Source organism: Zootoca vivipara, chromosome 15 (genome assembly GCF_965207765.1).
Source record: "Zootoca vivipara chromosome 15, rZooViv2.hap1.1, whole genome shotgun sequence".
NCBI lineage: Eukaryota > Metazoa > Chordata > Lepidosauria > Squamata > Lacertidae > Zootoca > Zootoca vivipara.
This window is the reverse complement of record NC_142598.1, coordinates 40,884,932-41,173,289: the sequence shown is the minus strand read 5'-3', so window position 1 is coordinate 41,173,289 and position 288,358 is coordinate 40,884,932. Positions and strand designations below refer to the sequence as shown.

At 45.3% G+C, this 288,358-nt stretch overlaps 2 protein-coding genes across 9 annotated transcripts in view; both read right to left on the bottom strand.

Annotated features, from left to right (window-relative positions):
* Nucleotides 1-48,211, bottom strand: part of DMRT1 (doublesex and mab-3 related transcription factor 1) — a 53,433-nt gene extending 5,222 nt beyond the window's left edge. The window contains exons 1-4 of the mRNA XM_088658460.1: nt 47,891-48,211; nt 44,154-44,346; nt 28,272-28,555; nt 19,797-19,959 (exon numbers count right to left, since the gene is read on the bottom strand). Coding sequence (XP_088514586.1) covers nt 19,797-19,959; nt 28,272-28,555; nt 44,154-44,346; nt 47,891-48,211 — 961 coding nt within the window. The remainder of the gene's footprint in view (nt 1-19,796; nt 19,960-28,271; nt 28,556-44,153; nt 44,347-47,890) is intronic.
* Nucleotides 48,212-62,426: 14,215 nt separating this feature from the next.
* Nucleotides 62,427-186,025, bottom strand: KANK1 (KN motif and ankyrin repeat domains 1). Of its 8 annotated transcripts, XM_088658972.1 has the most exons (13): nt 184,463-186,025; nt 116,791-116,966; nt 114,756-114,870; nt 83,033-85,687; nt 79,503-79,718; nt 78,128-78,230; nt 76,339-76,563; nt 74,077-74,164; nt 72,185-72,404; nt 69,870-70,012; nt 67,781-67,981; nt 66,944-67,042; nt 62,427-63,960 (listed from the first exon to the last, which is right to left on the bottom strand). In XM_088658972.1, the coding sequence occupies exons 3-13, from the start codon at nt 114,790-114,792 to the stop codon at nt 63,895-63,897; spliced, it is 4,053 nt and encodes a 1,350-aa protein (XP_088515098.1). In that variant the 5' UTR covers nt 114,793-114,870; nt 116,791-116,966; nt 184,463-186,025; the 3' UTR covers nt 62,427-63,894. The 8 variants fall into 8 exon arrangements, with proteins under 8 accessions (XP_088515098.1, XP_088515097.1, XP_034953371.3 ...); XM_088658971.1 differs by lacking the exon at nt 116,791-116,966; XM_035097480.3 differs by lacking the exon at nt 116,791-116,966 and having other exon boundaries at nt 79,503-79,715.
* Nucleotides 186,026-288,358: the final 102,333 nt, after the last annotated feature.

The following is a 288,358-nucleotide window of genomic DNA, read 5'->3' as shown; positions in this document are numbered from 1 at the left end:
TTACAGAAAAGTAGCATTGACATAAGCTATCCAACAGAAGAAGGCAGAAACACTTGAACAACTTCTCGTAAGCGGCAGAAGGATAATAAAACCAACATCACCTTAGAGCAGTAAACTTCAGGGACAATAATAAAATCGGTATCCAAACACAATTAAAAGTTTTCCGGCAGGTGCTAACTGAGGTCAACAGCCCTGGGGAGAAAGAAGGTGGTGAGGGAAGCAGGGAGGCTGAGACAGAGGTAGGGCCTGAGCCAGCCACTATCCTCTCTGCCAACTGACACCAACTGCCCTACGGAAAACATTAACAGGCGTCAAAACTCCTGGAATAATGGAAATGCTTCTTCCAATTTCTTTTTAAATTGGGTTTTTCTTTTGGGGGGGGGGTTGTTGTTGTTTAGTCGTTTAGTTGTGTCCGACTCTTCGTGACCCCATGGACCATAGCACGCCAGGCACTCCTGTCTTGCACTGCCTCCCGCAGTTTGGTCAAACTCATGTTCGTAGCTCCGAGAACACTGTCCAACCATCTCATCCTCTGTCGTCCTCTTCTCCTAGTGCCCTCAAACTTTCCCAACATCAGGGTCTTTTCCAAGGATTCTTCTCTTCTCATGAGGTGGCCAAAGTATTGGAGCCTCAGCTTCATGATCTGTCCTTCCAGTGAGCACTCAGGGCTGATTTCCTTCAGAATGGATAGGTTTGATCTTCTTGCAGTCCATGGGACTCTCAAGAGTCTCCTCCAGCACCATAATTCAAAAGCATCAATTCTTTGGCGATCAGCCTTCTTTATGGTCCAGCTCTCACTTCCATACATCACTACTGGGAAAACCATAGCTTTAACTAGACGGACCTTTGTTGGCAAGGTGATGTCTCTGCTTTTTAAGATGCTGTCTAGGTTTGTCATTGCTTTTCTCCCAAGAAGCAGGCGTCTTTTAATTTCGTGACTGCTGTCACCATCTGCAGTGATCAAGGAGCCCAAGAAAGTAAAATCTCTCACTGGGGGGGGGGGTAGACAAGGCCAAAAGTCAGGAGTCGATAGCAAACGCAGTCCAAAACATCTGCAGTACAAACACACCGACTACTCCTGCACTTGTCGAAAAGCAGGAAATAAAGTTACTTAAGCAGTTGAGGGTCTGGGGCAAACATCTCAAGGTATTCCAGAATTGGGGTGCCACCACAGATAAGCCCCTGCCCCATCCTGTGGCTGCTAACCAGTGATACTCTGAAGGTGGGGGACGGACCGTAACTGGGCTGGTTCAGACAGGAGATTTCTAGAGGCAGCCTATCGTGGGGCACATGCAGGGGTCGGCAAAGTTTTTGCGGCTTGGGCTGGTTCACAGTCCCGCAGACGCCATGGTGGGCCAGAGTGCACGCACACATACAAAAACACTATTTCCGGCGCTCCTTCCGGCGCGGAGGAGGCGTGCGCAGGAGCTTCCTGCAGCCAATGGGAAGCTGGCCAGCATCACGGAAGGCGGTCCCCGCTCTGCTCCGCACCGGTTTAGCGCGGTGCGCAGGAGCCGACCGAACAGCATGACACTCAACATGATGTGTTGAGCACCACTAATAATAGTTTCTCTACCACCATCCATTGGCAGATTTCTGCCACCCTGTCATGGTTGGAATGACCAAGGAAAGGTGTGGAGACATTGATGTGTGTCAGTGGCTGCCCAGCCTCACATGGAAAGGGTTCAGGGCAAAGAAATAGAAGAGTCCGGGGCCGGGCCGGCCATGTGGCGGAATCTGCTTCAAGCGGCACCATGAGGAGGGGCGTGCAGTGGTCAGGGAAAGGAAGGAATGCAAAAATTAAGTGTATGAATGCTGCAGCAGGACTTTTTCCCACCAGATGTCAAGATGTCAAGAACTACACAACTTTCAGAAGACATCTGAAGGCAGCCCTGTGTCAGGAAGGTTTGAAGGTTTGATGTTTTATTATGGTTTTTATATGTGCTGGAAGCATAGCTGCCAAGTTCCGGCCTGAGAAATAAGGGACTGGACCGGAAGTAGCAGGCCGGAAGTAGCGCTGCCGCCATTTTGGAACTGGGCGGAGCATGCTCAGAAGCTACTTTTGATGCTGCTCTGCCCTGTTCCAAAATGGCCACCGCACCAGAAGTCTCGCTGCAGCCATTTTGGAACTGGGCAAAGCAGCATCAAAAGTCGCTTCTGAGCATGCTCCGCCCAGTTCCAAAATGGCCGCCGCGCCAGAATAAACCGGAAAAAACAAAAAAATCCGTTTTTTCGGCTGGGAACAGCTGGAAAAATGGGGGTTTCCCGGGGAATACGGGAGACTTGGCAGCTATGGCTGGAAGCCACCGTGAGTGGGTGGGGAAACCCAGCCAGGTGGGCGGGGTATCAATAATAAAATGATTCCTATTATCAAACAGGAGTCTTGCTGCTGTGATGACGTATGATGAAGCACACCCAAATGGCTGAAGATCTGCTCCATAAACTCCATAATCCAGCCTATGGCTGACAATCCAGTTGACCTTCAGCTAGCCTGGGTTCTTCAAGATGTGGACCCTTATATTACTCTACAGGTTGCTAAATTCCTAACAGCCGTCCTCTCGTACAAGAGACGGAATGGAATGTTAGCTGATTATTGATAGTTATAAGAATTGTTTTTAAAATGACATCAGTTATTGATTTTAGTTAGGCGCCTAAATTTTTAATCTTAAACCTTCAAGATATGTTTTTTGAATTGTTAATATTTGTCCTTGTGAGCTGTGAATTGTGTTATATTATCTGTGGTTTGTACGAGTCTGCGGTTTTTATTTGATTTGTTTTGTTGTGTTGTGTTTTATGATGGGCGTACAGCCGAATAAACATCTTTGCTATTTGCTTGCTGTCGAGCAGAGGGCAAGGGAAAAGAAAAGCAAGCAGTAACAAAACCACAAGCGTCCAGTCTCTGGAAAAATAAAAACAGATGGGTATGAAATGTTGAAAGAATTTGAAAACTAATACACAGTGGGAGAAATGTTGGCAACATTTCCATCTCCACTAGATACAAAAATCAAAGCAAAGGGGTCCCTGACCTTGCTCACCTTTGATGAGTCAGGATCCACGCAAGCGGCCCTCCCTTCCTGCCTGGCGTGGATGTAATTAAGGGGAAGCTGCCGTGGTAATTTCTCTCCTCATTAACTTCCTGATTGGTTTGAGGCTCCGATTTCCACCAGGCTGCCGTTTGTCACCAAATCCAAATGGCCAATCGTTAAGACTAATGTTTGTGTAGCTAACTGCCGGCATCTGCCGCACGGCTCCTTGTACAACAATAATAGGGAAAGCGAAACATTAAAGCTCCTGTGTTAATTCAGCACTTATTCATCAATGGGGAAATCTATGGTGTAATTAGCAAAATGCATTGGAAGACAAGTGCATCGTGAGTCCTTTGGAAAAAGCTAAATCACAGGAGAGGCTGTCTGAGCCCTTAATGCATTAACCATCAGGACTTTTTCCGCTCTGAATGCTTATCGTTTAGTGGGGGGGGGGCAATGCCAAGCTAAGATCCTTTAAAAAGGTAACGCGGAACAATTCACCTCCCGTTGACTCCATTGATTTACAGCGGCCAGGTTGCACCAAGCTGCTTAAAAAGTTGGTCAACCTGACAGAATCGGGGATGGACTTGTAAGGAAAGGCGGAAATGACCCTAATTCCATTTCCAGGCACTGGAACCCATTGAAACTCCACCCGGCAACGATCAAGAAAAACAGGCAAAATTCCCATTGTAGATATAATATTTTTAAGTGTTGGAAGCTGTTTTCATTCTCGGAGCAAGCCCCTGCGATGTCTGCCGGTTTCAGTGGCAACGGTCAAGTGGAAATAAGGCGAAGAAACTGTTCCGAATGAGATTCCTCATATTCTGTCCCAGAGGGAGAGAATGTCCTTGCCTCGGTTGGCAACTCCCATCCACACACAGTTTGCTTCCAATTTGAAATCAATGATTCTGTTCTGCCTCCGATGAGAAAACAAGCCCCCCCCATGCTTTTGAGCCCTGGAGGGGCCTCAACTGGGAGATGCCTCCTTTTCTTCAATTTGGATAACCATGGAGAGAAATCTCAAATTTATTTGCTGAACCCAAAGGCAGCTGGTAGAAGAGACATTTGCCATCTTTTAAAGGTGCTCACCTGAACTCCTGTTGCCCATGCCTCTGCTGGGAGGGGCAAGACTGAGATGGTACAAATGCGCCAGCATGCTCAATCCATTACTCCTGCCAGTGGCAAGACCCGTGGTTTCCAGACCACCAACCTCTGGCCTCATCAGTCGCCACTGAACAGATTTCACACTATGCACAAACCCTAAAGGAGGGGTGCAGACAGGGCCCCAAGACCTCGCTAGACTCCAGCTTTCATCGTTCCCAGCCAGCATGGCCGATGGCAAGGGATTATGGGAGCTCTTTTACACACACACCCTCGAGGATGAGCTCGAATACGGGGGGGAAGTTGTCCCGGTTAAGTCCAAACAGGACAAGGGACACACACACACACACACACACACACACAAACACAATCTCATCTTTCTAGGGGTGGACGGCAACCCTAATTCCAGCAGATGGACCTTTACTCTTCTCTGTATGACAAGCTTGTTGTTTAGTCGTTTAGTCGTGTCCGACTCTTCGTGACCCCATGGACCATAGCACGCCAGGCACTCCTGTCTTGCACTGCCTCCCGCAGTTTGGTCAAACTCATGTTCGTAGCTTCGAGAACACTGTCCAACCATCTCATCTTCTGCCGTCCCCTTCTCCTAGTGCCCTCAATCTTTCCCAACATCAGGGTCTTTTCCAGGGAGTCTTCTCTTCTCATGAGGTGGCCAAAGTATTGGAGCCTCAGCTTCACGATCTGTCCTTCCAGGGAGCACTCAGGGCTGATTTCCTTCAGAATGGATAGGTTTGATCTTCTTGCAGTCCATGGGACTCTCAAGAGTCTCCTCCAGCACCATAATTCAAAAGCATCAATTCTTCGGCGATCAGCCTTGAAGATGACAAGCTGCATCTCCCCAAATTGCCCCTTCCACACAGCTACGAAGGCACAGTAGCCCTGCCCTCCTTTGCTTCTGCTTGCCTTAGGACAGGCCACAGCTCATTCAGAGGTGTCCTTTGTTCCTCACCTTTGTGACATCTGGAAAACTGATGGAAGCAGTAAGGGATTTAGGAACTGGAAGCATGAGCGGCTGAGGCGTGGAGCAGGGCTCTGCCTCAAAACCGCCCCAAAAGGCAGCCCTGCCACAACACATAGTTTGGTTCCATTTCATTCTCATTTCTCCCAACTCAAAGCGGTCATTGCTGTTTTCTCGTTTCATGGAAAATAAAGGAAATCAGGCATTGCCCCGCCAATCCACCTGGTTTATTCCACAGCTGGTGGACTGAGTTATGAATACCGATCTCCCAGGGATGTGCCAAGCCTTGTACTGTTGTCTCAGGCTTACTACAAAATAAATATTTGCATGTTTCCCTGGGCACATGCAACTTAGCGGCTAATAATTAGTATTTAGTTTGGAACTTACGTATTTTTCCCTTCCTTCCTTCCTTGTATGGTATTGGTTACATTTTGGCCAAAATGCAAAAACAAAACAAACACATACCCTCCAAAATAAAAGTCATCAATGAACTGAGATGCCATACAAAGAACTGCCTCGACTTGAGTGATCTTCTGCAAGTCAATGGCCTGGAAAGCGTAATATGCTTCTAGTGATGTGAGAAACCACTAGGATAGTCATGCTTGGGAGGCAAATGTTCTTTGTGTTTACATTTAAAAACCATTAGACTCTTAATAAGAAGCAATTTTTTAAAGATTTAAGCTCTCAAGTGTTACAGACCATTTATTAAAGCTCTTTCACCTTCTTATTCAGGGAAAGGAATAGAAGGCACATCCATTCTGCAGACTCGCTTGGAATTGGGATCTGAAGGCTCGTTTCTACATTAAGGCTGCAATCCTATTGCCACTTATCTAGGACCAAGTGCTGCCGCTGCCATCAATGGGGCTTGCTTCCAAGTAGACAAGAATCAAAACAGAGCACCAACATGCCCAAAAGATGGCCTATAAAATGTGGCGAAGGCTTTCCCAAATGAAAAGCTTAGCGGTGAGGACATAGGTTAAGGTTGGTTTTCTGAATGCAGATACGCAAGGAGCAGATGGAAGCCAGAGCAGGTCCAGTTTGGAAGTGCAAATATGTAAAAGCCAAAGGGAGTCCATCGCATTCTCCCCGGAGCATTACCTATTTGAGGAAGGGCTTGTTGATTAATAGCAGATCCAGTTGATTTCTCAAAGGAGTGTGTAAATCTATTCTGTCTGTTTTGATGGGGAAAGGTCAGGCCGGGGTAGGAAATGGAAGGTACAGTGGATCCTCCAGATACGAACTTAATTCGTCCCAGGGGTCCGTATTTACCCCGAAAAGTCCGTATCCGGAGGCGCCACTTCTGCGCACGGCGCAATAAAGTGCTTCTGTTCATGTGGCGAAACCCAGAAGTATACACTTCCGGGTTTGCTGCGTTCGTAACTCAAAATTACGTTACCATTTAGGTAAGATAGACTAAAGGATTCCACCCAAGGCCTCAAACCGCCACCCGAGACCGCAATGGTGCTGTGCACGGTCCCACAAATGAAGGTGTGAGTGCTCATTACATGCACTCTAATGCCAACTCAAGGAATATTATTGTATATTCAAGGACAATAGTGCACTAATAATAACCAATATTTGAACATTTAATGGGAAACCATGCCAATACTTTGGTTTTGTTTAGTCATTTAGTTGTGTCCGATTCTTCGTGACCCCATGGACCAGAGCACACCAGGCACTCCTGTCTTCCACTGCCTCCCTCATGTTGGTAGCCTCAAGAACACCATCCCGCTGTCTCGTCCTCTGTCGTCCCCTTCTCCTAGTGCCCTCCATCTTTCCCAACATCAGGGTCTTTTCCAGGGAGTCTTCTCTTCTCATGAGGTGGCCAAAGTCTTGGAGCCTCAGCTTCAGGATCTGTCCTTCCAGGGAGCACTCAGGGCTGATTTCCTTCAGAATGGATAGGTTTGATCTTCTTGCAGTCCATGGGACTCTCAAGAGTCTCCTCCAGCACCATAATTCAAAAGCATCAATTCTTCGGCGATCAGCCTTCTTTATGGTCCAGCTCTCACTTCCATACATCACTACTGGGAAAACCATAGCTTTAACTAGACGGACCTTTGTCGGCAAGGTGATGTCTCTGCTTTTTAAGATGCTGTCTAGGTGGCGAAGGGGCTTGAATAACTCAGAGAAGCTATGAGCTATGCCGTGCAGGGCCACCTAAGATGGACAGGTCATAGTGGAGAGTTTTGACTAAACGTGATCCACCTGGAGCAGGAACTGGCAAGCCACTCCAGTATCCCTGCCAAGAAAACTCCATGGACAAAGACAACAGGCATACTTTGGTTTAGCACAAATAAATATTGTTTTCTTTTTAAAGTTAGGTTTTCTTTTATTATTTTTGCTTATCTTTGTAGGATACAGATTTTGTAATTAGGGGCAGAGGCAAGGGAGAAGGGACTGCCATAATAGGGCACCAGTGGGCTTCAGGAATGTAGGGCAGAAGTTCAGAGAACCACAAACTAGTAAGCCGTTTGAGATAAATTATATCAAAATCCAGGATTTTCCAAATATATTCCTCTGCTGACAATACCCTCCATTATGGTCATCCTAGTGAAATAATTATTTAGCACATTGATGGATCACAGACCCCAAATGTTCCGAATGACTATCTGATTACAGCATTCTGAATATTTTGATAAATTATATATATTTTTTCTTCTTACCTGTCATATGGTAGAAAATGCGTAGGTATTTTCTTTTTTTATTATTATTATTTCAAAAGGTCTTTTGGAACACTGCAAATACGTATTTGCAGGGACATATCTTCTCGATATAGTATGAAAAGCAGAAGGGAGAACAAAATTTTCACACCCCACACCCTGCACAGAAACCTCTGCCATTATGGGTGGGACAGTTTAAAGACAATGGTGCCGTCCAAAATGGCAGCCAATATTAAGTTTTCTCCCCCATCTATATTTTGTGCGGAAACATATCCATACCCTGGTGACAACGGGCAAACCAACAATGAGACAAGGCTCATTGTTTCCCCACACTTTACAAAAATCACTGCATACTGAGCTGCCATTTTCGGCTGTAGTGCCATGCTTATCTGAACACTTAGTTCTGCCTTGAATATGCCTATTATTTCACAACAGAATCTCTGGCGCTGCTGATCTCCCCTTCTCACCAACAATGTTAAAAAACCATCAGGATTATCTCAAATGCCTGCCACTCAACTGATTCACTGTGTACTTTCAAACTGGATTTCATTCTTGGCACTTAGCGTACAAGAGACGGATGAAGGGATGGCTCCGTTCCACCTGCCCTATCAGAGCTCATATCATCCTTCCTCAGTACATGCCAGTATTTGTAGTTAGCTGGAAAGCTTGCTGTTAAATGATGGAACAAACAAAAATTAGCTAAGAAAGAAAGGAAGGACACTGGCTCTCTTTCCCCCCCCAAGTGCGTAACAATGGAGTCATATAGAGGGAATGTTATCAATAGAGAATTGCCATGTTAGGACAGAAAACACAATGATCGCGTTGGACCTACAGAAATGTCTTTTGGGATGGAGGACCATCTGACAAGTCTTTCTTTCTTCTTTCTTTGGCGATCCCTCATAGCCAAGTAAGATTGTCTTCCATAAGCACTGTTTTAACAGTGAGTCCTTAAGTGACTGTGGAGGCCAATTCTGGATCCACACGCCCTTCTACAGTGGGGACATTGGTTTCCGGGCGGGAGTTCATCACGGTGTGGATTTGCCAACCATGCCTTCCTCTTAGCACATTTCTCCCTTGCGTCCTGAGATCAAGTTTCTTCAAAGCCCGTGACACCTTTGGTCAAGGCTGTTCTCCAACTGGAGCACTCGCAGGCCAGTGTTTCCCAGTTGTCAGTGTTTATACTACATTTTTTTAAGATTTGCCTTGAGACAGTCTTTAAACCTCTTTTGTTGACCACCAGCATTACGCTTTCCATTTTTAAGTTCGGAAATAGAGTAGTTGCTTTGGAAGACGGTCATCAGGCATCTGCACAACATGACCAGTCCAACGAAGTTGATGTTGTAGAATCATGGCTTCAACACACTGATGAGAAACTATAGCTGCCCTCCATCCTGAACAGCACATGCGCCAATGACCTGCATTGGCCGGTGCAAAAACACAGGGGCGTCGCAAGGGCGCAGGGGATTCAAGATCAAAAGTAGGAGCAGTGCCGAAAAACAAGGTCCGTCTTGCCCTGGTTCAAAACCAACCCTTCGAAACTAGGATTTTCTGCTCCTGTTCTAAGGCACTCTAGACCTTAGCAGTGGTGGCCTAGTTCCATGAAGGGATTCGACTCTGTTAGCTGTGTAAACTTCTACCATTGCCTGGTTTCCTTGCCAACGATTGTATGTATTCCTATTGGCCCAGGAAAGAATCCACTGGAACAGGTCCTGTTATTGCCAGTAGTGTGTGTGAAGCAAAATGCTGCTGGGAGAGAATGAATCTTAGCCTCCAGTGTTAGAAACTGAGATATGAAAGCTAGGAGCTAAATGGCATCTTAAACTTACAGTTTATGGGTGCAACAATGGAATGTCTAGGCGCGCTTTTTTATAACAAGAATGCAAAGCTGAAAATGAATGAACTGCAGCTAAAATATTATGTTAATTTTTCACATGGTCTAGTCCTTTCCCTGCCCACCCCCCTAATATTCTTAAGAGGGTCTCTTCTCCAGTCTTCAGAGAGTAGCTGGAAGTGGGGAGGCAGAAAAAGCTCCTCCTTTCCTACCACTCTGCAGTTTCAATCTCAAATCTTCGGTGCAAGACTGCGCCCAGAGCTCAGAAATGGCTCATGCTAATGCAGAGTTTAAGGCACCAGAAAGTGTGTAAAGAATGGATATTTAAAGAAAAACTAAAGCAATATTGTGAAAATGCAAATCTCCTGACAGGTCTAGATTGAATCTTGAATATTAAGGGAAACTGTAAATGTAGAAAATTTTCTGGATATGTAACAGATATAACAGGAAATGCGTCAAGGTGAAGAATATGTAGAAAGCCAAGGAGGTGAATCGGAAGTCAAAAGTGTGTGTGATGTTAGACGATGTGTTGTTAGTTAATGTTCAGTTGTCACTGAGGTATTGTCTTTGTTTGTCTGTGTTGTTATATGTAAATCGTTTTGCAATAAAGTTAAAAGAAGAAGAAATCCCGTTGCAAAATGCAGCTGGAAAAATGGGAGTTTCGAACACTGTTAGCCTCCTAGTGGCCTATCTAGCTGGCAGTGTGATCCTCACACCGGGTACTTTCTCATTTGGGTCTGAAGGAAGAAAGTTTGGCTTCCACTCTTTGAGAGCGATTGGCCTGAGTGAAAACAAAACAAGGCACTTGATGTAGGCTGTATCTGAGAGGGTATACCATATTTGCTGCAAACACTGGTTTTCAACACTGTAATATATCTACCAACTAAACATTGTGATATATTAAAAAGTAAAGGTAAAGGGACCCCTGACCATTAGGTCCAGTCGTGACCGACTCTGGGGTTGCACGCTCATCTCGCTTTATTGGCCGAGGGAGCCGGTGTATAGCTTCCAGGTCATGTGGCCAGCATGACAAAGCCGCTTCTGGCAAACCAGAGCAGCACATGGAAACGCCATTTACCTTCCCGCTGTAGCGGTTCCTATTTATCTACTTGGATTTTGACGTGCTTTCGAACTGCTAGGTTGGCAGGAGCTGGGACCAAGCAACGGGAGCTCACCCTGTCACAGGGATTCGAACCGCTGACCTTCTGATCAGCAAGCCCTAGACTCTGTGGTTTAACCACAGCACCACCTGGGTCCCTGTGATATATTATGATGTCTGAAATAAGGGTGGAGCTATGCATATACAATCCTGCATTGTGATTTTTGCCGGCACCTGCTCTCGCAATTCGCGGCTCCTTGCGTGAGGCAGGGCAGATCTGAGCTGGCAGACTTAAGAGGGGCTCCAGGAATCTAGAGAGCGCATTGCCTGGCTTCATGGTTTTTCCCACATTGTGATTTCTGCATCGCACACACACAGACGCACCTCACGATTCACAATATATGGCTAGGTAAAAACTTATGAAACCAGTATCCAGCATGGACTTCAAACCAGCTTCAGATGATATATCACCCAGTCCTATGCGTGAGTTGAGGCCTAAGCCCCACCTCAAAATGCAAAATCGCATTTAGTAAAATCAGAGCACGGCTAACACGAGCAGTTATTTCAACAGAAATAAACTGAGCCAGTTCAGCTCCAAGAGACCATTACAAACTGTAAAAGAAATTCTAGCATTTAACTTTCCAGCCTAAGCCGAGATGACTGTGTCATTATAAATATATGAGTCTATTCACGTACATGGCACGGATATACCTTTTCCTAAAAATGTCACTGGCTTGCTAAAAAAAAAAAAAGCAAGAAAATGAATAGAATTCATTCTTATAGCATGAAGAATTAAGCATTTGGCTTTATACCAGCTCGGCAAGTTAGTCTGAGGGCCCGCTGCAATGTGCAGGTCTTTAAAATGAAAACCTTTGTCTCAGTAATACGAGCATATTGCTGGTACGTGAAGCCGACATGCACACAAAAATTACTTACAAGCTTTAGAAAATAGCAGCTTTGGCATTTGCATGCCTGATCTCCTTCAACAGGTCTACGGGGAGAAGAAATATAATTTATTAGAGCTCATTTGGCTCAGCAACAATGGCTTCTTCCGGGGGGGGGGGGAAACAAGGGGGAAAGAGTAGATTGTAATTGAACATAAGTAGCCTCTTGAGTGAATAAGCCTCCAGCAGCCTGAGGCGGAGAGGGAGCTACAACTGATGTACTACAAGGCATTACAAGAGTGCTGGGTGCTATAGCCAGCAATTATCCTGGTATTTAACCAAATCTATCGCTCATCAGCAAAGCGTTTAGTGGGGCAGTCGGAGCGAGACAGGCCGACATGGAGCACAGTTACTTAACAGTCCCCTGCAGCGATTACGCTTTCCCACAGCTCAAGAGTCATGTCAAATTAAACAACAACGCATTGACTTTTCGCTTCTAGAAACATTACGGCGTGACTGACAACTCCGGGATGCTGGAAGCTGGTGGTCGGAAGCTGGTGGTCGGTGGCTAGAACCTGCCGCCGGAGGTTCTACTTATTTGTGAGGCCGGCGTCCTCATCTCACCTCTTTTCTGGGGGAATTTCCTCCTGCGCTATTTTACAATCCCTTCCCGTCTGCTCTGTCCCTTGAAGGTTCTTTATTATCAAGTGATATTCTTCTTGAAGCAGAAGCCACAACCTGCTTTCCAAACCAGACGCTCTTCCCTTTCCCAACTAAATCCAGTTTGCCTCTGTTTGAGAAACCTATTTTTTTGTGTGCGTGGCATCCGTGGTCACCCAAAACGGCTCAGTGCCATTTTGCACCCAACTTGGTTCCCTAAATAGGCTCACCTGCATGCCGACAGCTCTCTTTTATCTGCCAGCAGCAGTTAGGCAGGCTAGAGAAAGAGAACGGTAGCTCCACGGGGTCATTGCCTAGGCAAGAGTCCCACATTTGAGGCCCAGCAGCAGAGATCAGCATTGCTAAGCCTCTGCTGAGAGCTCTGGTTTGACTGAGGGTTCATCAGATCCCACCCCAAATTCCTACTGTTCCTCTACAACTTCACCAGCCCTCTCTGCTCCCTCACCTGCCTGGTAGGTGGTTGGTGGGAGCAGCAAGCCTCCTCCTTGCTTCCACCTGCCACAGTCCCACCAGCCACAGAAAGAGCCAGCGAGGAGGCGGGTCAACAGGGCCAACCGATGGTCCTTCTCGCCACCCTGGAGGGAGCTCAGCGATGGCAGCGGCAAGAATGAGGGAGAAGAGCGAGCCCACAAGCTCCCAAGTGTGTATGAGAGAGGGGGGCAATGGTGGGTCTCTCCCCTAGGGATTGCCCTGCTCCATCTGCCCCCCTCCAAATTCTTTCCCACCTCCCATCTTCTTTGGCTATCTCCCTGGAACCTGAATTGGGAAGGCAAGAGAGAGCCCAGCAGCAACTCCCCCCCCCCCTAGCAGCCTGGGGACGGAAGCGAACCCTCTAGGAATTCACAATGCAAAGCTATCCCCACATTTGGAAATTGTGAACCAAGTCTACATAAACTCACCTCCTTGCTGATGGTGGCAGGACGTACTTAGTTAAATAATGAGGGTGAGTTTGGAGAGTCCAAAATCTAGCTTTCCTGACTTCTATACTTTATGTGGGAGAGAGAGAGAGAGAGAGAGCGCAAATCATGGAATGTGACTTGCCAATTTGATTTTAACCACCTGTTCAATAGGAAACTGAGACTATTAAAAAAGGCAAGTCGTTCAAACACCACTGAAAGCTTTTGTTTGGGGGGGGGGGCTATGAAGCTCCTAAAAAAACCAAAAACCCTCACCTTGTGTTTGAAGCAAAATGACTGAATCCCAAGATTTGCTGCACTGGAAAAACCATTTCTTTATAGGTGAGATTGTACCAGCAGAGACTCGCCAGGCATGAAGTTATGTTAGGTGATGCACTGGGGTGTGTGTGTGTGTGTGTGTGTGTGTGTGTGTGTGTGTGCAGCTGCAGATTTGATCTTAGGAAGCTGATTCTCCAGGTAGCTTTTCAGATGATATATAATTGCACGCATAATGAAAAGCCAATAAGCACATCATACACAACATCTAGCATAGCACCAAAGAAAATGCATGCACACCCACAGATACACAGAAGAGGTACACATGCGCACCACGCCATGGGCACATGCCTGCTTTACAGATACATAGGAGCAAGGACAACGGTGTAGGGGCCCTCCGGCATCTATGTACATATGGAAACTAAAGCACATTATATATTACCTAAATATATATAAAGCTAACTTTTTAGTCTTGAGAAAACAAAAGCTATCCTCATATAACAGCCAAATTCCTACATAACTCAATTCCGACATCTCATCTGGTGTGAACTGCACTCATTCCTAGTGTAAACCCCGCCGTGCTGTGCAATGATATACTGTAATGTCACCTCGCAATCTGGATTTACTATAAAGGGCTTCTGACGAGTTTCAGAGCAGTAAACATTGCAGCGAGGTGTATTTCACACTGAGCTGGTTTTTATGAAGAACACTTCACCGCCCAGCCACGGCACCCAGATGATGAATGGTGAAAGATGCATGACAAGCTTCATCATTGTTTGTAAATCTTAACTGTTCCTGCTCACTAACTCTGCAGGCAATTTTCAAAGACAGCGGCCGACAGAAGGACAGAACAGCTTTCCTGAAGGTTATTCAACTTGTTCTTGGCCTAAGCACGGGAAAATAAACTTGCTGGTTACCAGAACCCCGGCCTTAAGTAGGGTGCGAAGGAGAGCAAACTTCAGAAATGCCATCTTCATGATACCTTTCCAGCAGGCACTTCCATTGTCTTTTCGCTGCTTTTTTACTCAGCTAGCCTACAGGTAAAGGTAAAGGGAGCCCTGACCATTAGGTCCAGTCGTGACCGACTCTGGGGTTGCGCGCTCATCTCGCGTTATTGGCCGAGGGAGCCGGCGTATAGCTTCCAGGTCATGTGGCCAGCATGACAAAGCCGCTTCTGGCAAACCAGAGCAGCACATGGAAATGCCGTTTACCTTCCCCGCTGTAGCGGTTCCTATTTATCTACTTGCATTTTGACGTGCTTTCGAACTGCTAGGTTGGCAGGAGCTGGGACCAAGCAACGGGAGCTCACCCCGTCGCAGGGATTCGAACCGCTGACCTTCTGATCAGCAAGCCCTAGGCTCAGTGGTTTAACCACAGCGCCATCTGGGTCACCACTATTGCATGCTGAGAAAAGCAGGAGCACGACTGAGATCCCAGGTATGAAGCAGAAGTTACTGCACACCTAGAGACCCAGATCATCCCATTCGCAGGCCATGAAGGGTTGCTGATTCTAAGTAACAAAAGAATGCCATCAAACCCACATGGAAATTGTGTGATTTGCAGCTCTACCTTACATTTCCATATCAAACCTGGGAGGCCAGGGAGGCCCTGAACCAAAGCTGAACATTGGCAGTGGACTGGATGTGATTTAACAAACTGAAACTAAGTTGTGGCAAGTCTAAAGCTGCTCTTGGTCCATAAGCCTTTTGATCCCATCATCAGATTTCAGCTTGATTTGGATGGGATTTCCCACCTCTTGAAAAATCACTTTTTCCCAGGATGACGAGGAACCACGAATGAGAACTCTTTGGGTTTGGTCAGACAGCCAGCTAAAAATCCACCTAACAGTTACCTTGTTCAACCCATATTTGATCATGGGGGATTTTGTCAAAAGCCTCATTGACATCAAGATACACTATGTCCACAGCATTCCCCTGATCCACCAAGTTTGCAATTCCATCATAAAAAGAAATGAGATTGGTCTGGCAGGACTTATTTTGAGAACCCTATGCTGGGTTTTAGTACTCTCAGCATCCTTTTCTAAGTGCTCACAGACCAACCGTTGAATTATCTGTTCTAGGACCTTCCCTGGTATTGATGTCAAGCTCACCGGTCAGTAGTTGCCTGGGTTTCCTTTTCCCCTGTTTCTGAAGACGGGGACAACACTTGCTTGCCCCCAGGCTGCAAGGACCTCAACTTAAGTCATAAATTTAATCTAAGATTCATGCACTGGTGGTCATTGTGTTTGCAATATGAACTGACTGTGGTCTCTTGTTACCGTTAGTATTATTTTGATCGCCTCTTTTTTAATTGTGATGCATCTCCCCCCCCCTTTTCCTTCTTAAATTAGCAAATTTTATTTTTTAAAACTCCTCTTTTAATTTATTCATTATCAAGGCTTCTATCCTTTCCGTCATCCTAATGTCACAGGGCAGGTAACGTACCAACTTCACGGGCCGCTGGTCTGATTCTGGGTGCACTTCAAACTGATAATCTCGTCTCCTTTGCCCCTCCTGCCCCTTTCCATACAAACCTACAGCAGCATTAGTGACAGGAGAGTCTTGTAAGAAGCACGTTTGCTCGTAACAAAGGGGTCTGAAATCATGGGAAACGCAATGGCTGTTGATGCCCTAGGTAGGAACCAGGTCTCCCTAAGTTAAGTTCCCTAAGTTTTCTTTTCTTTTCTTCCCTTTATTGGGTTTTATAAGACTAATGTTATGCAAACAAGTATACCAAGCTTTCTCATGTCATTTGTATATCACAAAAATAGCATAATAAATGTGGAAAAATATCTACAACATATGTTTCATTATTAGTGGTCAATGTACAGGTTCTGGGTTCATGAATTGGTTTAAACAGGAAGGAAGGAAGGAAGGAAGGAAGGAAGGAAGGAAGGAAGGAAGGAGGGAGGGAGGGAGGGAGGGAGGGAGGGAAGGTAGGAAGGAAGGAAGGAAGGAAGGAAGGAAGGAAGGAAGGAAGGAAGGAAGGAAGGAAGGAAGGAAGGAAGGAAGGAAGGAAGGAAGGAAGGAAGAAGTTTGGTTAGGTTCCCTAAATTAAGGGTCATCCCCAGAACCAGATTTTAGCATGTAATGGCAGTCACTGCAAGACTTTCCATTGGCACTGATGGCACTTGTATTTGGGAGAGAGGAAAGAAGTGGCGGAGCCAACTGGAAATTGACCGGGGGGCGGGGCGGGTACTGCCTTACACAAAGAGGTGTTTTCAGGAATTAAGCCTTTAAGATTGTTTTCCAAACAATTTGTTTCTGAAGTCTTTATTTGCCTCCCCTGTCTCTAAAAAGATGCTGTGGGTGGAAAGACCGCTGGCATAGAATCATAGAGTTGGAAGAGACCACAAGGGTCATCCAGTCCAACCCCCTGCCAAGCAGGAAACAGCATCAAAGCATTCCTGACAGATGGCTGTCAAGCCTCTGCTTAAAGACCTCCAAAGAAGGAGACTCCACCGCACTTCTTGGCAGCAAATTCCACTGCCGAACAGCTCTTACTGTCAGGAAGTTCTTCCTAATGTTTAGGTGGAATCTTCTCTCTTGAAGTTTGAATCCATTGCTCCATGTCCGCTTCTCTGGAGCAGCAGAAAACAACCTTTCACCCTCCTCTATATGACATCCTTTCATATATTTGAACATGGCTATCATATCACCCCTTAACCTTCTCTTCTCCAGGCTAAACATACCCAGCTCCCTAAGCCGTTCCTCATAAGGCATCGTTTCCAGGCCTTTGACCATTTTGGTTGCCCTCCTCTGGACCTGTTCCAGCTTGTCAGTATCCTTCTTGAACTGTGGTGCCCAGAACTGGACACAGTACTCCAGGTGAGGTCTGACCAGAGCAGAATACAGTGGTACTATTACTTCCCTAGATCTAGATGCTATACTCCTATTGATGCAGCCCAGAATTGCATTGGCTTTTTTAGCTGCTGCATCACACTGTTGACTCATGTCAAGTTTGTGGTCTACCAGGACTCCTAGATCCTTTTCACATGGCTATGGGACAACCAGATCCCCCACTCTGGACTGAGCCACCATCGTTCTGTAATTAGAAAGCATCGTTTCCTTGGAAGCTGCAAGATATAATAATAGCACAGTATATAACCTTGCGTGGAAAAAAGAAAGTCGGAAGCTTCTCACAAACTTCCCGCTATTCACAAAAGAAAAATATAAATCAGGCTTATATCTCCTCCCTATCATATCTCCTCCCTATCAGCGCAAACACACACAGAGAGAGCATAAACAGGCAGTTAACTCCGCAGAACAACATTAATGAAATGGTAGGTCTAACGGTGCTAATATATGAACTGGCGAAGCCACCATAAAACGAAAGTTACACCTCAGGATTCGGAGGCAAGTAACAGACTTTGTGAATTATGAAGAAAACGCCGCACACTTTGGTTATTAGCTGTGGTTTAAAGGACATGCCTCCCTCTCGTCTCCCTCTGTCAGATAAGAAATCTTGCTGCCTAATAACCACCGTGGCCGCAACACTTGAGGAATAGCTGGGGCTCAGAAGTAGTTTTGCTGCAACACCGACTGCTTTTCCAGTTTGTGGGTCAGCATTTCTGCCCCATGTTGTTCTGACAAACACATCTAAGGGGTCAGGGCAAATGTTTTACTAGAGAGAGAGATCAAGAGAAGCAAAAGAATAAAACAAAGGGTGCAATTGGAACCACCGAGAGGTATTTCCTATTGCCCCTCCCAAGTCAGGCACAAGGCTTGGGAAATGGGACAGATTTGGCCATCAGCAAAAGAAAACCGAAAGTGACGGATAAAGTCCTCTTCAGGAATTTCCCCAAACATAGATGAGGAACAGCAGAGGTACTCCTCGCTGCCCTGAGCTGCCTCCGGGTGCAACTTAACTCTTATTTCCGCAGCAAAATAATTAATCATGGTGGTGTTCATATCAATGCACCCAAAGATCAGATCGAATTCTTCACCCGCTGGAGTCAAGTTAGCTAGGCAAGCTCACTTTTTTGGAGAGTCTCCACCCCCATAGTCCATCCCGGACATGAAGGTTCTGCTTTGAGAGCCTTCTGGGTGTTCCCTCCCTCCAAGAAGTGAGGATACAGGGAACCAGGCAGAGGGCCTTCTCGGTGGTGGCGCCCACCCTGTGGAGCACTTTCCCACCAATGTCAAGAGATAACAAACTATCCGACTTTTAGAAAACATCTGAAGGCAGCCCCGTTTAGGAAAGTTTTTGATGTTTGATATTTTATCGTGTTTTTAATATTCTATTGGGAGTCGCCCCGAGTGGCTGGAGAAACCTGGCCAGATGGGCGGGGTATAAATAACAAATGATTATCATATTATTATTATTATTATTCTGAGATCTGGTGCAGAGCAATTTGCTTCGTATGCGCAAAGTGGTGGTGCCAGGAATGTCCCTGGAAGGCAGCTGCCAGTCAGAGCAGACGACACTGCGCTGCATGGACCAATGGTCCGACTCGGAATAAAGCGACTCCCTATGTCCCATAGCCCTGTCTCAAGAGTGGGGAGCATTTTTTACTTCGAGGGTTGCCCACATTCCTATGGTTGGCCGAGACAGAGGCTAGTTTCTGCACATGCTAAATTACTTCTCATCCTCCTTGCAGACAAGCAAGAGGCGTTGTGACAGTTTGAGGGCTCGGGGGAGAGAGGTGGTGCGGCGTATTTCAAACTCTTTCCTTTTAGTTAAAGTTTTGTACGGGGTTCCACGGTCCACACTCTTCCACCTGAAAGGGAACTTCGCATTGCGTTGCGTTGTTTTAGGGCGCAGACTGCGCACCTGCGGCACCAAAGAGATTTGTCTGGCTCCGGACTGAAAATGCGCAGCGTTTGTTTGAAATGATCCATGGGTTGGCAAAGAGGAAGGGCTATTAGGAGGACCATCAAAAAAGTGTGCCACGTCTTTTTATTCACACCCTTCATAATTGTACCTGAGCTTCTCATGTCGGCAGGTCCCCCAGCTATGGAATAGCACTCCGTCAGAGCTTGGGAAAACTGCTGGAGCTCAGTAAATTACACCTCCCGGCTTGTCCGCAGCTGATTGATGAGTGAACTTAGGGAACAATATCAGTATGTGGAATATCGTTTGAACCAGTGGTCAATAATGATTGAAAACAGGGCATTTTCTGCAGTTTACGAACATGCACAACACACTTCTCCTCCGCTTAGAATCAAGGCCACATTTGGGGAGGCATAAATGTACTTTTAAAAGCCACCACCCCTTCTTGTTTTTTAAAAATACCCGATTAGAAGAGGAATTTAACAGGTTAGTACAGTAGGAAGGGGAAATACCACGGCAGCCTAGGGGATGCCCTGATTGTTGGACCACAAACCCCCCCCCCATTAGATCTGGTGGATTATTAAATCTGCTTACCATTTGCTTTCGTTTCAGAGAAAGAGGGGCTCTCCTCAAAGGTGAAAATCTGGGGGACACAGGCAGGAGCCCCAACGCTCTGGCCCAAGTAGGAGCCGGAAGGATAGTAAGAATGCATTCTGTACTGGGAACTCACACCATGGCGGTTTTCTGGGCTTTTCACCTGGTTAGAGAAAAACAAGAAGAAAATATGCCTGTTAAGCCGATCAGAAGCAGGAGAACAAAAATGGAGTTACTTTTAATGCCCCCCCAACATAATTTTTTTGACCACCAGGCAGAACACTGTATTTTTCTTGCACTGAATTTGTAATTGAAACTGTCAGTCTGAGAATCCCTTGTGCCTGGAAAACTCCATTTGCTCCCTGCAAAAAGGCATCGCCAGGGTTGGTGTTCTAATTTTCTGAAAGGGTTTTCAAGCTAGAAGGAGATGCTGCTTTCCCCAGAGCTTGGAAAGGAACTCATTCTAGTTCAAGATGTCCCAAAAGGGAACTAATTCCAGTTCATGGTCGTCCCTCTATGGAATGAACCAGTTTGATTCACCTTCAGTTCACGGTTCAATTGAAGTTCATCCATATCAGGTATAGGCAAACTTGGCCCTCCAGATGTTTTGGAATACAAATCCCATCATCCCTGACCACTGGTCCTGTTAGCTAGGAATCCTGGGAGTTGTAGTCCCAAAACACCTGGAGGGCCGAGTTTCCCTATGCCTGATCCAAATGATCCTTGATAATTTATTTCCAGCATTCAGAATTGTTACAAGCTGCTTTATGAAACATACTTAAGAAGACTAAGAAAAAAAAATCAAAACATACACACAGAAGAATGTGAATTGTTTCACTTTGTTTCCCCCAACCATTATGATCTTTAGGCTTAGAGGCCCAAAGATTCGGAAGCTTAAGAAACACATGGAGAGATGAACCAGAAATTGTTTTAACTTCTACCCCAAAATGAACTAAATTCATGTTCCATTCACTTAGCATTTACGGGAACTACTTTGAAGTGGAGAGATTTTTTTAACTAACGCAGAAAACTTGGTTAAAAATGAAGCAGTTGATTCTAAGCACTGATTACGTTTCCCTGTTTACTGTGGTCAAATGACAGCATTATTACTACTCAAAGGTTTTGCAAGCTTTGGTAGCAGCGATTCTGAAATGTGCAATGCTTGCTTGACCAGAACTACTTGTGGGGCAAAAAGAAAGGGGGATGTGTACATCAAGGTATTCTGTTCAGGCCAAGGGGCAAGAAGGCAGGTTGGTTGTCACAGCACCACAAAGAGCTTCTGGTTGTGGGAATGTTCAGGGTGGCAGGAGAGGAGATATTGTTTATTAATATCCTTCCTAACTTGTGGTAGCAAGTTCCTTTAGTTCACAGTTACATTCTCCTTTTTAATTGCACGGCAGACAGCTGGTTGCAGGCTCGTGTGAGCCTCTGACTATTATACAATTCAGTCTGTCTCAGATTGAATTCTACGTTCCTGCTAAGTTCCCTTGAATCCCTTGTAAAAGAATAAAGACGCCACAATCTTTTTCAAAGTCAATGAAAGAAGTTGACTCACATCAGTTCAGAGTTGGATTCCTGAAGGCAGACTTAGTTACAAATATGTACACGTGGATCTACCCCATATGGGGGAATGATCCCAGTGCTTCTGCTAGCTGAGAACTTAACAGAGCAGTCCTAGCTGGTCAAACGAAGAAGAAAGTCAAAAGAGGGAGGTGTGCTGCATGATTCGTCCTTTTGTTACCTGGACAGGTGAGGCCACGCCCACCTTCTATCACATGCAAAAGGAAAGATGCTCCAGCCAGGAGGAACAGGCTGGGCCAAACATTCCCTCGCGCGTCTTCTCTAGCATTACAAGGAATGTTGTACTTGACTGCCTCTCATGGGTGTGCAAAAAAGGATGGAAGCAAACGGAGGCCTTTGGGTTGAGCTGCTGGGCCTGCCATGCCAGAGTCTCTTTGATGTCTGCAGCTGGATGTGCAGAGTCCACACAAATGGAAAAGCAAAGACTAAGGACAGCAGCTGAAGAACAACCAGAACCCCCTGAGCTCTGTGAAGGCAAGAAATGAGAGTGCCAAGCCTTTTAAGCTCATCCCTCCCTCCTCCAAGTATGTACACAGCCTGTCCTCTGTTGTGATGCTTCCACATTACACAACCACTCTCTGCACAGGTTGGCTTTTCAAGCCTGCTCTCCATGCCATGATCTCTCTTTACTTTCCCCCCACCATGCATCCCCTAAAAATAATCACTGGACAAGGACAATATAATTTTAGCATCTATTAAATGGCCCCCACTAGCCACTGGGGCTGAAAGGAGGTCTGGTTTGTTTTCTTTCTCCAGAGGATGTGGGCAATGACCTGTTTCCATTCAAGCCTTCTTGTTTTCCTCTCATCTCACCCATTCCTTAAAAAAACACCCACCTAAAATCCCAGGACCCAATGAATTATTACAACTATTATTATTAGTATGTGGTCGCTGGCTAGCAAGAGACATGTTTTATAATCTTATTACCCGCACCAGGTCTGTGAACCACGGTACGACCGACAGACAGAGGCTAGGCTCTGCAAACAATATGCGCTGGATTAACCACTGGAGAAAATCTAGAAAGCTTTAGGCTTTGTTTTATTAAACTGTTTAGAATATATACCACAGTAAATCTGAGCCACAAGGTTTCCTTTTTATAGAGCTTAGCTACCCTGTTTTATAGAAACAGTAAAGAACCGGCGAGACATAAAAAATGCTTGACCTTAGCACTGCATTACAAAGGGGACCTGGAAGATCATTTGCCCAATGAAGATGACGGGAGTCGCGTCTTTTAGCTCCAAAACACACTGGGCATCCTTGCCCCCGTGTGCCACCAAGGGTGTGTGTGTGTGTGTGTCAAAATTACACCATTGATTCTGGTGGCAAGGGAAGAGGGCAAAAAGATCTGAGCAGGGAATTACTAACTGTGGCTCTTATCAGAATGAGAAACTGGGCGCTGATGCAAATCTTCCCAATGTCCCTTTTTATGCGCCTCTTCTAGCTTCATGTTCCACAGCCAGGATGGACCTGAGACCAATGGAAAGCTGGACTGGTTGCACACCCTCAGGGGCATTATAACACATGTGCCTTAGTCTTGCCGCATGTTCTTTGCCTCTCAAAGGAAGTGCACCTGTTGTTCACGACTCCCTGGTCCTGAATGGGGTAACTGTGCCCCTGAAGGACCAGGTGCGCAGCCTGGGAGTCATTTTGGACTCACAGCTGTCCATGGAGGCGCAGGTCAATTCTGTGTCCAGGGCAGCTGTCTACCAGCTCCATCTGGTACGCAGGATGAGACCCTACCTGCCCGCAGACTGTCTCGCCAGAGTGGTGCATGCTCTGGTTATCTCCCGCTTAGACTACTGCAATGCGCTCTACGTGGGGCTACTTTTGAAGGTGACCCGGAAACTACAACTAATCCAGAATGTGGCAGCTAGACTGGGACTGGGAGCGGCCGCCGAGACCACATAACACAGGTCCTGAAAGACCTACATTGGCTCCCAGTACGTTTCCAAGCACAATTCAAAGTGTTGGTGCTGACCTTTAAAGCCCTAAACGGCCTCGGTCCAGTATACCCGAAGGAGCGTCTCCACCCCCATCATTCTGCCCGGACACAGGTCCAGCTCCGAGGGCCTTCTGGCGGTTCCCTCCCTGCGAGAAGTGAGGTTACAGGAAACCAAGCAGAGGGCCTTCTTGGTGGTGGCACCCACCCTGTGGAACGCCCTTCCATCAGATGTCAAGGAAATAAGCAACTACCTGACTTTTAGAAGACATCTGAAGGCAGCCCTGTTTAGGGAAGCTTTTAATGTTTGATATCTTATCTCTTTTTTATTTATATTTTTAATGTTTTGTTGAAAGCATAGTTGGGCAGGTTGAAAGGCTGGCATCTCCTTTGCTGTGTCTGGAAACTCATTAACTGAGTCCGCAGGATTATCACGGCCAGGCGCAATGGATGCGCGGCAGCTTTCCCACATCCCAAATCAGTGGCTTTTCTCATAGGTTAACTTGGGGTAGCTAACCCCCAGACTGCAGGGCCGATAGACCCCTCTCCAGAAATCCCGCTCCCTCCCGCAAGACTTCACTGATTTGGTCAAAACTAGAAAATTATGGAGACACAATGTGGAGGTGGACAGAGAAGTTTCAACCTGTCCACCTAGTAGTCCAGGACCCCAATGAGATATGCAAAGAGTCCCCTCTCCCAGTCACTGGATTGACAAGGTTGCAGGTTCCATCCCTGCCTATTCCTGCGTTGAAGGAGGGTTGGACTAGATGATCGCTAGGGGTCCCTTCCAACTCTACAATTCTAAAATTCTATGATGTGTGTGCTTGGACAAGGATATGGAGCAGCCACCCCCAGCAAGGCCGCCAAGGAAAAGAAATAAAAGAAATAAAATAAAATACAAGAAAGAAGATTCCACCTAAACATTAGGAAGAACTTCCTGACAGTAAGAGCTGTTCGACAATGGAATTTGCTGCCAAGGAGTGTGGTGGAGTCTCCTTCTTTGGAGGTCTTTAAGCAGAGGCTTGACAGGCATATGTCAAGAATGCTTTGATGGTGTTTCCTGCTTGGCATGGGGTTGGACTGGATGGCCCTTGTGGTCTCTTCCAACTCTATGATTCTATGATTCTTAATAAAATAAAATAATAAATAATAAAATAAAATAAAATAGGGACCCCAGAGTCCATGAAACCATGGGTCACTCAGAGCTTCAAAAGTCGGAATTTCCTGTGTTACCATGTTAAATTATTACTGCTAAGAACTGCGTGGAGCCACCAAATTTTAATTCTGAGACCTACCAGCGGACCTTTCCGTTGTGAGGGGAGAAATAAATAAATGGTGACCCCCACCGTCTGTCTCCCTTGAGTTCCAGGGTGGGAAACGCAAGCGCCATCTATATCTGTCCCCCCGTGATAGACAAACTTAATTAACCTTTGCTATTCTGTTCCAACCTACTGTTTAAGACAAAAGCATTGACCCACAAACAATATGTTACCATCAGAATCTCAACTGCCGTGACATCAAGAGATATGGCCCTATCAGCACTATTGGAAAATAAACAGCCTAGATTAGCTTTCCCAAGAAATATGGATTATATTCATGTCACACTTGAGCTGTCAGAAACATTAGGTTACTTTTAGCATAAATCTGTATTGTGAAGGCTATAGCTTATAAATACATTGTAGGATACGCTGTTGGCATGGCAAACCTGGAGCATTTTTAGATTCGTGACAGAATCCTGCAATAGCTTCGTTTCTTAAATTTGGACAGCCTTTTTTTTCCTAGACTGGTCAAGGGTGGTTAAAAAGCAAAATCTGTTTCGCATTCAAACGACGAATTAGCCTTCAAGCACTCTCTGTTGTCCACTTTATTCACACCAACGCACACTTCATGAAAATAAAAATTAGGTGCAAGCCCTTTCAGGACAACATGGGCCAGGTTCGTATTTTGCAGGGAACCACGGTTAGCGGCTGACCCTGGGTGAGCAGATCCTTCCCGCTTTGCTCCTCCCCTCGGAAAGAGCAGCAGCAGCAAGCCACGATCCTTGGCTTTGCATGGTGTCCAAACCAGGGTTCGCGGATGGTTCTACTCAAACGACCAGGGACAGTGAAACTGCGTCTCGGCTTCAGACTGTGGTTTGGTTGGGGCGAAACGGCAATTCCCAGCTCACACAAAATGGGAAGCCAAGGATCCGGACTTCTTGCTGGTGCCAGAGGGAGCCACCTGCATATTCATAATAAGACGCGGAGCTCACCTGTTTCTCTTACTTACAGGTGAAACTCGGAAGATTAGAATATCGTCAAAAAGTGCATTTATTTCAGTAATGCAACTTATTATTTTTTTCTTTTTCTTTTCTTTTTTACAAATGCTTTCTTTTGGAAATTCCACAGTAATAAAACAAATACAAAAATAAACATCGCTATTACATTTCATTAATTACAATCCATTTATGATTGACCCGCCTAACTACAAAGAATGACAGTGACAACCAATAAAGGCTTGACATATCTTGCCTTGCATGTCATGCATCTATCTCATAGATTGGTTTCACCTTTTAAGTTGCATTACTGAAATAAATGCACTTTTCGATGATATTCTAATTTTCCGAGTTTCACCTGCAATTTGCTTTACGTCAGAGCTTCCCAAACTTTCCTGCCTACTGCCCACCCCCTTTTAAAAAAATTACTCATTGCTCCCCTGGAAATCTACCCTCTGAAGACCTGTGGGTAGACTTTAAGATGGATCGGTTATAACTTGCATTCCCTCAGCCAGTAAAGCGAGATGAGCGCCACAACCTCAGAGTCGTCTGCGACTGGACCTAATGGTCAGGGGTCCCTTTACCTTTACCCTCTGGAAATAAGTCACCGTCTAAAGGTAAAGGGACCCCTGACCATTAGGTCCAGTTGTGAACGTCTCTGGGGTTGTGACGCACATCTCGCTCTATAGGTCAGTGGAATCTATAGGCAGTGGAATTTGCTGCCAAGGAGTGTGGTGGAGTCTCCTTCTTTGGAGGTCTTTAAGCAGAGGCTTGACAGGCATCTGTCAAGAATGCTTTGATGGTGTTTCCTGCTTGGCAGGGGGCTGGACTGGATGGCCCTTGCGGTCTCTTCCAACTCTATGATTCTAGGTCGAGGGAGCCGACGTTTGTCCGCAGACAGTTTTTCCAGGTCATGTGGCCAGCATGACTAAGCCACTTCTGGCGAAACCAGAGCAGGGCATGGAAACGCCGTTTACCTTCCCGCCGGAGCGGTACCTATTTTTCTACTTGCATTTTGACGTGCTTTCAAACTAACAGGTTGGCAGGAGCTGGGAATGAGCAACGGAACTGCCAATCTTCTGATCGGCAAGACCTAGGCTCTGTGGTTTAGACCACAGTGCCACCCACGTCCCATAAGTCACCATCTAGATTTCCACAAATCTGGTAAAGAGGTCTCCACAGTAGCTCCGAGAAATGGAGATGGCCCCTTTGGTCAGGCAAATGTCCCTTTCCATCAATTACAGCCCTCCTGGTGGACAGAGGGTGGAGACATTTTTGGAGACTCCCCTCGGAGGACTCTAATGAGGGCAGAGGTGAGGAGGGCAACATTTCCTTCGCTGGGGAGGCAACTACTTTCAGAGACCACACTCCAAAGCGCTTAAAAGGATGCCGGTCGTGTTTTGTTTCTTTTAAATCCTTCACACACAAGTTGTTTAGGTCAACAAGCTCAACACCTCTTGTAATTAACAATGTAATATATCTCTCGGTACAGCCAATTAATTTTCCATTTTCGCTTTCCGTGGCAGTTCTTTTGCATTTTCTCCCTAATCACTGCTGCAGGAAGGAAATTGAAATAGAGCTACCCAAAAGGGAACATGATGTTTTAGATATATATATTTATCATGTTACATTTTAAATATAAAGCTTCGGAGTCTTAATTCATAGCCAGCTAGTAATTCAAGGTTTAATGTCAGAACCTTTTGGACTCCCTTTTTATTGCCCGCTGTCCTTGGCTAGAAGAGAAACTTATTAAAGCTTCTACAATAACAAAGGTCATCTGCAGGGGAGACCTGACAGTTGAACCTCAAGGATGAATTTTCAGCAGAAGGATCCAGAATTCTTATTTGGGTGAGCTTTTTAAAAGGTTACTTAAAGGATTCCTGACTGCAGAACTGGGTGAACTTCCACACAAGTCTCTCTTTGCTCCCAAGGCAGGTGGGCACAGGATGGCAGCCTAGGCTTTGCTTTAGGATCGGCCGCTGGAGAAAACAGGGTTATTGTGCATTTAACACTTGCATCTCTAAAATAAGCGTTTCCGTGCGCTCTGGCATGCTGCGCCACGGTGTCCTGTTGTGCCAGAAGCAGTTTAGTCCTGCTGGCCACATGACTCGGAAAACTGTCTGTGGACAAATGCTGGCTCCCTCAGCCAGAAAGAGAGATGAGTGCCGCAACCCCAGAGTCGCCTTTGAGTGGACTTAACCGTCCAGGGGTCCCTTACTATATTTATTATTATTATTTCATTTCTACACTGCTTTGTATTTTAAAGAAAAAGCATCAAAGTGGTTTGCAGCACATCAAAACCTCAACTAAAACAATCCAGAATAAAAAAAACCCAAGCTTCAAGGGTAATAGTTCAGATCTTTCTCCAGGTGTCATTTTGCTTTTCCCATATTTATTTGCTCTACTTTATAGAGCTGGCTCACAGCAGAAGTCCTCTAAGAAGCTAGGGTGGTGCAGTGCTTAAGACCAGGACCTGGGAGATCCTGAATCCCCACTCCATCCTGAATCTCACTGGAGGAATCTCACTGGTCCTCATGGTGGAATAACTTCCCGGCTATCTCAGGAAGCGAGGTGCTTTGTGTAAGGGGTCCACTCTGCTTCCCATATCATGCACCGCAACTCCACCCCCCTTGGTTACTGACTCCCAAAAGAACTTAAGAAAGCAACCTTGGCGCTCTCCAAACCAGGCCGTTGGGTTTACCTGCCACTGGTTTCCTGACTGGCTTGACATATAGGTAGCTGGGAGGCTCCGCAGGCTGTTTTTGACAGGGGACCCCACCAGTGGGCCCCCCATATCTCCAGGGGTGCTTTCGCTGGCCACAGCCATCTGGTACTGGGAGTAGTTGTAGAGGTTGTTGTAGTAAGGATACAGGGAGGGCTGGTAGAAGCTGCTGTAGTAGGTGGAATCCACCACTAAGTCGGAGGCGCTCTCCAGGTGACCTCTGCTGGCTAGGGAAGGAAGGTCCTGGATCAGCATCCGTCCCTCTGCAAAGAACGGGGGGAGGGAAAGAGGGAAAGAGAGCGGTTAGGAAGCAGCAGGCAAAAAACCACTTCTGAACTCTTAAGCACATTTCAGATTTGCAGAGCGAAAGGCTTAGCAGGGAAGGTCGGCACAAAAGACAGGCCAGAACCAGAGGGATGCGACCCAACGAGCCTGCTCTGTGCCACTTCAGAGGAAGGAAGGAAGGAAGGAAGGAAGGAAGGAAGGAAGGAAGGAAGGAAGGAAGGAAGGAAGGAAGGAAGGAAGGAAGGAAGGAAGGAAGGAAGGAAGGAAAGAGAAGGAAGGAAGGAAGGAAAGAGAAGGGAGGAAAGAGAAGGAAGGAAGGAAGGAAGGAAGGAAGGAAGGAAGGAAGGAAGGAAGGAAAGAGAAGGAAGGAAGGAAGGAAGGAAGGAAGGAAGGAAGGAAGGAAGGAAGGAAGGAGGGAAGGGAGGAAGGAAAGAGAAGGAAGGAAGGAAGGAAGGAAGGAAGGAAGGAAGGAAGGAAGGAAGGAAGGAAGGAGAAGGAAGGAAGGTCGGTCTTCCCACACAATAGAAACATGGTCACTGGCAATCATTCTGCACTCCTCAGTATTATTTATTATTGTTGCGGTCTTATCCTGCCTCCACCACAAAGAGCTCAAAAAGGCACAATTATGTGATATCCGATGCCCTTTTTAAATGTGTTGTGGGGGTAGTTATTTGGTTTTTTCGTTTTTCGTTTGATTCTGTATTTTCTGTTTTTATATTGTGATTTTGTCTTGTGAACCACCCTGAGACCTGCAGGTATAAGGCATTATATAATAATTATAATAATGATGATGATATCCTCACAACACCCCTGGGAGGGAGGGCCAGGCTGAGGCACGGTGGCTGGCTCCTTGTCACTCAATGAGCATCATTGGTGAAATACCTTGCTTCCATGTAATGGAAAATACTGCTGCCCCCTCTTTCTAAAATTGTGTATCTTTCTTCTGACGACAGAGGACGAGATGGTTGGACAGTGTTCTCGAAGCTACGAACCTGAGTTTGACCAAACTGCGGGAGGCAGTGCAAGACAGGAGTGCCTGGCGTGCTCTGGTCCATGGGGTCACGAAGAGTCGGACACGACTAAACAACAACAAATCATTCTTCTACCCTAATGGTTCTCAGTAAGAAAGTTAGCTTTTATATATATATAGATGGGTTACAGCCACCTGTTGATTCCAGCTCGATTTCCAAAGACTGGAACCATCTGATCCAAGCAAGGAAATGCACTATGGGAAAACAAGAAGTCTCTCTCACACATCAGTCCTAGAAATTAGCACTTTGGATGGACAGGTTCACTTCTTCTGGGTTTATATGTTCAGGCAAAGAAAATTAACCCCAATACCTTAAAGAATCATGTAACACATAAAAACAGCAAGCAGCCTTAATATGAGTTCTGATTCAAGTTTACAAATACCAGTTCACACATAAAACCTACCCAGCGCAAATGCAGCTGAGGGGCGTCACGCAGGTGGGGAAATCTTTTTATAATAATTTTTTATTGCATTTTAACTAAGAAAGACACAAACAGAGAAATACATTACAATAAAGACACTAAAACAAAAACAAAAAACAAAAAACCCAAAAAAAATCCAACACATAAAAACCAAAAATACTTATTCCTAATTTTCCTCTCACATTTTATAAAGGGACCCCCTCGGGCTCCCATCCACTGTGGTTCATTGGCATACATCATTTTAGCAATTTCTATACCAATATAATCACCTCATATAGTCTTATTTTGCATCATACGCATAACATATTCCTTAATTCCACAGTTTAATTTCAACCTAATTCTGATCTTAATATATAACTTTTGCATATTTTTTTAAAATACATCTTAAAATCTTTCCATTCTTCTTCTGTCGCTTCTTCCCCCCAGTTACGGATTCTTCCGGTCATCTCAGCCAGTTCCATAAACTCCATCATCTTCATCTGCCAGTCGTCAATTGTTGGTATTACATGGGATTTCCAGTTCTTTGCTAATAACATTCTTGCCGCTGCTGTGGCATACATAAAAAAGTTAACATTTCTCTTTGGGATCTCTTTGCCTACTATGCCCACTAGGAATGCTTCTGGTTTTTTGACAAATGTGTTTTTCAACACCTTTTTCATTTCATTATAAATCTTTTCCCAGAAGTCTCTTACTAGTGGGCACGTCCACCACATGTGGTAAAAGGAACCTTCCTCCTTCTTACATTTCCAACATTTGTTATCATACGTATGGTAAATCTTACAGGTGGGGAAATCTTGCAGCGAAAGAGACAAAGCTCTCTCCAAAACAATCCGTTCAGACCTCTGGCGAGAGGGACTTGCCCGTCCCCTAGTAGCCCAGTGGGAAGAGAGAGAGAGGCGGGGAAAGGGAGTGGCCACACCAAGTGCCAGAATACGACCCCTGACAGATTACCTCCAGGGGATCATGGCCTTCAACCAGCCTTTGAAATCTGCCAGCCACCTTTTGCACCGGCCCATCAGCCACGGGCGACGAAGGGAAGATGCCTGGCTGCCAAGATGGGGCCTGATGTCTCCACTGTCTGGCAGAGCATGCCTGGGGAATCCTTGGGTCCTGCCTGTTTTCACACACGAGCAACACACCCTGTAGAATTCTATTCGTGGTATTTTATCTGCACAACCAGAACGAATTTCAGGAACCAAAAAAGTCCTATGGAAAAATACGACTTTTGAGCCGTCTGCTCCCAAAAATGGCAACTAGGCATTCCGTTTTAGCGACTGTAACCCGGGTTTAAGGGGCTAGTTTATATACCCCGAGTTTCTAACACGGCCTTCAAGAGAAGAAAGGTTTCCCGATCCAGTTATAAATGTATTCTATGAACATGTTCAGTAAGCTGTTGGGATTATATGCCATTTTCTATTTAGAATAGAATAGAATAGAATAGAATCATAGAGTTGGAAGAGACCACAAGGGCCATCCAGTCCAACCCCCTGCCAAGCAGGAAACACCATCAAAGCATTCTTGACATATGCCTGTCAAGCCTCTGCTTAAAGTCCTCCAAAGAAGGAGACTCCACCACACTCCTTGGCAGCAAGTTCCACTGTCGAACAGCTCTTACTGCCAGGAAGTTCTTCCTAATGTTTAGGTGGAATCTTCTTTCTTGAAGTTTGAATCCATTGCTCCGTGTCCGCTTCTCTGGAGCAGCAGAAAACAACCTTTCTCCCTCCTCTATATGACATCCTTTGATATATTTGAACATGGCTATCATATCACCCCTTAACCTTCTCTTCTCCAGGCTAAACATATTACCCAGCTCCCTAAGCCGTTCCTCATAAGGCATCATTATTTCTTTAATATTACACATCCCAGGTTGCTGGTTGTTGCTTTGTAATTCTGTCTTGGGTTTGATCTCTTTTTGCATATGTTCAGGGATCGCATCACCAAACTCTGAATATAATTTGATGAAAGCCCGTTGAGAAAACGTGGAGGAGGGAGCAACTTCTTTTTGCCTCCTCTCTGAAGCAAACTGCAGCACTGTATTAGTAATGCATTAACTCCTAAAATGTCAATACTGCAATGTATTAAATATTTCAACAAAAATGCCACAGTTGAAATTAAAGGCCTTCTGCAATCAATAAACAAATCACTCCAGGCAACTTGTGGCTTATTCGCTTGCCATAAATCAAGATACTATAGGCAGCATGAGGACGGCGTAGTATTTCAAGGATAGCGCAGGGCTTGAAAAGTGCACAGCAAGGCAACATAAATTATGAGCAATCTAAATCTTCGTACTTTCCAGAAAAAAAGCTGGAGAACTCTCTGGGAAAGAAATAGACAATAGAGGGATAAATACAGAAATGCATAAATTGCAACACAACAAACAGGAATTAAAAGCTGTCGCTTCACAAAGGACTTGGGTTAAATACATATGCTTGCGATCCCAGGCCCTCAAGAGAAGCCGTTTTGGAGGGCCTGCCAGTGAGCTCAGACAGGGCCTTTTCTGTGGTGGTGCCTTGCCAGTGGAACTCCCTCCAACTAGGCTGCCGATACATGAAGACTCATCTCTTCACCCAGGGTGTTGGGGTCATTGATTGGTGTTGCTGATTCAAAATGGGGTCTGTTTCTTGCTGTTGGCTTGGTATTGTTTTTAGCCCTGGTTTCAACGTGTTATTGAGCTTTATACATTTTTTTAGTTTAATAATGACCCTGGGCATTATAGAAATATACTGAATGGCTAATGCATCTGAAAACAAACCAGTTCCTAGATGTCACAGGTATGGAGAAAACCTTAAAAGAGATAAAAGCTTCTGAGATCAGAGAGAAACTTTAAGTTTCATTTGTTCGTTTAATGTATTTATATATAGCTTTAAAATTCAGGGGTTCTGAGCGATGAAATTTGTACAGAAAGAGAAGGGAGATCTTTGGTCAGGCACAGGCAAACTTGGCCCTCCAGATGTTTCGAGACTACAACTCCCATCATCCCTGACCACTGGTCCTGTTAGCTAGGGATGATGGAAGCTGTAGTCCCAAAACATCTGGAGGGCAGAGTTTGGGGCTGCCTGTCTTTGGTGCTGTTGATTTTATCAATAAAGTAAAATAATAATAATCAAGATTTCAGCTGTCGGGCGAAGAATCTGTTTTTAACACTGTGACTCAGTTCTCCCTGTTTTAACGTCCTTAGGCAGAACATCTGCTGCATTCCTACATGTGAAAATCAGCTCTCTCTTTCATTCCAGATCAATGCCTCATTATTGATCCTCCATGTTCTACACAAGCCTTTGGCCATTTGGCATATTAACAGCAGTTAGCAATAATTTGTTTCAGGGAAGAGTGTATATTTCTAGAGAAAGTCAAGCTCTGGGGTCAGCTATAAAATAAGGCAAGCAGTGCAGCAGCTTCCAGGAACTGGCATTCAGAACCATCCCGCTTCTCACTCAGCTGCCGGACTAGAAAACAACCCCAAAACAGGAATTTGAGGGAATGAAGGGGAGGTGTTTGCAATTAGTGCCAAAGATCCAAAACGAACTAAAAAAATGTAGCTCAATGATTTGAGGATATACTCTCGTAAGCATCGCCCGGAGTCAAAATATTTGTGGCATGGGCAACAAATGAGATGCTGGGGACCTTAGTAATCCCTAAATAGGTTATCAAGTAAGAGAACTTCCTGACAGTAAGAGCTGTTCGGCAGTGGAATTTGCTCCCAAGGAGTGTGGTGGAGTTTCCTTCTTTGGAGGTCTTTAAGCAGAGGCTTGACAGGCATATGTCAAGAATGCTTTGATGATGTTTCCTGCTTGGCAGGGGGTTGGACTGGATGACCCTTGTGGTCTCTTCCAACTCTATGATTCTATGATTCTAAGTTCTGGATAGAATGGTGTTTTTTCTTGATGTCCCACATGGATCGCGGCTGTGTATGCTACGGAGCATGGAGTTCACGCGAGTTCGTGGAGCCTGTTTGTGTGAAACCCCTAAACCAGATTAATCAACCAAATGATGTGGCGTCTCTGAATCACCTAGCCGACTAGCCACCATTGCAAACACGAGGAGGCTGGGAGGAGATAGGACAGCCATCTTCAAACACCTCAAGGGCGTTCCCATGGAAGATGGAGCAAGCTTGTTCTCTCCTGCTCCGGAAGGTAGGACTCGAACCCATGGCTTCAAGTTACGAGGAAGGAGATTCCGGATAAACATCAGGAAAAACGTTCTGAGGGTGATAACTGTTCCGACAGTAGAACAGATTCCCCCCCCCCCCCGGGACCCTCCTCCCTTGGAGGTTTTCAAGCGGAGGCTGGATGGCTGTCTATCGTGGATGCTTCAGCTGAGATTCCTGCATTGCAGGGGGTTGGACTAGATGACCCCAGGGGGTCCCTTTCCAACTCTATGATTCTACAATTCTATGCTAAGCTGGACAGGGGCACTGAGTGTCTGATCCTGCTGGTCTCCTGTTCCGGACATTTGGATGTTAAGGCACTGTTTGCATGGGAATTCACAGAATCCCCGATCAGAGATGGAAGCCTTTGAATTCAGAATTGCCAACACTAAGACTGTTTGGTGAAGTTGCAAAAAAAGAAAAGAGAAGAGTACCAAGACAACTGATCTTGTCTCAACCATTTCCCAGCATGCTCCCCCCCGCCCCCCCCTGAAGCATCCTCCCTCCCTCCCTCCCTAACAGACCTGCCTGTACTTCAGGCTCCAGCAACCGGCTGCCGTTGACAAGAGCCTTGAATTGAGGCTGGTGTGAAACAACTCCCTAAAGTCATAATCAGAAACCGGTGGAACAATCTGTGTTTCTCCCACCAGACCTATCATGACAGAGCAATTCTTGTTGCTGAGCCCCTCGCTGCCAGCATTTTTCAGAGGCAAAATCAAGGCTGCGTTTCCGAACGGCGTGGGGAGAAAGGAGGGGGTGCCGCAGAAGCCCGGCGTTCGACTTCTGTCTCCCCACCACCTCTAAGCCCTGCCTTTAAATAAAACAAAGTAATACCACTTCTCCTTGCAACTTGTGCTGTTTCAGTGCCGAACTTGTAGCTTACCATAAAGTTAATGTACTACGCAATATTCATTCCAGACAAGGCTCTGTGTGTGTGTGTGTGTGTGTGTGTGTGTGTGTGTGTGTTTTCCACCCCCAAAAAGAGCCATTATCTCTAATTACCCATTACCAGGCATAATTATTTCTCCTGGGCTGCTCGACAACCCCCAGGATTTGATGCAGTTACAGCTCACTGCATTATGTTATCAAGGAAGCTTTTTTGACCTTTAAGAGCTCTACTCTCCGCACATGCAAAAGTGGGCAGTAAATTGTTTAAGCCTGTGATTTATCCTGGGGGCCCCCACTCGGGTGGGCTCCATTGCTCAGGAGTCAGAAATGTTACTTGTACCCGCTGCCAAATGTTCGGGGCGGGACAATCCACCTTCCAGAATAGTTCGTGTCGAACGTCCGCATTTGTGCCACTGGTCCAATGTGTGTTTTTTGTCACATCTCAGGCTAAAGATCAGGGACTTTTCAAATGTTTAAATTGCACACAGAATGACACATGGGCAAGGCGCACGGGGGGGGGGGCAAAGGGTCCAAATCTCTCTCCCCCCCCGCAAAACACCTTGCAGTCCAGCTAGCAAGTCAGCTGCAAGGCGATCAAAATATATCTTCCCTGACAAGCCCAACTCGGCCTGGGCTGCGCCTTGAGATTATCCACTCCAGACACGTCCCACATTAAAAATCTGCAATTCTGCAAGCGCATGCAGAAGAAGATATTCCTTGTTCAATCTTAGTAGCCTAATACGAATACATGAAGACATGGTGTTGCCGTAAGACAAAAATTCCATTAGTGGAGAAATAAAATAAATGTTCACTATCCTGTAGGCAGCAAAGTACGGTAAGAGGCTGCTGGTTTTATATAGTTTTGGCTTACGGTATATATACATGGAATATATACTGGGACACGAGTGGTGCGGGGGTCTAAACTAAGGTTACCAGATGTCCCCGTTTCCCAGGGAGAGTCCCCGGATTTACAAATCAGTCCCCATACAAAATCCTATCATTCCTACTGAAGTTGAAAAGTGTCCCCAGATTCATTGGAAAAAAATCTGGTAACAGTCTAAACCACTGAGCCTCTTGGGCTTGCCGATCGGAAGGTCGGCGGTTCGAATCCCCGCGACGGGGTGAGCTCCCGTTGCTCTGTCCCAGCTCCTGCCAACCTAGCAGTTTGAAAGCACACCAGTGCAAGTAGATAAATAGGTACCGCTGCAGCGGGACGGTAAACGGCGTTTCCGTGTGCTGCTCTGGTTCGCCAGAAGCGGCTTTCTCATGCTGGCCACATGACCCGGAAAACTGTCTGTGGACAAACACTGGCTCCCTCAGCCTGAAGCAGAGATGGGGGGGCACACCCCATAGTCAAATTGGACAGGACTTAACCATCCAGGAGTCCTTGACCTTTTCCTTAGATGGAATAAAACGGCGTGACCCCCCCTTCCTGGGCCAGGTCCCTATTTAAAAAGGCACTTTTGCACTTGCTAGTTCTTGCTCCATCGTGGCCTCTTCTCTCCTGCTCACCGTCAAACAGAACAAAGCAAGCACTGACTACCTCCTTTGAAACTCTAGAGAAAATATGCGATATTCAGGCCATAGCAGTTCTGTTTCTGTGACTATTATCAGGCAAGGCCTATTGGCAAGAGGGAAGAGAGCCGTCTGTGGGCAGGGACTGGCTTTATCTAGAAAGACGTCAATGGCTTCAGCTCAAGCGTTTCTCAAGGTTTAGCCCTTTTGCCGGGAACAACGCTCAGTTGTGTTTTAAACAGAGTGGAAAAACGAAGAGGCTCCCCCCCCCCCATCAGTGATAAGTTGGCACCTCCGCCGACTGTAGTCACCGTCTCCAGAAATGAGCTGCTTCCCATTATATCATCGCTTGTACTAATTATATCAAGGTGTCAGAGTTCTCCCATTAGCGATCACGGTACAACGTTAATTACCGAGCAATTAGGCACCGCAGATTAGCCCCCCCTAGCACATCAGGGAATTTAAAAACCGTTTCCACATAGCTCTCGTACACCCAATCTGGCGCCCTTGGGTAATTTGGACTTCTGCTTCCCTCCTCCCCAGCCAGCACCGATGGGAATGGTATCGCCAAACAAGGGGAGCATGCTTTCCTCTAAAACACCACAAATATACAGGTGTGTGTCCCCCGCTTACATTCCGGGTTACATTGCACAAAGCGGGCAGCGCCCTCTAAAAAGCCTTTAAATGCCCCTTTCTTCCTGATCTCCAGCTCTCTCTCCAATCCAGAGCAAAGGATCTGGAGTTGAAGCTCTGGATTGGAGAAAGGCTGGAAGATTTGTGGAAAAGTGGCTGCTTCTTCGCTACCCTGCGAGTCAGCTGATAGGCGGGTAAGAGGAGCAGCCGCAACAAAGCCCTTCTGCACCTCCGCTCTCTTCACCTGCTCTCTTCAGCTTCCAGGGAGGGTTTCCTCGGGAGCCACAAGGTCTCTCCACCTCTCCCCTGTCATTTCCTGGTACGCTTCAATTGATCGATTTCCCTTTTTATATATACCGTATTTTCCCACCGTATTGGACGAGGTTGCTCCTTTATATACGCAACAAAGTCCTTCCAATCTTCCTTGAATTTGTTGTCGTCTCTTCCTCTTAATTTCATTGCCAACTTAGCCATTTCAGCATAATCCATTCATTTGACTTGCCAAGACTGGCAAGAAGATGGGATGATTTTCCAGTGCCATGGGTATGCACGGTCATGTGCAGGATTTGAATGCACATTTGGGGGGGGGGGGGAGAGGGAGTGCCTGTACATGAAAAAGAAGACTTTGGGGATGCTATGGAGAAAAGCACACAACGTGTTGGGAGCCACTGCACAAAGAACCATAGCCCATTGGGGGGGGGTGACATCAAGGCTTCCCATGGCTATTGGAATGCCCCCCCCCCACAATGAAAATCAAGGGGGTGACAAATCTAAAAGGTTACAATAAGATGAACTCCAGAAGGTTTTAGGTTACAGGAGCACCATTAGACTAACATAGGGAGGACATCCAGTCTCTGACTCATCCAAGAAAAATCTCTGCATGGTGGTTGAAAGAAATAAGCATTCCAGACTTCTCCCATCATATATGAAAGGATGTCATATGGAGGAGGGAGAAAGATTGTTTTCTGCTGCTCCAGAGAAGCGGACACGGAGCAATGGATTCAAACTTCAAGAAAGAAGATTCCACCTAAACATTAGGAAGAACTTCCTGACAGTAAGAGCTGTTCGGCAGTGGAATTTGCTGCCAAGGAGTGTGGTGGAGTCTCCTTCTTTGGAGGTCTTTAAGCAGAGGCTTGACAGGCATATGTCAAGAATGCTTTGATGGTGTTTCCGGCTTGGCAGGGGGTTGGACTGGATGGCCCTTGGGGTCTCTTCCAAATCTATGATTCTATGATTCAAGGGCAGCCCCGCGTAGAGCGAGTTACAATAATCAAGCCTGGAGGTGACCGTCGCATGGATCACTGTGGCCAGATCAGGGCGAGAGAGGTAAGGGACCAACTGCTTAAGACGGCGGAGATGGAAAAATGCCACCTTTGCTGTGGCTGCAACCTGCGCCTCCATGGAAAGGGTGGCGTTGAAGGTTACACCCAAACTCTTGACAGAAGGCGCTGGCACTAACTGAGCCCCTGCAAGAGATGGGAGTTGGCCCCCCAACCCCATGTTGTCCCGACCCAGCCAGAGGACCTCTGTCTTCGAAGGATTTAGCTTCAACCGGCTCCCACGTAGCCATCCAGCCACAGCTTCCAAGCACCTGGTCAGTGTGTCCGGGGCCGAGGCAGGGCGGCCGTCCATCAACAGATAGATCTGGGTGTCATCAGCATATTGATGACAACCCAGCCCAAAGCTCTGGACAATCTGGGCAAGGGGGCGCATAAAGATATTAAAAAGCATCAGGGAAAGGATTGCACCCTGTAGGACTCCACACACCAAGGAGTGCCGCAGCGTCAACTCCTTCCCAAGCGCCACCCTCTGTCCCCGACCTGAGATAAAGGAGCGCAGCCATTGTCGGACTGTGCCCTGAATCCCCACGTTGGCAAGGCGGTGGTCTAAAAGTTTGTGATCGGTCATGTCGAAGGCTGCTGACAGATCTAAAAGAATCAGCAGTCCCGACCCGCCTCGATCCAGCTGTCTATGTAGATCATCTGTTAGGGCGACCAGAGCTGCCTCGGTCCCATAACCAGGGCGAAAGCTGGATTGAAATGGATCCAGAGCCGATGTTTCATCCAGAAACCTACCAAGCTGTTCGGCAACCGCTCTCTCAATTACCTTACCCAGGTACGGAAGATTCGAAACAGGCATGTGTTTTGGCATATGGCATGTGTTACCTGATGTGCTACATGGTAGGGATGATAAATGATAGAGCTACACGTAAACTGAACCCTAAGGGTGTTGTTGTCGTCCAGGAGACAACGAGTGTAAGACCATTTGGATATTTTGGGAATTAAGATTTGTAGGTAAGGCAGCAGAAAAGCCCAGCAATAATGCGTCTTACAATCCCAAAGCAAAAAAACAACAACCAAAAAACCTTCAGGGGGAGAAACAAAACCAGCCTGGTTACAATCAGAATGGAACAAATTTCATTAAAGGAATATCAAAGGCAATATTGAGAGGGGAGGATGAGCTGTTCAAGTATCTGCAAGCGAAGGCCTTGGAGAAAATACGACTAGGATAAAATCATTATAGCTCACACTAAAAATAAACTAAGGGAGGAGGCAACTGATAGGAACTCACAAGAGGCCACTTCATTAGGAGCAACATGATGAAAGAGGCCCAGGTGGTTTCTAAAAAGCAGAAAATGGCAAGGCAGGGAAACATCCCGCTCAAAGCTGAAATAAAGCGGGTGAGCTGTCTGCTGTGCGTGCAAAAAGGAGAATGTAACTCTGCAAGTTAGGAAGGATATTAATAAACAAATTATCCTCTCCTGCCACCCTGAACATTCCCACATTGCTTACAAATACAGAGCGTGTGGAACAAACAGCTGAATGCTAGTTTTGGAAGGGTGGCTGCAAGCCAAGCCTCTGCTCCATACAGGATGCAACCACGGCATCTCATCTTCTCATGCAGGCAGTTCCACTGGATGAATGCTCATACCATTAGGCTGGTCCCCCCCCCTTATGTTTAAATGAAATTTGCTTCCCCGCTCATTCTGCCCCCAGCAACAACCAAGAACATGCCTGCTCCATCTTCTCCGACAACCCTTAATGCAGGGGTTAGGGTTAGGGTTTCAGCAGACCTTGGGGGGCGGGAGCGGACTATATTTTGAAGGGAAAAAATGAACAAATTCCTATGCCCCACAAATAACCCAGAGATACAGTCTACTCATGTAAAAACACGCTGATTCCTGGACCATCCGCGGGCTGGACTGCGAAGGCGATTGGGCCACATCCGGCCCCCGGGCCTTAGTTTGCCTCCCCATGCCTTAATGTATATAAGATTGCTATTGTCTTCATCTTCTCTTCTCCCGAGCAAGCACCCACAGCTCTTGCTTTCCTCCCAGACCCTGCAATCATCCGTTCGCCCTCATCTGGACCCAGCCCAGTTTGGTCTACTGCCCAGCAAAGTTGAATATAGCTGATCAGCTACCTTTAGCCGTGGGGGTAAGCAGAAATAGATAACCTCTGCAAGTCTAAAGAGTTGTCTTCAGCACCACCCCAAGCAATTATCTTAAATCCCTCCAGCGATGATGCTTGAAGAATTCCTCCCCCCCCCCCCCCCCGGTGCAGGCCACTCAACTGCCTAATTGCATTTCTAGTTAGGAAAGGAAGTGTCTTTTAATTAAATTATTTTCCTTGTACTTTTAGGGTTTTTTTTAGTTTCAAGCCACTGCTCTTTGTTATTGCCTCAAACACTGTAAATAACACCTCCCCCTCTTCCCCATTATTACCTCTCAAATATTTATAGACTGTTATATCAACCCGCAGTCTCTTTTTCTACAAGCCGTACATCATTTTTGTCACCCGTCTCTTGATCTGCTCAGATTTATCTACGCCCACCTTTCATAATAAGATATTCAAAAAAAACCTCACGGCTGGATTCCAAAGTAGGATTTCCAGAAAACTGAAGAGAGACTGGGCGAGACTCTGTTTTTGTTATTTATTTTCTACAAACTATACTGTGGGCGAACCGTACTGTGGCTTTAAGTCTATTTGTTCTCCTTCGCCACGACTCTGGAACGAGTCTTTTCAAGGAGCTGGGACGGGATGAAAAAGGCTGAGCGACAAGTTTTCTCAATGACATCTTAATATTCACGTTATAAGTTTGATTTTCAACCCACTAATTCCCCATGTGCATATCTGGGGCAACCAAGTTCCATGAGGACTAGAACCATGTGCCCTTGAAATGTCCAGTGTTAATACTGTATAGAACCTCTTTGCTCCGGAAGCTGTCTGTGGACATCGGAGCACCCATGGGACAGGGACTTGAGTGCGATTCTTACAACGCCCAGGTTTGTACCAAGGATGGGGAAGGAAGAATTCTCCTCTGCTGCATTTTCCCTATGGAAAAGTCTTCGTTTCTAGAAATGTACGATTGTACAACTAATTGATAAAAATAGAGCCAATTAATGCAATTATATATTCAAACGAATTAAAAAAGTGTACTTGGAAATGAAAGCTTCAGATGTGTTTGAATGCACAGTTTAAACCTTTCACATGTGATTTATTAATTCCCCATCACCCACCCACCTCATCTCAATCAAGTATCTCAGTTCAACTGCTTTTGCTCTTAAAAAGGGACCCACATGCCTCCTTCTCCCAGGTGACAGATTAATGCCACACGTCTAATATGACCCTCAGGTCCAGCGGCCTCCCCCACTGCAAAAACGCCTGGTTCAAATTTTCCTCCAGCATTAGCTAGGAAAGTGGGTGAGAGGCTTCCATGGGCATTCCACCCCCATCATTCAACACGGATATTACCGGGAATCCATACCTGTTTGAACAGATTTACCCTGAATTCCTGCAGGTGGTGGCCTTCTTTTGCCGCTTGACCATCATAAACTGCCTACACGTTAAGGCTGCAATTCTAAGCACAATTGCTTGGGAGCAAGTTTTCGGAGAACAGGGATGCACAATTCCAGAGTGTTCCCCCTGACCTAAAGTTGCAGCTTTTTCCTCTTCTTTTCCTGAACTCAGACTAACTCCTTTTAAAAGAACCAGCGTTACCATGACTACGATGAGGTATCTGCATGCTGGCAAGGCACTGCGGCTCCCCGGCCGGCTTTTTATTTTTATTTTTTGAAGAACAGCATGTCACCAGAGGCTTGAAAAATTGTCTCTGGCCTCTCAATGCGCTGTAATATTTCTGACCTGCCAATAAAATGGATACAGCGAGAAAAAGACTTTTCCGCCCGTACCTTGTATGATTTGTGTGGCTCCTTCACATCCTATTCCTCTCCCCGTAAACCATGTTTGGTGTGATGAAGTTTGCAAGAAAAACTGCTAGACTTCAGGGTGGCAAGGAAGGAAGGAAGGGGGGGGGTGGATCCCGACAAGGTGAAATTGAACCTCCTGCTACTCTGGAAATGTCAGAAAGGAATTCTGACCCCCGTGGACATCAAGGTGTTCGTCTTTGTTAGGCGGCAGTGAATAATTAGATGCTGACTGTCGCCTTCCCATCAAATCCCACAATATCAGGCTGCCTAAGCTATTTTCTCCGGAAGCAAGGCTCCCTTGAACCCAGCGGAGCCCATTCCCGAGGAAAAATGCATCTATTTGAGCTGCACACCTGTAAAAAGATACCTGCTTGAAGCATCATGTGCAGCTGCCCCCCAATATCTGTGTAGCAACAGTAGAAAGCATGACATGGATATTCAAGCACGGTCCTGTAAGCCTCCTGAACCTTTTTTTGGAGCAGTTTGCATATTCCGTATTTTGCAAACATCGCTGTGGGCTCCAGGCACAAAAAATGTCTGCCTGGGAACTTGCCACAACACGGACGGCACAACACAAAATCAGAATGAGTAGTGCGGCCTTCTGTGTGTGTGTGTGTGTGCCCCCACTTCATACTTGCTGTGGGAAATCAGCTACGTCCTAGTGGTCCGGATTTATCCCCTTCCCCGCAAACAACGTTGTTGCTGTCTAATAACAACCGGGAGCATTCTCCTGCGGGAGAAATATACAAGGTGGGCATGCCACACGCTCTCACAAACTGCACAAACACACTGCAAAGGACTTCGTTGGATACAGGATGCAGCGCATAAGCAGAGCACATGCTGCGCATGCAGAAAGAACCCAGATCCCTGGCATCTCTTGTTAAAAAATGGTCAGGTAGCAGGAAAAGATCTCTCTCTGCTGGGAAGACGGAGAGCTGCTGCCGGCCAGAGTCTGGAATACTGGGGTAGATGCAGTGTGGGATTTACGTGTAAGCTAAACAAGCTCTAGCTTAAGGCCCCACTCTCTTGGGAAGCCCCCCAAAAATTAAAGGAAAAAACCCCCTGGATGTACATTTCCAAAATATAAGATAAAAAGCAAATACAATAAAACCTACAGACAGCAACAGTGTTTTGTGTTGTATAGGCTCCTGTGATGTAAGTCATGGGCCCCGCCTGCTCCCTAAAATATCCCTGGTTTGCTCCTTTCTATATATAGGGTGCCTCCATTCTGCATGGACTGGTTGCAGGGCAACATGCGCAAATGGCTTGAGATACCTATGAGGTCCATAAATGACCATCTAGCATCTATTCAACCCAAAAAACAGCGACAATTTGTTGTTGACAAAGGACAGCTGGACATAGAAAGGGCCCCATTACCTTCAGGAGCTGAGGGCCTCATCAAATCTAAATCCGGCCCTGGGTAGATGGACAAATGATCTCACCTGGTGTGAGGCAGCCCAATGCCTGTGCTCCTGAATGAAAAGCTAAACCAGGCACCCCCAAACTGCGGCCCTCCAGATGTTTTGGCCTACAACTCCCACGATCCCTAGCTAACAGGACCAGGGGTCAGGGATGATGGGAATTGTAGTCCAAAACATCTGGCGGGCCGAAGTTTGGGGATGCCTGAGCTAAACGGATGAAAATGGCGATGGCTTCCTATTTGGCTTGGGAGAGCCTCTAAATACTGCCCCCTTACGGGGTGAGGGCCGGGTCCTTTGGCATGCATAGGGTTTACCTGTGGACGAGGTTGGCGCGGCGGAAGCTGACGTGGTGGGCAGTGGTGGGCTGGCGCTCTCCAGCAAGAGGCAGGAGGGCCCCCCGCTGGCGTTGTTCTCTTTCTTCACGTACATTTCCGTGGCGCTGGGCAACGGGATGGGGTGGCTGATGCCCAGCTCCTCCTCTTGAGCTTGCTGCCTTCGCAGAGCAACCTGGGGAAGAAGAGAAGGGGCAAAACGGTGTTTCCTCTCCAGATCGAAAGAACGGCGGCAGCGGCAGCAAAACGGGTTCTCCATCATGGGAGGGGTTAACAAGACAACCCCTCTTGCTGAGTGGGTTAATTCGGCTGGCCACTGCTGGGATTGGGCCCTTCCTGTTGCACGGCAAATACTGATGTTGCGAGGTGTTGATTGACAGCCATAGCCTTTAAAACTCCAGGCACGCAGAGTGGGTCTTTTACGTTTGCTGCGTGCAACAGATCTCCCGCCTGCCCTCCCTTTTCAGGGTTTTTTTTTGCATCTGACCTTGCTATGCCTGTCATGGGGTCGCCTGCCTTGGGGCAGGGGCCTGGTAGGAATTTTCCCCACTTGGCTGATTGGCTGGTGCCATTGGGCTTTTGCCTACTGCGTAGCAAATCGTCACAACTTGTAAGGTTGCGGTTAGGCGTTGGTTAAAATTTGGTTGGTGGAGGGGTAAGGAATCGGCTGTGCCTACCCCTCAAAATGCTGCTGCTGCCGCAAGGATATTCCATTAAAGGAATCCAGGGGCTCACCCTGCTTTTGTCCGTACCCCTGACAAGGGGCTAGGGCCACGCAAGAGTCCCTGGGAGCATTGGGGGGGGGGGAGCTGAGGGCCTGACACCCGGCTCCTGACCTCTCCCCTAGAGGTTTTTGCCTTGCTGACTTCGCTGGCTAGCAGACGCCAGTTCTGTCCCAGGTGGGGGACAGATAGCCGCAACCAATGCCTAAGCAACCACTCACATGGGTTGCATCTACACAAAGTTGTGGCCCAAATTATGCCAAAAACCTTAAACTTTAATTCTGTGTGATGTGTGAATTTATTTGGGGGGATGTCTTGGGACCTCGTCATGCAACTTCGATGGGAAATGCCAGAGCAGAACCGGAAGGGCATTTTAAACTGTTTGCGTGTGCCAGCACAAAAGGAGGCTGAAGGGGGGGGGCGGATACGACTGCAACACACACAAACACCCCTTTCCTCATTTCTGATATTTGTCCGCCTGTGTGCAGAAAGTTGCATATAAACTGGAGGTTCACATAGGGAAGGTTTTTTAAAAAATAAAATAAAATGTTTTTATATATGCTGGAAGCTGCCCAGAGGGACTGGGACAACCCGGTCAGACGAGCAGGGTACAAATAAAATCACCATCATCAGCTTTGGTAAATTCTGGACTCCTGACCAAACACAACAAGGAAAAGATTTCCTTTGATTCAGTGAATTCTGGATTGCACCTGGAATTATAGCAAATTCAGGCCCTGGGGTGGGTGAGTGGAGAGACTCAAATTCACTCTAATAAAAGGTAAAAACTACTATTGGAATCCAGATTCTGTTCAGATATCTGTGTGATTCTTCTAGAAGGGCCCACTGCAGAAAAAAGTACCAGTAGAGGTTTCTTGAATAAAGGACGTAATCCAGTGCGGGGCTTGCTTTAGAACTGAGGTTAAAACGTTATATTACTAAATAACGTGATTTGGTGATTTCGAATCTCTCTCAATATCGTTTAAAATTTAATTTTGTTGTTGTTTTTCTCTTTGAAAACTGCTTTGAGTTTTTTTGGTGTGTGTGTTTTACAATCAAGCGGTGTTTCCTCTGGAATGCTTGAAAGAAATGGCGTGGGTGATTTTGGAGCAGAGCAGAATTAAATGTTGGGAAGAGTGTCTTTTTGAAAGGCAGAATACGTTACCCCATGCAAGGAAATATGGAACAGTCTCCGTTTTTCTCCTTAACAAGTGAGGAAAGAGAAATCAGAGTACGGTAATATAATCCATACTAAGGTCCTAGCACAAACCAGTTTATAAAAATAAAGTACAGTATAGCCAAATGTATTACCGAAAAAGATGGCTATCCCTACATCTCTGTTCTGAGATCTGGTTTAATATTGTGTGTGTGTATAATCACTGGTATTTTTAAAATATATTAATAACTATTAAGAGAAAGATGATGCCTGTTATTTAGGTTAATGGGAAACCTACAGAAATTCAAATATCTTAGTTTAACCGAGTGGTAACCGAGTAATTTCGACGACAATAAAGATTATCTTATCTTATGGTTAACTGCAATTTGAATGTCGGCTACTTGTTATCTAAGGACTGGTGGCTGAAACTTTCAAATTGCTCTAAAACTGGGAACTTTGAAAACATTTGTAGCAGATCTTTTCCAAACAATTTTGCATCAGGTCTAGTTATTACATAGCATTTTAAATGGAGGGAGAACAGCTTTATAATGGGAAAAGAAAGAACAAGTCAACAATGTATTGATTTGAGTGGTATTTACACAATGACTCGCAACTCAACACCTTGGATTGTTTTGCTTTTTTTTCTTTTTTCTTTTCATTCATGAAGTATTTGAAATGAGTTAATGATACAAGACCAGAAAGAAATTAAAATATTTTTGCTCAAATATAACCATTAAAGCCAACCTACTTGCAAGAATCCCAAATCTTAAAATGTCCGCTGAACAGAAACAGCTTGAAATTGAGAGTTTTCCTGTCTTTCAATGAATCTCAGCGTATTCCTACAGGTGCCTACATAGAATAAAGTCCCACTGGCCTCAGCGGGAGCTTCTCCCAGGTAAATGGATATAGAATTGCAGGACATGAACTACCATTTGTACAACAGAACCCTTTTAACATCTTCTATGTGCCCTTTTTAGTGTAGCCATATACCTTTCTAGAATGCAAATGACAAATCTTCCCAAGATCCAATGGGATTTTTAAGTTTAGAGATTTCCCTTTAACAACATTCGACCCTTTCCTCTCCTCTACACTTTTACACCAAATTCTAATATATATTTTCCTATCATTAGATACAGCAAAATAAGATGGAGCCGTTATTCATAAGTTCTTTGTGGATAATGGTCTACAAAATACAAGCTCAAAATCCTGATATACAAGGGCAGGGAAGAAAGATTCGGAGAGCACAGAGAGAAATTGCATGTGGGATATTATTTTAACAAATAGGCAAACTCCCAAACACATTTGTTGTTTTAACAACTGTAACATGTTACAGTTGTTAAAACAACAAATGTGTTGTTGTTTTTCTTTTAATATAATGTGATGTGATGCATTTTCAGATACAGTATTATCAAGAGAGCTTCAAATTTGGCAATGAATGGTGGGCTTTTTAGCACCATCTTACTCAGAAGTAAGCTTGGCTGTGTTCAGTATGGCTTACTCCCAGGAAAACCAGCATACCATTGCAGCCTTTTTTCCAATAGATGATCTATCACTGGATCCTTAATTTTAGAAATCATGACACACACCCACACCCTAAAGTATTTGGAGTTGCAAATCCTGAGCAGGCAGAAAGGCCCAGTGCTCTCCGTGGGCCTTACTCCTGAGAAGGAGGAGCACGGCTGGACCTGAATCTTTCCGAATGCAAAGGGCCGAGCTGGCTAGCGCGCTCCCTTCCCTGGGACTCCACCTGCTGCATTGCAAGCCAGAGCTGCGCGCAAGCGGCCCGGGCGCGCATCGGTCCTTCTGGGGCGGGAAGGGGGTCTCCCCGGGGGGTTTCTGCTCACCTGGGCGGCCATCACCCGCTGCCTCTCGGCGATCAGGCTGCACTTCTTGCACTGACAGTCTCTCCACATGCAGAAGCGCTTGTGCCCTTTCAGGGGCGAAGAATAGCCGTGGTTCCTGCACCGCGCGCACTTGGGCAGCCGGGGGGACTTCTTCCCCGACGGGGCGGCCGCACCAGCCGGACTCTGAGCCGCCCCGCCGGCACTGCTGGAGGCTCCTGCGGCCGTCAGGCCAGAGGATTTCCCGAAGGTGCCTCCCTTACCCCCCTGGCCGGCATGCTCCGACGAGGCCGACGGCTTGTTGAAGGAGGACTCGTTGGGCATCTCCTCTCTCTCTGCTTTGACCGGGTGGGGTTCAACTGCTACTGTTTTTCTGCAGCAGCGGGGATTATGTCTCAAGGACCAGTTAATCTGTGTGGCCAGTTTTAAAGAGAGGCGTCGAGGCGCCCCTGGTGCCCGGCGGCTGCTCTGGTGCGCGCAACCTTCCTTGCAGAGCCGAGCGCAGCAGCTTTGCGCAAGGAGCAGAACTTTCGCCAAGGACGCCCGTTGCTAGGAGGGAAGCGGGCGCCCGACGGCGCCAGCTCCGCCCCCCACCTGCTCCCGGGGCTGCCCTGTGCAAGGCCCAGCCCGCGCCTCCCGGAGGCTCAGAGTGCACGCCCTGCTCGGCCAGGGGCACATTGGGCAGGCCGGGACTCTAGCCTGGGAGGGTAGGGGGCTTTCGATCTTTTAGCATCCCACGCCTGCAAAATTTGCAGGGGAGCGGGCGGCGGACAACAACAGCTTCCCGTTGCTTCCAGGAGCGTGCACTTATGCTCCGAGGGAGCTGCGCGTGCAGGATTGCAACTGGTGCGTGCGTGCATGCCTCCTGTGCACACTTCTGGTGCACGGCCTGGACCCGTTGCACTTTGCTGCAAAAGCAAGCAAGCGCCTCTGCTCTTTTGCTGCAAAACCCTTTGCAGCATGCAAGCTCAGTCTCGTGGAAGGGAGAGCATTATTGCATTGCTACTTTTTCTACTGGGGTGGGGAGAGGTCAACAACTTATTTCCCGCCCCTTAAAAGCCCCTAATTTTGCAGACACCAACCGACGGTATACACTATTTGCACGCCTGTTATAGGCTATATTCACTCCCGGGGAACTTCCAGAGCCCAGTTTAGCTACTTTAGACATGTTTATATCTGGAAGTGACTCGATGGAACTTAAAGGAAGCATGCCTTTTCAACCACAGGAGGCTGCAGTGTGGTGCGAGGGTGGCCGGATCGGGACCGCACCACGCCCGCTTTTGCAGAGCCGAGTCCCCCCTCCGCACCCGGGAAGGAATGGTGGATGAAAACATTTTCTATGTCACGTGTTCCTTTGTTGGAAGTGATAACGGTAAAACAGACTGGAAAGCGGTTTAATAGTTTTATTTAATGGCTTAAATGGCACTGTGCAACCATGGTTTGATCTAAAGACCATTGCCTTCCAAACCACGGTGACAATCATTTTAAGGAGTTCTTCCAAGAGAGAAAATTTTAGTCCAGGGGTGATGCAGCAGCGGGCCTCCTGGCCATGCACACTGGCCATGTTCAGGGCACCAGGCATGAAGGGATCCTGGCTCCTAGGGACACAAACCCGCATGATCTGCACTGCATTTTTCTCCTGCCAGTGTTGCTATGGCTGCAGCTGCATTCACCACACCCCTTGCTTGTCCCCACACCTTTGGAATGGCAGGCAAGTCCCGCCTGCAGTGGCAAGCCACCATCTTAATTGGTCTAAAATGCAAAGCCCCTGGGGGCCTATAGGTTTACAAAATCTGTAGGCTGGGGGCTGTTCGCTGGGGTAAATTAAGATGGTGGGCAGCCACTGTGGCCGGAAGCCAAACTTGCCTGCCCACCGGGCTCCAACCCCACTCATCGAAGGGCCAGGCGAGTCGGGCAGTTAGTGGCAGCCCAGCTGGTCACATGACATCCCCAGAAGGCAGCAAATCCATCAACATCTGGAGAGTCATAATCTCACCACCCTTGCTATGATCTCTCTCTTGTTGCTTTTGGTCAAGGCACAGGTTTTTGATAAAATACCAAAGCCCAGTTACCAGAGATAGAATTGGAATGACGGAGCTGCGACTCTTTTTCCAATTGCCTTTTAATTCTCTGGGGGAAAACAACTATTACCTGTCTTCGGTTTATGAATCAGCTACATTCTCTGCACAGTGAAATAAATGTTCAGAAAGGAATAATGTCTCTTGGACTCTTAGCTTCCCCCTCCCCCCCCAAAGAAAAACATCTTGTGAATATGGTTAATGTAGCGTGGAATGCAAGAAACAACCATTTTTAATTTGAATAATAATTCCTAGGTATGTGGGTCTTTAATTCAAATTATCTGAGGGACACACACCTTCCTGTTCCAGAGAAGAGATGGCGGTTATTAAAGATGTACATTATCAATTTGTCCTTGTCACTTCTTGTTATAGAAACTACCTTCCGAGGAAGTTGTATCCCCCCACGCTAGAAAATGGTGTGTATGGTAAAGGAATGCCTTGTATAATGTGTGCCACTGTGGCATTGTTACATACATAACAGCAAATGCAAAATGCAATTAAATGTTCTGTGTAAAAAAAACAAAAACAGATCCTTACTCAAAATGAGAATCAGAAGTTGGGGAGACACCTGAAAATCAAAGTAAGGACACTTCCAGGCATTCCAAGTCTGTGAGGATATTATAGGAGATTGGCTGTTAATTTAGCATTTAGTCTGATCTGTTTGTAGGGAACTCCAGCATTGCATCAAACAACTGTTACCCCACATTTCCCATTCTGTTTTCCCGACAGTTTCCTTGTCACACAAACACTGGATTGTGGTGCTGTTGTTGTTTTGCAAGCAGGCTTGCTGTGTAAGAGCACAAAAACCTCTTGATTGTTGGTCTTAATTTTCTGGCATGTGATTGAATCTAACCCACAGCATTGTGGCAGCCTGAAGAGGCCTAGGTATAGATATAAAGGGTTGTTGTTTGCATGCTGTTCCACGCTGGACTTTGGAAAAATAGATTCTGCAAGTTTTTGGATTGCTTCAAAAGTGCTAATGGGGTAAAAAACAAACAAACAAACATGTGCCTGCCTGTCTCTGTGTCTATTTGCATAAAATCAGCAGTTGGTTGTGGTGGCAGAAAAGACTAATGCAATTTTAGGGTGCCTTTATATAGCCATTGTTTCTGCTGCACTTTAAAAAGAATATAGTCACAACGAAATATGTTTGAGAGAGGGCAGCAACGATCATCAACAGTATGGAAAACAAGTCGGGGGGGGGGAATCTAATGGGCTAGAATCCAGATCTAATGGGCTTCTGTGAAAAGAGGGTAGGCATTGCTTGAATATAAGGAAACTTATTCAGTGTAGCAAGCAGATTTTTACCAAGCAGGACATCGGTCACTAAACACGGTAGTAATGGGGATGGGAGGAAAAGGGCACTCGCCAAAGTTTTCCCTTCCACTCCGCTATAAATGTTCCAGGAACCTGTTTGATTCAAGACCTTAGGGTAGGGTCTATGGCCCTCCAACTGTTGTGGGAACCACAGCTTCCACCATTGATCCCTGGCCATTGTCATGGACTGGTTGGACACAGAGGAACGGTGGGAGGCATAGGCTGGGGAACCCCCAAGGGAAGAAGGCTCAGAGCCCAGGGGTGGGACCATGATGAGAGGTCAGAGGGAGAATGGGAGACGCCAGAAGCTGAACATGGGACAGGGCTTATAAGCTGGGAAAGTCTGTGGCAGAGAGGAAGCCATAATCAGAGGCAGAAGCTGAAGCAGGAGAGGGGGAAGAGGGAGGCCAAGCGGGAGAGATTAGTCAGGCTGGTGAAGCATCACAGGTGTCTCTCCCCCTCCTGCTGCAACAAGCTCCTCTCCAGCCCCGTCTCCTAGAACCAGAAGAGGGCTGAAATGGGTGGAGCAGCAACAGGTTGCAGGAAGGCATAGTCTCTGCCTGCTTGGGGAAAGCCCTGGAGAGGAGAGGGCTTAGAGGGCTTAGTAAGACCCACTGGGAATATGCTGCTGTGCTCATTGGGTCTGATGCTCAGCCAAGTCTGCAGATCATGTTATTGCTAACAAAGAGTTAACTCCAACTTTGAGCTGTGTGTGATTTACTGACCGACATGCTCTGCGACAGCCATGCTGGAAGGGGCTGATAGCATTTGTAGTTCAGCAACATTTGGAGGGGCACCAGCTCAGCATTCCTGCCTTAAGAGAATTTTGAAGCACAATAAATGGTTGCAACTGCAGCCTTTCAGGCTTGGCATAAAATAGTTCAAAATAATATGCTTAGCACAAACTGATCATATAAATAGGACCTTGCAATCTCTTGTCAGCCAAATGAACTGATCTTTATCTTTTTGCTTTGTAATATTTGCATGTGCTTAACAGTGGCATATTTCACACAGAGGAGTAGTGTGGTGATTGCATGGGGTGCAATCCACTTCTGGCGAACCAGAGCAGCACACGGAAACGCCGTTTACCTTCCCACCGGAGCGGTACCTATTTATCTACTTGCACTTGACGTGCTTTCGAACTGCTAGGTTGGCAGGAGCTGGGACCAAACAATGGGAGCTCACCCTGTAGCGGGGATTCGAACCGCTGACCATTAGATTGGCAAGCCCTCCTAGGCTCTGTGGTTTAGACCACAGCGCTACCCGCGTCCCTATGGACCTTAGGTAGTCATGCTTTAATTGGTCAATTTCATGGTCAATATCAATGGGGCTACTCTGAATAAAACTTATTTGAATTACACCCCATGAGCCAATGACCAGCCTTTTCTCTCTCTCTTGTCACACATCTTGCTATATTTCAAACGATAAAAGATGGATTGCCTGCAATAATCAGGTGCTTTGAATAAATTTTTGATAGGCCTATCAAGCAACGAAGTGGGTTTTAGTTAATTATGTCCTTTAACTCATTATTTTAATAACAAGCCCATCAAGCCACTTAATCATAAAGAAAAGGGATGTTTCGAGGGTCCATTCTTTCATTGCCACTTGGAATTCAAAGTAGACACATTTTGAATCCTCTGTCAAATAATTACTTAGTTAATCAAGTTGGCTAATTGTAACATGTTTCCAAAGCTTGGCTGAGCCTCATTTATAAAAGAGATGTTGAGGGCAGGCAGAAGAAACCGCTGTATTTGCTCCACGGTGATCTTCCACTTCATTTTAGATGCAGTAAAAAAATTAATTGGACCAGTGACTTAGAACATTGAGGGCTGCTGCATGACTCATTAAACTGACATTCTGAACATTTGTAATTCACAATACAAGACTGATAGAATCCTATATGCGCTCTATATGTTTGTCCTCTTTTATCATGGGCCAGCCCCGGTACAGAGAAGGCCTTCTGATTAGACTGCCACCATCAATTGAGAGAGAAGACAACCGTAATGGAGCTCGATTTGATAAACCGGCAGAGTGTGACAAAGGAAGCCAGAGTCTCTTTATGTAAAAAAAAGGCTACGCAATTAATTGCTACCTTTTTTATTTATGATATTTAATTCCTTATTAGATACAGCCGGTTTTCCACCGTGGCGAGACAAGGTCAGGGATAAGAAGATGGTTTCAAGTGATTAAGCAAATGCCTTGCTCTCTGCATTTTTAAAATATGTGATCCATCTAATTAGGGTATCTTCTTGGCTATAGCAGCTCAGTCTGTGCCTGCAAGTAGCCCGTCTCCTTTCTGAACCCAGTGGGTGGGCACATTTTTATTTCCCCTGCTTGTCCTGCTGAATTCCTTTGCTTGCGGTCATGCATGGGCACATGGTTCTGCAGAGCAGCACCGGATTTATCCAAAAGCAACTGCCCCGCTGGGGCCCCTGGCAATGAATATTGCCACCGGGAGGGGTTTAGCTTGCAATTGCACTGAAGGGGGCACCGTCCTTTCTTGCATGTGGCCCAGGGCTGGGCTGGAGGCTGCAGCCTTTCCCGTTGCTACGTTGAGAAAGTACGTTCTATGGGATGTGATCCATGGGAGGCAGCCAAGTACAACATTCCATGTAATGCTAGAGAAGACATGCAAGGGGGTATTTGGTCCAACCAGTCGAAACTTCCTGTTCCTCCTGGCTGGAGCATCCTTCCTTTTGCATGTGATAGAAGGTGGGCGTGAACCTCACCTGTCCAGGTAACAAAAGGATGAGTCACGCAGCACCCCTCCCTCTTTTGACTTCCTTCTTTGTTGGACCATTTTCTAGCTAGGACTGCTCTGCTAGCTCTCAGTTAGCAGAGACAGTGGAATTATTCCCCCATATGGGGTAGATCCACGTGTACATATTTGTAACTAAGTCTGCCTTCAGGAATCCAACTCTGAACTGATGTGAGTCACCTTCTTTCATTGACTTTGAATAAGATTGTGGCATCTTTATTCTTTTACGAGGGATTCAAGGGAACTTACCAGGAAGGTACAATTCAATCTGAGACAGACTGAATTGTGTAACAGTGGGAGGCTTACACAAGCCTGCAACCAGCTGTCTGCTGTGCATGTAAAAAGGGGAATGTAACTCTGTGAACTAAAGGAACTTGCTAGCGCACGTTAGGAAGGATATTAATAAAAATAGCCCCTCTCCTGCCACCCCGAACATTCCCACACCTTCCTCATGAAAGAGAATGCTATAAATCTCCGTGAGTGGATCAGCCAGTGAGGGGGACAGCGGCAACCTGAAGCAGCATCTCCTTCTTGAGAGCAGATGTCATAGAGTCATAGAGTTGGAAGGTACCCCCAAGGGTCATCCAGTCCAACCCCCTGCAATGCAGGAATCTCAGCTGAAGCATCCGTGACAGACGGCCGTCCAACCTTCAAATTGGTTCATTCCAAACTACAGAGTTTGTGAATTTGTTTTATCATCCTTTAAAAAAAAGCTATGCACAGTGTCTATTCTTGGATTATGGATGTAAACCTCTAAAATGCATTTTGTATGGTTAAGTTTTTGCCTCTATCTTCAGCATATTTTATTTTATTTTATTGCCATGGCTAGCGGCTGATGCAGATAAAGATTCTTCTGATCTCAACTGATCAAGCCATCCAGGCTGCTGGCCATTCCTGCCTCCTGCAGAAGTGAGTTCCATGGTTTTGACTAATTGAATAAGTGCTTCCTTTCCTCTGTTGTGGAATCGTAGAAATGCAGAGTTGGACGGGACCCCAAGGGTCATCCAGTCCAACCCTCCTGCAATGCAGCCATCCCATATGGGGATTGAACCTGCAGCCTTGGCGCCATCAGCACCCCACTCTGGCCAATGGAGCCACCCGGACTTTGCGGGTGAACATCTTGAACGCAAGAAGACGCCTGGCTGCCGCCTAAGCCAATGAGTCTCCATCGGCTCCTGAGGAATGTGTATTCCAGAATGGCTTCACAGTAAATCCCTCTTCTTATAGAAAATCATGTATAGATGGTATAGCACACCTGCAAAAGTGGCAAAAATGTCTAGAACAGGCTCCAACAAGTCTTGGAAGTGTAAAGAAAAAGAAGGCACAGTTTTTCATATGTGGTGGAATTGCAAAATAATTTAGAAATTACTGGGAAATTATTTATAATGAAATAAAAGAAGATAACTTTTGTTAAAAGACCAGAAGCTTTCTTAGTAGGCATTGTAGGTCAAGACTTGCCAAAAGAGAAGAAGAAACTCTTCATGTATGCTACAACTGCGGCTAGGATTTTGCTGGCCCAAAGATGGAAAAGCGACGAAATACCAACGAAAGAAGAATGGCAAGGAAAACTGATGGAAAACGCTGAAATGGCGAAGCTAACTGATCATTAAAATAGTAAAAGGTGGATGCGTTCTTTAAGTGGCCTCACAGTCAGGCCCGTCCTAGCCATAGAGGCTAGTGGCGCGGAGAACCACGGCGCAGGGCGCTGGAGGGCGCTGGAAGGGCGCCAAGTGAGCGCAGGGTTCCGGCGATCTGGCCAGGACTGCACTCCTTCTCGTTTCCCCAGCGCTGGGTTCCGCTCAGTCGAGCTTCGCCACCAGCGTGCGCACAGCACCCAAGCAGCTCTTGCTGGTCCCGCGGTGCGCGCGCTGGTGGCGAAGCTTGACTGAGCGAAACCCAGTGCTGGGGAAACGAGAAGGAGGCGCAGCGCGGAGTCCTCAGAGGTGGCCTCCCGCTGCTGCCACGGTCCGCTTGGCACTCCCGGGCCCTTGGAGAGGCTCTGGAGGGGGGCGCTGGGTGGGCTTAAGACGGCCCTGCTCACAGTTTGCCTGGCAGGTTTCTCCAGATGTGGAAGCACCACTTGGCCGTCAGAGCAACCAGAGTCCTTTCTGTTGGGGATAATTCAGAATGAAATTCCCAGGTGTCAAAAAAAGGTTATTTACGTATGCCACTACTGTAACCCATATTTTGTTAGCCCCAAAATGGAAAACGAGCAAGGTCCCAACCAAAGAAGAATGGTAACTTAGGTTGACAGAATATGCACAACTCACAGATGTAACATATAGAATAAGAGAACAAGAAGAACATACGTTTAGAGAAGATTGGAAAACATGTATTGAATAGATGGGGGGGGGGACTTGAAAATGTTGGCAGCATTAAGATAAGTTAATGAGAGAAGAGAAGGTTAAGGGGTGATATGATAGCCATGTTCAAATATATAAAAGGATGTCATATAGAGGAGGGTGAAAGGTTGTTTTCTGCTGCTCCAGAGAAGCGGACACGGAGCAATGGATTCAAACTACAAGAAAGAAGATTCCACCTAAACATTAGGAAGAACTTCCTGACAGTAAGAGCTGTTCGACAGTGGAATTTGCTACCAAGGAGTGTGGTGGAGTCTCCTTCTCTGGAGGTCTTTAAGCAGAGGCTTGACAGACATATGTCAAGAATGCTTTGATGGTGTTTCCTGCTTGGCAGGGGGTTGGACTGGATGGCCCTTGTGGTCTCTTCCAACTCTATGATTCTATGAAATTCAACAGTGTAAATAAGTTTTGATGGATGCAATAATGGAATACTGAATGGTATAGTTTTTGTAAAATATGCAGGGATTTATGATATGTAAAATGAACCACGGAAAGAGAAGAAGGGGAGTCATTGATATATTAAGGATGTAAAATGAGTATTTTAAATTGTAAAACAGAAAATAAAATGTGTGTGCATGCACGTGTGTGTGTGTATGTGTGTATCAGCGCACCATCTGTGTCAGAGATCTCATGCCCTCTTACAACTAATTGCATGAAGATGACTCTAAAAGACTTTCAGAGGATAACCAAGAAGAAAGACTTTGGTTTGTTGTTCGTTTGTTTATCATTCGTTCAATGTCTATACCGTCCTTCATCCTTAGATCACAGGGTGGTTTGCAATATTAAAACACAAACATATATAGCCTAATAACAAAAAACAAGACCCCACAGAGGTTGTTTAAGGAGCCAAAGGCCTGGGAGAAGAGGAAGGCTGGGTCCTTTCACATCTTGCTGATCACACAGGGAGGGGAGCAGCCAGCCGAGAGTGGTACTATTGCCAGATACAGTATCTCACCTTGAAGTTGGTTTCTGAAACCAATGCTGAGAGAGGCCCAAAGTGCAACTAGGCACAAATATTTATAATTATTATGGGAGCATTTCTGTATTGCCGTATCATAAAAGAGCGGGGCAGCTTGCAACGTTAACATATAAAATTATTTTTTTTAAAAAAATACAGACAATAATTAATAAAAATTAAACAGCTGTAAAGGCCTGTCAGCACAAAAAGGGATTTCTAAAAGTCAAATGTGAGGATGGAAGGACCTAGTTTGGTGCTTTTCATACCATTGTCCTTCAATAAGAGAGATGGACATCAGTTACCTCCTGTATATACATACATACATACATACATACATACATACATACATACACACTTGGTGTAGCAATTCACAGGTAATGCACTCTAGCCAATAATGTGGCTGTAAGTGAAACATGCTCATATTAATTAAGGATGCTTTGCTTTCAATATGCATCATTAATACCCTGTTTTTGATGGGTCCTACCAGCAGGAGTCTCCCTTCTCCTTGGGGAAATGGCTGCTGCTGGTGCTGCACGACATGAATAGGTAAAAATAGACAGAACAATCCCTGCTTGTGAGTTTCCCACAGACACCTGCCGTGAGAAAAGGCTGCTGGATAGGATGGGTTTGATGGCAGAATTCCCCCTCTTTTCTTATTTTATTAAATTGTAGCTAAGAGATGCCAAACAGCACGTGATGCCAGAACATTCCTGTTTTCCAGTACAGTGGTACCTCGGTTTATGAACACAACTGGTTCCGGAAGTCTGTTCATAAACTGAAGCGTTCATAAACTGAAGTGAACTTTCCCATTGAAAGTAATGGAAAGTGCATTAATCCGTTCCAGATGGGTCCGCGGAGTACTCAACCTGAAGCGTACTTAACCCAAAGCATGAGTGTAATTGGTTCCGGAAGTCTGTTCATAAACTGAAGCGTTCATAAACTGAAGCGAACTTTCCCATTGAAAGTAATGGAAAGTGAATTAATCCGTTCCAGATGGGTCCGCGGCGTTCGTAAACCGAGGTGTTCATAAACCGAGGTTCCACTGTAAGACAAGTTCACTGATAACCTTTTGGGAAATCTTTTAGCAATACACTATGCATAACCTGGGACTATTTTCTCAAATTCACCACTGTGCCATTCAGGAGAGACATGGGGCATAAAACCCTCTGTGGCTGAATATATACTTTCCACAACACTTTTCAGGATATATAGAACGCCACAATCTCTTCTCTACATATCTCCTCACAACAACCCTGCGAAGTAGGCTAGGCAGATGCGCTGTCCTGCACAAGATGAACCCCTGGGGAGCCTTATAATTGTGCAATGACTTGAAGACGGGAATCTAGCCAGCTCCTCTGTCCACTGAGTGCCACTGCTTGCCCATTGAATGATAAATCCAGTATCTTTCACAGGGCTGTAGAGTTGGAAGAGGTCCCGAGGGTCATCTAGTCCAACCCCCTGCAACAAAGCAGTCTCAAAAACACAGCCCATTTGGCGCCGCTGTGTTTGAATGAAAGTTATTTACAAATAACTCCACACAGAAATGTTACTGAGCATTGGCAAGTAAATACATGCAAGATTTTGCATTAAAACAGGATTTGCTGAATAAATTGGATAGCTAAACATTCTCACTTCCTATTTAACTTGTTGTTATAATATAATATTAATATTTGGAATGACAGACGCAGAGCTAACAGCGGAAGGATTTACTGTTCATCCTGATTCCACGGTTGTGCCAGGCCCAGGACTGTGCAGGAATTTGCCTGTTCCTCCACCACTGGCCACAGCCAGGATGTGCAGCAAAGCTGCAGATGTGGTCATGGTCCCTCCATTTGGGAAAGTCCCACCAGACAGCAGATAGGATTTGGATTGCAGCCTAAATTGCTACCTACCCAGAGATCTATCTGCCAAGAAAAAGTGTTAGACCAGCCTTTCCCAGCCTGGATAACTCCAGATGTTTTGAATGACAACCTTTCCACCCTTTTTCACAAAAGGAATTTCAGGGCTGCTAAAAGCATAAAAACAGTTACGTAAATGATCATAACCTATCATAAAGGTAAAGGTAAAGGGACCCCTGACCATTAGGTCCAGTCGTGAACGACTCTGGGGTTGCGCGCTCATCTCGCATTATTGGCCGAGGGAGCTGGCGTACAGCTTCCAGGTCATGTGGCCAGCATGACAAAGCCGCTTCTGGCAAACCAGAGCAGCACATGGAAACGCCGTTTACCTTCCCGCTGTAGCGGTTCCTATTTATCTACTTGCATTTTGACGTGCTTTCGAACTGCTAGGTTGACAGGAGCTGGGACCAAGCAACGGGAGCTCACCCCGTCGCGGGGATTTGAACCGCTGACCTTCTGATCAGCAAGCCCTAGGCTCAGTGGTTTAACCACAGCGCCACCTGGGTCCCTATCATAAACTTGCTCAAATCATCAACAGATCCTGTCAATAAAAATAGCAACTGATAAATATCTTCCTAAGTTTGTCAGTGTCCGAAATCTCACAGCCCCGTGCATTGCAATGCATACAGGCACCTTAAAATAATGTGAGAGTGACCTCCCCCCCCCCCGGGTTTTAGATGTAAAATTCTACACACACAACCTGTCATTTAAATATTGTAAGGAAATGGAAAAATTACTGAATCCCCTCATGGTCTTCCACTCCGATATTTGGATACCATGAGATTTTTTGTGACTGCTCCTGTGGGCATGCTGCTGTGATAACCAAGAGAATTATATCCCACCACTGGCTCTCTGGAATTTTATATTTTTCTAAAATGTAGTTCTTTTTAAGAACACAGACTGCTCCTGCAAGTCCTCTTTTGGAAGGCAGCCTTAAGAACTGCAGTTCATCCAGATCTACTTTTGACTCTCAAGGGGGCTGTTGTGACCACAGCCCAAAGTAAAAATAGAATTTTTTTGGGGGGGGGGCGAGAAGCTGGAGATCTGCGGCCCACCGGCTGGGCTTCAGGCCCTCTTAAGGATGCCACTGCTGCAGGAGCTTCCAGAGAAACCACCAAAATTGCAACAAGACCTGAGAATTGTTCTGAATTTCAAAATCAGAGGGGATGTTTGTGGCCGGGGAGAAAGTTTTGGTATATGTGTACATGCATGTGAGCTGTTCCAGATCAGATTGTCGGGTAGCTTATATTCTAATTGAGTGCTACTGCTTTTCTGACCGCAACACTGGGGTGTGCTCCTAGATTTTAGAAGAGTTTTCTGGCAAACCTTGTTAGTCGAGCAAGCGGGCTGTATCTCTTACATCTGATGACTAGGCAGGCCTGTGGTCAAGTAAGGTCTCTGCCTTATAGTCTGCAATAACTATGCTTTTTATATTGCCAGTGGGCTTGAAAATTGCTGCCATGCTAAATAAGCAAACAGGCCACCATATGATTAGCAATTTCCTTATGGCAGGAAGCTCAGCTAAGTGGGTTCTGGCCACAAACCTATTCTAAATAGAACTACTCTTCCCAGTAAAACAGAAAATAGAAAGTTGGTTCTGGTCCAGATACTTTTGAGTGCACATGCACCTGTTTAGCTCGAGGGTAATCGGGAAAGCTACACCTTCAAGTAATCTGAACTGGCTTCGAGGGGCTTGCTTGACGTTCCTCCTCCTTTAACACACAAGTGTGGGATGGATACAGCGAGTCTTTTACCATAGAATAGCTACCATAGTGTGCGTGCAACAGCTCTCGATTGCCTTGCCAAAATGACTGGGAGAATCTTACCACTTCCTCACATTCCCAATCACGGGGGTCACACTCATGACTTGGCAGGGCATGTTCGCAACCAGCTAAGCCCACTAACTGGGTTTAATGCCCTCCAGCTGTCGCTGAACTGTGGCTCCCACAATGTCCGGAGGGCCGTAGGTTCCCAGGGGTAAAATGATCCTCACCGCATCCCGAGAAAACTCGCTTGCTGCTTTCCTGGACAAAGGAATCTCTCCGGGATTCTTGTTTGCCGATATTGGCCTTCTTTCCCGCTACTTAGTAAGATTACAGAAGTGCTTCGATAGCTTAATGCCTGTAAGATTTCTGGGATCAGGTCTCTCCTCTTTCTTTGCTACTTAGTTGAGAATTCGCTCATTTCTATTTTGTGCAAAATGTTACACGGAAGTTTTTCTACCGCAGAAGGTAACTCTATGTGCTTGTCTTAAGGGCAGAGCTCGTAATTTTTGTTTTTGACACTGTTGTGGCATTTCCCAAGTAGCAGCATCTCCTACCGTCAATGTTCCGGAATGTTTTAACAAACCAGAAATAAGGGAAGGTATAAGCAGCCCCCGGAGTGTCACACACACAGCAGCCAGCTTACAAATATGCTTGGCAGTATTTTGGGCTGTTGTGTGCTCTCCCCAAGGCTCTCTTGTTCTGCTGACATAACTGTAGGCTTGGTGTCCTGTGTCTTGTATTTTTAAAAACTGCTGCTGAGTGTTTTATTTCAGGGTCAGGCCTTTTGCCATTATCTTTTTAAACAACCAAATCATGGCACTTAATATAGTTGCCTAGAAAAGTTTTGGATAAAAGTGTAGCAGTCAGTTCTATTACAAGCAAAATGGCTAAGCTGGATACCATCATTTTATGACTATTTCTTTTCATTACCCCTTAGCTGACAGATATTTATTTACAGTATTTGCTTCAGTATTTCTATCTTCAGTGGCACTGCTAAATAATACAAAAGCAGCCATCACTTTTGAGAGTACCATTCCTGGTGTGTTCCCTGCCCCGCCTGCCGCCCGCCGTGGTTCTCCTCCTCTTTGCTTTGTGTTGAATTTTCAGAGAGCTGTGAAAATATGTTCAGGCTGCTAAAAGCACCTTAACATTAATTCAAGATAGTGCAAACTTTTATTTTTAATCAGGTGTTAAATAAGCCCAGCTATTTCCAGTAGATCAACGCTATGTCTTCAGGAAACTTCTTAGAAGATAAGTTTTATTGCATTCAAGTTCCCTTGCAATTCAAGTTTCCAGTTCTCAAGAGGTTAGTGCGCTACTAAAACACATGAAAAGCAAAGGGCGAGTAAAAAGCAGTCCCAAATCATTGCTTTTCCAATTCCATAAAACAACAAAAGTCAGGAATAAAATAGCATAAGGAAATTTTATTTTGAAAATATGGCAAGAGTCTAAGGCACTTCAAACATTAAAATGCACATGACTGAAGTGGACATGACAGAGAAATAGCATTCCATATATACGTGCCCAGAACTACCTTTGATCTCATTAGAGATGAACATATCTTCCAATATATCTCAGGGATCATGTATATAACATTTAATAAAATCTAGTTAACAATTGTGTAATGTATTATTTTAATTACAATGGAATAAAAAGCGTCAAAAATACTGACTCAGTATTTGATATAAAAGCTATACAAATCGGCGGCAGCAGTTTATTTAGCAAGTTTCAGACCCATCAACCCACCAGCTGAGATTCCAAAGAACTGACAACATAATCAATTGCCACTTAAAAAAAAAAGCATTAACACACTCAAAACTGTTTTGGAATGACATTTATAATAAAAGAGTTTCTTGCCAACAATTCCAACATTAGCAAATATAAATATCTGTAAAGAACATACCTTTAAAAAAGCTAACAAGAGGTGCATTAAGGAGGAGTACAGTCATAACTGAACGGATAGCTTAAAAACGGCACGCAAGGTAACAGAAGATCGTTGTTCCCGCAAGGGGACAATGACAATAAAGATATCTTATATTCTGCAGCGAAGACCTCATACCATTTCCTAGAGGCTGAAAATGTGAGCGCTAGGAAGACTCCAAGAGCTACAGATGCCACACAAAGGCTGCATGAAAACGCCGTATTTTTCTGGGTATAACACGCCCCCATGGATAAGACACCTCCTATTTTTGTTGTTGTTTAGTCATTTAGTCGTGTCCGACTCTTCGTGACCCTGTGGACCAGAGCATGCCAGGCATATTTTGGGGGACTCCTAATTAAGAAAATGGTTGTTGACCTTTTTTTGGAGAGGATTGCCCATAGTTGTTAAGCTTTTTTTGGGGGGTGGTGGCCCCAAGTTGTTGAGCTTTTGTTGAGCAACCTATCACACGTCGCCCTGATGCACTATCCATGTATAAGACACACACACCCCAAATTTTTCACATACTTTTTGAATAATAAAAAAAGCTCGTCTTATACACAGAAAAGTATGGTAGCTACGGCAATTGTCCTGCTAACAGCGACCTTTGTGTCCACCAACTTGCCCCGTCATCAGATACTTCCGTATACCTCACTGTAAACCTTTAAGATCCTGCACTGGCATGGGGAAGTCTGCCCAGTCCATGTGGCAAGCAGGCACACATGCATGACCCTGGTCACATTATGTACACAGATCCTAAGTAACGTTGTTAGGAAAGGTGCCATCCTGACTTCTCTTCCTCTGCACACTTCTCTATCTTTAGCTCCAGGCGTTTGCTTTCAGTTTGCTGGTGAGCTCAGGCACAAGACTGTTACATTCAATATCTGTCACTGTAAAACAGCAACTGCTAGCAGCTTGGGAGAGGTGACATGAGAGTTTACACATACATGTGCATTAGCAATCAAATGCGCCTCTATGTGCAGGACCAGGAGATGGCTTCCTTCCAAGCCTTGGGGTGCCCTAGAAAAGAAAAAGGAGACGGCTGTGAAAGATGGGAAATAATTATGGTGGCCCTAGAAAGCCACTGACCGTTTAAAGCTTAGTGGATACTTTTATTGGCTCAAAGGTAAGGGCAGCTCCACCAACTTCAGTAATGTGATACATAAGTAGCAGTCAAGTACAACATTCCTTGTTTTCCTAGAGTGGACGTGTGGGGGGATGTTTGGTCCAGCCAGTCAAAAACTTCCTGTTTCCTCCTGGCTGGGACACACTTCCTTTGCATGTGACTTAATAATAATAATAATAATAATAATAATAATAATAATAATAATAATAATAATTTATTATTTATACCTCCGCCCATCTGGCTGGGCCTCCCCAGCTACTCTGGGCGGCTTCCAACAGAAATATTAAAATACACTAATTTCTTAAAGATTAAAAGCTTCCCTAAACAGGGTTGCCTTCAGATGTCCTCTAAAAGTCTGGTAGTTGTTTTTCTTTTTGACATCTGGTGGGAGGGCGTTCCACAGGGCGGGTGCCACTACCGAGAAGGCCCTCTGCCTGGTTCCCTGTAACCTCACTTCTCACAGGGAGGGAACCGCCAGAAGGACCTCGGAGCTGGACCTCAAGTGTCCGGGCTGAACGATGGGGGTGGAGACGCTCCTTCAGGGATACTGGACCAAGGCCATTAAGGGCTTTAAAGGTAAGCACCAACACTTTGAATTGTGCTTGGAAACGTACTGGGAGCCAATGCAGGTCTTTCAAGACCGGTGTTATGTGGTCTCGGCGGCCGTTCCCAGTCACCAGTCTAGCTGCCGCATTCTGGATTAGTTGTAGTTTCTGGGTCACCTTCAAATGTAGCCCCACATAGAGCACATTGCAGTAGTCCAAGCGAGAGATAAGTAGAGCATGCACCACTCTGGCTAGAGGTGGGTGTGACCTTACCTGTCCAGGTAACAAAAAGGACAAGGCACACAGCTCTCTCTCTCTCTCTCTCTGACTTCCTCTGTCGATGGAGCAGCTTTTTAGCTAGAGATGCCCTGTTGGCTTTCAGTCAACAGAGGACACTGGGATTACCCCCATATGGGATAGATCCACATGTATATACTTTGCAACTAAGTCTGCCTTCAGGGATCCGACTGTGAACTGAATTGAGTAAACTTCTTCTATATACTTTACACCAGATTGTGGCATGTTTATTCTTTTAAGAGGGATATAAGGGAACTTACCAGGAATCAAATAGGGAGAGGCTTAAACAAGCCTGCAACCAGCTATCCACTGTGCGTTTAAAAGGGGAATGTGAAACACTGCTAAGTAAAGAACTTGCTAGCGCAAGTTAGGAAGGATATTAATAAACAATATATGCTCTCCTGCCTCCCTGAACATTCCCACATGAAGCAGTGAATGAACATGGCTTTCATGAGACAGTGGCCACAGGACATCGTTTTTCGATTGCAGCCATCATAGCAGATAGAAAGAAAAACAGCAAGATACAGGAAGAGTGGTGGATTTTTATAGCAAAAAAGGGAGTACAGTAGAACCTCGGTTTATGAACACCTTGGTTTACGAACTTTCGGTTTACGAACGCCACGGACCCATCTGGAATGGATTAATTCACTTTCCATTACTTTCAATGGGAAAGTTCGCTTCAGTTTATGAACAGACTTCCGGAACCAATTACACCCATGCTTCGGGTTAAGTACGCTTCAGGTTGAGTACTCCGCGGACCCGCCTGGAACGGATTAATCCACTTTCCATTACTTTCAATGGGAAAGTTCGCTTCAGTTTATGAACGCTTCAGTTTATGAACAGACGTCCGGAACCAATTATGTTCATAAACCGAGGTACCACTGTATGAGTACCCTGGATCGGGAAAGTGACACAACCTTCACCCTGGAGAGAAGACTATCCAACACTGGAGGTGGGTGTGGGCATGTTAAGCATAATTGGTTTAATTCACTCAGAAATGGGAAAAATGTCTGAGTATCAATGAAGGTTTAAAATGGAAAATGGCTACATGTGTATTGGCGACATTGGTTTTCTGAGTGGTTTCTGGGCTTCTTAATGGGTCGATAATTAGCTAACTGTTGTTTTCTGGTTACAGGTAGGTAGCCGTGTTGGTCTGAGTCGAAGCAAAATAAAAAAATTCCTTCAGTAGCACCTTAAATACCAACTAAGTTTATATTTTGGTATGAGCTTTCGCACATGAAAGCTCATACCAAAATATAAACTTAGTTGGTCTTTAAGGTGCTACTGAAGGAATTTTTTTATGTTGTTTTCTGCTTGCTCTAAACTGAATGTAACATTTGATCAGGTGACAAAGGTGTTGAGTTGCAAATTCGCCATCTTGTAAGAGTGGTGGCCTTTTTCTTTCTCTCAAACTCTGTGGAGTGAGGATGTAAATGAAGCTCTGCATATAAATAGCCTAAGGCAGGCTGCGGGGAGAGACAGACCTCTGCTTCTAGGTCTGTTTGGGTTATTTCACATTTTCTAAGATGCTGAGCCTGTGCTGGACAGAACAAGACACTGTATGGATATTTTGGGTGTATCCTTTGAAGTTTTTGTTATGTTTTGAAGAAAGTTCTGCAGGTAAAAATTGGAATAATATCTAATGGGCCTGGACAATTATTTCTTCCAAAAGGAGTCATCTCTTATGCTTCCAGTTGTGTCAAACTGCACAATATATTAATACCTGCAACGGGGCACAGCTTTCTCATCAGTGTATCTTTTAATAAATATGCAAGTCATTGGATCTTGTTCCAGCAACCATGGCAGATAAATTCCAACCCTCACAAGAAGAAAACAAAATACTGAAATGAAGAGGAGCAGCTACAGTGACATGAAGCAGAAGGCAAAAGTAGGAAAGACACACCAAGATCACTACTGGTTAAGTTTCTAAACTCTGAGAGTCGGCACTGACTTGGACGAAGACCCAAAAATCCTCTTACCAACCCTGACCACATAAACCAAAGAATTATGTGTGGAATGTAACTATGTAACTCACCGGGGACTGTGTTTTGGAAAAGTTCACGTGAGCATAGAGAAGAACAGCTATATCCTTGTGCCCTGCTTCCAGGGCTATCGAAAGTGCTGTACTGCCATCCTTAAAAAGAGAGAGAGAGAGATAATGCACACATGTCCACCTAGAACCTTCTTAAAAGTGCAACAGCCTTTGAATGTTGAAAGATAGGAAAATGCAAGTCCTGTCATTCAGCCAGCCAAAACCACATAGAATAAGTTTCAAAAACATTTATTGTAATTGGAAAGATTTGTGTTTCTGTTTTGTGAGGCAATGCAATTGTCAGGGGGTCTTTTCAACGAGGGAGTAGGGTTATTACAACAACACCGGGACCACAAGAACACCAAGTAATTTGGTGACCATTTTAGGAAGCTGAGCATTATATTGCTCAGAGGAAGAGAAATGGGGTGATCAAATGCTCATCAAATCTTAGAACTGGCTGTGATAGTTCCAGTTAAATTAACCACATTCTTAAGTTTCAGACACTCCCAGAGGGCAGGTTTTCTCTTTACGACTTTCCTACATGTGCAATCTTGACACACACAAAAACCCAAAAACCCACAGTTGCCAGAATTACAGGGTGCTATAGTGCCTTATAAAGACTTCAGGAGATAATGGTTGCAATTTCAGGCGCAGCCAGAGGTGCCAGCTTGCGAAGGCGATGGAGGGGAGTCGACTTCAGGGAGGAGTTGGGGTGGAGCTGAACGTGGCGGCAGGGCGGCTTCAATGGCCGGTGGCTCGTCCCCCTCCCCCTTTTGCCACTAGCTGGGGGCTGCTTTGACCCTCCTTCCCCTTTGTGGCAGGCCTTTGGGGGCAACTCACATTATCCTCCAGCGTGCCATTGCATCCTGGCTGAGCCAGTAGAAGTTTGACTATTTCCACGTGTCCATGTTCGCTAGCGCACATCAAAGCCGTGGAGCCCTCGTCATCCTGGATGTTGACATCTGCGCCACAAGCCAGCAGAGCTTTCACCATATCTATTCGCCCATGGCTCACAGCAAGCATGAGAGCAGTTTGGCCAGCCTGCATGCAGGAGAACAAAAATGATACGCATTCCCTGGAGCACAGATTGCCATAGTAGAGTCATACCCAGATCAAACTCTGATCAACTCCTCGAAAGATTCCATCAACAATGTCTCCCAAAAATTTTACACATCACTTGGGAAGACAGGCGAACTAATATCAGTGTACTGGAAGAAGCAAAGATCACCAGTGTTGAAGCAATGATTCTTCAACATCAATTTCGTTGGACTGGTCATGTTGTGTGGATGCCTGTTGATCGTCTTCCAAAGCAACTACTCTATTCCCAACTTAAAAATGGAAAGCGTAATGCTGGTGGTCAACAAAAGAGGTTTAAAGACTCTCTCAAGGCAAATCTAAAAAAATGTAGTATGAACACCAACAATTGGGAAACTCTGGCCTGCAAGCGCTCCAATTGGAGAACAGCCTTTACCAAAGGTGTCATTGGCTTTGAAGACACTCGAACTCAGGACGCAAGGGAGAAACGTGCCAAGAGGAAGGCACGCTTGGCAAATCCGCACCGTGATCAACTCCCACCCAGAAACCCATGTCCCCACTGTGGAAGGACGTGTGGATCCAGAATTGGCCTCCACAGGCACTTACGGACTCATTGTTAAAACCGTGTTTATGGAAGACAATCTTACTTGGCTACAAGTGCTCGCCAAAGAAGAAGAAACTCTGTCCGTCATTATACAATCCTACAAAACAGAATACTGACGTCTATGCATCTATACCCAGCTAATCCTCCTGCAGCTGCCGTCTCACCAGGAGGTCTGTTCTGCACAGTGTTAGCACCAGGCCTTTAGTGGGCAGCATGTCCTCTCTAGAACTCTCTCTTATTACTATGCAACCATCTAATAATAATAATAATAATAATAATAATAATTTTATTTGTACCCCACCCTCCTGATTGGGTTGCCCCAGTCACTCTGGCCAACGTTTCAGAGCCTGTTGAAGACGTTCCTTTTTCAACAAGGGAAGATTTTTTATCCCACTTGGTATCTGTATTAGATGTGTAATTGTTTTAACAGTTTTTACATGTGCAAACCGATTAAAAGCTGGCTTTGCCCCACTGCAGATGATATTACGCCTCTCTTCGTTCTAAGTTACTGTAATAGATTCAGGTCTGAGGGAAGATGTTGTGTGTGTGTGTGTGTGTGTGTGTGTGTGTGTGTGTGTTATTTATTTATTCAGGACCTGTGTCTTGTGAGGCAACTCAAAGTGACTTCACAATACAATTAAAACTCATATAAAACTATTGCACATATAAAAACAGCTAATGCAATTGCAGATATAAAAACATCCATGTAGGCTCAACCTGATAGTAAAAACACAAAAATGCAAAGCACAACACACAAGCATGCAGTAATTTACTTATAGTTGCGGGTGGGGGGGTAGTAATTTGCATTTAATGCTTGCACCTTTTACCAAAATCCTATTAAAAATGCAAATACTGTACACAGATCAAAAGAGGGTCTGGCATTTTGCATTACTCACAGAATTACTAGTAATGGGTTATAACGGGCAACAACCAACATTGTGCCAGTGGACTCCCACTCCCACAATGGGATTTCCTCTCCCCCCCCTTGCAGCCCCCCCCCCGCACCCACCAAAACCTGCTCTTGGGCTACAAGAGGGAGGAGAGGGAGGTCCCACTGTGGGAGCGGAAATCTGTTGCCCAGGCAGGCAGGCAGGCAGAATGACTCTAGAAGAGTGCCTGGCCAGCAAATTGCTCCTGCCATTCGGTTTACATGGGGTAGCAAAGCAAAAATAAGAAGCGATGGCTTGTTTTAAGTGATCTAGTGAAGTGCTATGGAAAGAAATCCTAAGAGGCGGCTTAAGGCTGAACGTCTATCGCTGCGCAATGAAGGCCGGACCCTGCGGCACCCACCTGGCTTGCTTTTGCGTTCACATCTCCGCAGGCAAAGAGTTCTTCCACTATTCTCATTTCTTTCTCTGCGTCTACAGCTGCAAGAGCAGCCAGCATAATGGGGGTATAGCCAGCCTTGTTCTGGTGATTTACATTGCAGACATCTGCAGAGGGGGAGAAGAGAGACCGTCTCTTGAGAAAGTTGGATGCAACTGGGCAAAAGAACTGAATCGTCTGTTACCAGAGCAGCCCTTTGGGAAGCTCAGCCATTGCTTACATAATGAAGATGATTCAGAAGGACTTCCAAAGGAGGCAAGGGGGGTTCTTGAGCCAAGCAAAGCAAACAACTCTCGTTATTGTATGCATTATAGGAGAGAGAGCACAAAGCCACATTTCACGCAATTGCTAAGGCAGTTAGCTTGAAGGCAATTGTTCAAAAATTCTATGAACAGAACTGCAGGCAGGCAGGACCAGCTTCTGCCAGAGGTGTGCAGTGATAGAGCTTCGGATTTATGACAGGAAACATCCCACAAAACATTGAAACAGTGGCCGAAATATATAAAAGTGGCTGCACTGCTCCCCCCGCAACTTTACGCTGCTGTATAGCCATTAAGTAACACTTTTTACATTTCCAAAGCTTTCGGACATGACTTGCCAGTTAAATGGCTTTCTTCACGGAGCAGCATTTGTGTGGGATCAAATGCATTCAGGTCCCCTGAGGAACTGCCAAGAACGAGGAAGCAAATTCCTAGCGCCAAGGAAGCTACTGCTTTTGTTCAGGCCCAGCACACCAGTTTATTATCTTTGCCCAGGCCAAGAGTCTCTAAAAGGAGCTCTGCGGGGCCTTCAAACTTGCTATCCAGGAAGTCTTGGATGTGCTCATTGCACGTATTTCTATAACATGACTAGTTACACAAACTTCAAATTGATGGGCTGCTGTTTCCAGGATAAATATTCACACGTGACATTGGGACAAGAATGGACATTGAAGCAAAAAGCAAGCATTCTCTGAAGTCATAGCAGCTGATTAAGCCAATAATTATTCACAGAGAACTGTAAACTACAGTATCAAACCAGTTTCCACTGCAGAGAATATTCTTAAAAAGGTGCAATTTTCAATAAACATTTAAATGGAAACATTCAAATGCAAACAGTTAAAAATAAAAACCTAATTAACCTCGAGGTTACGAAAATAAGCATACGCTATATATTAAAGCAATCCCAATTTTAATTCAATAGGCCTCTTGCCTCTGAAGTGCCCAGGACTCCACAGATTCAAATATGGGAAATTATCCCTCAAAGAGTGTTGTAAAAACTTTGGATCCCAGAACTTCCCAACTAAGACCCAGGTGTTCAGCATCCACTTCTGGCAAGTTGTCCTATAAGGCAACCTGGTAACAGAAGGGCCTGAGCTCTCCATATCATTAAAAGCTCATTTAATTGTATGCAGAATGATGAAAGGCGGTTTTCAATTGCAGCCCTTATTGAAGCAACATTCATCCACTAATGAGAGCTCTAGTAACCTAGGTCTGAATTGGAAGGAAGTGTTTTTCTGCAGCTGCTTGCTTGGAATTAAGATGCTAAGCCGGTGCTTAAGGAGTGGTTGCACAAATTGTAGAAATATTAAATAATAATAATAATAATAATAATAATAATAATAATAATATTTTTTTATTTATACCCCGCCCATCTGGGTGGGTTTCCCCAGCCACTCTGGGCGGCTTCCAACAGAAAAATAAAATACAGTAATCTATTAAACATTAAAAGCCTCCCTGAACAGGGCTGCCTTCAGATGTCTTCTAAAAGTCTGGTAGTTGTTTTCCTTTTTGACATCTGTTGGGAGGGCGTTCCACAGGGCAGGCGCCACCACCGAGAAGGCCCTCTGCCTAGTTCCCTGCAACTTGGCTTCTCGCAACGAGGGAACCGCCAGAAGGCCCTCGGTGCTGGACCTCAGTGTCTGGGCAGAATGATGGAGGTGGAGACGCTCCTTCAGATATACTGGACCGAGGCCATTTAGGGCTTTAAAGGTCAGCACCAACACTTTGAATTGTGCTCGGAAACGTACTGGGAGCCAATGTAGGTCTTTCAGGACCGGTGTTATGTGGTCTCGGCGGCTGCTCCCAGTCACCAGTCTAGCTGCCGCATTCTGGATTAGTTGTAGTTTCCGAGTCACCTTCAAAGGTAGCCCCACGTAGAGCGCATGGCAGTAGTCCAAGTCCAAATGCTGGTGTTGTGTTGCACTGTCATGTCCCAGGGCTTTTATTTAACATTCTGCTGGAGAGGGACCCAGGGCTCTGCCCGGAGATCACACAGACATTTCAGAACGGCCAACTTACGTGCATCTAAAAGCAGCTTCACGATTTCAAAGTTTGAGTGCGAGACGCTGTAATGGAGCGCTGTGTTGCCATTGCCATCTGCCATGTTGATGATATACCTGAGGACTGCAGGAGAAACCTCCAGAAAAGCCGCTATGTAGTCCCCAACCATTGCAGGGACAGCCGACTTTTGGCTGGACACACGAAACCACTCATGCTGGATGGTGTTTAGACAAAATCTCTGCCAAAGAAAAGCACACACAAAAGTTTTTCAAAGGGATGCCTTTATTTGCAAGCGGTTTCTGCTGAAATTACAGGAAAAGTAGTCTTCTCCTTTAAATAAAAAGTTGGCAAAAATCCCCCCCCCCAGTGCTGCTTCTCCGGCCTGCCACAAGACCTGAGGGACAGTGGACTGGCCCGCAGCTCAATTTTGTTGCCAACTCCTGCCATAAACAGTGTGAAGGAAAGCCTTCTGGAAAGCTCAGAGACAATGCAGGTTATTTGGGGATACCTGAGGCTGAAGGGCAAGTATTGACCCATCAGCTTTGATCTGCTCGTCTGCGTGACATACTTCAGCCCAACTTCAAAAATGGAGAGAGGCAAAGAATTTTTTCCTGCGTTTGGCCAGAGTTGGAGTACATTCCACATCGGAACACAAACTCTATACTTTCATAACCAAGAGGAATGCCAACTTCCTTCTGAAGAAGTAAGTGTGTGTGCACATGAAAGCTCATACCAATGACAAATTTAGTTGGTCTCTAAGGTGCTGCTGGAAGGAATTTTTTTATTGTTTCTTATCCTGTGTTCTTTCCCAAACATGTTAGGGCTGCCAAGATCAGAAGCATGACTAAGTGAATGGTAATTCTGCTTTCAGCAGCTCGAGGATGCCGTGTGGGGCTTTCAAACAAGCCTTTTTAAAATGCTTTCCTTCTATTAATAGCTGCGTTAACGAGCGGCACAAGGATGTTTGGGGAGGTAAGTGGGCTGAAGTCTTTTCAGATGGGACTGAAATTAGAGACAAGCCTACATCACACTTATTGAAGGGAAGGAATGCTTGGGGTTCAGCATGTCTGATCATCTTAGCACACAAAGGTTGCTACCTTCAGGGCCGGCCCTAAGGCTAGGCTGAGTGGCGCAGGGCACCACGGCGCCGGCCCGCCAGGAGGGCACCGCGAGCTGCGCCCGCCCGCTGGCCGGCCGGTCCACCGTGCAGCTGCGCCTGTGGCAGCCGCGCTGCGCCCACCCGCCCACCGCACTGGGAAACGGGACGGGAGGGCGCCGGAGAGATCCGGCGCACCACGGTGCCAGGGGCGCTTAAGACAGCCCTGGCAACCTTCATTCTACCATGGTCCCCCGAGGGCCTGTTAGCAAAAATCCTCTACATGGCACAGATGCTGCATGTGACTGAATTGTTTACTTTATAAGACTGCTGTACTTTCCCACACACAGGAGACTGTGTAACTTGATCTCCTGTCATGTGATGTTTCTTTGTTCTGTTTCTACTTTCACTTCTAAACGGAGAGTGATGGCGAACACACTTAAACCACACTCTCTGAATAAACGTAGATTAGCACCTACGATTGTTTACTGTCTTCTTTACCGAAGCCAGTGGCAGTAGTAAGAATATTGGTGATTTACACCCCAATATTCTAACAGGGCCCACAGTCGCTTAAGCAGGTCTACACAGATAGCTTTGCTGCAGGAAGCAGGGAATGCAACGTGCTATTTCCAGGGAAAGTTCCCTTTTATGGGCCTTGCCATTTTTTGCTTCATCTGAGCAGGATCTGGCAAGCATGTCTTGGTGCATAGACAGCTCTATGAAACAAGTAGCTAGCCACCTCTCTTAGGCAACTCAGTTTTTAATGTGGCAACTAATGAGAGCATATATGATTTTCAAATGACAATGGACTTACTATCTCTTTGCTGAGCATAGCTTTTGGATCATCAATGCTGCCTTTAAGAAGATGGCAGGCAGACAGCATCTTTTCACTCAATTCATATCTGAAGGAGGAGGGAAAAAGAAGAAGAGGTTATGTTTAGACAACACTTTCTGGCATTCGTGTTTGGGGCAGGGGGGATGAAAAAGTAGGGTGCTCTTCATCAACCGCTGCAATTTGGAATTTTTTTAGGGCAGCAAAAGACAGTGGGGCTACCCTGAGAAAGAAGCACAGCGGCATGAACTGGCTTTATATCAAGGAAGGTGGTAAGATGCCTTACGCATTTTATTCTAAACTTCCCAAAAAATATCCTCAAAGATCAATGTCTAAAATATCTCCCCACCCTCTTAAAGCCCCTCCAATTAGTGTAAAGGCCAGTGCTTTTTTCTTTAAAAAAAATGTTCAGGGATACTCTCATTTTCCTACTCATTTCGAAATACTGCCCCTCGATGAGGCCAAACTTAGATTCACAAAATGTTTAGGGGTATGCGTCCCCCTGGTAAAGGCTGTATAGAATCAGCAGTTGGGTACAAAGCCTTTGTTCTTGAAAGCCCTTATGCAGCATCACTGTTTAGAGGACTGAAGTCAAGCAGGTAGATACAGGAGCTGTGGACCTATGGATGCCTTGCTCCAATGCACGTTACTTAAGAACATGGGAAGCTGCCTTGTACAGTGAAACCTTGGTTCCCGAATGGCTTAGTTGCCGAACAAATCGGCTCCTGAACGCTGCAAACCCGGAAGCGAGTGTTCCGGTTTGAGAACGCTTTTTGGAAGTCGAATGTCCAACACAGCTTCCACCTGAGTGCAGGAAGCTCCTACAGCCAATCGGAAGCTGCGCCTTGGTTTTCGAACAGTTTCGGGAGTCGAACGGACCAAGGTACCACTTAACTGAGGCAGACCTTTAGTTCATGTAGCTTAATATTGTCTTCGCTGACTGGCAGCAGCTCTCCAGGAACTGAGACCTTCTGAACAGCTGCTCTACCCTAGAGCCACAGTTACTCCATGACATATATGTTACATTGCAAGCATCTCTGGCAAGCTACACTTGAAGTCATTCAGGCCGTCATTGTACAATCGTGCCAGAGACTAATTTGCAAAGGGTGTTTGTGTCACAAAGGGCAGGATTGTCAATTATACTGGAGCAATCAGCTATTATTTCCAGCCTTATGATTCTAAACTGTGCAATACATTTGAATTATGCCATCTAATCAAGCGGTGGATGTTTAATTAATAGTAATGATGGAAACATTATTGAGTGGCATCTGATTAAACGGCACTCATCACTAAATTGCATTCTTTGATGGCTACTGAAATATCAACGAGGAGCTTCTACATTTGATTTCTGCCACTATTGTGCTACTGTTTCTGTCATTTATTTAAGTCTCTTGACACACTGCCAACTCTACATGTTAGCAATTCCCCCCCCCCCAAAAAACTCATTTTGGCTCTCATTTGCAAACCATATTTCTTGCTTTAGTATATTCCTTATGTAAGAAATAATAAAAACACATACATTTGCCTACAATGCAAAGCACAGTGTGTGTTTGAATCCTATTTATTAGAGGTGCAAACAAATTGTGGGACAGCAACTTAACATTCATACAGTTTGGGTTTAATAGACCACACTCAGCATATTTCTCAGTCTAGAAAGATTAGTAGACACATCCAGACTTCAGAAGGAGGAATTACGCAGGAAACCAAGGAGGCAGCGTTAGAAGAGGAAGAATCTTGCGGCTATGAACGCTGTTTGGGACGGAGGCAGCTGTGTAGTTTTCCTGCCTGCCCTTTGTCCAATGACCCCGTAGATTAAATATCCTTAAAAATTACATGCTTTTAACAGGTCTATAAAAGAAATTGGAAGGACTTACAAGGGGGCTCGAGGTGTCCCTGTTTCATTCTTTCTTTTTATTGTACTGGGGAGCAGGTCTTATGGGGAGGGGGAAATAAGAGAGGTACACCTGGTAGAAATTCCAGATACAGCAACTTGAAAGTACAGAGAAGTGAAAAGAATGCTTTGAAAATTTGGGGTCCTCAGAAATATGCGAAGAGATTGCAGCGACTGCTGCTCTGAATATTAAGCAATGCACAAAGCAGGAATTAGTTTCTGGGTTGCAAAAATATGTCTTACGTCCAACTTGGCCGCCAAAGCTTAGGCTGTAGACAACTACCAATGGTCAGAATTGGGGTCTAGTTTCCCTAAACACATAACATTTTAGAATGCGTCGATGGCAACGGTACCTCTCACGGATTTCCACTTTCTCCATCTCAGTCTCTTGAGCCTCCACCATTTCTTCCACCCTGGCAGACTTAACATCTCCAGTGTTGATCTCCGTCTGTCCTTCCACCGCAAGCAAACTCCCATTCTCTTCAATTTGAGCATATGCGTTCCCGACACACTCATCATCGGACTCGGATGACGAACTCTCTTCTGAACTAGAATCATCACTCGATGTTGTTTCATACCTACAAATGACAAAATTTCAGTTGTCTATCAATGCTGTGTATGAATTCATTTCATTTAATAAGCAGCTTATTAAAGATGTCGCTTATTTCATTTCACTTAAGTAGCTGCGAGATTCTAGTCGTTCACAGATTACATTTATGGAGGAGGAATAAGCTATGTCCAGAAAAGTCTGATGGCTTCTCTCCAAAGGGTTCAAAAGTGAAGATTTGTTGTAAAGGACTGTCTAGTAGAGGAGAAATCAAGCAGCAGAACAGTGAGGGGCAAACAGACGTTACTCAATGCTAACAAAACTACAGTACGGCAACAAATCTCACTTTCTAAAAACCTGACTGGTTCATGCGCATACCGTATGACCCCATGAAGATTGCAACATTTCAGCATCAGTAGCTGTTTCGTATACAATGCCATTTCCAACTGTTCTTGCGGACTGGTCTTGTCAGAAGGCAGAAACGTTGCAGAAAATCCAATTTGTTTTTTATAAAAAGGAAGGCACGCTGAAAGGGGGCGAGTCTACTAGATACATGGCAAATTGACAGCTGCGTTCAGTTAATCTGAAAGACCATAAAACTGGATAATTCATGGGCATTTAGTGTAAAAGGCGCTGGCCAATGAGAACCCTGCAGACCAGGAAGTGACCAGGCTAAATACGAGGTCCCTGAATGGGTACTCACTGGGTGGCAGACTTTAGTGTAAGGCTATGAAAGGAATTGTCTCTCCTGTCACATCCTTAAGTTTGCCCCAGCTGTGATCTACTATCAGTGGCACACTATTATGTTGTCCGCTTAATACATTAGAGAAGAAGTTTTGCTGCAAGAGAATATAATATTTTTTTTCTGTCTTCAAATACACAATGGAAGAACCAGGCTCCAATTCTCTCCCCTGAAGAGGAGAAGCACAAGGCCTTGAAAGAGCAGCATTATTTTATTTTATTTTATTTTAAAAAGGAAAAAGAGATAAGCTTCATGAAAGGGTGTGGAATTGCTAAAAAGGAACAGGATATTCTTCTTCCTGACCATAGGGTGGGGGGCACAAATGCCACACGGGGAAAAGGTAGCAAAGCGCAGCCACATTCTAGGCAGCTCTCATTCCCGACATCATAAAAAGCTAGTTGTGGAAAGAAGGACGTTGCTATTTGAGGGCTAGAAAAATGGGGACTTGCATGCAGCGGAAACTGCACACAGCAGGGAAACACATGGAACCCACAAAACAAAGCAGAAGGATTGCATGGAAAGCTAGTCCTTGTGAAGTCTCCTTTTGTTTTTATAACCAAAAGAATGGGCATTACAGTCGTACCTCAGAAGCCGAACGGAATTCATTCCGGAAGCCCATTCGATTTCCGAAATGTTCGGAAACCAAGGCGTGGCTTCCGATTGGCTGCAGGAAGCTGCGGAAGCCGCGCTGGATGTCTGGGTTCCAAATAATGTTCGCAAACCAGAACACTCACTTCCGGGTTTGCGACATTTGGGAGCCAAATCGTTCGAGTCGCAAGGTGTTCCGACTTCAGAGGTAGGACTGTAGTCAGTTTTGCTTATATGACTTTGAAAAGGACCTGGAACGCCTTACCCTCCATTAATACCGACAAACTGCAGGTTCTTCTTCCCATTCTCTTCCTTTTTCCCATCCTTTTTCTTCATGATGGACTTCAACATGCCCTCATTTGCACATACTGAGAGAGAGAGAGAGAGAGAGAGAGAGAGAGAGAGAGAGAGAGAGAGAGAGAGAGAGAGCCATAAGAACACACATCAGTAAAGGTTTCACATCCCTATGTGTGCTGCTGTTTCAGATCTTAAAGCCCAGCTGCTCTGGTTCACCTATAGATTTAAGATGTACTGGTGTGGTTATAAGCACATAAAGTTGTGTCCCAATGAATAATGCACTGGAAATTAGCCCTCCCCTGACCCCTCTTCCGCATGCCCAGCTGCCTCCTCTCCCAGCCTTTGGATTATTCATTTTAAAAAAATATCTGTGTACTGCAATTTCACCAAAAATTAAAAATAAAATAAAAAGCAAAGCGGTTTGAAGCAATTATAATACAACAAAAACCAGACACAAATTGAAACAGATCACCAGCTAGTTTACCTAAAACAGGCATCCCCAAACTTCGGCCCTCCAGATGTTTTGGACTACAATTCCCATCCTCCCCGACCACTGGTCCTGTTAGCTAGGGATCATGGGAGTTGTAGGCCAAAACATCTGGAGGGCCGCAGTTTGGGGATGCCTGACCTAAAACATTTTTCTGAACTGTTTGCATAAGCCTGGCGCCAAACATGTAAAAGGGGATTCAAAAGGGATTTAGAAGTATGAGACACAAGTGTTTTTTACAGCTTACTTTGAAATACAGTCATACCTTGGAAGTCCGTTCCGGAAGTCCGTTCGACTTCCAAACCAAAGCATGGCTTCTGATTGGCTGCAGGAAGCTCCTGCGGCCAATCAGAAGAGCTGTCAGATGTTCAGCTTTCCAAAAAACGTTCGGAAACCGGAACACTCACTTCCAGTTTTCCATCATTCGGGAGCCAAAACATTCGGCAACTAAGCTATTTGAGATCCAAGGTATAACTGCATACATTTCCTTTGTGTTGTAAGAGACAGGGTGCCAGTATATTTGGGTCGCTGAGATATATATATCGTCTGCAACAATCATAGAATCGTAGAGTTGTAAGGGACTTTGGGGAATATGCAGCTGGCCCACACTTGGATCAAACCTGCAACCTTGGCATTATCAGCGTCATGCGCTAACCAAATGAGCATGGAGCCAGGGTATAATTCTATTATGAAATACATTTCTCCTGCTTGAATTAATGACATTTTCCCTAAAAGAGTTCCACTTGAGAGTGGTGCACGAAGAAGCCATAATGGCCAGATAAGTTTATGTACAAACTAACAACAGCACAAATAACAACAAAGCAAAAAAGAAATAAAGCAATAATAAATAAATTACCATAAAGCCCAGAGGCCAGCTGGTCATCTGTAAGATTAATTGGAGACATGGTGCTGTCTTGGGACGGTGAGGCTGTTCGGTCTGGTTCTGCTCCCAATAGGGTGGTCTTCTCCTTGCTTATTGTCCCCATCTCCTGACCCAGTTTCAACGCTTGGGAACTTGAAACTAAATGAGAACTACCAGGGTGGCCACGAGGAATGTGCAACAAATTGTCTGCTGTTAGAAAAGGAAGGAGTGGATTACTGAACCATGAAAGCTTCTGGCTTAACATTTCTGGTATACAGTGGTCCCTTGGGTCTCAAATGCCTTGGTACTCAAACAACGTGGAACCCAAAGACTGCAAACCCGGAAGTAAATGCTCCAGTTTGCAAACTCTTTTCGGAAGCCAAACATGCTCCATTTTGAGTGTTACGCTTCCATTTTGAGTGTTACCTGAGGTCTGTCTGCTTTTGCTATTTATTTTGTGGCTCCTTTTTTGTTTTGTTTTTGCGACTGTGTGGGAACCCAGTTCAGCTACTGATGGATTTTGTGACTGCAGTATATTGATTATTGGTTTCATTTTATGGATCCATGGTCTCGTTAGAGAGTAAAATCCATGTCAAATTGCTGCTTTAGGGGTTGTTTTTAAAAGTCTGGAATGGATTAATCCATTTTGCATGACTTTCTATGGGAAAGCACGCCTTGGTTTCGGAACGCTTTGGTTTTGGAATGGACTTCCAGAACGGATTAAGTTTGAGAACCAAGGGAGCACTGTACTCCATTTCTAGTATTTTGTTATATGTGGAAATGCCTCAAATATCCACAATGCACAACAAACTGTTTCCTCCTGTTTGCGCTCGCTTGGCCTCTTCTACATTGAAAGCAACTTCTTAAACATGCTCACATTTCACCAGGTGCCAGGAATAGACACCCTCCCTCCCTTCCATCCTGCTCACAGAAGCTGTGGCAGCAGCAGCAATAATAATAATAATAATAATAATAATAATAATAATAATAATAATAATAATAATTTTATTATTTCTACCCTGCCCATCTGGCTGGGTTTCCCCAGCCACTCTAGGCAGTTTACAGCATACCGGTATATTGAAACATAATAAAATACCAAACATTAAAAACTTCCCAATACAGGGCTGCCTTCTAAAAGCTGTGCATTTCTGTATCTCCTTGACATCTGATGGGAGGGTGTCCCACAGGGTGGGCGCCACTACCGAGAAGGCCCTCTGCCTGGTTCCCTGTAAATAAGTCCAGTGAAACATCTTCAAATGTTATCTGCAAAACAATTTGAACAGATAACATTTGAAGATATTTCACTGAACTTATTTAATTTTCTAAAATTACCATCTTGCTTTTCTTTTCAGACTTCAAGGACATCAATTTTTACTTGTCTAAATAGGCGCTGCTGTTCAAGGACCACAAGCAAAAAGTTAATGATAGACAGTCCCTCCCATGGAGTAAATCTAACATCTGGAAATGAAGCTGCTTACTTTTCTATCTCACACCTCTGTCTTCCAGAAAAAAAGATGCTCTTGGATGTTTTGCAGCAAGGTAGTTGCCAAAATAGGGGGTGGAGTATTCATTTATTTAATTTAAAGCATTTATCAGCCATGACTCAGAGTGCTTACAAAGCGAGACATAAAATACAGCATTATTATTATTATTTTTAAAAAAGAGACAATGGCCTTTAAGCATACTGAGAATAAATTATTTCTAGTTTCTTCCAATAAATGCGGAGTCTTTGTGGTACACCATTAAAAGCTAAGCTTTGAAAGCCAACTGATTCATGACAGCAAAACCCATCCAATGAAATGTGGAAGGATACAAATTCCAAGTTTTAAGAGCTCTTCCTGGAAGATGCTGTAGGCAGCTGGGAGAAGCTGGAAACCTTTTCTTCTCCATCACCCCCCAAGAAATGGCCCAGGAAAATCCAGCATCTTTCAAAACGTGCTTTTCCTTCTGGGAAACTGTGATGATTTTGTTTTTCTTATTATTATCCTGGTACAACACATTAAAAAACTGCAAATATTTAACAAGATATTTCCATTGTGGCAGTTTCCAAGAAGGAAAGAGGGGGGAAACGTTTTGAAAGATACAGGGCTCTTGTTGCAAAACAAGGCCGATTCTCAAAGGCTGCATGAGAGTTTCTCTGACACATGGAACTACGTTTACTTTATGCATTAAGAGACTGGGCCGCCATTCATTTTAAGGCCTCTAAATATTTTAAGCTTGAGGTCTGTGCGGAAAATATTTTCTTTAAAAAAAACAACAAGTAGCAATGTAGCTCTCAATAGCCATTAAGCCACTATATATATGGCACGCTTGACTAAAACAAATAGTGGAAACTTGTGTGACTTCCCACACCAATTTTAAAACTTACTTTATGTAAGTAAAATGATCGTATTCCCTTTTGCAAATCAATAAAGGGCTTCTAAAATCAAAAGCAGTGGGGAAAGTCAGCAAACTGTATCCAATTAAATTATACTCAAGAGTAGATCCAGCGAGAGCAATGAGCCTCGTGTGTCACTCATGTTCATTAATTTCAACGGATCTACCTGGAGTATAACTTTGTTGGCTAAAACCCAGCAGGTTTAGCTTCTGCTAAAATAAAGGCTTAATTTCATGCAAGTGTCTAGGACCTAGTTTTCTCTAAAGTGGGAAACCTACATCTATTATGAACAGTTACTTCAAACTTTTATTTTTTTTTTAAAAAAAGAGTCCTGCAAATTGGACAAAGAGAAGATTGTATCTGCGACGGGGATTTTCTGAATGGAAGAGCAAGTGAGCCCCTACCTGCAGCCTGACAGAGAACATACGACTAGGAGATTAGGTGCAATGGTTCAAATTCATTGTTAAATAATGGAGGGGTGGGATAATGGTCAGCGTATGATGGCTGTTCAGAGAAATCACTTTAAAAAGACCAGACCACCACAGGGAGGTACAAAATCTGGACACGTCCCATTACAACACTCATAATTAACAGGTCACACAGATTGTGTATGTAATGCCCAACATTCCTAGGAAATATATCCATATGTCATATGTATGGACAGGGGAAGCAGTCTAATGACAGATCTGCCTTTACCTGTACACTGAGAAACAGAATTAGTTATGACGTATCAAAAGTATAAAGGCAGTGGAAGCAAATGTCCCTAGTCTGTAAAATGTTCACAGAAATGGGACAACTCTGGTAATAGCTGTTCTACTCTATAAAATGCCTCTGTCCGTAATTTTTGAATCACTTCCTGCCATTGAGAAGGGTCTGAGCTCTTAAGATCTTAAACTATATTAAATTCCCAGGAAACAGCACAGACGATTATCCAGCCACTGGGTATTTTTAGGCATTTTAGGTATTCAAGCACTGACACCACTTTTATCTGTGCACTGCAGTCTAAGACTGGCATCTCCTTCCCAATCATTTCAGTCCTGGAAAGGCAAGTCATGACATAAGCATAAGTTGTGAAAGAGAGACTCAGGCTGCTCCTTTTAAGACACCAGCAACCTTTAAGCAAATGAGAAAGCCCGTTCCAGCATACCTGTTGCCGAAGTTCTCTCCGCGCACTGCTTCGATATATCCAAGTTGCGCAGCTCCTCGGTGCTTGCATACTTCATGACGCTGTTGATGGAGGACAGAGTGCTGATGAGCTGAGAATTGATAGAGCCGATCTGTGCGTGGGGCTCTCCAAAAGCATCGGCTAACTCCGCGTAGTTTTCGGCCAGAAGCATCTGCTGCTCTTGAACGAGCTTCTGGACCCGTTCGATGTAGTGATCCAAGCCGGTCTTCATCTCAGGCTGAGAGAATGGGCTATCCAGCCCGAGGTTCTCCCATTCAGAAACAGAGTCATCCCCAACACCAATGCTTCTCGTGCTGGGCGGTGCTGCAAACACCGGAGAAGGACCACAGGCAATGTTTCTCATTTTCAAGCCCACTAGATAGTTCTCGTTAATACTGATCTGCCCCACGCCACAGTCTTTGGTCTTTGTTAGGGAGGGTTTGTCCAAGCTAGCCGTGCTAGAGAGCAGCGTCCCCACGCCAATGGAACGAGTTTTAGCTGCCGTATTGACATCCTTGACCCTTCCATCTCCTATGGCGACTGTCCTCATCTCGACAACCACAGTGTTTGTCTGTTTATCGCAAGCGCTCAGGAAAGTGTTGGTGCCGGAATCTGTCACGGGAGCTACGTCCGTGTTGGTGAACTGGTCAGCTTGTTCTAACACTGTGTTGGTTCCCCGGGTTGCCGTCCGAGGCACCGCCATGACTCCGGTATCTGCCTTGCAACCGGGCTCCGTGTTGGTGCTGCGGGAAACGGCCTTGCTTGCTGGGCAGACTGCTTGGACGGGACAGTCTCCGCAGCCTATGGACCGAACTTCCTTGATTTTCAGCTCCGTCTTGCGCAGGCTCAATCTGTCCACCGATTCCTCCGTATTGACCCCCGTTTCGCAGACGGACCTTTCTGTGCCCACACATTTGTCGCACATCTCAAGAGAGCTCCCTGTGCACCGATCAGACATTTCTTTTCTCTCCTTCACAATCCACCAATTCATGGGCACATCTGGCCCCACGGCTGAACTGTGCAATTGAGGCCTGCACAATACCCCCACGCTGCTCATCTGCAGATGGCTCCCCACGCATGAATCCACCACATCCACATGACCTCCCACCATTTGGTCTTTTGTTTGTACGACGGCTTCCACCGCTCTGCTGAAGACAAGGGGCTGCGCCATCACTGCCTTGTCCATTTTCTTCCTGGATCCAGCTGCCTGGAGCTCATGCTTCAATTTGGTCATCTCTCTGTCGTGAGCCGTTTCCCTCAGCTGAACCTCCAGCCGGTAGATTTTATCTTTGAGGGCTTCAATGGTCTGATGCTGGAGTTCTAGTTCCCTCTCAGCCTCCGTAGACAAGCCAAGCATCCCCTCCGTCACCCCGACGCTAGAATCTTTCGTCTTCTGCTCTGTTCCTACTGCTACATCCCTGCACTTTATCAAAGCTCTGTTGTACACAACAACGTCGTTCATGTTCTCCTCTGTGCCCACGGCCACCGATCTGCTCTCTTTCGTTGCACTCGCTCGGTTCCCTCGCAGGTTAGATGGAACGTCGTAGCTGCCGTCCTGGATCTTCTTCTCCAAGGCTTGCATTTCAGCAGTCAACTGCCTGAACTCTTCCGCCCTCTCTGAGCTATGTTCCACACTCCCCAGGTCTTCCTCACAGTCTATATAGAGTTCGCCACCCCCTCTGGCAGGAGAGAGGGGCTTCCACTGCTCCGCGTTTCCTGTGCTGTAAGATCTCTTTCTGAAATGGCCTGCGTCATTCTGGTTGACTACCCTTTGGCTTTTGAGCTTCTCTACCATCTGCCTTTTCTCCTCCTGCAACACTGAAATCTTAACCTGCAGCACGGGGATAGTCTTAACTTGCTCCTCGAGCTCCTTGAGGCGCTTGAGGGCAATGGCCATTTGTTCCCTGATGTGTTGCAAGTGCACGGGGCTGACATTCGTCACGGGTGTCGATATCCCTGAGCTCAAGGGGCTGTGGCGGATGGAGCTCCCTAGAGAGGACGCAAGGTAAAGATTATATTCCCCATTGCCCTGGTATCCGTTCTGAAACTGCTGAGACATCTGGTTGTGGCCGCTAGACCCCACAAAGGAAGGGAGAGAACTTGTGGAGCCCATGGCTCCAAAACTGGAAAGCCTCGGCCTCCGGGGTTCTCCTGGGGTCACCTGCATCGCCATCTTCTCCTGCTCCAATCTCCTCCGTGTTTCCATGAGAGTTTTTGTAACGCGGAGGTTGTGGCGAGGCAGCTGCGGCGAAGGAGGCTGGAGTTGTTTGCTCTCAGGGATAGTTAGGAAGCTTGGAGAGGCTTCAAAGGACAAGGACGGTCTCGGGGCAGTGGCTGCTGGGCTTCGAGCTGCAAAGAGCGAAGATGAATGTTTGTTTTCATCGCTGTTGGATGAAGACAGAGATTCATTGGATGTCCATGCGCTGTATTGGCCAGAGGCGTTTTTGCCAGCTGCAAAAGGTGGCGTCACTTTCTGCTTCTTCTGAATGTTCAGTTTCTTAATAGTATTTCCCTTCTGTATATCTTCCACATACTTGAGGAAATCCAAATCGAGCTGGTAACCATAAGGTGTTTCCACAAAATAGGGGTCCTTCTGATTTCTGTCATCCTCCCCATTCAGAGCATTTTCATCTTTTTCTAAAAGAAGAAAACACACACATTAAGCATAAAATCCTACATTAAACGGTTGCTTATTTTCTTTTGTCGTTGTTGGTAAATTATAAGCACTCTATTCAGACAGCAGAATCAGTGTTCTACACTGGAAAAATCTATTGCATGTCTCTTGATTAAATTTTTAGCATGCACACATTTTCCTTTTCAGACTGCGTCAGCAGAATTTTAAACCACAAAGCAGGTGGATACATGGCTTTACATAAAGCTTTACATAAAGCTGTATTTTTTAAAAAGAAACAACAAGACCCTGTTAATACCATGAAGCAATGCTTTAAAAGGAATTCTGTATTTCTACGACATCCCCAGGATAGTTTTCACGTGAAGTTCAACTATTTGATATGCTGCGGTGTTGTGCAAAGGAATTCAATACATCTCAGAGATCTTCCGAAGGGCTACTTCCCCCCCAAAACCCACCCTCTCTTGGTTTACAAAGGCTAAAAACAGACAGTTATTTGGATTTCAAAACAAGATAGTCCAAAGGAGGAGCAGCTTCCTAGCACATTCATCTCCGATTGTTCATGCAACCTTTTTTATATTCCTATACGGTGCAGAGTCGACACACTGAGAGCTATGCAGGCGACCCATTACCAGTGCAGTCTAAAATATCTCAGATGAAAGAGAAACTGTCAGCTCAGATGTCAGGACAGGCCAGCTTCCTGGAGACACAGGAGAGGCATGTCACACCAAAGCATTCTAAATAAAACTGCAGCAGATCTGCCGAGCTTCTGCAGGAAGAATATTTATGCCTAGGGCGGCTCTGCAACCTACTTCTCACTCTCAAACACAGAAACACAACAGGAACTTCAGAGCAAAGCCTTCATTTACATCAACTTGGAAGTTTCTCTTTCCGTCCATCCACGCTTCTGTTCAAAGTCTACCCGGCCTCGCTCTGTTTCCTGCAATCGCGGCTTCGTACGTCACGCAAGCTATTTGCCTGCGAAATCCCTGCCTCCCAACTTTCTCATTCTTCAACCCTTAAAGGGAAAAAGGACTCGGCATTTATATAAATACTGCAAAACAGAGCACAACATTTCATAGGCTGAGCTTCTTCCAATGAGTTCATCAGCTCACGACTGGAGGGGGGGGGGGGAACCATTTCATTTTTCTTCTCCTTTCCAGCACAGATCTCTCTCTATATATATTGCAGCAGCTACCTCTTAAAAAGGCTCACAAGTCCCACTCTTTCTATTGACATTTCTTCAGATTTGAGGTTTTGCTGTTGTTTCGCCTTTTCAGTTTCTGCTTAAGAAATAAGTTTGCCTTCATAATGTTTAGGAAGCGAAGGGCGCAAGTGTATACTAAGCCACCTGAAATCATTAAATACATGAGCCATTCTTAGATATCTTAATGCGAACCGTATATATATATATAAAAGTTACTCTGTACACCAATGATCCTTTTAAAAAAGACACAAACATGGCTGAATCATATTCCATTTCTCCTGTGCGTGTTTGTGTGCAGGGAAAGCTAGTTTATGCACAACTTTTAGAAGACATCTGAAGGCAGCCCTGTTAAAGGGAGGTTTTTAATGCTTGATGTTTTCATTATGTTTTTAGATATGCTGTAAGCCGCCCAGAGTGTGGTGGTGGTGGTGGTGGTTGTTGTTGTTGTTGTTGTTATTATTATTATTATTATTATTATTATTATTATTATTATTTTACACATCACTTGGGAAGACAGGAGAACTAATGCCAGTGTACTGGAAGAAGCAAAGATCACCAGTGTCGAAGCAATGATTCTTCAACATTAACATCGTTGGACTGGTCACATTGTGCGGATGCCTGATTATATTCTTCCAAAGCAACTACAGTGCTACCTCAACATCTGAACGATTCAACAAAGTCGACAACCTCGGAAGTCTTTTCCTTGCGCGCGCCCTGCACCTGCGCAAAGTGGCGCACGCGGTTGGTGCATGCGCAGAAATCGTGCTTCGTGCATGGGCAGAAGCAGCGCTTCGACAACCGAAGACTTCGACTTACGAAGACGGCCGCAGAACAGATCGTCTTTGTAAGTCAAGGTACCACTGTACTTTATTCCGAACTTAAAAATGGAAAGCGTATTGCTGGTGGCCAACAAAAGAAGTTTAAAGACTGTCTCAAGGCAAGTCTAAAAAAATGTAGTATAAACACCAGCAATTGGGAAACACTTGCCTGCGTGTGCTCCAATTGGAGAACAGCCTTTACCAAAGGTGTCATGGGCTTTGAAGACACTCGAACTCAGGACACAAGGCAGAAACGTGGAAGGCATGCTTGGCAAACCCTCACCGGGATCAACTCCCACCCGGAAACCTGTGTCCCCTACTGTGGAAGGACGTGTGGATCCAGAATTGGCCTCCACTAATGGACTCATTGTTAAAACTGTGTTTATGGAAGACAATCTTACTTGGCTACGAGGGACCGCCAAAAAAGAAGAGAATATTAATTAATTAATTAATTGTTCCTATTCAATATATGCAGAGAGCTGCATAAAAATAATGCTGGGTTTCCATATATGTGTACAGGTGGCACAACAGTGTACATTGCCCATCCCTGCCACACACACCCTGTGTCTACTCATGTAGAAAGAGTATTTGCAGATACTGTAGCAGCTCATGGAATACATACATATCCTTAAGGCTGTGTTTGTTTGTTTGTTTGTTTGTTTGTTTGTAAGACAGGTTTTTAAGCAGAAGTTTCTGTGGGAATTTTGAGAGCAAGGTGTCTAAACAAGTAAGGAATAATAACACAGCCTGATTTCTTACAAGTTTGACTCCCCCCCCCCCGGCCCACCAGCAAAAAACCGTGAACAATTTAAAACATTAAGAAAGGCGGGTGGGGTGGGGGAATACTCACTAATAAATACATAACCAGATATCACTCTAATAATCACTGGAGGGGTGTGTGTGTGTTTTAAATAATAAATCTGGACATGCTCACCTGTGACCTCCGAGATAAAGCGCAATAATGTTTCCATAAAAGCGGAAATGTTTCGTGAATATCACAGTAAAGCAAAGCCGGCCGGCCAACGTACGCGCAGAGATTTATTTGCATTCTGCAGAGGGTCACAGCCGTTTCTTTGTCGGTTTAACCAGCAAAACTGCATTCTGGGCAGTAATCAGGACTTTTATTGCACACCCAAAACATCTTCCTAAGGCTTCTAGTTTCCTGCAGCAGTTTCATCTGCTTCCAGGTTTTTGTCGGTCTCTGGCTACAAGGCCAGCAGTTCCTCCCTACCATCCTAGCAGGGCCGGCCCTACGGCCAGGCTGGGTGGCGCAGGGTGCCAGGGCGCCCTCCCGCTGGGGGGGGGGCGCCGCACAGCCATGCCCGCCCGAAACGCTGCAGCGTCCGGCAGCCATGCTCCCGCCCGCCCACCATGCAGCAGCGCCTGGCAGCCAAGCTGCGCGCTGAGCACGCCCGCCCGCCGCACTGGGAAACGGGGTGGGGGTGGGGGTGCCGGAGGGATCCGCCGCACCACGGCACCAGGGATGCTTAAGACGGCCCTGCATCCTAGTACCTGCTGGAGGAGCTGTGGCCTCACAAGGGGTGGGTGAAGGATGGCAATAAGGATAATGATAATAATTTATTTATACCCCACCTATCTGGCTGGGTTTCCCCAGTCACTCTGGACAGCTCACAACAGAATATTAAAAACACGATAAAACACCAAACATTAAAAACTTCCCTAAACAGGGTTGTCTTCAGATGTTTCCTAAAAGTCAGATAGTTGTTTATTTCCTGGGAGGGCGTTCCACAGGGAGGGAGCCACCACCGAGAAGGCCCTGTGATGAGAGCATATTGAAAGAAAACCACCACCACCTCATCCTTCCAAATCCACCCCTTAAAGATGTTAGCGGAGGAGCTAAGAATTTGAACTCAAGTCACTTGCTCAGTATTAAAAAGATATGCTCCCTGGACTGGGTTGCCACTTAATCCAATCGCCTCCACCACCAGCCCGAGGATTGCCCACAAGAAGACAGCAGGCAGACCAAGCTAGAGAGGTTTGGACTCTGGCCTTGGCTAGGTGGCTTGGCTAGAGGGCATTGTCCCCGATGCACCTGGCAAAATTGTGCCTCGTGGGACTGCCGAGGTTCAACGTCCACAAACGCAGCCCTAGGGGTTCTTAAGCACATGCTTTTCCATTCAAAGGGGATGAAGAGATCAAAGTACTTTGGGCCCCCATCATGTAATCTTGACAGGAGGGCCCCCCAAATGCTTTGGTCTCTTAAGGGACACGCGCTCTCAGATCGCAAGTAATGTAATGTCAATTTCTAGAGGAGGATAATCACGGTTACATTTCAAAAGATCTAATCTTAAGGAAAGAACCATACTGTATAATTAAGATTGGCAAATTAAAAATTTAATTTTATGTTTATACAATTTATAACTCCGTCACTTATGCTATACAAAAAGCAGATACTCCTGCGATATTATTCCAGTTCTGGGATTCCCGGGCACTTTTCTTCCCAGGTCCAGAAGAGAATTTCTTCGGCAAAGTATTTTAGGTTATCGAACAACCTTCCTTTATGCTTGAACTGCTGGCAACGTCTCCTGAACTGGAGCAATTTTGGTGCAATGATTGTCAAGTTCTATTTCACTGTTTGCTTTGCTTAAGCACTTAAAAGACCATAAAACGGCCTCTTTCTCTCCTACTTAAGGGGTTATTTTTAGCTTCTACCATATTAGGATTAGCCGTACTTGTTATTTTCTTGGAAGGATGCAAACATGGGCTCAGAGATTTCAAGTGCTGAAGCTGTGACCATAGGTACTGAGAGCAAAGAGTTGTGCTGAATGCAGGCATAATAAGCAGGATACCGACATTATGGGATGGAGGGAGGGAGAGAGGAATAGACTCTGCAGCTCAGATGGGGCTCCTCTCAGTTCTTAATGTGTAAAATTGTTCTCGGAGATATTTGCACTGAGTCATTTCACCCGTTTGAGTCAGTCAAAAAAGTACTCGTTATAAAGATTACGTGAGATGTCATTAAAGGTCAGGCCCCCCTGCAGTGTATGGAGATTTATTATATATTTATTCTGTAGAACTTTGGGGTAGGATGTAATTTGGGTTTTTGATTTTTAGTTTGAAGTAGATGAGAGATCTTGCTGTTTCTAAAATTACCTTAAATTGTATTTTTGTGCTGCCTGTTTTTTTATTTATTTAAAGAATTGTTTTATCCTTTGAGTGCCATCTTGGGGGGGGGGGTTCTTTCCGGCCAAAAGGCAGCACAAAATAAATTTATGACATTAATACTCGCTTTCCCCCTTCCCCAAACAAGAAAAATCTATTGCTTACATGTAGGCACGGGAATGTGTGAAAAAGCCGGTACAGAACTTCCTCCGCTTGGCAAAACCAAAGAGTCACAGGCAGATATTGGAGTCATCGTTCTGTGATACTATGGCAGCGAAAGAAAGCTGAGCTTTGAACACCAGCAAAACCAGCAGGCTCCATAATGCCCCTGGGCACTAGGTTGGCAATCCCTGGTCTAGAGGTTTTGAACACCAGCAAAACCAGCAGGCTCCACAATGCCCCTGGGCACTAGGTTGGCAATCCCTGGTCTAGAGGTTTTGAACACCAGCAAAACCAGCAGGCTCCATAATGCCCCTGGGCACTAGGTTGGCAATCCCTGGTCTAGAGGCACTATTTCGGAGAGGATTAATGAAAAGAAACACACATTGTTATCATAGTTCTGCATTACTGAAGCCTTGAGACCTGCCCAGCCATTCTTACTCAGACAGCTTTGCCTTCTCTGCTTGCAGAAGACGGAAATCTGTGCAGTACGAATTCCTCAAAGTTCCCCAAAACTCTCGCTTTGGCTGGGCCATCAAGAATTGAGAACGGCTTGCTCTGAATGAGTGAACCAAGATTCATTGTATACCTAGAGGGGAACCTTGACAGCGAGTAAATTCAACCATCACCTCCCTCCCTCATGGAAACAAACCACAGGGATGGAGCAGGCATGGCAAGGGAATATAAATATAACCCTTCCAGAAAACCAAACATTCCCGAGACGACAGCAACTTCTTCCTGGGAAATGTGGATGTGTCGAAGACTTCACTCAAACACATTCTGTTGTGAGTCCTGTGCTGGATTTTTTTTTTTAAAAAAATAGAAGTATTCCAAAGAGAGGGGAAATAATTTTGTATGATCGGGCAGTAAGTTTGTGCTCACAAGGGGCACCAAGGTATTGCAGACGTACAATCACATTTGGTTAATTGCATTCCTGATGAGTGTTCAAGCAACCTGCAGGATTCCTGGGCCACTGCAATTTGAGCATGTCAATAACAAGGTCAGTAATTTTATAATTTCATACAATACTCCTCTCCCATCCCTTTCCCCCCTTAAGGTGAACAAACACGCCTCGCTCAGGTTTAGCTATGTCGAAATGCTTGGTAATTTGCAACGCAAGCTATTCATTATCTAAGCAAATGCCTGAAAACAACTTACTTTTTAAAAATATATCCAGCTTGTTCTCTAGGTTAAGTTAGCTCAACCTGCTCAGTTGAACTTGATTTAAAGAACAGACTCCTTACACACTATAATGCCACAGGCAAAGAAAATATAAACTCTTCGAGAATGCCTCCGAACGGAAGTATTAAGAGATGTTTCGCTTAGAGATATGCACCGTGTCTCACATACCTTGCTATGTCCAAGCAGAAATGGCACATTAAAGTTGAGAATTGACACTTAAAAAAAGGTACACGAACACACAAACATTCATTTAGAGGATGAAAGTTGTGTTAAGCAAGGGGGAAACAAGCTAAAAACAGAGACACGTTTGGCCGTTGCAGAGGTAAATTAGAAATAGGCACTCTCCTCCCTTGGCCATTAGTCTAACAGAGTTACTTTGTCCGAGAGAACAGTGCTATCTTTATGTTAAAAGTCGCAGTGAGAAAAGCAACCAGCCAGCATAGGTAGAAGCAGACCATTCTTTGGGGGAGGGCAATAAAACAACAGAAGTTACAAACTTACATTCCCTAAAATTTAAGTCGTTCATCCCCCATCCCCGAAATCTGCCAGCGTTACTTACTTATTCTGTGAAGAGCAGAAAGTTGCCGTGTGTTTTGCTTGCAGGAAGTTTGGCTAGAGGCAGACTTTCCTTAGCTTTGCAGGGAATATGTGCTTCTGACACATAAGCAGGCAAGAAGCCCAAGGCTCGCTGCAGAGAATTTATTTATACTCATTTGGAATTTCCTGACAAAATTCTCCCCTGCCTGCCAGGCTCGGCTAATGGAGCTCCCCGGCGCAACCTCTCCCCGCTTGCGCAACAACATTGCTGCACCATCAAACGCAGACGGCTGCTGCTCAAGGAGCAGCTGGATTTCAGAAAAACAGCTCTATGGCGGGAGGTCGCATCATGTGAACCACGAAAAGTTGCACTTCTCTGATCACGTCCAACAAGCCAAATCAGACAAGAGGGGAAGAAAAGGCAGGGCGCCTCTCGCCCTCCTCATTCCTTCCCCTTTTGACCCCACCTCCCGTTGCAGGCAAAGGAAGGTTCACGGAAATAATGCGGTCAGGATAATTGTCTCTCTTGTAACCATACCACAGGCTGCATTCAAATAATTCTGGTTTCCTTTGCCACATGCAGTCTGTTTTTGCTCGCTTTTGTCCAGCCCAGCTTGCAATTTGGAAGCTAAAAATAAAGGCTTTATTCTGCCTGGGAGGCAGGCAAAAAAAACATTTTGCTGAAGGATGTGGCCAAAAATGTGACAAGTGCGCTTTCTAAAGGGGGAGGGAAATTTGTCCGAAATAAAAAAGACAGGCTTCCCAGAGCTACTCCATCAAAAAGGCTCGCCTGCACATGCACTTCTTAGTTTTCAAACATTAAGTTATCACTCTAACTGTGTGCCCAGGCCCAGATACCCGACATTCACAGCACCACAACAAATCAATTACAGGAAAATGTCAACTAAATCTCTTCCATCTTTTCGCCGATATTGCAGATTAGGGAAATATTAACCGATTTGTTTTGTTTTCAGTAGATAATTTCCAGCATAGGTCAGCTGTTGAGAGAGTCCAAAGGGCAGGGGCTTCGAGAGATACCCTTATCTCGAGTAACGTATCAGAATTTGGAATAGTGACTTTGGTTTGAACTGTTTGCAAAGGAACATTGGGCTCCACACCAATCTCCCACAGTCAGAAAGAGGGTTCAGGTGTGCAAGACAGTTTCACAAGATCAAGCCCCAACCATTTCCAAAGGATCTGCCAAGAGCTCTGCAGCAGTGCATTTCTGCGCAAACTCCAAGGGTTTAAAGTGGAAATGACCAATGGCATGTTCAACAGCATTCACGTCTCTCCGTCTGAATCAACGGTGTAGCTGGCAAACCAGCTGGCCCTGGTCATAAGCCCCTCAGGCCACAATCTGTGACAAGAGGAGCAAGATGGGTCCCTCAGGACACAAGCCTGGTTCTTTCGGGAGTGAACAATCGCACCCGGATCCGCCATTTTCCTGGCCAACCCCTCTGCTGTGTTTCCTGCCCCAGCCACCTGTTTCTTATCTGGTTTAAGCTTATTTCCCCTTATGCTGCCTGTCCATAATTCCTTTCAAATAGTTCTTCAAAAATGTTGCTGCTCCACTTGGATCTGATGACAAGGAGAAAAAGTGCTGGCGTCACCAGTAAATTCCAGGCTCTTACGACTGCAGCTCCCCGTCCTCTTTAAGGCAAGTGTTTGCTCATTTCAAATATTTATGAATCATACACAAGGCAGTAAAATATTACAAGAGGCCAGATGAAATTATTTTTCCAGAAATATTTACTGAAATAAAAGATACTTCAAATTCCATACAATATCTGGATTTAAAAGCTTGGGAGACCAGACTCAACTTGAGGAGCTCCTTAGAATGATTCTGTTGAAAACTGCTTCCCAGAAAAGGCCACAATGGTACAATTGTTGTTGTTTAGTCGTGTCCGACTCTTCCTGACCCCATGGACCAGAGCACGCCAGGCACTCGTGTCTTTCACTGCCTCCCGCAGTTTGGTCAAACTCATGTTCATAGCTTTTCCAGGGAGTCTTCTCTTCTCATGAGGTGGCCAAAGTCTTGGAGCCTCAGCTTCAGGATCTGTCCTTCCAGTGAGCACTCAGGGCTGATTTCCTTCGGAATGGATAGGTTTGATCTTCTTGCGGTCCATGGGACTCTCAAGAGTCTCCTCCAGCACCATAATTCAAAAGCATCAATTCTTCGGCGATCAGCCTTCTTTATGGTCCAGCTCTCACTTCCATACATCCCTACTGGGAAAACCATAGCTTTAACTATATGGACCTTTGTTGGCAAGGTGATGTCTCTGCTTTTTAAGATGCTGTCTAGGTTTGTCATTGCTTTTCTCCCAAGAAGCAGGCATCTTTTAATTTCGTGACTGCTGTCACCATCTGCAGTGATCATGGAGCCCGATGGTACAATACTCTAGCCTGAAAATGGTACTAAATGGTTGATGGTACTGAAAGTACCAATAATCTTTTTCTCTGTATTGGCCATCTGGTTGGGCAACAAAAGCAGTTCCTGTACTAAAACAAAAACATTCAAAAAATATCCACTGCATTGCTCTCCAACATCTTTTTAGCCTTCTGTATTTTATCTGTGTTGTTTTAATTTGTGTAAACCACCTTGAGTCCTAATCCAGGGCGGAAAGAGGAATGTTGCAGTTTTTGTTGACAGAATGAGAGTAACAGCTATATTTTATATAAAGTTAGGGAGGAAATCATTTCTTAGCCAGATGATTATTAAAGTCAATTCAGACTTTTTATTTTCAGTCTTCTGGGGTCCTGGTTTTGCTCTCCGCCTTTAGGAGTGAGCCCTATGCAGGCAGGTCACCACATCCTGCTACCGTTCAAAACAAAAGCAAGGGCACCAAATAGTTCTTTAGGACAGAAAATCTAATATGCTTGCAATAAACAGATGGTTCAGTGTATAGAGCGGACCCTGTCAATTCTGCCAAAGGGAGGAGAAGAGGTTTTCCAAAGCAGAAGACAAACACAGCAGTGAAAACACTCTCTTTGCCATTTTCCATAAAGTCTAATAAGGGACACATTTCTGAGAAACTGTTGAGAGAGAGAGAGAGAGAGAGAGAGAGAGAGAGAGAGAGAGAGAGAGAGAGAGAGAGATTCAAGGCACACTTTGAGTGAGATTCCTTCTTTTCACCACTCATGGCCCTTAGAACGGAACCCTAAAGCTGCACATATGGCAAAGGGCTTTCAAGTGAAATACAGTGGTACCTTGGTTCTCAAACGCCTTGGTTCCCAAATGCTGAAAACCCAAAAGTAAGTGTTCTGGTTTCTGAACATTTTTCAGAAGCCAAACGTCTGATGTGCCTGTCAGCTATTGTTTCTGGGGCGCCTGCACCAATCAGAAGCTGCGCCTTACTTTCTGAACATTTCAGAAGTCAAACGAACTTCTGGAACGGATTAAGTTTGGCCCTTTTGTTTTTGCTATTTATTTTGTGTTTGTGTTTTTGAGGCTTTCTTGGTTCATTTGTTTTTGTGACTGCCTGGAACCCAGTTCAGCAACTGATTGATTGGTTAACTGATTGTGCAACTGCGGAAATGGATAAAAGACCCCCATCCAAACAATGACTATCATCGGTGCAGGTAAGGTTTTTTTTTAAAAAAAATTATCGTCTACAATACTGTCTTATTTATTTTATAGTAAAGTACATTGATTATTGCTTTCATTTTATGGATCAATGTTCTCATTAGAGAGTAAAATGCATGTCAAATTGCTGCTGTAGGGGTTGTTTTTAAAAGTCTGGAACGGATTAATCCATTTTGCATGACTTTCTATGGGAAAGCGCGCCTTGGTTTTGGAACGCTTTGGTTTTGGAACGGATTAAGTCTGAGAACCAAGGGACCACTGTACTTTCATTTCACGGGCGCCTTCAAAATCCCTACCTACACGGGACTCTCTCATTCTTCTCCACAAAGGTAAGCTCTGCAGTCACAAAATCTTCCACCTTGACGCCCACAGGTGGAATATCCACTCCAAACAAAGCCACCGGAAGCCTCCAGGCCAGCCTCAGAGCCGCCAGGTAACAGCCGCTAAGTTGGGCAGAAGTAGTTACGTAATAAGGCTGTGCTGGCTTGTTACCTATTTACACCACCTTTCCTCTAAGGAGCTCAGGGCAGCATTTATGTCCTGCCCTTCCCATTAATCCTCACGACAACCCTGTGAAATTGTGGAGGCTGGAATATAGGGAATAGGCTGTGTACACATGTTACCTCCTAAGCATGTTCTCCCAAATCTTGGCCACCGTAGTTGCTCAAAGGGTTGCTGGGAACTGTAACTCTCTGAGGGGTAAACTACGGTTCCCAGAATTCTCTGAGGGGGAGGGGGGCATTGGCTTTTAAGGTAGAGGGTGCCTGCAGCCTACATATAATACTCTAGGCGCTGCACTTTGTTGTGCTTTTTAAATAATTATTGGGTTTTTTAGACCAATTATCTCACTGGAAAATGTTCAGTGTTTTCTTTTCCCACAGAAAATTTTCCATACTGTAAGTGCATTATTAAAAGGTAAAGGTAAAGGGGCCCCTGACCATCAGGTCCAGTCGTGTCCGACTCTGGGGTTGCAGCGCTCATCTCGCTCTATAGGCCGAGGGAGCCAGCGTTTGTCTGCAGACAGCTTCCGGGTCATGTGGCCAGCATGACAAAGCTGCTTCTGGCGAACGGAAACGCCGTTTACCTTCCCGCCAGAGCGGTCCCTATTTATCTACTTGCACTTTGATGTGCTTTCGAACTGCTAGGTGGGCAGGAGCTGGGACCGAGCAACAGGAGCTCACCCCGTTGCAGGGATTCGAACCGCCGACCTTCTGATCAGCAAGCCCTAGACTCTGTGATTTAACTCACAGCGCCACCTGGGTCCCACAAGTGCATTATTAACAATCTCCAATGGCAAGTACAGTACAGTCGTACCTCAGTTTAAGTACGCTTCGGTTTGAGTACTTACTCCGCGGACCCGTCTGGAACGGATTAATTCACTTTCCATTACTTTCAATGGGAAAGTTTGCTTCAGGTTAAGTATGCTTCAGGTTAAGTACGGACTTCCAGAACCAATTACACTCATACTTCAGGTTAAGTACGCTTCAGGTTGAGTACTCCGCAGACCCATCTGGAACGGATTAATCCACTTTCCATTACTTTCAATGGGAAAGTTCACTTCAGGTTAAGTATGCTTCAGTCTAATTACTCCGCGGACCTGCCTGGAACGGATTAATCCACTTTCCATTACTTTCAATAGGAAAGTTCACTTCAGGTTAAGTACGTTTCAGGTTAAGTACAGACTTCCGGAACCAATTGTGTACTTAAACCGAGGTACCACTGTATTAGGCAAGGCTGGAGGTTTCAAAGCTTTAATTCACGGGTGTCAAACACAAGGCCCGGGGGCCAAATCTGGCCCACCAGACCTCGTCATGTGGCCCGCCGAGCGCCCCAGCCAGCGGGACCCAGCAGCGGGACCTTGCTGCTGAAGCGCCGCACCGTCAAAGCGCCGACAAACAGCTGGGGCCGGGGGGGGGGGGGGGTAGAAAGGCGGCTGGAGCAGCGCTGCGTGGAGCACCCCGAGCCACAGCAGGAGAAGGAGGAGGCAGCTTGCCGGGTCAGCGCCCGGCAGCGCCGCACGGAGAGTCCCGAGCCTCTGCAACGCAGCAGTGCTCTGTAGCACTTTGAATCCTCCTCCTCCTGCCACGGCTCGGCGCCTGGAAACGGCTGCTGCTGCTGCTGCTGAAGCACAGACAAAGCACCCAGCAGCGCCGTGTGGTGGAGGAGGAGGATTCAAAGTGCTACAGAGCACTGCTGCATCCCAGAGGCTCGGCACTCTCCGCACGGTGCTGCCGGACACCGACCCGGGAAGCCGCCTCCTCCTCCTCTTGCCTCACCTCCTCCTCCTCCTGCCACGGCTCAGCCTCATGAACGTGAGCTCAGCAGCGGCTCAGCCTCACGAACGTGCAACTCTGAGGCTTTACGCACTTCTCCTAAAACGGACACCCACTGCCTCACGCTGCACGGGAAATGCTTTTTGCCCCTGGGTCCCTTCGCGCTCTTTTCTGGCGCTGAATCAAGGCGGCAACCCCCCTCCCTTTCTTTCTTTCTTTCTTTCTTTCTTCCTTTCTTCCTTTCTTCCTCTCTCTCGTTCTTATTCTTTCTTTCCCTCTCCTTCCTTCCTTCCTTCCTTCCTTCCTTCCTTCCTTCCTTCCTTCCTTCCTTCCTTCCTTCCTTCCTTCCTTATCTCTGTCTTCTCTCCCTCTTTCTTTTTCTTTCCTTCTTTATTCCTTCTTTCCTACTCTTCTTTCTTTCACCTCTATCCTTCCTCTCTCCCTCCTGCTCCCTCTTTTCTTTCTTTCTTTCTTCCTTCCTTTCTTCCTTCCGTCCTTCCCATCTTTCTTCCTCTCCCTCATTCTTATTCTTTCTTTCCCTCTACTTCCTTCCTTCTTTCTCCCTTTCTGTCTTCTCTCCCTCTTTCCCCCCCTTCTTTATTCCCTTCCTTATTTCCTACTCTTCTTTCTCTCCCCTCTTTCCTTCCTTCCTTCCTTCCTCTCTCCCTCCCACTCCCTCCTTCCTTCCTTCCTTCCTTCCTTCCTTCCTTCCTTCCTTCAGGGGATTACCTCTAGCAGATACACGAGAGAAGCATATTTCAGGTCAAACATCTATGGTGTACCGAGACAAAAACATTAACGGTGGGCAGTTTTTCTAGCCTGGTTTACTAGATACAAGAAAAATAAATGTGTTAAATGATATCGCTCTCTAGTGCATCAGAAAATGTCCTGATGCAAATCACGTTATGCAAAGGAACCCAATTCAGAGTTTCACAGCAAAGTGCCATCTCACAATTCATTCACAGCCTCAACAACTGATGCACACCTTAACACCAAAAGAAGGCACGCTGAAACCTCAGTTGTCGAATGCTTCGGAAGTTGAACATTTCGGCTTTCAAACACTGAAAACCCGGAAGTGAATGCTTGTGTTTTTGAACGCACCTCAGAAGTCAAACGGCTTCTGAGGTGTGGTGTTTCCCCATTTTTTCCAATGGATTTTGCCGACTGGCAATTGCACCTCAGCTGTCGAACGTTTTGGAAGTTGGTCTTCCGGAACAAATTATGTTCGACAACCGAGGTTCCACTGTACAGATAACTAGGCTGTGACAAAAAACATGAGAATAGAGGTGTGCTAGAATGATCCAGTTGTGCAGTTCCCACATCACAGAACCATGATCTCACACAAAAGCTGTATGTTTAAAAGCACAGGTGAGCAGGTTATTCCTGAATCCACTCCCTGTAAGAATAGGTGCCAACAAGCAATAGGTGCCAACGAGCAAATGCACTTAATATGCAAAATGTACATGAGAAGATTTCATAAATGGGCAATTGATTTCCACACCTAATCTTCCTCTCCCACACAACATCTACTGATCATCAATTTCTCCTGATGATCTAGAGCCGTGTTTCCCAACCTTGGGTCTCCAGCTGTTTTTGGACTACAGTTCCCATCATCCCTGACCACTGGTCTTTGCTAGTTAGGGATGATGGGAGTTGTAGTCCAAAAAAAGGCTGGATACCCAAGGTTGGGAAACACTGATCTAGAGACCTAGAAAAGGAGAGACCAAGAACTCTAGTCTACCCATTGAAGGGAGCAGAGAAACAAGGCAGGTTGCTTAGAGAAGAGTACGAGGCAAGGAGAACGTCCATGGAACTTTGTACGATGCAGAGGTCAAGGCAGCTGGAACAGAAATGCAAAATTGCCTGAAATTTTGATGTCATGGGGGAAACAGGCTTTTTTCAGGGAGTGGGGTTTCAGAAAAAAAATCCCATAAATTGGGGGGAGGGGGAAAGAAAAGCATGCAAAGCTTGTTTAGCTCCCTCTATGGATCAAAAGTCAATGTTACTAGAGTAACATAGAACGGGTGTATAATTTGGTTTGCCATTAAATCACCGTGTTTGGTATTTTAAAAAAACACAATTTATTCAGTAAATAATTACAATTTCAGTTTCCTTTTATTTGTTTTATTTTTTAATGTTACAAAGGGAGGTATAAGACGTTGAACTGTTTTGCCAGTTTATGAGGAGTAGGCAAACAATGATAAAAACAGAAGAAACCATGACCTTTGTAACAAAAAATGAAAATTACTATGCATTCTGAAATTATGGATTGTGGAAAACTAAGTCCTACTTAGACCAGACCCATTGAAATTAATGAACCCAAGTTAGTATGTCTATTAACTTCAGTGGGTCTGAGTAGGACTTGAGTTGAATCCCACCCAGGGTCTCCCTCAGTGCTCCATAGTGTCAAGGAGACGTCAAACATTCATTTCCATAAAAAGAGCTGTGAAAGGAAGAGGGCAGCGAGCCAAAACTCAGTTCATATTTCAGAAAGTAAGACTGATTAAATGCCATGTACTAATATCTGTTTCCGCTTTTTCTATATCTTCATATTTATCATCAAATTTATCACAGCCTTCTAAAAACCGAAGGTTTGCCCGAATTGAAACAAGCTTCTCCAGCTTTTCAGATTTCATAGTCCAACATTTTTTAGTTTTTTGGAAGGGGGCAATTTGGATTCCATCCCCCCCCCGGGCCATCACATCTCTGAGACCTGGGGGGATAGGGCGGTATCCAAATGTAATAAATAATCATGATGATGATGATAATCTCTAAGTAGGAGTAGCTTGCTTTGAATATAATGCATATTCACAGAGCTGAGCTCAACAGCAAGAGATGGCTCATGAGGAACCACCAGACAATTTGTGGGGCAATGAGTTCATGCTTCTTGCAACAAAAGGCACAGAGACCAGGCTCTGTTCTGCTCCTCCAATGGACACCCTCAGACACCGCAATTAATTTTGCAACGTATGTCATATGCAAGAGAGAATGTGCCCAATTACAGCATTCTCTGAAATGTACCTAGTCACCGTTTCCATCCTGCTTTATCGGCAAAACGCCGATCTTCAAATATTGGGTCAATGTCATCCTCAGGTAAATTTTTAAATGACTTCCTAAGATGGGAACAAACGATGCAATGCAAAGAAACATAAAGGAAAGGACACAGGTGCCATGTCCTTCCCTACACCAAAGGCTCTTTCATTCTGCAGATTTCTATATGTAGAAAGGATGGAGGCAATTTTTGCAAATCCCGCCCTCTGTCTTCTGCAGTCTTGCATGCTGCATCCCATAGTGCTCTGGAGAGCCCCCCGTACCCTCTGGAGCAGATCACAGGGACAATGAGGATTGCTGGGGGTGGGAATCAGCAAAAGAAAAAGAAAAAGGCCTCCCTCCCCCTTCTATTCTTGGAAGCTTCTGCAGGATCCAAGAGCCATCTCTGAATGAAAGGACAGCATTGGATATAGCCAGAAGTTCAGTGGTACATTCCTCCTCCAAGATTCCCGATAAATGTATTTCAATCACCCTCGTACACAGGAATACGGATATTAAGAGTTATCACAACCAGAATAGCCTAATACGGGGTGTTAATAAAAGACCACCAGACTCCTGAGAGGAATGGGCAAGCAGGTGAAACAGAGGAGGGAAAGGGCCAGGTTGAAACCAAGGAAGGAAGTGTGCTAAAATGGAAGGTTCCCCCCCGTCCTCTGCTTCTGTTAATTCACATCTGATTCAGGAATCCTCTGCTAAAATCAGCTTTTCAGGAGTGAGTTGGGGCTCCCAATAAAATTTCCATTCCCTGTAGCCATAGCTACAGCCATGAAAAAGAGGGAAGGGGCTGGATGGGCACCACTCTATAGAAGGAGAAGGGGTACCTGGAGATTTCCAGGTGTGCTGCACCTCCGCTGCCTTTCATACAATGGCTAGGACCTAAAGGGCCTCCCTTTTTTTCTCCTAGTGTAATTTGGGATGCCCATGACAGAGCCCGCTTTATCCAGCCAGGGAATAGTAAGAGTAAGCGGGGGAGGCGAGAGCAAAGCATTGCCTGCAGAGGAGGAATGCGTAGATGTGTTTGTAGGAGGGTGGGAAGCCTTGTTGTTTGCCCCCCTCCCCAACCTGCCAACCATCTCTTCTGGACCAATCCCTCACGTCCCCATTCACAGCTGCTCTGTGCTTCGTGGGCCAGCCTGAATTCCCATTTCTACTCCTGTCTCTCTGCCTCTTCCCATCATCCCTGTGTATCCATCCTTCCCTTTGCAGCACCTTACAAATAATAATAATAATAATAATAATAATAATAATAATAATAATAATTTATTATTTATACCCCGCCCATCCGGCCGGGTCTACCAGCCACTCTGGGCGGCTTCCAACAGAAAAATAAAACACAATAATCTATTAAACATTAAAAGCCTCCCTGAACAGGGCTGCCTTCAGATGTCTCCTAAAAGTCTGGTAGTTGTTTTCCTCTTTGACATCTGTTGGGAGGGCGTTCCACAGGGCAGGCGCCACCACCGAGAAGGCCCTCTGCCTAGTTCCCTGCAACTTGGCTTCTCGCAACGAGGGTACAAACCACGCAGGAGTCCTCACTCCAGGACTTCAAGGCACCCTACCCCACCCCCTTGTGTCATTGTGACACCCACCTGCCAAATTTGCACAAGCAAGAGAGAGGGGTCACACTTCTGCTATTCATGCCCAGTGTTGTTCTAACTATGGCTGAGAGCACGGACCTTCCTTGCAGGATGAGAACAATCCCATTTTACAACCAGTCTAACCTGAGAGATGGATTGGGTTTTGTGACAACATACATTTCCCATAGCAAATGCAACTTCAAGTTAAAATAATTATAAGGAAAAGGAAAAATAGATAAGCTGAAAAAAGTGAAGGAATCAGAAGAGGCTTGCAAATATCCACTCACCTAAACCTTTGCTGCAGATGAGACACCCAGATGACTACTAAGATGGGGCATTTTTAAAAAATAAAAAATAAAAAAATCCTTTTAGGAATTTCATCAGTCATAATGACTCATGTGGTATAAGAAAGCCTACATTGCGAGCCTAAGTGTCAAATAAACAGGAGAACGGCATTTGAAGGCACAGAGATTTCTGAAACATCAGCATGAGAACAACTTTGCTTATGGGAGGAACTTTTTAAATATAATCTAAATGCACATGAAGTTCTCAAATAACAAGTGGTGAAAGAAAGCAAATAATTGCATTAGCTCAGCTAGGATCTTTTGCCTGTTAATTTTAGTTTCGTGAGATGATACTGGATTAAAACTCAACTCCTGCTGGATTCAAAACATAACATCCTAAAGTTTATATGTTACTGAGCTTCTGGAGACATTCCAGGGGGAGAGGAGGCAGCTTTAAAATAGCATCCCCATCTAAGACAATATTCCACATCTTGTTTCAGTATTTACTGTCCAGTTGAGCCGAGCCCCCAGTTGCTATCGACCTATGTTACTTCTAAGAAGTATCTTCAAGGCAGACACAATTCCCTACGTCTACACCCCACAAAGTCACTTGTGTAGATCCAAAGGTGACCTGTTGGTAGTCAAGATAACCCCACAATTAATTGCTAGTTGCTATAGCAATGAGCTCATACATTTGCTTTGATGCAACCTAATCGGTTTGGTTTGAAGGTACCCTTATCTGTGGGTCTGAGATACTGGGCCCTGAGCCCAGAGAGGGGAAAACAGCTGCGATGTGTTGGGAATCGGCCACCTGTGCTCCCATCTAGTTAGGCAATGTGACGTATTCTGCTCCACTGTACAAAGAATTAATAAATTCTGGGCTGGGTGCAGACAAACCACCTCCTTGCTGCGGTACCTGCTAGCTGCAGTCCTGCGCTTGTAAGAGCAAGGGGAACCAACAAGCTGCTTTGGCTGTAAGTCTATACTCTTCTTTAATAAAGCATTAGGACTGACTATTCCAGTGATGGGCAACCTTTTGAGCTTAGTGTGTCAAAATTCTCCAAAAAACCAAGCATAACTAGGGTGGTGTGTCACTTCGAGAAAAAAACCATAATTTCATGATATTTATAGTTTAAATAACAAAAATGTATAATTGTAATATATAACTGTATTTAATAAACCAAAAACTAATTATTTAACCAAACCAAACCACAACCCCCTTATTTATCACAAAGTGCCCAGAGTTGTTGAGCTTTTTGGGGGGAGCTGCTGACCAAAGTTTTGGAGGTTTTTTGGGGGGTGCAAAAGTTGCTTTGCTTTGCTTTTTTGGGGGGGGGGGGAAGAGAACAGAAATAAATGACGAATAATACCTTCGCTGGAACTAACATGCAGCACCAACATAGTCTGCCAAAGCACCAAAAACCCCCAGCACAGAACGGGTTAAAAAATGAACGCTGTTACACCCAATCATCGCCTGCCATAGTGCCAGAAAAAACAGCATAGAAAGGGTTAAAAAACCAACCTCTGGCTACCAGGAACAACAACAACAACAAAAAGGATCCGGGTTCTGATGGGGCGCGTGCCAGCAGTGAGGGCTCTTGCGTGTCACGTCTGACACGCGTGTCATAGGTTCGCCATCACTGGACTATTCTCACATCTTTCGTCTCCTTGCCTGGCACTGCGCGGATCTCAAACTCCTAGGACCTCTTCTCTGGGGCCGGGGTGAGCTCACAATATCACTGTACAATGAAGAAGTTCCGTCAACAGCCAGGTGCCCCCCCCTTAGTTCCATTGCCATCCTGTAAGCATTTACTTGGGAGTAAGCCTCAATGGGAGGACCCAGGTGGCGCTGTGGTTAAACCACTGAGCCTAGGGCTTGCTGATCAGAAGGACGGCGGTTCGAATCCCTGTGACGGGGTGAGCTCCCATTGCTTGGTCCCAGCTCCTGCCAACCTAGCAGTTCGAAAGCAAGTCAAAATGCAAGTAGATAAATAGGAACCGCTACAGCGGGAAGGTAAACGGCGTTTCCATGTGCTGCTCTGGTTTGCCAGAAGCGGCTTTGTCATGCTGGCCACATGACCTGGAAGCTATACGCCGGCTCCCTCGGCCAATAATGCGAGATGAGCGTGCAACCCCAGAGTCGGTCACGACTGGACCTAATGGTCAGGGGTCCCTTTACCTTTAAGCCTCAATGGACTCGGTCGGGGTATGACTCTTCTGCATGTCCCAAAGAATTTCCACGGGATTTGAATAATTCACGGGCTGCATTCAGATGTTCCATTATGAGCTATTGTTTTAGTGAGACGTCAACAAGCCTAGCCTCTTCTCTCCCACACGGCTGCAATAAGGCACCGGGCGCCTCCACTGATGCTTAACCTCTAAACAAGTAGAGCAACATTGAACGCTCAGTGCTTGGAAACACCAGTGGAAGCTCCCTGGGAAAGTTTGCAGCCATCAATCCAGCCCACAGAAAACTCACTCAGAGCATGAGTCAGTTCTTTTTACTAGAGAGCTGAGAGTACAAAGAAAGTAGGAAGATTCTACGGCGTTAAAATTTGGGGGACGGGTGCATTTTCCCAGGTGTTTCAAACAAGGGTATTTTGAAGTTTCACGGGCCAACATTCTTTTGCAGGACTATGCTGCAGAACAACATTCACTTGGTCCTCATTTTCTTCATGTAATCCCTCACTGCGAGAAGTGAAGCTACAGGGAACCAGGCAGAGGGAGAGCCTTCTCGGTAGTAGCACCCAACCTGTGGAACGCCCTCCTGTCAGATGTCAAGAAGATGAGTAACTATATAACTTTTAGAAGGCAGCCCTGTACAGTGGTGCTGCGCTAGATGAATTAAATTCGTTCCGTGAGTCGCTTCATATAGCGAAAAATTCATTTTGCAAAGCGGCTCCCATAGGAACGCATTGAAGTGCGGTTTCCCATATGGTGCCTCGCAAGACAGGGGGGGGGGATTCGTCTTGTGAGGCACCCTATGGGACAAAAAAAATTCGTCTTGCAAAGCACGCCATAGGAAACTTTGTCTTGCGAGTCTCCATTGAAATCGCAAAACACTTTCGTTTTGCGAGTTTTTCGACTTGTGAGGCATTCGTCTAGCGAGGTACCACTGTGTATAGGGAAGCTTTTTAATGTGTGAAGTCTTATTGTGCTGCTATATGCAGTCATACCTTGGTTTTTGAACAGCTTAGTTCTCCAACGTTTTGGCTCCCCAACGCCGCAAACCCAGAAGTGACTATTCCGGTTTGCAAACTATTTTTTGGAAGCCGAACGTCTGACAAGGCGTCCAATTGGCTGCAGGAGCTTCCTGCAGCCAATCCAAAGCCGCGCTTTGGTTTCTGAACGTTTTGGAAGTCGAACGGACTTCCGGAATGTATTCTGTTCGACTTCCAAGGTACGACTGTATGTTGGAAGCCGCCCAGAGTAGATGGGCCAACCCAGTCAGTTGGGTGGGGTACAAATAATAAAATCATCATCATCACAATTCACCTCCCCAAATTTAAGATTAATACTACACCTTAATTAGGTAATCAGAATCTTGATAGGAATTGATCGTGCTCTTTCAAAGACTGATAGCTTTCTAAACAAGCTGGACATTTCCAGCCTCTGTGGCTTAAAAAGATAAGATCAGCTGTATATTGATCAGGTTTAAAATGAGCTACAAAGCAAGATGCTTGCAACCTTTGGGCAAAGCAGAGTTAAAATGCAATCAAGGCTGCAAAGTTACATCTGAAGGCTGAAAACTAGTTGTATAACGTTGTGTCCACACACAAATGGGGCTCTCCCACAGGAGTACGAATATTGCCTTTGCTAGAATACTCTCATTCCTTAGCTTAGGGGTCCCCAAACTTACCCAGCTTCGGGCCGGTTCCTCCGGCGCCGATTGTGCAGTGGGCCGGAGGGCAGGGGAACGCACTCCCATACGTGCGTGCATTCGCCTTTTCTGGCGCGGCGCCGGAAATGGCTCCTGCGCATGCACAGATGTCATTTCCGGTGCACTTCCGGGTCAGCGTGGCACCAGAAATAGCTTCGGCCCTCCGGCCCATGCATTCGCACAAGCTATTTCTGGCGCCACGCCGACCCGGAGATGGGCAACCACTGCCAGTAAGAGCAGGCGGCGGGGGGCACCAGGGGCCGCATAATTGGCCCGTGCGGGCCGTAGTTTGGGGACTCCTGCCTTAGCTGGTAAAAAGAAGCCACAGTGTAGTTTTCTGATGATGGTGAACAGCACTAGATATTATAGCATACAGTATCTTCAAATGATTGGACAGTCACTGAAGACCATCTTTCGAACAAGTTCTCTATAGAGACAACAAACGACAAACGTGGATCACTTTCTTCTTTGTTGCTGAGTTTTCACGAAAGAGGCCCCAAACTATTTTCAAAAGGTGCCTTCTCAGCTCCATTTGGCGAATGATGCTATCAAGTTAATTAATACACCTACATGCTTTTGAAATGCTTGCAAGCAGGAGGGTGTGTCCTCTAGAGCTGCTTTTCAGCATCTTTCCCAGGTTCCCAGAGAATGAAGAGCAACAAGAAAGAGGAAAATGCATGAGGAGGGAATACAACCAGGGGGTGGGGAGGGGGGGAGAGTTATTGTTAATTCAATCCCTTAAAAAACTAAAAGTGTGAAACTGTAAACATAACTATGGAAGAATGAAGTGGGAAGGCAATGGCTTTTACATTCTTTAGCATTTTCTTCAGCTTGAAATGTGACCTATGCAGAATTTTATACAATGCTTCTAGGTTTAAGAACCCAAGTTGCCTTTGTTAAAAACAAAAACAAAACCCAATTTGTATTTAGAAAGGTAATTTCTAAATGCCCAGTTCCAAGGCCTCTCCCCAATACTAACAGCACCTTGCCCCAACTTGCCCGCATGTCTCCTCCTCCTCAGGGAACGACTAGCTTTTCAAACAGGGAACAAACTGTTCAGTTTTCTTGGAAGGAGAAAAGCCTAACTTGACCAGGATACACAGTTAGAAGTAGCAGAAAATAATGCCTAGGCCAAGCATTTCTGTAGTCCCAGTGTGCATGCCACTGGGAGCTTCTCTATAAACCTGCACCTTGTAAAACCTGCACCTCATAATTTCTGCAAGCCACATATTGCTGCAAGGCAGTGTAAAAGCTCCACTCCTGAATTGCTCCTTCCCAGCCTGTCACAACCAACCATGGATGGTTTCTGCTAGGTCCCCCTTGACTAGAGACACCTTCCACCCGCAGTATCATGACCTAGGGCGCTGTTTCTTCTACCATGAACTCATGGAAGAGGTGCTCGCTCCTGCTTCCCATGTTCATGAAAAAACCCTTTAGCCTAGTCCCTCAGAAAGATACTCTAGGATGCAGAATGTGGTGGCATAAATCAAGACTGTACCACTTGAGTCCAAAATTTGGTGCACCACAATTCAGCCTGGACACTGAGGTCGGGCTCCAAGGGTCTTCTGGTGGTCCCCTCAAAGTGTTGGTATCTAAAGCCCTAAACGGCCTTGGCCCAGTATACCTGAAGGAGCGTCTCCACCCCCACCATTCAGCCCAGACACTGAGGTCCAGTACCGAGGGCCTTCTGGCAGTTCCCTCGTTGCGAGAAGCCAAGTTGCAGGGAACCAAGCAGAGGGCCTTCTCGGTGGTGGCACCCGCCCTGTGGAACACCCTCCCATCAGATGTCAAGGAGAGGAGATAAACAACTATCTGATGTTTAGAAGACATCTGAAGGCAGCCCCTGTACAGGGAAGTTTTTAATGTTTGACATTTTATTAATTTTTAATATTTTGCTGGAAGCCGCACAGAGTGGCTGGGAAAATATAATATAACAACAACAACAATTTCGATGCCTTCCATCAGCTTTGGTTGGTGGCCCAGTTGTGGCGCTATTTGGGCAGGGACAGCCTAACTTCTGTCATCTATGCTCTGGTAAGCTCTAGGTTATATTACTGCAACACGTTATACATGGAGCTGCCTCCGGAGACAGTTTGGAAACTCCAGCTGGTGCAGAATTCAACAGCCCGGTTTGTCACTGGGGCAAGATGGTTTGAGTCTATTGCACCAGTTCGGTGTACTGGCTGCTGGCTAGTTTCCGGGACCAATTCAAAGTGCTGGTTTTCACCTATAAAGCCTTTAACAGCCAAATGCCTAGTTATGGAGAAACATTTTCACTTTCTTTAATGTGGTATACCACAAGATGGAGCCAGTCCAAGTGGTACCGTAAGTAAAGGCATTTTCAGCATCAAAATTGATTTGAGGAGAGAGGGACACGAGTTTTCAGGAGCAATCCAAGCTAAAAGAAAGTTTAACCGGGTACAAGATACTAAAACATTTAGATTTAGATTCAACTCCACTTTAGAACACATCCAAAACTCAATCAGGATCATATCACACACAGCAAGAAGTGATATCAGGTACTCCAAGCACATGCCTTAAGTAGTCAAAGTAAACAGATGCCCTCCTCCCCACCCCAAATAAGCCCACTTTGGAGATTCCTGCCCCTTTATTTAAGGCATCCATGGAGGTTTCAGCTGAATTCTGAATAGACGGTCCATTGTAGACCACATTACATGAGACACTGTCAGGATTAATTGAAATAAATCAAAATAATTCAAAATTGCACCACACATTAAGATCTTTAAACAGATTACTACTGTTTAAAGTAGTACTTGAACTTCCTGACAGTAAGAGCTGTTCGGCAGTGGAATTTGCTACCAAGGAGTGTGGTGGAGTCTCCTTCTTTGGAGGTCTTTAAGCAGAGGCTTGACAGGCATATGTCAAGAATGCTTTGATGGTGTTTCCTGCTTGGCAGGGGGTTGGACTGGATGGCCCTTGTGGTCTCTTCCAACTCTATGATTCTATGATTCTATGATTACTACTGCACCGTCTATTCTAATTCAACTTACAAAATTTAATGACACTTTAAAGTGTATTCCTGAGACATGTCTGAAATCATTGCAAATCTTATAAAACTGACTTATTAACAGCGTGTTCTTGTTTAGCTTGCCTGCCTAATAAAGCGACTGCCGTTAATCCTGCCTCAAAGCAACGGAGACACAAACACACACCGTGTTCCTATGTTCTGACAACACAAAGTGCAAAGCAACACAAAGTGCAAAGACAAGTGCCAGAGTAAAAATTATAAACCCGCCTGCAAATTCCAGTCAGTCAGTATAGTCTTGCTGGCTAAAAGACTTTGAGAAGATCACACAACAACAACAACAACAACAACAACAACAACAACAACAACAACATAGGTCTACTCCCACAAATGTGTAATCGACGACTCATTGCTCACCACCATATCAAATTAGCTGCCAAACATCCCCTCTGGGACTTAACCTCCCGTTCGAAGGGCTACAACCGTCTCCACTAGCAAAGACTCCGACAACGGAATCAGTAAGCCAACGCTCTGGTCTCCGTCCCGATAGATTCAGAGCATGGAGAGGAAAATTCTCCGCCCGTCTAGCTTGACTTTCTACTCTTTGAGCACAGGGCAATTAAGGAACCTGTTCCGAGGTCTCTCAACGCCCAGTTGTTGATTGCGAGACCAGACTCCCTCACCCGGCACAGCGGAGAACCAATACCAGTCGTGCCGGGGAGTCCGACGCTGTTATGAAATGCTCATGATCTGAACAAACAGACACACACAAAACCAAGAACGACACGTTGGAACGGAGAGCTCAAGGGTGTATAATGCAAAGCAAGTCCCGACAGTGTCAGGACAGCAGAAGCCTAGTGAGCCTTTGCTTTGGGTGCTAAGAAGTCACTCTTAATGAGATGCAGGGGGCCTATTATTATTATTATTATTATTATTATTATTATTATTATTATTTTACGCATTTGCTGTAAGAAATATCAGTGTATGTAACGTGGCTGCGCCTTCAGCGATGATGTTTACCACTTGAAACAATGGAGCAGCCATACGAGTGTGTGAATTATTCAAAGCAGAGCTATCCGGTTTCCTATGTCCCTGACCAATAAAGAAACACATCGCAGGCAACACACACTCCGGCTGCACTGCAAATCCATCCCCACAAATTCCGTGCATAATCATTATCTCCCAAAGGAAAAAATTCCTTCTGTATTACGTAAAAAAATAGTTTCTCGGCCTTCTGAACAGAATGCCAAAATTGAAAGCAACTTCTGCCAAGCTAATAGTCCTAAAGGGTTTCCAGTTCCTTTCCAAACACCTCCTCTGGCACAACCTGCGCTGAAGTTCTACGGCTGACATTATTGGTTAACTGAAGGGAGACAGTAGCGTTAAAATCAATTTGGCCTTCTCCATTTGGTCTTCTATGTTTTAACCTTATACCTCCCAAACACTGGCATAGCTAGATTAACTTGTTATATATATTCGGTGTGTGTGTGTGTGTGTGTGTGTGTGTGTGTGTGTGTGTGTGTGTGTGTAAATCTATACTTACAGAGTTCAAATATCAGTTGAAGCCTACCTTTCATGTTCAAAATAGCCAGGAAAGTCGCCATAAGTGGAATTCAATATCACATTATTACAAATGCTCCGTCTGGGCAAGCATACTAAGCTTGCCAGAAGATTGATCCCTCCTGCTGTGTGTTCTGAGGATTCTCCCAACCCCCCAACGCCCCCAACCCAATTATTTTGGGAGGGAGGCTGTAGAGGGAGGAAAGGAGAGGAAGCCCCATTGCAGAAGCCCTTCCACTGGACTTCTACTTGTCATGATTTGTTAGGTGATTCTCACCAAAATGCATTGCAGTTCGGTATATTTCCTGAGTGGCTGAGATGCCACAACTAAAATTGGTATGTTTGTTTACTAAGTATAAATTTAAAGTTACATCCTACACCAGGGGTCCCCAAACTAAGGTCCGGGGGCCGGATGCAGCCCAATCACCTTCTAAATCTGGCCCGCGGACGGTCCAAGAATCAGCATGTTTTTACATGAGTAGAATGTATCCTTTTATTTAAAATGCATCTCTGGGTTATTTGTGGGGCCTGCCTGGTGTTTTTACATGAGAAGAATGTGTGCTTTTATTTAAAATGCATCTCTGTGTTATTTGTGGGGCATAGGAATTCATTCATATTTTTTTTTCAAAATATAGTGCGGCCCTCCACAAGGTCTGAGGGACAGTGGACCGGCCCCCTGCTGAAAAAGTTTGCTGACCCCTGTCCTACACATTCATTTTTAGAGAAAGGAGGGGGGGGTACAAGCTACATTACAGTAAGGTATTTGTTGAAGGGCTTCTTGAACATTGTGATTGCCTAATCCAACCCTAGTAAGCTTTCCTGCAGCAATTGAAGGAAGGAGGGTCTAGAACAGGGGTAGGCAACCTAAGGCCCGTGGGCCGAATGCGGCCCAATCACCTTCTCAATCTGGCCTGCGGAAGGTCCGGGAATCAGCGTGTTTTTACATGAGTAGAATGTGTCCTTTTATTTAAAATGCATCTCTGGGTTATTTATAGGGCATAGGAATTCGTTCATTCCCCCCGCAAAAAATATAGTCCGGCCCACCACATGGTCTGACGGATGGTGGGCCAGCTCACGGCTGAAAACGGTTGCTGACTCCTGGTCTAGAATCATATTTTCTGGTTGGACATATAATATAATAAAATCAGGTAGCAGTACTTAATTTTCTCCCAGATTTGGTGCACCCAAACAGAAGAAAAAAGCACAGATGTACGGCTTCAGACTTTTATAGTGTCGCCAGTGAAGCTGCTGTATAAACCAGTTCTGCAACAGGAGAGGCACACAAACTATTGGCGTGTACACACTGCATGACAGGTTGTGTTCTGTGCTGGGTGCAGGCGCCTTGATGTAGAGACATCATCCCCATGTCACACACCATTTGTCAATCTAAAGCTCATTCTGCTGGAACGGTTATAATCCATTTTGTGCCAATAATGCACTTCTCAAGCACAAGGGCGTTTCCAAGGGCCACCTTCTGCTGGGATAGTACTGCGCCACGACCCATTACCATGTCCAACTTGTATTTGAACGAAGCAAAATAGGAAGCAGTACGGTGGTATCTTAGCTGCCTCTATATACAGTGGTACCTTGGTTTACGGACTTAATCCTTTCTGGTAGTCCGTACTTAAACCAAAGTTTTCTTAAACCAAGGCATGCTTTCCCATAGCAGTGGGGGGACTCTATTTACAAATGGAACACACTCAACAGGAGGTGGAACATGTTCTGCTTCCAAGGCAAAGTTCACAAACCAAAGCACCTACTTCTGGGGTTGCAGCGTTCTTTATCCAACTTGTTCATAAACTAAGCTGTTCTTAAACCAAGGTATCACTCTACTGAGATATATATTCACTGCATAGAAGCGGCTCTCTTCCAAAAGACTGTGAATATGAGAATGTGTGTCTGTGGAAACCCTAATGGAGGGACGGGGAACAGAGGACACAGTTGCACACTAGTTTGAAAACACGTTGACCTGTGTGTATAGACAATGCAGTTTTCATGCAAAAGTGTTGTGCAACTGCAAACTGCTATGCAAAAATGGAAAAATGAGCCCCGGGCATTTCAGATGCAATGATTGTTTGGACCCTGGGTGAGAACCCGAAGGGTGAGGGCGAGGGTATATCAGAAGGAAAATGAATTGGTAATTCACTTCTAACTTTGTATTAAAGTAACATTTTTATGTGCAACTGTGTGCTTTTCTAGTATTTTTGTTGTTTACATTGTCCGTTGATGCTTCAGTTTTCTGTACACTGCTTAAGAGATATTTTTAAGATAGTAAGCAGGATGGAAATGTTGTAAACAACAACAACAACAAATTTCTATATAGCCTGTACAGACTTCTTCTTCTGGCCCAGTAAATGCATTCAGACCCTAGAGGCATCACCCTCTGCAAAAGGATAATGTCACAAGTGGGAGGGAATTGTGACAATGAAAAGATTCCAAACCAGATAGAGCTTTACCTCCATTTGACAGAAATCTTCTGTTCCTGGCAAGGAAAAAACAAAACCAGGAATGCTCTGTTTAACTCTGGTTATGCAAGTCTTCATAATGGTGCCATTAAGTCTCCCTACTGGTTGTTCTCTAATGATTCCAGGCCATTTGTTGCTTCTTGTTAAAAACAGAAGCCAGTTTGCTGCTATCAGTTATGCAACTTATACACCGGATTACTTGGATGCAGACATCATGCATGAGCCATTCAGACATGACAAACTTGACACGGAAATAACCTCATGGCAGGGAGATATTTCATGACGCTATTTCAATACTTGAGGGAATAAACATGTACACAACATTTTAAGGAACATTTTAGTATAGTCTTGCTATACAGGGGAGGTTACTTCTCATAAGGCAAAAAGTTACCTGTGGAGCTGCCGTTCATATTTGCTGGCTGGGCCATGCTTGCTCAGTGACAAATCCAGAAACTGACTGTTAGGAGTCATGCAAAGCAAGCATCAAATCCAATCAAGCATGCAACCTGAAACAAGAAAAAAAGGGTCATCAAAATACTGCAATTCCAAAACTAGTTGACTTTCATTATAATGATCACCAGGTATAGGCCCATGTCCTCAAGTTTAAGCATAGAAAATGGGATAGGCTGATGCATTAATAAATAAAATAATAATAATAATAATAATAATAATACAGAACAGTGTGAGTTTCAAAAGTCAAGTGACTTTAAGCATGACTGTCTTACAATGCACCATTAAGGCTGGGCTCACCAATAACAGAAGGATGAAAATATCTGAGCTGAACACAGAATGTTGGTAAAAATCCTCTACTGTAAATATGAAGTAATGCAAGCATGGCTTTGGCTTTGATTAGAGGGGGAATCAATAAGGCAGTGATTGTAACAACGAAGCCCTGAAATAAAGAGAGTCTGCGTGAGCATAAAGGAGCAAAGAACTTCAATTTGGACTAACAAATATCACTTTTACTTGCCTCTAGGTTGCTTGAAAGGCATTAGAGTCTAGACCAGAATCTGACTGAAATGTTAAGTAAGTAAGTAATTTTTAATTTATACCCCGCCCTCCCCGGCCAAGACCGGGCTCAGGGCAGCTAACATCAAATATCAAATACATTAAAACACAATCAAACAATTGATTAAAATACAGCTTAAAAATTAGAATCAGGAAAAAATTAAATGCCCACGAATTACAACCATAGGGGTCAGGAACCTCAGGGCCAGCTATCCATGTTGGCCCCACATGAGCCGATCAAAGGGCCAAAGAGGTAACTTACAGGGTCCCATAGAGGGAGGTCAAACTGGGCTCGGACTGAAGGCCAGGCGGAACAGCTCCGTCTTGCAGGCCCTGTGGAAGGATGTCAACTGTGGTGGAGTCTCCTTCTTTGGAGGTCTTTAAGCAGAGGCTTGACAGGCATATGTCAGGAATGCTTTGATGGTGTTTCCTGCTTGGCAGGGGGTTGGACTGGATGGCCCTTGTGGTGTCTTCCAACTCAATGATTCTATGATTCTAAGTCCTGCAGGGCCCTGGGTCTCCTGCGATGGAGCGTTCCACCAGGCTTGGGCCAAAGCCGAAAAGGCCTTGGCCCTGGATGAGGCCAGTTTAACCTCCTTGAGGCCTGGGACCTCCAAGATATTATTATTTGCGGACTGTAAGGTCCTCCGCGGGGCATACCAGGAGATGCAGTCCCGTAAATACGAGGGTCCTAAGCAAAGGGGAGCTAAATTATAGACTGGAAAATTACAGACAGGCCCCAAGGACCTAGACAGTAGCATGAAAAATGTACTTTGCCAATACTGTTTGTGAGAGAGCATGATGTTATGCCACAATAGTTCCAAAGTGCAAAAAAATAAAATAAAAATGGATTGGATCATCCAGATCTGCTTCTGGGCACAACTGTATTCATGTCACAGAACCAAGACAACTGAACTGCACGCTAGCACTATGTGCGCAGTGCGGGTTCAGAAGCATCAAACTGCATGGCGCTATCATTCTCACATCCATGATTAAACCATGTGGGGCTTGTTTTATCATTCAGCATCATTTATCTAGCCAGCAATAGGTGGCTGTGTAATTTAAACCAATCATGGGGAATTTAAAACAAGAAGGAAAACTAATCTGCAAAAAAAATTAACCCTGCAATTTGCAGGCAATGTTCAGCCTTGTGCATGTATATACTGTATATCACACACAATGTGTGTGTGTGTGTGTGTGTGTGTGTGTGTGTATTGAACTTTAAAAGTTGTCATACAGAGCACGTATATTAGAAGAAAGTCTATTTCTCAGAACATTGGGCTTTCTGCCCTTACCAATCCTGTGTTCCTACATGCTTGTCTCATACCTGCCTGAGATGACTGTGTTCTGAATACTTCAGGGCAAATGCAAAAACAAGTAATGACTGGTTAGAAGTACTATTTGCCGAAAGAAGTTACCTAGATGCTGCTCTCAAGGCGGGAGAAGGCATTATTCCATATTCAAACACTGAATAGTCCAAGTGTCAAGAGTCTCAGTATTGACATGGCTTGACAGGACTGTCAAGAGTTGGAAGAAATTTCTTTTCCGCATACAGGCAAAAGCTTATTCATCAACACACGTAGCTGATGAAAGTCTGATGAAAAAGGAAAAGGAAAAATAAAAAAAATCAGGGGACTTGCTAGGTCCTTTGTCCACCTATTGCCATTTAAGCCTGTGCTTAAACCTCACATTCAGAAGCTGCCATTGACTAGACTTAGGGACCCTCACCTTGACGAAGGCCGCTCACCTGCACAGCATCCTGTGCAATTAGTATAAATGCACATGTCTGATTCTAAGCGTAGGAAAGCCCACCTTATAATGCGCAAACCAATATAATGCATATATCCACCATGCATGCTGCAAGGTGTGCTATATGGACATGTTCAATTTAACCACTACTCTGTGAGTGTGAGCTGTCCGATGGAAAATTCAGTTTCACTAGATAGCCTTTAGCAAGCCAACAGACTTCCTTTACCTCAATATTTCATCTGCAATATGATTTAAAAAATGATGTGATGATAACTAGGGTAATATGTTCGGGTAGGTAGCCGTGTTGGTATTAAGAAGTTGAAATAAATAAATAAAAAATAAGAATATTCTCCAGTAGCACCTTAAAGACCAACTAAGTTTGTTCTGGGTCTAAGCTTCCGTGTGCATGCGCACTTCTTCAGATACACTGAAACAGAAGTCACCAGACCCTTATATTTAGTGGGAGGGTGGGGAGGGGTTTTTCTCAGAAGGGTAGTAGGAGATGGGTGATTGAAGAAGTGTGCATGCACACAAAAGCTTATGCCTAGAACAAACTTAGTTGCCCTCTAAGGTGCTACTGGACAATTTTTAAATTTATTTTGACAGAAAAGCTCAGCAAAAGCCAGAGGTAGCATTTCTGCTGGAGAGGCAGACACCACATGCAGTAGCTCTTTGTGACGAGTAATAATTAAGGTAAGTGAAATGTTTCAGATTATATTAGGTTGCCAAAGCCTGAGAACTGAAATGGCTCCATTTGCTAGACAGAAGCTCTAACGTGGGCTACTCAGTCATCAGTGGGAGCTTTTAGTTAATCTGCAATTTCAGCCTCCCCAAGTTGCCAGTCGCTGCATGAAGATGTTTTTCTGGGCACTTGGCCAGAGTACAGTGTTTAAAATGTAACCCTGAGTGACGGAAAAAAACAAGACACACCACTCCCTGGAACCTCCCACAGCAGGCCATGAAAGGGACTCCTTCAGACATGGCTTGCAGGAAAGTGGGCAGTCAGGTCAGGAATGGCTTACCCAAACCACATCAAGATACCACTATGGCTTAATTCAAGACTTCATCATGTTGAGAGTAGATCCACTGAGTTCAGTGGGTTTTCTCAATGTAGGGCTATGTCTAGTTCAAATCCCTTGACCAGGCATCCCCAAACTCGGCCCTCCAGATGTTTTAGGACTACAATTCCCATCTTCCCTGACCACTGTTCCTGTTAGCTAGGGATGATGGGAGAGTTGTAGTCCCAAAACATCTGGAGGGCCGAGTTTGGGGGTGCCTGGCCTTGACTTTACTGCATAAGAATATAGTTAGCATTACATGCAACTGATGACAACATCCCTGTGGCCAGGTGTTTCCTTCTGGGTTCGGGAGCCTAGGAGTGAGGCATTTTAAACAGAGCTGGGATTCGTTCGTAGAGTTTAGATGGTAGGCTCACATTTGCAGAGCTTCAACAATATGCAATGTTACAAGACTTGTGATGATATGAACTAGTGGTTACACTGTAATTATGGATTGCAATTTTTAAGCAACAATTGCTATGGTCTCCATAGACCCTGCTCCGTATACTCAAAACGTTTTATTTACAGTGGCACCTCTACTTACGAATAACTCTACTTACGAATAACTCTACTTACGAATGGAGCTCCGTCCGCCATCTTGGATGCGGTTTAGATAGGATTTTTTCTACTTACGAATTTTTAGATAGGGTTGCTTCGACTTACGAATTTTTTCTCCCAATGCATTCCTATGGGATTCGACTTACAACTTTGTTCAACTTACGAATGTGCGTTTGGAACGCATTAAATTCGTAAGTAGAGGTACCACTGTATTTGCATTTCTTGTTTATTGTGTCAATAAATGAAGTATCTCGGCAAACTTTCATTAGCTATGAGAACAGACTTATAGCACAGGAAAATGCTTGCAGAATAGCAGCAACGGCATTACAGAAACAAACAGTAAAAAGCATTCTTTACATTCTTTTAGAAATGAAAGGTGTTTTCTTAACCCAAAAACCAACTCTTAAAAGCATCGTCCCCATTTTAGCTCATGAGATGCAACTGAAGAGCCAGAAGACCACTGCGATTTTGGTATCTGTTCACTGTGAGAATAAAATAAAATAACAACTCCCGTTGCTCACCCTCCTCTCTGCCGCAAATATCAATTGGCAGCTCAGTAACAAGTGACATGCATTAAAGTGTGCTATTCAAGTTATGATACGGATAACAATTATGTATGATTCCACCGCCACCGCCCTCTTATCAAGTGCCAAGCTGGAATTTTCTACATTTCAAGGTTAGAGTACTAGAAAACGTACAGTTCTGCTAAATGTGGCTTGGCATCTGTCACGTCCATAAGACATAGTTATATTGTGCAGGCTTAATGCAACCTCCGACCGAGGTCATAACACTTCTGACACTTGGTACTCGGCAAATTGCTTATTACTCTTTACACCACTGTCAGTGTGCATCATTTTTAAAAAGTTACTCTTAGACAGAGGCAAGGCCAGGGGTCAGCAACCTTTTTCAGCCCTGTCCCTCAGACCATGTGGTGGGCCAGACTACCGGTATATTGTTTTTTTGGGGGGGGGGGAATGAATGAATTCCTATGCCCCACAGATAACCCAGAGATGCATCCTATATAATAATGTGCAAGTGTCTCTGCGTCCAGTCCCTGTGTCCGCGCTACTGCGCATGTGCCCCACGGACACAGGGACTGGACGAAGAGACTGCACGTGCGCACACTCCCCCCTCTGCCTCCTCCAACCGCCGCTCCCGGCTGGACACCGCCTCACTGCAGGGCACGTCGGGGAAACGAGGGTGGAGGCCGGCGGAGGTGAATGGGGGGAGGAAGGGCGCCTGAAGAGCCCGGTCCGGCTCCCGCAGCCGCTGCGGCCCCGGAGCCCGATGCCGCCATCTTGGTCCTCCTCTGCCTCCTCCTCACAACCCTCCCTGGCCCGTGAGAGGAGCGGCGGGGCCGCGGCGGCAGGCCGCGAAGCAGCGGCAGCGAGGTAGGCGTTTGTGTCCTGCGGAGAAACGGGGCTTCCCACCTTGCCAATGCAGGGCTCGCGGCCGGCCCCGGTGCCGCCTCCAGCCAAGCCAGGGCAGGCCAGGGCGGGGAAAGAGTCTCTCCTCCCCGGCGTAGGTCCCGGGGTTCGGCTGGGGGAGAGGAAGGAAGGAGGAGAAAGGGCTGCTTTCTCCTCCTTCGTACCTGTCCCCCTGCCACCGACAGGAAGAACAGGTCCCGGGGATGTTCTAGCGCCCGTTTACTCAACGGGCTGAATTACACTAGTTTTAAATAAAAGCACACTTTCTACTCATGTAAAAACACCAGGCAGGCCCCACAAATAACCCAGAGATGCATTTTAAAGAAAAGGACACATTCTACTCATGTAAAAACATGCTGATTCCCGGACCATCCACGGGCCGGATTGAGAAGGCGGTTGGGCCGCATCCGGCCCCCGGGCCTTAGGTTGCCTACCCCTGGGCAAGACTATGGCTCTGAAGACAGCAATGATAAATCTCTGAGTCGTCCTGCCTTTTCAGCCACCCGGGAAGCTCCAGCAAATTACATTCGGCAAAACTATTTAAGAGCTAAGGCTACAGCTCTGTGCTGATATTAGCTAACACACTATTCAGAGAGCGCCCTGTATATTTGTGTACATTCCAAGCTATAATCAGACACCTATTCCTAACAAAAGTTCAGCTCTAAAGGGCAGATTTAATTACAATGCAATGCTCGCCAAGCTCAATCCAGAAGACTAGCAAACTTTCTTAGTCTGAATACTCTGCTACTTCCAATATTTGATATCTAGAAAAACCTTTTAACAAAAGCTCGTTGTTCTTAGTGCAGTTCAGGGAATAAAGATGGAATTTTTTTGTTGCGAAGCTAATTATTCAGCAGAAAAGGGGTTCAAAGTGTGTGGTTTTACACCAAAACAAATTCATGCTTTCTAGGTAAAAACACTGAAACTAAACATTGAAACTAAAATTTCATGGATTTGTATTGGGGTTTTGTTTTTGTTTGCATGGTTCACATTACAATATCTTTACTTTGCAGGCGCAACTACTCGCGGAGACAGCAATAGCTTTCATGAAGTTGTTCCCAAAGATTTGAAATATCGATTTACTCTTGTGTAGTCCAACAGCTCTTAGTTGGTAAAAGGCCAGTTGTTAAATTTCAGCCCATCAACTCAGCTTCCTCACTTCTACCCAGCGATGTTGGGCAGAAAATTTTCTACCCCCCCCCAAGTTTCCTAAGTTCGTACGTAATAACGAGGGTCATGTAGGAATCCTGCCCACAGCCATCCCTGGCTGGGCTCAAATCACCAACCTTATAGTTAACACCCAGACACACTGACCCATTGAGCCACACAAATGTTTTTTTGTATTTGAAACTAACTCTACATAACTACTACTACCCTAATCAGCTGTGGGGACTACAAACAGTCTCCAGGCATTCCAGGTAGAGAAAGCTTTGTAAAAATGGCACCTTTCCTCTTTTAGGTGACAAATGCACACCTTGGCAAGGGCACATGGGCTAGTTTTTGCAAACTCATTTTGCAAAATTGTATTAAAACCCCAAATGTTAATTCCAGTCACAAAAGGCATGGGTCTGACAGACATCTGGGGACCCTATAAATTGCCATACAATGAAGACATTCTATAGAAGTCTAACCAAGTCAGAGGACTACCATTTTCAGTATAGCAGATATTTTTTTTTTGAAAAAAAAAACAAGGTATAAATGAGGAACAAATTCTTATTTGCTGAGAACTATTTCATTCATATAGAGTGCTTTTTAGTATATAAAAATCCACAGGGTGGCTATTACAGTGGTACCTCGACTTACGAAGGCGACCTGTTCCGCGGCGCTCTTTGGAAGTTGAAAACTTTGGATGTTGAAGCGTCTATTTTGCGCATGCACAAAGCGCAATTTTGCAGACCGCGGCGAAAATACATCTGGGTTAGCGGACTTCGGAAGTCGAAACCTTCAGAAGTCGAGGTACCACTGTAATATACATCCTATGCAAGTCAGGCATGCTAGTACCTCAAACTAACATAGGCAGCCCTTTTTAATTCTGTACCTCTTAATTCTATTCCTTTATAAAGGGAAAGAAAATGGGGAAAAGGTTTTTAGATTTGCAAGGTTTATTGAAAAATGGCAAATCTCTCCCTACAATACCTCCAGGTAATCTATGTGCAGTTTATAGCAGTCTCTTCCTTGGCACTAAACAGTAGTTTGTAATTTTAACTCTTTACTTACAGAAGTCTATATAGAAAGAGTGCATTTTTATATATAAAAAAACATCATATAGTTAATGCAGATTTTAAGAGTATTCAGCCATGATCAGAAGTTCTTACCTGCAGCCATCACACTGAAACTTGTTTTTTAAAATATTTTTTAAAAAAAATGCTAGGAAAGGAAGGACAGCAGGTTAACACACCCAAATGACACTCTCAAATGTTGAGATTGGGAGCCCTAACTCTCTTCTAAGTATAGCTAACAGTTATCCTAGGAGAGCTAAAGCAAGCTGACCTATTCAGAGGCACCACTGAGAGCTATTTTCACGAGGTGCTGAGAATTCATTTACCTCATGAGAAACCAAGTCTCAAGCAGCAGGTGGCATTGGGAAAAGATCACCGCTATTTAAACACATCTCATTCTCCTTGTCAGTAGAAGAAGTTAAGTGGGCTCTTACTTTAGCTTGGAACATGTAGGGCTTAAATTGTAATTTAGACATGGATGCGACATGTAGATGCGAGCATAAATGCACGTGGGGTAAGTTCCTGCTGTCGGCTTTGGAGCAACTGCTTTGCACGCAGAATGTCTCAGGTTCTGCCCAAGTAAGGCTGGCAAAAGATTTCTGGCTGAAACATTGCCACTTAGTGTTTGCAATGATTCTTCAACATCAACTTCGTTGGACTGGTCATGTTGGGCGGATGACTGATTATCATCTTCCAAAGCAACTACTCTATTCCAAACTTAAAAATGGAAAGTGTCATGCTGGTGGTCAACAAAAGATGTTTAAAGACTGTCCCAAGGCAAATTTTAAAAAGTAGTATAAACACCAAAAATTGGGAACACTTGCTTGCGAGCGCTTCAGTTGGAGAACAGCCTTTACCAAAGGTGCCATGGACTTTGAAGACACAGCTTGAAACTAAATAGCTAAGGAAAAGACAAGACAAGCGGAAGGGGAGGCGTGATAGGCTTGTTCTGCCCCAAATCATAATGGGAGATAACAAGGGATGGGGAAATAAAATTCCTTCCAGTAGAGACCAACTAAGTTTGTCATTGGTATGAGCTTTCGTGTGCATGCACACTTCTTCAGATACCCAAGACAGTCACCCATCCAGGCACTGACCAGACCAGTTCAAGAAGGTTACCCCACAGAACATGGTACAAGGCCAAAGGAATCGACAGGTGGACACAAGGGAGACTTCATACCAGGACAGAACAAAATGATAAGAGTTAGAGTTCCTCACTTGAAGTTCTGGAAGTTAAATAATATGACAATATGGACAGAAGAAGAGCGTATCTGAAGAAGTGTGCATGCACACGAAAGCTCATACCTATGACAAACTTAGTTGGTCTCTAAGGTGCTACTGGAAGGAATTTTTTTTTGTTTCCAATATGGACAGAAATCATTAAGAATGCAGCTGTTGTACAAGGTATAGATAGATAGATTAGATAGATAGATCTTTATTACGGTCACCGACCAGCACACAAGGTATAAATATTTTAATTGGAATGCAACTGGGAATTAATAAGAGCATGGAATCCAGTAATGTAAGCTTATGAATGCCTCAACTCCAGCACGCAGGGAGCCACTTCAACTAAAGTGTATTGATAGGGAGTTAATCAGTATTTTTATACTTGGGCTATTATTGGGGCAATATTGGAAAACTAATAAAAAATTATTTGACGAAGAAAAAGCTTGCACTGATGGAAAGATCAACTTAGCGCAAGGCTGAATTCCTCCCACTGACTGGTTAAACAAAAGTTAGCATGCACATACACACAACTCTGGCCCAAGCTGGGGATTTCAGCTCTGCAAAGACCAGAGCCTGTTAAAAGTTTATACACTGTTTTTTCATCCAACATGCTCCAGTTTTATCTTAAAACAATCACTGAGGCATCTCGCCTAACAAAGTGCAGTTCCACAGTCAAAATAGGAAACACATGTGTCTGAATACGCACAGCTGGCAGAACGCAACTGTAGGAATAGCACAGTATTAAAGCAACAAGGCTGCAGGAGATTTTGTGATGCTATTGTGCAAGTTGCAGGACCGAGTACTGTAGTTGCCTTCCAAACTGCAGAAGAGAAATTGTAGAAGGGAACATACAAGGGCTTGGTTCAGGCTTTGAGCCTATTTATTTCTAGATAAGCTCACCCACCACATGAAGAGGTCATGCAAAATCCAAGATGTTCTCTCTCCAGTGTGGCAAGCATTCCTGAGGTACGCCAACCGTCTGCCCCAGATCTAAGCCCCACCACTCCCAGGATCTTTCTAAGACCTTCCTGACCCATCAAGAGATGATAAATAGAGGCTGCAGGCTTTGCGATTCTGTATGCCAGGCACTGACTGCAACCAAAGTGCTGCGTTTGAGTAGTAAATGGGTTTTGTACGACTGGGTTTCTTCTCTTTTCTTTTTTAATTGGGCTATGCATAGACCGTTCACTCTGTAATGGAAAATTCTATATGAAGTTTTAAGAATTCTTTTTGGAACAACATGAAGGGAAAAGCAAATCACATCTCCTATAAACAGTAATGGGGCCCCTGACCATCAGGTCCAGTCGTGTCCGACTCTGGGGTTGCGGCACTCATCTCGCTCTATAGGCCGAGGGAGCCGGCGTTTGTCTGCAGACAGCTTCCGGGTCATGTGGCCAGCAGGACAAAGCTGCTTCTGGCAAACCAGAGCAGCGCACGGAAACGCCGTTTACCTTCCCGCCGGAGCGGTCCCTATTTGTCTACTTGCACTTTGATGTGCTTTCGAACTGCTAGGTTGGCAGGAGCTGGGACCGAGCAACGGGAGCTCACCCCGTTGCAGGGATTCGAACCGCCGACCTTCTGATCAGCAAGCCCTAGGCTCTGTGGTTTAACCCACAGCGCCACCTGGGTCCCTCCAATAGCAGCCTCCAATAACCTGGTGCCTTTCAGATGTTTTGGACTACAAACCACAGCAGTTCAAGACAGCAGGCGAGTTGCAGTCCAAAGTGTTGGCAGGGCATCAGGTTGGTAACGCGGGTCTTCCAGAAACACAAACTTCAAAGGCACAATTCTAATTACACCCCAAATACATCTAAGGTGTAGTTGTCAGATCTTCCTAGCATTATCCCAGAAGAACAAGTTCATCGCAATGAGCCCAAATCCCCGCCTTTCCGTTCTGTGTTATCCTTGATCCGTGGGGGTCTCCAAGCAGCGGAATATGAAAGAGAAGCAACAGAAGTGCTCTAGTGGGTGTTGTGTTTCCTATAAGACAGGGGTGGCCAACTCCCAAGAGACTGCGATCTACTTACAGAATTAAAAACTGGCAGTGATCTACTCCATTTTTTGGGGGGTCAGGTCTAAGTTGTTGAGCTTTTCTTAGGAAGGAGGAAAGCCCCGGTTTTTTGGGTTCTTGGGGAGAAAAAGGAACAGCCACTCACCAACAAATTTCTGGGGAAACAAACAGCCTTACTGACCAAACTCAGTCTTATGTTCTGCAGATCATGTGAGAATGGTAGGTGGGGCGAGGGCGAGGGGCCGGATTCAGTTTAACCAATGCTGAGGAAAGGGGACCCAGTGATTGACCACGATGTACCAAAACCTCCCAGGGATCTACCAGTAGATCGTGATTGGATTGACCTGTGGGACACCCCTGCTATAAGAAACAAGTTAAGAATAGTCACTACTTCCTCTGGCCTGAGAAGAAACATGCCAGGGGCTAGGGTATTTAAATAGGATGGAGGCAGTTTATAAAACACAGAATTCTACAAATCTCTGTCAGCCCATCCTCCCATTTTCTGGTTATCAATAAAGGTCTGGAGATCAATAATCCATTGTAAATAATACAAATATTGGAATATAATATGCAAGTGGAACCATCTCCCTCGAGAGGCTGTGGACTCTCCTTCCTTGGAGGTTTTTAAACAGAGGTTGGATGGCCATCTGTCATGGATGCTTTAGCTGAGATTCCTGCATTGCAGGGGGTTGGACTAGATGACCCTTGGGGGTACCTTCCAACTCTACGAATCTATGATTAAAAGGACACATCTCTCTCGGTCTATGGTTACGAGACGTCCCCGTTTCTTGGGAATAGTCCCCGGATTTACAAATCTGTCCCCGGACAAAATCCATCCCCAGAATGTCCCCGGATTTCATTTAATGTCCCCGGATTTATATTTTAAGTGTTGTAGATTTATTAGTAGGGAATGAATGTTGCGTGATTGGTTCAATGGCACAAGACACATCATATGGGGACTTCCGGTGAGGCAGGCAAAATGGCGAGCGCCACAGCAGCGAGCAGCTCCTGAAGCCAGCCAGAGCCAACTGCTGTACCAGGCTGTGAGACTGCCGCTGCCGCCACTGCCAAGGGGGAACCGGGGACACATGGCGCGTCAACAGGGGGAACCGCTCACACACACACACACACACACACAAACACACCGCAACCCAAATTGAGCCGGGAGCGAGAGCACCCGGCTAACTGCCCAGCGGTGCTCTCCTGGAGCCGATGCAGGGAGAAGGAGAAGGAAGAGAGAGAAAGAGGAAGGAGAAAAAAGAGGGGAGCCCCAAGCTTGCTGCACCACTTCTGCCGCTGAGGAAGAGAAGTAGGAGAGTACCCGGAGGGCAAGCACATGTGGCCGAACCCAGGCCTGACCCGAGCCTACTCCACGGTGGCTAACGCTCCACGAGAGCAGGCCAGGGTCCAGAGGAAGGCCACGCGACAGAGGAGACCACAGAAGAGAAGATATTACTTCTTCCAGGGCCAGCTCTACGGCCAGGCTGGGTGGTGCAGGGCGCCATGGCGCTGGCCCACCAGGGGGGCGCCACGCAGCTGCGCCCGCCCGCTCCGCCACGCAGCAGTGCCACGTGCTAAGCCCGCCATGCAGTAGCGCCCTCGGTGGCCGCGCTGCGTGCTGAGCCCGGCCGCCCGCCCACCCATTGCGCTGGAAAACGGGGCGGCGAGGGGGGATCCCTCGCACTACGGCGCCAGGGCGCCAAAGGTGCTTAAGACGGCCCTGACTTCTTCTTTTTTCTTTTTTCAAAAAACTTTTTCTTCTCTTTTCAAAAGAAAAAAGTGTCCCCAGATTCTTTGAAAACAATCTGGTAATCTTAGCTTAGTCCCAGTTCTAGTCATGCTGTTCAGACATTTTCATATGCCAGTATGTGCCATGTATGTTAAGTTCAAGCTTAAATTTCTTTAAAAGTCACTTTGCTTACAACCTCTCACAATTATTGATGAGAATTATTTATGTTCACTTCATGTGAAAGGTTTTCCCCATCTTAAAAATAGGCCTTCTTATTTTCATATTAGTTTTTTCTTATTTTATTTGCATTTTAGCTGTATTATGGAAGTAGCTGTACCTGTTACACAAGAAGTTTAAAAATTAAAATTAAAAGTTGTTGATACATACAACTCACAAAGTGTTTTTTCATATGCAAAGCACTCCAGAAAATGTGGTCAAGAAGGAAAGAGATACAGGACCAAGTATTTCTGCCATTTTGCTGGCTTTAAAGGGAATTATAGTCTGGCTCTTCTACAGGAATAACTACATTGCTAAAACGGAGACCAAAAGTGAAGCAACAGGTCAGATAGCTTGCGGAAAGATGAGCTTCAATCCACTTCTAGAAGACAGAAAACATCTCCCACCCAAAGGAGGATATAGTTTCAGGTGTCACCACACCTAATTATTATCATTATTTATTAGATTTCTATACTGCCCTACACCTTTAAATCTCAGGGCAGTTCACAACATAAAATTACAATATAAAAAAACACAAAACACACAATAAAAACAAAAACAAAGGCAATCCAATAAGCCCCCCCCCACTTCCACAACACATTTTAAAAGGGATTTAGATCTAAATCTGCCAAAGGCCTGGTTAAAGGGGATAGTATGTATTCTGCCACCTAAGAATACATAATGAAGGTGCCAGGAGAACCTCACCGGGGAGGGGGGATTTCACAAATGGGGAGCCACTGCAGAAAAGGCCCCGTTCTCGTGTTGCTACCCTCCGGACCTCACACGGAGGAAGCACGTGAAAAAGGACAGCGTTTGAAATTCACTAGGTGCATTTTGTAGGAGTATTTTAAATTATAGAATTGCTTTGTTTTAGTAGTTAATCAACCACTTTTTAAAAATTTAGGTCCTTATTGCCAGCAATCTGTTTTTTTCCTACTGCATTCAAGAACTATGATGTCAGATAACTGAAACAATGTCATTTTATAATTTCTGAGTTTCCTGTCCCATCTTCCTGCTCAAGACAGCTCCAAGATGCTCTGAAGAGTCAGGAGATAACATAAACTTTGCAGGATGGCAGGACTACTGAAGCAGTTGGGAAATTGTTCAAAATCTGTTTGGGCTTTTGGTGGTCTCCTCTCCCGCAGCAGACCCTCCACTCCTCATACCACGTTGCTCAGGAGATGCTCCTAAACTTTCAGAGGGAGTTTTCAGGGGTAACATTGACTTAACAACAGCTTGAATCTTAAGGCAATTCTAACCTCTGCGACTTGGCAAAACTTCATAATCTTCTCAAGAAGGATACTGACAAGCTGGAACGTGTCCAGAAGAGGGCAACCAAAATGGTCAAAGGCCTGGAAACGATGCCTTATGAGGAACGGCTTAGGGAGCTGGGCATGTTTAGCCTGGAGAAGAGAAGGTTAAGGGGTGATATGATAGCCATGTTCAAATATATAAAAGGATGTCATATGGAGGAGGGAGAAAGGTTGTTTTCTGCTGCTCCAGAGAAGCGGACACGGAGCAATGGATTCAAACTACAAGAAAGAAGATCCCACCTAAACATTAGGAAGAACTTCCTGACAGTAAGAGCTGTTCGGCAGTGGAATTTGCTGCCAAGAAGTGTGGTGGAGTCTCCTTCTTTGGAGGTCTTTAAGCAGAGGCTTGACAGGGATATGTCAAGAATGCTTTGATGGTGTTTCCTGCTTGGCAGGGGGTTGGACTGGATGGCCCTTGTGGTCTCTTCCAACTCTATGATTCTATGATTCTCAGATGTGTGACTAGAAGCCTTTTGGGAAGACTGGGAGTGGGCACTCAATCGTTTTCTACTAAAGCCACCATCCAAATAAAGTCCATGGCAGAATTACAATACTGTACAATGCAGGGTTGGGCTCTGCAAGCCAGAAGTACCGGTAGTCCCAAATCTGTTGATTAATTGCTTTCTGTCAACGCATCTTAATTGAAGGCCTGACAAAACCATTGCCTATTCAGTTGTCCTTCCACAGTAGGATTAATATTGTTTAAATCTTCCCATGTCAATTGCTTCCTCCATTAGTTCCTCACACTGTTCTCTCAGAGAAACAGCGCAGGACAAGTGCAATAGACTTTGACGGCATTGCTATAGCATAGCAAGCAATTTGTACAGCCTTAGATTTTAATAAGCTGCATCGAGGAAACTGAAATATCATGAACAGGACAATCAGCCCAGATGCATGGGATTGTTTTATGGGCGCCTTTGCTGTTTTTACTCTCATATGTTATATAGCTCCTTGAATTTATTTAGTTGTGTGTGTGTGTTTTAAACAAAAGTATGGATTATAAACACATTCATACATAAATAAACTTTATGAAGTAAACATGTCCATTACTGTTTTGTTAGAAGTGAAAAGTTTTGTTCTTGTATTTTTAAAGAAAAATCAGCATCAAGTCACTAAAACAACTATATTTGGGTTATTGCCTCTCACAAGTAAGCAAACATCTCCATGTAACCACCTTATAAAGCACATATTGTTCAATAGAAAGTCATTCCTCTGGTAGGACAACTGATCGAAAGTGTCAGGGGGAACAATGGGTCTGTGCATCTGGCCATTAACCAGAAGGTTGGTGGTTCGAGCCCATGCAGGGACGGATGTGAGCAGGATTCCTGCATGGCAGGGGGTCGGACTAGATGACCCCCGGGGTCCCTTTCAACTGTATGAGTCTATGAATCATGGTTGAAATGTGTCCCTTTATCTTCTGTTGCATCCTGCATTTCCCCTCCACTACGCTTCACACGTCTTGCATATGACAAAAACTTATATTGCATTTTTATATTCAAAAAAATCTGTGTTTAAGGCTGTCCCCCCCCCCACACACACATTAAAAAATACTTTGGCCACCTCATGAGAAGAGAAGAATCCTTGGAAAAGACCCTGATGTTGGGAAAGATTGAGGGCACTAGGAGAAGGGGACGACAGAGGACGAGATGGTTGGACAGTGTTCTCGAAGTTTGACCAAACTACGGGAGGCAGTGCAAGACAGGAGTGCCTGGCGTGCTCTGGCCCATGGGGTCACGAGGAGTCGGACACGACTAAACAACTAAACAACAAGTCTGCTGGAATGAAATTATAATTCCTAGTCTTAAAGCCAGAGGTATCAGAGGTATAACAGACTTCCTTCAAACAAACAAACATGTATCAGCTTAGCAAGTCCACTCTGTTTCCCAAAGCTTAGCAGGAAAATGCCAGCTCAAAATGCCCAGATACTAACACCAAAGAAATATCTTTCAGAGACTATATTTAATGCCAGGCAAGTTCCGGATGTAGGAACACCCTGGTTTCCTGCGGCTTAACAGTGAAAATCCAAACACCAACACCTGCCAGCTGATAAGCAATGCTCAGGAAATTGCTTTTTCACACATGTACACATTGAGCACAATGTTCAGCTGTTCAGAACTGGGGCATGGCCGACATCTTTCCATTCTCTAAATAAATAACTCCCAAACACGGTTTCTGTTCTTTTACCTTTTGCAGATAAAAGGTTACACGTTGTTAGTGTCTCCTTAACATACTCTTTGGGAAACGGTAATCAATTTGCAGTGGAAGGAAGTGGAAATATTTTTCCATATGGAGCCTATGCACGGTCTCTTGACGATAATAACCCTGCCTTTCAATTTCGTGATTTTCATTTCAATTATGGAATCAAGGAAATAGCAGAGTGGAGGTGAATTAGCACACATTAATTTTCCCTTGGCCGCACAAGCATAAGAGAAGGGATTGCACTACGCCACTTTGTTCCTGGCGCCCTGAGAATCATCTATGGGACTTCACATAGAAGAAGTAGAAGAGTTTGGATTTGATATCCCGCTTTATCACTACCCGAAGGAGTCTCAAAGCGGCTAACATTCTCCTTTCCCTTCCTCCCCCACAACAAACACTCTGTGAGGTGAGTGGGGCTGAGAGATTTCAAAGAAGTGTGACTAGCCCAAGGTCACCCAGCAGCTGCATGTGGAGGAGCGGAGACACGAACCCGGTTCCCCAGATTACAAGTCTACCGCTCTTAACCATTACACCACACTGGCTCTCTCACACATAGGAAGAATTATAGAATCGTAGAGTTGGAAGGGATCCAGAAGATCCTCTATTATTATTATTATTTTAAATAATTCGTATTAGTCTTACAGTAGACCCTTGGGGGTTACGTTACTCTCGAGTAACATAAACTTCGGGTTGTGAAAGCAGCAAACCTGGAAGCATTTTGCTGGGTTTCGCCGCTCGCACATGCGCAGAAGTGCTCTGGAAACGGATTTTTCAGGGTACGCACGGACCCCCGGAACGAATTAAATTCGTATCTAGAGGGTCCACTGTAATCACATTACATAGCATCATATCATCTTATTATACCTCTTTGTCTCAACTGAGCCTATCAACTTCCCTCCCACCCACCTAAGCTTCCACATGCAGCGCAAAAAGCTCGAGGTCCCTTTGTGTGCACCAAAGTGTCTGGTTGAGACTAAGAGGCGCTTTTGCTTCCCATTTATGAAAAGGAGGCATAACGGCACACTGCTTTCTGGATTAAGAGAAAAGATGTGGATGTGATTCTGGGTGGTGGGCAAGAAATTTACATTTACACACATACTCCGATGCACAAATATCGACACTTCCAGAACGAAATGGTGCCAGTTTGCATGATGATTGACATTGAAAGCTGCCCTTTTCCTATGTACTTGACTAAACTTTGCTGATGTGAAGAAAGGCAGGATGCTCTCCCGTGGATACAGAACTTTCATCAATAATTTCTTTTGCCACGACAGCAATCGATTCTAGTTTCAAGTATCGGAAAGGTAACCGTTCTTACCCGTAGGTATCCTTTCTGATTCCAATTAAAAGCAAAACAAAACAAAATCCCTATGGGAAAAGATAACAGAATTTTAAGAGCCTACATTAAATGAGCACCTGTAGGTTTATTTGCAACACACAATATTTGAAGCTCTGTGTCAAAGTGCAGGATCAAAAGATACACACCAGGGAGAGCTAGCAGTCATGCAGCCTTGGTGCTTTTAATGTGGCATAGGAACAGAACAGATAAGGAAGGGGACTGCTACCTTTAAAACTAACCAAGGAGCTGGTTCTCATGTTATTGTCTAAGACAGTGATGGCAAACCTATGACACACGTGTCAGATGTGACACACAGAGCCCTCACTGCTGGCACGCGCCCCATCGGCCCATTCGTGCTGCTGTTGTCCCCCCCCCATTTGTTCTCCCGCTCCTCCTACAGCTTGTCCCCGCTAGAGCTTGTCTCCGCTGTTAAAACCCGGATCCTTTTTTGTTGTTGTTGTTGCTGGTAGCCAGAGATTGGTTTTTTTAACCCTTTCTCTGCTGTTTTTTTCTGGTGCTTTGGCAGACTATGATTGGGTGTAACAGCGTTTGTTTTTTAACCTGTTCTGTGCTGGGTTTTTTGGCGCTTTGGCAGACTATGTTGGTGATGCGTGTTAGTTCCAGCGAAGGTATTATTCGTCATTTATTTCTGTTCTCTCCCCCCCCCAAAAAAAGCACAGCAACTTTTGCACCCCCCCCCAAAAAACCTCCAAAACTTTGGTCAGCAGCTCCCCCCCAAAAGCTCAACAACTCTGGGCACTTTGTGATAAATAAGGGTTTTTTGTTTTGTTTTGTTTAAATAATTAGTTTTTGGTTTATTAAATACAGTTATATATTACAATTATACATTTTTGGTACCGTATTTAAACTATAAATATCGCAAAATTATGGTTTTTGTCTCGAGGTGACACACCACCCGAGTTATGCTCGGTTTTTTGGCGAATTTTGACACACCAAGCTCAAAAGGTTGCCCATCACTGGTCTAAGAAGCAGTCTTGTGGTTTAAATTCTCTGCTCTACTGAAATGAGCAGCAATGGTGAGTCAGAGCCCTGAAAGCTGTTTCCTCCTCAAGATTTGCCCATACATGTGTGTCATTTTCTAAAGGAAAGATGTACGCTCTCTAAAAGTTCATTAAAGCTGCCGTCCTGTAGTCCCAGGTAGTACATATCTCAGTGAGTCCCACTGAAGCCCTTAGAGTTTACTTCTGAGCAGAGATGTATAGGATTGTGCTGCAAATTAATTGCATCCGAGTCCCAGGGGCTTTATTATGGAAGGAAAGTGAAAGCAGTAAATCCAGTGCACAACCGCAGCCTCTTGTGTCCTCAGCCAGGAAGATAAGGCAACTGTTCTGCGTTGGAGAGGAAAGCTGAAGTGAAAGCCTGACTCAAGTCATGGCCAGACGTCATTCTTATTTATTAAATTTATTGGTCACATTTTCTTGGCAAAGGCATCTCAAAGCAACTTACAAAGGAAAACAAAAGAAAAACCCCACACGGAAACATTATAACAAAACCAAAAACCATCATTAGAATGATTAAAAATACAGTGGTACCTCTACTTACGAATTTAATGCGTTCCGAATGCACATTCGTAAGTCGAAAAAAATTGTAAGTTGAATCCCATAGGAATGCATAGGGAGAAAAAATTCGCAAGTCGAAGCAACCCTATCTAAAAATTTGTAAGTAGAAAAAATCCTATCTAAACCGCATCCAAGATGGCGGACGGAGCTCCGTTCGTAAGAAGAAACATTCGTAAGTAGAGGTACCACTGTACCTTAATATGATACTCCAGTGCCTATAAAACATGCCACAAACTCCTGGGCCATGCTATGTTCAAGTGCAGTAATGTGGCGCAGGCTAATTAGTGTCGCGGGTGCAAACAGGACAAAACAAAACTTATCTGCAAGCAACCGAGTTCAAATTATTTAGTAATTATTGCTGGTTTATACACTCTAAGTCAGGCGTAGGCAAACTCGGCCCTCCAGATGTTTGGGACTACAACTCCCATCATCCCTGACCACTGGTCCGGTTAGCTAGGGGTGATGGGAGTTGTAGTCCCAGAACAGCTGGAGGGCCGAGTTTGCCTATGCCTGCTGCAAGTCCTCAGTGTTAAGCAAGTGTTAGTCTCTAGTAAGATTCCCTCCTCCCCAAAGCTCTGTAACAACTAATTAAGTACAAATTTCTATACATCTTATCTAAGTTTGTAACTTTTCCAATTTGGAAAGGAATACCCAGGGTTTTGTTGCTGTTGAATGACAAGCTGTTTTGAAATAGCAGCTTTCTGGTCTGCAAGCGGCGACATGCACAAGGCATTCAGGTTGCACCTGTAGGGCGGAGTGTCAAGACTCAGAGTATCCGTGAGCGCAGGCATTCGTTTGTTGGCCATTGTGCTTCTTGGAAGCAAGTTGGAAAACATTTTTAGAAAGGTGAACAGGGCTTCCTTTCTGGCTCTGCTGAAGAGGTGAGAAGGGAGCCCGTGTCCCAGATCTCACCTGCCACCTTTGCAGGGCTCCCTCTTGGAACTGGCATTCCTAAAGTCACAAGCAGAGGGCCTTCTATATTATTAATGGTAAATGGACCCCTGACCATTAGGTCCATTCGCGAACGACTCTGGGGTTGTGGCGCTCATCTCGCTTTACTGGCCGAGGGAGCCGACGTTTGTCCGCAGACATTTTTTCCAGGTCATGTGGCCAGCGTGACTAAGCCACTTCTGGCGAAACCAGAGCAGCGCACAGAAAGGCCGTTTACCTTCCCGCCGGAGCAGTACCTATTTATCTACTTACACTCTGATGTGCTTTCGAACTGCTACCGTAGGTGGGCAGGAGCAGGGACCAAGCAATGGGCGCTCACCCCGTCGCGGGGATTTGAACCGCCGACCTTCTGATCGGCAAGCCCTAGGCTCTGTGGTTTAGGACAAACTACTAGTTTTCCAAAGATTAGGACCTGAGAGACCAGCTTTGCATGGACCAGCTGGTCAGATTTTGCATTTCACAGTACATTCTCCCTAGACAGGGATAGAATAAAACATTCTAGGACAGAAACTGACAAAGGGAAGAATTTCGCTCCCTCTGCAATGATCCCTGCACAATAAACCATGGTTTTTTGACCTAAGAACAAGCTACGTAATCTACATATTTCCTCCTGCCAGGACACCAAGCTTCAGCAAAGCTGCAAACCAGGAAGTAAGACCAGAATCCAATCCTCTTTTCCTATCCTCCCGGTTTTGAAGGACTCCCTTATACCATTGGGACCTGGGTGAAGACGTCACAGGTAAGCGTGGCTTAAGGAAGCAAGAAATCTTTGCCAAAGACAAGTACAGTGGGACCTTGGTTCTCAAATGCCTTGGTACTCAAACAACTTGGAAACAAAACACTGCAAACCCGGAAGTAAGTGCCTGGCGTGCTATGGTCTATGGGGTCACGAAGAGTCGGACACGACTAAACGACTAAACAACAACAACTAGTTTTCCAAAGGGAGAAAGTGGTTGCAAGTTGCATTCTTATTGTTGCATACTTATTGCTGGGGGGGTGTCTCCCCTCTATAACAGCAATTGTCCACTTCATTTTATCCTCACAACAAGGTAGATTAGGTTGCAAAACACAGACTGGCCCAAGGTCACCCACTAAGCTTCATGGTGTGGATTTGAAAGCTGGTCTCTCCGGTCCTAATCTGACAGAATAACCACTTCCACATACCTCATTTGCTCTTTGCCACAGGAGATGCACATGCAAATGCACACTTTTTTTGGAGGGTGTGTGTGCAACTCCAAGGCAAATATTCACACACACACACACACCAGGCCTAGTTCCCAGTTTTAAATCAGGAGATTGGCTCAAATAAGAAAAAGGAACTGAAGTGAGATGACGGGTTTGTAGCTGGGAAAGGTGCAGTGCTCTCTGATTTAAATGATCATAAAGTAAATTAAACCATCACCACTCAGGGAAGCTTCCATATAGGAATTAACATGAAGTATGTGGATAAATCATATTCAGCGTTTTACGCATGGAGCTAAGCCTAGCACCGAAACCTGGTCAGATTTTGCATTTCACAGTACTGTATAGGAAGGATAAGACATTCTCCCTAGGCAGGGATAGAATAAAACATTCCAGGACAGAAACTGACAAAGGGAAGAATTTCGCTCCCTCTGCAATGATCCCTGCACAATAAACCATGGTTTTTTGACCTAAGAACAAGCTACGTCATCTACATATTTCCTCCTCTCCTCCCGCCAGGACACCAAGCTTCAGCAAAGCGTTTTTTCTTAAAACCACAGTCTTCCATGATGTGCAAGCCAGGCAACTGTGTTTCAAGGGATCCCTGCAAACCAGGAAATAAGACCAGAATCCAATCCTCGTTTCCTATCCTCCCGGTTTTGAAGGACTCCCTTATACCATTGGGACCTGGGTGAAGACGTCACAGGTAAGCGTGGCTTAAGGAAACAAGAAATCTTTGCCAAAGCCAAGTACAGTGGGGCCTTGGTTCTCAAATGCCTTGGTACTCAAACAACTTGGAAACAAAACACTGCAAACCCGGAAGTAAGTGTTCCAGGTTGCAAACTTTTTTCAGAAACCAAACATGCTCCGTTTTGAGTGCCACACTTCCGTTTTGAGTATTATGCTGAGGTCTGTCTGTTTCTACTATTTTGCGTTTTTGTTTTTGTGGATCTTTTGTTTTTGTGACTGTGTGGAACCCAGCTCAGCTACCAATTGATTGATTGATTGATTGTATGACTGCAGTACTTTGTTTGCTGCTTTCATTTGATGGCTCCATGGTCTCGTTAGATAATAAAATTCATGTTAAATTGCTGTTTTAGGGCTTGTTTTTAAAGGTTTGGAACGGATTAATCCGTTTTGCATGACTTTCTATGGGAAAGCGCGCCTTGGTTTTGGAACGCTTTGGTTTTGGAACGGACTCCCGGAACGGAGTAAGTCTGAGAACCAAGGGACCACTGTATATGCAAGGGAGAAGTGAGAGAGCCTATTTCGGACCTCTGCCATGCCTATCAAGACTGGGATTTTCCCATTTGAACTGGGCCTTCTGCTCCTAGGACTTGCGGTTCCCAGGTCCATGGACATTGCCAGTGTGTGTTCACTACAATTCTCATTTGCAACATGTGAAGTGGTCTTAAGCATGCCCTGCATGTGGCTTTTTTAAATGTTTAAATATAGAGGGCAAGAGACCCAGTTCTAATTCCGAAGAGAATTTAGGAACCACATTTGCTTAGTATTCTTTGGAACAGCAGTCAGCTTTCATTCTTATTTTAAGTTACAGGTCGAAGAAGTGTGCATGCACACGAAAGCTCATACCAATGACAAACTTAGTTGGTCTCTAAGGTGCTGCTGGAAGGAATTTTCTCATTTTAAGATTATCTTTAAATATCCATACTGCCATCTAGTGAATAAAATTGTTCTTTTAAAAAGAACATTTAAAAGGAAAAGAAAAGATGGAAGTTCCCATTTACAAGCTCTTGCCATGGAATTCCGTCCCTTCCTCATTCTGTACAAAATTTGCATTAGTATTTATATAAATATTTGGGGAAACTGGTGGTGGTGGGGACGCCCGAGAGCAACCTTTTTCATCTTAAAAACTACAAAAGCCCTTTTTTTAATAATCTCTAATTAGAATGGAGAAAAAGGTGTGTCTGGGAACGAAACGCAACTCTTCAAAACATACAGGAAAAACAAGGAGCCTCACCCTTGACGGGCTGCAAATGCAAAGTTCAAACTATTATTATGTATTACATCAGTAATTGTGATTATTCTGAAGGCAGAGTACCCCTGGCAGGGATTGCTGCAGAGAAATAGCATACACAAGCATGTGCAGACAGTTATACAAGTTCGGTGCATGAGGAAAGGGTAGAGAGCTTTGCAGCAGAACAAATATTGGTAGTTTTGTGGCTCCCTTCACGCATTCACAACAAAGAAGGATTTGTGCTAGCCAGAGTTTAGAACCCAAACCATGGCTTCAGCTTCCAGGTGTGCAAGCAAACCACGTGCCCGCTTTCACGTTCTGCCTGCTCAGCAATTCTCTCTCTTGATACAATGTCCTACCTAGGGAGATGGAGCAATGATAGATACAATCGTTTGTCAATGCAAGCCGCAATGACCGCAAACCATGGTTTGCAAACCTGTTTCAAACCATTATTTCTACTGGCTTGTCAAATTTAGATATCATACAATACCAGGCTAAGCTTTGCTAACAATGGATTGGTGTATTATCTCACTTGTACTTGGGTGTCCTATTAATATTCCAATCTTCAAGGTCCCTTGCAAGGTTTGCAAAGGTTTTTAGCGGGGGCAATTAGAATAAGATCTATTATTTGATTATGGACGTAAACCTCCAAAATGTATTTTGCATAGTTAAGTTTTTTTACCTCTATCTTCAGTACATTTTATTTTGTTTTCTTGTTATGGCTAGTGGCTGGTGCAAATAAAGATTCTTCTGATCTGATCTGATCTGATCTTCAAAGTCCCAGCTATATTTCAAAGAGGAGTGCACGCTTAAATTCCTGTTTAATTTTTAAAAGTTTTCAAGTAGGACAGGTTAAAATGCTGTACTACTTGCATTTTTATAGTACGGAGGGAGCAGCAGCGCATTAAGGGAGAAAGCACATCAAACGTGCCCTCCTAGAGTTGCACTGGGTTCACCAGGATGGAGAGGCATGGTCAGGGGAACTTTATACAATGGACCCTCCAGGTACGAATTAAACTTGTTCCGGGGGTCCATCCGCAACCTGAAAAGTCCGTAGGCAGAGGTGCTGCTTCTGCACATGCACGCAGCGCAATTGAGCGCTTCTGTGCATGCGGCGAAACCTGGAAGTATACGTCTCCAGAGCGGTACATAACTAGAGGGTCCACTGTACAACTAAGAAAGCGGGGAACACATCTAGCCTGTCCCTATGAAGACAATTCAAGGAACCCTATAAGCAGTCAGCTCTACCAAGTATGAGGGAATAATGTCATGTGCCTCAATTTAATCAAAGAGCATGACAACTGTGATAGTATTAAGATTAAAATAAGCGAACATTAGGAGGAAGTAAAGGCCTTTACGCCATTTAAATTATTTTCAAAAAAAAGGTTTCGCTCAATTCATGCTTTGTTTAGTCGTTTAGTCGTGTCCGACTCTTCGTGACCCCATGGACCATAGCACGCCAGGCACTCCTGTCTTGCACTACCAGGAGTGCCTGGCGTGCTATGGTCCATGGGGTCACGAAGAGCAATTCATGCTATGAGCTTTAAATGCCATTCCCCCAAACATAATCAATTTGGTGCATGAATTCTGACTTTTGCTAAATTAATTTACTGTATATTCCTGCGTATAAGACTACTTTTTAACCCAGGAAAATCTTCTCAAAAGTTGGGGGGTCGTCTTATACGCCGGGTCATATTTCTTATGCGGTGAGTATATCCCAAACCCTATATTTTAGCTGGAAAGGTTGGGGGTCGTCTTATACGCCTAGTCGTCTTATACGCCAGACTATACGGGTACTATTGCCTATATTATGTTCTCTTTTAAGTTGAATTACTTAAAAGCTCCTGCCAACCTAGCAGTTCGAAAGCACGTCAAAATGCAAGTAGATAAATAGGAACCGCTACAGCGGGAAGGTAAACGGCATTTCCGTGTGCTGCTCTGGTTCGCCAGAAGCGGCTTTGTCATGCTGGCCACATGACCTGGAAGCTATACGCCGGTTCCCTCGGCCAATAACGCGAGATGAGCGCGCAACCCCAGAGTCGGTCATGACTGCACCTAATGGTCTGGGGTCCCTTTACCTTTACCTTAACTGGTTTGAGGTTATGTTAACTTATATGGGAACAAGCCCCACATTATAGGGCTTACTTCTGAATAGAAATGTACAAGAGTGCACTGTGAATTGCTCACAGCCCAAATGTCCCGTTCCACAGGTATGCAAATCAAATATGCTGCCAGCTTGAATGATGTGCCTCAGTTGTGCCCTCTTGTGGGTGCACTTACTGTTTGAATTTGTTTGAAATGAGCCATACAATTTCTGGTAGCAATTCTACAGGCAGGCAGTGATGTGCACTCAAAACCCTATAGATCTGGATTTGACTTACACACTAACACAGGCATGTCCAAAGTCCGTTTCGGGAGCGTAATCCAGCCCGCCGGTTGAATTAATCTGGCCCTCATGACAGTGTATGTTCTGGGGTTAAAAAATAAAACCTCAACAACTTTGGGGTTAAATCCTTTAAAAAGCTCAACTTCAATCCTTAAAAAAGCTCAACCACCTTGGGGTAAAAAAAAGCTCAACAACTCCCACATGTTCAATTCATCAAAATTGGCCCAATTTGGAAAATGTTTAGGCACCCCTGCAGTAACAGCTTTGGAAATAGCAGTGACTATCTTATAGCCCTTGCTGCACACAAGCAAATCCTTGAGCACCGACTAAATATAATGAGCTGGAGACACAGACCTCCCACCCATTTGGGGTGTGGCCCCAAGACGATGCTCAAGTTTCGGGAGAAACGTGCTTTTACACCTGAGTAATTTCGTGGATGGCAAAATGCCCAAAATGAGACAAACGTGTCTGGAGCAATCCTCAACAAAACCTGGAGATTAATGCATTATGAAGCAAATATCCTGTTTACATATTAAAAGGGGGGGGAGTGACAGGACTCATTAACCTTTTATTTGTATGACTTATAAAAACATTGCATGCCAAGAAAAGAATACGCACTCACCTAAATGGAATGTAGCTGATTGGCAGAACAGATAAACACATATTTGGGGGAACCATGAAAAGGGCTGGTGTCTTTCTAAATAGTGGGAACCAATAGCATGGCTTTGAGGATTAACACTATGCTAACTGCTTTTTTTAAAAAAAATTAAGTTTCCCAACAATACATTTATTCACGCATTGATAATAAAACCATGGAGAGAGACCTGGTCTGAATAAAGACATTGGATTCTTATCTCATTATACATGATAAACCTATCTTTAGCCATCTCACCCCTTGCTTTTTCCTGCAAGACCAATTGCAGTCGTTAACAGTCGTCAACAGGTTTACCACACCTATCAGCCAATCACCCATTCCCACCACCCTTCCGAGTAATACCCCCACCCCCACCCTCTGACTATACATAAGGGTCTGTTGACTTCTGTTTCAGTGTATCTGAAGAAGTGTGCATGCACACGAAAGCTCATACCAATGACAAACTTAGTTGGTCTCTAAGGTGCTACTGGAAGGAATTTTTTTATTTTGTTTCTACTATGCCAAACTAACACGGCTACCTACCTGTAACTAGAACAATACATTAAACATTTGTTAGGGCAAAATTCTGGGTGCGAGAATGCTCAGCCACCCAGCTCATCAGGCAAGGGCCTGTGGTCATTGCGGAGTATAAAAGGAAGGAGTCCAGCCACGATCCGGAGCAAACAGCAAGGTTTATTACTGCGCAGCAGGTTCAATGCCAGACTGAACACCGTGAACAGGGCTGCAAGAACTTTTAAAAGTTCCCACCACCATCCCATAATGCACATTGAAAGCATCGTACATACATCACTTGTGACAGGGTAAAACGTCAGAAAAGGGGAAGGTGCAAGGGGCATTAGCATACAGGTAAACAGGAGGTAAACAGGATTAACATAAGGTAACAATGCACATGTCCCAGGACATTGATAAGCAAGTACCAGTAAATATCTGGGAGGGGATCCTTGAGTACCTGGCCGGGGGGGGGGGGGGGACAATGGGTCCAGGTGTGTGTATTGCCTCTGGCTTCAGAGGGTCAGGAATGGCAGGAGATGGTACCTGAATGGATTATGGATATGCAGAGGAGTACCACCCTGGCTACCTGACCTCTCGCTTAAAGGGTTATGGCTGTTCCCTGCATCCCTGAGAGCCCTTGGCCAGAGTAGCAAAAGGGGGTTTCATTTAGAAATAAAGATACACGGTATTCATTCATAAAGAAATATGGTTACATAGAGTCTCCGGCAACAGAGAAAGGGTAGGAAAGGGAGCCTTTATTACACAGGGCTTGATCTTGAGGGGTTTGTGTTGGTGCAATACTAGAGTGGTGTTGTAGGATCAGACGGGGTCCCCTTGAGGGCATTTGTGCCAATCTTGATTCCCAAATGAAGCCTCATTTGGGTGCCCCCCCTATAAAATTCCCTAACACATTGAACACTGACTTCCCTTCCATCTTCCTATAGTTTCCTTCAAATACCATTTGCTGCCGCATACTATAATTCAGTGGTGTCCAAACTTTTTCCAAAGAGGGCCAGATTTGATGAAGTGAAGGGCAGTGAGGGCCAACCACAGCTGTAAACCTTTTTTTAGGATTGAAGTTGTTGAGCTCATTTTATGATTTTACCCCAAAGTTGTTGAGCTTTTTATAGGATTGAAGTTGTTTAGGATTTTACCCCAGGAAATAAACTGCCACGGGGGCCGGATTAAACCGACCAGCGGGCCACCTTAGCCCCCCGAAACACACTTTGGACATGCCTGCTATAATTGAACCATACATTTTTTTTGCTCATTTCGCTCTCAGTGTAACTTTTAATGCGGGTGGTGCTGGGGTCCAAGCCACTGAGCAACTTGGGCTTGCCAATCAGAAGGTCGGAGGTTCGAATCCCCACGACAGAGTGAGCTCCTGTTGCTCTGTCCCAGCTCCTGCCAACCAAGCAGTTCAGAAGCACACCAGTGCAAGTAAATAGGTACCGCTGCAGCGGGAAGGTAAACAGCATTTCCATGCACTCTGGTTTCCGTCACGGTGTTCTGTTGCGCCAGAAGCAGTTTAGTCCTGCTGGCCACATGACCCCAAAAGCGGACTGTGGACGAATGCTGGCTCCCTCAGCCTGAACGTGAGATGAGCGCCACAACCCCATAGTCACCTTTGACTGGACTTAAGCATCCAGGGGTCCTTTACCTTCACCTTACTGCTGGATTTACTCTTAACCTACTCGTGATTTAACCTGTTTACAATAATTCTTCATATTATCTACACTATGGTAACTGTTGGGGATCAAGTCAAGATCTCTGAGACAACACCCAGGAGCCTAGAGGCTGCAATACTAACCCTCTTTCTAGGCCATGGGATGACGTAAAAATATTCCTGCACATACTTCAAAGTACTAAACAGAATGAGAGAGGCTTAAAGGTTCCCTTTTAGTGCCTGTTGTGAGAAATCCTATAAAACGGATCACCAAAACCAAATCCACTATTCAGTTTGCATCCAAACGCCTCCCGACCTGGCCTTGGTGCTATCTCACAGACAGACAGATTAGCTTGGGAGCTCTCTGTGTTTTCAAGGAACTTATCTTAAAATTTGGGATAGTCGCCTTAGTCCAAGAAGAGCTGTCAGAATTCCAGAAGACTCCACCCAGCTTTAAAAGACTTGACTTATGTAGTAAACATCTCAATTTCATACGTGCTTGGAATTTTATGGACAGGTGACACTCCACCCAACAAGTGGAGGAGGATGTTAGATAAATTATGACAAGAAAATTGAGGTGTGCATGGAACAGCTTAAGGGAAAATTCACTAATTAGCTGGATAGGGTGTAGCAGCGTATATATAATGAGCCAAATACCTGTGGAACAAATGTGTGTGGAACAAACGGGGGGGGGGGACACACATGTTTTACTTGCCTGCCCACTGGCACAGAGGGTATGCCTCATAACTTCCAATACTTTAAAAGTTGAGGCTAACTTAATAATACTCTCACAAAAACACTGTGTCATACAATGTATTTGGATTAGGACAGGGCAGAGGCCAAGAACTTGGACCCAATAATCACAGCTGCATCACTAGGGGGGCTAGGATACCTGCACCTGAATAGTTGTATAGAATAGGAATTTATATAGATGCTGCTTCTGAATTGGCTGAAATTCCCTCTTCCACACAGCTATTCCAGGTGCAGGAGGGCTGGCCTCTTTCGCAAAGCCATCGTGCTGATGTTGGTACATAAGGGGAAAACAAAAAGCCAAGACAAGTTATGTAAGAAGTTTGAAGGTCAGCTAGAAACTACTGTAGCTTTTGGACACAAAATTCTAGGGTAGCTCAATTGTGCTACCACAAATGGCAAACAGGATCTACCACCAGACTTAACATGGACACTGGTACCAGAGCCTGCAATAAACCCAGATGCCAACTTTGCTGCCACATACACCCGGACAACATCATTACTGGCCCCAACAACATCCAACATACCATCTCAGGACTATTTAATTGCTCATCTTCTAACATTGTGTATGCCATCAAATGCCAACAGTGCCCTTCAGCTCTCTATATTGGACAAACAGGCCAAACCCTACGCCAAAGGATAAATGGACATAAATCTGACATCAGGAACCAGAAGACAGAAAAACCAGTAGGAGAACACTTCAATCTCCCAGGACATTCTATACAAGATCTCAAAGTAGCTGTCTTACTACAAAAGAATTTCAGAAATAGACTGGAAAGAGAAGTTGCTGAATTACAACTTATCACCAAGCTCAAAACCATGGAGGGACCTGGTTTGAACAGAGATATCGGATTCTTATCTCATTATACATGATAAGCGATCTTCAGCCATCTCAACCCTTGCTTTTTCATGCAAAACCATTTGCAGTCGTTTTCGGTCATCAACAGCTATCAGTCAGTCAATCACCCACTTCCACCACCCTTCTGAGTGATCCCCCCTCCCCTCCCCATCCCCACCCCTCCCCACCCCTTCTCTACATAAGTGCCTGGGGACTTCTATTTCACTGTATCTGAAGAAGTGTGCATGCACACGAAAGCTCATACCAAAATAAAAACTTAGTTGGTCTTTAAGGTGCTACTGAAGGAATTTTTTTATTTTACTTCAACCCAGACCAACACGGCTACCTACCTGTAACCAGGATCTACCAAAACATTGTGGAAAGAATTCTTTTAGCCCAAAAATGGAAACAGCAAGAAGGACCAACGAGAGAAGAGTGGCAGATGAAGATGATGGACTTTGCAGACCTAGCGGGGAAAATCCGAAACCAGCAAGATCAAGTATTCCAAAAAGACTGGAGTAAATTCATACGATATCGGAAAGATCATTGTAAGCGATTAACACCACTAGCAGGGCTGTCCGAAGACGTGTAATGAGAAATTTTCTCTCTTTCTATATTTATTTAAATTTTGAGCCATTCTGTAATGAATGTAATTAGAATTGGAAAATGTATAAATTGCAATGATCTAAAGGTCAATTTTGAAAGCTGTGAGACAGGAGGGAAGGAAGTTGATAGGTTTTAAAGAGCCAGGGCGTTAAAGTGAATAATGAGGATGTGAAGGTATAATATTAAATGTAAAATAAATAAAAATTATATATGTAAAAAAGAGAATCTACCAAAACATTGCATTAATTTAACTAATTCCTCATATCTTTCATTCACGTGATAAAGTGTTCCCTAGATTACATTATTTCAGACCGCAGGTGACTCGTGTCAGTATGTTTCCTCCTAAGGAAACATCCCGTTTGTTAAGCTAGGAGGTCAAGAGCGAGGAAAGAGGTCTTGCCAAGTCTTTTCACGGAAATAGCATTCTCTTCTTCCCCACCCCCCCAGCAGTTAAAAAGCTGTTAAAACTTGCAAAATTCAAGTACACCTAAACCCAAGCCCCCTACCCATGTATAAATTATGTGCTTATCAAGGGTTTTGCAAATGGGCATTACTTTCAAGTACTTTGCCAAAGGCACTGAATGGTGCTAGAAAATGATACTGGGCGGTAATTTTAAGAAGTTGTCCCATCCAAAATAAAAACATGAGCTTAAAATGTAAAAAGCATTACAATAAGAAGCCTGATTCTTTGCCTCACTGAGAGCAGCAAGGGGAACTGTTCCCACTTTCCGCCTCTGAGATTTTGGATATCATAGCAAAATATCGTAGCATTCCGCTTCCAGCATTTTTCCACCTTTTCAGCTGCCAGTTTAAGTTTTGTCATAGTTCTTCTGAATAAATTATATTTACGTGTTAAGAAGGCTGATTAAGTTTACGCAAATTCCCTCCCCCCCCACTTCCATCTCCCTTTGATATACAATACCCTGATGATGTTCTTGCATCTTTCTCCAAAACACACACACACACACACACACACACACACACACACACACACACTAGCACGCAATGTGCCTCCAGGCAAAACAAACATGTCTGAATTAGACCCCAATCATACCTGCCTCGTAGTGTGGAATTCCATCCCTGAAGAATCACCGCACGTTATTAAAAACAATGCTTCTCTTTTCTATTTAAGGCACAACGTGAATGAACAAACAAGGCTTCACTTTGGCATTTTTCAAATCCATCTCTGCCTTGATTGACAGAAGGTAGTTGCAGTTAGATCGCTTGTAGGCATTCTGAGTAAAGTCAGCGCATGCCAGACGCTCGGCAGAACTTTGAAGGAAGCCACAAGCCAAGATCCAGGCAGACTCTTTGCCCTGACTCTTCCATTTACCGCACCTCCTATTCCTTTTTTTCCCTTTTGCTAACATTTCATTTATTTTCCAAGAACAGTAACAAAAATAAAAATAACAACAATACAGAATCAAAAGCAAACCAAACGACTTCCCCCTAGTTCCTTCCTTGGTTCAGTTATTTGTCAACATGTCGCATGTCCATTATTAAATTTGAAAATCATTTAAATTATCTAAGTATTGCATCTCCTATTCTGAATGCTGAAAGCCACTTGCAGACCATTCCCTCTCTCATTTCTAAACTACTCATCCTCTCTTAAAACTACTAAATGCACTAAACTTCCAAGACTTAAACCGGGGGTCAGCAACCTTTTTCAGCCGTGGGCCAGTCCACCATCCCTCAGACCATGTGGGGGGCTGGACTATATTTGGGGGGGGGGGAATGAACGAATTCCTATGCCCCACAAATAACCGAGAGGTGCATTTTAAATAAAACTGCACATTCTACTCATGTAAAAACTCCAGGCAGGCCCCACAAATAACCCAGAGATGCATTTAAATAAAAGGACACATTCTACTTATGTAAAAGCACACTGACTCCCAGACCGTCTGCGGGCCGGACTGACAAGGCGATTGGGCTGCATCCGGCCCACGGGCCTTAGGTTGCCTACCCCTGCCTTAAACTCTCCTTTCCTGTGTTACTTATGGGAAACATCCAGCTCGACCACTAATGCACACTTTGTGATTTGTTCCACTAGTTGGAAAGAAACCTTAGGTTCTAGACCCAACTCAACTCAAGTCAACTCAATGCATCTTAAACTACTGCTTGTGGTCAGGGCAGATAAATCAGGGGTCAGCAAACTTTTTCAGCAGGGGGCCTGTCCACTGTCCCTCAGACCTTGTGGGGGGCCGGACTCTATTTTTTTGGGGGGAGGGAGGATGAACAAATTCCTGTGCCCCACAAATAACCCAGAGATGCATTTTGAATAAAAGGAGACATTCTAAAAACACACTGATTCCCAGAACGTCTGCGGGCTGGATTTAGAAGGTGATTGGGCCGGATCCAGCCCCTGGGCCTTAGTTTGCCTACCCATGAGATAAATGGATCGTTTGGAATGGAGGTGGGGTGGATTTAAACTTTTTGAGAGGGGTGTCTTAAAAGTGGGAAGAAGGAAACAGGGGTGAAGCCAAGCACACAATCCATTTTTAAACGGCTCAGGACCGCAAGACCTCAAGGACTGCCTCTTTCCATCTGAACCTACCCAGACCCTGACATCAACTTCTGAGGCCCTCCTTTGTGTGCCTCCTCCTTGAGAGGTCTAGAGGGTGGCAACACGAGAACGGGGCCTTCTCTGCAGTGACTCCCTGTCTGTAGAATGCTCTTCCCAGGGAAGTTCGCCTGACGCCTTCATTATACACCTTTAGGCGCCAGGCAAAAATGTTCCTTTTTAACCAGGCCTTTGGCTGATTTGATTGACATCCTATGCCCTTTTAAAATGTGGCTCTTTTGCGGGGTTGTTATTGGGTTACTGTTTTTATTTTGATTTTATATATTGTGACCTTTTTTGTGAACCACTCTGAAACCTCCGGGTATAGGGCAGGGCGGTATATAAATTCAATAAATAAAATGATTTTGATAACAGGATTTCAATAATACAGAAAGGGAAGAATCTTTCTGAAACAGCATCATACATTGAAACTAAGACACAGTCTCTGATGAACAGTCTTGTACCCTTAACTAATAAAGGTGAGCTGAGCCATTCTTTGATCCCTTTTCATAGTTGAGGGTGTGTGTGAAATACTTCATTAACTACCACTAGATTCTTCAAAATTAGAGGATCCTACAGAAGGATCCTAAATAGGCTACAGCTATCTAGAAAACAAGCTGTGGGTTAAACCACAGAGCCCGAGGGCTTGCTGATCAGAAGGTCGGCGGTTCGAATCCCTGCGATGGGGTGAGCTCCCGTTTCTCGGTCCCAGCTCCTGCCAACCTAACAGTTCGAAAGCATGTCAAAGTGCAAGTAGATAAATAGGTACCACTCCAGCGGGAAGATGAACAGCATTTCCGTGTGCTGCTCTGGTTCACCAGAAGCGGCTTAGTCATGCTGGCCATATGACCTGGAAGCTGTACGCCGGCTCCCTTGGCCAATAACGCGAGATGAGCGCTGCAACCCCAGAGTCGGTCATGACTGGACCTAATGGTCAGGGGTCCCTTTACCCTTTACTATCTAGAAGACAAACTTCAATTTGCTTCATAGAGTACTGCAGATTATATCCAAAAACATTTACCAAAGATAGGAAAGAATTGTTGAAGAAAGTTTAACCAGTCTGGCCAGTTGCACTTTTTCTGGCTTCCTTGATCGTTAGCACTAAGCACTGTTTTGCACTGTGTGATGTATACGGCGTATACAGCTGCTCTTTAGAATACGCCAAACTTTTGCAATGCCAACTGGATCTATTGTTCTGTTGTTATTTTGAACAACATAGTTTGCAGTAAGGGACACTTGACACATTCTGTATCAGAAAAGGCTTGGGGGGGAAAGTCATGATAAATCATGGTTCCTGCGCAGCATGGCCCCATAACAAACATAGAATATTTATTTAAAAACAATGTGTAAGGTAGTCCTGGGCATCTTAGAATTGAGTGACCATAAACCTAGTGATTCAAGAGGGAGAGAGGAAAGGGAGGAAACAGTGAATCTTTCAAGCAAACACATTCTACAATTTCTTCAAGCATCTCCTCCCCATGTAGATTTGATATCCTGTTTCTCCGAAAAAATTTTACACATCACTTGGGAAGACATTTGAACTATTGCCAGTGTACTGGAAGAAGCAAAGATCACCCATGTCAAAGCAATTGTGCGGGTGCCTGGTGATCGTCTTCCAAAGCAACTACAGTCATATCTCTGGTTACGTTCGCTATGGGTTGTGTACATCACGGGTTACAAACGCGCCGAACCCGGAAGTGCTGGAACGGGTGACTTCCAGGTTTGGCAATTTGCACATGCGCAGACACGCCGAATGATGTCATGCGCATGTGCAGAAGCACCGAATCGTGCGGCGAGCATGTGCAGATTTGGCGCTTCAGGTTGCGTACTGCTCTGGTTGCATACGGGGTTCCGGAACGGATCCCGTTTGCATCCAGAGGTACCACTGTACTCTATTCAGAACTTAAAAATGGAAAGCGTAATGCTGGTGGTCAACAAAAGAGGTTTAAAGACTGTCTCAAAGCAAATCTTAAAAAATGTAGTATAAACACTGACAACTGGGAAACACTGGCCTGCGAGTGCTCCAGTTGGATAACAGCCTTGACCAAAGGTGTCCTGGGCTTTGAAGACACTCGATCTCAGGACGCAAGGGAGAAACATGCTAAGAGGAAGGCACGCTTGGCAAATCCACATAGTGATCAACTCCCGCTCGGAAACCTATGTCCCCACTGTGGAAGGATGTGTGGATCCAGAATTGGCCTCCACAGTCTCCACACTTTTAAAACCGTGTTTATGGAAGACAATATTACTTGGCTACAAGTGATCACCAAAGAAGAAGAAACTCTGTCCATCATTATACAATCCTACAAAACAGAATACTGACGTCTATGCATCTATACCCAGCTAATCCTCCTGCAACTTCCGTCTCACCAGGAGGTCTGTTCTGCACAGTGTTAGCACCAGGCCTTGAGTGGGGCAGCATGTGTGGATCCAGAATTGGCCTCCACAGTCATTTATGGACACACTGCTAAGACCGTGTTCATGGAAGACAATCTTACTCGGCTACAAGGGATCGCCAAAGAAGAAGAAACAAATATAGATTTGAAAGTGAAAACCCCAGGTTCAAACCTACACTCAAGTATGTAGTCTACTCTACATCACTCTTAAGCTCATTATTTATTTTATTTATCAGATAGATAATCATAAGATCTCAGGGCAGTTCACAGCACTCCAGCCAAGCTGCACTCAGGCATCAAGGGAGTCCATGTTGGAAAACAAAACTATATGATATGATATGATGATGATGATGATGATTCATAACCCCCCCCCCAAATCTGGCTGGTTTTCCCCAGCCACTCTGGGCGGCTCCCAACAGAATATTACAGTAATAATAGTAAAGCGATAATGTTTATGACACCTGACACCCTGAACATGGGAGCAGCAGAACTTTGAGAGCTTAACAATATTTGCAATATTATCAGACCTGCAAGTTAATCAATTTACCTCCCGATATTCAAGAATCTGAGATGTTTAGGAATGATTATAACAAGAACCCCGAGCAAACTCTCTTCACAAAACTACCCCACTGTAGAGCGGATGGTTCTACATAATTTGGGCGGAAATGGAGCAAAACCCATTTTACCCTCCCCGACAGATTAGCAAAGATCAAAATGATTATCCGTCCAACATTGTTGTGTCCATTCCAATCCCTCTCAAAATGGATCCCCCTCAACAAAATACAAAAGTAGTGTGGGGAGGGAACCATTCATTCATTCATATATTTTTTGCTGCAAAAGACCCAGAATAAATGCTAGTCAGGTTGTTTATCCACATCAGAAGAATAGCTGTTGGGAGTACAGAGAATAGAAACACCCCTTTGTCTCCCCCACCTGCAATAAAACTTGTATCTCCCATCTTGGTCTCTCTCCATATCAAGGGTTGTAATTTGGAAAGACTTTGTTCCTGTACTTAAGACCAGCAGAAGAAAGAAGCTTCCACCAAAGATGAGAAAGAAAATTGCCAAAATAAACTATTGAACAATGCCTTTTCTTTTTTGTTACAAACAAAAACAGAGTGTTGTATTAATGTATAATTTTAAAAATAAGAAAGATTGCATATGCAGGACAAATCAGTTAACTTGAAACCCAAGAAAGAAAGAGGACACTGATTTTTTTTTAAAGGGGGCAATGTTTAATGCATATCTTTTAAGCTTTGTGTATAGATTTTTACATTAGTATAACTTTTCAAAGTCACTTGTAATAAGATGAAGGTTTAAAATTGGATTATTAAGAATATAAGGCTTTAAGGACGTATGTGAACGAGTATTAAACAATGGAACCAAGAGGGGGAGTGGAGGGAAGTCAAGCAAAAATTGTGGTTTAAAAAATGGTTGATTTTTGTTGTTATTTTTGGAAAATTAAGAAAATGTTACCCCTCCCCCCCATATCTTGTAACTCTAGCATGGTTTGACTTTAAGGCACATTCTTCCATCTTCTCCCGAGACAGAGAGATGTCAACAATGGATAATGTAAGAGAGAGAGAGATAAAGGACTATTACTCCTACTTATAGAATCACAGAATTGTAGAGTTGGAAGAGATCACAATCCTGTGATTCTGCAATGTTAATCTATTTTAATCTGAGAATAATCACAAGGCTCCTGATTAGATATTCAGCTAAGTGGTGTTGAATGTTATCTGTTCTATCCGGTTTCCCCTTTGTTTAGTTTAAGCCCCTGTGGCAGTTTATTTATTGGGGTCAAATCCTTAAAAAACAACAACTCAACAACAACTTCAACCCTAAAAAACCCTCAACAACTTCAATTTTGGGGTGAAATTGTAAAAAAAAGAAAAGGTTGGCCCTCACGCATGTTCACTTCATCAAATCTGGCCCTCTTTGGAAAAAAGTTTGGGCACCCCTGGAAGCCAACTCAGAAACCCATCGCTTACACACCAGGTCACTGATAATGCACCGTAGGTTGTAGATATCACCACAAATCCATTGTGCTAGTTCTGTGATTTACAAACATACGGGAAGACTCAGGTCTGTTTATTTGTATCGTTTGCTGTTCCTATGATCCTCGTTTATAAAACCCAATAAAAAGTTACAGTATATATTATGAGAACCTGAAACAGAACTTTCATTTGAATTTGTAACATGGGATTCCTCACTTCATAAATTAATTTGAATTTCCGATGAGTTGAACTAGTCCAACATTAGTCCTAATCAGTTAGCCCAATCAATTTCACTGGGTGAGGAAGGGAGGCTATTTCCGATATCTAGACACTTTGTAAACTTTCACCATAACCACACTTTTCTCAACTAAAAAATATACAGCACAGGCGAGGCGGGGAAAGAGAATAACAATATAAGGAAGATACTTAGAATGTGTCAACCGTATTCTTCGTTGCTGCAACAATTTTGATGCCTATCGCTACTTGCAGTGCTATGAAAATTGCCATGTCTTTCAGGAGGTTCATTAAAAACAATTCCATTGAAGATAAAACCAGTGAAGTTTTTGCCAAGGACAACAGAGAGGATAGGATCCTGTGACACATCCAAGATAACCCAAGTTTTCCCAGACTTTGTTCTTCTAAACTGCTTCCCCCTTTCCTCACTTTCCTCCCCCAAAAACTCTTTTGCCATGTGTTAAAAAAACAACAACCCCTAAAACGAATAAATAATTACTTCATTCATGAAAAATATAGATAAGCTGGAAGTGAGCTATTTGTTTTCTGACATTAGGGAGGTGTGCCATAACTCTGAAACTAACGCTGCAGAAATCCATTCACCTTGAACATTTTAATCATCTCAGACCTACAGCCAGTTGACGAAAGGCCAAGAACGAAGTCAAACATTTATATTACAGTGTCCAGTACAGTATATATAATACAGTATATATAATAAAAGCTGATGAAAAAAGCATTATCTTGTTTAAAAGTCCACACACAAAGTGCCTTTAGTTATTTTATGTTAAAGGTAGAGAACCCAAATGCATGGCAAAAATCAACCAGCATTATCGTTTTTGAAAGAATCTTATCTATTAGAAAACAAACTTGAATCTGTGCTTTCCTGATTCACCTGAACAAGGACAGACAGCCTAGAGACTGAACCTTAAATTCCAGAGCTTCTTATTTCACATCCCAACATAGACTCTCCCTGTTCAAATATCTCAATTCCTTACGCAGCCTTGAGGGATGCCTCTAATTATCTTCTGCCATCACAGACACACAGTCAAATGCTACCAAGATTGGCAAAGTACCCAATTGTTAGTTGATTTATTAAATAGTTATTCTTAGTTATTCTCTTAGGAGAAGAGGGCGACAGAGGACGAGATGGTTGGACAGTGTTCTCGAAGCTACGAACATGAGTTTGACCAAACTGCGGGAGGCAGTGGAAGACAGGAGTGCCTGGCGTGCTATGGTCCATGGGATCACGAAGAGTCGGACACGACTAAACGACTAAACAACAACATTCTTAGTTCAGCGTTGTGGAGCGAAGAAGTCAAGGTGTATAACCCATGAATACCACCGGATTTGGGGGAAAGCTACAACAGCAAGATGATGAATGAAGCAATCCCATTTCTTTCCCCACAAATTGTAAGCCTGCAAACAGTGAGTATCAGTGCTAGGGCTGGGCTATATATCAATTGATATCAATATTGATACATCAATATATCAATATTGTTTGAAACCGGTTTGAAGTCCATATTGTGATATCAGTTTCGTAATTTTTGACCTGGCAAGATATCGTGAGTCATGATGTGTGTGTGTGTGTGTGTGTGTGTGTGTGTGTGTGTACATGCGCTATGCAAAAATCACAATGTGCAGAAAACCATGAAGTCAGTCAAAGCGGCTTCTTCTTTTTTTAAATTTCAACCTTTACTATACAAAAAACTTAAAATACATAGAATATAAAACATTACATTTCAGACATTGCAAATTATAATTATACAAAAGAATATAGAAGAAGAAGAAGAAAATAAAGAAATAGAGAGAGATGGTTTTATTTACAATAAAAAAGAACCTTCCGACTATTTAGCTGGTGATATATCGTGATGTTGCTCGCCCAGCCCTGATTAGCACTAGGAACACACTGTAGATCAGGAGGCAGGAGAAGCAGCCAGCTTTATACGGGAAGAGATGGGCATTAAGGCACTTTAAAAGTGCATTTTTGTCATGAGTAAGAACAGCAAATGTTGACTTTACACCATTCACAGAATGCCAATTAGCCACTCACCCATTTTTCACAAAGTTTCAAAAACCACATTTTTGTTGTTGTAACTTTGTCTTTAAAGTACCCAAACACTGTAGTGCAGGCACCCCCAAACTGCGGCCCTCCAGATGTTTTGGCCTACAACTCCCATGATCCCTAGCTAAGAGGACCAGTGGTCAGGGATGATGGGAATTGTAGTCCAAAACATCTGGAGGGCCGAAGTTTGGGGATGCCTGCTGTAGTGGGAGAGAGGAGCACATCGTTCTACTTGATCCCTGGCGTCAAGCCCCGGATTCCAAATCTTGCCTTTACAAGCGCCACAGAATCAAGCGGTGCTATGACTTTAAAAGGATGCAAATGTCTAAAGATGTTTAAAGTGACTTTTGTTGAAAGCCCAGAAGCTTTCTTTCTAGGATTATAGGTCAAGACCTGCCAAAAGAGAAGAAGAACATTTTCATGTACCTATGTGACAACGGTGGCTAGAATATTGCTAGCCCCAAAGTGGAAAAGGGACGAGATACCAACCAAAGAAGAATGGCAAGACAAACTTATGGACTATGCAGAAATGGCCAAATTGACTGAGAGACTAAGAGACAAGGAAAAGAGAAACTTTAAAAAAGAATGGGAACCGTTTATGATGTATTTACAGAAATATTGTAAAGAAATGAGCGCACTAGCAGGTTTTGACTGAACAATTACAATTACAAAACAGAAAATATAAAGGATTCAGCTTAGAATATACAGTATTACGGTATAACCAAAAAAGCAGGAAAACTATCATGCAACAAACCAGAAGAGGAAGTTGAGGGAAGTCATAGGGCGGAGGGAGGGAATTGGGTTTGTGTTCAGATTGGGGAAACCCAGCCAGATGGGCGGGGTATAAAGAATAAATTATTACGGTATTATTATTATTATTATTATTATTATTATTATTATTATTATTATTAGATGATGCAATTGTGATGAAGATAAAAATGTAAAAACCAATAAAAACTATTATTTTTAAAAAAGGATGCAATTGTCTAATGGGTCAGCCATGGTCCATCATCCACTATATTCTCCATCAAGAAGTAGAAGGAAAGCTATCAAGGTCAACACCCCAATATATTTTTCGGAGCAAAGTTTTAGTTCGCAATGCCTTTTTCACATATCCCATTTCCACCACCACACAAACAAAACTGTTACCTAGTGCAAAAACAAGCTCTTTTAAGTAGGGGTGTAATGTTTGTTGCAGGAAACATCTAACCTTAATTACAGGCTATCTAAGAGCTGGCCAAGTTGGGGCCAGACAAGAACTGGATAAAATAATATGCGATTTATTTTTCAGACATTAGAAGAAGAAGAAGAGTTTGGATTTGATATCCGGCTTTATCACTACCCGAAGGAGTCTCAAAGCGGCTAACATTCTCCTTTCCCTTCCTCCCCCACAACAAACACTCTGTGAGGTGAGTGGGGCTGAGAGATTTCAAAGAAGTGTGACTATCCCAAGGTCACCCAGCAGCTGCATGTGGAGGAGCGGAGACACGAACCTGGTTCCCCAGATTACGAGTCTACCGCTCTTAACCACTACACCACACTGGCTCCCAAAGGTCTCATGAAGTTTCATAACTCCTAGTGGCAAAGGCAGGTCTCTCGGTAATTTTGGCCTGTGCAGTTGCAGGGAGAGATTTATTCTGCATTTTGCCCTCTAAATAAAGTTACCTGCACCAAAATAAAGGCATAGAGTTTGCGGAAGGAGGTAGAGAAAGGAGCAGAGAACACCCACAAGCTTCATTTGTCCCAATTTTTCCTCAACTTTCTCCTTAAATGTTTCTACTAAATTCAGAGTCTTTGTTTAAAGAAGTGAACTTCAAATAATTTAATACTTTATCTAACCCCCTGTACCTTAAGCATTATATATCATAAGGCAAAGGGAAACCTGGTAAGAGATTTACAAAGTCAATAAGAAATCATAACTTCTGCATTTTAATCATACATAGCCAGTATATTTGATTTACCCTCACAACTCCCAGTTGAAAATGGAAGAAAAAAGTCTGAAGAATGAGTTATTCTTAATGTAAATCTCCAGCAAGCCTCTGTCAATCATATTAGCTAACTGAGGAAAGAGCTATTCGTGACAGAAACTACACAGCCAGTTTAATTGCTTTGTGACTTATATTAAAAGTCAGCAAGATCTGAAATGCTAAGAATTGCTTCCTCCTTGTAGGTCCTTCAGCCAGGGCAGAAGAAAGAAACCCTCGATGGAGACCCCCCTCGCATTTATGCATCTCAGGTTTGTGCTAGCTTATCGTCAAAGTATAAAAAATGCTAAGAAGAAACTGTTTTCCGTACAAACATATTAAACATTAATGGAAAGAACTGGATTTTTGAGGTCCCCCCTTTTTTTGAGAGAGAGACCACCAAAATAACGGATAAATTGGCTGCTAACCAGGGCTATTGACTGTTTGGCTCCGAAGCGCCCTCTCCGATTGCATGGAGCCCGGACAGCCCAGTGGTTTTCCACAGATCCGAGGGCAATGAAACAATCGCTGAGATGGCTAGAGCACCGGCGGCGGATAACTCATTCTGAAGCTGACCGGACACGGGTTAGAGCTCAACGTCGAGCCTAGCAAGTGGCAGTAGCGACGGCGAAGAAGACTTTCTTCACCGCCTCTATTGCATCTGCAGAAAACAGCAGCAGGAGACTATTTCAGGTGGTTCGCAATTTAGTGGAACCACCTGCTCCTTCAGGGCCCAGTACGGGCCACATGATCTCCTGCAGTGAATTTGCAACTTTTTTTTGCAGATAAAGTCGCTCAGATGAAGGTCCTGTGTGAGTGTCTGGAGGTGGTTGGAAGATGGATGGCTGCTAACAGATTGTCCCAAAACAGGGCTGCCTTCAGATGTCTTCTAAAAGTCAGATAATTGTTTATTTCCTTGACATCTGATGGGAGGACGTTCCACAGGGCAGGCACCACTACCAAGAAGGCCCTCGGCACTGGACCTCAGTGTCCGGGCAGAACGATGGGGGTGAAGACGCTCCTTCAGGTTTACTGGACCGAGGCCATTTAGGGCTTTAAAGGTCAGCACCAAAACTTTGAACTGTGCTCGGAAACGTACTGGGAGCCAGGGTGGATTTGATTTAAATCAAACTGATTTAAATCACGATTTAAATCATGATTTAAATCACTAGTCAGTAAGGCTTGATTTAAATCATAGTTTTCTACATAAAGACTAATTCTTGCTGGTATAACTTTAATATGCAAGTAGATGAAGATTTTTAGAATAACAACTTTTCATATTAGTTTTTTATCCCCAGTTTAATAGGTTAATCATTCATATTTGGACAACTTTACTGTTGTACTTAGGAAGGAGAAAAATAATCATTACCTTAATAATAACAATTTAAATAGATTTATTCAACTGAAACAATAACATTACAGCATATGTTATTTGTTTAAACAAACATCCATGTTTGTTAACTAATTTGGCTAAACAAAAACTATATATATATATATAGATAGATAGATAGATAGATAGATAGAAACTTAGACTGTCAGCCCAGCCTACACATGAAAAACTTAAATACTGTCCACTCCAAACAATCAGAAAAATATTGTTTCTATTCTATTCACTGAACTTCTTGAAACTTAGCACTGAAGGGGTTGTTTCTGTATTCATAGGTTTGTAGAACAATAGGATTAAGGTCTTTTTCTCAACTCTGTTCATGTTATAACATTTTTGCTGTGAAGAAGAGGCATGTGATCTCTGTTGAGTCAAATTCAGTTTTGAGAACTGCAAAAGTAAACCAAGCACCTGCGATAATATCTTGTAGGCAGAGAAACTGCCCAATAATCTTACAAAAACCTCTGGAAGAGCATGACATTGTGAATGGATTAATGGAATTTATTTAGCCCCCAAATTAAACATATACAACCTTATTCTACATAGTTAAAAAACTAATCTTTATTTCATGATGGAATAACCTTTGGGTGGTAATATATTTTCCTCAAAAAGCATTTTATTTAAAAAAATCCAATTTAAATCAAAAAAATCGATTTAAATCAAAAAAATCCGATTTTTTTGATTTTTTTTTTAAAAAAACCATTGATTTTTATCCACCCTGCTGGGAGCCAATGCAGGTCTTTCAAGACCGGTGTTATGTGGTCTCGGCGACCACTCCCAATCACCAGTCTAGCTGCCACATTCTGGTTTAGTTGTAGTTTCCGGGTCACCTTCAAAGGTAGCCCCACGTAGAGAGCATTGCAGTAGTCCAAGCGGAAGATAACTAGAGCATGCTTGCTTTTTTTTTTTTAAGTGTACTATTTCTATTTTTGAAACGAACCAGGAACAAAATGTGCAACCAGGATCCTTTATGCTTACCAACTTCGGGAGGAGGGCGAGAGAAGTGACGAGCAAGAAGGGGGGGGGGAAATAGTCAGCCAGCTGTTGTGCTGACAACATGAAATAAAGAAATTGTGGAGTTTTATTCTCCCCTTTATCAATAATGCATGGTTGCACACAGACAATTTATAGCTGTTTTCCATCACTGGGTTCTGTGCGGCGCTAAATTAAGTCCACAAAATTCAAGGACAGTCCACCCACACAGCTACTGTTAACTGGGGGAAAGCACTTTGAATTAACATTTTAAAGGCCCTTTTGGTTTTATTGGCGTCTTGAGACACACAGCTAATTGGGTATGTATTTTTTTTATCTTTAAAAAGAGCATTCATCCACTACCACTGAACAGAGAAAAAGAAAACAATCCGATATTCTGCCTGCCCTCCTTCCCCCACCAATTGTGTTTAGCAACTGAAATTACATGCAGGCGACAAAGTAGAGGCTTACTCCAGCAGAAGGAACTTGGAAGCCCTGCACCTTCCTAGGCTGTGGCTGCAAAAATAGGTCCAATGCAGTCAAATGACTGAGGCATAAAAAGACTGCCTTGACAAAACTTTATTTTTTAAAGTTTCCTAATGACTAAATAAATAATGATTTTTTAAAAACAACAATAACAAAAAGCATCCCTATTTTAACTGGAGGAGGGAGAAAGATTGTTTTCTGCTGCTCCAGAGAAGTGGACACGGAGCAATGGATTCAAACTACAAGAAAGAAGATTCCACCTAAACATTAGGAAGAACTTCCTGACAGTAAGAGCTGTTCGGCAGTGGAATTTGCTGCCAAGGAGTGTGCTGCCAAGGAGTCTCCTTCTTTGGAGGTCTTTAAGCAGAGGCTTGACAGGCATATGTCAAGAATGCTTTGATGGTGTTTCCTGCTTGGCAGGGGGTTGGATTGGATGGCCCTCGTGGTCTCTTCCAACTCTAGGATTCTATGATTCTAACTGTGTTCTACAGACTTTCCTTTTCCATTGAGAAAAACATATATATATATATATATATATATATATATATATATATATATATATATATACACACACACACACACACACACACACACACACACACACACACACACACTATCCCACATAGGCTAGACTCTTTTGCCAAACCACAGCAAGGCTACATTGGGACTTCCAGAACCCACAGCTTAACAGTAAAATGAGCGAGTGTATTTCAGAAGGATAATGATTAATGAAACAAACCATTTCCCCTACATGATTTCTTTACCCAGAGGGCATGTCTATAGTGATATTACATTACTGTACTATAATTAAATTTTAATTATAGGTAGTAGCATATGATTTGTTGCCATTCGGTTAAGTTCCAACTTATTCATTCCTTAAACATTGAGAAAACTTGTTATCAAGCTTTCATGTGAGGTCTTACACACACTTGTGAACCTTCAAACATTGTTGTTACATTGATAATCTGATTTGTCATACTGACTCCATGGTGTTATAATTGTTGGTGACTAACATGCAAGCAATAAGTAGGGGAAAGGCAGGCTTTGAGCCCCTGCCTATTTTTAAACACTTTAATGTCCTTGCCCTCCCAGCCAGACCCCCAACTTGTTAAAGGAACCATTAAAATGCATCTACAGTCAGAAAATTAACTTAAATTCAATTTCTCCTTTACTGACCTGGAATGCATCGCTCCAAAACTTGCTACTACATCATGATTTTTGGAAAAACAACAACAACTTTAAAACCATCTTCAAAACTGATTATTCGAGGTAATTTGGAAACATGCTTAATGTATTGAAGCAGAAGTAGATACAATCCCTTTTGTGATTTAGTTAAACTATTAAGAGAAAATTCTGTACTTCGGTTTTGCTGTTTTTGCGGCACAATTTCCACAGAATCCAGTTCTTTTCACCTCTGACATTGGATCACACACATAATTGCATTTGTCAACTTGTTTGCAAGTACTTGCGTTGAAACGTTATTTGCCATTTTGTTGCCAATATGAACACTGATTTGTAGATATCTAGCAGATTCCTCTACAATTAAAAATGTTTCCATTGAGTACTTTGACTAAGACTGGGGAAAATACTCATGGATGTTACGGATTTAAAAAACAAACAAACCAGGGGTCAGCAAACTTTTCCAGCAGGGGGCCAGTCCACTGTCCCTCAGACCTTGTGGGGGGCTGGACTATATTTGGGGGGGGGGAAATAATGAACAAATTCCTGTGCCCCACAAATAACCCAGAGATGCATTTTAAATAAAAGCACACATTCTACTCATGTAAAAACACGCTGATTCCCGGACCGCCCGTGGGGCGGATTGAGAAGGCGATTGGGCCGGATCTGGCCCCCGGGCCTTAGTTTGCCTACCCATGGATTTAAATGGTCAGAGTTCCCATTTATCTGCTTTAGTACAGGATAATATGTAATCCATAGGCACCATTGATGCACTGTTGAATTCTGAAAATTACCTAAATATTCACTTCTATATTTTCAGAGTTGCTCTGTGTGGACAACAAAATGCCTTTGCTCTAACAGTAATGCATTGACATTTAAATGTTCCAAGTCAGAACAGCCAGAGTAATATATTAAGATTCCCTGTTCTCCTGGTGAAAATGTATTCTGCAAAGCCCTTTTTCCCACTCTGCCAGGAGAGTCTTTTAGCAGGATGTGTTCATAGCAAAGAAGAGAGGAAACAAAACAAAACAACGGGGGTAGTTTTGAATTCAAATCATTAGAATACAAATTATGAAGAAAGGAGGATTAAGAACATCTGATCAACCAATTAATTTAATCAGTAATAATCTATTGCAGAATCTTCATAAATAGTTACCATTAACTAGTGTAACAAAGGGATGTGACCTAGCAATAATGGAATGCAAGCAAGATTAAAATTCTTAACAAGCCAGCGGACACTGAAATTAAGCCACATTCTGAAGCTCCCAATTGCTGTCCTTATCTTGCTGTTAAAGCTCCTGTTTAAATTTAATGCTGCAAAGCTTCATATATCTCCAGCCTCTAAAGAGATGGCAAGCTAAATGCATGGTGTGTGAATTTTTCTTCCTTCTGTAAACAACCAAAGCAATGTGGGCATATTTGAAGTGTGTGGGGGGCAAGGAATTCCTCTGCAGAGTCAGGAGGCAGTGGAACAAAAGACAAATAATTCAAGATTTCGTAAGAGGAAGCTTCAGTACTTTTTGAAGTTGGAACAATTATTAGAGGACATTTAGCATCAATGGTATGAAACCAATATTCCTTTGTAAATGTGAAATCTGTTAATTAGTATGTTTAGCATCTCTCTTAAATAACCTCACCTTTTTAGAAGGAATTTTTGAATTGTACATCTGGTATCTTGGAAAATATCATGGAATGGTACAATGCAGGACTGGGTTCTATCAAAAGCTTGTCATACAGACAAAGTAGTATCCTATGAGGATGTGAAAAAAGCTGTAAGAGACACAAGATCTCTCTTATAGCACAACTAAAGACAGCTAAACTGCTCAAGGCCTGATTCTCAAGCAACGCTTTTGGGACCCTGAACCCAACCAACACCCAGAAGAGAGAAAATAGGGGCCCACATCAGTAGAGAGTAGTTTTCTCTCTATATAATTTATTGTTCAAACATGACTTAGAAATGGTCCTTATACTTTACACACAAACTGAATAAATCACAAGAAGCAGCCTCTTCTGAAAAGGGGGGTGGGTAGAATTTAGCCTCTCACAAAATGCAAATCACGCTGTTTAATTAAAATGACTACAACTGGGCAGGGGAACACAACTCAAGAGGTTCAAAATTTGGCTATGGCTTGTACACGAGTTGACACATCTCATAGCCATTTCTTGTTCTTAGTAATGAAAAATCGTGTTTTTTCAACACACACACAGGCTTGGCAGGTGTTTCCAATATAAATGAGAGTCCACATTAGCACTATCAAAAAACAAACCACCTCCGATCTTTTATCCCAACCGCCACCTGATGCAACTCATTTGACTGTAATTGCCAGGAACTCGCCTTAAAAAGACGCCACATCCATTGGCCATATGATACATAAGGGGAGGATGAAACTTGTTTAGTTTGAACAATAAAATAGGGTTGGGTCCCCATTCGAAGTAGCTCGCCATTCCGTGGCTCACCCAAGCAAGAAGATCTGCTTTACAAGTATGTCGATGTGTTCATATATCATTGATGACCATTACCTTGGTAACACCCTCTTTTCCTGAGTGAAGAAATGAGATAGCTAGCTCATCCCATATAATGAAACCACGACTCAACTTACCATTTGCTTAAAATAAGTTGCATGGTAATTAAGACCAGCCTGTTAATAATGGTGTAAATTGTGTCAATTGAGACACCACAAACAAATAACGACAAATGAAGCATTAGTAACAGAGAGGGCATGATAATTTGCACTTCACACTGTACACAGGATGTGTGAGGCAAGGAAAGATGAATTATAGTCTTCCTCTGCCAATTGCTTATAATGTCCGAAGTCAATTTCAGAACACTTCCAAGATGAACTCAGTGTGATGACATGAGTATTCCATCTCAATCGAGACTGCTGAGTTTCCTTAGAACCTAGAGGAGCTGCATAGTATTTGGAAGTCTTAAGCTTCCTCAGAGAAAAAGCTTGATTGGTCTCCCTCTACCCTGTCCCAGCGTTAGAAACTCCAAAATATAACCTAGGTGCCAAACGGCTCCTTAAACCAGGGTTATAGTTGCCAAAAGGGAATGCCTAGGTGCCACTCTGGGGCCAGACGGCTCAAAAGTCGTATTTTTCAGTAAGACCTTTTGGTCGCTGAAACTCATTCTGATTGTGCAGATAAAATATAACGGGTAGAATTCTACAAGATGTGGTATTAGTGTGTGAAAACAGTTTGGATCCAAGGATCCCCAGAGAGGCACCTCCAGATGGTGGAGATGTCAGGCACCATCCTGGCATCTAGGCTTCTTCTCTTGGTTGTAGTGGCTGGCTGATAAATGTAAATATAAAGGGACCCCTGACCATTAGGTCCAGTCGTGACCGACTCTGGGGTTGCGCGCTCATCTCGCATTATTGGCCGAGGGAGCCGGCGTATAGCTTCCAGGTCATGTGGCCAGCATGACAAAGCCGCTTCTGGCAAACCAGAGCAGCACATGGAAACGCCGTTTACCTTCCCGCTGTAGCGGTTCCTATTTATCTACTTGCCTTTTGATGTGCTTTCGAACTGCTAGGTTGGCAGGAGCTGGGACAGAGCAACGGGAGCTCACCCCGTCACAGGGATTCGTACCGCCGACCTTCTGATCAGCAAGCCCTAGGCTCAGTGGTTTAACCCACAGCGCCACCTGGGTCCCTTTTGCGATAGCCAGGTGCATTTTGAACCCTGCTCTATCCCAGCCCATGTGTATGCTCTACCCCTGTGGAACCCGGCCACCACGGCAAGTAGCTGTTGAGAGCCTCATCCTCCATGCATTTGTCTAATCCTCTTCTAAAGCCATCCAAGTTGGTGGCCACCCAAGTCCCCGGCGGGTCCTTCTCAGAATCTGCTGCAGCTGGGTCAGCAGAAAACAGGCCACTCTGACGAATCCATTGGAGGATCCAAAGGTCTTTTTCGGGGCTCACACGGCCACATTGTGAGGCACAATGATGTGCTCAGTTGAGATCATAAAATGCTCTAGGCCAGGCATCCCCAAACTTCGGCCCTCCAGATGTTTTGGACTTCAATTCCCATCTTTCCCGACCACTGGTCCTGTTAACTAGGGATCATGGGAGTTCTAGGCCAAAACATCTGGAGGGCCGCAGTTTGGGGATGCCTGCTCTAGGCCCATACCTGCCAAGTTGCTTTCGGAGAAATAAGGGACCAGGCGGAAGTAGCAGACCGGAAGTAGCGCTGCCGCCATTTTGGAACTGGGCGGAGCATGCTCAGAAGTGACTTTTGATGCTGCTTTGCCCAGTTCCAAAATGGCCACCGCGCCAGAAGTCGCACTGCAGCCATTTTGGAACTGGGCAGAGCAGCATCAAAAGTCGCTTCTGAGCATGCTCCGCCCAGTCCCCAAATGGCCACCGCGCCAGAATAAACCGGGGAAAAACAAAAAAATCCGTTTTTTCAGCTAGGAACAGCTGGAAAAACGGGGATTTCCCGGGGAATACGGAAGACTTGGCAGCTATGTCTAGGCCAGGCATCCCCAAACGTGGCCCTCCACATGTTTTGGGACTACAATTCCCATCATCCCTGACCACTGGTCCTGCTAGCTAGGGATGATGGGAGTTGTAGTCCCAAACCGTCTGGAGGGCCAAGTTTGGGGGTGCCTGCTCTAGGCCATCATCCAGCCTGTTTTGCTGCCCAGAGCTCCCTGGCTGAAAGCCAACAATAGCTTATAAACAAGCTGAACTTCCATTAAAAACAACAAGCACAACCAGGAGAAACATTTGAGCGTGCATTTCTTACCCACCCACCCCTGTTACCAAACGCCCCGTAATAAAGCTATAGCAGCATGCATTAGTCACTCAGCAGCACAGATTTATTCATTTTTAACCAGTCTGATCCCTGAAGGCTCAGGGTGAGTAATGTAGAATATATTCTCTCTTAAAAAACAAATGCATGTTCCTCTGGCTTAAAGTCAATTCCACACTGGCAAACATATAGAAAAGCCTTACCTAACCCCACATTAGCAGCCAACCACAGACACACAAAATAAGAGCTCAAAACAACATGCAGAGTTGGGAGTGTTGTTGTATTTAGCACTGAAGATAAATACAGAATTGCTCAAGTCTCTTAAGGCATGAGGAACATTCACAAAACCGGCCATTTCATTAGAGTTAATGCAAAATAGCCTTCATTCCACCAGTTTTCATTGGATCTTTGATGGAGGGGGGGGGGAAATACTACATGCATATGTAACTATGCATTTAAAAATACTAAACACCTTTACAGAAAACGGGCTTATTCGGAAACTCGTAATGTCACGCAACTGTTATCTCACAAACAGACTGACACACAGCAAGCCTTGACTTCAAAATGCACAATAGGGCATGTCATACCTTTATTCGATCAAGCAAAATGCCGCAAAATAGGATCTCGAGGAAAATGTGGGGCAAAGTAAGAGGGGCAAAGGCTGCATAACATTAAACTTGCGTAGCACATTGGAGAGCTTGCTGGCCTGCTATGAATATAGTCTCTCTGTCTTAGTGACAGGGTTGCAGCCCTGAGAAGTACAAAACTAATAAGGATTATGTGCTGGCTTCCGACAGATCCCTCATCCCAAACCAAATCAATCCAATTTGCGTTTTGTCTGAGGTTAGCCCCAGTTTGGGTCCACCTGGAACGATCTGGGGCTGTTGAAAGGGGCGGGCAGTTGGACAACCACAAGTTTAATCAGGGTTAATTGAACATGTTTTTGGTGGGGAAGAGGAGAAGGAGGTAATGGAACAAGACTCTCTCAAGTCTCCAACCGCCAACCATGATTAATTAGGCGTTCAATGTTTTATGGAGCAGTTAGGGTTGTGCAAGGCCTCAAATTCAGTTCAAGGTCTGGATTTGGCCAGTTCACTTCCTCCTCCAACAAGGCTAGGCATTTTAGGGGCAGACCCCTACAAAGAGAGAGGCAGAACAGCTTCAGTTCCTTGTGTAACCTGGTCCTGCACCTCTGTTTTGAATAACGGAACAGGGAATAATAATAATAATAATAATAATAATAATAATAATAATAATAATAATAATAATAATATTTATACCCCGCCCATCTGGGTTTCCCCACCCACTCTGGGCAGCTCCCAAAAGAATACAGTCGTACCTCGGGTTACGAACCGCTCGGTTTGCGAACACTTCGGGTTACGAACTCCCCAAACCCGGAAGTGTTTTCGTCGCACGCGCGTTCCGCACATGCGCAGAAGCGGCGCGCACGCTTTGCGCATGTGCAAAAATGGCGCTCGGTTTGCGACCTTTTCGGGTTACGAACCGCGACCGGGAACGGATCGTGTTCGTAACCCGAGGTACCACTGTATTAAAAACATGATAAATACATCAATCATTAAAAACTTCCCGGTACAGGGCTGCCTTCAGAGGTCTTCCAAAAGCCAGATTATTGTTTTTCTCTTTGTCATCTGGTGGGAGGGCGTTCCACAGGGCAGGTGCCACCACCGAGAAGGCCCTCTGCCTGGTTCCCTGTAACCTCACTTCTCACAGGGAGGGAACCGGCAGAAGGCTCTTGGCGCTGGACCTCAAGAAACAAGAAACCAACTTCAGACTCATTCAGCCTTAGCTTCTTCGCCCACACTGCAGAGTAATTGCCATGTTGGACATGGTTCATGGCTTTAGAGGGACCTGCTACATTGAGAAGTAGTAGTAGTAGTAGTAATAATAATAATAATTTATTATTTATACCCCACCCATCTTATGCTTTGGAGGAATTGACCCCAAAATAACTGCCTCATCTGTGCTGCAAAATACAGTCTCTGTCTCTAACACGCAACACACATTGCTCTATTGTGTTCCCTGGAACTTGACCTCTCTGGGAAGACGGGTGGCATTTCATACGACTGAAACAGTAGAAAGTCAACTTCTAATGAGTTGACATTTCCTATGTCCTTTGATCCACGGACAAAGTATAATTAAAGTCTGAACAGAAAGTTACTCAGATGTTTAAAGCTGCCCATTCAAAATTCAAATGAAAATGAGCGTTCCTTTCAGAAGAAGTTTCATACTTGGCATTTTCCTGAGAGGTAATAGTAAGCAACACTCAAATAGATTTCAAAATCTGGAAGGCTGCACCTATTTTAAGACACCTGCCATGCTTCAGCAATCTTTTAAAAGTTGTTGTGTTGCATGAGGCTATGTCCTGGAAGCATAGCCGAATGGCAATATGTTAATCTTCTAAAATAAATAAAGTAGATCTGTAATGAGAATATTTGCAACACTTTTACAATTGGGGGGGGGGGCAATAATGAGAAAAAAGGGACGCAGGTGGCGCTGTGGGTTAAACCACAGAGCCCAGGGCTTGCTGACCAGAAGGTCGGTGGTTCGAATCCCCGCGACGGGGTGATCTCCCATTGCTGGGGCCCAGCTCCTGCCAACCTAGCAGTTCGAAAGCACGTCAAAATGCAAGTAGATAAATAGGTACCTCTCCAAGCGGGAAGGTAAACGGCGTTTCCATGTGCTGCTCTGGTTCGCCAGAAGCGGCTTAGTCATGCTGGCCACATGACCTGGAAGCTGTACGCCGGCTCCCTTGGCCAATAATGCGAGATGAGCGCCGCAACAGAGTCGGTCACAACTGGACCTAATGGTCAGGGGTCCCTTTACCTTTACCTTTATAATGAGAAAAAATGTTTTTGACAATCTTTTTGCAATAGAAACAGCATGTAATATGTAACTGAATCGTAAAAAGAAAATCAAATTCCCCAGTAAAAACTATCCATTTACTATCACATTGATGAGAAGCAGAGTTGCCTGCTTAGGGTACAGAAATAAATGCATGAATGTTAAAGAATGGATCAAAACTATGTGGAAAAGCACAAGGCTGAAGTCCTCTGTGGCCTGTAGCTGCCTTTGCACGAATCAAAGAATGCTAAGCTCTCAGCTTCTGAATGGAATTCCTTTCCTTTTACCGTTGTTGTTCTTCAGAGAAATACCTAACACTTTCCTTGCATGGCGCCTTGGGGCTTGTAGAAATAGTCTGTATTCCAGTGCAAGCCTAGGCAATGTCCTATTAACATCTGCCATACACTGGAGCTGCAGAAGCACCGGTCTGAGTAGTTACACCCTCAGTCCTTGTTTGAGAACATCACTCGCTTGTGGAAAGTGGCGGAGACACAAGCCAAAACAGGTGGTACCACGATGGCACAAGCAAGTTCTCAGGTTAAGACTTCTCAGCGCCATAAATGTCTTATGAATGGCAATTAAGTTTAATGGGAAACACAAACATTTCCCACCTTGCACGTTCAACCTCCCTACACCCTCAAGTTAATTGCTGGCGTGTATCATCCAAGCCTTAGAAGCCACTCCTTGCTCTCCACTGTTGCAGAGTTCCCACCAGAAATTTACCCTGGGCATCCTGAGGAAAATATTTCCCACCCTCCCAGATTCAAGTGCAACATTCTTCACAACTTTTTCTCGTTTATGGGACTCTCTTAGGAAGGTCAAATTTCATGGGGTGATTTGTCTAGACCACTGGTGGCCAAACTCGGCCCCTCCAGATGTTTTGGGACTACAATTCCCATCATCCCTGACCATTGGTCCTGTTAGCTAGGGATGATGGGAGTTGTAGTCCCAAAACAGCTGGAGGGCCAAGTTTGTCCACCACTGGTCTAGAACCTTCTGCTTGTCCTGAATTTAACAGCAACCCCCCCCCCAAAAAAACACCCTTTGTATTGAAATAGCAGCTTTTAAAAGTAAACCTCAAAGGCTGCATTCACAACCCATTTAGCATTCAACTGGTTTACTGTGATGGTGGAACAGGCACCCAGTTCATTTGTTCCCCTTATTAGATTGGGAGCGGCCGCCAAGGCCATATAACACTGGTCTTGAAAGACCTACACTGGCTCCCAGTATGTTTCCGAGCACAATTCAAAGTGTTGGTGGCTGACCTTTAAAGTCCTAAACGCCCTTGGCCCAGTATACCTGAAGGAACATCTCCATCCCCATAGTTCTGCCCAGACACTGAGGTCCAGCTCTGAGGGCTTTCTGGCGGTTCCCTCCCTGCGACAAACGAGGTTACAGGGAACCAGGCAGAGGGCCTTCTCAGTACTGGCACCCGCCCTGTGGAACGCCCTCCCTTCAGGTGTCAAGGAAATAGACAACTATCTGACTTTTAGAAAACATCTGAAGGCCGCCCTGTACAGTACAGGGAAGTTTTTAAAGTTTGAGGTTTTACCATTTTTTATGTGGAGAACCCAGCTTGGTGTATATCATCATCATCAGGGCCGTCTTACCCATAGGTGCTAGGGGTGTGGGGCACCCGGGCGCTGGGCTCTCAGGGGCGCCAGGCTGAGAGTCCGAGGCCCAAGAGTTGAGTCCGGGGAAGAGCCCGTCTGTCAGTCGGAGCGCCGCGGCAGGCTCTTCTGCTGCGGGTGGCTCTGCGCCGCAAGTTCAGGGGCGACAGAGTCAGCGAGATGCTGAGGCGGCCAGCCGGCTCCACCCTCCTGTGGACAAACCACCCTGTGCGCCTGGGACTGGGCAACCTGGGGGGAGGGGCGCCAGGTGGATCTTTGCACCCCAGTCCCACATATGCTTAAGACAGCCCTGATCATCATCATTAAGCAGGAACAACAAACCACTATCCCTGGCTTAGCATTACGTAGAAACTATGTCCGTTCCATACAAACCATGACTGCCTTGATGATCATAAGATTGCAATATGTATATACACTGATGAAGGATGCATTTGTAAACGGGTGAAGTTGGAAGTGGGTGCTTTATGCTAGCTACTCCATCTGCTTTTGCTTGTAAGCATTTGATGCTGAATACACTACTATTCACATAAACTGAATTTCCAAATCAGCCTTTTCATGCAAGTGTGTGTGTGTGTGTGTTTCTTGCTTTAGCCTACACTACGTGCCCGCCTTGTTTTTTCTGCAAAATGTTAGCTGAGATTCCTGCATTGCAGGGGGTTAGACTAGATGACCCATAGGGTCCCTTCCAGCTCTATGATTCTAAGTTTCCTCAAAGCAGTTTGGACAAAGCAATAGTAGTGTAACATAAGCTGCAGAAGTTGCTGAATTGGAACTCATTACCAAGCTTAAAACCATGGAGCCCCCTGGGATGAACAAAGACATTGGATTCTTATCTCATTATGCATGATCAAGCTTTCTTTAGCGCCTCAGCCCTTGCTTTTCCCCCGCAGGACCAATTGCAGTCATCAGCAGTCATTAACAGCCATCTACAGGTTTACCACTCCCATCAGCCCATCACCCATTCCCACCCACCCCACCCTCTGTATATACATAAGGGACTGACTTCTGTTTCAAGTGTATCTGAAGAAGTGTGCATGCACACGAAAGCTCATACCAAAATAAAAACTTAGTTGGTCTTTAAGGTGCTACTGAAGGAATTTTTTTATAAGCTGCATTTATTTGACAAGTTAACTAAGTATGCCCCCATTTATGGAAACAGTATTCCATTAAAGGAATCACATAAGCTTGTGTCCTACATATTCTTGTAATCAATAAGCATTAATAATATTTGTTAAAAACAGTACCGACATCTGGACGGCTTTGAACCAGGCCTTTATCCCACAGTTACCAGGGTTATTAGTGAGTTAAAAGTGCTATGCATTTTAGTGATATGAAATGGTATTAGCAGTACAGACTTAGGAAGTTGGTTTAGCTAATAATATACATAAGGAAATACAGTGGTACCTCGGGTTGTGGACCTGATCCGTTCCAGGGTGCCATTCCCACCCCAAAAAGTCCACAACCCGACTGGCACTTTTGCGCATGTGTGAAAGCGCAAGAGAGAGCTTCTGTGCATGCGCAAAGCACTCAGAACGCTTCTGCGCATGTGCGCATGGCAAAACCTGGAAGTAAACACTTTCAGGTCCGCCGCGTTCATAACCTGGAAAAACGCAACCCGCAGTGGATGCAACATGAGGCATGACTGTACCTCTTTTCTTTCTATAAGCAAATGCAATAAAATTTAAACAAAATTATTTGCATCTATAACACAGGAAGAAGGCAAGCATAGGAGGAGGAATAAGGTAAAGGTAAAGGCACCCCTGATCATTAGGTCCAGTCACAGACAACTCTGGGGTTGCGGTGCTTATCTTGCTTTACTGGCCGAGGGAGCCGGTGTTTGTCCCCAGACAGCTTCCGGGTCATGTGGCCAGCATGACTAAGCTGCTTCTGGCGAACCGGAGCAGCACATGGAAACGCCGTTTACCTTCCCGCTGGAGCGGTACCTATTTATCTACTTGCACTTTGACGTGCTTTCGAACTGCTAGGTTGGCAGGAGCAGGGACCGAGCAACGGGAGATTACCTCATTGCAGGGATTCGAACTGCTGACCTTCTGATCGGCAAGCCCCAGGCTCTGTGGTTTAGACCAGTGGTCCTCAACCCCCGGGCCACGGACCGGTACCGGTCCGTGGATCAATTGGTACCGGGCCGCCCAAGGAACATTTAAATACAATTAAATTAAAATTATTAAATCAAAACAATCTAAATAAAATATAAACAATCAACGTCCCCCTCTGCGGGCCGCGGTAAAATTATCAAACGCTGACTGGTCCGCGGCGATAAAAAGGTTGGGGAGCACTGGTTTAGACCACAGCGCCACCCGTGTCCCTAGAAGGAGTAGTAGAAGACTCTTAATCTCAGGTTTGTGGGTTTGTGTCCAACATTGGGCAAAAGCCCCATCGCAGGCGGTCCCTTCCAGCTCTCTGATTCTATGATTTGTTGGGTGTCTAAATTACGATAGCTTCCAAATCATTTATTTTGATAAACCCCTGCCCCATCTACCATTATGACTACCAACACGTGCATTGCTCTGTTCACTTTCTTCCAGAGGACTCGAAGGGGACTTAAAAGTGTAAATAATCATATGAAGAAAGTCCACCCCCCTCGAATGGTGCTTTAATTTTTTTACTTCTTAAATAATCCATCCGTCTCCTGCCATTGCATGCTTCACCTCCTCCCTCGAGCACAAGCCTGATGAGCCCTATGGGCACCATATGAAATTAGACACGTCAGATTTGTGCAAAAGACAGAGATCATTCATGTGTCAAGATCTCTGACGGGCCTCGTAAATATGTCAGACAATATTTACATCCAGGCCAAACTTGTGGTTTGGCAAAATGGTTAATTCTCCCCACCAGGGCTTTGATCTCCTGACAAATCATTTCCTGATGCAAGTTTAAACAACAGCCAAGGACTTTGGACACCGACCAGCTGTCACGGTTGCCCTGGGAATTGGCACCAGGCGGCCGAAGGGAAAACAGAAAGTGAAGCGAGACTGAGTCCCCTCACACCTTGCAAGCAGGACGGCCAAAACGGGAGCAAACCATTTGTTTCTTTCCAAAAACGGAATCTCTCTGCATCCTTCTGATGGTGATATGGGATACGGTTTTCAGAGGAAACTGGTTAATCTTTTCTCCTCCAAGAAAAGAGTTAAAGGACCCCTGGACGGTTAAGTCCAGTCAAAGGAGACTATGGGGTGTGCCACCCATCTCGCTTTCAGGCCAAGGGAGCCGGCGTTTGTCCACATACAGCTTTCCAGGTCATGTGGCCAGCAGGACTAAACCGCTTCTGGCACAACAGAACACCATGACGGAAACCAGAGCGCACGGAAACACTGTTTACCTTCCTGCCACAGCAGTACCTATTTATCTACTTGTCCTGGGATGCTTTTGATCTGCTAGGTTGGCAGGAGCTGAGACAGCAACGGGAGCTCACCCCATAAAGGGGATTCAAACCGCCAACCTTCTGATCAGCAAACCCAAGGATCTCAGTGGTTTAGACCACAGCGCCACCCGCCTGCTCAGAAATGTTTACAATAACTCAACAACAACAACAATGTATTATTTATACCACAACCATCTGGCTGGGTTTCCCAAGCCACTCCGGGAGGCTTAGAACACTTTAAAAATTATCATTTGCCGTTGCATATTGTAACTAATCTGTGCCCTTCTTTTCTCAACTTTATTCTCTAAGCAACTTTTACTGCTGAACTTACTCCAAACCCGCTAGCATTCTAACCTATTCACAATTAAAAAAATTTTTAAAAAATAATAATAATCTACAAACATTTTCCACTCCTTGAAAACGGTTCCATTTTGTTCTCTGGTTTTACTAGTTGGAACTTGTTAATTTCAACTGCCACTCCTCTTTCATGGGTACGCCAGTTTGGGGGCATTTAATGATCTCACTGCAGCACTCGCAGACATAAACACATTAATAATAATAATAATATGAATTTATATACCACTCTATACCCGAAGGTCTCAGAGTGCTTCACAGAACAAAATCAAAACATAAAACCACAAGATTTGCTCTTTGAGTTACCACCAGGTAAAGTTGCCGTCTGAAATCCTTCAAAGAACTACCTGTTCCTTATAACAGGGGTCCCCAAACTAAGGCCCGGGGGCCGGATGCGGCCCGCACGAGACAATTGTGTGGCCCCCACCGACCACTCTTACCGGCGTGCCGCAGTGCGGTTGCCCATCTCCGGGTCAGCACAGCGCCAGAAATAGCTTGTGCGCATGCACAGAAGCTATTTCCGGTGCTGCGCCAACCCAGAAGTGCACCAGAAATGATGTCTGCGCATGCGCAGAAGCCATTTCCAGAGCCACCCCGCACCAGAAAAAGCGAGTGCGTGCGCGTATGGGAGCGCGTTCCCCTGCCCTCTGGCCCGCCGCGCGGCCAGCGCTGGAGGAACCGGCCCAAAGCCGGGTAGGTTTGGGGACCCCTGCCTTATAACATATAGAAGCTCAGGGAAATATGAAGAGCTTAAATCAGTGGTTCCCAACCTTTTTTTTTGGCCATGCCCCACCTAAGCATCTCTAAGATCCTGATGAACCTCCCCACCGGGACATATAATTCTTATTATTCAAAAAATAAACTCCTATTCATGTGGAGGAAGCCTGGAAGGCTGTTCACTGTTAATAACTCATTCTCGAATTGCCTCCCTTGAAAATCAAATTGCCCCCTATGGGGCATATGCCCCACGCTGGGAACCACGGGCTTAAACAGACACAGTAAAAGGACATAAAGAATATATGGGGAAGGGGCCAAGAGGAAAAGGAAGTGCGGTCTCCTTCTCCTCCTCTCCTTCCCTGGACCCCCTTCTCTCTCACACCAGAGAGGAATGAAAGCTGTTTCCCTTCCCTTCCCCTTGTAGCAGCCACTGTTTTGATATTCATAATTTAGAAGCTGAGAGCCGGTGCAGAAGAAAAAGGTAAGAAACTGCTCTTAACAGCATCACAGCTATTCTGGCAGGTAACAAAGAAAGCAGCCTTCGCAGTCATCATCCCCCCCCAATGACCATCCCCACTTGAGCCTATGGTTTGGGAGGATGGGACTGCCGCTCAAGGTTTCTTGGAGGGGTGGGTGGGGTGTTAAAAGGCAAAGTTGGAAGACTTTTAATTAACACCAATAGAAGGATCCGTGAGCTTTGCAGGAGCAAAGCCTCTGTTCACGGTATTCTCCTAAACTCCCCTTATTGTGGGTGGCAGAAAACAACATTCCTCACTCCCACAAGCGCTGTCTTTGTTTGCATATAGCCATTTCTAATTAAAGAAGACTTTTTTTTTTTTGCAACTCCAGCGCAAACACTTCTGTGGATATCGCGTCAGTTATAGAAGAAAGCAAAAGGCCAAACAGGTATATTCAGAGGAGAGGAGAGGAGAGGCCGGTAAAAGACCCTAGGAGATATTAGAATAAATCTTGCCTAAGGGCACTCAATCTCTCATAGTTACCAGGCCCGGCTCTAGGTGCAGTCCTGGTGGCGCGGGGCGCCAGGGCGCCGGACCGGCAGGGGGGGTGCTGCATGGCGAAGCCGCGCGGAAGTTGTGCTGTGTGCGGCGGGGGCGCCGGAGCGATCTCCGCGCCTCAGCGCCAGGGTGCCCGACCTGCTCGAGACGGCCCTGATAGTTACACACTTTTAATAAAGTGTGATGCCTTAAGCATGGACCATAGTTACTAGATAGGGATACGGGTGGCACTGGGGTCTAAACCACTGAGCCTCTTGAGCTTGCTGATCAGAAGGTCGGCGGTTCGAATCCCCGTGACGGGGTGAGCTCCCGTTGCTCCGTCCCAGCTTCTGCCAACCTAACAGTTTGACAACACGCCAGTGCAAGTAGATAAATAGGTACCACTGTGGCGGGAAATTAAATGCCATTTCTGTGCACTCTGGTTTTCGCCACGGTGTTCTGTTGCCCCAGAAGCAGTTTAGTCCTGCAGGCCACATGACCTGGAAAGCTTTCTGCGGACAAACGCCGACTCCCTCGGCCTGAAAGCGAGATGAGTGCCGCAACCCCATAGTCAAATTCAACTGGACTAACCATCTAGGGGTCCTTTAACTTTACCTTACCTAGTTACTAGATAATGCCTTCAAGAGCTCAAGCATGCTAAGTTGATACTAAGAAAAACCATTTAACTGTTCCCCCACCCTCACCATGCCGATTTATGACACAGTAAGAAACCTGGAGAGAAGGTTCAGTTGATCCGTCCACTTGATCTTCTCAACTGTGAAAATCTATGCAACTAGCAAACATATGCTGCGTACGGATAGCTATAGTTGCGTCCATGGTGAAAGAGGAGCTGCTTGCCCTGCAAGCGCTACTGTGGTACTTCCAATGACCTAGCATTTTATTTACAGAATATTCAGGATTTATTAAATGTATATACATTCAATCAAAGAGCACAGGGGGGATTGCAGCATGAAAATGCAAAATGCAAACACAAACTATTTAACACAAAACCGTAAGAGACAACCCTACCTCCAACAAACACAATTTAAAAGGCCATGCATTGTTTAATCCGCCCAAGGTCTGGTTATAGAGGAACGTTTTTGCCTGAAGATGAAGGTGCCAGGCAAGGCTTCCCAGGGACAGCATGGCACCAAAGGGGAGCCACTGCAGGTGAAAAAAATCCTATTCTTGGGTTGCCACCCTCCGGACTTTGTTCTGCTTCTTGTTATTTTCAGTACTGATGGTCAAGTAGACAACGGAGGCCTGAATATTGAGCCATGAATCCCCCCCTCCAAAAATGTGTTAACAATAAGTTGCTGGTGAAAACCAGCTAAACCGTCCCAGCAGTCAGGAGTACAATAGGAGCTTTGGAGGTAGAGGGAGAATGGACACAGCAGCTGAGCCAGGTTTTAAGGGAACTGGGCCAGGAAGATGGTTCAGGAAATTTGGCCTGAGAGCAGAACCACTTAGCAGCTGACAGCCAGCCACCTCTCGGGGCCTTAGAAATGGCCCTCTTGCAAATGTGAGAACCCAATGATGGCAGCTCCCTAATGGGACGTCCCTCCCGAAAAGCACTTGGCTTCCCCATGGTGGCTTCATTTGGGCACAAGGTGAAAAAACCCCTTTCGTTTTCTCAGACCTTTGCAATGAAAGCAACTTTCCATATTCAACGGCTACTAGCCACAAAGGCTGTTTTTCTACACTCCCCCCCCCCACTGTCGGAGGCAGTAAGCTTTGGAAGACAGCGGTACCTCGGGTTTTCAAACACCCTGGACGTCGAACGTTTCCGTTTTCGAGCACCGAAAACCCAGAACTGCTTTGGTTTCCGAACGCTTTTCGGAAGGCGAACGCGCCACGTGGCTTCCGTATTGAGTTTTCCACAAGGAAATGCTTCCAGAAGTAAAGGCTCCGGTTCTCGAATGTTCCGGAAGTCGAACGGATTGCGTTCGAAAGCCGAGGTACCACCAAGTGTGAGGAACCACAATAGGACTGATGTGATTTGGAGCCACATCCCTGGCTTGCTACTTTTCATCTCAGAAAATAAAGGCATAAAGTGGGAAGGGGGGAGCCGTGGCCCTGGGTGCAAAATTCTTGGAGGACGCAACCAAGTTCCTCCATGCAGGCACTGGCTTCCATGGGGATCCCTATCCCGCCCTAGCAATCCCAGGCTCGTGGATAGAGGGAGGTGGGCAAAGAGTGACTTCAGCCCAGCCTGGCCCTGTGCTCCTCTCTGTGGGCCTCGGGGGGGGGGGTCATCCGCCAAGGGCCGCGTTGGCCAGCCAGGATTCCCCCTGCATGAAAAGGCAGGGGGATTAGTGCAGCCCCGCTTGGTGAGGGGGGCACTCTGGAGGCATCAGCTGCTTACCTGCCCTGGGCACCGGCAACCCATGCTACGCCACTAGGTGCACCCCTTCCCTCAAGTGCACCTCCTTTTTATTACAGCCTTTGTTGGGTCAGAAGACGTAGTTGAGTACAGAGACTTCCACAAGCCAGAAAGGTAAAAGAGCTTCCTAGTGCTTTCTAGACGCAATGCTATTTCCGAGATTGATGTGCGGGGAGGGGCGAGAATCCTCTCGACTTCTACCGGTTAGGCTGATTTTCTCTGGGTCTTTGTTTAAAGAGCTAATTGCTGGTGGTTTTCAAATGCAACTCCATCACAGACAGAGAAGCAAAGGCTCGGCTGTTTTCAACGGAGATAAATACACTTTGCCAAGTGGAACCTCAATCCTGAATGGCTACCAAGGGAACGCTCACAGGTAGGGCTTGAGATGAGAGCAGTAAGGACAAGACCTGGAATGTATGACGAGTCAAAATGCCGTGACTGTTTTGCTTAATTAGCTGCCTAACATTTACAATTTGCACATCATTTTCATGGACACACCACAAACAGCAAGCCAGTTTGGCAACATACTGCACTTGGTTTGCAGTGCACTCTGCAACATGATGGACTGGGGGGGAAAGTTCCATGTCAAAAGTTGGAACTTGTTCATATCCTGCTTAGTTTTTCTATTATTCCATCTAAGAAAAATATACACCCAGCCCAATGTTTGTTCTTTATTGGAAAGTACATGCAAGAGTGATTAACTGATAAGGTGCTGAAATAACAAAGAGATTTTGAAAACGACACACTTTCCTGGACCTTACATGACAGCTTCAGAAGGCACTGTGTTTCTCCACCCAACCTTTAAAAAAATATGAGCAAGTGCAAATGGTTCATATTGAAGTACTGTATGTGTGCAAGCTCTCGTTAAATGCCTCTACTTAATTCCATTAACTAAATTACTAAAGTCCAGCGAGTGGTGCAGGCAGTATAAATTTACAACAGTGATTGTGCTTCTATAAAACCCCACAGTATGGAGGGCTGCCCGTTTCTGACAGCTCCACCTACCCTATAAGCAGGGGGGGGGGAGCAAAAAGAAAGAGGGGAAAATGCTTGCATCAGTTACTAAGCAAGTCCTTCATTAGAGAGTTTTCATTTCACTTCCTACATCTATTATTTAAGACAGGCCATACATACCCTGCAAGAAGGGAAAGGCCAATAGGTAAGAGTTTAGGAAGCAGAAAGGCATACAGTATATTCCTGCGTATAAGACTACTTTTTAACCCAGGAAAATCTTTTCAAAAGTCGGGAGTCGTCTTATACGCTGGGTCGTTTTATTAATACGGCGAGTATATCCCAAACTCTATATTTTAATTGGAAAAGTTGGGGGTCGTCTTATATGCCCAGTCGTCTTATACGCCGGAATATACGGTAGTTTGATTCAGAGGGCATTCGTAAATACAACACAGAGGCACATCTTCCGTTTCCACCAAGAGCAAAAATATCTGAACTGATCCTGCAATGCCAAGTTTACAGCAGCGCTCTAGGCGTTAAGAGAAACAATATTTCCAGCTTTAAGAGCAATTAGGTATGTTTATACAGGCGCAACAGGGGGGGGGGGAGATCGTGAATACCCAGCAACTCCTCTTAATTATTACTATCGTTGTGGTTATTTGTCATGCCAAAACTTTGTGGCCAAAGGAGTAATAATCATGGCTATGGGTCAATATTGAAAAGCTCTTACATATTCCAAGGAAGAGTGTTGTTGTTTTTTTTAATTTGCATACCCAAGTTCGACAGTATGCAAAGATCTCATACTTTCCTTCATGCCAACTGCTGACAAAGACACACACACATCCTTTGTTTTCCATTTTGACCAAGCCATCTAGCTGTCATAAGATGGAGATGTGGAAGGAATTAAGTCAATTCTTCTATTCGCATCAATTTAAAAAACTAGCTTCTGCTTCTTAGGTATACCATACCCTCCAACATTTCTCCAGTGAAAATAGGAACATCCTATTCTATAATAATAATAATATTTTATTTATTTATACCCGACTGGCCTTCAGATGGCTCAGGGGTTGCATAACACCATACCCTCCAACATTTCTCTGATGAAAAGAGAGAGTGCAAAACCTCAATGAGCGCCTCTTCCCATATGAACCTACCCGGACCCTCTGAGGCCCTCCTTCAGAGAGGTCCGGAGGGTGGCAACACGAGAACAGGGCCTTCTCTGCAGTGGCTCCCTGTCTGTGGAATGCTCTCCCCAGGCAAGTTCACCTGGCACCTTCATTATACACCTTTAGATGGCTGCCAAAAATGTTCCTGTTGGGCTGATTGACATCCAATGCCCTTTTAAAATGTGTTGGAGGTGGAGGTTATTGGGTCTATTTTGATGGTGCATTTTGTGGTTTTGTGGTTTTATCTTTTGAAGACCTGCGCGTATAAGGCGGTATACAAATTTTAAAAATAAATAAATAAACAATACAGTGGTACCTCGGTTTTCGAACATACTCCGTTCCGGAAGACCGTTCGAGTTCTGAAACGTTCAAAAACCGAAAACTCAATACGGAAGACTCAAAACGTACGGAAAACTCAAACAGGAAGCTGCCTAAGAAATTTTACTTCCAAGGCACGTTCGAAAACAGAAGCATTCCGGGTTTACGGTGTTCGAGTTCCGAAAGGTCCGTCGACGGAGACGTTCAAAACCTGAGGAACCCCTGTAGTTCTGCAGGCATTTCTAGGATATACGAGTGGAGTGACGTCACACACTTCTGTCTGTTATTACTGGCAAAGTGCAGGGATCCCCCTCAGGTCTGGAGGGAAAAGCCAGCACAAACCCCTGGAAAGGGCAGGGACAAGTCTGAAGCAGACAAAGAAGACGACATTCACAGCCCATAGGGAAGAGGCTGCCCGTCCATTATCAGAGGGGCTGGAAACTGCAGGGACGAAGACTGCGGGGGCACTCGGGACTAACTTCATCATCACCATCATTTTATTTGTATGCCGCCTTTCCATAGTTTAAACCATGAGTAGGCAAACTAAGGTCTGGGGGCCGGATCCAGCCCAATCGCCTTCTAAATCCGGCCCACGGACAGTCCTGGAATCAGCCTGTTTTTACATGAGTAGAATGTGTGCTTTTATTTAAAATGCATCTCTGGGTTATTTGTGGGGCATAGGAATTCATTCATTTTTCACCCCAAAATATAGTCCGCCCCCCCCACAATGTCTGAGGGACACTGGACCGGCCCCCTGCTGAAAAAGTTTGCTGACCCCTGGTTTAAACTATGCTCAAGGCAGCTTACAACATGACAAGATTTACAATTACAAACATAACAGATGTCATAAACAATAAATAAAACTCATCGAGAAGTACACAACCACATGGAAACAATTTCCACGTAAATCATAAGATCTAAAACTAAGAATGCAACAATAACATAAATAACAGCAACAGCTCTCTCAAACCCCCCCCCCGTCAACAATACTCCAGCCCAAGAATCTGTTCAACAGCTTCAGCTTTTGTAGCTGGAGTCAGTCCGCACTTCACTCTCCCAGGCCAGATGGGAAAGGACCAAGCAAGGCAGGGCACAGGTCTTCCAGGGCTCACGGCCCAGATGGTCTCATTTAAAACAACACAGATAAAAATTAAAAACAATTTAAAAGCAGCTGCAACTTTCAGGCACCTGGTCGGCCACTGTGAGGCCGGAATGCTAGACCAGAAGAGCCATTGGCTCTGATCAGGCAAGCTCTCCTCATGTCCTTATATACCAGCTCCTGACCAGTGTTAGAAATTAGCCAGAAGCCAGGCGCATTTTCATAGAATCAGAGTTGGAAGAGACCACAAGGGCCATCCAGTCCAACCCCCTGCCAAGCAGGAAACACCATCAAAGCATTCTTGACATTTTGCTACTGGAGTGAGCGGATCCAATTGTGACTATGTGGAGATTTGTGGGCGCCGGGTTGGCAACCACAGTTTAAAAACCTCTGCCTTAGTCCAAAGTTAATACCATGCCCACTGTGTTTCTCCTTCTTGCATGCTGGGACAACTGAATTGTTTGAAGAGCAAGTCAAGCCATGTAGTTGAGATCATAAAATCATAGATCTTTGGAAGGCACCCCAGGGATCATCTAGTCCAACCCCCCTGATGAATAGGGGGTGACCTAACCCAGATTTAAGGTCCCATTGCACCTGAATATATCTGAGTTTCTGACACTGCACCTGACCTAAAAGAACACCGACATGTGCAGGTATGCGGCAGAATATAGGTCTTATATACTTTTAAGAAGCTCCTGGTTTTTATCAGGAGCTCTTACAGGGAAGAAATGGGAGCGTGAGCAACCAAAAATCAGGTAATTGGCGCCATAATTAGGTCCGCAGGTGGCACAGCAAGGAACAGGCAAAGCTGCCTGGTGGGGGTCTCCTTTCTGCCAGCCCTCCTGCATCTCCCCCTCAAGTATGCACTCAGTATCTCTCTCCTGGAAAGGGGTGCAATTGCCACATTATATATATCCACAGAGGTAAGCAGAGGACTGCTTTCAGAAGACCTGACTTTCAGAAGACATCTGTAGGCAGTCCTGTTCAGGGAAGATTTTAATGTTTGGTGTCATGTTGTGTTTTGATTCGTCGGAAGCCGCCCAGAGTGGCTGGGGGAACCCGGTCAGATGGGCAGCATATAAATATGTTGCTGTTGTTGTTTTCAGGAGGGAAGCAGGATCATAAAAGAATGGACTGTAATCCTGCTGCTAAAGAGTACTGTACCCACTTCAGAAAGGCAACAGCGACTGCAGACAAGCGAAGTTTAAGTGGTAACCATGGAAGTTATCACAGAAGTAGACCAAGAAGTGTTCCCTCCTCAAAGGAAATGAATGAATGGATGCACCCTTATAACAAGCGTAGGCTTAGAAAAGCATTCAGAAATGACCATGTGAAGTTTAAGCCTCGTCTATACACACGCACTAAAACCATTTCATATTCAACTATTAATCCCACTGTTTTGTCCCTACTTCCTAGATCAGGCATCCCCAAACTGTGGCCCTACAACTCCCATGATCCCTAGCTAACAGGACCAGTGGAGTTTGGGGATGCCTGATCTAAGCCAATGCCTTGACCCAGGCACCCCCAAACTGCGGCCCTCCAGATGTTTTGCCCTACAACTCCCATGATCCCTAGCTAACAGGACCAGTGGTTGGGGAAGATGGGCATTGTAGTCCAAAACATCTGGAGGGCCGAAGTTTGGGGATGCCTGTCCTAGATGCAACAATCACCATACCTACGGTAAGGAAGGAAGACTTTTAGCGGTCTGAACTTTTTATCCACATAAATGTTCACATTTACACACACCTATTTGCACAGCAAGGTAAAAACCGCAGGTTTTGATGTGCAGGAGAATACAAGTTTAAATTCAACAGTATTAAAAGCAGCCAGGCTACACGGGGGCGGGGGGGGGGGGAGAGGATTTTCGATTTTCCTACAGGCTCCCAACAGACTGCTTAAGTAATAACACTGAGCAGCAGATCAATAAACTTCCAGCTCTGCATAAAATGCAGCTTCATTAGCTAATTCACGTGCACAGCAGCCAAGAGGGAGGGAAAGAAAGTTGAATTCTTTTTTCTCCCTTCAGCAAAGAGAGAGGGAGGAAGAGAGGGAGAGGGGGGACCCACAATGAAGCGCTGATAGGCACCATCTTTTTCGCCTCCAAAATGTTGTGTTCCCTTCGACCTCCCCCCCCCCCACCTCAAATACCTTTGATGTTTCCAGAACAAAAGCTTCCCTCATTCCTGCTGTTCCAAAGAACGGAGGCAGAGGTGAACCAGCAAAAGGAGGAATGGGGAGGGGAGAGAGAGAGAGAGAGAGAGAGAGAGAGAGAGAGAGAGAGAGAGAGAGAGAGAGAGAGAGAGAGAGAGAGAGAGAGAGAGAGAGAGAGAGAGAGAGAGAAGGGCAGAGGAAAGACAAGCAGCCACCCCTCAGAGCACACCCGCTCCCCCAGGCCCGGGCCATTGCAATGTCAAGTGAAGGGGAGCCCGAAGTTCTTTGCAAAAGAGTAAGAGCGCGGCGGCGCGTTGCTGCAGCTCGAGGCTTTGCAGGCAGAGACTCGCGCAGAGGGAGCCCCTGGCCGCCCCCGCGCAGGAGATAAGGCACCCAAGAGAACGGAAAGGGGGCGTCGGGGGAGAGGAGGCGAGAGGGCGCCAGTCGGCAGGAGGAGAGAGCTGCCCTGCCGCCTCCCCCCTCCATCAAGGTGGAGAGGGAGGGTTGCCGCCACCTGCAAAATGCTAGATCCCGGGTCCCTCTCTGTGCCAAGTTACGGACCCTCTCTCCAGTCCAAGGGTGCGCAATTTTCAACTCCGGGTTGCCAAGCGCAGGCAAGAGTTACAAATGCACGTGCGCGCCGCCCCCCCCCGCGTGCACGTGCGTCCTGTTAGGCTGCAAGAGATCGCTTTGAAGATGCAGCAACAAAAATTCGCCCCCTCCCCACCGCCCCGTCCTGCATTTTGCCTGAACAAAGGTGGCAACCCTAGACGAGGGAAGGAGGAGGGGGGGGTGTTCCCATGCTGCGTTTCCCACGACGGAGTTGCACAAACTTTCCCTTTCGAAAGGAAACACACACACACCCCCACAGCGAAGAGCGAACTTGCATGGGGGCGAAGGCGCAACCGGCCCCCCCTTTCTTGCAAACAAAAAACCCACCTCCGCGGGGGCGAGAAGGACTCACCTCGGGGCTCTTGAACCTGCTGGGAAACAGGAGGAGGGACTCCGGCGCAAGTCCGAGCGCACGCGGGCGGGGAGGCGGGCGAGGGGTCTCCCGGAGGACGGGCCAGGGACCGGCTGCACCGCACAGACGGAGCCCCCCGACCCCGGGAGCTGCGGGGGGAGCAGAAGCCGCCGCCACCTCCGCGACTCGGGACTTTGGCGCTGCAAAAACTCCTCTTGGAAGCAGCTGCAAGCGCACCGGCTGGGAAGCGAGTGCGCCTGCGCGCCGATGCGCCGCCCCCCCCCGCAGAGGGAGGAGCAGCTGGCAGGAGAAATCCCCCGCCCCGTGACGTCACGGATTCCACGGGCGAGGAGGTTCCAGTCACGTGGCCCTTCGCCCGGCTTGGCGCGGGGCAAAGGGGGAGGCAGCGGGGGGGCGGGGGCCACGTCGGGGATCTGGTGCCTTTGCAAGATCGGGGCGGGGGGGGGATGTGGCGAGGAATTGGAAGAAGGAAGGGGGGGAGGCAGCCGGCGAGGAGCTGCGCCTTCTGCTGGGACGAAGAGCTCTGTGGGGCTCGGAAGGCGGCGCTCTCTCTCTCTCTCTCTCTCTCTTGCGCAAAGGTCGCCCCCGGGAAGCGTCCTCGCCTCCTTCCCAGTTGGAACTGGAAAGGATTCTTCGGAGGAAAGCGCGTGCAGCGTGGATGGGACCTAAGAAACGCAGGGAATCAGTGCCGAATTTACCCATAAGCTAAACTTAGGACCCCACTTTCTGTGCAAAAAAAAAAAATTAAAGGGGAAAAAACTGGATGTACATTTCCAAAATAGAAGACAAAAAGCAAATAAAAGAAAACCTACATCCAGCACAGTGTTTTGTGTTGTGTAGGCTCCTATGATGGAAGTCATGGAACCGACTGCTCACCTGCTCCCTCAAATATCACATCTTTGCTCCTTTCTATTATAGGCTGCCTACATTCTGCATTCCCATTCTGATGTTGGGAAAGATTGAGGGCACAAGGAGAAGGGGACGACAGAGGACGAGATGGTTGGACAGTGTTCTCGAAGCTACGAACATGAGTTTGACCAAACTGCGGGAGGCAGTGCAAGACAGGAGTGCCTGGCGTGCTCTGGTCCATGGGGTCACGAAGAGTCGGACACGACTAAACGACAACAACATTCTGCATGGACTGGTGGCATGGCAACATGTGCAAATGGCTTTAGGTACCTATGAGGTCCATAAATTGCCATATAGCATCTATTCAACACAAAAAACAGCGAGAATTTGTTGTTGACAAAGGACAGCTGGACATAGAAAGGGTCCCATTACCTTCAGTAGCTGAGGGCCACATCAAACCTAAATCCGGCCCTGTGTGGATGGGACCTAAGAAATGCAGGGAATGCAAATCTGAATCATATTGGGGGGCAGGGGCGGGAATTGGAATATTTCGATGAGGGCAGCCTTGCATGCAAAGCCTGCATCCTTGAGATGAGCAAGAAGTTCCCAATAATCTGCCTTGTGGAGGCATCTCCAGTCTCTGAAGAAAATTATTTTCAGCATTCTACACCAATGAATTAAATTCTATTAAATACGGCATCAAAGTTTGTTTGTGTGTGTGTTTGTGCAGTACGCACACACTTTGAAGCAACGTACATACATGGGTGGAGCCAGGATTTAGTTTTGGGGGGGCAGACGTTATGTTGGGGGTCAGAACCAAGTTATCTGCAATGCGATTGGTTAGCTAGTTAAGTGTTTTTATTTATTTGTACTTGATTTAGCGAGGTAGCTGCCTCCCCCTGGCTGTGCTTATGCATATATACAAAAACACACTCTCACTGTTTAGCACAGGAGAAAACCTAATGTTGCTCCTATTCTGCCACTAAGGTAGTTTTTGTTGTTGTGTGTGTTGAACAGAAAAGGAAGCCCATTTTTCCGAGGGGAAAACTCCCTATGCTTTGCATGCCTTTCCTTGCTCCTGTGTGTCTGACTGGCAGTGACCTCGATAGAAGGTTGCTGCGTTTCTGTGACAACATCAACGCCATGTTCCCGTTTCCATAGGACACAACAGATGTCTGTGTTTTCCAGCTGTCTCTATAATTGATCGGTGTAAGCAATGATGCGCCCTGGGCTTCCTGAAACTTTAAAAAAGCAGCACACATTTTGATCAGCGGAGATTGCCTGCCTTGCCTTTTGTTGCACCAAAGGTAAGTGTTGGCCCCCAATTCCAGTCTCTAAATATTTGTCTCTTGGCCCACTGGTAAAAGCCTCTGCCACTCAACTGCTATAAAAATCCATTTCCCTTGCATATCAAAATATCAAACCAGGAAGAGGGCCTTCTCGGTGGTGGCACCCTCCCATCGACACAACTTTAGAAGACATTGGAAGGCAGCCCTGCATCAGGAAGTTTTTTATGTTTGATGTTTTATTATGTTTTTAATATTCTGTTGGGAGCCGCCCAGAGTGGATGGGGAAACCCAGCCAGCTGGACGGGCTATCATCATCATCATCATCATCATCATCATCATCATCATCATCAAAAGAGCACTACAGCTCCAGATCTTGTTGTTGTTGTTGTTGTTTAGTCGTTTAGTCGTGTCCGACTCTTCGTGACCCCATGGACCAGAGCACGCCAGGCACTCCTGTCTTGCACTGCCTCCCGCAGTTTGGTCAAACTCATGTTCGTAGCTTCGAGAACACTGTCCAACCATCTCGTCCTCTGTCGTCCCCTTCTCCTAGTGCCCTCCATCTTTCCCAACATCAAGGTCTTTTCCAAGGATTCTTCTCTTCTCATGAGGTGGCCAAAGTATTGGAGCCTCAGCTTCACGATCTGTCCTTCCAGGGAGCACTCAGGGCTGATTTCCTTAAGAATGGATAGGTTTGATCTTCTTGCAGTCCATGGGACTCTCAAGAGTCTCCTCCAGCACCATAATTCAAAAGCATCAATTCTTCGGCGATCAGCCTTCTTTATGGTCCAATTCTCACTTCCATACATCACTACTGGGAAAACCATAGCTTTAACTATACGGACCTTTGTCGGCAAGGTGATGTCTCTGCTTTTTAAGATGCTGTCTAGGTTTGTCATTGCTTTTCTCCCAAGAAGCAGGCGTCTTTTAATTTTGTGACTGCTGTCACCATCTGCAGTGATCAAGGAGCCCAAGAAAGTAAAATCTCTCACTGCCTCCATTTCTTCCCCTTCTATTTGCCAGGAGGTGATGGGACCAGTGGCCATGATCTTGGTTTTTTTGATGTTGAGCTTCAGACCATATTTTGCGCTCTCCTCTTTCACCCTCATTAAAAGGTTCTTTAATTCCTCCTCGCTTTCTGCCATCAAGGTTGTGTCATCTGCATATCTGAGGTTGTTGATATTTCTTCCAGCAATCTTAATTCCGGTTTGGGATTCATCTAGTCCAGCCTTTCGCATGATGAATTCTGCATATAAGTTAAATAAGCAGGGAGACAATATACAACCTTGTCGTACTCCTTTCCCAATTTTGAACCAATCAGTTGTTCCATATCCAGTTCTAACTGTAGCTTCTTGTCCCACATAGAGATTTCTCAGGAGACAGATGAGGTGATCAGGCACTCCCATTTCTTTAAGAACTTGCCATAGTTTGCTGTGGTCGACACAGTCAAAGGCTTTTGCATAGTCAATGAAGCAGAAGTAGACGTTTTTCTGGAACTCTCTAGCTTTCTCCATAATCCAGCGCATGTTTGCTATTTGGTCTCTGGTTCCTCTGCCCTTTCGAAATCCAGCTTGCACTTCGGGGAGTTCTCGGTCCACATACTGCCTAAGCCTGCCTTGTAGAATTTTAAGCATAACCTTGCTAGCGTGTGAAATGAGCGCAATTGTGCGGTAGTTGCAGCATTCTTTGGCACTGCCCTTCTTTGGAATTGGGATGTAGACTGATCTTCTCCAATCCTCTGGCCATTGCTGAGTTTTCCAAACTTGCTGGCATATTGGGTGTAGCACCTTAACAGCATCATCTTTTAAAATTTTAAACAGTTCAGCTGGAATATCATCACTTCCACTGGCTTTGTTATTAGCAGTGCTTTCTAAGGCCCATTTGACTTCACTCTCCAAGATGTCTGGCTCAAGGTCAGCAACCACACTACCTGGGGTGTACGAGACCTCCATATCTTTCTGGTATAATTCCTCTGTGTATTCTTGCCACCTCTTCTTGATGTCTTCTGCTTCTGTAAGGTCCTTACCACTTTTGTCCTTGATTATGGTAATCTTTGTACGAAATGTTCCTTTCATATCTCCAATTTTCTTGAACAGATCTCTGGTTTTCCCCATTCTATTGTTTTCCTCTATTTCTTTGCATTGCTCATTTAAGAAGACCCTCTTATCTCTCCTTGCTGTTTTTTGGAAATCTGCATTCAGTTTCCTGTATCTTTCCCTATCTCCCTTGCATTTTGCTTGCCTCCTCTCCTCCGCTATTCGTAAGGCCTCGTTGGACAGCCATTTTGCCTTCTTGCATTTCCTTTTCCTTGGGATGGTTTTCGTTGCTGCCTCCTGTATAATGTGTCGAGCCTCCATCCATAGTTCTTCAGGCACTCTGTCCACCAAATCTAAATCCTTAAACCTGTTCCTCACTTCCACTGTGTATTCATAAGGGATTTGATTCAGATTGTATCTTACTGGCCCAGTGGTTTTTCCTACTTTCTTCAGTTTAAGCTGGAATTTTGCTATAAGAAGCTGATGATCTGAGTTACAGTCAGCTCCAGGTCTTGTTTTTGCTGACTGTATAGAGCTTCTCCATCTTTGGCTGCAGAGAATATAATCAATCTGATTTCGATGCTGTCCATTTGGTAGATGCTGTCCATGTGTAGAGTCGTCTCTTGTGTTGTTGGAATAGAGTGTTTGTGATGACCAGCTTGTTCTCTTGACAGAACTCTATTAGCCTTTGCCCTGCTTCATTTTGAACTCCAAGGCCAAACTTGCCAGTTGTTCCTTTTATCTCTTGATTCCCTACTTTAGCATTCCAGTCCCCTGTAATGAGAAGAACATCCTTCTTTGGTGTCATTTCTAGAAGGTGTTGTAGGTCTTCATAGAATTGGTCAATTTCACTTTCTTCAGCACCGGTAGTTGGTGCATAAACTTGGATTACTGTGATGTTAAAAGGTCTGCCTTGGATACTGCTAATAAGAGAATTATCTTGCTTGTCTTTGCCCTTGGCCTGATTGACTTGCTTGTTAAAATTTGCAGTGGAAACACGCAGATACGCAGGTGTGCAGAACTAAAATAAATTCAGAGCTCCACACCTGGAGGATGAAACTGATTCTTCCCTAATGTCTAAGCTTCAGTCCTCACGTAACACTTTCCTGGGAGCCTCGTTTTATTTCCTGCCGCCTGCTTATGAACAGACTCGTCTGGGACTCTTGGTAATCCCCTTTCATTAATATTTTACAGTGCCGGCATTTGCCAAGTTAGGCTGAGGTGAGAAACTTCCACCCCACAGACTCAAGCTGGCCCTTTGCAGAGTTTGGCCTGAGTTTTTCATAAATCGTGCTCACCTGTGGCGTGGGGTGTCGGGTGTGGGGCAGATGCAGAGTGTGCATCTGCACGAACTACTTCCCTGTGGGGGAACTCGGTTGCATAGCCTTGGCAGCGCGCTCACTCGGTTAGAGCATTGCTGAGAACGCCGAGGTTGCAGGTTTGAACCCTGTATGGACTGCCTGCATTCAATGGCGGAGGAAGGAGGGCGGTGAGGGCAGACCTCCCCAGGTGCCATTAATGAGGGGGGTGACAAAATGCAATTTGACGCTGCCTGTGGCCCTGAGCAGGGTTGAGTTGCATCACGATGTTTCCCCTTCCCAGCAATTGGCCAGACTCTCCCTGCCCGTCCTGTCGCTGTCCCGCCCTTGGGGGAACCCTGCCTTGCCTCATGACCAGGAGCACAGCTGCACACACACACACACACACACACACACACACACACACTGAGGAGGGTGGCATTTGGCCCGCCACCCGCCCGCAACTCCCAAGCCTACCCCGAGCCGGCGGGGGAAGGCGGGGAGCTGCTTTGCTTTGCTGGCAGGCTTTCCCCCTCTCCCCCTGTGGCGATTCGCCACTTAGACAAGACCCAGCATGTGAGGGGTTAAGCTTGGAGCAGATAGAACCCTCGGGGGGGGGGGCGGGCTCAGCCCAGGGATAAAAAACATGGCAGTTATTCGGTTGAGGTTGGAGTTGAGGTTGAGGGAGTGGGAGTTGGTGTTGAGCTAGGAGTGGTTGGTTATATGCAGAGAGAGCTGGTTTAATATATTGAGGAAGGAGAATAGGTGGTGATTTAGTCAGACGGGATACAAAGTTGTGAGTTTATTAATAAATATTTACTTAGTTGACTTTAGGGGTAATAGGCCGGTAATTTATAATTAGAGGTAATAGGCCGGTATAGGTACCATCTGAAATTTAGAACAACCTAAGATTTGCACTGCAACCATTAAGCATATGAACACACAATAAAGCAACTTTGTTTTATTTTACCGTATCCTGGTCTGTGGTGTTTTGGTGGTGGTGTTTATTTTGTCGTTGGCACATCACCAATCGACCGTAAAACGTCCAGTGGTGATGTGCAGGTCAGAGTGACCGCGACACCCCCTTCCTTTTGACAGCTCGGGGAAGGCTTGGGAGTCATGGCGGCGCACCGTTGCCCCCGGCACTCCCAGGTGGCTAGAGGAAGGCAGGGTGCAGGTTTCTTGGACAGGGGGTGGAGGGAGGGAGAATTTCAATGTGGGGGGGGTGACAAAAAAATTTTCGCACCAGGTACCACCTGACCTTACTACGCTACCGCCTGCATTGCAGGAGGTTGGACTAGATGAGCCTCAAGGTCCCTTTGAGCTCTACAATTCTATGGTTCTATGAAGCACTATGCAAGGGTGCTCTGGAGCCCTGACAATGGTCACTCGATGTCAGGAGATGGACAGTTGGGTGTGAGGGGGAGGGGAGATAAGAATCATAGAATGGTGGAGTTGGAAGGGACCCTGAGGGTCATCTACTCCAACCCCTGCAATGCAGGAATATGCAGCTGCTCCCTAAAGAGATCGAACCTGCAACCTTGGTGTTCCCAGCACCATGCTCTAACCAACTGTCAGATCCCTTTCCGCACTCTTGAGTTAAATTCCCATGGGTGGAGAATCTCTTTTAGCCCAAGGGCCGCGTTCCCTGTTGGAGAGGCTTCCAGGGGCCACATGCAGCTGGTTGGTGCCGCAAGCAACGGCAAACAGAACAAACCCTTTGCACACCAGGCTCGTTTGTACACACCAGCCCATTGCACCACCTCAAGCAGGAGCAGCGAGGGGTGCGGCCCCCCAAGGGCCGAATAGAGGCCCGCAGAGCCACATTTGGCCCCTAAGCCTGAGGTTCCAGGGCCCCAAGTTGGGCCATCAAAACAGGAAAGCATTGTGGGAAAGAGGTATTTGGGGAATATCTTAAATGCAGATAGATAGTCCTTTAACCCCTTTGTGCCATCTAAACGAGAAGTGCACCTGTCCCCTGTTTATCAAAGGCCTGGAAACGATGCCTTATGAGGAACGGCTTAGGGAGCTGGGTATGTTTAGCCTGGAGAAGAGAAGGTTAAGGGGTGATATGATAGCCATGTTCAAATATATGAAAGGATGTCATATGGAGGAGGGAGAAAGGTTGTTTTCTGCTGCTCCAGAGAAGCGGACATGGAGCAATGGATTCAAACTTCAAGAAAGAAGATTCCACCTAAACATTAGGAAGAACTTCCTGACAGTAAGAGCTGTTCGGCAGTGGAATTTGCTGCCAAGGAGTGTGGTGGAGTCTCCTTCTTTGGAGGTCTTTAAGCAGAGGCTTGACAGCCATATGTCAAGAATGCTTTGATGGTGTTTCCTGCTTGGCAGGGGGTTGGACTGGATGGCCCTTGTGGTCTCTTCCAACTCTATGATTCTATGATTCTATGAAGTGCCGCTGCTCTGAATTCCCTACGTCTCTCAAGCATAGTTACTTCAGGACTTGACTTTACCATTTCAATTCTACAAACTCCTTGTATACTTGCATTAGGAAGTAGTTAACAAGCGAATTCATGGACCCAGAACAAGTGGCTCACAATGGACTCTGCCTGCAGTGTGTAGAGTCCTGGTCTTTCTTTTCCGATTTAGATGCACAATGTTTCTGGTTGATCAGGCAAGGTAGTTGCTCCATTGCTGACAAAGCCTCAGCTGTTAAATATTGGGCCTCTCACTCTTTATTCCGCTGTCAGTCACTGGCGTCTTGTGACTTTCTTCTCTAGCTGTTCCTTGTTTCTCTGTTTTATTTCCTTGGCCACTGGAGGCTTCTCCTGCAAATGCCATTGTTCAACTTTTTCTACACCTGCAATAAACGAAAGACACATCTCTTTTGCCAGTTCAAAAGTCATAGCACAAATCAAGCTATTTTGATTTTATGAAATGAAACATAAGAACATTATAAAACAGGCGGAGAGGATGGTGTGTTTAACCTAGTATGACCAGTTTAAGGTTAAGGGTAAAGGGACCCCTGACAGTTAGGTCCAGTCGTGGACGACTCGGGGGTTGCGGCGCTCACCTCGCTTTACTTGCCGAGGGAGCCGGCGTACAGCTTCCGGGTCATGTGGCCAGCATGACAAAGCCGCTTCTGGCAAACCAGAGCAGCGCACAGAAACACTGTTTACCTTCCTACCATAGTGGTACCTACTGGTATTTATCTACTTACACTTTGACGTGCTTTCAAACTGCTAGGTGGGCAGGAGCTGGGACCGAGCAACGGGAACTCACCACGTCGCAGGGATTCGAACCACTGACCTTCTGATCAGCAAGCCCTAGGCTCTGTGGTTTAGACCACAGTGCCACACGCTGTGGAGATTAAATGTTTATGTGATTGGAACCTTTTAGTTCCTGGCTGTTGTTTTTATTATTAAAATGGAGGGTTCCCAAGCAAAGTTTCCATCCTCATTTCAAAGTCTGAAAAACACCACCCAGGAAATTCCACTCCATTATTACATCTTTAAGCTAAGCACTTAGGATGCAGTTGCAACAAAAGCTATTTCTACAACCACTTCAATGCCCCATTACTTGCGTGGATAGCTTTTATTTGGAAACTAAAAATATCGCAGGAAATACATTTAAAAAATCAAGAGCTCGTATTTTTAGAAACATCTCCAAGCTGCAACTCTTGCTCACCCAAGTAATTATTAGCACTTACCGTGGTGTATTTAAGAAAACACGTTAATATTTGATGCATGGGTTTTCAACTGCTGAGAAAAGGGTGCGTCATCCCTCTCACAAATGTAGTCGGAGCAACAGGGAGGCTGTTCAGCTTGATGAGCATGCTGCAATTCTGTTTCTGTTTCTGTATATGCAAACGACAAACTCCACTCTCAATTCTAAATGCATTTTCTTGAGCACAAGCCCCTCTACTTCTAAGCAAACTTACTTCTGAGATGAAGAACCCTAAGTATCTATAGGAGGAATAATAAATCACAGTCAGTGCCGGATTTACGTAGAAGCTAAACAAGCTCTAGCTTAGGGCCCCACTCTCTTGGGGGCGCCAAAAAAAAATTAAAGGGGGAAAAAAACTGGATGTACATTTCTAAAATATAAAACACAAATGAAATAAAACCTATCATACAGCAACAGTGTTTTGTGTTGTATCGGCTCCTATGATGTAAGTCATGGGCCCCGCCTGCTAGCCTGCTCCCTCAAATATCCCTGGTTTGCTCATTTCTATATATAGGGTGCCTACATTCTGCTATTTATAATTATTAGTAGTTTGCATCATATATCTGTGCCTATTATTATTTCATGCTATAACAAGTTTCTAGAGACTAGATTATGAGACTTTGTAAATTGTGTTTCTAAAGGAACTTGTATTTCTTGCAAAATGCCAATGTGCTTGCATTATTAAGTGTGTTATAAATAAAAAATCATTTTAAGGTAGAGCTTAATAATTATTTCACTATTAATATACTTCTTCTTAATTGTATTTTAGTTCAACAATTACTTTGATAAAATGTATATTTTATGTGCAAATGGCTTTAGATACCTATGATCTGTATTTTAATATTTTGTTGGAAGCCGCACAGAGTGGCTGGGGGAACCCGGCAAGATGGGCGGGGTATAAATAATAAATTATTATTATTATTATTATTATTATTATTATTATTATTATTAGAGGTCCATAAATGACCATATAGCATCTATTCAACACAAAAACAGCGACAATTTGATGTTGACCAAGGACAGCTGGACAAATAAAGGGCCCCATTACCTTCAGTAGCTGAGGGCCTCATCAAACCGAAATCCGGCCCTGATCGCAGTAAAACTCATTGGGTTTTACAGTACTTCCAAATACATTTGCATGGGACTCCTCTGTAATTGTGCTTAGCGGAGTGGATGTTGTACCATACAAAGACCACCACTGTAGCTGCCCCCTTGAATACGGGCTGCCTATGTGAGTATGAGCTCAAAGGTCAGGTCCCGAGACTAATAAACAGATGAACTTAGTACATCATAAAGAGCCGATCAAGGCAAACAAAGCCCCCTCTTTCTCTTTTTTTTGACTCATTCAAAAGCTTCCAACCAGTGACAGTTCCAGTGGATACAACTGAAAAGGAAATCAATGGCATAAAAGCTTCGGGGGTTGGAGACAAGCGGGATTAGATGTCCCTGAGATAGGAAGGGGGTTCAGTTTTGCTGTCCGGCGCGAGCCAAGAAATACGTACAACAACAGAGGGATGTTTCACTCCAAAACACAAGCAAGCAGTATTAGGCAGGCACAAGACTGTGATGCAACTAGAGCACAGCACTGCCTGCTTCAATTGGCTCCCGGAGATCAATAGTCTTTTAACAGTCCTGGGATTGGATATAGACCCTTCGGCAGGCAGGCAGGCACGTATTCTGCCACTGAACAATGGGCCTCGCCTGAGTTACAGCCTCTGTGATACAGAGGAATTCATTACATGATGGGGAATCTAGGATCTGCGTATCAATCCTAAACACAGCATTTGAAACTGTAAGTCCACTCACACGACCCCTCTATAGCATGTTCAGAATCTACATACCCTCCAGCATTTCTCTGATTAAAATAGGGACATCTTGTTTACTACTACCAATAATAAAAAATGCAGTCATACCTTCAAAGTCGAATGGAATCCATTCCAGAACTCTGATCGACTTACAAAACATTTGGAAACCAAGGGACAGCTTCCCATCCCACAGCCAATTGTAACCTGCCGAACCAGCATCAGACATTCGGGTTCCAAAGAACATTAGCAAACCGGAACACTCACTTCCGGGTTTGCGGCGTTCACAGGGCCGGCCCTACGGCCAGGCTGGGTGGCGCAGGGCGTCACGGCGCCGGCCCGCCCGCCAGCCGCTCCGCCGCGCTGGGAAACGGGGCGGGGGGCAGGGCCGGCTCTAGGTAAGGTCCCGGTGGTGCGGCGTGCTGCGCGGCAGAGCCACGCGGGACGCTGGGAGGGCGGGGACGCCGGAGTGATATCTGCGCCTCAGCGCCAGGGCGCCAGACCTGGTCCAGACTGCTCTGCGGGGGGGGGGGGGTACCGGAGGGATCCGTCGCACCAGGGTGCCAGGGCACCAGAGGTGTTTAAGACGGCCCTGGGCGTTCAGGAGCCAAAACATTCAAGTCACAAGACTTCCGAGGTACAACTGCATTTAAAATTATGCCCCAGCCACTCTGGGAGGCTTCCAACATATACCGGTATATAAAAACATAACAAAACATTAAACACTAAAATGCTTCCCTATACAGGGCTGCCTTCAGATATGATCTTCTGAAGGTCTTCTAAAGGTTGTTTAGTTACTTATCTCCTTGGCTCGGGGGTTGCATAACTCCATACCTTCCAGCATTTCTCCAATGAAAATAGAGACATCCTAAGGAAAAGCAGGACATGCCAGGATCAAATCAGAAACCAGGACAAGTTTCTGTACATCTGGGACTGTCTCTGGAAAATAGGGACACTTGGAGGGTCTGAAAGGCATAGGCAAACTCCGGCCCTCCAGATTTTGGGACTACAATTCCCATTATCCCTGACCACTGGTCCTGTTAGCTAGGGATGATGGGAATTGTAGTCCCAAACATCTGGAGGGCCAGAGTTTGCCTATGCCTGATCTAGACCAGGCACCCCCAAACTACAGCCCTCCAGATGTTTTGGCCTACAACTCCCATGATCCCTAGCTAACAGGACCAGTGGTCAGGGATGATGTGAATTGAAGTCCAAAACATCTGGAGGGCCGAAGTTTGGGGATGCCTGATCTAGACTATGTGGACTCCTTCAGAGTTTGGTATGTGGTGCCATAGCTGCATAGAGTTGGACTGTGATCTGGGAAGCCAGATCATATGCAGTCATGAAGCTCACTGGGTAACCTTGGTTGGGCCAGTCACAGTCCCTTGGTCTAACCTACCACACAAGGCATAGCTGCCAAGTTCTCCCTTTTTTTTAAGGGAAATTCCCTTATGCTGAATAGGCTTCCTCGCGAGAAAAGGGAAAACGTGGCAGCTATGACACAAGGTTGTTGTGAACCATGTCCATCACCTTTAGTTCCTTGTCAGAAAAGTTGCTATATAAATGTTAGAAATCGTGAATGATAAAATTGGGCGGTCCCAAGTCTGCTAAAACTGAGTTAACTGGAAATAAAAGTCAAGTTGAGAGTGAAGTAGTCGGATGATCAGTGGGACATGTTCTGGGTTCTGCATTGGTCCATTATAAATATGGATTGAGTAGGCTATATTTGGAGAACTGGTCCTAACTGAGCCATTAGGGAAGAAGACTCAACAGAAGCACTTGGTTCCTTCCTAGTCCAATCTCTCACCCTCCCTTCCCACGGGTTTGTTGACAGCAGGGGGCTGCTGGGACCAGAAGATTGAGAGAAAACAATGGGAAAGGCTGTTGGCAGCAGCATTTCCTTTCACAGCTGCATCTCTACTAAATAAACAAATGGTGAGAGCCAGAATTAAGTACAGTACTAGAAACAAAAATAGTGTTGTGAATTTGCTGTCTGGCTGCTGAGAATGGGATTTGCCTGATTTGCAAGAGATGATTGGTACAAATGACTCTTAATGTTCTTACATGGCTGTGGATGGTTCCCAAAAAGGAAGGTGCTTGGGAAATTGTGTGTGTGTGTGTGTGTGTGTGTGTGAGAGAGAGAGAGAGAGAGAGAGAGAGAGAGAGAGAGAGAGAGAGAGAGAGAGAGAGAGAGAGAGAGAGAAACAGGAGTTTGGGGTTTGAAAGAGAGAGAAAAAGAGGTGAGAAATGGCCAACTAAAGCCCATCAGAGTGCAGGTTCTGCCACTTGGAATATGATCCCCACAGCCTTGTAGGAGCAGCTTCCTTTCCTCTGTTGATGCTTTCATACCAGGACTGTAAGTGGTTAGCAAGAAATGCACCATAAATCTCAAGTGCTCATGAAAATAAGATAACTTCTCTAGAACTTCTCGCCACCAGATAGGAGCATATAGCAGATTGCAGATGTCAATGACTGATTTAGCCTAATTTATAAGCCAGCCTGTATCAACAGTAAACTTTTAGGCACCACACCATGGCTCTTAGATCTCCCCATTTCACCCCCTCCCCCAATATTTCCTCAACACAGTCCTCCTCTTATCTCCCTCAACGGTAATAAACCATGCATTAGAGCAGCGGCACCCCACAGCCTCCCATGACCCCTCCTGGCACCTGGTGTGCTACTGAATTAGAGAGTGCAAATCAGGCTATGATAGTTTTAAAACATTTAAAACCAAGTGTTGTTGTTGAAGTCCCTTGGTGCTCCCTACGCTGTATCCGCCTAGTAAACATCCATGGAGCCAACTCCCAAGTTAGCACTCTTATCTAGGGTCAAAGAGGCATCATCGCCTTGGAAGACAACTGTCTTGATTAATGTAAGGCTGGTGCTTGTGGCCGATTCCTTTCTCACGTTTCCTGTCCTTTAAAAAGGACCTGTTTCATGATACAAAAAGAAATCAGACCACAATCCCTTAATTGTACGGCTGAAAGCATGGACTGCTTGGGTGTGATTAATTCATTAGACTACTGATGACAGAGGGACAATGCCATCCTAATTACAGTGTGACGTGCCTGAAGCAGACAGAACCATACCAGAGCCCTGGGGGGACATTTCACGGGGAACATTTGGTGAAGGAGCTCAGCTTTGTCATTGTGCTCAACAATAACAAATTGATTTATACCTGACTTTCCCCCTTTATTTTTCTTTGTTTTAAAAACTTCCTCACCTATTTTTCAGGGAGAAGCAAACAATCACATGACATATTGGAGCAATGGATTCAAACTACAAGAAAGAAGATTCCACCTAAACATTAGGAAGAACTTCCTGACAGTAAGAGCTGTTCGACAGTGGAATTTGCTGCCAAGAAGTGTGGTGGAGTCTCCTTCTTTGGAGGTCTTTAAGCAGAGGCTTGACAGGCATATGTCAAGAATGCTTTGATGGTGTTTCCTGTTTGGCAGGGGTTTGGACTGGATGGCCCTTGTGGTCTCTTCCAGCTCTATGATTCTATGATTCTATATTCATAGAATCATAGAATTTTAGAGCTTGAAGGGACCCCCTGGGTCATCTAGTCCAAACCCCTGCAATGTAGGAATCTCAGCTGAAGCATCCATGACAGACGGCCGTCCAACCTCTGCTTCAAAACTTCAGCACAGTTCTATTTGGAAGATGCACCACTGGCTGCGGGGGCTGTAGGGTTAGGCAGAAACCCTGCTACAAGAACGAAACCCCTGCTCCACACTGATGCCGTGACAGCTAGGGCAATGGACCAGTGGTGCTTAGCTAGCATTTCGTGCCCAAAGAATGCCCTTGGCATGGACAGACCACTTCCTGGTCAAGTCTGGGTGGGCAATGGCAGTTAAGATGACCCAGATTCGTGAACGATTTAGGGGATTTTCCAGCTGACTTGGCTGGTGCTCCCGTTGAGGTCCTGGTCTTCCAGTGTAACTCAATGAGTACGGTAACTCAGTTGCTGCTGTGTCCCCCGCAGCCAAGGAATCCAGGCTCATTTCAAAGCACCTTGGCCTGCGTCAAACTGGCAAGAGCTGGATTGCAGGTGAAATGGGAAAGCATTAAGCTTTTCTCCCACTGTGTCAGCCAGACTGTGAGCTGGCTTGCTTTAGCCATTACACTGTATAGCTTGATTTCGGATCTGTGTTACACAATTGTAAGAGAACTGAGAACCTGGCTCTGCATGATGCCACCCCTTGAGAAGTCATTTCTACCTGTGGATAAAAGGGATATGGCAAAGTATTCAATGGTTCTGGTTACAGGTAGGTAGCCGTGTTGGTCTGGGTCGGAGTAAAATAAAAAAATTCCTTCAGTAGCACCTTAAAGACCAACTAAGTTTTTGTTTTGGTATGAGCTTTCGTGTGCATGCACACGAAAAGAAGTGTGAAGAAGTGTGCATGCACACGAAAGCTCATACCAAAACAAAAACTTAGTTGGTCTTTAAGGTGCTACTGAAGGAATTTTTTTATTTTATTCAATGGTTGTTTGACAGTGGCTGAAGGACCAAGAGGAAAGTTTCTAAAATGCCTACCGCAGTTGCATGGCCAGAAGCGACAATTTTGAAAGCTTAACAAGTCAGTTTCATTTTCATTTATCCGGCCTCTTTGCTTTGTAGGGAAAGAGGTGACTTCTGGGCGCCCAGTTAACCTTCTTCTTTTAATTTTTTAGCCACAATGCAGCACTCTGCAAGGTGTATATTTCTGAATGGGAATGGATGGATGAATGAATTTTTATTTGCTTCAGCCATCGGCCATAGCAATAAAACAACAATACGATATACATAGAATCATAGAATCATAGAGTTGGAAGAGACCACAAGGGCCATCCAGTCCAACCCCCTGCCGAGCAGGAAACACCATCAAAGCATTCCTGACATATGCCTGTCAAGCCTCTGCTTAAAGACCTCCAAAGAAGGAAACTCCACCACACTCCTTGGCAGCAAATTCCACTGTCGAACAGCTGTTACTGTCAGGAAGTTCTTCCTAATGTTTAGGTGGAATCTTCTTTCTTGAAGTTTGAATCCATTGCTCCGTGTCCGCTTCTCTGGAGCAGCAGAAAACAATCTTTCTCCCTCCTCCATATGACATCCTTTCATATATTTGAACATGGCTATCATATCACCCCTTAACCTTCTCTTCTCCAGGCTAAACATACCCAGCTCCCTAAGCCGTTCCTCATAAGGCATTGTTTCCAGGCCTTTGACCATTTTGGTTGCCCTCTTCTGGACACGTTCCAGCTTGTCAATATCCATCTTGAACTGTGGTGCCCAGAACTGGACACAGTACTCCAGGTGAGGTCTGACCAGAGCAGAATACAGTGGTACTATTACTTCCCTTGATCTAGATGCTATACTCCTATTGATGCAGCCCAGAATTGCATTGGCTTTTTTAGCTGCTGCATCACACTGCTGACTCATGTCAAGTCTGTGGTCCACCAAGACTCCTAGATCCTTTTCACATGTACTGCTCTCAAGCCAGGTGTCACCCATCCTGTATTTGTGCCTTTCATTTTTTTGCCCAAGTGTAGTACCTTACATTTCTCCTTGTTCAAATTCATCTTGTTTGCTTTGGCCCAGTTGTCTAATCTGTTAAGGTCATTTTGAAGTGTGATCCTGTCCTCTGGGGTATTAGCCACCGCTCCCAATTTGGTGTCGTCTGCAAACTTGCTCAGGATGCCCTCAAGCCCATCATCCAAGTCATTGATAAAGATGTTGAATAAGACTGGGCCCAAGACAGAACCCTGTGGCACCCCACTAGTCACTACTCTCCAGGATGAGGAGGAGCCATTGATGAGCACCCTTTGGGTTCGGTCAGTCAGCCAGTTACAAATCCACTGAATATACAAAGAATAGAAATAAAAAGTCAGTTATATAAAATACATTTTAGGGTTTTGAATCAGTAGTCAAATAGTGGATCTTATTCTAGTTGCCCCAGGTAACAACCTTGCCACCTTTGCTGTCACCTGCTCATCTTGATCTGCAAAGAGAAAGCTGAATGGGAACTTAGAGGACACTTTTCACAATATCCGCCCTCACCCCTCCCCTCAGGTGGGCGAGGTTTGCGACACCGTGCGGGGCTTACCTGGCTGGTGACGCCTACCTGGCTGCGTTGGGCCTATGACCTGCCACCCGGCCAGCAAAGACAAAGGGCACCTGGCCGGTGGGGGCGGGAGTAAGGCCAAAGAAAAGGGACAGGAGCACCGTGGCGAAGCCTCTTTGTCCTTCTTCCTGTTCCAGTCAAGGCTCTCTCCTGGATCGTCGCTGGATTCCACAGGGCTTGAGGTAGGCCTCCTTGTCCTTATGAGGGTTTTTGGTTACTTTTAATTGTCCTGAGAGGACGGTGTTTGGGGGCCCCCCCAGCCGAACTGAGGGCCTTGCAGCCCTGGGGATTCGGACGGTTACGATGGGAAGCCCTGGATCGGGATCGGCGGCGTCTGCGGCCGCGGCTTGGGGCCGGGGCGACATGGGGGTTGCGCCGCTTCGCGCCCCCCCTGGTTGTTTTCGCTAGGAGGCCTCGGCCTTCGCCAGGGGGCCTTCCTGGCGGCTCGGGGGCCGGGCTGCATGGGGGGTGGGGTGCCTGCTGCTTCGTCCGGCTCCCCCCCCAGCATCGTTTTTGGGCCTGCTACCGGGCCGATTGGGGGGTGCCTGCCGCTTCGCGCGGCCTCCTCCCCCCTCCCAGGAGCGGCGGAATGCGGCCGCGGCTTGGTGCCGGGCCGCACGGGGGGGTGCCTGCCGCTTCGCGCGGCCTCCTCTCCCCCCCCCGGAGCATTGTTTCGCCGGGAGGCCTCCCTTTCGCGGGGGCCTCCTGGCTGCCAAAATGCGGCCGCGGCTTGGTGCCGGGCCGCATGGGGGGGTGCCTGCCGCTCCGCGCGGCCTCCTCCCCCCCCCCGGAGCGTCTTTTCGCCGGGTGGCCTCCCTTTTGCGGGGGCCTCCTGGCTGCCGAAATGCGGCCGCGGCTTGGTGCCGGGCCGCACGGGGGGGTGCCTGCCGCTTCGCGCGGCCTCCTCTCCCCCCCCTGGAGCGTTGTTTCGCCGGGAGGCCTCCCTTTTGCGGGGGCCTCCTGGCTGCCGAAATGCGGCCGCGGCTTGGTGCCGGGCCGCATGGGGGGGTGCCTGCCGCTTCGCGCGGCCTCCTCCCCCCCGGAGCATCTTTTCGCCCGGAGGCCTCCCTTTCGCGGGGCCTCCTGGCTGACAAAATGCGGCCGCGGCTTGGGGCCGGGCCGCATGGGGGGGTGCCTGCTGTTTCGCGTGGCCTCCTCTTCCCCCCCTCCTCGGAGCGTTGTTCGCCAGGAGGCCTCCCTTTCGCGGGGGCCTCCTGGCTGCCGAAATGCAGCCGCGGCTGGGTGCCGGGCCGCATGGGGGGGTGACTGCCGCGTCGCGCGGCCTCCTCCCCTCCCCGGAGCGTCTTTTCGCCGGGGGGCCTCGGCGATCGCGGGGCCTCCATGGCTGCATGGGGGGTGCCTGCCGCTTCGCGGGGCCTTCTCTCCCCCCCCGGAGCGTCGTCTCGCCGGGAGGCCCCCCTTTCGCGGGGCCTCCTGGCTACCGAAATGTGGCTGCGGCTTGGTGCCGGGCCGCATGGGGGGGTGCCTGCCACTTCGCGCGGCCTCCTTCCCCCTCCCAGGAGCGGCCGAAGTGTGGCCGTGGCTTGGGGCCGGGCCGCATGGGGGGGCCCCAAGGGAGCGTCCGCCAACAATGCAGCCGCGGCCTGGGGCCGGGCCGCATGGGGGGGTGCCTGCCTCCCCTCCCCTCCCCTAGGTGTGCTGTTTCTTTCTTTCCGCTTCGTGCAGCCCCCCCCCAGCGCCAGGCGGTTGAGAGCACAGCCTTAATGCGCCAGGTACTTGGCCACTGCGTCCTGCAGAGGCTGCTGATCCCCTGGCCTGGCGCCCACTGAGCTGATGTCCAGGTGGTTAAGAGTCTCGGAGGGTAGGCTCTTCAGGAGCGCTGTTTCTTTCGCCGAGAGGCCTCGACCATCGCCGGGGGGCCCTGGCCGCAAACAAAGAACAATCAAACAAGAAACAAACAAACAAACAAACAGCACTGGGCATCAGTGCAATGGGCGATAAAACAGAAGGTGGTTGTTCATGCCCACCCAGGGGCAGATGTGGGCAGGATTCCGGAATTGCAGGGGGTTGGGCTAGATGACCCCCAGGGTTCCTTCCAACCTTACAATTCTCATTAGCAAGGAGTGAAGCCAATGAGAATACAGGCAAAATCCGAAGAGCCCAGCGACCTTTTCCGAGAAGCAACCTTTCCAACGTTGCACCATGGCGGTGCTAGGGCCGGTTGGGATGTCCTTCCCGGGTCCAAAAAGGGCATGTGGTGTTTATTGCGATTCTCTTGGCATGAATTAACCTTTTTTATTCTCTTCACACAGTTTAGCGTGCGTGCGCGCAGTTAGGTTGGCTGGTTCTGTCCTGAGTAGGTGATCGGTCAGACAAATAGCTAATCATATCACATACCATTTAAAAGAGAGAGAGAGAGAGAGAGAGAGAGAGAGGGTTTATAAACAAACAAATAAATCCAAGTTTGTTTAGAGCAGCATAGACGCCCTTTATCCTTTAGGTTGCAGGTCATGGCCAACGGAAGAGAGGAGAGTTCCCCCCCTCGTCCAGCTGAGTGCGCCTCCAGGGCCTCAGCAAGGGGCACTCCTAGCAACGCGGTTAAAGCAGCCAAGAAAATTAAAAAAAGGGCGTTATCGTCGGGCAGGAAGGTCCCTCCCATGAAATTAGTACTCCCCAAGAAAAAGGTTAGGGTAGATCAATTGGACGGTCCCTCCACCTCGGAGGCTAGGCTCTACCGGGCCTCCCCTAAGGTGATAAGATGTGTGTCACCACCTGAGTTGGTTTCAGAGAGCGATGCTTCATGGGCTAGTGTCGACGAGCTGCAGGAATTAAGGCGTAAAAACCGTATCCTGCAGCGTCGGCTGGCTAAGGCTAGGGATAGGTCGGGATCCCCTCATAGACGCTCGCGCGTAGGGAGGCGTAAGCACAGGTGCAGGTCACCGGTTTCCAGCTCGACGGACAGCTCCTCCAGCCCCGATTTGCGCAGGACACGACGCGGGAAGAAGAGGTCGCGCAGTTCTAGGAAGCATGGGCGCAGGCGCCAGAGGGTACGTATGACTCCTCCAGCGGTGAGTCTGATGAGGAGCGTTGCAAGGGCTTCTGGGTCACAAATAGCAAGGCTCCCGGATTGCCGAGCTGGATCTGGGAACGGCGCACACGGCGTCACCGCCGCGCCTTTGGGGCCAAGGAGCCGTGTGGTGAAGATGGATTGGATGCAAAAGGGAAGGTACGGGCATCCAACTTTAAGCGGGCAGATCAGCCACCCAGTATTAGGCTAAAGAAGAAGCTGCGCAACAGCATATTAAATGGGGAATTCGTCGATATGTTTTCTCTCCTTTCACCAGCATATGTCTGTAGCTCAAAATACAAGCCAAAATTACAAAAAAAGAAGGAGAAGGTCGAGGTGGACAGGACCTTTGATAATTGGCTAGTCGCCTATGCTTCTTATATGGGGTTAGTGGCTGCCGCTTACCCCGACCGGGCTTGGCATCTGGCTAATTACTTGGGGATCATCCTGAAGGCCAGGAAGATGGCGGGGGACAGTGCTGCCTTGGAGTATGATGAGGAATTTCGGGGATGGGCGGCCGCGGATCCCAAGGCACGCTGGGACATAAAAGACGCAGACATTTGGTCGGAAGTAGTGGCTCCCCATTTCCGTAAACAGCCTCATGGGGACAAATCAGGAAAACCCCCCTCAAAAATGCGGAGGGTGGTTACATCTGCGTGCTGGGAGTACAACAATGGGCAGTGTAGCAGGGATAGTTGCCGCTTTGAACATGCGTGCGAGCGTTGTGGCGGTTCACACCCACGTGCTAAGTGTTTTCGTGCCAGGCTGCCTTTTCGTGGCTTTCGGAAGACGGGTTCAGGGAGCACATTCAGTGACGCTAAAAGAGATTCAGGAGCCTCCACCTCAGGAACCCAACAGGCTAAGGCCAGCTCTAAGAAGTGAGGTTTTCTCCACCCTGGCCCCGACCCCGGTTTCCTTGGCAGCAATGTTACCTTTCCTGCAAGCTTATCCCAACAGGACGGCGGCCACCTACCTGGAAGCCGGTTTTCGCCACGGTTTTCGCATTCCAGTTTCCAGTCCACCGGTATCTAGAACCCCTCCCAATCAGAAGGCAGTAAGGGAAATGCCCTTGGTTGCGGCCAACAAAATCGAGAAGGAGCTGCGTCTGGGCAGGATAGCGGGCCCTTTTCCTGCCCCCCCATTTAAAAAATTTATAGTTTCCCCGCTGGGCATAGTGCCCAAGAAAACCCCGGGTGAGTTCCGCATGATTCACAATTTGTCTTATCCTAGGGGTGGGTCTGTAAATGCTGCCATACCACGGGAATATTGCTCGGTGAAATATGCGTCTTTGGATGTGGCTATTAAAATGATTAGAGAACTGGGCCCGGGGGCCTTATTAGCAAAATGTGATATTGAGTCAGCCTTCCGGCTGCTACCAGTTCACCCGGAGGATTTTTGGCTCTTGGGATTTAAATTCAATAACAGCTGGTTCTTTGATAAGGCCATGCCTATGGGATGTTCTGTGGCCTGTGCGGCCTTCGAGGCCTTTAGCACATTCATTGAGTGGGCCATCAAAACAAGCTCTGGCTCCCCTTATGTGTCACATTACTTAGATGACTTTCTGATAATGGGGCCCCCTAATACCCCCACCTGCACCCGGGTCTTAGATGGTTTCATGCGCCTGGCGGCGGAATTTGGCATACCGTTGGCCGCCGATAAGACGGAAGGCCCTTCTACGGTTCTCACCTACTTGGGTATTGAACTCGACACTCATCAGCAGTCCTCACGTCTCCCCCAGGCAAAACTTGATTCCTTGAAAGTGCTATTGGAATCAATGTTACGGGCCAGAAAGACCACCCTTCGACAGGTCCAATCGCTAATGGGCCATCTCAATTTCGCTTGTAGGGTGGTCGCACCGGGCCGAGCATTCTGTGCTCGTCTGGCACGTCTAACAGCCGGGGGGGTTGCCCCTCACCATCACATAAGGGTGACGAGGCAGATAAAGGAAGATATAAAGATTTGGCTCGCTTTCCTGCGGGACTATAATGGGGTCTCATTCTGGCAAGAGGTCGTCGACCCAGGCATTGAACTCCAGGTCCATTCGGATGCCTCTGGCCGCCATGGGTTTGGCGTATTCTTCAGGGGCCGCTGGTGCGCACACCCGTGGCCGCCCGCCTGGCATACAGCGGGCATCACTCGCGATCTAACCTTTCTTGAGTTCTTCCCTATTCTAGTTGCCATACGCCTCTGGGGAACCTGTTTCGCAAATTCCAGGGTATGTTTCTGGTCTGACAATCAAGCGGTGGTAAGAATCATTTCCAGATTGTCCCCTAAGTCCGCTCGGGTTATCAGGGTGATGCGCCTGTTTGTACTGGATTGCCTGAAGTACAATATTTCCTTCACAGCCCGTTTCATACCTGGTCTCAATAACAATATTGCTGACGCATTATCTCGTTTCCAGATGGAGCGTTTCCGCCAGCTAGCACCGGATGCAGCCCAGACCCCGGACGTTTTTCCAGACGAACTGTGGGAGATTGGAAGCGAGAAGTGAATCAGGGAGTATTGTCAGCCTTAGCCCCCTCCACTAGGCGTTCCTATTCCAGGGCCTGGGACGCCTTTGGGCGTTTTCGTGGCTCCACAACACGGCGCGCAACCGAAGGGGAAGTTCTTCAATTCCTAGTTCTTCTGAAGCACAGGGGCCTGGCCATAAAAACTCTGCTGCTTTACAGGGCAGCCGTATCCTTCTTTTGCAAATTCTTTCGTTGGCCGGATCCATGCGACACATTTCACGTCAAAAAGTTGTTGGCGGGCTGGCGTCGCATTATCCCTCCGCGTCAGGATGGCAGGAAGCCCATTACCATCGACATCTTGAATCTAATTTGGAAAAAGTTGCCAGAAATTTGCTGGTCTAATTTTGAGACACGTCTCTTCCGAGCAGCATTCTCTCTGGCCTTCTTTGGGGCTCTGCGTATCGGAGAGTGTCTGGCAGCTGGGGCATCTCAAGCAGGCTTGAGTGATTCAGATGTCAAGTTCTCCGGGGACGCCGTCAACGTCAAAATTCGGTCATCCAAAACAGATCAGCTGCAGAGGGGTGTCACATTGACGCTTGCCCCAACAGGGCGAGAGGGCGCCTGCCCCTATAGGGACTCACGCAGTTTTTTCAGGGTCCGGCCAAAATGCAGGGGGCCTTTTCTTATTCATGCTAACATGCGGCCTTTATCGCGGTTTCAGTTTACAGCAGTCTTGCGCAAAGTCTTAGCAGCTTGTGGAGCGGATCCCCTAGGATACTCGGGGCATTCCTTCCGAATCGGGGCCGCCACCTCAGCAGCAATCCAGGGTTGGGACCCAGCGCGCATCAAGACATTAGGGCGTTGGCGCTCAGCGGCATACAAAAGCTACATTCACCCCGGCTCCTCTTCCTTAACGCTTGCAATTTAATTTTCTTGCAGGTTTGCCCGTCACGAAGATCTGGGTGGTAGGGCATAGCTTTGTACATTGGGCAGCGGAGCATGCCCGGCAAAAAACAGGGGGTCATCACCTCAACATTCACCCCAAGGTACGTGTTTATTGGATGGGCCACCGGGGCATGCGGTGGTCTGCCATGATGCCCACGCTTAGTAAGGCTGCAGCGATGCATGGCCCCCCGGGAGTTCTGGTGGTACACCTGGGAGAAAATGATTTGGTCGAGCAAAAAGGCATTGCCCTTACCCTTGCGGCAAAGGCCGATATGGAGAGGCTCCACAACTTGTACCCATCAATGGCAATAGGCTGGTCCTATCTAATCCCCCGCCTGTCTTGGAGGGGGGTTTCCAATCCTTCTCGCATTAATTATGCGGTCCAAAAAATTAACAGAGCAATGCGCAACACCATGCAAAAAATTGGGGGGTTCTCTATCCCACACCCCGCCATTAGGGTGGACGCGATGGACATTTTCAGGGCCGATGGGGTGCATCTGACCCCGTGTGGGAATGACCTCTGGCTAGATGACTTGCGGCAGGCCCTCTTGGACCGGGTGGGCGTTAGGCTAGGATGTCAGAGTACGGGTTATGGTCACTCGGTCGTGGGACTTGGCGGCGAGGCCCCTTAAGGGCCTCGGGTGGCGGTTTTTAGGCCTTGGCAAGGTTTCCTTTGTCTATCTTCATGCGGCGGCGTTGCAGGGGCCCAACTAAAAAGGGCTAAAATCGGGAGTCCCTGGCCCTGGAGCAGCGGCTCGTAGGTCAAACTCCCAGATGGGGTCAGAGGAGGGCATGCTGTGTAAGTTTGCGCTTTACAGTCCCCTCTCTCGGGCCCCGTCAACCTGCATATCCTCAGCCACAGGGGCTGAGAGGGTTACCTGCCAAGGCCTGAGCCAAGTTTCCCACGTTTGAATTCAATAAAGTTGTGGCCAATTTTAATCCATATTCCTGACTCCTGCCTCTTTATTGGGGTTGAGGGTAGGCACCACAGACAGGATTTAGCACGTGTGTACGCACTACAAAACACGCCACTGTCTTCCTGCGACCATTTGCATCTGTGCTAACTCGAAAGGGCAACCTCTGGCAAATGATGTGGACTTAGCCACAAGGTGTCTGGCTTTTTCTCTCCTTGGGGGACTTGTGCCTGCCCGCTAGATCTTATCTGAGATCCCACCATTAGGTTTGTGCATATCTATGGCTCAACAATATGCTCAATTTGTGCATGAATGCACAAGAATGCCATTCCAGAAATAATTTACTAGACAGAATGTAACTCCTTCCTTGCTATATTTAACCAAACCTTGTCAAGGCTCTGTCCCCCCAGGATCCGGCCTCTCTTAATGGTTTTAATGAGTTGTTATTACAGCCATGACTCAGAGTTGCATCTCCGCATAGCTGTTGGAACACATATTCCTGAGCTATAAAAGGTTAATAGGGATGGAGTCCCCCCCCAGGTCTCACTGCCTATGTTATTTCCAAAGCTATAATTTGATAGCTATATTCATGGGAATATTTTTATTCTGCTTCACAGAATCTGGTGGGTCGCAGTGGGAAAGCGACTTGATTATGGTCTGCAGTGTTTAGGAACCCATTTTGCAGAGTCCAGATTAGAAGGGGGGGCTAAAATTGAGTGCCCCCCCCTCAATACTTTGGTTGGGATGAATTAGTCAAACTGACCAGGTTTGTAAAGCAGGTTTTTTTTTACGGCTTGTTTAGTTTATGCAATTGATTTTGTGAACAATTTGGGTCCTCTGAGATATATTTTTTAAGTCTGGAGGCAGGGAAATCATCAAAACTTGACAGGGAATCAACAAGTGCATGTTAAAGTCAGGGGCTGGGACCTTAACAGAATGAATAAACTTACACTACGCTGCAGAACTGACCCCCCCCCCAATCACCTTTAAAATGCTGTTTTGCCGTGTTCCATTAACACAACAAAATCCATGGGTACTTGTGAGCCTACGCTGCTTGTGCAGGGAAATTCCACAGCATGAAAATAAGTGCAGTACCAAAGTGGGGGGGGGGCAGATTTCTCAGCCCTCCTTTATTTTTTAAACCTTCCCATGACACTAATGGAAGAAGAAATCCCTACTCTGTCTCCAGGGTTGGAAGACTTTTTTTTTGCTCTTTCTGGTTGCATGTTGGGGGGTGGGGGTGGGGAGGAGTTTTGGATGCTACAGACCAGGGGTCAGCAACCTAAGGCCCATGGGCCACAAGCAGCCCACGGGGGGGTCGTTTAACTGGTCCACGAGCCGTCCCCGAAGCACGTTCAGCTTCCAAGGCAAAGTTCGAAAACTGGAACACCTACTGTTGTAAATGTTAAGGTTATATATTTATATATATATATATATATATATATATATATATATATATATATATATATTGTTCATAAACATGTACATGAATGTACAGGCACATGTCTGAAGCAGCACAGGAAGACAGGCCTGACTGACACCATTTGGACTCTCTCTGACCAGAATCACACACACATTTCCACATGACTATCAACTTGGGAGCCATAATCCTGTAAGCCGGAGGCTCTGCCAACTGGACATTTCCCCATAAATGGTGCCAGACTACTAGCCATCTCATTCACAATGGAAGACTCCTCCGAACAAAAGATAGTGATCAACTTTTAAGAAACTGTTAATTTCTCTTTGTGTTTAGGAATTCACACCTGGGAGGGGTAAGATGAGGACTAGGAGAGGTGTCAAAGTTGCTCAGATTTCTACCTTGAACCCTCCCTTTTTTGTGAGGTATTGATTATGTAGCTGTGATGTAGGAATGGTGTATTTGGGGGGTGTTTCTTGGTGATGGGAAAACTGATAAAAGTGGAGGTTCTCTTTTGTTCTGGGTTCCTTCCTTGATCTCTTGTGTGAGGGGAAGGACCCTGTTGCAACAGCAAAAGTAAAGGCTTTGCTTCTCAAAATTCTCTGGTTGGCCTCTGTTATATTCTCCGACCGATGGAGAACTCAATAAGGGCTCTTGTGTACCCCATAATGGAATAAGAGCAGATTTTTGCTTATTTCACTACTTCCGGGTTTGCAGCATTTGGGTTCCGAGTTGTTTGGGAACTAAGCTGTTCAAAAACTGAGGTACCACTGTAAATAATTTTAAAAAAAACAAAAAACTTGAAGCCTTTTTCCTGAGCAAAGGACTACTGCAAAAGCTGGCGTTTTTGAAGAAGATAAAAGCCCTTTTCCTGTCGTCAGCATGTAGGTGGCATCGCTCCAGAGCTGCGGAAAGACCTGCAACCTTTGAAGAAAGCAACATCAGCTTATCCCAATTGTACCGACTGTTCTCCTTGCCAATTCCACTCATTCTTCTTGTACTGTCTCTTCCTGGGAAAGCTGCCACCTCATTTTCAAATGGAGGATTGTGTGTGTTAAACCAATGAACACAGTACATTCGCAGGGAACGTTTCCAGGCTGTCTCAGTACCTGAATGAAGACTGTTCCGCTATTATCAAAGCTGACCTGCAACGGAAAATGAAATTGGCTTTCTGCCTTCATGGCTATGTTTTCGGCATTCAAAGGAGTTCGACAAGGTTACGTGTGTTTTGACGTGCTCTTCTAACCCCAGGACTACTGGGAATTGTAAATTTAATAAGAGAGCCTTTTCCCTGAAAGCAGTGTTTATCATCTTGAACGAAGATTTATTTGGACATTTTAATTAGTTGTCAAGAAGCTTAACCAAACCCAATGTTATCAGAGATTATTAATAAAATTTCAGATTTTCACATCACTGCTACTTCTGCTATGTCTCATGCAACAATGCAACCAAAATTGATGCAACCAAAGACATCATTTGGTTAATAAAAAAATTCCTTCAGTAGCACCTTAAAGACCAACTAAGTTTATATTTTGGTATGAGCTTTCGTGTGCATGCACACTTCTTCAGATACATCATTTGGTTAAGTGTCACAAGACATACATCCCTTTCTCTCTTTTCGTTTCTCTAGCAGTTTCAAGTACTCTTAGGCCTCAACCATTCCTTTCACCCCTCACTTCCAGTACATACAGCTGTGAATAGATTATGGAGAAGAAATGTACCAGGAAGTCTCTATAGCTTCTGAAAGAGACTGGATTTTATGGGACCAACTCTTTCAAGAGAACATCTGCCAGTTTCCTTCATCTACAATCAGGGGCATAGGAAGGGGGGACGGGGGGCAGTCTGCCCTGAGTGTCACACAGGGTGTGTGAGTGTGACAAAATGGCAGGCAGCCGAGGGCTACACTCACTGTAGGGTGGCCGAGGGTGCCTGCGCACCGTCCTTATGGGCGCTGCTCGAGTGCTGTCCGTATCGGCGTTGTGCAGGCGGTTTGCCCTGCCCCTTGACACCCCGCCCCGGATGCCAGAGAGCCTTCCTTCGCCACTGTCTACAGTGGCAAGCACTGAGATTTGCAGCTGCCACTCTAAGGAGAGTATTTGTGCAACATTTTGCTGAAGTACAAGAAACAGACAATCCACATTATACTAGGAAATATTATTATTTTTCTGTCAAGGGCCACCATTCCTGGGGGGGGGGCAATGTGCTGGGGCCATAGCAGGTGTTGGAGCCAATAGAGGGAAGGGCCAGAACCCAAAGTGGGTTCTCTGCCACACCCTTTCCCCCATTCTTGCCACCTATTGTGGCCCTTGGGACTGGGGTCTGGGGTGGGAGAGAGGGGTGCAGGAGTGTGTGTAGAAGCTATCCTATTGCAGAAAGGTAACATTTACATTTGTTACTCTGCCCACTTCTTGGACCCTGTGCCCTGTGAACCCAGAAAAAGTTGTGAATTCAGCCTCCAACCTGAAAAAGGTCTCCCATGCCTGTTGCTAGTTACAGGTAGGTAGCTGTTTTGGTCTGACGTAGTCAAAACAAAATAAAAAAAATTCCTTCCAGCAGCACCTTAAAGACCAACTAAGTTTTTATTTTGGTATGAGCTTTCGTGTGCATGCACACTTCTTCAGATACACTGAATGGCTGTTGCTGCTATAACAAGTTAATACTGTTCTAGGTATCTCCAATTGATATTATTTCTTCCTCTGAGTTCTCTGTGTAAAATCATACTTGTTTATAATAATTTTTATTAGATTTCAATTACAAGAATTCAATAACAGCCTCATTATAACAATGCCAAATTATGATACAATTAATAATACCAACAATTCAGATGCCAAAGTATACAATTTAGGTGCCCCCCCATGCTAGAATTGATGGTTTGATGATTTACTTTATTTCTGTGTTCCTAAATCTTATAAATTCCAATTATGTTGTTGTTGTTTAGTTGTTTAGTCGTGTCTGACTCTTCGTGACCCCATGGACCAGAGCACACCAGGCACTCCTGTCTTGCACTGCCTCCCGCAGTTTGGTCAAACTCATGTTCGTAGCTTCGAGAACACTGTCCAACCATCTCGTCCTCTGTCGTCCCCTTCTCCTTGTGCCCTCCATCTTTCCCAACATCAGGGTCTTTTCCAGGGAGTCTTCTCTTCTCATGAGGTGGCCAAAGTATTGGAGCCTCAGCTTCAGGATCTGTCCTTCCAGTGAGCACTCAGGGCTGATTTCCTTCAGAATGGATAGGTTTGATCTTCTTGCAGTCCATGGGACTCTCAAGAGTCTCCTCCTTCATGGATCACTGCCTTGTCGTGGCGAAGGGGCTTGAATAACTCAGAGAAGCTATGAGCTATGCCGTGCAGGGCCACCCAAGATGGACAGGTCATAGTGGAGAGTTTTGACTAAACGTGATCCACCTGGAGCAGGAGCTGGCAAGCCACTCCAGTATCCCTGCCAAGAAAACTCCATGGACAAAGACAACAGGCATATAAAATTCCAATTATGCTCCAGTCAAAATAACAATCCCTTATATCGCAACTGCAGTCTTAACGACTTCCATTCGTATTGACACATAAAATGATTTATACACCTACAGGTGAAGCATTCAAACTCTCTCCTTGTTCTTCCTGAGTGTGGCAATGATTCTGTCTGTAATGTTTCTTCCTGTCCTTGTAATATATCATGTCTATCTTTTGTCAGTTGTTGCTGTTCTCCATCATTCCTTGGGCGGAGCTAGTGCCCCATTGTTGTTTCATGAGTTCTCCATTGCTCCATCCCTGCTTCATTATTTTCCAACTTTAGCAGCGGCTGCAAGAATCAGACTGTCCCACTAAATATCATGTTTTCGCCATTTTTCTCTCAGCCTGGGAAGGAGATTACGTTGTCGAACTTCAAATAACTCTGTAATGAACCTTATCAACTCCTTGGCAAGCTTGGCAAGTTTCTCTCATCCCTCCGTTCAGCCAAGGATAAGCCGATTACTTTGCACCATGCCCTCTGTATTTATTTTTTTGTTCTATTTACATCCAGGTCTTCCTCCAAGGAGCTTGGAACAGTGTTTTATCTTCATAGCATCCCGGCGGGACAGAAAAAGTTTGCCAAGGCCACAGAAGTGGGAAGTTGCGCCAGGCTTTCAGTCTAAAACTCTGGCAACTATGGCACCATGGTGGCTTTTAGCATAGCTAGCGGTTTGAAAATGGGCTTTTTAACTGCCTCATTCCATGCTGACTATTTAGCATGTGAGACACATCCACAGAACACCGGATGACACGAATGAATCAATGGCCTTTAGACTCGTAGGCAATGTACTTCATGCAATATTAGTTGCCTAAGCTGACAAGAATTGTTGTCAGACTTGTTCAGGCCTCCCTGCAATTTGCATGTCTCGTTTCCTGTATTAAGCAGAAGCTGAATGTTAAGCAGAAGCTGAATAGCAAATGTGCCTTTCTTTTTTCTTTTTGGGCAGATCGGGCTCCTTATCATCTCAGCAGCGTACTCCAGTGTTCAGGAACCTGGTGTGTGTTTTGAGGCCAAAGTGCCCTTAAAAACTCTTTGGAGGCTGAAGATGTTCCCCTCGGTTTGTTCATTTAAGAACCCCTATCATGAAGAACCCAAGAAAATGCTGGGAATCTAAAACAAACCGTGTTTTATTTTTATTCCTACAATCACTTAAAGCCTGTTCACCTCTGTGTTTCTAATACTTGAAACTGAAAAAGAAGCAGAGCAAGGTCGCTGTCAAATATTTGGCTGCAGTTCCCGTTGAATGTGAAGTATATGCAAGAACTAATGAAGACTTCAGAATGTTCTTTTTCCAGGAGAGGGTCTTAAAGGCAGAATGTTCTCCTCTGACAACACGTTTCATTGCATTTAAAGCTCTGCCTCCAGCTCTTACCGCTTACTGTGATGGGTCTTGTGCAAGAGGGGCTCCACGTATGAAAAATAAATAAATGTTACTTGGATGCAGGTTCAAATTATATAATTTTATGTATGAGGTGTCCGAAATGTGCAACCAACTTCTCAGCAACGCTAAAATTGCTGATCTCAAAATGAGTGCCCAGGGATCTTCTCGTTCTTTGCAAAACACCTTTTCTCACTTCACCCACCACACCCTTCACTCCCTTCTCAAGGAGAGCTGGGGAACCTATGGCCCTCCAGATGTTACTGAACTGCATCCTTGACTATTGGGCCAATGCTGCCTTGGGCTTATGAAAGTTGTAGTTCAGCAACATCTGGAGGGCTGCAGGTTCCCCATTCCTGTTCTAGAAGTAATAAGAACAGGCCTCCTCCCTCCCTTTGATTGTCATTTGCTGAATTGGGCTGCAGAAGAAGGGGAGCTGGGAAAATGGGCCACCCCATTTGGCTCCTTCTCTGCCTGAACTGCTTCCATTTTAGCCAGTCGTTCTGCGCTGTGGTTAAATCACTGAGCCTAGGGCTTGCTGATCAGAAGGTCAGCGGTTCGAATCCCTGTGACGGGGTGAGCTCCCGTTGCTTGGTCCCAGCTCCTGCCAACCTAGCAGTTCGAAAGCACGTCAAAATGCAAGTAGATAAATAGGAACCGCTACAGCGGGAAGGTAAACAGCGTTTCCATGTGCTGCTCTGGTTTGCCAGAAGCGGCTTTGTCATGTTGGCCACATGACCTGGAAGCTGTACGCCGGCTCCCTCGGCCAATAATGCGAGATGAGCGCGCAACCCCAGAGTCGGTCACGACTGGACCTAATGGTCAGGGGTCCCTTTACCTTTACCTCTAAGAACCATAACACAGTTTTCAGAACTTGTGCCTTTGCTTTTTCCCCTTTTCACTCTCTGCCCTCTTTTCTTTTTTGTGTTGCTTCTTTTATACTGCAAACCTTCGGATTATAAGCCACTTCAGAGGTTTTCTTAAAATCCAGTGGTATAGAAATTTGGTTAAAGATACAAAGCCTTCAGAGAGGAACTCTGGTGCTTGCAATGGAGCTTGCACAAGCTGCTCTTGGCTGGAAAGGGGATAAAAATGCTTAAATAACTAACACCCTTGTTGCATCTTGGAGCTTCTTAGCACTCTGCCCTCGAGGAAGTCATATCCTCTTGGCGTCCAACGCCTCTAAACTCTCACTAGTACTTTGTAGCTGTAAAAGTTTTGCGGTTTCATTTGCCTCGAGAATTCAGATTGTTCATAACTGATGGAGGAATACATTCACAGCTCAATCTCAGAGGTGTTCCAGCATGTACTCTGGGTTGGCTTCCATTTGGTGGAGTCACTGCAGAGTTGTGGTGTTTTTGTGATATAGCTAAAGGATCCCTGGATGGTTAAGTCCAGTCAAAGGCAACTATGGGGTTGTGGCACTCATCTCCCTTTCAGGCCGAGGGAGCCGGCGTTTGTCCGCAGACACCTTTTCCAGGTCATGTGGCCAGCATGACTAAACCACTTCTGGCGCAACGGGACACCGTGACGGAAACCAAAGCGCACAGAAACGCTGTTTACTTTCCTGCCGGAGCGGTACCTATTTATCTACTTGCACTGGCATGCTAGGCTGACAGGAGCTGAGACAGCAATGGGAGCTCACCCCGTCGCAGGGATTCGAACCGCCGACCTTCCAATCGGCAAGCCCTGGGCTCTGTGGTTTAGACCACAGTGCCACCGGTGTCCCATTTTGTGATATATGGTTTCATTTACACATATATACAGGTAAGCATAGGTGGAGATAGGTGGGGTCACTTACGGACTCATTGTTGAAACCGTGTTTATGGAAGACAATCTTACTCGCTACTAGTGATCGCCGAAGAAGAAGAAGAAGAAGAAGAAGAAGAAGAAGAAGAAGAAGAAGAAGAAGAAGAAGAAGAAGAAGTTGTTGAAGTTGTTACAGGTAGGTAGCCGTGTTGGTCTGACGTAGTCGAAACAAAATTTTAAAAATCCTTCCAGTAGCACCTTAGAGACCAACTAAGTTTGTCATTGGTATGAGCTTTCGTGTGCATGCACACTTCTTCAGTATACAGTACAATTGGTTTTCTTTTCTCCTTGGCCCTACAGCTAGTCATAAAAACTAAACGTTGCTCAAACGGCAAAACCAAACAGAGGAGGGAACAAACTGGAATGTGTTCTGCCCTCCTTCGCTCTTCATCTTTGTTCTTTGTGTTCCCGAAGATACTCCCATAATCCCTTGAGGGACAGTGCTAAAAAAAGGGCGCAGTGCCAAGGCATGCCCAGACTTCATTAGATTACTAGATGTTATCTAGCAATCTTGGTTTACCAGTCTTCTCAAAGCAACTTTGTTAAAAGCATTAACCACTTTGAAGAGGCTTCTGTTGGCTTTCATCTGGGGCGCTTCTAAACAGGTGTTTGGTCTGGGGTGGGTGTTCCTCACGTATCCAACTTTCTCTCTCTCTTTTTGCAGCATTCACACAATACGATTGGCATCAAAACACCAGCCTGTATTTTCTTCTCTCCATTTAAAGTGGATTTACCCTTTCTGGTGAAATCGGTTAGGTTAACACCAGTGCTTAAAAGCTTACACTGGCTGACCATGTGACTATGGGCCCAATTCTAGGTTCTTGTCTAATTTACAAGTTGTTTAACAATTTGTGTCCAGGATACCCTCAAAAACTACCTCCTTATATCCCTGCCCAATCACAGAGGGAGTCACTTCATGGCTTTCCCCCAGGAACCACGTGCAAAATTCTGTATTGTGGGTCCAACTCTCCAAAACTCCCTCCCTCATAGAATCATAGAGTTGGAAGAGACCACAAGGGCCATCCAGTCCAACCCCCTGCCAAGCAGGAAACACCATCAAAGCATTCCTGACAGAGGGCTGTCAAACCTCTGCTTAAAGACCTCCAAAGAAGGAGACTCCACCACACTCCTTGGTAGCAAATTCCACTGCCGAACAGCTCTTACTGTCAGGAAGTTCTTCCTAATGTTTAGGTGGAATCTTCTTTCTTGAAGTTTGAATCCATTGCTCCGTGTCCGCTTCTCTGGAGCAGCAGAAAACAACCTTTCTCCCTCCTCTATATGACATCCTTTTACATATTTGAACATGGCTATCATATCACCCCTTAACCTTCTCTTCTCCAGGCTAAACATACCCAGCTCCCTAAGCCGTTCCTCATAAGGCATCGTTTCCAGGCCTTTGACCATTTTGGTTGCCCTCTTCTGGACACGTTCCAGCTTGTCAGTATCCTCCTTGAACTGTGGTGCCCAGAACTGGACACAGTACTCCAGGTGAGGTCTGACCAGAGCAGAATACAGTGGTACTATTACTTCCCTTAATCTAGACGCTATACTCCTATTGATGCAGCCCAGAATTGCATTGGCTCCTGACTGAGATCAGACTGGTCCTCTCCCTGTTCAACTTCTGGCACCTGGCAAATACTGATTTCACAGTTCATTTGAGCAGATTTCATCTCTATTGTACCTGTGTTGTAACCTGACTATGGTGTTACATGATACCTAGATTCTATGATGACTGTTTGCCATCATCCCTGGCCATTGGCCATGCTAACTGAGGCTGACAGTCCAACATCATCTGCAAGGAACCACACAGACTCCCTCTATCCTATTATGTATTTTAATGTTCTGTTAATGTTCACAATAAGTTTATACAGCTCTGGGATCTTCCTCTCAAACATTGCTTCTCTTTCATCTTGGTGCAGTTCTTTCTCAGTTCTTGTTGATATTCCTTTTGGTTAAACCACAGAGCCTAGGGCTTGCTGATCAGAAGGTCAACGGTTCAAATCCCCGCGACGGGGTGAGCTCCTGTTGTTCAGTCCCAGCTCCTGCCAACCTACCCGGTAGCAGTTCGAAAGCACCTCAAAGTGCAAGTAGATAAATAGGTACCACTCCGGCGGGAAAGTAAACGGCGTTTCCGTGTGCTGCTCTGGTTCGCCGGAAGCAGCTTCGTCATGCTGGCCACATGACCTGGAAGCTGTAATAATAATAATAATAATAATAATAATAATAATAATAATAATAATAATAATAATAATAATTTATTATTTATACCCCGCCCATCTGGCCGGGTTCCCCCAGCCACTCTGGGCGGCTTCCAACAAAACAGAAATTCTAAAATACAGAAATCCATCAAACATTAAAATACAGAAACAGGGCTGCCTTGAGATGCCTTCTAAAGGTCTGGTAATTGTTGTTCTCTTTGACCTCTAGTGGGAGGGCATTCCACAGGGTGGGTGCCGCTACCGAGAAGGCCCTCTGCCTGGTTCCCTGTAACTTAGCTTCTCGTAGCAAGGGAACCGCCAGAAGACCCTTGGCGCTGGACCTCAGTGTCCGGGCTGAACAATGGGGGTGGAGACGCTCCTTCAGGTATACTGGACCAAGGCCGTTTAGGGCTTTAAAGGTCAGCACCAACACTTTGAACTGTGCTCGGAAACGTACTGGGAGCCAATGTAGGTCTTTCAGGACCGGTGTTATGTGGTCTCGGCGGCCGCTCCCAGTCACCAGTCTAGCTGCCGCATTCTGGATTAGTTGTAGTTTCCGGGTCACCTTCAAAGGTAGCCCCACGTAGAGCGCATTGCAGTAGTCCAAGCGAGAGATAACTAGAGCATGCACCACTCTGGAGAGACAGTCAGTGGGCAGGTAGGGACTCAGCCTGTGTCCAGATGGAGCTGATAAACAGCTGCCCTGGACACAGAGTTGACCTGTGCCTCCATGGACAGCTGTGAGTCTAAAATGACTCCTAGGCTGCGCACCTGGTCTTTCAGGGGCACAGTTACCCCATTCAGGACCAGGGAGTCACCAGCTCCCTTGGCCAATAACGCGAGATGTGCACCACAACCCCAGAGTCGGTCACGACTGGACGTACTGGTCAGGGGTCACTTTACCTTTACCTTTAATCAGACACTTATTTTTCTCCACTGCTTCACTACATCTGTTCTCCAAAAACAAAGGGGAAAATTGCATGTTGATTAATTTTACCACACAATATTGGACCACGTGCATCTTGCTAATAAAGTTACATTCTAGGCTGGGACCAAGCTTTTTAATGGCACGGCTGTGAAGAAGTCAGAAATGGAAAGGGGGTTAACAAGGCACTTTTTAGTCTTGCAATGAGGAACAATTTAGTGTCTGAAGACACTCTGAAAACAACCATTTCACCAGAGACTGCTCTCTGTGCTACAGCGAGGATTGTGCAACTTGTTTATACCTTTACTGTTAGGCAGCTCACACCCAAGAATGTGCGGACAGAGTGTAATTGCAATTTTAACAGATTTTACTTTGCTACTTTGCTCACCTCTTTGAAGCATAACCTCAGCTTGTTGTGATGTCGATAAAAGTTTTGGATCTTCTGGAATTCCATCCAGGTATGTGAGCCTGCACACATTCCTGTTTGTTCAGTCGTGGATATTCATTGCCATTCCCTTCCTTGGCATCCACATCAGTCAGTGGAGTTTGAGAATTTTGTTTTATTTTATTTTTTGTTCTCGTTCTTTTTGCTCTCTTCCACAGTCATTCTTCCTCTGGCTTAGGTACCTGTATATGCAGACCTTTGAATTCCCACACTCCAGGAAATGCCCAAGACTGCCCATAACTGACTCAATTAAAAGAAACAAAGAGAAAGAGATATGTAGTTAATTTCAAAGAAATCAGCTCTCTTTCCCCTTCCCCCTCCCTTCCTCCAACCTCTCGCAGCTGGATTCCCTCCCCCCCCCCGCCTTACTTTTAGTGGCATATTTCTTCTTACAGCTTCAGATTTATGATTAGGAAGGGCACAGGATGATCTTAATTTAATCCAGTTATTTAATCCGAACCACTCTCTGCGTCAGGGACGCCATCTTGAATAAATATTGTGGGGGGCCAGGTAAGCCCCCCTCCCTGCGTAATCGATCACATGATGCAGTGTGCACAAACCATTTGAATGGGAATGCCCATCAACTTTTTTTGGGGGGGGAGCCCAGCCTCCTCAAATATTTTATTGTGTTAGCCCACACATGGAAGAAACAATCCCGACCGGAGAAGAATGGCAAACTAAGTTGATGGACTCTGTTGAAATGGCCAAATTAACTGGGAATCTCATAAATCAAGAAGACAAGAACTTTAAAAAAGAATGGGAAAAGTTTACAGTCTATTTACAGGACCACTGTAAGCAAGTTAAAACGTTGGCAGGATTTTAACCACACTTGTAAACTAACGGAAAGTACGGATAATTTGGAAGGATGAAATTTGGATAGTTATAAATATTACCACTAGGACCCATGGAAGGGATGGGGGGGGGAGTCAAGAGATCCAGAGCAATCTTGATATTTGGATCTTGAATTGTTGTTTGGTGTGTGTGTGTAATTGTTTATGTTTTAAGTTTTAAGTTGCATGGGGACCTAGTGACTATCAAGTCAATTAAATACATACATAAATAATGTTTTATCTTGCCACATGACCTCTCTCCATACAAACTATCTAGTCCATAAATTATCTTCCTCCCACAATTCAAGCAATTATTATATATTGGCAGTACACTTATCTCTTAATAAATGTTTGCTAGCAACACATTGTTTGCCTTAAAGTTCCATTGTTAGCCAAGCAGTGTAGCTCCTGCACCCTTATTTCCCAAATAAATCTTTGCTTTCAGAGCAGATTGTCCTGTTTTTCAGGGTGGGAAGACTCAAGGAAACAGGTTGGCAACAAAATATCCTGGCTTCTAAACCAAGCAAAATTAATAGCTTTCCGACAGAGCAGGAACTGTAGGGTGAATGTTGGTAAATAAAGTTGATGATGTCCTCAGATGACTTGTTTTGCCAAAGGCGAAACATTATTGTAATTAATCTGAAACAAACCTGAGGCCTGCCTTGTTTATGCCTTTACTTCATGCCTAAAATAAATAGTTTTAATACGCAAAAATGTAAGACGTGTTGTTCATCTACCATAAAATCTGTTATTGCTTAAGAGTCTGGTTTGAAAACACGTACGGGCATCTGCAGGGTTTTGACAAGGCAAGCCTGTCAGCAAATTCTGAAATATCCCAGAATGACTTTAGAAACTGGCTATGTTTCTATATATTTTGTATGAAAAAGGGGAGATCTCTTCACACCCTCCTCGCTCTTTTCACAGCTTCTTCAGTTTGAGAGAGCAAGTGAACACATTAGTAAGGAGGAGGAGAAACAGCAAAAATTGGGAACCTGGGTCTTGGCAGGTGCCGGAGAATGCTGACCTCTGATAATGGGCCCTGCCGACGCCTCTTTGGGCTGGGAGCAAAACACAAAAAGGTTTTCTATTTTCTTTTGGATATAATTTTTATTGAATTTTCTGTTTTACAATTTAAAATACTCATTTGAACATCCTTAAAGCATCAGTGACTTCCCTTCTCTTTCCATATCATAAATCCCTGCATATTTTACAAAAACTAAACCATTCAGTATTCCACTGTTACATCCACCAAAACTTATTTACACTGTTGAAATTATCTTCATGGTGCCAGCGTTTTCAAGTGTACACAATAAAAGAATGGAAATGGTTTATTGAATATTTACAAATAAATTATAAACAGATAAAAACATTGGCAGGATTATTGTACGGGTAATAACCTGCAGTTTCATAAGAGTATATACTTAAAGAAGATGAATAAAGGAGCAAATCAAGTTAATTTGGATATGCAAAAGATATTAAGAGCGAATTTAAGGAACTGCAGGAAGAGTCAGAAGGAAGTCCAGTTTTCGAATGCCAAAATGATTGTAAAATTAGTGAAATGTATAAAATTAGTGAAATGTATAAACTTGAAAAGTATAAAATAAAACTACATAAATTAAACAAAACAAAACAAAACAAAACAAAATGGTGGCCTCTCCTATTCCCTGAACATTTCACTCTCAGTCCCTGTTTGTTGGTCTGTTGCAAAGCATCTATTTCTTGCTCCCCCTGGTGGCGAACAATTAGTTGAGTTATACGGTATTCCCTGAACCCTCCCCGGAATAAATAAAGACACAGGAGACATTGCATAAGGTTAATGGGCGTAGAAGGCCACAACTTTATTGATTACGGATGTAGAGAGGTATAGGCTTAGGCATTGGATCTAACCGTCTATATCCAATTCCAGCCCGCTCTGCTGGCAGTCTGTGAAGGGTTAACCACCATTGGGTGAGCCCTGCGATGCACATCAACTAGGAACTCACCCCGGGTCAACCGCTAGGGGTCGTGCCTTTAGGCCCTCACCTACCACGGTTTCGGACATGGCCATGCCCCGGACTCCTTAAGGGAGTACCCTTCAGCATTTTGGGGGAGGTGATGGCAGCAACCTCCCTCCCCCCAACCTATAACCTTTCAGAGATAATCCAATGCCTACTGCCCAAACCAAAGTTGTGACAAGTTGCTACGAGGTAGGCGAAAACCACCAGGCCAGAGCCAATTTGCCCAGTGGGAAAATTCCTACCAGGCCCCTCAACGGCGACCAACCAAGGTCCATAGCAATGTCGGAAGGAGAGACCTGACTAGTGGGAGGGTGGGCGGGAAAACGCAGCAGCTGGGGGTCCTGTGAGAAAGCAGATTCCTTGCCACGTGCTCGCTTAAATCAGCGAGCCACGCCCCCTGGCGTGTCCTGATTGGATGCGCCAAGGGAGCACCGTGGCCGGGAGCCGGCCAATGGGCTGGGGGCGGCGTTGAGAATGGCAACCATTCCCCCATCACGTGTAGGCTTCATGGTGCCCACAATCTCCCCTCCTCCTACGACGGAAGGGACTTAATAAATACTGTATAAGTTTGGTTAAGGGTCCATAGCAATGTTGAACTAGACAGACCTAAGTACCACTGTGTGTACTGGGCAAAGGCGCCAACTAGAGGGGGTGCAAGGGGCTTTGGCCCCCTCAATATTTGTGGGTAGGGAGCTGAGTCCTCCCCTAATATTAAGGGGGCAGGACTAGGGCTGGATTTAGGTTTGATGAGGCCCTAAGCCACTGAAGGGAATGGGGCCTTTATCTGTCCAGCTGCCCTTTGTCAACAACAAATTTTCGCTGTTTTTTGTGTTGAATAGATGCTATATGGGAATTTATGGACCTGTTGTTGTTTAGTTGTTTAGTCATGTCCTACTCTTCATGACTCCATGGACCATAGCACGCCAGGCACTCCTGTCTTGCACTGCCTCCCACAGTTTGGTCAAACTCATGTTCGTAGCTTCGAGAACACTGTCCAACCATCTCGTCCTCTGTCGTCCCCTTCTCCTTGTGGGAGAATTTATGGACCTAATAGGTATCTAAAACCGTTTACACATTTTGCCATGCAACCAGTCCATGTAGGCACCCCATATATAGAAATGAGCAAACCAGTTATATTTTAGGGAGCAGGCGAGTAGGCAGGGCCCATGACTTACATCATAGGAGCCGACACAACACAAAACACCATTGCTGTGTGAAGGTTTTACTTTTCTTTATCTTATATTTTGGAAATGTACATCCAGTTTTTTCCCTTTAATTTTTTTGGGGCCCCCAAGAGAGTGGGGCCCTAAGCTAGAGCTTGTTTAGCTTATACTTAAATCTGGCACTGGGCAGGACATACGAAGGCTGAAGATCGCCCTCTTTGCATCCAACCCCCTGCAGGATTTTACATCTGTGTCTCAGCCATTGAGTACAAGTTAAATAGAATGGTGTCCTGTCCAGGCTTGTCGCTCTTTGTTTTGATGCATTACAGATACAATGTGCAGGTTTTCTTGCATGGAGATGTGTCATATTTCTCTGGCGTGCTTCACTTTTAACTTTGTGCAGAATTCTAGTTAAACTTTCCAAGAGGTACAACAAAACAATTGGTTTCATAGACTTCTTTGTACGTTTAAAAGAAATACTAACATTTTGATACTGGTGGGTTTAAGTCATGTAATTCTTTACGTCTGCTGCACAGGGCAAACATTGTTTGTTGTTGTTGTTGTTTAGTTGTTTAGTCGTGTCTGACTCTTCCTGACCCCATGGACCATAGCACGCCAGGCACTCCTGTCTTGCACTGCCTCCCGCAGTTTGGTCAGACTCATATTGGTGGCTTCGAGAACACTGTTCAACCATCTCATCCTCTGTCGTCCCCTTCTCCTAGTGCCCTCCATCTTTTCCAACATCAGGGTCTTTTCCAGGGAGTCTTCTCTTCTCATGAGGTGGCCAAAGTATTGGAGCCTCCGCTTCAGGATCTGTCCTTCCAGTGAGCACTCAGGGCTGATTTCCTTCAGAATGGATAGGTTTGATCTTCTTGCAGTCCATGGGACTCTCAAGCGTCTCCTCCAGCACCAGAATTCAAAAGCATCAATTCGGTCAGCCTTCTTTATGGTCCAGCTCTCACTTCCATACACCACTACTGGGAAAACCAGAGCTTTAACTATACGGACCTTTGTCGGCAAGGTGATGTCTCTGCTTTTTAAGATGCTGTCTAGGTTTGTCATTGCTTTTCTCCCAAGAAGCAGGCGTCTTTTAATTTTGTGACTGCTGCCACCATCTGCAATGATCAAGGAGACCAAGCAAGTAAAATCTCTCACTGCCTCCATTTCTTCCAGTTCTTTAATTCCTCCTCATTTTCTGCCATCAAGGTTGTGTCATCAGTTAAATAAGCAGGGAGACAATCTAATGAAGTGTGCATGCACACGAAAGCTCATACCAAAATAAAAACTTAGTTGGTCTTTAAGGTGCTACTGAAGGAATTTTTTTATTTTGTTTCGACTCAGACCAACACGGCTACCTACCTGTAATATACAACCTTGTCGTACTCCTTTCCCAATTTTGAACCAATCAATTGTTCCATATCCAGTTCTAACTGTAGCTTCTTGACCCACATAGAGATTTCTCAGGAGACAGATGCGGTGATCAGGCACTCCCATTTCTTTAAGAACTTGCCATAGTTTGCTGTGGCTGACACAGTCAAAGGCTAAAGTGAACTAAAATGGATGGGAATGGGCGAATTCAGTTCAGATGACTATCATATCTACTACTGTGGGCAAGAATCCCATAGAAGAAATGTAGTGCACACCTTCCAAGTCTCGTGCTGATAAATGCAGGATCAGTGGCGGCGCGGCACCGAAGGTTGCGTAGAAGCAACTTCCGGGGCCGCTCTGACCATGTGTGGGCACCGGAAATAGGGCAGAGCAGCACCGGAAGTTGTTTCTACGCATGCCCGGTGGCCATCTTGGTGGTGGCATCCCCCATGCGGCCACCACCAAGATGGCCACCACGACCAAGATGGCCGCCGGGCATGCATAGAAACGACTTCTGGTGCCGCCCTATTTCCGGTGCCCACACATGGGCAAAGCAGCACCCAAAATGGAGGCTCCCTGGCAGGTGGGATTTCCGGGATTTTTCTCCATTTGGGAGAACAGCGTGAAATGGATTAAAATCCGGGGGTTTCCCGCGAAAAACGGGATACTTGGCAGCTAAGATGGAGTGGCCCTCATAGTCAACAAAAGAGTGGCAAAAGCTGTAGTGGGATGCAATCTCAAAAATGATAGAATGATCTCGATATGAATCCAAGGCAGACCTTTTAACATCACAGTAATCCAAGTTTATGCACCAACTACCGGTGCTGAAGAAACTGAAATTGACCAATTCTATGAAGACCTACAACACCTTCTAGAAATGACACCAAAGAAGGATGTTCTTCTCATTACAGGGGATTGGAATGCTAAAGTAGGGAATCAAGAGATAAAAGGAACAACTGGCAAGTTTGGCCTTGGAGTTCAAAACGAAGCAGGGCAAAGGCTAATAGAGTTCTGTCAAGAGAACAAGCTGGTCATCACAAACACTCTTTTCCAACAACACAAGGGCAAACATAGCTCAGGCAAAGCCAGCACTAAAGAAGTCAAAGGGGTGTGAAAGAGAGGGAGCTAGAGGTGAAATGGCGAAGCGCTGCAGGAAGTCTGCTGGTTTGCTCATCTGTGAAACTGCAAATAAACTGCAAATAAACTGTAGATAAAAAAACAAAAAAACATTGTTTTCTAACAATGTTGACAGCAAGAAATGTACGGAGAAATATTTGACAAGAGTTAGATTATTAATGGCAGAGTTAGAAAATTAAAAAGTTGCCTTATATACTAAGGGTGCCCCTCCAGATTGTAGAGGATCCTCCGTTCATGGCTGCAGCCGCGAGCAGAGGATCCCGGCGCCGGCAGGAAACTGCTAAGTACAGCGCATGTGCGTCATTGCTACGTATGGTGCATGCATCGTACGTAGCGGTGCCACACATGCGCCCTACGTGGCGACGCTCGCCCCGGGTGTCACAATGCCTTCCTTCGCCCCTGAGCCTAGGCGGCCAGTTTTTTATTCTGGTAGCCAGGAGAGGCAGCGATCATTACTAGAGCCACCTCCACAAAAAGGTGAACTGAATTCTGGGCCTGGTTGTCAGACATTCTTTCTGCTTGTTGCAAGAAGTTGGCTTGCAAGGGTTCGTTACACACATATTTTTTCATTAAGAAGGTAATGCAAGAACCCACCCTATACCTTAGCCAGTGTGGTCGTCCCAGGTGTTGTCGGACTACAACTCCCACCATCCCTTGCCATTGAGCATACTGCCTAAGGCTGATGGGAGTTGTAGTCCAACTATATCTGGGGAGCACCATGTTGGTTACCCCTCCTGTACCTCACTCAAGCCTGGACTTCTGGGCCTCAATCCCTTGTCTGCCTCTGCCCAACGTTTCACATCTAGGTTGGTTTTATTTCCTGGCTCTGAGCCCCAACCTGCTCTCATTGTTCTCAGGGGCACATTGTTCCCATCTGTTGTGTTTCAACAATTTCATATCAAATGTGCTCTTTTAGACTGGGTGTAAAAAGATACACCTTCCTTCGCTGCCAGCACAATGGATGTAGCCTCTTGCAGAACTCATATCAGTAGGGAAATGTTGATATTAAAGTTTCAATGTGACTCTGTGTACATTGCCCTTGTAGGGAACGATAGATTCCCAGGGTTGAATGAGAACCTGCGATGGAGGAAAGAACAGACACACTGGCGGCAAGCAAACGAGAGGCTAGATAAGTAAGTAATTTAATGAATTTATATTGCTTTAAACCAGAGCAGCTTCTCTCCGGGGCCGTCTAGTTTCATTCCCTGAACCAAGGCAGGAAACTCTATCCTTAAAGCATCCAGGACTGATACATGTGCGGCTGTGTTTGGTAGCCCCTAAACTGTGGTTCTGAAATCCCTTTATTCTTTTGTCCTCCTCCTACTAGCAGTGGCGTTATCAGAACTTGTGGAAGGTTTTTTGTTGAGCGAAGCATGCAATAAAAATACGAGTGGCCTCTTCCTCCCACTATAATATTATCTGGGTCCTCATTTCGTATTGTCTTGTGGTTTCCCCGAGAGCCAACAACAAAAATGGAATGGAATTATGCCATTTCCATGTTTTCAGGACTGGTTTGGTTTGAGCTAGGGATTACAGGGAAGAATGGTCTTCTACAGAACTCTTCCTCCCGTCTATTGGTGTGAGATAATTGCCACAAGAAAGGCTATGTTCCAAAGAGAGAGAGAGGAGCAAGGCACACTGCCAGAAATTTGGAAGGATGGTAGCTAAGTTGTGCCACTACCACTTAAAGAGTCCACTGAGGCCATCATTTCCATCCTTGTGGATGAAAGTTGGACAGCCCTTGGAGAAAACACTTGATTAATAGGTGTACAACCAGAAACCTGCAACAGACAGGTAAACAGAAAGAAAATGCAACCAAATGAAACCCAACAACAATTCGACAGTTAGACAGTCCATGGTAATGCCAGGGAACATCACCCGGAGTGCAGCCTTGAATCAGTGAGAAGGAAGGATTCAGCGCAGGGAATATTATGGGTAGCGTAACTGAAACTGGGCACTGTCAACTCCCACGATTCAACAGTACTTCTCACACAGCCAGGTCTCTGGGGGAAAAGAAGAAACTCAAGCTCCCCTTCTGCTTCTGTGTCCAGGGCAGCGGCTGGTTCAATGAAGGCTAGCCCTGTGAGGAAGTCTTGCTGCCAATAACCTGCTGTCAGGTCAAACTTGTTGGCAAGCTCTTGATCTTGGAAACTGGAGCAGGGGCTTGAATTCCGCAGAAGGAAAAAGGAAAAAGGTCTTTGCATTCAATTCAAATGCATAGATGTAGTAACAGAGTTGCTCTCACCGTTATCACACAGTTGCACAATCTTTAAGTACATCAAATAATGGCTGGAAATATTGCTCTTTATAAGATCCTTAAATCCCTTTTTAAAAAAACAGCACCAGCATAACCCTGTTTAGCTCAGCAAAGGTCAACATTGTTGCCCCCAACTCATTTCATTTTGTTTTACCTCGATGGGGCACTCGCGATCTTAGAATCATAGAGTTGGAAGAGACCACAAGGGCCATCCAGTCCAACCCCCTGCCAAGCGGGAAACACCATCAAAGCATTCTTGACATATGCCTGTCAAGCCTCTGCTTAAAGACCTCCAAAGAAGGAGACCCCACCACACTCCTTGGTAGCAAATTCCACTGCCGAACAGCTCTTACTGTCAGGAAGTTCTTTCTAATGTTTAGGTGAAATCTTCTTTCTTGTAGTTTGAATCCATTGCTCTGTGTCCTCTTCTCTGGAGCAGCAGCAGAAAACAACCTTTCTCCCTCCTCCATATGACATCCTTTTATATATTTGAACCTGGCTATCATATCACCCCTTAACCTTCTCTTCTCCAGGCTAAACATACCCAGCTCCCTAAGCCCTTCCTCATAAGGCATTGTTTCCAGGCCTTTGACCATTTTGGTTGCCCTCTTCTGGACACGTTCCAGCTTGTCAGTATCCTTCTTGAACTGTGGTGCCCAGAACTGGACACAGTACTCCAGGTGAGGTCTGACCAGAGCAGAATACAGTGGTACTATTACTTCCCTTGATCTAGATGCTATACTCCTATTGATGCAGCCCAGAATTGCATTGGCTTTTTTAGCTGCTGCATCACACTGCTGACTCATGTCAAGTCTGTGGTCTACCAAGACTCCTAGATCCTTTTCACATGTACTGCTCTCAAGCCAGGTGTCACCCATCCTGTATTTGTGCCTTTCATTATTATTTTTTTGCCCAAGTGTAGTACTTTACATTTCTCCTTGTTAAAATTCATCTTGTTTGCTTTGGCCCAGTTGTCTAATCTGTTAAGGTCATTTTGAAGTGTGATCCTGTCCTCTGGGGTATTAGCCACCCCTCCCAATTTGGTGTCGTCTGCAAACTTGACTGTCCCTCCTTTCCCTGTGTTCCAGCGAAGAACCCTGAAGAATGCAAAAACTTGCCATGTTTTTGTGATGGTTTAAAGGATTTACACTTAACTGTGGGCTTCAAAGTTTACACGATAATTTATATGTATGGAACTTGCCCTGTTTGTATTATCCTCATGCCCTATTAGCCACTGCAGCCAATTGGAACTCCCCAGTGGGTGTTCCTGGATATTCAGGGGGTCAATCCATGCATTTACCATGAGAATCATGGATGGGATATCCATGGAAATTGGCTTGTTGTTTAGTCGTTTAGTCGTGTCCGACTCTTCGTGACCCCATGGACCATAGCACGCCAGGCACTCCTGTCTCGGGCACTAGGAGAAGGGGACGACAGAGGACAAGATGGTTGGACAGTGTTCTCGAAGCTACGAACATGAGTTTGACCAAACTGCGGGAGGCAGTGCGAGACAGGAAATTGGCTACTGTGTAAAATATGAAATAGGTCTTAGATATGCCGTTCCTGATCTGTAGTGGCTCATATCCTCACAGGGCAACGAGGGAGCCAAGACTGCTTGCTTTAGCTATTAGCAGTGTTGTCAGGTCTACTAGGGAAAATGAGGAACTGCCCTACCAAATGAATACCAGATTCAGGCAGGTAGCTGTGTTGGTCTGACGCAGTCGAAATAAAAAAATGAAAATGAAATGAAATGAAATAATGAAATGAAATGAAAAATTGTCCACTAGCACCTTATAGACCAACTAAGTTTATACCAGAACAAACTTAGTTGGTCTATAAGGTGACATCATAAGGGACCTATAAGGGACCCAGGTGGCGCTGTGGTTAAACCACTGAGCCTAGGGCTTGCTGATCAGAAGGTCGGCGGTTCGAATCCCTGTGACGGGGTGAGCTCCCGTTGCTCGGTCCCAGCTCCTGCCAACCTAGCAGTTCGAAAGCACGTCAAAATGCAAGTAGATAAATAGGAACCGCTACAGCGGGAAGGTAAACGGCGTTTCCATGTGCTGCTCTGGTTTGCCAGAAGCGGCTTTGTCATGCTGGCCACATGACCTGGAAGCTATACGCCGGCTCCCTCGGCCAATAGTGCGAGATGAGCGCGCAACCCCAGAGTCGGTCACGACTGGACCTAATGGTCAGGGGTCCCTTTACCTTTACCTTTAAGGTGACATCACCTTGCTGACAAAGGTCTGTATAGTTAAAGCTATGGTTTCCCCATTAGTGGTGTATGGAAGTGAGAGCTGGACCATAAAGAAGGCTGATCGCCGAAGAATTGATGCTTTTGAATTATGGTGCTGGAGGAAACTCTTGAGAGTCCCATGGACTGCAAGAAGATCAAACCATTCTGAAGGAAATCAGCCCTGAGTGCTCACTGGAAGGACAGATCCTCAAGCTGAGGCTCCAAAACTTTGGCCACCTCATGAGAAGAGAAGACTCCCTGGAAAAGACCCTGATGTTGGGAAAGATTGAGGGAACTAGGAGAAGGGGACGACAGAGGACGAGATGGTTGGACAGTGTTCTCGAAGCTACAAACATGAGTTTGACCAAACTGTGAGAAGAGTGCCTGGCATGCTCTGGTCCATGGGGTCACGAAGAGTCGGACACGACTAATCAACTAAACAACAACAACAAGGTGCTGCTGGACATTATTTTTATTTTATTTTTATTTCAAATGAATACCAGTTTGCATTCATCCAACCCCCCCCCCCACCTGCCTGCCCTTTTACTCACAACCAGTTCATGGGGAAGCCCTGCCAGACAGCAGCCACCTCCTGGCTCTTAGTTTTATCCCACATGCCTCAAAAGGGAGGGTAGCCAATGGCCAAGGCTGGTGAGAGATGTAGTCCAGCCTCATTTGGAGGGCTGTAGGTTTCCCACCCCTGCTCTAGATCAACACAAATCATCTGGAGAAATCTAAGTTGAGCCCCAGCCAGGGCCGGATTTAGGTTTCATGAGGCTCTAAGCCAGTGTTTCTCAACCAGTGTGCCTCCAGATGTTTTGGGACTACAACTCCCATCATCCCTAGCTAGCAAGACCAGTGGTCAGGAATGATGGTAGTTGTAGTCCCAAAACATCTGGAGGCACACTGGTTGAGAAACACTGCTCTAAGCTACTGAAGGTAATGGGGCCCTTTCTATGTCCAGCTGTCCTTTGTCAACAACAAATTCTTGCTGGTTTTTGTGTTGAATAGATGCTATATGGCAATTTATGGACCTCATAGGTACCTAAAGCCATTTGCACCTGTGGCCATGCAACCAGTCCATGCAGAATGTAGGCACCCTATCTATAGAAATGAGCAAACCGGTGATATTTTAGGGAGCAGGCTAGCAGGTGGGGCCCATGACTTACATCATAGAAGCCGACACAACACAAAACACTGTTGCCATTTGTAGGTTTTATTTTATTAGTTTTTTATCTTATATTTTGAAAATGTACATCCAGGTTATTTTTTCCTCTAATTTTTTTGGGGCCCCCCAAAAGAGTGGGGCCCTAAGCTATACAGTAGAACCTCGGGTTGCAGACGTAATCCATGATGTAGGCACGTCCGCAACGGCAGCATTCGCAAGCTGAAGCAGTGTGTCTCCGCAGGCACAGGCGCAATTTGGCACTTCTGCGCATGCGTGAAGCGCAATTTAGTGCTTCTGCGCATGTGCGAGTGGCGGAACCCGGAAGTAACCTGTTCCGGTACTTCCAGGTTTCCCGCGGTCTGCAACCCGAAAACACATAACCTGAAGCAAACGTAACATGAGGTATGAGTGTAGCTTGTTTAGCTTATATGTAAATCTGGCTCCGGCCCATAGCTGCCAAGTCTCCCGTTTTCCCCGGGAAACCCCCGTTTTTCCGGCTGTCCCCAGCCGAAAAAAACTGATTTTTTTTGTTCCCCCCCCCCGGTTTATTCTGGTGCGGCAGCCATTTTGGAACTGGGCACAGCAGCATCAAAAGTCACTTCTGAGCATGCTCCGCCCAGTTCCAAAATGGCCGCCACGCTACTTCCAGTATGCTACTTCCAGTCCAGTCCCTTATTTTTCAGAGAGGAACTTGGCAGGTATTCTCCGGCCCCAGCCAGAGTCACCTCAAGTGCCATACAATATTGCACACAAGAACTACATCTTTTAGCTGCAGCGCATGCATGCCCCAGCTGGCAGAAGTTCTGCAGGGAGACCAGAATTGTTCAGCCAGCTGCAGTATTAAATTGTGCAGTTCTAGCAGAAGACACTGCTGACTTCAGTAAGTTTACCTTGCAAGTCATTCTTAAACGTAAAAGGAGATGTTGTCCTTACTTAGCAGGAAGAGTTGCCTTGAATTGCTACTTTCTCAGCTCTAAACCTGCTGGATTATGTTCCAGCTGTGTTGCCAACGTCTGTTTTGTTTTGACGTTGGAATCTAATTTCCACTCTTGGTGCCCAGGATCAGTGCTAAGAAAGAAATTTTAGAAACGTCTTGATATTTTTCAGGTATTTGGAAAAGAGGTCTCCAGAAAAGCCCCAAAACATCCCTATATGAATAGCTAAGTTACAGTGGCTTGCAGATATAGGGAATTACTTTTACAATTCTTGATGGGAAGGTCTAGATGTCGGCTTCTTTTTTTACCTTTTATTTTCAAAGTTTCAAAAATAATTAAAAAACAATTTTACACACACACACACACACACACACACACACACACACACATAAATCATGGCCAGATCAATACCTTAATGGGGTTCGCTGAACTCCCCAACTTCCTTCCATACCTCTCTTGGCTTCCAAGGTTCATCTTCCTTTTTATCTGCATATAATTTCATTCATCCAAATTATACTTCATTATCCTTTGTTAATTTTAAGTTACAAGTGTTATATAAATCCTGCTAATGTTCTTAAGTGCTCTTTCATATATTCTATAAAGTTGTGCCATTCTCTATTAAATTTATTGTCTTCTTGGTGCCGGATCTGCCCTGTCAGCCTTGCCATCTCCGCATAATCCATCGTCCCTGCACACCTTTCTGCAAAATACCGTATACTATGAGAAAGAATCCATTACTTGTTTCATTTGCTATAATATCCCCAAATACATTTGTACCTGTGCAGTATACTTTATGCAAATATAACCACTGTTATATTTGCATAAAGTATATTTGGCTGAACTGGGCACCACAGTTCAAGAAGGATACTGACAAGCTGGAACGTGTCCAGAGGAGGGCAACCAAAATGGTCAAAGGCCTGGAAACGATGCCTTATGAGGAGCGGCTTAGGGAGCTGGGTATGTTTAGCCTGGAGAAGAGAAGGTTAAGGAGTGATATGATAGCCAAGTTCAAATATATAAAAGGATGTCATATAGAGGAGGGTGAAAGGTTGTTTTCTCTGGACACAGAGCAATGGATTCAAACTACAAGAAAGAAGATTCCACCTAAACATTAGGAAGAACTTCCTGACAGTAAGAGCTGTTCGACAGTGGAATTTGCTGCCAAGAAGTGTGGTGGAGTCTCCTTCTTTGGAGGTCTTTAAGCAGAGGCTTGACAGGCATATTTCAAGAATGCTTTGATGGTGTTTCCTGCTTGGCAGGGGGTTGGACTGGATGGCCCTTGAGGTCTCTTCCAACTCTATGATTCTATGATAACAATATTTTTTCAGTGATTGAATGGCTGGTGTGCTGCCAGTCTCTGGTGAGCAATGTCTAGGGCTTGAAGGACATTTGCCAGCCCACCTTCTGCCAAATTATGCAGTTCCCCATTTGTCTGGGTGTTGTTGTATTTAAGGGGGGGGGAAGGTGGCAGCACTCTCCGTGAACGTGTCATGAAATTCTACTCCATATTGATCTACAGTAGATTCAGAAGTATAGTTAGCAGAGTAAAACTTAGACACGTTGCAGGATCCCCCCAAAATAGACCATAGGCCCTTGTATTTCACCCAGCAGAGCTTGACTGCTACTGAAAGCAAATGAGTGTCATGGTCACAAATACAATACATTCAGGACTGGCACTGTCCATAAGAAATCCATTTGCAGCAGACTTAAACTTACAATAACTTATAATAAGACGAAACCTTAACACTCCCACATATTCGCCATCTTGCTCCCTTGTTGTTGTTGTTGTTTAGTCATTTAGTCGTGTCCGACTCTTCGTGACCCCATGGACCAGAGCACACCAGGCACTCCTGTCTTCCACTGCCTCCCACAGTTTGGTCAAACTCATGTTCGTAGCTTCGAGAACACTGTCCAACCATCTCGTCCTCTGTCGTCCCCTTCTCCTAGTGCCCTCCATCTTTCCCAACATCAGGGTCTTTTCCAAGGATTCTTCTCTTCTCATGAGGTGGCCAAAGTATTGGAGCCTCAGCTTCACGATCTGTCCTTCCAGGGAGCACTCAGGGCTGATTTCCTTAAGAATGGATAGGTTTGATCTTCTTGCAGTCCATGGGACTCTCAAGAGTCTCCACCAGCACCATAATTCAAAAGCATCAATTCTTTGGCGATCAGCCTTCTTTATGGTCCAGCTCTCACTTCCATACATCACTACTGGGAAAACCATAGCTTTACCTATACGGACCTTTGTAGGCAAGGTGATGTCTCTGCTTTTTAAGATGCTGTCTAGGTTTGTCATTGCTTTTCTCCCAAGAAGCAGGCGTCTTTTAATTTTGTGACTGCTGTCACCATCTGCAGTGATCAAGGAGCCCAAGAAAGTCAAATCTCTCACTGCCTCCATTTCTTCCCCTTCTATTTGCGAGAACACTCGCTCCCTTAATCCCCCTTAATGGCTCACCACCCAGGCGATCACCTCGACAGGAGACTGGCCTGGCTATTCCAAGAAGTAGATGCCTTGGTTAAATCCTAACACTTGTTAGAAGGGTCTAGCACACAGTTTAATGCCCCAAACTCCTAACACTATCCAGTAGATGATTGCTGGTACTTTCATCACACCTCGTATAACTGAAGGAGTGGGGGAATACCTGAGATGGCAGAGGAGGAGACGGAGATGTTGGAGCAGATCTCTAAGTCAAAGAAAAGATTCAAATCGGGGTGATATTCATGACTGCAGAGAATTCAGAGGAACTCAAGTCACATGGGAACCAGGGCTGGCAGAGTATTAAGTTTATTTGGCAACTTTAAAATAACATTAAAAAGGAAAACATGACTGGAGAGAATATAATTGCATAGAAATGCCCTGTCTCCAAAATTAGCATCAGTTTTGTTTAATAAAAATAAGGGAGCAGCATCAAATACTGTAAACTGCTCCTTTTAATACTTGCATGTTGTAAGTTTCCATCCATTAGGAATCGAATGATTCAATGCTCTTTGCCAGTGGTAATGTTTTTTCGCTTGGCCGACTTCCCCCTAATGCAGTGCCTCGGCAAATTTGTCTGGAAAGTAATTTTCCAGAGTATTTTCCCAGCCTGTGAAATTAAAAATAACTCTTGCAATTGTCATCAAGTGCAAAGTAAACAAAGTCCCTGCATTTAACTGCATTATGCCAGAGATATTTAGGGAAGTTTCCCTATGCCTGGCATACATCTATACTCTCTAACCACCAAGGGTTATGTTATGTTTCTTCCTGCGAGGTAAAACTTTGATATTTGGAGACTCAGCCAGAAGTTGAACAAATAATAGATTTATTTTACAGAACAAGGTTGGCAAAGCAAATGATTTGTCAGGAGGTAAATTTCGGGAAACCATTAACTTAATAATTATACTAAAACTAGTGGATGTTGCAGGCTCCTAACAAGACAGTAACACACCCAGCTTCTCTTTTTTATTATTTTAACAAATTTTTATTATTTAAATAAATTTTTATTGTTTTAAAAGATACAAAATAGCAATACACAGATACAATCATACAGAAGACACACAAAAAAACCCATAGTAACACACCCAGCTTCTTTTAAACTTCAGTTGCTTATTTTCAGTTATTGCTCTTTGGTTAGATCTTACAGTGTTCTAGACAGGATAGTAAATGCTCAGCTCACTTCCAGTTATTTTCCCTCATTTCCTTAACTTTGTTGCATACCGTGTTTTTCTGAAAATAAGCCATAACCCGAAAATAAGCCATAGGGATAGGCAGTTTAACCTTGTAGGTTAAACTGTACCATACTTAATAAAAAAATAAGGCATCCCCTGAAAATAAGCCACCGTGTTGTTTTTTGAGGAAAAATAAATATAAGACGGTGTCTTATTTTTGGAGAAACATGGTAGGTGTTACAGCTCAATACTTTGGTTCTTAAACAAGACGGTACTTTCTGTCAAATTCCCAACTTTTTAACAATCACACACCTGAGGTACCTCCTTCTTGTAAGCTGTAGTGACGCTGCTGCCACAAAGCTGGTGTGGTGTATCTGCCCCATCAGGTGGGCATCTTCTGGTGTGGCATAAAGGTAAAAGTTAAAGGACCCCTGGACGGTTAAGTCCAGTGAAAAGGTGACTATGGGATTGTGGCCCTCATCTCACTTTCAGGCCAAGGGAGCCAGCGTTTTTCCGCAGAATGCTTTCCGGGGCATGTGGCCAGCAGGACTAAACCACTTCTGGCACAACGGAACACCGTGATGGAAACCAGAGTGCACAGAAATGCCATTTACCTTCCCTCCGCAGCGGTACCTGTTTATCTACTTGCACTGGTGTGCTGTCAAACTGCTAGGTGGGCAGGAGCTGGGACAGAGCAACGGGAACTCACTCCACCGCGGGGATTCGAACCACTAACCTTCTGATTGGCAAGCCTAAGAGGCTCGGTGATTTAGACCACAGCGCCACCCGTCTGGGCCACAGACTCCTGGTGTGCAAATGTTGCAAACATGGTCAATGGTTTCCATGTTGAAATGCAACACTAGACACAGATTTTTTGTTTTTTAAACTGAATCACACACACACACCTGGCATCATGTCTGAATTCCTCGCCTTTTGTTTCTTGCTGTGCAAGTGATCAGCTCAGCAGAGTCATTTTTCCTTCCTTTTACTGACATTCAAGTACCTACAGGCTTATCAGTGACCCAGACTCTTAAGCAGAGCCTAAAGGACTCTCTACTGTGCTGTTGGGAAAATGCTCTTGGTTCCTCAAAGGCTACTCCTTCACTGCAGCTTCTTTCCTGACTAAGCTGCTGTCATTTATAGTTCGCCCATAATTCACACTTTCATATTATGGATTACGGAGAAAGTCTTCTAGGGGGCAAGGAACCATGCTGCGTTGAAAGCTTCCTTCACCTTCGTTCAGTTGTGCCTCATGCAGAAAATGCGCTGAACTCGCCTGGTTCCTGAAAACAAAGCACTGTTATAAAATCTTGCTAACAATTTGTAGAAGAACCAGAGTGTTTCACAGTGTCAGACTCCCATCTGAAGTGCTAACTCTTCATGGAAGCGCCACACAGGATACTATAAACCAAAAATGTGGCGATTATCCGGTTTTCAGCATTGGACTGCAACACAACTCTGGGAGGGGGAAATCTAAAATGGGAGCCTTTTTTCATTAGTGCACACAAACTCACATGCATAGATGAAGATTAATGAAAACAGAAAACTGGTCTATGAAAAAGTAGCAAGCCTCACTAGCTTTTCAGATACCTTTTAGCTGAATATCTTTCTAAAGAAGTGTCTGAGGTAACTGATATTACAGTTTGAAGTCTTGTTTATTCTGTTACATTTTACTCCAAGAAGAGCCATTTATCCTAACCCAATAAGGCAGACATGTTTATTTTTATATTTTATATTTATTTTACACACACACACACACACACACACACACACACACACACACACACACATATATATATATATATATATATATATATATATATATATAATATGATCCAATTGAGATCCCAAGATGAAATTTTTCAGGTAGTTCTTAAAAATATTAAATAATACAATTTTGGGGGAATTTTTTAATCACTTTAAAATTTTCAATTTTGTAACTTACATTTAAAATTTAAAGTAAGTCCACCATGTCACATATCATATTAAAGCCCATGAAGTTCCAAAGAAATTGGTGTTTTTAGTTTTTATGTATGTCAATTCTGGGCTGAGCTTTTAAGGTTTTTGTGTTGTCTGGCAAGGCCAAAATTGTCAATTTTTTAAAAAATTCAAATCCCCATGACTCACAAAGTGGATGAGATTTTTTTAAAAAAAAATATATTTAGATTTAAACTTAGTTTTGATCATTCAACAAATGTACGAAATATTAAGAAAATTGGACGACATGAGGTAAAACAGTTGGATCACTTGCTATGGCATGACCCAATGTCTGATAAAATGTTCTGGCAGATAAATTAAGTAGCCCGATGAAGGAAGGAAGAGGACATGCTGACATTTTCAGAATGGTTTGTTTTATTTGTTGTGTTAATAGAGCAGATCCCCCCAACAGAGCCACCTTCAGCTCATGGCTTTCTCTGGAAGGACACACAAAATTAAATCGATTGTACATCCTGTAGGACAATGTTGTATCCAATAGTACTTTAGTTGGTTGTAGTTGTTTACATGCTGTATGTTTTATGAAAACTGAATAAAATTTAAATTGTGTTTTTTTTAAAAATGAGCATATGAAAACCATTACCTGCTCCGGAGTGTGTAAGCATTGCTGTAAACTCAATAAATTAAGCAATGAAAATACACGAGTGCCCTCATGTGTTTCAGTTTAGTACTGTATTCCCAGTTTTTGTGCTGACTCTCTATCCCAGGGGTGGCCAACTCCCAAGAGACTGTGATCTACTCACAGAGTTAAAAACTGGCAGTGATCTACCCCCTTTTGGGGGTTCAGGTCAAAATTGTTGAGGTTTTTTTAGGAAGGAGGAACGCCCATTTTTGAGGGGTGCAGGGCAAAAGTGTTGAGCTTCTTTTAGGGGAGTCAAACTTGTTGAGCTTCTTTGGTGGGAGCCAGTGATCTACCACAGATGTCCAGTGATCTACCGGTAGATCACGATCTACCTGTTGGACATGCCTGCTCTATCCCATCCAGCATTGAGTGAACTTTTCTCTCCTAGACTTTAGGGTCAGATGCATTTGTTACCTATTATGTAGACTAGACACACCTCTGAAATAGAATAAGTTTTATCGTGGAAATAGCAGAGAAGTTATCATCTGCTTTTAATATACAACTCTCTAACACAGGTATTTTATTTGCCCATTGACCCAAAACAAAGGGTGAAAATTTGTTCTGGAACATGGCATGTGGAACATGGGGGTGATTGCAGATTTTGTCTTTTTGTCCTACGTATTTTAATATGAAGCTATACATATGAAACTTTTGGGGTGAATTTGGGATTTTATTCCTCTTTAGTTCCTATCCCATAATTTCCAATATCCTGCAACACAAAGTGACTATCATCACTGTTAAAAGCAGTGGCACCATCTTTTGCATTAACTGCCTAAAATGAGATCAGTAAATGGTTCTAGCTGTTTGGCGATCCAATAATGTAAACACCAGGAATCTAATGCTTGCTGTAGCTGTTAAACAGCTGCTATAATATGCTTAGTTCATGAAGCGACTCTACTTGTTCCAATATACTACACCCAGGCACATTAGATACTGGGTGAAGGACCTACCGTGGTCCCTTGGTTCTCAAACTTAATCCGTTCCGCAAGTCCGTTCCAAAACCAAAGCGTTCCAAAACCAAGGCGTGCTTTCCAATAGAAAGTAATGCAAAACAGATTAATCCGTTCCAGACTTTTAAAAACAACCCCTAAAACAGCCATTTAACATGAATTTTACTAACTAATGAGACCATGGATCCATTAAATGAAAGCAATAATCAATGTACTGTATTATAAAATAAATAAGACAGTATTGTAGATGATAAAAATTAAAATTATTATTTTTTTACCTTACCTGCACTGATGACAGTCATTTTATCCATTTCCGCAGTTACACAATCAACCAGTCAATCAGTAGCTGAACTGGGTTCCCCACAGTCACAAAAACAAATTAACTGAAAAAGCCTCAAAAACAAAAATGCAAAATAAATAGCAAAAACAAAAGCACCAAACTTAATCCCTTCCGGAAGGTTCGTTTGACTTCCAAAATGTTTGAAAACCAAGGCGCAGCTTCTGATTAGTTCAAGCGCCCTGGAAACAATAGCCAACAGCCACATTGGACCTTCGGATTCAGAAAATCGTTCGAAAACCGGAACACTTATTTCCGGGTTTTCGGCATTTGAGAACCAAGACTGAGGTTTTAATGTATTTTTAATCTTTTGTTGGAAGCTGCCCAGAGTGGCTGGGGAACCCAGCCAGATGGGTGGGGTAGAAATAAATTGTTGTTGTTGTTGTTGTTGTTGTTGTTGTTGTTGTTGTTATCATGGGGCACCTTGTCAAAGGCCTTGCTGAAATCAAGATAGGCTACATCCACAGCATTCCCTTCATCTACCAGGCTTGTAATTCTGTCAAAAAACGAGATCAGATTAGTCTAACATGACTTATTTTTCAGAAACCCATGCTGACTTTTAGTGATCACAGCATTTCTTTCTAGGTGCTCACAGACTGTTTGCTAAAAATTAAGTTGGATGTTTTTTCTGAGCTTCCTGCATTGCAGGGGGTCGGACTAGATGACTCTTAGGAGTCCCTTCCAACTCCGTGATTCTAAGTTGTACTGCAGTCATGCGACTCTGCTATTTATGTATTTGTGCCAGGATCTAGTAACTTCTTGGTAACAGTTTAAAATTATGGCACTGTGATCTTGATCGCAAGCAGCTAGATAGCTACCCATACCAAGACAAGAAACACAAGACAGACTAGGGGATACCCAAATAACCCTGGCTAACACACTACCAGCTACACACCTCCTTAAATAACCCAGCAATGAAAGCAGCAGCCACTAGGCCTCTGACCACCTTAAAAAAAACTTCTGACACTGGAGGGACACAGCAAGTGGATGGTATCCACAATATACAAATTACTCCTCCAAGACCCTTCAGAATCTCCCACTGCAATCAAAGACCATTGGGAACATGAAATAGGTTATGAAATAATCCCCACTCAATGGTTTAAACTACCCTTTAAGTCAGGGGTCCCCAAACTAAGGCCCGGGGGCCGGATGCAGCCCAGTCACCTTCTAAATCTGGCCCACGGACGGTCTGGGAATCAGCATGATTTTACATGAGTAGAATGTGTTCTTTTATTTAAAATGCATCTCTGGGTTATTTGTGGGGCATAGGAATTCATTCATATTTTTTTCAAAATATAGTCCAGCAAGGTCTGAGGGACAGTGGACCGGCCCCCTGCAGAAAAAGTTTGCTGACCCCTGCTTTAAGTCCATCTCAGCCAAAAGAAAGGAACTCACTTTGAAACTGATTTATAGATGGTACCCAATACCTCAGAAACTGGTGCCATTAGAAGCAGGAACCTCACCTAAATGCTAGAAAGGTTGCACCACTGCAGGCAAATACCTCCACATGTGGTGCGATTGCCCCAAATTCAACCCTTTTGGACATCAGTTCTACAGGAGATGTGCAAAATAGCAAAACCGGTATTAGAAGCCACCCCAGAACTGGCCCTATTGAATATTTTTCCCAAGCGAATAACGCACACTCACACTACAAAGAAGTCATAAGGTACCTACTCTCAAGAGCCAGGAGCATCATAACTAGACTTGGGAGGAAGCTGTCAGGAGTGAACATGGGTCACTGGTACCAAACTGAATGGGAAACAGCCTTACTAGAAAAGCTAACTGACAAAGTGAAAGTACCAAAAGAGGGTGCCTTCACCGTGTGGCTGGCCTTTATTACATACACAGCCCAACAAGACAACAATAGAAGCCCCCCAACAGCATATGAATTGATATAGCTAATCTGACCCAAGAAACCCCCCCCAAAAAACTCACCACAATCAGCTAAATGCAACCAACCTCTTGCAAAACCAACAAAAACAAGCAAATAAAGAAGCTATCCTCACAATGCTGACAAAACTCTGCAGGGACATGAAGCAGAGGAATGAAAGAGCGAGAAATTCTTGGAGTGAATCCAGAGAACTGATTGCATATCGGAACTTAAGAAAAGTCCAGCTGGATCAAGCCAAAGGCCGGCCTAATTCAGCAGCCTCACCATGGCCAACCAGATGCGGATGTGCGAAACCCACAGGCAGGACCTGAATGCGAGAGCACTCTCCCAGCAATTGTGACTCCCAGCCACTGGAAAGCAGAGAGCCGCTGCCTCATAGCCAAGGAGACAGAACATGGATCAAAGGGATTGTATCTAGATATCACCCAAATAATACAGTATCCCCAAACCCAGCCGAACTAGCAAAGACTCACAAATATCGCCACGCCTGAAGAAATATTTCACTCAGCACATCTCACACTCGAGAGACAGGGAAGAAAGGGAAACCAATCCTAAGGACTTTCCCAGCCCCCCACAAGTACCATAACAGACGTACAACCTCTGCTTAAAAATCTCCAAGAATGTTTAAAAAAACCACAAGCTAGCAGGCCTAAGAAAAATGCTATTAACAGGAAGAACAGCAGGGAATATTTGGTCTGGTTGGCATTTTAATTCAATTTTAATTTTAATTCAAAACCTAAACCACACTCCAAAGAGCAAAATGCAAGCTGAAACGTTGGTAGCCTTCAAAATCCACAGTCCTCTGAATTTTATTATGACATTCTCCGAAGGAGAAAATGTGTACACTAATACTTTTACTGTATTAAGGAAATGTGAGCCTAAAATACATGCATGTTTACAGACCAATACAACAGTTCATTATATTGGGGGGAAATTGCTGGGCTCATTATACGAATGCTCGCCTAAAGCACAATTTCCAGAGAATACATTGTGTTCAGGAAGCAGGACCTGCATGTATTCAGAATGTATTTTGGATATCACAGTTTCAGTATCATGCACTGTTTTTAAAGTCTTTTTTAAAAAAATAAATAAATCAGCTGCACGCATGGCAAGTAAATATCATATGGAAATTCCCACCATGACACAGTCCCTGGAACAAAGTTCTCTCGGATGACCTTATCTGACCACACTTCCCCCCTCCTCTTTGTGAGAGATTCGATATTGCCACTAGGTGCCAGTAGAGCACCCGCTCAGGAATAATGTACAATGTTATAAATTTGCTGATACATCACTTTCTGCAGTGGCATGAAAGTTATGAAGTTTTAAAAGATGGCAACATTTTCCTACAGCAAATGTTACACCAAGTATTAATAGACCATGTAGTGGCAGGTAAGAAATTGGGTGGAATGTGTGAGTTTCTGCATAGGCGGGGGTCACCTTCCGAAGCACCGCGCCTTTGAGAGAAATTGCATATATTGGGAACACCATTGGAAAAGCCTGCAAACCCCCTCTAAACCTCTGGAAACTCTTGAAAACCCCTTGAAAAGCAGCATGACTCCCAAATTTCCTTCCTCAAACTTCAACTCTCCACCAGTCAGTGCAAAGGCTCCTGGGATTGCTGGATGCCGTTTGCATGCGGTTTCTGCCTTTTTACACACTTTTCAACCAGTTCCTCCCTTTTCGTGGACACTTCCGGTTTGTCAGCAATTGCATGTGACTCAAATGTGCATCAATGGGGACTTGCCTGCATTCAAGAAGCTCAGTAATAAAATTGGGCGGAAGTTCAGAGACAGAGCATCTGATTTGCACGCCGGAGACCCTGGGTTCAACCCCTGGGAGAAAACATTCTTTGAAACCCTGGTAAGCTGATGGCAGTCAGGGTCAACAATACTGAGCCGGATGGACCATTGTTCCAGCTCAGTGGAAGAAGAATTTGTTTCCCTGCATGTTCCAAATGACAATGGACCATACCTTTGGGAGCTACCTGCAATCAAATGGAGAAATTCCTGGCAGTACTGTAATTAGTAACCGTCTTTCCAAACATTTCCACCGTTGGCCTTTCCCACAAAAGGTGAAAATATGAACCAATTTAACCACACCCATTCAAATAACAGACTACAGTCCGGACCTATTAGATGAAGCCTTGCAGGTGCTTTTTGATAGCAGAGCTTTGGCCCATAGAGGAATACACAACCAGACACTAACAGATGAGTCCAATGTCTGCTGCCCTTGGCTGACAAAGGGGGCCCTTATATCACAAAACATTCTCCAAGACTTCAGTTTGCACAGAAGTACTTCCTCATGAAATTGGGAACAAACTTACTTCACCTTTACAAAGAACTTTAGTGTGCCCAAAATGTTTCATATTCACAATATGAGTAAGGCAGTGATGCTAAGGAACCATAGACCAGTGGTAAGCCAGGGCTGAAATGAACTGCAGTCTCTCCAAGTGTCCTTATTTTCCAGGGACAACCTCGGATTTACAGAAGCAGTCCTGGTTTATTACAGTGGTACCTCGGTTTACAAACACAATTGGTTCTGGAAGTCTGTACTTAACCTGAAGCGTACTTAACCTGAAGCGAACTTTCCCATTGAAAGTAATGGAAAGTGGATTAATCTGTTCCAAACGGTCCGTGGAGTACTTAAACTGAAGCGTACTTAACCTGAAGCAAACTTTCCCATTGAAAGTAATGGAAAGTGGATTAATCTGTTCCAGACGGGTCCACGGAGTACTCAACTTGAAGCATACTTAACCCGAGGTATGAGTGTAATTGGTTCCAGAAGTCCGTACTTAACCTGAAGCGTACTTAACCTGCAACGAACTTTCCCATTGAAAGTAATGGAAAGTGGATTAATCCGTTCCAGAAAGGTCCGCGGAGTACTTAAACTGAAAATACTCAAACTGAGGAGTACATAAACTGAGGTATGACTGTATTTGATCCTGGAATGTCTTGCTTTTCCTTAGGGCATCCCTGTTTTTATCAGAGAAATGTTGGAGGGTACAGAGTTATGTGACTCCCCGAGCCAAGACTTGTAGATGATCCCAATAAGAAGAAGACCGATGTTGTGCCGAGTATTGCCCCTTTGGGATGTGTCTTGGTGGGCTGTCATATTGAACTCTTGAACTTCAGAATTCACCACTGGTCAAGAGACTGTTGCTTCACCACACCCTGCTTTTCTAATAATGGGGTGCACAGGGAAGCTTAAAAACAGGGGAGAGGGTGTGCTTATTGCAAGGCAGTAATAATGTCCAAGAGATCAACAAAAGGTATGTAAAAGAGAAACAAACTAATCTATCCAAATAACTTCCTACCTTAAAAAAAAAGTCAGGAAGTTGGTTATAAAGCAGAATACAAACTGCATGCCGATTACAATGTCCAATAATCACTGAGGGTCTTTTCTCCACTCAGGATACACAAGCCACAGAATTCCGATGACTCACCCGGGAGAGAGCTTTTCAGTACACCATGAACGGAAGGGCACGCTGCTTTTGCCTGCAAACTTCCTGCCAAACTCCGAAACCAAGCAGACATAAACACTTCTTGGACAAGGTTTAAGAAATAATGAGAAATTCACCTTCCAGAACCCTTCCGGTGAGAGAAATTTGCTCAACTTGTGAACTGCGAGATTGTATCCTGTTTCTCATACATGGTGTGAGGTTTTTTTTTAGCAGGAAGGCAACTGTGGTTAATAGCGAGTTGTTGTTGTTGTTTTTTAAAAAAATTCTAATTACTGGATTCCCACTACGCAGACTTTTGACAGATGCAAAAAACACCCACTTGTCATTGAATGAGGAACCATGCCTGAGATGATCAAGGCGTGGGTGGAATCTAGAGATTCTGTTCAAGGAACGGGACTGGTTTTAGCCCTAGGGAGCTGAGAGAAATTCTTATATCTGCAGAGGAAAGCATTGGATTGTAAATGTTTTGGCCAGAACATTATTCACAAGGACACAGAGCAGGGCCATTGAGGGGTATGGCTGGACAGAGAAACCTGAAGGGCAAGAGGAGACCCTCACGTTCCCCATCCATGGTCTGAAGCAGTGGTCCTCAAGCTTTTTCTCTGGGCCACACTTTCAGAATAAAAATTTGCTCGTGACACACTATATATGAAATACATTGGGGAAAACCTAGAATTGTCCTCAGGGGAAAGTGTTTAGCAGCAGTTCAGGAGACACCAATTCTATTTGCACAGTCAGGCGGAGTCCCCCAAAGCCCCAGGGAGCCCCCGAGCGGAATGATGACACAAGACCACGTTCTATGGGATTAAAATTGGCCACAACTTTATTAAGAATTCGGATGTAGGGAGACTTGGTTCAGGCATTGGGCGTATATCCTTCTCAGCCCCCAGCCGGGGATCTGGGTAATTTCAGTGTTATCCAGCATGTGTGGGGGTTGGGCTAGCTCTGGAGAACATATGTTCAAGCAGATAGCCCGCCCCCCCTCAATCGCTGCCGCTGGAGGTGGAGGGCAATGACAGCCTATTGCGTATGGTCAATGCCTCCCCCTTAGCCCCATTTACAGGAACCCTGTTATCGCCATCACAATGGGGGCGGGGGGGTCACCACCCCATGCCCCCCCATTTATGTAGATGACTAAAGGATTCCGCCCAAGGTCTGCATCCGCCAAAGTTGTAATGAACCTGTAATGCAATCTTTAATTTTTTGGGAGTGGAGGGTGGGAAAGCTCCGGAGCTGTCAACTGTTTCCCAGGAATGACTCTGCTTCAGCCATGTTCAAGGTAAGGTTACCTCCTCCTACCTGGCCACCCCCCCCCGCAACGCCTCCCTGAGCTGGATTGGACAGGTAACTGCGTGGGCGGAGTCCACCGGTATCCAGCCCGGGAAGGCAGTGCCGGCCTCCGAACTTCCAGGGCTGCCTCATTTTGCACGACCGCGCAAAATGCACCTCCCCCTTTATGTGGGGAACGGTCATTCTTCACTCTTGTCCTTAGGATGTGTTTTGGAAGTGCAAAAGAGCACACACTCAGAATATGCACCTACCTGAGCGTTAACATTACCTAGAGCTGCCATATCTCAAACAGTGTAAATCCGGACAGAAATGTTGAGCTTTTTTAGCAAAAATGTTGAGCTTTTTTAAAGTTTTGCCCAAAGTTGTTGTGTTATTTTTATGGGAAAACGGCAAAACCAGCACTACTGACATGGGCTGTTGCACGTCCGGATTTCCCCGGGCATTTCCCCGATTTCCACCCAGACCCTACTGCCGACTGAAGAATTCTGGATATGTCTTGGAGAACATAGATGGCCCTGATTTATTGGCTCTCAGTGCCATTGGCATGTATCAGATTGGACCTTATTTGTGGTGGCCCCGTATCTCTGAAGGACCCTCCAAGTCTGCATTTGGATTATTTTGTGGTGCTGCATTTCTAATCATTGTTTGTGCTTGTGTTGTTTTAATCCTCTTGATCCGTTGCTGTTGTTTGCAGCCAATTAAGTTTTACTCAAAGCAGACCCATTGAAATTTATAGAACTAAGCCGGTTAATTTCAATGGGTCTGCTATGGTTATGATTAACACTGCATACAACCCAGCGGTTTTAATAATTTGATTGTAATGCGCTGTTGTTCTATTTTACTACATTGTAACCTTTTGGAGAAGGTAGGTATCTTGAAAGGTTCTTTTCCAATGTATTAAATTAATATACAAGATGAATAAATATTAATTTCATCTGGAAGTTAGGTGCATCAAAACACAATGTTGAAAAGACTATAGTTTGCTAAGTGTGATTGGAAAGTGTGTTCAAGGTTATGCCAAAACAGGGATGTTTATTTGCTTGACCTTTCGTCAGATGATTCATTCTGAATCACATGATGTGTGTGGAACAACACTGGGATATTCCAATGCCTGATAAGCAAGCCAATAAAACAATTTCATAGTTACCTGAATTGCACTGAATAAACAACAGCCCTTGGATAAGATACAGTAAAATGAGCAAACAGTCTTGCATGCTGGCGTCTGGGATCGCCAGTTCATGTCTGAAACTAACCTTTCGGTTGGCAGAGTTTCACTTCCACCTAGTGAATAAAAATATTTATATAGAAGCAATAAAATGAGCACCGAAACAAAAAATCGGTGGCTACACAGACAGACAGATGTGTTGTGCCATAGGCAACAATAGTTTTTTTAAAAAAAGGTAAAGGACCCCTGGATGGTTAGGTCCAGTCAAAGGCGAATATGGGGTTGCGGCGCTCATCTTGCTTCAGGTGCATTTGTCCAACGACAGCTGCACATACTCAAGCCCCCTTTCACTCGAATGCCAAATGCATGAATATAGGGAGTGGGCGGGCACATTTATTAGAAAGTGGGACATTTACAGAAAATATCTTAAAGAGCATTGTAAATTGTGAATTCTCTGGCGGGCTTAGAATGACATTATAAAGCATTATAAAAAATAGAAAACATTATAAAAATAAAACTCTGGGACAAGTTTGGAGTGATAAAGAAAAGCGTGCTACATAAAAGAAACCAGGGGCCCTCAGTGATGAGACTGGAAGTCATCATAGAAGTTGCGTTGTAAGAAATCAATGTATTTTTTTGTAATTTGTATTATCCTTTGGTTTTTTCTTTGTAGACTTTCTTTCTTTTATATAATTAATGAAGCATTAAAAAACAAAAAACAAAGGTGACTATGGGGCCTGAGGCATAGGAAAGGGGGGTGCTCTGCCCCAGGTGCCATCATAGAGGGGGGTGACAAATTATCAAGGAACAATTACTGCCCTACTAGGGCGGTTCATAAAAAAAACTTTTTTTAAAAAAAATGCTTGCTCCAAAGGTCTTCTCTTACTACACTAGGGTTTATATAGCTACATATGAAATTTCATGCATATCAGTTAATATCTTGACCCTCCTCCACGAAAATAGCTGTTTACTTGGCCGTTTTCCTATGTTGTGAAGGCTGAAATTTCAACAAAGCACGTGCCTTTGCTAGACTCTTTTCGGGCACCTGCTAAAAGCATTCTTCTTTAGGCAAGCATACCTAGATGCTTAGGAAGTTGAATTTTAATTTTTAATCTTAACATTTTAGCTTTTGTATGTTTTAAAGTAGGATTGTTAATTTTTCTTGATTTTACTGCTGTGGTGTTTTTTTTTGTTTTGGTAAACCACTTTGCAGGTTTTTAAAAATAAATTTTATTAAATAAATAAACAATAAATATAAATAAAATAACAGAAGCCAAAACACAATCCATCCTGTAGATTGAAGATTTACGCTCTTCTTGTGACAGGAGTCCTGGGGGTTTAGGATAATTTGATAGAACGAGCTTGTTTCGGTACAGCACCAGATTCCAGTTATTGTTTGTCAGATTCCTCTTCTTAGATAAAACGTGTGACCATGGATCTTGGATCAAAAGGTCTTGCTTGGAGTTAGGTGTTGGGGTAGGCGCTAGGGGTTCCAAGCGTTCCAACGCAGCGTCAGGGCAAGGGTTTATAGAAAGTTCTTGCTTAGAAGGCTTCCTGGCTAGAAGTTTCTCAGTGTTCCCACTGATCCCGGATACTGAGGTACTCTTGCGGAGATTAAAGCGCTTTTTAAAATCCATTTTTTTTGTAATGCACTGCCTTAAATTTTTTAACATTTTTGCTCTTTTTGCACTTATGAGCCTCCTTTTCAAGGTGATAACCCTGCAGGATCTCTTGGCCTTCCCTGATGATCTTTTTTTGCAGGTGGTAGGAGGGAAGTTGTTGTTACTTTCCAATTCTGCGGTCACTCCGCCAGGTTCCCTGCAGAGGATTTTACAAGTGTCCATCATTATAGTGAGGATTTTTGTACAGGTGTCCAGATAGGATTTTATATGTTCAAAATCCTCAGTTAAAAGCACAAGCCATTTGATAACGGATAAATCCTCACCATTTGTCTCAGGAGATTGGAAGCAAGAATCTTTTGATGTTTTAGAATTTCCCGAAGACAGCTCTGCAATTTGTTTTAACATCAGTTCCTCCACTTCTCGGTCTTGGGATGGTTCAGGAGAAGCTAGGGGTTTAAGTCTCTGTTTCGGGAGTACTTTGGTGTCTGTACCAATTATGTTTGAAATTACTTTGAGCTTTATCGGCCCATTGTTGTGGCATTCCTCTCTCTGCACCGCCGGCCCTTCGCTGTGGCTGGCAGAGGACTCGGTGCGGAGGGGGGAAGTTTCGATTTTCTGCTCATTCTCAATCAGCTCCACTTTACCCCTATTCTTACAGGGCCAAGTGATTTTTGTTTGCGCTTCCTTTAGAGTAGCTCTTTCAGAGAGAGGTCTTAGATCACTCCGAAGAAAGCCTGAGGTTTTACAGCCACTCCTGGTCGTCACCATTATTTATTTGGTCAAGATCAAGTTGGTAAAAGTCTCGCTTCGGTTCATTTGCTGGGATAGTAGAATGGGAGGGCAGGAAGTCCATGCAGGAAGATAACGAGAAGAGCAGTCACAACTTGAAAGGTTTCTTCTTTAATTACCGCTGAGGCCCAGATGCTCCCCCAAGTGAAGGTCAGGAAGACTTAAAACAACTCCCTACTGCACTTTAATTCCTTAAAACTTATGACTAAAACTTGAAGCTTAAAACTGAGCTAAATTAAGTAGATAATAAAATGGAAAAAAAATATAAACACGGTATTAAAACAGTGTTTTAAAAACAGACCAGTAAAGTACGGAGGTCAGAAGGGAGGATGTTAATACTCCACCATCTCTCCATCCTGTAGATTTAAGTACAGTGATACCTCAGTTTATGAACACAATTGGTTCCGGAAGTCTGTTCATAAACTGAAGCGTTCATAAACTGAAGTGAACTTTCCCATTGAAAGTAATGGAAAGTGGATTAATCTGTTCCAGACGGTCCCCGGAGTACTTAAACTGAAGTGTTCATAAACTGAAGCGAGCTTTCCCATTGAAAGTAATGGAAAGTGGATTAATCCGTTCCAGATGGGTCTGCGGAGTACTCAACCTGAAGCATACTTAACCCGAAGCATGGGTGTAATTGGTTCCGGAAGTCTTTTCGTAAACTGAAGCGTTCATAAACTGAAGCAAACTTTCCCATTGAAAGTAATGGAAAGTGAATTAATCCATTCCAGATGGGTTTGTGGCGTTCGTAAACCAAAAATTCGTAAACCGAGGTGTTCATAAACCAAGGTTCCACTGTATCTGTCCATAGTTGCCTACTTGTTATCAGAGGCTCAGAATCCACATTCCTTTGTAAGAAAATATGAAAGAACGTAAAACTATTTTTGCAGGCAAAAACTAAACAAAATCAGTGTGTGTGTGTGTGGGTGGGTAGCACCTGACCTTCCTACGCTTCTGTATGGGGTGTGGCGCTCTTATTGCTTTCAGGCCGAGGGAGCCGGCGTTTGTCCACAGACAGCTTTCCAGTTCATGTGGACAGCAGGACTAAACTGCTTCTGGTGCAACACAGAACATGGTGACGGAAACCAGAGCACATGAAAACGCTGTTTCTCTTCCTGCCACAGCGGCACCTATTTACCTAGAAGTAATAAGAAGCAGCAGGATTCCTCAGAAATGAACTCCACTGGCCTCCGCCCTCCCTTTGATTGTCCTTTGCTGAATTGGGCTGCAGAAGAAGGGGAGCTGGGAAAATGGGCCACCCCATTTGGCTCCTTCTCTGCCAGAACTGCTTCCATTTTAGCCAGTCATTCTAAAAACCATAACACAGTTTTCAGAACTTGTGCCTTTGCTTTTTCCCTTTTAACTCTCTGCCCTCTTTTCCTTTTTGTGTTCTTTTATACTGCAAGCCTTCGGATTATAAGCCACTTCAGAGGTTTTCTTAAAATCCAGTGGTATAGAAACTTGGTTAAAGAAAGAAAGCCTTCAGAGAGGAACTCTGGTGCTTGCAATGGAGCTTACACAAGCTGCTCTTGGCTGGAAAGGTAATGAAAATGCTTAAATAACTAACACCCTTGTTGCATCTTGGAGCTTCTTAGCACTCTGCCCTTGAGGAAGTCATATCCTCTTGGGGTCCAATGCCTCTAAACTCTCACTAGTACTTTGTGGCTGTAAAAGTTTTGCAGTTTCATTTGCCTTGAGAATTCAGATTGGCTGGGGTCCAATGCTTAAATAACTAACACCATTGTTGCATCTAAACCACTTCTGGCGCAACGGGACACCATGACGGAAACCAGAGCGCACAGAAATGCCGTTTACCTTCCCGCCAGAGCGGTACCTATTTATCTACTTGCACTGGCATGCTTTCAAACTCCTAGGCTGACAGGAGCTGAGGCAGCAACAGGAGCTCACCCCATTGCAGGGATTTGAACCACTGACCTTTTACAGTTTTTAAATAAGTTTTTATTTTATTTTTAATTGTATTTTTATAGGTGTGTTTACTGCCCCAAGCTCCATTGGGAGAAGGGCAGGATATCAGTTTATTTAAACTTATAAATTTCTTCAAGAAGGTTAATAAAGAGAATTTGCATGGGGCTAATTGGCACATTCCTTTATTTTGGGGGGAACAGAAAGATGGGTTATTAAACACACACTGTGTAATACACACATTTATCTCCATTCAGTGTACCAAGCTGTTACAGTTCTGGTGACAGAGATAAAGATAAAAAGGGGATTTCAGGATGCAAACATTCAGTGCAAATATAGTAATTCTGACCACAAGATGCTGTAAGTGGGTGGATGTATCCGTTTTGCATCATCATTATTAAATAGCTATGACTTCTAGCAGATATCAGGAAATCTTTGTTTAAACACACAAAAAAACAGGAAGAAAGGAATGGCTCAGCATACCAAATCAGAGAAACTGGTTAATAAATCCACATATACGTGTTTTCCTTTGTTTTTACTTTTTAAGAAATCTCTAACTTCAGGCTCTGCTGTTAGTCATTTAATAAAAGCTTCAGTTTCTCTGGTCTTGGTTAAAGAAAAGCTCTACGTTTTCTGATTTGGAGGGTAAATCTAGGCAATGTGATAACTTCCTATGGTGTGCAGGCAAGGACTTGACAGATTGCGCTCTACGTGGGGCTCCCTTTGAAGGTGACCCAGAAACTGCAACTAATCCAAAATGTGGCAGCCAGACTGGTGACTGGGAGAAGCTGCTGAGACCATATCACACTGGTCCTGAAAGACCTACCGGTACCTTGGCTCCCAGGACGTTTCCAGGCACAATTCAAAGTGTTGGTGCTGACCTTGAAAGCCCTAAATGGCCTCTGCCCAGTAGACATGAAGGAGTGTCTTCACCCCATCATTCTGCCCAGGCACTGAGGTCCAGCTCCGAGGGCCTTCCCTCCCTGCGAGAAGTGAGGCTACAGGGAACCAGGCAGAGGGCCTTCTCGGTAGTGGCGCCTGCCCTGTGGAATGCCCTCCCAGCAGATGTCAAGGAAATAAGCAACTATCTGACTTTTAGAAGACAACTGAACATTTAGGGAAGTTTTTAATGTCTGATGTTTTATCTTGTTTTTAATATTCTGTTGGGAGCCTCCCAGAGTGGCTGGGGAAACCCATCCAGATGGGTGGGGTATAAATAATATATTATTAGTAGTATTAGATTGGCTATGTATTCTCATGCAGATGGTGACAGCAGTCACAAAATTAAAAGACGCCTGCTTCTCGGGAGAAAAGCAATGACAAACCTAGACAGCATCTTAAAAAAGCAGAGACATCACCTTGCCAACAAAGGTCCATATAGTTAAAGCTATGGTTTTCCCAGTAGTGATGTATAGAAGTGAGAGCTGGACCATAAAGAAGGCAGATCGCCGAAGAATTGATGCTTTTGAATTGTGGTGCTGGAGGAGACTCTTGAGAGTCCCATGGACTGCAAGAAGATCAAACCTATCCATTCTGAAGGAAATCAGCCCTGAGTGCTCACTGGAGGGACAGATCCTGAAGCTGAGGCTCCAATACTTTGGCCACCTCATGAGAAGAGAAGAATCCTTGGAAAAGACCCTGATGTTGGGAAAGATTGAGGGCACTAGGAGAAGGGGACGACAGAGGACCAGATGGTTGTACAGTGTTCTCGAAGCTACGAACATGAGTTTGACCAAACTGCGGGAGGCAGTGCAAGACAGGAGTGCCTGGCGTGCTCTGGTCCATGGGGTCACAAAGAGTCGGACACGACTAAATGACTAAACAACAACAACAATGCATTCTCCTGTCAAGTATGGGGGGGAAAGCTTTATTATTTGCCTGCTCTCTATGAGATTCCTGACGCAGTGTGGAAGTGGGGGCAGCATAGAACAAACCGGCAAGTCTTTGTGTTTACAACATGAAGCTGCACCAGCAACTCAAGATTAAGTTCATGCACCTGACATAGTGAACTGTAGTATATGGAAGCTTATGCCCATTCAACTGATTCCTCTTTAAGGCCCCATGGGACTCTGCTGGTTTTGCTGCAATAGACAAACATTGCTGCCCTTCTGGGAATTGTTATCGCAGCAGCTATGTATATGATTGCAAGTAGATGCGATGTACAAGTCTCTTATGGTTACCTGAATGTGAATACAAAGTGCAGTCTAACCTGCCGATTCAGTAACATGGTTTGATCAAAGCCTCCGAAACAATGGCTAGCTTTCTCCAAAGCCCATGCAGATGCTGGGGGAATGAACAGTCACTCCCCAAAAACAGTGGGTGGGCCATTTGCACATTGCACAATTATGAAATCATTGTCCTTTCTAAGTAGAAAAATGCTTTGTGGGTAGAACGTTTAAATGCCTTGACCAGGTTCCAAAGTCAATTATCACGCTATACCAGCTTTTCGGGAAGCTAAGCCGAATATTTTGCTTTTATCATCTATATTGTCTACTTAGCAACATTTCTATTAAATCATTTGCTTACCCTTGCAGATAACCCTCAAACTTTGGATACAGAACTCTTCCAGCCTCATTCTGTAAACTGCATTGAGATGGTGACTCATAGGTGGCATAAGGTCAAAGGCTGCAAGAAAAATCAGAATCTTTCCTACCCGTTGTCCTTTTCACTCTAACCAAGAGCAAATGCAGGAAGAAGTAAGCCAGATCAGGATCACTGATTGTTTGGCATGTCATAGAGTGTCCATAGAGAAAAGTTGAAGTCCTATGTATCCTAAGGAGAATTTTTTTAAAAAAAAAATATTTCCAAATTTGGCCATGATCTTTGAATGCTCCAGTTTCTGCCTGAAGAATGATCTATTTTGTATCATATTCCCCTTTTTGTTATGGATAGGCAAGCATTCCAGGACCAGGCATTGGACTTCCCATACCCCAACCCAAATAATAAGAGACCAATGAGACTGGTTTGGGGTCAAAACAGGCCACAACTTTATTGATATAGATGATAGAGGTTTGGCTTGGACATTGGGGCAATCTAAATATTTTCTGCCCCCCACCCCCCACCAACCCAGGCGGGGGGTTCCTGAGACTTACATCCAATAAGGTGACTGCCGCAGGGACCGCCATCTGGGGGAGCGCCTTCAGCCCTCCCCCCCCCCGAGCACGCGGACATGGCCACTCCCCCCGGATCCCTTTAACGGAATGCCCCAGCGTTTGGAGGGGCAGGCGGACAGTACAACGTCCCCTCCATCCAAAACAAAGGATTGCCCCAATGCCCAACCAGTTGTGACAACTTGCTATGAGGTAGGCAAAACCACCGGGTGAGTGCCAGTTAGCCCAGTGGGCAAATTCCTACCCGGCCCCTTGAAGGACGGTGACCACCGTAGCCACAGCAAAGTTATTGGCTATCAGCTTAAACCATGGGTGGGTCGGTGGGCGGGTAGGGAGCCCGGCAAAGGAACAAACAGGCTGAGCCCCAGGCACTGGTTGCTTAAATGGGCAAGGGGCAGATTTGAGGGAAGCCTGTGGGATGTGAAAGACAGGAGCAGTCAAGTACAACATCCCTAGAGTGGACATAAAAGGGGATGTCTGGACCAGCCAGTCGGAACTTCCTGTTTCTCCTAAGCTGGGCAGACGTCCTCTACATGTGAGTAGAGATGGGCATGGCCTCACCTGTGCAGGTAACAAAAGCATAGGACTGGCCACCATCTCTCTCTCTCTCTCTGACCACATTTGTCGAAGAAGCAACATCTGCTTAGCCTAAGATGCCCTCTTCCAGCCAAGAGAGGACAAAGGGACTGTCTCTACATGGAATAGTTTCCAGGTGTATGTTACTTTTCTAAGTTAAGTCTGCCTTCTGGGATCCAATTGTGAACAGAATGTGAGTGAGTAAACTCTTTTTATACTCTTATAGAGGGTTGTGTTTGTGGTCAAGTCAAAACAGGCCACAACTTTATTGAATACAGATGAAAAGGGTTTTATGTCTTGGCATTCAGCACAGAAATAAACAGCCAAGGCAGATTGCATGTAAAAGATGAAATTCAACTTGGGGTGTGTGTGTGCGTGTGTGTTAATTTGATTTAGAGGTCTACAGTACTGTTATTCAGTGGACAAAGTGAAGTTGCATGTCTTTCTAGCGCCTTACTCTGTTACTGTTCAATGGACTAATAAAGCACACAGAGAAGGCCAGGCAGAGACCTGAAGTCTCTGCCCCCACCCCCACCCCCCACCCCTGGCAATAAGATTTCCTAGAAGGCTGAACCACAGAAGTTGTCCCCCACCCCCCACTGTATCTACATCAAAAAGGATGAGTAATTGCGAAACCTCTTTCTGTTATAAGACTTCTTAGAAGGAAGATACCGCAGATGTTTTGCTTTCTGATGAAAGCCCAAAAGGTTTTTCAAATGGTTTCTTTTAAGTTGGCAACAATCGGGACAATATCACAAGATGGTTTTACGATTCTTTGACATACAGGTAGTTAAATGGGAATCCTTACGTGTGCCCACCCACAGATGATCTCCTAACACATGTTTCCCTGAGAGGCGAGATATTTTGCCTGGAGACAATTGCATGCTGCACTCAACATGTGCACACAATGGTTCCTTTAAAAAAAAAATCAATTATAATATATCAAGATTATTTTAATGGAAAGTAACTATTGCAGTGCAGCACACCCATAAAAGCACAGGTACACTTATATGATTCTATTGCATTCACACTCCCAAGCTAAAGAAAGAAGAGATCCTAATCTATAAATTGAATTGCAGTGGTAGAGCATAAGCAATTGTTATGCAAACCCTCAAGAAAATAGTGATAGATGATGTGAAGTCTTAGCCGTCCTTGCGCTGGACAGAACTTTCCTGAAGTTGTGTGGGTGCAGGTATGTGATGAGATCGGACTCCGGGAAGAGGATCAGACCCCACGCTCAGGAACCTTTATTCTCAGACTTCAGCTATAAGAGCTGGGAATGGCTTTTTAAAAGAAGGAAAACTAGGCTTCTCTGGGAGCTAAAATTCTGCACCTACTAGCACCTTCTTCACTTTTTCTTTGCCCCTGAGGAATTGCAGGCCTTTTATCTACTTAGACAGGCAAGCCATAAATAATTTGCGGATAATGAACCTATGCTCCAGGTGGTTGTTTTTGTTCCATTTATTCTGAATACAATAGGAGATGCTGTCTTATCATTTTTTTAAGGTGGGACATGCCCTTTTGGACCAGCCAAGGGTGCAGCATACGAGTCTGCCTGCATTTTTGTGGTTTAAAACTAAACCAACGAGTTGCCTTGATAATGCAGCAGCCGCCAGGCCTAGAACAGCTCGTGGGTAGACTCAGTTGCAAGTGGGTTTATAATCATATTTTTCAATATGATCTAAAGACCTTGAGGTGAACATGCTCCTTTATGATGTAGTTTGGCAAAGTACCTTAGTGATTTGGGGGTGGATTTTGAATCCATCCTTTTGAGGAAGAGGTGTGCAAACGGAATGCTATCTCCAAGGCAAGCATCAGCTGTCAGGGAAGCCTCACAAACAATACTGAAACCAATGAGAGAGTTTGGCCCATCTCGTTTGTATCTGTAAATATATCTATTTGAGGGAGCCCTAAACGACCTTGGCCCAGTATACCTGAAGGAGCGTCTCCACCCCCATCGTCTAGCCTGGACACTGAGGTCCAGCTCCAAGGGCCTCCTGGCACTTCACTCCCTGCGAGAAGTGAGGTTACAGGGAACCAGGCAGAGGGTCTTCTCGGTGGTGGCTCCCGCCCTGTGGAACGCCCTGCCATCAGATGTCCGGGAGATAAAGAACTACCTGGCATTTAGAAGACATCTGAAGGCAGCCCTGTTTAGGGAAGTTTTTAATGACTGATGTTTTAATGTATTTTTAATCTTTTGTTGGAAGCCGCCCAGCCAGATGGATGGGGTATAAATAAACTATGTTGTTGTTGTTATTATTATTATTATTATTATTAATTCTTTTATATACATAATAAACATTGTCTGTTTGCTGTAAGGAAACTGTATCTACAACTGTATGTAACTAAATAAAAAAATTCCTTCAGTAGCACCTTAAAGACCAACTAAGTTTTTATTTTGGTATGAGCTTTCATGTGCATGCACACTTCGTCAGATACACTGAAACAGAATCCACCAAACCCTTATGTATATTTAGAGGGTGGGGGGTGGGGGTGATGGGAATGGGTGATGGGCTGATGGGAGTGGTAAACCTGTAGATGGCTGTTAATGACTGATGATGACTGCAATTGGTCCTGAGGGGAAAAAGCAAGGGCTGAGGTGCTAAAGAAAGCTTGAACATGCATAATGAGATAAGAATCCAATGTCTTTATTCATCCCAGGTGGCTCCATGGTTTTAAGCTTGGTAATGAATTCCATATAGCAACTTCTCTTTCCAGTCTGTTCCTTTCTGTAATAAAACAGCTGCTTTGAGATCTTGTATAGAATGTCCTGGGAGATTGAAGTGTTCTCCTACTGGTTTCTCTGTCTTGTGGTTCCTGATGTCAGATTTATGTCCATTTATCCTTTGGCGTAGGGTTTGGCCTGTTTGTCCAATATAGAGAGCTGAAGGGCACTGTTGGCATTTGATGGCATACACAATGTTAGAGGATGAGCAATTAAATAGTCCTGAGATGGTATGTTGGATGTTGTTGGGGCCAGGAATGATGTTGTCCGAGTGTATGTGGCAGCAAAGTTGGCATCTGGGTTTATTGCAGGCTCTGGTACCAGTGCATTCTTCTCCCTTGGGAGGTTGTGGCCTCTCCTTCCTTGGAGGTTTTTAAGCAGAGCTTGGACAGCCGTGTGTCATGGATGCTTTATTTGAGATTCCTGCCTTGCAGCAGATTGGAAAAGACGATCCCAGGAGTCCCCTTTGACTCTACAGTTCTATGATTCTAAGTCAGGCATCCCCAAACTGCGGCCTCCAGATGTTTTGGCCTACAACTCCCATGATCCCTAGCTAACAGGACCAGTGGTCGGGGAAGATGGGAATTGTAGTCCAAAACATCTGGAGGGTCGAAGTTTGGGGATGCCTGTTCTAAGTCTAGCCCGCTGCCCACTGCATGGAGCAGACTCGTGGGGTATTTCTATATGAAGCATTTGCCTGCTAATTATGCAATCGATGGATAGAGTACATTGACTAAATCTGTTTCTACCTTTTGGCTTTGGCCTCACTCAGATGTTACCTGTGATGATTTTCAGGGTCCTCCTTGGACTGAAAGGCTTCCCCCACCCCTGTGGCATGGCTTTGAGTCACCCTGACAGTTCGCAGTGGCACTATGAAAACACTTTATTCCAGCAGAACAATGACTGCTTAACAGGGCTTGCTGTAACCATAAAATAAAGCTCACCTAGGCTTAGAACCCAACCTGCTTCGAGTGGTAGGACTTAATCATTCGACATGTTAGGACCAATTTAAACACTTGGCAACATGACCAGGGAAAGGGTTATTGTGCCCTGCACTTTCCGAGCTGCACCTGGGAAAGCAGCAGGCAGGGATCACAAAGGGAGAAGGGTAAGACCTAGAATTGTCCTTGGCATTGTGTTTTTCTGTATGCAAGGCAGTTGTCAGGGACAAAATGCACAAGCCTATAGGAATCCGAACCTGCAATGTAATGTACAGCCTGAGTGTTCAAGACAGACTCTGGGGCTAAAAACCCCGGAGAAGTCTGGTTTAGGAACAGTATGAGAAGTTGGTAAGGTCAGGCATTTCCCAGCACCTCCAAGACCAGCACTGGGGGGTAAACTACACTTCCCAGAATTCTTTGGGGGAAGTTATGTGTTTTAAATCTAAGAAGCATATGACAAAAATAAGGACATACTGTATTATTATTAAAAAATTCCTTCAGTAGCACCTTAAAGACCAACTAAGTTTTTATTTTGGTATGAGCTTTCGTGTGCATGCACACTTCATCACAAAAGCTCATCCCAAAATAAAAACTTAGTTGGTCTTTAAGGTGCTACTGAAGGAATTTTTTAATTTTGTTTTGACTCAGACCAACACGGCTACCTACCTGTAACTTTTATTATTATTATTATTATTATTATTATTATTATTATTATTATTATCTTTAAAAATGTTTAGGGGTATTTTCATTATCCTACTCATATTGAAATACTGCCCCTCAATGAGGCCAAATGTAGATTCACAAAATGTTTAGGGGTACGTGTACCCCTGCGTCTCTCCCCCCCCCCGAAAAAGCACCGATGATGATGAAGATGATGAAGATGATGATGAACCCCTGCCCACCTGACTGGGTTACCACAGCCACTCTAGGCAGCTTCCAACATATATAAAAACTAAAAAAACTAAAAGAACCCCCCCCAAAAAAACCTTTCCTATGCAGGGCTACCTTCAAGATGTCTTCTAAAGTTTGTATAGTTACATATCTCCTTGGCTCAGGGGTCGCATAACTTCATACCCTCCAACTTTTCTCTGATGAAAATAGGGACGTCCTAAGGAAAGGCGGAACATTCTGAGATCAAATCAGAAACTGGGACGGCTTCTGTAAATGTGAGCCTGTCCCTGGAAAATGGGGACACTTGGAGGGTCTGGGTTTTTTGACACATTATCGATTGTTTCAAAACAGGCCCGCTTCTTTATGAATCGAAACCCCTGCATTAAAACCATCAGCTGTTTCTTAAGTCCAGGTTTTCAGCACATTTTTTTAAAAAGCGCCCTGTTATTTAATTTCCTCTTCATTGTGAAATCAGATACTTTGTTTTCGGTGAAGAATAAAAAGTCACAAGCAGAGTAGACGCAGGATGAGGAAGGGGGGGCTTGAGTTATGCATTCATCAGATTTCTAACCCCACCCCAAATAGCAGCAATGTTTTAACTGGCACAGCTGAGGTATGGAAAGGACACTTAGAATTTCATCAGTCTGAGCTGATTAAGAGAGATCTGGAATGTATCTAGATTTTTAAGAGCATGTAAAGTACCCCTTCTCTTTTTTAGATGACCATGTGCATGAATGAGCTTCTCTTTTTTTGTTGAGTTATGTGAAGATCCCACTTGTAACAGTAACTTTTCAAAACTGAGTTTTTAAAGAGCTTAAGGGCTTTCCAGATGGTTTCAGCAGCACAACTGTAATCAGGCACATAGAATTTTAGAATCATATTTATTCTATAAATAACATATTTATTGCGTGACCAGGCGGCGACAGCCCCAGCCCCCAGGGATCATAAGAAAGGAATAAAGACTCTGACAACGTTATATGGAATTAAAATTAGGCCACAACTTTAGTAAGCTTCTATAAATAACATATTTATTACTGCACAGGTTTCAAAATTTGCCTTCAAGGAAATACAAAAACTACATAATTTTAAGCACCAAAATCTTTGAATTTATGTATTGCATTTCAGGAAGCCTGAAAGGGAAAGAAAACCCCAAGTCAATAAATGCAACTAACTAGCAGTGATACTGATGCAGAACAGAATGTCACTAATTTCATCAGAGGAATGTTGGAGGGTATGAAATATAATCATCATCATCATCATCATCTATTATTTCTACCCCACCTATCTGGCTGGGTCTCCCCAGCCACTCTTGGCAGCTCCCAGCAGAATATTCAAAACACGATAAAACATCAAACATTAAAAACTTCCCTAAGTTGCCTTCAGATGTCTTCTAAAAGTCAAATAGCTGTTTATTTCCTTGACGTCTGATGGGAGGACGTTCCACAGGGCGGGCACCACCACTGAGAAGGCCCTCTGCTGCCTGATTCCCTTTAACCTCACTTCTTGCAGGGAGGAGCCCGCCAGAAGGCCCTCGGAGCTGAACCTCAGAGTCCGGGCTGAACAATAGGGGTGGAGACGCTCCTTCAGGTACCCGGGAGGCTGTGCCTAGTGATATGGAAATCTGCACATCAAACTCATCCTTTAAAATGCCACCCTGCCTCCAAAGTGTGCAGCGCAGATATAGGGGACGAGGCTTTGCCTAAAACTCCTTCAGGAGCAATGCACCAGGGCCTGTTTGCAAGGACCCCTATTTGTATCTCAGTTGCAGGCAGCACCATCCCAGAGATGGCGTTTGCCAGCTCAGTCAAGGAGGCCTCTGGCAACAGGGTGGTGAGAGGACGGGCTGTATCCCCAGCCTGTCTCTTTGGCCTGACCCTGACACCATTTGCAGTCTCTCAGGACCAGTCCCCAAATGGAGAGGTCTCCTGGTGAGTAAGATAGAAGTATTATGGACCACAGCAACACACACCCCTTAACCCTCCGGTGCTATCCCAAGTACCCGAGCAGGAAAAAGTGGATCAGATAGACTCAGCTCTCTTTAAGATCTTCGTTTCATCTCCTGCCACCAACTGAGATTTCCCTACATCAGGTAAAATGCCCACTATGTCCATTACAACGGCCAAATCCAGAACAGCTTTGTGTATACCCATAAATGGATCAAGAACGATGCGATGCTTCTCATCTTTGAAATGAGGAACAACAACAGACTAAATAATATAGCCTTGGTTCACAGTGTAATAGTCTGATAAGGCATGCAAGTGTTGATGAAATGATACATTCCATTCCAAAGGAATAAAGCTATCTGAAAAATCTGCAAAGAGGGCTGATGTCTCGAGCTGCATTCCTGACAGTATTTCCCGTTGACGATAGCCATTCCATTGTAATCAATGCTTCATACCCCAAACCCATTTCAAAAGTAATTTCACTTCATCTCATTTTTGATGAGACAATCAAAATCATTGCCTTAGTTATATAACATGTCTTACAGTTCTAACACAAATGTAAGAAAACTATTCAAAAATATGACAGAAAACCTTAACAGATATCAGACAAAACACAGGGCAGAGAGATGTCACTAACCTAAACGTTCATTTAGGTCAGGCTTCTTCAAACATGGCCTTCCAGATTTTTGGCCTACAACTCCCATGATCCCTAACTAGGTAGCAGGACCAGTGGTCAGGGATGATGGGGATTGTAGTCTCAAAACATCTGGAGGGCCGAGTTTCAGGAAGCCTTGTTTAGGTGAATGCCTGCATTTACTTAAGCATGTTCCAAGATGGACATGCCCTCCAACTTTTCCTCTCTCGATTTTGTAAATTGGGAACGGTTCCCGAGTTCATTTTGAAGTTGTCTTTGTCTTCCCTTGGTAAAGAAGCAGTTTTTTCTCGGAGAACGTAATTGAGAAATTTGGGGTTTTAGTGCAGATATGACTGGGCAGTAACATGTCAACTCAAAAGCCAGTACAGTGGAACCTCGGTTTATGAACACCTCGGTTTATGAAATTTCGGTTTATGAACACCGCGGACCCATCTGGAACGGATTAATTCACTTTCCATTACTTTCAATGGGAAAGTTCGCTTCAGTTCATGAATGCTTCAGTTTAAGAACAGACTTCCGGAACCAGTTATACCCATGCTTCGGGTTAAGTACGCTTCAGGTTGAGTACTCCGCGGACCCGTCTGGAACGGATTAATCCACTTTCCATTACTTTCAATGGGAAAGTTCGCTTCAGTTTATTAACGCTTCAGTTTATGAACAGACTTCCGGAACCAATTGTGTTCATAAACCGAGGTACCACTGTATAGAAAGCAGTACTGAACTGAAAATTTAACTGTGGATTTTGAAAATTCTTTTCAGTTCAACACATGCTACAGATTTCCTTTTTTAAAAAATAATAATAATCATGCTTAGATGTCATAAACTGGGAGTAACCAAACAGCTGCAGGAGAAAAGGAAGCATGACAGACTGACATCTGGCCGGCTCTCTTTCCCTCCATGCCTTTGTGGTGGAATGTCTAGGATGCAAAGTGCATTACGTTCTAGCCCATTTGTTTGCTAGAGATTGAAGAGGAAATAATTTGGCCTTCCAGATAGCATCTAACACCAATTAGGCTTAAAACTTAACATTTCCAAACATCCGTGTCAGATGCACCGGCTTTATTTTTTTTACCATAAAAGGGACTTTCATCGGTGGATGATATCTTTGTATTTTAGAACAGGGGGGAGGGAAGAAGACACTACGCAAAGCCAAGGACAATTACTGTTTTGAATGAAGTGGGTTGGTGTTTTTTTGCATCCTGGTAATTACTGCTTGAGACGTAATTGGTGGCCTGGCTCAAACTGTCTAGTCACAGTATGGAGCAAAGTGTTGTACGTGTTGTGGGGTAGAGGTAAGTAAAGATATAGGTAAAGGTAAAGGGGCCCCTGACCATCAGGTCCAGTCATGTCCGACTCTGGAGTTGCGGCGCTCATCTTGCTCTATAGGTCAAGGGAGCCGGAGTTTGTCCGCAGACAGCTTCCAGGTCATGTGGCCAGCATGACTAAGCCGCTTCTGGCGAACACGGAAACGCTGTTTACCTTCCCGCTTGGAGCGGTCCCTATTTATCTACTTGCACTTTGACATGCTTTCGAACTGCTAGGTGGGCAGGAGCTGGGACTGAGCAACAGGAGCTCACCCCGTTGCAGGGATTCGAACCGCCTACCTTCTGATCAGCAAGCCCTAGACTCTGTGGTTTAACCCACAGCGCCACCTGTGTGGGGATTACACGAGGAAATTGTGCAGGCATGTGTGGGAATGACTGAGATCTGGTGCTGGCAAGCCACACCGATCTGCGAGATTGTGGGCATTAGCACGGCAAACCGGCTAATGTCAGAATGGGAAACACGTGAAGAAGGACAGGTCAGAGGCTCAGGTCAGCAGGGCAACAGGTCACAACAGAGCTAGAAGGATCTAGGAGGATCTGGATGGAACTGGATGAATCAGGACAAACCAGATGGGTCAAGCCAAGGAGGGTAACACAATGGGAACTAGGAGGGGGTGTTTACAGAGTGACATGTGCTTGGAGCATGGACAGAGGGCATGGCAAAACAACACGTGGGCTATGGAGGATGTCTTAGGGAGTGACCGGGTGTGACATTACAGGAAACATCACCTTGTATGGGACTGCACTGCTGTAATTGGCTAGAAGTTACACTGTCGTTGTAATGATTAACTGTCATCCTGAGCTTTCAATAAAAGGAAGCCCTCGAGCTCTGCTCTTGGTCGCCTTCCCATTGAGTTCAACCTGCCTCGAGTCGTGCCGTCTTTGCCCCAGACAATAACCTGGGTCCCTTATGGTGAAGATATATGCCGTGCTATTTTTCTAGAAAAAGAGGTGCTGGAGCTCACTGTGAACTTCTCCCCTTTTCTCTTAAAATGGCAAGGACAGAGAGCTCCAGTTGAAAAAAAGTCCTGGAAACTGCTTTTTTTCTGGGGGGGACGTGTACCCCTAAACATTTTGTTAATCTACATTTGGCCTCATTGAGGGGCAGTATTTCAATATGAATAGGAAAATGAGAGTACCCATAAATATTTTGTTAAGAAGAAAAAGCACTGCCTGGAAATAGCAACCAATCGATTGATCAATATATAGATATCTAGATACACACACACACACACAATTTTTCCTAATTATGGAGATGAATGTGAAGAGATTTGTTTCATCTTAAGATCTACCAAATTACACACACACACACACACACACACACACACACACACACACACACACACACCTTTTCCAGCTCAACCCAAATCAAAACGTTGCCCTTAGAATCTGTGTCATGGAATGTTCCCCAAAACCCTAATTCTAATCAACCATAAGAACTGTTAGCAAACTGTGTAGCGTCTAGAATGAAAGTGAAGTATCACTATCAATGGCAGAAAACCCTTTCAGTGGATTTGGGGAGAATAGTCACTGTCGCTGATAGCAGGTGCCACAACAATGGAACACAAGCAAGATTCATACATAGGGGAAATGACCAAAGGCTAGGAAACTGAATAGGGAGGGCAGGTAGAAGTAGGCTGTATTGTACTACTAACATTAAAATGATTCCCCACAAACACTGATGGCTCCAGAGTTGGGTGAAGGCCTCGAGTAAGATATCATCATTGGGAGAGGGAGCCTCTCTGAGTAGGTCCATGTGACTGATGATCATTTGCACACCATCCCACTTGGGGCCCCGATCCATGAAACTACCCAGAGGGAGGGTGTGTGGCAAGAGGGGAGCCCCACGCCATCCCTTTCCCCTTGTCTTTGCTTAAAAGACTTTGGTGCCCTGTAGGAGGTCAAAATTTGCCTCCACCCCCAGCCTCTCAACTTTCGTTCTGCTCATCATCCCTAGCTAACAGGACCAGTGGTCAGGGGGAATTGAAGTCCCAAAACATCTGGAGGGCCAAGTTTGGCCATGGCTGGGAAGGGTTAGGAACATTAGATGGGAGTGGCAGAACATAAGAGGTTGGTATATATAAGACTATAGCCAGGGCCGGATTTAGGTTTGATGAGGCCGTCAGCTACTAAAGGTAATGGGGCCCTTTATATGTTCGGCTGTCCTTTGTCAACAACAAATTGCCGCTGTTTTTTGTGTTGAATATATGCTATGTGATCACTAAAAGTCAGCATGGGTTTCTGAAAAATGTCATGTCAGACTAATCTGATCTCATTTTTTGACAGAATTACAAGCCTGGTAGATGAAGGGAACGCTGTGGGTGTAGCCTATCTTGATTTCAGCAAGGCCTTTGACAAGGTGCCCCATGATATTCTTGTAAAGAAGCTGGTAAAATGCGGGCTAGACAATGCTACCATTCAGTGGATTTGTAACTGGCTTACTGACCGAACCCAAAGGGTGCTCATCAATGGCTCCTCCTCATCCTGGAGAGAAGTGACTAGTGGGGTGCCAGAGGGTTCTGTCTTGGGCCCAGTCTTATTCAACATCTTCATCAATGACTTGGATGATGGGCTTCAGGGCATCCTGAGCAGGTTTGCAGATGACACCAAATTGGGATGGGGGGCTAATACCCCAGAGGAGAGGATCACACTTCAAAATGACCTTAACAGATTAGACAGCTGGGCCAAAGCAAACAAGATGAATTTTAACAAGGAGAAATGTAAAGTACTACACTTGGGCAAAAAAAAATGAAAGGCACAAATACAGGATGGGAGACACCTGGCTTGAGAGCAGTACATGTGAAAAGGATCTAGGAGTCTTGGTAGACCACAAACTTGACATGAGTCAACAGTGTGATGTAGCAGCTAAAAAAGCCAATGCAATTCTGGGCTGCATCAATAGGAGTACAGCGTCTAGATTAAGGGAAGTAATAGTACCACTGTATTCTGCTCTGGTCAGACCTCACCTGGAGTACTGTGTCCAGTTTTGGGCACCACAGTTCAAGAAGGATACTGACAAGCTGGAACGTGTCCAGAGGAGGGCAACCAAAATGGTCAAAGGCCTGGAAACAATGCCTTATGAGGAACGGCTTAGGGAGCTGGGTATGTTTAGCCTGGAGAAGAGAAGGTTAAGGGGTGATATGATAGCCATGTTCAAATATATAAAAGGATGTCATATAGAGGAGGGAGAAAGGTTGTTTTCTCTGGACACAGAGCAATGGATTCAAACTACAAGAAAGAAGATTCCATCTAAACATTAGGAAGACCTTCCTGACAGTAAGAGCTGTTTGACAGTGGGATTTGCTGCCAAGGAGTGTGGTGGAGTCTCCTTCTTTGGAGGTCTTTAAGCAGAGGCTTGACAGGCATATGTCAAGATTGCTTTGATGGTGTTTCCTGCTTGGCAGGGGGTTGGACTGGATGGCCCTTGTGATCTCTTCCAACTCTATGATTCTATGATTCTACGTGGTAATTTATGGACCTCATAGGTACCTGTATAACCAATGGCCAGGGATTGCTGATGCTGTAGCAACACGCAGAGGGCTAAAGGATCCCCACACCTGATACATCATGAAATATTCTTCACACTGTTGTCATTCCATTGACCTCCAGCCTTAGGCGATACACATCGTGAATTCATGTTTGAAAAACTTCAGCAAGCAGGATTTGCAGTGGTGACACCCAGCAGAGCAAACATGTTTATCGAGGTCGCCTTAATTCAACATGTCACACAAAAAAGTCCCTTCGTAACGGCACTGCCTTTTGTCTCCATAGAGAACCCTGTGCACTTGCCACCAAAACAGGACAGAAGAATAGCTTAATCAGGAAGTAGGAACTCATGGCAAATATTTGCCTCTACATAAGGAAACAGGTTCATGAGATGTTCTCTGTCTGGAAAGGCTGTGCAAGGTAATTAGAAGCTAAAGGAGCCCATAAGTCATATGCTTGCAGGAAAACACACCTTCTTTTTATTTTTCAGCTTTTGTTTCATTCAAACTGGCTCTATTTTTATTTTTTTATTTTTAATACTGTTTTCATTTATTTTCATGGCACAGAAGATAACTTTTTTGTTTTGTTTTTATAATTTTTTTTACTTTTCACATTTAAACATTATCATCACATAAACCATAACAAACAAATACAGTTAAAATAAAAATAGAAAATCAAACATTTTCACACCATATTAAATCCATATTTGGGGATTACTCAGATCTCTTGATTTCCCTCCATTCCCTCCCCTGGCTCTTTTGTATTTTCTTATATTGTACATGTCCTTATCCTTAATTATTTCCAATTTTAAACATTGTCCTTAATATTACAAATGTGGTTATATATTTTTTTTTAAAAAAAAAAAACCTGCTGTTGTATTAACTTCTTTACAATGCTGTTGTAAATATGCTATAGCCTAAACATTTCCCATTCTTTTTTTGTATTTGTTGCCTTCTTGATTTCTTAGTCTTCCAGTTAATTTACAATTTAACTAGAAGATAACTTTTGAGAAAACAATTGTTACAAGAGTAAACAACAAGTGACATGTCCTGATACAATTGCAGGCTTTCATCCTGCCGTGTGTTACAGTTTCAGTGGATTTACTCTAAGAGATCACGTCACATTTCCCCATGAGTGCTGAGTGGATTTCTGCCACCACCTGAACAATGTACGTATTCAATAAACATGTGCCCTATGTGTTACTGTTAATCTTTGGTGCAATGGCTGGTGACCTTACCATAGCCTCAGAACTGGATTTGTGCCAGAGGCAAGGGGAAAAACTCCATTGCCCAGGGACGGAAATGGCAGGTCAGCCTCAAAGCTTCCATCCAGTTGGCTTCAGCTTCTGCTTCTCTTTGCCTCTGCTTAGAGCACCTGCACATGGAACCGCCTTCGGCTGACATCTTTTCCTTCTCATTCCACTCTTAGCATGATATGGGATAGCTCAGCACTAGAGAGACCTTTCTGAAGAGTGGGATGTGATTCATAGATAGCAGTCAATGTTCCTTGTTTTCCTAGAATGGACATGCAAGGGGATGTTTGGTCCAGCCAGTCGGAACTTCTTGTTTTCTCCTGGGCTGGGACATACTACCTCTTGCATGTGACTAGAGGTGGGCGTGACCTTACCTGGGCAGGTAACAAAACCACAGCAGCCCCCCTTTCTCTTTCTCCATCTTCCTTTCATTGCATGAGCTGCAGGGACCCTCCCATATGGGGTAGTTCACATGTATATACTTGGTAACTAAGCCTGCCATCAGGGATCCATCTGTGAACTGAATGTGTGAGTAAACGTCTTTTATGCAAAAGATTGTGGCGTGTTTATTCTTTTAAGAGGGACATAAAGGAAATTACCAGGAATCTAATATTGAGAAGCTTACACAACCCTGCAACCAGCTACCCACTGTGCGTTTAAAAGGGGAATGTGAAACTCTGTAGAACTTGCTAGCGCAAGTTAGGAAGGATATTATTAAACAATATATCCTCTCCTGCCTCCCTCAACATTCCCACGTGAAGTTTACATTCTGTACCTCCATGGTATTCCGTCCACACTCATTTGACCATGATGATCACAGAACCATAGAATCATAGAGTTGGAAGGGACCCTGAGGGTCATCGAGTCCAACCCTCTGTGATGCAGGAATCTCAGCTGAAGCATCCATGGCAGATGGCCATCCAACTTCCGCTTAAAAACCTCCAAGGAAGGAGAGCCCACCACCTCCAAGGGAGGGGATCCTCACCACCACTGGTTGATTTTTACAGTACTCCACTTTCCATAAGATTGTGCCAAGGTTGGCTCACAACATAGCAAATGAACAATAAAGATAACAAATTGGAACATATTAGAAACTGTTATACTGTACATGGTCTTAATTTCAATTAAGTACCAAAAAATAAAAATAAAAATGTTATTACAGATGGAACGCAAGAATGGGATTCTTCAGGGGTTGTTTCCCTGTTTGTGGAATGCTCTCCCAGACTGAAGGATTCCTCCAGACAGGTGGTTTATTGTGGATGCATTCTGCAACATGCATTAGTGGTGGTTTATCAGTTGTCCAGTGATGCAGTTGTCCAGTGTTCGCCAATGCTGCCACGGGCTCACAGACAAAAGGGGGACAAAACAAACAAACAAATAATAATAATAATAATAATAATTTTTTATTTATACTCCGCCCTCCCCAGTCAAGAACCGGGCTCAGGGCGGCTCACACCAACAGAATTACAAAAAAACATAAAAACAATTAATTAAAATACAGATTAAAATACAGTATTAAAATTTAAAGTGCAGCCTCATTTCAAGTAGTCCATAAATCCAAGCCATGAAGGAGGAAAACACAGGGGTCAGGCTGAGTCTAACCCAAAGGCCAGGCGGAACAGCTCTGTCTTGCAGGCCCTGCGGAAAGATGACAAATCCCGCAGGGCCCTGGTCTCCTGGGAAAGAGCATTCCACCAAGTTGGGGCCACTCCTGAAAAGGCCCTGGCTCTAGTAGAGGCCAATCTAGCCATCTTATGGCTCGGGATCTCCAGAATATTGTTGTTTGTGGACCTTAAGGTCCTCCGCAGGGCATACCAGAAGAGGCGGTCCCGTAGGTACGAGGGTCCCAAGCTGCAAACCAGAATACTTGTTGGTATGAAAAGTTATGGGATTTTAGCAGGAAGTTACAGGATATGCACTGATTGGAAATGAACAGCCTGACCAGCCCTAAACTTTTCCAGGTGTTTATAGTACTGAAAACGGGACTGTATAGGACTTCCCCTCTGTAGCATCATGAGCACAACTGTAGAGGCTCTGAGACCATTTTATGTAGCCAGGCTTTTGAATCTTTGAGATCATCATACTTGTGTGTGATTTCAGCCTCTACTGTACCGCTCATCTTTTAGTGGGATGGGGTAAATTCTGGTTCTTTTCGTTGTATTGTTGGATGAGCACTTTAGGAAATGTTTCGTACATTGTTTTCTTCCCTTTCTTTTACCTGGTTTTTTAACTGATTTTGTATTTTGCTAAGTTGTTAAGTCGCTTAACCACGTGTGTGTGTGTGTGTGTGTGTGTGTGTGTGTGTGTGTGTGTGTGTGTGTGTGTGTGTGTAGCAACAAGCAAGTGCAATTTGGAAAAAAAGAATAAATAATAATTCTGCAGGTTCCTCATAGCACAAATGTCATGGGGCCAAGTGGTAGTCTTCCAGCACAACTTACAGAAATTCCCTCATAATGTGGTACCCACATCACAGAGCCTATCCAGAAGATACCAGGTAATAATAATAAATATAAACATAAATATAAATATAAATATAAATCAGTCAATCAATCAATCAATCACCTTCCACACACACATTTCAAGTTGATCTACAAGATACAATAAAAAACAGCTGAAAAGCAGTTAAAAACAACACAGAAGATAACAGCAGATCAATTTCAAAACAATGTAAAGTTGACACACACACAGCAGTGGTTTCCTAAAAGTGCAGACAAAGGGTGACTATTTTATCTTGACAGGAATGCTACCCCACAGAACAGGAGTAGTCACACCAAAGCCCCTGGTGAAGGTGCTGCAGAGCAGGCTTCTCAGATCTCTGCCACTTGCAAATAAGCTCTTCAAAGACTGCAGTGCCTTAGTGCAGTGTTTCCCAACCTTGTGCCTCTAGATGTTTTGGGACTACAACTCCCATCATCCCTAGCTAGCAAGACCAGTGGTCGGGAATGATGGGAATTGTAGTCCGAAAACAGCTGGAGGCACAAGGTTGGGAAACACTGCCCTAGTGGGTATCAAGACAAGGTAAAATGCGGGTGGCACTGTGGTCTAAAACCACTGAGCCTCTTTGGCTTACTGATCAGAAGGTCAGCAGTTCAAATCCTTGCAATGGAGTGAGCTCCCGTTGCTCTGTCCCAGCCCCTGCCAGCCTAGCAGTTTGAAAGCACACCAGTGCACTGCAGCGGGAAGGTAAACAGCATTTCTGTGCACTCTGGTTTCCGTCACGATGTCCCGTTGTGCCAGAAGCAGCTTAGTCCTGCTGGCCACATGACCCGGAAAGCTGTCTGCAGAGAAACGCTGGCTCCCTTGGCCTGAAAGCGAGATGAGGGCTGCAACCCCAAAGTCGCCTTTGACTGGACTTCACCATCCAGGGGTCCTTTACCTTTACCTTACCTTTATCAAGACCAGGTGCAGGAGAATAAGCAGAACTTTCCTTGCCCTGTTGCTGTTCATGTTGCACACCTTAGGGAGAAGAGAGTAGGACCTTAAGCACAGATCTAACAGGTCAGGACAAGGAGGAAGGCACTGCGGACTGATTACCCTAGTTGCAAATGACAACTCAGAGTTCATCTGTTCAGGGAGGGGGAGGGAAGAAGTAGCCAGGGAGATGCTTTGAGCAGCTTTCCTGTGAGGAAGAGCACATGAAAAAAGGATGCATGCATCAAGAATGTCAGATTATGACTTCCCCACTCTCACCTGAGAAATAAACAACTTTAATCGAACCAGGAAAAGTCTGGTGACGTAATGCACACAAGCCATCTTAGTTTCCACGCTTATCTTTTATGGCAGACAACTGATTGGCCGTTAGGACTTTGAATGGTTTCTGTGGGTGAGGAACCGAAATTATGACGTGTGATCTTGGCAACGACCACAGGTTATGGTCCCAGGTTCAGCCCCTAACACCCCCAGATTTGAGCGGGGGGGGGCTGCCTTATTCTAGGAACATAGGAAACTGCCTTATGCTGAGGCCACACCAGCATGTTCCTTTTGAAGCTGCATCAGTCATGGTTTACCCAAAGAATCCTGGGAACTGTAGTTTGTTAAGGGTGCTGAGAGTTGTTAGGCAATTACCTGTTCGTCTCACGGAGCTACAGTTCTCAGAGTTGTTTAGCAGTCAATTCCTCTTCTCTGTGGAGGGAATAGGGATCCTTCTGTCCATCAGGAGCTGTATCCTGGCCTGCTCCCTGCTTTGGCCAACTTGGGCTGTGCCAGGGGGTGGAGGCAATGGAGCTGAAGGTGGGCTTCCCTCGAATCTGCCCCTTGTCCATTTAAGCAGCCAGCACCTGGGGCTCAGCCTGTTTGTTCCTTTGCCAGGATTTTCCCCTGCCCACCCACCCTCGGTTTAAGCTGAGAGCCATAGTGGCTATAGTGGTTGCCATCCTTCAAGGGGCCAGGTAGGAATTTGCCCATCGGGCTAACTGGCACTGACCCGGTGGTTTTGCCTACCTCATTGCATGTCATCACAACTGGTTGGGCATCGGGGCAAACCTTTGTTTTGGATGGAAGGGAGGTTGTATTCTCTGCCTGCCCCTCCAAACCCTGGGGCACCCATTAACAGTGGCATAGGAAGGGGTGTGGGGGGGAGTGCAGGCCGCCCCGGGTGTCATCAATGAGGAGGTGACAAAATGACCAACCAGCTGGGAGGCAAGTGCGCCGCTTCCCCGGTGCTGGCGCTCGGCTCCAAGCACGCTGCGTGCCCGTCTCCCAGCACTACCATCCTGAACTGGGGGCGGCTGGCACCGGCTTGGGGAGCCGTGGGGAGGGAGAAGCCTGACTCCATCCCACTGGAGATGTGGGGCAGGAGCGAACTTGGAAGCGGAACTTTCTGTAGGAAAACACAACAGGCAAAAACAGGAGCCCTGCAGCAGCGATTGTCTTTCAAAACACAAGCAGAGCAACTGAGCCAGGTGACTTTCGTTTGCGCCACGTCCCCACACCGAGCAGCCTTGCAAGGCTCGGATCTGGGGAGCTGGGCACTAGAAGGGCACAACAGCCTCTGCTCGGGGCTGGGGTCGCTCCAGCGGGGGTGGGGGTTGACTGTGCAATGCCTTTGTTCTCTACCGCTTCCCCTCCCGCTGCCCATTAAAGGGATCCAGGGGAGTGGCCATGTCTGCGTGCCCAGGGGGGGAAGGGCCAAAGGCTCTCCCCCAAACGGTGGTCCCTGCGGGGGTCACCCTATTTGATGTAAGTCTTGGGAACCCCTTCCTGGCTTGACCACGCAGCACTTCTGGTGGGCGGCCAGAAGTACAGTATTTAGATTTCCTCATGCCCAAGCCAAACCTCTTTCATCTGTATTCAGTTGTGGCCTGTTTTGACCCCAACCCCGTCTTATTGGTCTCTTATTTATATGGGTTGGGGTATGGGAAGCCCGATGCCTGGTTCTGCAACCACTCCCAGCACTCACTTGCTGTACAAGTGTGTTTTACCCCCAAAAAAATCCCCTGTATGCTTGAGAGACACGTCAAACTCAGTAGACTTTTTGTAAGGCAGCCATGATGAATAGTGAGGCAGGGCTGTCTTTATTCTGCATTAGTTAATGGCAGGACACTTTTGTCTCAAGCTCCGCCTATCATTGGCTCTGTTTTATAAAATTGTACACCTCGTTTTTATTTTTATTCTTAAAGCCCTCAAAGTGGTTTACATAAAAATATATAACAATAAGATCACCAGTATGAAAAACTCACAAGCTGAATGTAAGACTACTGGAAAGTTAAAAGAACAATAGGCTAAAAGGCAGATTAAAAGATGTGTCAGTTTTCTAAACACCAGGGTAGGCTTGTCTTTACAAAAATGCTTTCGCAAGCACCAGAAAGTATATAGTGAAGTTACCTGCCTTGAAACCAGGATAAAATGTAGACTAGCTGGCAGACATTGGGATTAAAAAAAAAACCCTTCCTGGAAAATGGAAATGGCTAGGTGAGAATGGACTCGGACCTCTTCTGCTCTCTTAACCCACCCACCCAGGGTCCCAGTTTAACAAGCAAATGGATTGCAGCATCCTTGAGGAATAATGATATATGAATTAGCATGGCTGGGATGATGCTGAAGTCCCATGTGACTAGGGCAGGAGGGATCTTGTGATTGGGTCTCAGGGCTCGTACGATTGTTCTGTGACCACTGACTCACCAGAGGGCAGCGGCCTCCCAGAGTTTATGTCAGCCTCCAAGAATGTAAAGCACCATTTTTTGTTTTTCTGACTCCGCCGTTTCCTTAACATAGAACCCACAGCGGGCTCAGCCGCACATCGATGCCAAGAACCCTTTTCCTGAGCTTACTAAAATTAAAGTGCTGTGAAGTAATAGTCCACAGAAACTCTCTCCTGGAAAGAAGGGCTGGTGATTAAAAGACGGCAAGCACATGGGACTTTCTGCAAAGTGAAGATGCACGGGAGTGGGCTGGAAGATGGCAATCGCATTGAAATCAGGATCCCATTTCCCAATGTGCTTGGCTAGTGGGAGAATGAACATTGGTGAGACTGTCTACTGGATATAAAGCATCCTCTCCTGCTTCAAGGAGGCTGTTTGGTTCCCTGGTATCCTCCAGAGCTTAGGCATGGAAACAAGTTGGATAATGGCTTGCAGGCCAGTGGGGGGAAACTCCAGTCAAATACTGGCAGGGACTCATCATCAAGCCTACTTAGTGAAGGCAGCAAAGAGCCTTTGCTGGCTCCATTGCATCCTCATTATGCCACCCAGCAGAGCTTTTTGAGGGAGTGCAGAAAAAAGTCTGGCCCAAAAGGAGGTGGCAGAAGTGACAGTCACTCGCTGTGACTTAATTAAAAGGGATTTGAACCACCAACCTTCTGATCAGCAAGCCCAAGAGGCTCGGTGGTTTAGACCACAGCACCACCCGTGTCCCTGTAGGACACCAGCTAACCTGATCCTTGCTCTCTTCCTCCCCTGACACACTCCCTATATGCAAGTTTTCATGTGTGTTGTTGTTGTTTAATATGCAGGAAAGTAGATGAAACAGACTTCTGACTGACCATAGCTGCCAGGTTTTCCCTTTTCTCGCGAGGAAGCCTATTCAGCATAAGGGAAAATCCCTTTAAAAAAGGGATAACTTGGCAGCTATGCTGACTGACACACATGTGAAATTGGCATGCGCCAGAAAAAAAACACTGATTCATCCCTCCCTATCTTACATGAGCGTGTCCTGACAGGTTTCGATTCAATTATAATATGAAAACACAGTACAATTACAATACAAAGACAAGACCAAGGGCACTCACCCAATGATTCAAAGGGTTTGTTTTAATGGAAGCTTCTGGGATCTTTGCCAGTTTGAAAAGATTCCAGAATTAAGATTGCCGGAAGAAATATCAACAACCTCAGATATGCAGATGATACAACCTTGATGGCAGAAGGTGAGGAGGAATTAAAGAACCTTTTAATGAGGGTGAAAGAGGAGAGCACAAATATGGTCTGAAGCTCAACATCTGTAATTTACCACTCAGAGAGCTACAATTCCCAGCAGCCTAAATGAACTATAGGGTTGTTTCGGGGAAGTCAGGTGCTTTAAATGAAGGGCGTGTAGCTCTCTAAGTCTGAAGAAAAAGCACCTGTGATGTGAGCACACATGCCAGTTTCCTTCTTTTTTTATTTATTAAAAAAACCATATTCTTGCCCTTATAGCTGTTTTTATTGTAGGGGTGCCACATCAGTGGAGAATTCTACTGTGATACTACTGAGTGAAGCCCTGCCAGCTTCCAGTTTCTCAATGAGATCCCCTAAGGCAGGCATCATGCAAAAGGCTGGACTGGATGAATCCCAAGCTGTAATTAAGATTGCCGGAAGAAATAATAATAATTATTATTATTATTATTATTATTTATTTATTTATTTATACCCCGCCCATCTGGACACTCCCAGCCACTCTGGGCGGCTTCCAACAAAACATTAAAATACAGAAATCAAACATTAAAAGCTTCCCTAAACAGGTCTGCTTTGAGATGCCTTCTAAAGGTCTGGTAATTGTTGTTCTCTTTGACCTCTGGTGGGAGGGCATTCCACAGGGTGGGTGCCACTACCGAGAAGGCCCTCTGCCTGGTTCCCTGTAACTTGGCTTCTCGTAGCGAGGGAACCACCAGAAGGCCCTCGGCGCTGGATCTCAGTGTCCGGGCAGAACGTTGGGGGTGGAGATGCTCCTTCAGGTATACTGGACCGAGGTCGTTTAGGGCTTTAAAGGTCAATACCCACACTTTGAATTGTGCTCGGAAATGTACTGGGAGCCAATGTAGGTCTTTCAGGACCAGTGTTATGTGGTCTCGGCGGCCGCTCCCAGTCACCAGTCTAGCTGCCGCATTCTGGGTTATTTGTAGTTTCCGGGTCACCTTCAAAGGTAGCCCCACGTAGAGCGCATTGCAGTAGTCCAAGCAGGAGATAACTAGAGCATGCACCACTCTGGCGAGACAGTCCACGGGCAGGTAGGGACTCAGCCTGTGTACCAGATGGAGCTGGTAGACAGCTGCCCTGGACAAAGAATTGACCTGCACCTCCATGGACAGCTGGGAGTCCAGAATGACTCCCAGGCTGCGCACCTGGTCCTCTATCAACAACCTCTCAGATATGCAGATGACACAACCTTGATGGCAGAAAGTGAGGAGGAATTAAAGAACCTTTTAATGAGGGTGAAAGAGGAGAGTGCAAAATATGGTCTGAAGCTCAACATCAAAAAAAACAAAGATCATGGCCACTGGTCCCACCACCTCCTGGCAAATAGAAGGGGAAGAAATGGAGGCAGTGAGAGATTTTACTTTCTTGGGCTCCATGATCACTGCAGATGGTGACAGCAGTCACAAAATTAAAAGACGCCTGCTTCTTGGGAGAAAAGCAATGACAAACCTAGACAGCATCTTAAAAAGCAGAGACTTCACCTTGCCGACAAAGGTCCGTATAGTTAAAGCTATGGCTTTCCCAGTAGTGATGTACGGAAGTGAGAGCTGGACCATTAAAAAGGCTGATCGCCGAAGAATTGATGCTTTTGAATTATGGTGCTGGAGGAGACTCTTGAGAGTCCCATGGACTGCAAGAAGATCAAACCTATCCATTCTGAAGGAAATCAGCCCTGAGTGATCACTGGAAGGACAGATCCTGAAGCTGAGGCTCCAAGACTTTGGCCACCTCATGAGAAGAGAAGACTCCCTGGAAAAGACCCTGATGTTGGGAAAGATGGAGGGCACTAGGAGAAGGGGACGACAGAGGACAAGATGGCTGGACAGTGTTCTCGAAGCTACTAGCATGAGTTTGACCAAACTGTGGGAGGGAGTGGAGTTTGACCAAACTGTGGGAGGGAGTGGAGTGCCTGGCGTGCTCTGGTCCATGGGGTCATGAAGAGTCGGACACGACTAAACGACTAAACAACAACAACAAAGATCTTAGAGGACATGTATCAGAGACTTTGTTCACATGGAATGTGAGGAATCGGCATGATGCAAATTCAACCGCCTTCTCTCAAGCCAACATCAAGAGACTTGAGGAATGTTGCAAGGCCTGGAGAAGTGTGGCGCCCATGCGAGAGGCTGCATGCTCAAAAGTCTTCTGCTTCGTAGTCACTTTGCCAAAGTGATAGAAGCATCTCCTTAAGAAAAAAGGCCACATTCCACTCTGGTCCTGTGACCAGCTGGTTTCCACTGCCAGTCATAGCAGGAGAATATATTGCTTGTATTTAGCAATAGCTGTGAAAAGGGAACTTTGAGAAGCTCCTGCATTCGAGATCTGCTCTGGTAAACAGCTAGTTTAAGTTGCCAGTCATAGGGAATATATTGTTCCTGTTTGGACTTAGCTATGAACAGGGGAAAGGTTTTAATCTCCTGTATTCCATATTTTTTAACCACAGTTATGGCTATTGGAGACCTATCAATATTGCTGCTCATTTCATTTTATTGAGGATTCGCCTGTCATTTTAACTCCTGCTCAGAGTCCTCACTGTAGAAAGAGATACAGTAGCTACTATGAGCTTCCCTGGACATGTTGGGGCCTATCCCTTTAATATCATTGCACAGGACTTTTTAAAAACGATATTTCGAAGCACACCACTCTCTTTTTAAAAAAGTGGGCTGTGTGGCAGGGAGATAAAAATACTGAAAATATGAGATAATCTGCCAGCTGCCCAGGAGCTGTATCCTTGGCCAGTCTGCAGTTCTTATTTGAAATCACTGAGACCTCTTTCCACAACAAGGCAAGCAAGACACCTGGCTTTTTTCGTTGCATGCTTTTTCCTCCATCTTTACATCTTTGCATTAAAGTGAAAACAAATCCTTAAATTGTGTTTTGTCTTTAGCAATTGCTAGTCTTGGGAATTAAAACTTCTGTCAGATCATTCAGCTGCCATGCCCTCTCCCCCTCCTTCCTTTTAAGAAACCTGTCGCTTTCTGTTGCTTTCTATGGAGTTGAATCACGTGGCCTTTCCTTTTTTTTAGATCACAGCCTGGGGAATTTAACACCATGCATTTCTCTCTTACAGATGTTGTTAAAATGCAGCTGCTGCCACCCAGGGCCATTGGCAATGTCCAAGGCTGGTGAGAGAGAGAAAAGCAGGTGTCAGAAGTGGGAAGAGAGAGAACAGGGTGTCAGAAACCTAGGAACAGAAAAGAGGTGCCTCACACACCCTGTGCCCTGGACCCCACACACTGTTGTCACATGGGAAGAAGTGCTACTATAAAAATGACAATCAAGTACAGTCAACTTGGAAGTTGAGCAGAAACCGATCCGGAAGTCCATTCGACTTCCAAAATGTTCAGAAACCAAAGCGTGGCTTCTGATTGGCTGTAGGAAGCTCCTTCAGCCCATCGGGAGCCGCGGAAGCCCCGTTGGACATCTGGCTTCCAAAGGATGTTCGCAAACCGGAACACTCCCTTCCGGGTTTGTGGTGTCCGGAAGCCAAAACGTTCCAAGTACCAAGGCGTTTGGGATCCAAGGTACGACTGTACGTAGAAATGATTCTTTCTGGCTGGGTTTCCCCAGCCACTCTGGGCGGCTTCCAACAGAATATTAAAATACAATGAACTATTAAACATTAAAAGCTTCCCTAAACAGGGCTGCCTTCAGATATCTTCTAAAAGTCTGGTAGTTGTTTTTCTCTTTGACATCTGATGGAAGGGCGTTCCACAGGGCAGGTGCCACTACCGAGAAGGCCCTCTGCCTGGTTCCCTGTAACTTGGCTTCTCGCAGCGAAGGAAGAAGAAGAAGAGTTTGGATTTGATATCCCGCTTTATCACTACCTGAAGGAGTCTCAATGGGGCTAACAATCTCCTTTCCTCTCCTCCCCCACAACAGACACCCTGTGAGGTGGGTGGGGCTGAGAGACTTCAAAGAAGTATGACTAGCCCAAGGTCACCCAGCAGCTGCATGTGGAGGAGCAGAGACGCGAACCCGGTTCCCCAGATTACAAGTCTACCGCTCTTAACCACTACACCACACTGGCCCTCGGCACTGGACCTCAGTGTCCGGGCAGAACAATGGCGGGCGGGGGTGGAGATGCTCCTTCAGGTATACTGGACCGAGGCTGTTTGGGTCCAACCAATGATTTTCCACATGGCAGAGTTGCCACAGCCCTATTGCTAGGCCCAGGTCTTGCATGCCGATGTGATGGGCTGGCCGAGTCTGGATGCTGCAGATAAAGGACTGGGCAAGGACCCAGAAGAGGTTCCAGTGGGATTGGGGGGGGGCTGCCTGAAGTGTGGGAGTCTGTTAGGGAGGATATAGGGGCTCCCTCAACCTTTCATCTCATCTGTCCCCATGGTCATACTGCCCCCCCCCCACGCCATCAGATACTGGAAGTAACTCTGTCTATCCGATGCCTTATGAGGAACGGCTTAGTTAGCTGGGTCTGTTTAGCCTGGAGAAGAGAAGGTTAAGGGGTGATATGATAGCCATGTTCAAATATATAAAAGGATGTCATATAGAGGGGGGAGAAAGGTTGTTTTCTGCTGCTCCAGAGAAGCGGACACGGAGCAATGGATTCAAACTTCAAGAAAGAAGATTCCACCTAAACATTAGGAAGAACTTCCTGACAGTAAGAGCTGTTCGGCAGTGGAATTTGCTGCCAAGGAGTGTGGTGGAGTCTCCTTCTTTGGAGGTCTTTAAGCAGAGGCTTGACAGCCATCTGTCAGGAATGCTTTGATGGTGTTTCCCGCTTGGCAGGGGGTTGGACTGGATGGCCCTTGTGATCTCTTCCAACTCTGTGATTCTATGATTCCATCTAAAGGGAGGTTTCTCACTGGTCGTGGCAACCTCTCAGGAGGCAGAAAGACTCCCTCATCCCCTGGGTCCAGGAGGAGCCAAAAGAGAAGGAAACAGAGGTTTCCCCCTACTAGGCATAGTGAGAGATCGCAGAAGCACTCAGTGCCCTAAGGTGATCTCACCTGTCCTATATGTTGGCTACAAGGGGTGTGGGTGGGAATGTAACATCTAAAGGTGTGGCAGTTAGAGTGCCTGCCTTTGTTGCAGCTGAATTTAGGATTAACTCTGCGTATTGCTTTCTGCCAACAGTCGTCCAACATCAAAGCCTTTGCAAAGAATTTGTCTTCGAGTCTTTGTTCTTCCATCAGCCCTGCTCCATCCAGTTATGTTGTTCCTATAGATGGGGAAGAAGTAGGGGAAACATTTCTTCAACATATCTCCTGAGATCTGGGAGGGAGGGAGGTGACCTTGTTACTGACCTGAGCTGGAATGAGAAAGGAACCTGTTACGGGTGCTGTCTGGCGGCAGCTAGACTGGTGACTGGGAGTGGCCGCCGAGACCATTTAACACTGGTCCTGAAAGACCTACCTTGGCTTCCACTACATTTCCAGGCATAATTCAAAGTGTTGGTGCTGACCTTGAAAGCCCTAAACGGCCTCGGTCCTGTATACCTGAAGAAGCGTCTCCACCCCCATCGTTCTGCCCGGACACTGAGGTCCAGCTCTGAGGGCCTTCTGGTGGTTCCCTCCCTGCGAGTAGTGAGGTTGCAGGGAACCAGGCAGAGGGCCTTCTCGGTGGTGGTGCCTGCCCTGTGGAACGCCCTCCCACCAGATGTCAAGGAAATAAACAACTATCTGACTTTTAGAGGACATCTGAAGGCAGCCCTGTTTAGGGAAGTTTTCAATGTTTGATGTTTTATTGTGTTTTTAATATGGGAGCCACCCAGAGTGGCTGGGGAAACCCATTCAGATGGGCAGGGTATTATTATTATTAATAATAATAATAATAATAATAATAATAATATCTGCAGCTGTGCACTTCCATTTTGATTGCTGCCCTTATAGAGGCAGCACAATTCCCAATATATCGTCACTGGGAAATGTGTTGCAGATGGCAGATGGATGGACTGGGCAGGCGAAAGAGATGTGCCAGCTGGAATGGGAGGGTTGAGAGGCACAGCAAGAAGAAGATAGCTGAGGGCTGATAAGAACACACAGATATTTTATTTTTATGGGTTCATTTACGGCATTGATATCCCACCTTTTTCTAATCTCCACAACAACCCTGTGAGGTAGGTTTGTCTGAGAGGCATTGCTTGTCCTCAGGGTCATTCAGTGAGCTTCATGGCTGAGCCTGGTCTCCCAGGACTTTGTTTCCACGCTCTAACCACTGCACTACATGTTTGCCATTGGATTCAAATTATATGCTGCATCGGAGGTGAGGCATTTGTGCCCTGTCCTCCTGCTCGAAAGTCTCCCAGAATGACTTAGAAAAACAAGTTCTCAAGTTGCCCCTGCCTTCAGGCTCACAATCCAAAGGGGCATGGCACACAAGGAAAAGGGCAAGGGGAGGGAGGAGGGGAAAACAGGCTCAAGCACCAGTTATTAAAGGAGCATCTGAGGACAGCGGTGGTTCCGGTTGCCTTGCCCTTGACATCGAGAGGTCCCTCCCTCAACGCACTCTTCCTCTCAGGCCAGAAGCAGAGCTGTTGGCAAGGCCAGGAGGTCAAGCCAGCTGCTACCCCACACCATTCTTCCCTCAGACAGCTGAGTCTGAATCCTCACAGAAAAGAGGGCCTGTTGGTCTTGCCCTCCTCCCTTGCCAATGTCCCTGATGGTCCTGAGCAGTACATAGGACTCTGTGTGCGCTGACAATCAAGAACTGTATTTTCAAAAGCTGGCTACTTCTCCTTAAAGCTTGATTTCTGATTCAGATCAACAGATCTGGAAGGAGTTTGATGTTGGGGTGCTACCTGGGTGGTCCCTGAAATCGGCATCAGGAAGTGGCCTCGCCTTTGACACCGACCGACACCCTTTAAGCCCTGTGTCAAATGCACGGAACCGGGGGCAGAGGTTGTACAGCTGTGTCCTTTGTTTCCACCGTGGGTTGGCATCCTTAACAGGAGATACTTTGAATATTTGTAAATTGATTCAGCAAAAGCCTACTTGGCAGGGAACATTTATTTTGCATACATACAAGGAATGCACTGGCAGCCCAAACTTGTGACTTATTTTTAAAAAGAGCTGCCAGGAGAGAACAGAAAGCAGTTTAGCAGAAGGACTGGGTGGAAAAAGCTGCGTCATCGGTAGCTGGCTTCTTTTGGGGAAGAAGAAGCCTGAAACCTTTACCCCATCCCAGGATGTGGAGTCATAACTACAATGGTTTTGAGTCTTAAATGTTGTTGTTGTTAGTCGTTTAGTCATGTCCGACTCTTCATGACCCCATGGACCATAGCACGCCAGTCTTAAATGAGCAGCACCTTTTTATTTACCTTTTGTTTGTAAATAAATTTTTATTGGTTTTTTTCACAATTAATTTCCACAGTTACCGTAACTACAAAAGACTTGCCGTAATTGTGCTGTTCAGCTTATTTTTTTTAGTTACTGTTTTGTTAGGTTTTTTTTTAGATTACAACTGTTTTATGGATAATTTGTTAATTGTTTTATATGATGTATGATGTATTGGCAATATGCTATTATGCTTTATTCTGTTGTGGCTATTTATTGGTTGTAAGCCACTTTGAGATTCATTTGAATGAAAAGCGGCATAGAAATAATAATAATAATAATAATAATAATAAATTTTTATTTATACCCCGCCCTCCCCAGTCAAAAACCGGGCTCAGGGCGGCTGACACCAACAGAACCACAATAAAACATAAAAACAATTAATTAAAATACAGATTAAAATACAGTATTAAAATTTAAAGTGCAGCCTCATTTCAAGTAGGCCATAAGTGGCTGACATCAACAGAACCACAATAAAACATAAAAACAATTAGTTAAAATACAGATTAAAATACAGTATTAAAATTTAAAGTGCAGCCTCATTTCAAGTAGGCCATAAATCCAAGCCATGAGGGAGAAAAACACAGGGGTCAGGCTGAGTCTAACCCAAAGGCCAGGCGGAACAGCTCTGTCTTGCAGGCCCTGCGGAAAGATGACAAATCCCGCAGGGCCCTGGTCTCCTGGGAAAGAGCGTTCCACCAGGTTGGGGCCAGTACTGAAAAGGCCCTGGCTCTAGTAGAGGCCAATCTAGCCATCTTATGACTCGGGATCTCCAGAATATTATTGTTTGTGGACCTTAAGGTCCTCCGCGGGGCATACCAGGAGAGGCGGTCCCGTAGGTACGAGGGTCCCAAGTCGCATAGGGCTTTAAAGGTCAAAACCAGCACCTTAAACCTGATCCTGTACTCCACCGGGAGCCAGTGCAGCTGGTAAAGCACTGGATGAATGTGATCCCACGGCCGGGACCCTGTAAGGAGCCTCGCCGTGGCATTCTGCACCCGCTGGAGTTTCTGGGTCAGCTTTAAGGGCAACCCTGCGTAGAGCGAGTTACAATAGTCAAGCCTGGAGGTGATCGTCGCATGGATCACTGTGGCCAGATCGGGGCGAGAGAGGTAAGGGACCAACTGCTTGATGCGGCGGAGATGGAAAAATGCCACCTTTGCTGTGGATGCAACCTGCGCCTCCTTGGAAAGGGAGGCGTCAAAGGTTACACCCAAACTCTTGACAGAAGGCGCTGGTACCAATTGAGCCCCTGCAAAAGATGGGAGTTGGCCCCCCAACCCCATGTCGCCCCGACCTAGCCAGAGGACCTCTGTCTTCGAAGGATTTAACTTCAGTCGGCTCCCACGTAGCCATCCAGCCACAGCTTCCAAGCACCTGGTGAGTGTGTCCGGGGCCGAGGCAGGGCGGCTGCCCATCAACAGATAGATCTGGGTGTCATCAGCATATTGATGACAACCCAGCCCAAAACTCCGGACAATCTGGGCAAGGGGGCGCATAAAGATATTAAAAAGCATTGGGGAAAGGATTGCGCCTTGCGGGACTCCACACACCAAGGGGTGCCGCGGCGACAACTCCATCCCTAGCGCCACTCTCTGTCCCCGACCTGAGATGAAGGAACGCAGCCATTGTTGGACTGTGCCCTGAATCCCCACGTCGGCAAGGCGGTGGTCTAAAAGGTCATGATCGACCATATCGAAGGCTGCTGACAGGTCTAAAAGAATCAGCAGTCCCGACCCACCTCGATCCAGCTGTCTACGGAGATCATCTGTTAAGGCTACCAGAGCTGTCTCGGTACCATGACCAGGGCGAAAGCCGGACTGAAATGGATCTAGAGCCGATGTTTCATCCAGAAACCTACCAAGCTGTTCGGCAACCACTCTCTCAATTATCTTACCCAGGTACGGAATATTCGAAACCGGGCGATAATTGGATAGATCTAAAGGATCTAGAGATGTTTTCTTTAAGAGTGGACGCACCACTGCCTCCTTCAACTCCTCTGGGAAAGTCCCTGTGCCCAGGGACAAGTTGATGATCTCACCCAGGGGGGCCCGTACCTCATCTGGACACGCTCTAATCAGCCAAGACGGGCACGGGTCCAGGGAGCAAGTGGTGGGCCTTCCAGCCCGGAGGAATCTGTCTACATCGGCAGGGAGTATCTGATCGAATTGGTCCAATACTGAACTCGAAGACAGTCGAGGGGCCTCCAGTTCCGTTATTGTATCCAAATTGGCAGGGAGGTCACGGCGGAGTGTCAAGACTTTCTCCGCAAAAAAGCTCGCAAATGCCTCACAGCTATGGGTCAAATTCGTATTTAAATTTGGCTGTTCCTCTAGGGTTGTTAAAGACCTGATTATTCTAAAAAGTTGTGCTGGGCGAGAGCTAGCGGATGCAATGGAAGCTGAGAAGTAGGACTTTTTTGCAGCTTTCACCGCCATCTCATAGGCTTTCATAAGTTTCCTGTAAGATGTTCTTGAGGCTCCGTCGTGAGCACGCCGCCATACTCGCTCTAGCCGTCTAAGGTCCCGCTTCATTTTCCGAAGCTCCTCGGTAAACCAAGGGGCCCGGTTTCGGCGGGGTCGCAGAGGGCGCTTAGGTGCGATCTCATCGATGGCCGCCAAGAGCCGGTTGTTCCAGTTCTCGACCAGCTCTTCTAATGAGCCGCCAGGGGGAGCAGGGTCCCGCAAGGCCTGACGGAATCCGTCAGGATCCATCAGCCTATGCGGGCGAGCCCAAATAGGCTCGCCACCCAAGCAGGGGAGGGGCGGGAAGTCAATCCTGGCTTTCAGAGCGTAGTGATCAGACCATGGCACTTCCACAGTTGGGGACATGATCACGTCTATACCCGCACCAAAGATCAAATCCAGCGTGTGGCCTGCTTGATGTGTGGGACCCAAAACAAACTGGGAGAGCCCTAGTGTCGCCATGGAAGACACCAGATCCGGAACCCGTGAGGAGGGGGTGGCATCTGCATGGACGTTGAAGTCCCCCAAAACCAGGAGGTTAGGGAACTCCAAGGCCCAGCCTGCCACCACCTCCAGCAGGTCCGACAGGGTGGCTGCTGGTGCGCTAGGTGGTCGGTACACCAGCCAGACAGCCAAGCCCCCCTTGGTGCCCCACACTAGGCCAACACATTCAATGCCGGTGATTGATGGTGATGGCAGAGCCCTGAAAGAGCAATCCTCCCGGATTAACAGCGCTACCCCTCCCCCCCGACCCACAGTCCGCGACTGGTGGAGGACGGAGAAGCCCGGGGGTGTTATTTCATGCAGGGCAACTACTTCGCCCTCACGCACCCAGGTCTCAGTCACGCAAGCCAGGTCGACCTCCAGTGAGATGAAAAAGTCTCTCATAGTGGCGGTTTTATTGCCTATAGACCTGGCATTGCACAACACCAGTGACGGAGGTGGGTAATCCCTGCTCGCCCTACCCTCGT

What these genes read in the sequence shown, in the direction of transcription:
- KANK1 (XM_088658972.1), bottom strand. Translation starts at nt 114,792, where the DNA reads ATGGCCCAGCCAGCAAATATGAACGGCAGCTCCACAG. An exon ending in TTTGTCGGTATTAATGGAGG is followed by an intron (nt 76,564 to 78,127) that starts GTAAGGCGTTCC and finishes TGTCATTTGTAG; the next exon opens with GTATGAAACAACATCGAGTG. An exon ending in CTATGCTCAGCAAAGAGATA is followed by an intron (nt 72,405 to 74,076) that starts GTAAGTCCATTG and finishes TTTCTTTGGCAG; the next exon opens with AGATTTTGTCTAAACACCAT.